The following is a 288,358-nucleotide window of genomic DNA, read 5'->3' on the forward strand; positions in this document are numbered from 1 at the left end:
AGCAGGAGGCCCCATTAGCTAAAGTGGTGCTTCAGGTTAAGAACAGTTTCAGGTTAAGAACGGACCTCCGGAACGAATTAAGCACTTAACCCGAGGTACCACTGTACAAGGGAAGCCCTACATAGAGCACATTGCAGTAATCCAGTTGGATAGCATGTTGTTTTGGTTCAGCACAACTCCCCAATCAGTACCATTCCAAGTCTGGAGCATTCTTTTGACCAGTTACCTCCACACATTCTCCAATGTCACCACCATTAACTGTGACTCCTCCATTGCAGGGAGTTGGACTAGATGACACTTTGGGTCCATCCAGTTCCACAATTCTATGATCAGCCCAGTTCTCCCACAAAAGAGACCCCTAGATGTTCCTTTAGTGACTTCTACTTACAGAGACAGATTTAGGGGCATGTGAGAGGAGCGGGGGACTGCAACTATGCAACTAGGCGTGAGAGATGGAGGAGTGATGGGTTTTGGTGTCACACAGGGTGTGGCGGAAATTTGAGACCCCAAGATCTGCCACTGCTCCTTGCTCAGGGCACCCCAGCATCTGCCTTCCCTGAGAATGAAAGCCATTGCCAAACATTGCTGCCAGGTGTCCTTTGCATTAAGGTGGAAGTTTTCATTTTATTTATGGGAAGGAGCAGAGAGGGTGAGTCATGCCATCAGTGATGGAAGGGAACAGGACACCTTTCACCCTTGTTACTGTTTCTTGTCTCCTCACTGTGTGATGTCCCAGGATGATGGCAGCAAGTCTTCCAATCTGTCAGGATGATAGACACAGGCTGACCCTTCTCCCTCTGCCCAGCAGAGACTCATGATCCTCTCATTAGCAGCATAGCTAGCTTTTGGCCCAAATTCAACCTTGGCTACTTGTTCCAGGAGGGAAGCCCAACAGACAGCAGGAAGCTACCCTCCCACTTCAAGCACAGACCAGTTAGGCAAGCAAGAATATTTGTGAGTATCAAATACTGACACAGAATACAGGTGTTAGGTGAGGTTTAGTGAGTACATGCATTGCATCCCACAACAAAAAGTCCTGAAAGGATTTAGAATAAGAATACAATATGAAAGTAAAAATAATGAACATATTAAAATCATTATAGAGTTGTAAGGGACCCCAGGGTATCATGTTTTTTTCCAGTGAATCTGGGACCCCCCCCCCCTTTTTTTGAAGCTGAGAGGCAAAGGGAGTAGTCAGTAGTGGGGATGGTGAGGCAAAAGACCCTGGGCTCAAGCACACATGCATATTGTATAAAGGTGCAAAGCCCTTCTTTCGCACCCTGTGAAACATAAATGCACAGAATTTTTAAAAAACTGGGCAATGGTGCCTGCCCGCAACTCCCAAGCCTCCTCCATCAGTCAAAACAAAGGGGGAAGGGGGCAGGAGATCTGTACTGCTGGACGTCCCCGGTTCCCCTTCGACAGTGGCAGTGGCAGCAGCAGTCAGAGCAGCTTGGAGCCAGCCAGAGCCAACTGCGTTACCAGGCTGGCTCTGGGCTGCTAAGGCTGCCGCTGCCACATTTCCCGGGGACAGATGTGCAAATCTGGGGACATTCCAGGGCCGGAATTTGTCCGGGGACAGATTTGCAAATCAGGGGACTGTCCCCGGGAACCGGGGACATCTGGTAACCCTAGTCCAACCCCTGCAATGCAAGAATCTCAGCTATAGCATCCATGACCAATAGCCATACAACCCCCTACCCTGTGGAGCATCAGAAAACAAGCTTGCTCCATCTTCCATGTGACAGCCCTTCAGATATTTGAAGATGGTTACAATCTCACATCTCTTGGGTGGCCATCTGTCAGGGATTCTGTAGCTGTGGTTCCTGCATTGCAGGGGGTTGGACTACTTAATGGTTAGGGTCCCTTCCAACTTTACAATTCAATGATTCTTTGATTCTATAACCATGCTGGTTCTTAAACCGCCGGCCAATAACTGCTTTCAGGCAAACATCCAGAACATCACAAAAAATATATATAGGGGAATGCTGAAGAGCCAAGGCTCATTGGAGGTCTCCATCCCAGACTGAAAAGCCAAGCCACTCTTCAGATTCAGTTCTCCTTTGTCTCCCTCTTTCCTGATGTGTCTTGCTTACCTCTCTCCCTGGATTGTGGCAGGGTCTGGATTGCTTTTTAATTTTGTGTACCAGTTAGACATTTTAGTCACTTCATTAAATAATATCTTTTTCCCCTGGAAAACAGCTTGCCTTTTCAGTAGCTGCTGTGGAAACTTCAAAAACTATATCTCTGTCTGTGTGCATAATTTGCTCCCATATGAGATCAGAGCCACAGCATGGATTATGGGATGGACAGCAGCCACAGATTGCTGCAGCTGAGAAGTCTTTCAAGCATCATCTCTCTTGGCAGCTGTAAGAAAAATGGAGGAGTGTTTGCAAAGTTCAAGTAAAACATAATAGACACCCTAAGCCTGGTTTAAAAACCACAGCTGTATCCAGATGCTTCATGCTGTTGATGACCCGTTCCCCCGAATCCCTGCCTATAGATTTTGAGTATGTTGTGGGGGAAGCTTCTATTCCTGCTTTCTCCTTGACCTATTCATAGACAGGGAGATTTTGATATGGGTGGCTTTCAAAGAAATTACCTATTCATAGACAGGGAGATTTTGATATGGGTGGCTTTCAAAGAATTACCCCCCTTTTGCTTCACATGCACATCTATTTGCTTTATGCACCCCATCTGGAGTCCTGTGTTCAGTTCTGTGCACCACAATTGAAGGATACTGACAAGCTGGAAGGTGTGCAGAGGACAGTGACCAAATAATCAAGGGTCTGGAAACCAAGGAATGGCTGAGGGAGTTGAGTATGTTTAGCCTGGAGAAGTGAAGGCTGAGGGGTGATATGATTGCAATCTTCAGGTAACTGAAGAACTGTCACATGGGAGATGGAGCAAGCTTGTTTTCTGCTGCTCCAGACGAAAGGGTCAAACCAGTGGATTCTAATTGCAAGAAAGAGGCTTCCAACTAGCCCTTAGGAAGACGTTTCTGATAGTATGAGCTGTTTAGCAGTAGAATGGACAACCTTGAAAGGTGGCTGACTCCCCTTTGTTAGAGGTTTTTAAACAGAGGTTGGGTGGATATCTGTCAGAGATTCTTTAGCTGTGATTCCTGCATCTCAGGGCGTTGGACCTGATGACTTTTGAGTCCCCTTCCAACTCTGCAATTATATGATTCTGTGATTCTGTATAAATCGATTCAGACTGTTCCTTGCACCCTTCTAAATGACAGAATCAGCTGTGAGAATGTTGCCAAGGAAGCTGCCACATGGATATATACCTGTCAGAAGAATGAGGTGCATTCCACATGCCCCTTGCCCTTCCTTCCTTCCTTCCTTCCTTCCTTCCTTCCTTCCTTCCTTCCTTCCTGGCAAGGGCTCCTTTGTCGGCCTTGGAAGGCAGCCAAAGCCAGGCCCCCTGGTTGGGTCACAGTCACTCTCCCCACCTTTCGACTCCCTCCTCAGCAGCAGGCACTAAAAAATAGAAAGAGAATTGGTTTAATTTAGAATAATGCGACACAACTCCCCATTGAGCGCCTCACCCGTGAAGGGTGATTACCTTTCTTTTTTGCATGTAAGGAAGGCCTGAAATACTGATGGGTCTTTGAGGCCTCTTGTAAGGTGGGAGGGGAGGGGAGGGGAGGGGGAAAAGGAATATAAGCATATGGGGTCCCCTTCATGGGTGAAATACTGTCTATTTGTTATTATCCAAGAGTGGAGGGGGAGGGGGAAGCAAATAGGTGCGTTTCGAAGGGAAGGGTGCGGAATGAATCAGAGGCAAATGGAAGTAATAGCCATCTTATTAGCACGGTGGTGCTTGCCTTGATGCAAAGTGGGACGTGCACGGAACAGCAGATGTCTCTAGATAAATCAAATCCGTAACCTGATTTAAACTGCAACATTGTGAGGAGACAGAGGGAAAAATTGTTTGCAAAGTATGAGCAGATTCACACAGCCTTGTTCGATAGAGAGGAATGCAGGGCAAGAGGCTTGATCCATCTGTCAGGGACCTTTTGGCTGTGATTCTTGCATAGCAGAAGCTTGGACTAGATGACCCTTTGAGTACCTTCTACAGTTCTATGATTCCATGATTCTGTGCTGCAGAATGAAGCACATGGTGAAACTGTTCTGCAATTCTCTCACTCCATGGCTTACAGCTCAGCCCACATTTGCTGCATCTCGCTCGACTATTTCTGGGTGTGTGTCTTTCATAGCGGCAAGGCTCACGTCTGTTCACAGCTGGCTCTGCTCCATAGTAAAGCAAAGATTCAGCTTGCTATAAGCTGAACTCTGCAGAAATCCAGTTTTGGAGTAAAGCTATCCTTATGTGCTCAGAAGCTCATATGTAGTCTCTCAAGCCAGTGAAGCTTCACGTGCCTGGAAAATGTCACAAAAGCAGAGCAATGGCAAATCTTGTGCCGTGTTACGGAACTATGGACACACCAGTGGCTTAAAATGCAGTGAGATTGTTTCTCTTCTGATGCATTGCAAGTCACAGTTGCACAAATCTGCACACACCAGAGATGGGGCAGGGATGTGTTCATCCAATGTGCATTGCCTGCTTGGTTCCTGCCCCTACTGCTCCCAACTCTGATTCGTGAAGCTGTCATCTGGACTCATGCAATGGCTGTTTCAAATGTGCATACCTCAGCTTAGGTTTTCAAATCAAATAGAAGTTGATTTCAAGGCAAGCAAGAGTTTTTTAAATGGTGCATGACATGGAGAAAGTGGATAGAGAAAAGTTTTCCCCACCTTTCCCATAATGCTAGAACTCACTGACATCCAACAAGGCTGATTGTTGTAAGATTTAAGATTTAAGGTAAAGGAAAGGACTCCTTTATGCAGCATATTGTTAAACCATGGAACTCCCACAAGAGGCAGTGATGGCCACCAACCTAGATGACTTAAAAGAGGATTGGACAAATTCATGGAGGAGAGGGCTATTGATGGCTACTAGCCGTGATGGCCTCCACAGTCAGGCGGAGCAATGCTTCTGAATATCATTTGCTAGAAACCACAGGAGGGGAGAGGGCTCTTGTGCTCAAATCCTGCTTGTGGGTTTCCCACAGACATCTGGTTGGCTCCTGTGGAAACTGTATGCTGAACTAGAGGGATCATTGGCTTCATCCAGCAGGCTCTTCTTATGTTCTTATGTGGGAAAGCACATTGAACAGCAGTATTCCTCGAGATACTACAGGGTGGATATGGATTATGGCTAATGTCATGTGTACATGGCTTCAAACACCAGCAGTGGGAGTGCACTGGAGTCCGAGAGAAGTGTGAAGTGTGCACAGCCTAAGTGATGACGACGACAATAACAGTGGTTTGTCCTGGCTGGCCCCTGCTGGGAGAAGCTCACTCCAGACCTTTGTCATCTCTCAAAATATCTTCACTGCTATATCTTCTTCAGAGGGTGGATGTAGCACAATTTGGCTTTCAGTTGTTTCGCTCATGGCAAACTTTTACAAAAACTGCCATTTTTCAGAAGGTCTTATTCCATCCTTGATGCATCCTAACCACCTGTGCCCAAGGAGTGCATTGTAGAAGAGTGTGAAAAAAAAAGCCTTAATAAATCCCACATTAAAATCAGATCTCAAATTCTGCAGTGAAGTTGTTCAAAAGGGAGCAGGATCGATACCAGTCTGTTCTCCTCCATTCTATGTGTCAGCTTTATTGTTTCTAACAAAAAGTGAAATCAATAGCAAACGCTACTTATAGTTCATTTTCAAACGCTCAATAGCCACAATGCAATTTTGACCAACAGTTATGAATGATCTGTTATCTTGCCCATCCAATCTTCTGCTTTATAGTCTGCAGGCAAATCTCTTTGCATGGTGTGTGTGTGTGTGTGTGTGTGTGTGTGTGTGGATTGGTTTCATACATTGACTTTACTTCCCGCAATTCTGCAATAATCGTTCACAAATAGGCTAGGCTTGCTGATCAATTTCATCATCTGAATGGAAGAGTTATTAATGCCTCTAAGCCTGGAGCCAAACTTTTCTGAACCATTAGCCATGCACCCCCATTGATTAAATAAACAAAGCATGGCCCCCTACCAACCAGCCAGTGATCTGAAGGTGAGCTGCTTTTCAAAGTTCCTGTTTTAATGTAATTATTATAGCAGCATGAGATGATTCTGCAATTTCAACACAATAACTTCCCCTTGTTGCTATATGTGTCTCAATAGCCTATAGAGTGGCATCTCCTCTCTCAAACCCTTGGGGTTTTTTCCCCTCTCCCCCCCCCCCCCCAGCATATTACTTTCCACCATCAATGGAATTTTTCCAGAAATGTTATGTTGGGGTTTTAACAAACAAAATATATGCATAAAATGTTGTGTCCTCAGCACGGCTGTCCAGCCTAGGAGTATTTCATGGCAACCGTCCTCTTTTACGAGATGTTGATCTCCCTTTGGATGACTTGGAATAAATTGAGCTGTATTTTCTCTGGTGGTTGACAAGGGCTAGGATCATAATCTTCCAGGTAAGGCAAGGCAGCTGTCCAGCAGAGTGAAGCAGCGAGGCAGTTCTGAAGTCAGCTTCCAGAAAGAGAGCTGCATTGTGGTGGTTGGCATCCTTGAGCGGCATTCGTCTGCTGTTATTGCAGCAAAAGCAAGAAAGTGCCTTGTGACTTAGAAGGGGCCCCACCCAACCAGCAGGTACCTGAAGATGGGCAATGTAGCAGCTTGATGGCTTTTACAGGAAGCCCTAACCCTAACCCTAACCCTAACTCTAACCCTAACCCATCTTTCTGGATGCACAAAAAGGCACAGATTCTGAAAGTTCTTTGGCCAGTGATTTATTCTGAGGAGTAGTGCTGTCTTGGTTTTAATCTGTACATGGTGCTTAGTAATTTTTAGGTGCCTTCATAAATGATAAATCATCATCATACTACTGCTACGGAAAGGAAGGCCTCAGGGTCTCACTGCCATCTCTGGTTTTGATATACAGTTTTAAGGTGAGCCTTTCCCCATCTTCAGCGCGGATATTTAGAGCAACAGAAAGAGTCCTCCTGGTAGTTTCTCCACCCTCAGAAGCTTGGGGAGGTACTGGTAGCCCAAGAGAGGGCAGTCTCTGTGGTGACCCCTAAGCTGTGAAACCCACTTCCTACAGTGGTGCATCAGGCAATTCCATGATAGAGTTTTTGGTGAATGGTGAAGAAATTCCCCTGTACCTTTGATATCATGGCCTTAGAATCTTCCCTACTTTTGTGATTGTAAATTTTTAATAGATGTTTTATATGTTTTATTTTAAATTATTGTAAGCCACCCTGGGATTTCAGGGTGAAGAGTGGGCAAGAAATTAAATTATTATTATTGCTTGTAATAGTAGTAAATGAGAAATGCTAAGGCTTAGCTCAGCACAGTGCTAAGAATGGAAACCTGGTCCAATTTCCGTCCACCTAACTGCATGTTTTTCAAAATTTATGTGGGCTAATTCAGAAATAACCATATCTAAGCCTACAAATTACAAACATAACCGTATCCAAGTTACAATTTACATACCTTTAAAAGCAAACATTAAGTATCACCTACAGCAATGGGTGGGAAAGAGGTGCAAAAATGGGGTAATTTCCATGCATCAAAATGTCCTCTTAGCATAGCTAATCACTCTGGGGAGTTTGCTGGCCAATTTGACATTTTCCCTCTTGGATGGAAGCGCCATTCCGTCTCTAGTCCCACAGTTGGAATTGCAGCATTTTGCTTGAAAACTGAGAGGAGCAGGAGAATGCAACCATTTTAACAGTGAGAGGTGAGCAAAGGGAAATCTTGAATCTTTATTCAGAGGCATATTGTTGCATGCAACCCCAATCTTGGAGAAGTGGGGTAATCCAGTGGTTCCAGGTGTTTTCCCAGGTTTGGTTTCTCTGGAATGAAGGTTAGTGGAGATTGTGGTGTCTTTAGAATACATGGTGTATTTACACATATATACAACCCGAGCATAAGATGGAGGGGCCCATACCATTAGCATCTCAACAGATTTTGCTTATCCATTAGTCACAGTCTTGGATCCAGCACAGAGCAAGCATGTCTCTGTGTCTCCAGCTTCTAGCCTCTTTCCAGCTAATTCTCACACACTCTCTCTATTGTTCTCCTATCTAGTAACCAGGTGAAGGGGGTAGAGGAAAGGCCCACTATCAGCCTCAGGGCATTGTCACTTAGTTGTGGCTCTAGCAACCTAGCTCATTCTTTTGCAATGCCAATGAGGGCACTCAGTTGGCCAGCTGAGGTCATTGTTTACAGACATGCTTCTTTGACCAGTTCAGCAACCTCATCTGCTAAATTCTAATCCTCACTGGGGGCAGGACCCCAAGTACTGGAGGGGTCTCAGGGCATCATCCAGACTGACCTTCAAACCCACAACAATATGCAGGGCAGAGAGAAAAATGTCTGATGTGGCAGAGGTATCAAATTTCAGAATTATCTCATCAGAATTTTATCTCATCAAAAAAGATTTAAAAATAGTTCAAACTCTTAGGTCCTATAAATAGGAATGGGGTTAGGAACTTTTGATCTGAATGAAAAAGACATGCATTTAGATATGTATGTTTCCAGCAATTCAGCAACTAAGAGTTACTCTAATGTCATTAGTTGTCCTAGTGCTTAAAAGGACCATCCTGCTCACTCAGGGCTGAGATATTATTCAGGTGTCCAACTCCAAAAAGGAGCCTCATTATAAGGGCATTGGGGTTGAACAAGGAAGCACAGTATGTGAGACTATGGGGAATAGGGAGCCTCTACTGTACTTTACTCCCAGGGCAACCAGCAACTGTCAATAATGCTGGGAGGAGGGGATATTTATGGGAGGAGGAAGTAAAGGACAGGAGGCATGTTCTATACTACATGGGGACAGCAGGGAAACAACAGCTCGGGAAGAAGAAGGAAAAAACCTGAAGTTGCTTAGAAGGTGCATTGATCTGATGAGCATCTTAAGTGCAACTATGAAGGAGAAGTAACATGCTTACTCCTGCAGTCTGGAACAGCTCGGGGTTGGGGGGGTCGACCTTCTCCTAGCTTGTGCCTGGCTTGGAGGAGAAAACACTTGATACTTCCTCTCAAAAAGGTTATTTACAAGGGCTCTTGTAGCCGGAATCAATGCACTGGATCTGGTGAAGTATGGCTTCAATTTTCCCTTGAAAAACTTGGATCGGAGAATGCTGATTCTGCAGGTCCTCCTTCCACTCAGTGTGCTCTTGAAAGAGGCCAAGGCTTGAACAGCCAGTGAGAGAGACACCAGGAATCCAGCTAGAAATACCTTGGACCTTAAACAGAGGTTGGATGGCCATCTTTACATGATTCCTACATTCCAAGGGGTTGGGTCCCTTCCAACTCTACAGTTCTATGACTGAGAGGACAGCCAGCTCAGTTCCCAATTCCACCCCTCCATTTATTCCTTGCTGAATTAGTCTAAGCTGCTTTCCCATGAACTGCCCTTGATAAATGGGAGCTGCAGCTGGTATAAAGTGAAGTGGCCTTCCTCCTGGAGATGGGCTAGTAGGCACAATTATGACCCATTACTCCATCACCTTTCAGGGGAAAACATCCTTTTTTTAACCCATGAAGCTTGAAATGTTCTGTACGTTATGTCCCTGAGAAATTGCCACCTCTCCTCTGCCCTGAGTCATCTCTCAGGTTTTTACTATGTTCTGGGTGTGTAGGAGTCCATGACAGATAAGGAACTACAGGAGCAGAGCCTCTAGCAGCCCTTCCATAGCTTGGTGCTGTGCTGCGGATTTATGAAATAGGATCTCCTTCCTGCCTGCCCATAGAGCAACCATACAGAGTCATGCTGCTGTGCTAGATACCATCTACAAAAAAAGTCCCGGGTTGATTCACAACACAAAAGATTTAAAATGTTGGTGAGTGCTATGAACACAGACTGGGTGAAGTTGTTGTTGCTCTCAGCCATGCAGAAAGGGACCCTGGGAATCCGTGGCCTGTTTGCGTCCCCAATTGCCTCCTTGAGACCAGGCTGTAGCAGCAGCAAACTCTGCTTGGAGACCTGCGCTCCCGCCCATGATGGAAGGTCAGGGCATGTATCAAAGCTATGTTATTAGAGCTAATGCTGCTCTCTCACACGCCAGTTAATTTGCCATCATGATGAGGCACTTAGAAGAAACAGCTATTAGAGCTCTCTCTTCCTGGAAAGGCTAATTGCCAGTGCAGCTCAGATGAGGCTGGGCCCAGCCAGAAAAAAAGGCCAGTGTTCACCTTCATGAGAGTGTCAGTAATTTGGGGTTAAAGGCCTGAGAGAGCTGTTGACCCCCTCGAAATGACTGTGTTTGTAGACAATTCCACTGGCAAGAATGCCTCGTTCTCCTTTCTTCCCCTTGAATAATAGGTATTTGCCCAAAGATGCTCATGTGTTCATATGTATGTGTGTGTTTTAAAGTATTCTGCTGCCTGTTGAATGATAATCTCCTTCTTAGATCATCCTTTTGCTCTGGAAAATATTGTAATGACTTGAGACCAGAAGATTATCATCAGCTTTAGGTGAAGAACAACCAGCTGCATGCACTAGAAAAAAGCATTTATTTTAAAAATATGTTGTTTACTCCTTGTTTTGGCAAATGGGAGTCTGTACAGGATGAAGATGGTTCTTCCCCTCAGATTCCTGCATGAGGCATCCTCCTTTAGGAAAACAACCCCCATTTCTCTTCTTTGCCATGGTTAATGGAGAGAAAAGAGAGAGAGAGATAAGGAGCTAATAAAGAGCTAAGTACGGAACCCAGAAAAAAGGGCCCAAGTAAGCCTGGACGAGTCCACATTGCCTCAGTTTCCCACCTTCAAACCAAACAGTGTGATCTCAAGGTGAGTGGGAGGGAAAACTCTAGGGGCTTATTTAATATACCAGCCTAGTCAGCACCAATCTTAATGCTTTCCCTCTGTAAAGTTGGGCTTACCCAATACAGGGATACTTTAACAAGTTTTGGGAAAGACTCTCATACAACAATCCCCCATGAAGCCATGACCCTAACTGGGCAATCTTGCTTTTTTTTTTTATAAGATATTTATTAGCATTTTCACAAGTTTTATAAAACACAAAAATCACACAAAAAAGACACAAAAAATAAAATCAAAAATACATTAAAAAAATCGAAAAAACAAACAAAAATCACATGTATAACTTCATTCCCTTATATTCGTGAAAATAACTTTCCCGACCTCCTCATACCTCTCCTTACTGCATTCCATTCTCTAATTAATTATCTTCAACAAATCCTTCCCTTAATTTTAATTAAGTTTTTTAGAGTTTCTTTCCATATTACATAATAATTGCAGCTAGCAACCCCTTAATTTCAGAATCAACATCGTCTTAACATTCAACAATTTTACAATATTTCTTAAGATAATCTTTAAATTTCTTCCAATCTTCTTCCGCAATCTCTTTCCCCTGGTCTCGGATTCTAACTGGGCAATCTTGGACCTATCACCATTCCACAACCTGTCCTACCTCATGGAGTTGTTGGGAGGGTGAAAAGCAGGTGGGGTGGATCCATGGAAGAGAACAATAAATGCAGCCCTGAGCCCCTTGGTGGAAGGAAGAATAAAAACGCAATATGCAAATGATTTGGCCATCCTTGCTAGAGAGAACTGGTTGTCTTTATGAGTACTCAGACACTTTCCCAGGCATCCATGCCTGAAGAAAGGATGCCTCAATCAAAGGGGCTATGGCACTCTTGTAGTGCCTCATCTGGTGGCATTCCGGCCTTGCTGGTGAGAACCAACCAGCAAGACAGAAACATCTGTTCTCAACCTTCCTTTGCTGTTTTAATGCAACAATTGGAGTCATGTGGCTCCAGCTGAAATAGCTTTGCTTCCATTTGCATCTGCAGGTTCAGTAATTCAATAATGCTTCTGTTGATTTGGGTTCTTTAAAAAATGCTGTAAAAATTAGAGAAAACTGTTTTTAGTTCTGTTGAGACCATGTTTTTGCCTGGATAGTTCAGTTGGTACAGCATCGCAAGGGCATGGGTTTGACACTCATGTTGGGCAAAAGATTCCTGTGTTGCAAGGGGTTGGACTAGATGACCCTCATGGTTCTTTCCAGCTCTATTAATTAATTGTTGCTGTTTTGAATTTTACTGTGTTTCTTCTTAGTGGGCTGTGCAAATAGCTATTCTGATAATTATTTTTAAGGTAGGGTAGAGGGCACTAGTGATGAAATTATAGAACCAAGAGTAGCCCTAAAAAGTTTGGGAACCTCTGTTCTAATGCGTACATAGCCTTTGTCTCCTTGCATGTGCATCCTCTGCTACTGAAGCATCAGCCAGAACTGAGCCACTGCTTTTTTTGTGCTGGATGCACAGCTGTTTATGATGAGCTAACTATTTTGTGTGCTGACCTGAGCAGCCAACAGGATCATGTTAGAACTGAAAACCAATTGGGAGGGTGGGGGAGAGAGAACACTTTCACACTCTTAGGTTTTAAGTCAGCATCTGAAAACGCACAGCTCAGCTGTCAAATTCTTGAAATTCAAGGTTCGGTTTCCAGAACTTAAAATGCAGAGGATAAAGTGCATTTTCCACTTTGGGAAGAGCCAAGGGAAAGGGAGGCAAGCTTTCCCCAGGGACCCTGCTGGAACTCAGCTATTCCTTCCTGCTCTAGGAAAAACTGCCATTCTGCCAGCCTCAATCGCCCGCCCGACACACCCTGGCCAAAAGAGGATGGGGAGCAATTTGCCCCTGCTTCCTTCAAAGCACAGCCACCTTTAGATTTGGTGGACAGAATGCCTGAAGAACTATGGATGGAGGCTCGTAACATTATACAGGAGGCAGCAACAAAAACCATCCCAGTGAAAAGGAAATGCAAGAAAGCAAAGTGGCTGTCCAACGAGGCCTTACAAATAGTGGGGGAGAGAAGGCGAGCAAAATGCGAGGGAGATAGTGAAAGATACAGGAAATTGAATGCAGATTTCCGAAAAATAGCAAGGAGAGACAAGAGGGCCTTCTTAAACGAGCAATACAAAGAAACAGAGGAAAACAACGGAATGGGAAAAACCAGAGATCTGTTCAAGAAAATTGGAGATATGAAAGGAACTTTTCGTACAAAGATTACCATAATAAAGGACAAAAGTGCTAAGGACCTAACAGAAGCAGAAGACATCAAGAAGAGGTGGCAAGAATACACAGAGGAATTATACCAGAAAGATATGGATGTCTCGTACACCCCAGGTAGTGTGGTTGCTGACCTTGAGCCAGGCATCCTGGAGAGTGAAGTCAAATGGGCCTTAGAAAGCACTGCTAAAATGCTTAAAATTCTACAAGGCAGGCTTAAGCAGTATCTGGACCAAGAACTCCCAGAACTGCAAGCTGGATTTCAAAGGGGCAGAGGAACCAGAGAGCAAATTGCAAACATGTGATGGATTATGAAGAAAGCTAGATAGTTCCAGAAAAACATCTACTTCTGCTTCATTAACTACACAAAAGCATTTAACTGTGTCAACCACAGCAAACTATGGCAAGTTCTTAAAGAAATGGGAGTGCCTGATCACCTCATCTGTCTCCTGAGAAATCTCTATGTGGGACAAGAAGCTACAGTTAGAACTGGATATGGAACAACTGATTGGTTCAAAATTGGGAAAGGAGCACAACAAGGCTGTATATTGTCTCCCTGCTTATTTAACTTATATGCAGAATTCATTATGCGAAAGGCTGGACTGGATGAATCCCAAGATGGAATTAAGATTGCTGAAAGAAATATCAACAACCTCAGATACGCAGATGACACAGCCTTGATGGCAGAAAGTGAGGAGAAATTAAAGAACCTTTTAATGAGGTTGAAAGAGGAGAGCACAAAATATGGTCTGAAGCTCAACATCAAGAAAACTAAGATCATGGCCCATCTGGTCCCATCTGGTCCCATCACCTCCTGGCAAACAGAAGGGGAAGAAATGGAGGCAGTGCAGTGAGAGATTTTACTTTCTTGGGTTCCATGATCACTGCAGATGGTGACAGCAGTCACAAAATTAAAAGACGCCTGCTTCTTGGGAGAAAAGCAATGACAAACCTAGACAGCAGCTTAAAAAGCAGAGACATCACCTTGCTGACAAAGGTCCGTATAGTTAAAACTATGGTTTTCCCAGTAGTGATGTATGGAAGTGAGAGCTGGACCATAAAGAAGGCTGATGACCGAAGAATTGTGCTTTTGAATTATGGTGCTGGAGGAGACCATGGACTGCAAGAGGATCAAACCTATCCATTCTGAAGGAAATCAGCCCTGAGTGCTCACTGGAAGGACAGATCCTGAAGCTGAGGCTCCAATACTTTGGCCACCTCATGAGAAGAGAAGACTCCCTGGAAAAGACCCTGATGTTGGGGAAGATGGAGGGCACAAGGAGAAGGGGACGACAGAGGACGAGATGGTTGGACAGTGTTCTTGAAGCTACAAACATGAGTTTGACCAAACTGCGGGAGGCAGTTGAGGACAGGACTGCCTGGCGTGCTCTGGTCCATGGGGTCATGAAGAGTCGGACACGACTAAACAACAACAACAACAAAACAGGTGCTCTATCCCCCCCATTTGATTTGAGAGTGAAAGACCATGGAAATGTGTGGCAAGGGGGGAATCCATGGAGAGCAAGTTGTGAGCAAGCTCAGTTGGTGATATTGCACATCATTACTGATGTCAGGACTTGCCTGTTAATACATCAGTCTTAGGGCTCATCCATACTTTCACTTGTACACTGCCTTGGTTTGTCCATCAGCCATGCAAGTTGGAGGTGCTGGGAGCTGTAGTCTGGAACCTCTGGAGGGCACCAAGTTGGCAAAGGCTGATCTACTCCAAATGGCTGCAGTTTCCCAAGGTATTTCTCCACTTTGCCACCCAAGATCTTTTAGTCTGTAGAAGATGGAATTTGGATTTGGTACTTCTAGTCCTAAGATATGTCCCCCACCCCAAGATTTGAGAATGTACATGCAGCCACCTTACACTGAGATCATTGGTCTGTCGAGCCCAGGTTTGTCTCTATCTGACTGTTACTGCCTCTCCAAGACAGTGGCTGTTGCACTACCAGTGATTCCTTTAAATGGAGACTAGATGGATTGAACCTGGGACCTGATGAAAGCCTACAAAAAGGGTACCCTATCCATTTAAAAATTATATACACAGAATTATGTGTGTCATGAGACACAGTGAAAATGTCTAGATCTACAGCCCAAAGTATTGTTCCCTATTCACTAGAACCCATATCAGTCAGGGTGGCATCAGTGATGAACAGGCCTCAACAAGATCAATGAAGCAGAGAATTCACACAAACTCCTTCCCCTATAAAGATTACAGTGTTGCGAGTTTTGTTAGCTCAACCCTGCAAATTTACATGTCGTTTCCCATCTGCTGTGTTGAACGGAATCCCATCCTGGGGCTTGTAGTCAAGAAAACAGATGGAAGTTTTCTTTCTTAAAACCTGTGGGGGACAAAGGAAGAGGAGGAGGAGGAGGAGGAGCAGGAGCAGCAGCCCTGGAACTGGATTTGGGGGGGTATTTCAAGCAGATTAACCCCCTTGTGTACCTAAGGTATTTGTGCCTCTAACAAAAAATCAAAATTGTGGAAATTCACTTTTCTTCCTTTTATGGGGGAGCATGTTTCACTACTTATGGATTACAGTGAAAAAGACAGAGGGAAGTTTCAAATACAGGACAGTGGTTGTATCTCCCAGCCAAGGTCAAAGGTTTGCATTAGGACTGTGCATGACATTTATAAGACTTACCTGGAAGGTAAGCCTTGGCAGGACTCAGAGGGGATCAGTTCCAAGCAGGAAGCAGAACATGGAACAGAGGGAAGTAGAGGCCAGATGTGACTTGGAAACACCACAGATAGCATGCAAAGAGTGAAGATGGCAAAACTCTTCCTGGAATGTAGAATAAGAGAATTGTAGAGTTGGAAGGGACTCCCAGAGTCATCTAGTCCCACCCCCTGCTTTGCAGGAATCAAAGCTGAAGAATCCCTGACAGATGGCCGTCCAAGCTCTGCTAAAAACAACCTCCAATGAAGGAGAATCCATTACCTTCCAAAGGAATCTGTTCCTGAACAACTGTTATTGTCAAGAATGTCTTCCTAATGTTTAGTTGGAATTTCCTCTGGAGCAGCAGAAAACAAGCTTGCTCCATCTTCATCTGAAGATGGCTATAATATCACCTCTCAGTCTTTTCTTTTCCAATCTAAACATGCCCAGTTCCCATAAATCTTGTTTTCTGGACCTTTTCTCATAATACTTCAATGCATCTTCAGATAGCCATTGGTGATGGGGTTGCAAGTGTGGATACTGCACATGAAAATTTAGCCCAGCAGGAAGTGCAGAAGGGCACAAGGGCTGTCTGATGGCAAAGATGCCAGCCCACAGACACAGCCGTTCCATTGATTTGCAGAGTCTTCTGGTCTCTGATTGAGAATGCTTGTTTTGCTAGTTAAGTTTAGAATTCTCACAACCTAAGCACTGCCAGCTCTGCCCCCTATATCACCACAGTTATGTTGGCAATCACATTAATATCTGCAGCCAATTAAGTTATTCCCACCAGTCAAGAAACTAAGATTTGGCCTTCTGCGTGAGTAAATATTCTGTCTTGCAATTTTCCTTTCCTGCATTTATCCCCCTGACACTTTTAAAATATTAGATAAACACCAGATTGTTCTGAGATAATTAACAAAGAACTGACTCTATTCTTCAGAAACAGTGCTACTGCTTAATACGTAGTGCATAGATTCACCACCCACATTTCTTCTCCCAGCCCACAAATATATCATGCTGAACAATCCATGGAAATAGAAGTTCTATGCACTTGTTGCTAACAAGGAGATGCAATCAAGTCCACATCTTTTGAAAATTCCAGTGGATGGTTGTGGATACAGTCAAACCTTAGCTGGCAAATGTAATCCATTCTGGAAGACCGTCCGACTTCTGAAACATTCAGCAACCGACGGCAAACTCAATAGAGAAAAAAAGAAGAAAACTCCCTGGAAGCTGTTCAGTTTCCAAAAATTGTTTGCAAACCTGAGCAGTTACTTCCGGGTTTTTGTTGTTCAGGAGCTGAAATGTTCCAAAATGGAGGTGTTTGGTAGCTGAGGTTTGACTGTATCTGGAAATGTGTTCCACTGGTGGCAATTTGAGCTGAACCTGGGATGGGAAAAGCTGAATGTTGGAAGAGTCAGGAGGACAGACAGAAGAAAGTACTTCTTCATGCAACTCAGGAGGCAGTGATGGCAACCAACCTAGATGACTTTCAAAGAGATCAAGATGAATTCATGGAGGAGAGGGCTATCAGATACTACTAGCCATGATGGCTCTGCTCTGCTTCCACAGTTGGAGGCAGCAATGCGTCTGAATACCAGTTGCTGGAGACAACAGTATGGGTGAGTGCTCTTGTGCTCGAATCCTGCTTGTGGGTTTCCCATAGGAAGCTGATTGGCCATTGTGAGAGCAGGATACTGGACCAGATCGGCCACTGTCCTGATCCAGCTGCAGGGCTCTTCATCTGTTCTTGTGCCCCAGCCAATCAGTGCCCCCGGCAGGGGATGACTCACGGAAGAGGATAGTGCAGATTTACCTGACTCATAACATTAATGTAGGTCTCCAAAAAGTTCAGTGTTCCAGGTGGATATGAGTACAAGGACATATCCAGACAGCACCCTGGAGAGAAGCATACGTACCTGGAACAAATGCTGGATGCCCCCAAGGGGACAACTCAGTGACAAAACTGGTTTGTCCAGAACAGAAGAACCGCTCTAAGGACCATATTCAACAGAGGACACACTGGAGAGTTGTGGAAAATATTCACATTTCTGCCTGAATAGTTTCCCCATGGCTTTTTCATTCTCCTTCATGATGTCTCAGAAGTTGGAAACATCTGCATAGCAGGAGGAAGAAGGCCTTTGAGTTTGACACCAAAGGCTAGGGCTTTCTTTAGCTCTAGGATTGGCAGGCAGGATAAAGGCAAACATGTCAGAAAGCCAGCAGACTACATACAAGGACAATGGCATGCTGCTCCCAGGTCTGCAGGCTCTAATTTTCTCGCCTGACAAAACAGGCGCAATTAATGCCCATCAGTTTCAGGCAGCCAACAATCCCAAGGGCTGGTTTTGAAATATCTTTGGAGGAAAGGATGAAAGGTGATTTCCTGCTTCTACAGAAAGAGAATGAAAATGAATATGAACGATTGCACAACACCGGCATGTGTAATAAAGGCATCGGTTACTTCTCAGTCAAAGAGTTCCAAAGGACTGACAGCAAGCCAGAATGAAAACGCTGGAGGGAGGTGGTTGGGTCAAATGAAGCCCCTTGGCAGGTGCTGTGCTGAAGAGAATCCCTTACCCACAATTCACTAGTGCCCTTGCTGCTCTTTTCAAGGTGTGAGACATGTGACAATCTGTTGTTCTCGCTGACACCCCTGATTAGCAGACGTGTGACAGATGCAAAGAGAATATGTCGGTCACTCAAAGCAAAGTCCCCCCACACTAAATTTTTTACAATCTATCTTTCTTCCACTTTTTATCTCTTGCAATCCAGTTCCTTAGCCCAGGGGCTGGCAAATTTCAGCTTTGTTTTATTAGAATATTGAGGACTACCAACCAGAGCCAGGGGTAGGAAGACAATTACTACTAGTGTTCAATATATCAATAATGTGACATAAAGAAAAGAATTTCAAATTTTAAAAAGGAAAAAGCAGGTGTAATTTGCTTACAAGAAACTCATATTAAAATGTGAGAACTTATTAAAAATTGATTTCTTGGATTATGGTACATAGCATGTGGTATGAAAAGGGCTAGAGGGATGTCAGTGTATTTGAATGAATGGCATGTGGAAATATTCTTTTTAAATTTATCAGGTCCACTGGGAGAAATGATATTGAAATCAGTGTGTGTTTCTAATACTGATAGATAGAATATTGATTAATATAATATTGATTATTTCTAGAAGTGATATTATATGATCCCAAGGGTGAGAAATCAATAAATAAGATTGATCTTACTAGTAGAAATGAACAATCTGGGAAATTAGCAGGTATTGTGGGAACCAACACGAAAGTCCTTATGCAAACTATTATAAAGATCTAAGGGACTATTTATTTTATTCCACCTCACATTCATTACATTTAAGAATAGCAATGATATACTATAAATGACCCCTAATATAATATAAAGAGTTATATAGTGTAAAAGCAGAGACAAATCTCTATGCAAATCATAACCTCATAGTATCAGGGAGACATAGAAATGGGGTGTGTGTGTGTTCAGTGGAGGTCAGATGATTTTATCCTTTAAAAATTCAGAAGTAGTGAACAAATGCCAAGAAGAATTGATGAATTTGTTTCTTTTAAATGAATCTGACAGGCTCTCTGCAACAACAGTTTGGGATGCAAGTAAAACATTCATTACAGATCAGTTGACAGCATTAGGAGCAGATTATAAGAATTTGGGAAAGGAATAGAACAAATTTAATAGAGGAAATTACCAAATTGGTAACGAAACAAAAGAAGCTGGGTTAAGTAGTAACTTAAACAAACTAAATATGTGTAAAAGCTTTGCTAAATACGTGTAAGTTTTATTTGAAGGGGGAAATGAAGATGGAAAACTGTTTGCTCCTCAACTAAATAAGGGACAGTAAAGTATTTGACACCCCCTGTAAAGACAGAGGGAGGATTTACAACATCTAATGATGAAATTGCAAGTGGGTTTTAAATATATATCAATAATAATAATAATAATAATAATAATAATAATAATAATAATAATTTTATTATTTATATCCCACCCATCTGGCATGGTTTCCCCAGCGACTCTGGGTGGCTTACAGCACATAAAAAATGGTAAAACATTAGACAATAAAAATTTCCTAATCCAGGGTTGCCTTCAGATGTCTTCTAAAAGTCAGGTATTTGTTTATTTCCTTGATATCTAATCAAAACTGTACTAAACAAAACTGAACCAAGGGATATAGCTCAGCTTCTCTTTCAGACATAAAAATCCCAAATTTTACTTTAACAGATAAACTTAATTTAGAGCCGCTGATTTCAGGGACTGAAATATAAGACACAATGGTTTTTGTTTTATTTTAAGTAAAGTTCCAAAATGTGTTTACAGAAATATATCTATCGTCTATCTCTATCTCTATCTATCTATCTATCTATCTATCTATCTATCTATATCTATCTATCATCTATCTATCTATCTTTCTATCTATCTATCCTTCTATTCATATATATACAAAAACAACAACAATAATAATAATAATAATAATAATAATAATAATAATAATAATGTATTTATATCCCACCCTCCCCAGCCGAAGCCGGGCTCAGAGCGGCTAACAACAGTAAAATAATACAGCATTCTAAAATCAATTCATTATAAAATCAGTTCAAATCAAATTGATGGCAACCATTGGGCTACAGTTCTTCATTGTTAGCAAAACATTTAGCTAAAACAATAAATTTAATTATGGAAAGGAAGAGAATTCCAGAATCATGAAAAGACGTGTATACAGTTGTCATTCCCTAAGAAGTTGAGGATTCTTCATTAGTTACAAGCATATCGATTACAATATTTTTACTGGAATCTTAGCCAAAGGTTTGAATACTATAATTGGTACATTTATAAACTTGGATCAATCTAGCTTTGGGGGGGTTGAAGGATGAACAATAATATTCATAAGATCATACATATCTTAGATCACACTTGTAATATTAAACAGGAAACTTGCTTCTTTTGGGTGCAGAGAAAGCCTTTGATAATATTGAATGGCTCTTTTATTTGAGAAAGTTTAATTTGAGGGTTTCTTTTAATTCATGAGTAGCAGCTTTTTATACAGATCCAAGTACTAAAATACATACAAATGGGATAGTTTCAAATATCTTTAATTTAGCTAAAGGCACCAGATGGGGTGCCCTTTATCACCACTTTGTGTCTGTGTTAGCTGTAGAATCCATGGCAATCAATTTAAGATATGATGATAATATACATGGAATGAAAATTTAAGACAAAGAGGAGAAAATCAAGCTATATGAAGATAATATAATATTAATTCTGGATTATCCCTTCATTTCTTTAATGGAAGTAGAAAAACTAATCTTAGCATATGGTAGAATGACAGAATGCAGCTTAAATAAACGGAATAAAACAGAATTTGTAGGCATAAATATAGCAGATGTATGGAAAAAACAATTACAAGAAACATATAGATATTGGGTAAAGAAGCCATTGGGTAAATAAATAACTATGAACCTTAGTTAAAGAGAATGTTGTTCCATTTTGCTCGAATTGCAAAATATCTATTTGTCTTTTTCAAATAGGATCTCTGCAGTAAAGATGGCAGTACTTCCATATTTTATTATTTTAACACTTGACTATTAAAAAAATATTAAAGTTGGTATTAAATAAATGGCAACAAGTGATTTTTAAATTTATTTAGAATAATAAAAAGCCAAGGTAGTGCACAGGAATAGCTTAGAATTAATGGTCAAATAAGAAACACTTCAGAGTGTGAGAACGTACGTAATTATTATGACAAATAAACATGTGCTGGCCAAAATTCACACATTATTTTTGAAATATGATACTGAGCAGGAGCAGGTAAAAAAAATGCATGAAAAAATGGCCTGTGTGTACACACACACACACACACACACACACACACTAGAAGTGACATACAACCATTATGACTAAACTTTGCTCTAACCACTTTGGCCACAACCTGCCTAGCTTAATGCAGCTCTCTCATGTTCCCTATTACATACTTTTTTCTTCAAAATAAGGAGGCACAAATATGCCCTGCTCTCGTAAGAGAATTGCTACCCCACCCAATCATTTTTAGCTCCTTTCTGCTCTTCATGATCCTCTTTTCAGATGCACAAGCAGAACTGCACACAGTATTCCAAGTAGACCTGTATGAGGGCATTGCAATATTTCAGTTTTATTTTCAGCCCTGACGAAGGAAAAGGTCCTATTCCTCCTACTTCTCCCAGCTCCCTTTGCCTCTGAGAAAGAAACAAAAACGTCCTTGTTTAGTGTCGTTGTCGTCCCCCCCCCCCACTTGGAGAAGAGGGATTTGGTTCTCCTGTGGAGCCCACCTGCCACCTGGCAGAGACTGAAACCCACCACATGAGTCCATGTGAGAGGCAGTCTGTGGCATAATTAATTTAAACAATGCTTTCTCTCCCTCTTGCTGTCCTAATTATTTTCCTCCTTTCACATTCTCCGTTGGCCACAATAAATCTAGCCTCAGGCAGGAAAGGCTGGCAAAGTTTAACCAGTTCCTTGGGGTTGTCATTTCAGGATTCCAAGCTTGGGGTCACCTTGTTGTCCTTCATTCCTCTTCTAGTAAGTTTTGCACCAAGATGGAGCAAAATGAGGCCCTGGATGGAAGCAGCAGCAGTTTTAGGAAATGCACAGCAAGACAAAAGCAGGGAAACAGCCCAAGTCCACTTGAAGGTCTTCTCATCAAGTTTGAGACAGCAGGCAGGCATACCATCCAACTTTTTCTACACAAAATCAAGGACACCCCCCCATGATGCTCCATTGCCTTTGCTCTTGCCGTTCACCCTCACTGCCTACTCTTGCCGCTCACCTTTTTTTTTTTTTTTTTGCAAAACCACCAAAAAATGCCATTTTTGAGCTATTTTTCTGGGAGATCGGCAAAAACGGCACTGCCAACATGGTGTGCCATACGTCCGGATTCCCATGGACGTTTTTGTTGATTTCCACCTGAGCATTGCTGTCGACTGCAGTATTCTGTATACGCGTGGGACATCCCAAGCATATGGCAACCTGCTACAAGGGTCCCCAACAGTAGTCCATGATGTCGCTGCAGCTCCTGGACCTACTGCCAGCCACACAGGGATGTTGGCATGGGGTGACACCTGCCAGTAAGGAGAAAATGGAATGGAATGCCCTCGTCTGTTCACCTTCTAGACCAGGGGTTGTCAACCTGGTCCCTACTGCCCACTAGTGGGCATTTCAGGATTCTAGGTGGGTGGTAGGGGGTTCTACGGCACAAGCTGAATCCTCCTTCCATCGAGCACTGGTGGCTGGTAAGGAAATTTGACCATCAAGAAAGATGCATTAGTGGGCGGTAGGTATAAAAAGGTTGACTACCCCTGCTCTAGACTGAGGCTCATTGCAGCAGGCGGGAGCCTGGAAAGCAGTGGGACATAATAGCCCACACCCCCCCAATGAGCTAAAGGTGGCTTACATGGTTCTCCCCACACCTCATTTTTAATCCCCACTGCAACTCTGTGAGGTAGATTAGACTGAGAGGCAGTGAGGGGAATGGGACTTTTTGCTGACCATCAGGCAATGGCTTCTTCCACCTGCCTTGTCCCACCCTCCAGCCGGAGCCGGATTTAGGTTTGATGAGGCCCTAAGCTACTGAAGGTAATGGAGCCCTTTATATGTCCAGCTGTCCTTTGTCAGCAACAAATTGTTGCTGTTTTTTTGTGTTGAGTATATGCTGTATGGTAATTTATGGACCTAATAGGTATCTAACCAGTGATATTTTAGGGAGCAGACTAGCAGGCGAGGCCCATTACTTACATCATAGAGCCTACACAACACAAAACACTGTTCCTGTATGTAGGTTTTATTTTATTTGTGTTTTATCTTATATTTTGGAAATGTACATCCAGGTTTTTTTTCCTTTAAATTTTTTTGGGGAGCCCAAGAGAGTGGGGCCTTAACTATAGCTTATACATAAATCCAGCACTGACTCCAGTTCTAGGAGCCCTCAGAATGGAGTTTCTGCCACTGGCATTATGTGTATGCATCTTTTGATGAACTGAATGGAAGACTATGAGTCATGGGGGTGACAAGAGTGTGTGTGAATTCAGCAGTGCTTAGTTTGGTTTTGGTTGTTGGTTTGCTAATATTGTTAATACAGTCATACCTCTAGTTGTGTTAGGTTCATGTTGGGGATTTTCGGGTTGCGAACCCGGCAAACCCAGAAGTGTATACTTCCAGGTTTTGCCGCATGTGCAGAAGTGCTCTGCGCGCTTCACACATGTGCAGGAGCACTCTATTGCGTCACATGCACAAGCAGAAGCGACACTCTACTTACAGACTTTCCGGGGTATGAATGGCACGCTGGAATGGATCACGTCCGTAAGCAGAGGTACCACTGTACTGTTTTGTGGATAATGAGTGCTGTAATGCTTTGTGAATGTTACAACTTTTCTTGTGCTGTTTAGCTTGTTTTTTAGTTGTTTTGTTAATAGTGTTTTATAGAAGGTGGTTGTTTCGCTGAAGATTTGTAATTGTTTTACTGATGATTTGTTAACTGTTTTATGTGATTCATAAAACAGTGGTGTTTTTCTTTGTTATTGTTACTTATTGTGACTCGTGTGAGTGAAAAGTGGCATAGAAACATAATACATGAAATGAAATGATTGGTCCCAAGTCACAGCCAGTGAGCTTTGTTCATGGCCGAATGGGTATTTGAACCCACGTGTCTTCCAGGTCCTAGTCCAACACTAATCACCACACCACACTGGCTCTTGTAAAAATAAAATAAACATAGTCTCCCTTATACCCTTATACACACCCATTCACAAAGTCACCCCAGCTCTATTCTGACTTGCAGATCTAGTTGAGTTGTCTGGGCAGGCTTTCTGATGGAGAAGGTGGAGCCATTTCAAGTTTTCAGTAGCTCAGCACATTCACTTGGGGTTTGCTTTTTTTCTATATCTCTTTCTCTCTCCAATTGTGTTTTGTTCATTTCAAACTGACACAGCACAGTATGACTGTCGTTCCTTCAAGGGCACATTCTGGGCAGGCAACAGTGGTCATATATTTTCCTGCTTGGCTTTTACCTCTCTTTTTCCAGCTGTACAGTAATGACTTTGTACAGTAGCTTTTGCTTCCCTGACAAATCTATAGAAATATATTCAGCAAGGGCAGGCAGCATCATGGCCGAGGATGACGCTTAATGCTCAGGAGTTGTACTTTTGACTTACAGATTGTGCTCTAGCCAAGGAGAGTGCTGACTGGCTGCAGTATGGCGGGAGGCTGGGCTTAGGACACAAAAGAACCTTTGCACATGATGGAGGGTGAAACCCCTGGAATATGTGTCAAGGGGTTGACGTTTTTTCTGTGTAAATGGGGTGGGGCAGGGAAGGAGTGAAGACAATGGAAAGGCAGGAATCCAGTGGCAACAAGGCAGACTAAAACCCCATTTGGATCCCAAAGAGATAACTCATCATATACACAGGAAGAAAAAGCTGAGTGTAGTTGGGCATGCACCCTGGAATTTAAGAAGGCTGGCTTCAAGTAGCTTAAGGAGCTACAAGGTGTTATCCCATGGTCAGAAATACTCAAAGAGAAGAGAGTTTGAGATGGGTGGGAGTTTCTTAAAGGTAAAGTACTGAAGGCACAAATTCAGACAAGTCCTACAAGAAAGAAAAATGGTAGGCACCTAAAGAAACCCGTGTGCCTGCCTAATTTGCTTGCAGATGAGCTGAATTGTAAGAAGACCATCCAAGTCAGTGGCCATCACTGCCTCACATGAGAGCAAAGGCCATAGTTTAACTTTGCACTGTGTGAAGAAGTGCTTTATTTTGACTGTTCTGAGTTTCCCAACATTTTGCTTCCTTGGATGTCCATGAGTTCTAGTTATGAGAGAGGGAGAAGAACTTCTCTCCTCCCTCTCCCTCTCTCTCTCTCTCCCTCCCCCCCTCTCTCTCTCTGCCATGCAGGATTTTACAGCCTTGTATCATGTCACCTCTTACTCTCATTTTCTCCAAACAAAAAAGTCCCAGATGCTGTAACCTTTCCTTGCAGGGACATGATTAGTACATGTGCCTTTGGTCAGAAGGCTTACAATCTATGTCAACTCAGCAAAAGAGAGATGGAGGGAAGAAGCAGTTAAAAGAATGGGGTCGTATGGGGTAGTCTTGTGGTCAACTGAACAAAGGCAAAGGAGAGCAAGAGATATTTCCTGGCCTTCAGACACCACCATTTCCCCTTTGTTTGACACCATTTGCAAGGAACACTGAAGCAACTTTCATTCTAAATAATCATTATATATGTGTAGGCTGTCTGCTTTAAGCTGAAGGCTGACATAGTTTTTTAATATTTTTACAAAATCTTGGAAGAATGCACTATAAAGAAGGTGTGTGTGTTTGTGTGTCTGGGGAGGGAAGCCCAATAGAGTAAATTCAATTTAACAAACCCATCAATCAAGCTTCTAACCATCAAACATAAAGAACTTGGGCACATTTCAGTAGAGGGCACTCCAGACCGAGGAATCTATCCTTGCCAAATCCCAGGCATATTTAGAAACTCTGGCACATGAATCTCTGTAATGTGTACACAGGGCCTCATAACTCACACTGATTGTGGCTGTATTATACCTGATGCATATAAATTTAAACAAAATGCAGGCACTTGTGGCTAATTCAACCACCAACCATTTTACTCACTCCCCCTTTACTTTTTTTTCCCTTATAGGCCCTTCCTTTGTCTTCATTACTGCTGAAAACTAAAAAGCCCCTGAGGCAAAATTGCTTATTTCACACCTCTTTCTGGGTGGATCATCTTTCAAACGTGTTTTGATTTGGACTTGAAAATACTCTGTCCCATCAGCAATCCCCCCCACTCCTTTCTCTCTAGAGATTAATAAAATGTTTCAACATTTGTCCTCTCTTGTAAGCAGTTTCCCTTTGTTCTCAAAAAGCCCAGCGTTAAAATTAATAGGATTGAGTCTCCCCATAAATCTGCTCTTTTTGCTCACGGGTGTGAGAAGAACATGAAATGGTTTTATGTCCCTAAGCAAACCAAAGCGTTAAGAGCAGCGTCCCAGTGTGAACTGTGTGGGGAACAGGAAACCTTGAGCACATGCAATGCACATGCAAAGCATGCGAAACCAAGTCCTGTTGTTCTGGACCTTCTGTCTACCTTGTAGGGTTGCCAGGTGACTAGGAAAAAATGACTATGTTTCTTTCTTTGAAACCAATGGCTAGCAGCCTAATTGTCTGAGGATTTTATGCTGTGCAGCTTCAGTGAATACACATAGGTTACCTGAGGAAATTATACTGGGGGCACCATGCCATATGACAATGTCCCAGCCAGGGTTGTGAGCCTGAAATGGGCATTTCCTGCTGCTGCCCCTGTTGTGTGGGGTGCCCTCTTTACCTCTGCTAGACATGAGCAGCAACCACCAGCTGCTTTAGACATCTTGTCAAGACCTGTATTTTTGCCCAGGCTTTTATCTCCTCTTGTTTTATTGTTTTAATATTTATTTTAGTCTGTATTTTGTTTTAAAGGATGCTGTTTATAGTATACACCATTTCAAGATTTTATAAAAAATATGAAGAGGTTTGGAAATGCTTGTACTAAAATAAAAACTTAAAAGATAAAAATGGTTTTCCTAAAACCTGAAATGATCTCCCTAAGAAGGTTCATAGCAGCACAGCTTGTCCTGGACTTGTTCCAGGGCATCAGCCTCCTGGCTGCTGCTGCTGCATTGTTGCTTAGGAGGAACTGCTCATATGCCTTTTGCTAACTCAAAGGCGAGCTCAACTTTTTTCATTTTTTGCAAACTACAGTTATATTTTTCACTTGCGTGTCCTTGACATTTCATGGGTGAACTTCCTCCAAAGCACACATGGGAGTGTGCCTCTGCACAGGGGACTGTGCTTACTGTTAGCCTATCCCTGCACCTTGTTGACTGGCTGGGCATAAATTGTTTAATTTTATTTTGTAATGCACTTCAAGTTCTTTGATCAGGCAAGGCAGGGTGGAGGGCAAGGGGACAGCCAGCCGTTTTAGGATGACTTCGAAATGCACAAGCGACCACAGAGGGTAAGCAGCTCTGACTGAGACCCCTCTTTCCAAACCATCCCACACCCCCTTTTAATGAGCTTTCAAGCATCCCCTAGAAGCCAGGCGATGGGAGGATGCAAGCAGAGAAGGGGAGGTGAGCATGCATATTTCTCTCTGGCATCTCTCCAAACCCTTTGTGGATCCGCGTTGCACGGTGAACAAATCAACCCTTCTGACTTCCCCCGGGAGCAGGTGGGTGGGTTCGCTTGCCCTTTAACATGCAGAATGATCACATCTGATTAACTTAATGATTCTTCCTGCCTGGAACAAATTTATTCGCTTTGCAGTTGCTGAGCAATTTCAGGATGCTTCCAGTCGCTCCCGACTCTTGATTGCGGCTGGAACTCTGCAACAGCAAATCGGAGGATGAAATGTGCTGGTGTCTTCGCCTTGGAAGGCGAGGCCCTGAGAGAATGCCAAGGCGAGCTCTGCAGGATCAGCAAGACCTCTTCGTGGAGGCAGAGAATCACTCACATATTCCCCAAACTCTCTGCTGCTCCAGCACAGGCTTGTTTACTACAGTGCCTGTAGGGGAGGAGGCCATTCTTGGAACTACCTCTGGCCAGCTGGTGGTACTTTTGCACTCCACTGTCACCTCCTTCAAGGCTGGGTGATGTCTGATGGGGAATTAACTCCTCCCTCCAGCCGAACATACCACCACCACATAAACGGAAAGGGCATAGCTCAGTGGTAGAGAATATGCCTTGAACGCAGAAGGTCCTACGGTTCAATCCCTGGCATCACCAGGTAGGGCTGGGAGAGAACTCTGCTGCAAACCCTGGAGAGCTGCTGCCAGCCAGTGTAGACAGTACTGAGCAAGGTGAGCAACGGTCTGACAATTGCCTTGTACTAAGGCAATCTCCTATGCTCCTATCCAACGGGAGTCATTTATTCATTGCACAGGGTTCTGTGCCGCAGGAGGGACGCTCAGGAGAAGCTTCTCCCACCCTCTTCCTTGTCCAAGGGCAACACAACAGCCCTGCAGGGCTGCCAGTGGGTCTTACTCTCCGGTAGTTGCCTTCCTCCAGCCACGCAAGCAACTTATCGAATGCCAGACATTTATTCACTGCGAAGGGTTGCGCCTCCTCCACCCCTCTTGAAATGAACACATTCCTGGTCTCAAAGCACACTTTGATTCCACGATCCTCCCCCCTTCTTGACCGAGAGAACGGAGTTTATCTCAGCGGAGGCTCGAGCAGTGCTCCTCACTTAGCCACCACCGGGAAGTGCAGGGACCAGAGCCTCCCGCGTCCCAGACCTCCTTTTCTCCACTCTCGATGTAGCGCACCGAAAAGCTTATCCCTTTTCGGGTCCCTCACCCCACGCCCTGACGCTCACAGATGGCTGGATATTTGCCAGCTTTCCTAAGGAAGAATCTTTTCGGGCGAGGGGGTGGGGGCTCTTCCTTTCAGCACTTCTTCCTGCAAAACTCCCCGCCGCCCCGCGTCCAAGTTATTGGAAACACGCGCATTTCACATGGGCGTTGTGTGCGTGAGTTGCGCGAACTCTTCGGGCTGCGCAGTCTCTCCCCCCCCCCCCCGCGAGCTGGAAGGCTGGCGCCACAGTCACGCCTCGGCCCTCCCCTCTCCCAACTGGCTCTCTCCTTTGAGGCCTGCAGGGCCAGAGCTGGAGGTTCCGCTGCAGTGAACCCCGCTGCCTCCCCCTTTCCTCCCCCTTCTCCTCCCGCCTAGCGGTCGGCAGCTACCCAAAGGGGAGCCCCGTCGGTGCGGCCGGCCGCGGCCTCAGCCAGGAGGAGAAAAGCACTCTGCACGTGTTCAGAGGCCCTCCCTTCTTCTCCTTTCGGGCCACCTGCCTCCCAGAGGTCCCTCTCCCGGAGACTGGGCAAATTTCTTGCTTGCGCCTGGAGAACCCCGCCGCCCAGTTGGGTGAAAAAAGACCACTCCGTTTAGAGCTTCGGGTTCTATTCACGTAGCCCAGTATTTTCAGCACCGGGACAGCTCCTTCAGCACCGGGAACTACCGCCTCCTTCCCTTCGCCTAGCCGGCATGCCCTCGAGCATGTACAGAGTGCCTTCCCCCTCCGCCTGAGCCTCGGGGGCAGGGCTTGCCGGGCAGAGGGCGTGCCTTGCTCCGAGGCTTGAGCCCCGGCACCTCTCGGCCGCGATCCTCCCGCAGCAGCGGCGGCAGGAGCAGCAGGCCCCCTCCACGCTCCCCCGCCCTCCCCGTGTGGACGCGGCTGCACAGCTCCGCGCCAGGCAGAGCGAGCGGCGGCGGCGGGAGGCAGCGCCAGTCGGGGGAACTTGCAAGGAGGAAGGAGGCAGGCAGGCAGGCAGGCAGGCGAGCGCGCACCGGGCGTAGGGGGAGCCCGAGCCTCGCCGGGCGTGGCGGGGCGGCGGCGGCTCCGGCGGCTCCGGGTCCTCCTCCTCCTACACGTCCCCGCCGCCGCGGAGGTCCGGCTCCAGCTGCCGCTCCTCTCCGCTAGGAGGATGCCCCGGGCTGAGGGGGAGGCGCCCTCCCCGCCGCCGCCTCGCCCGCTGCTGCCGCCGCCGCCTCTGGAGGTGTAGCGGGCGCCGGAGCCGGAGCCCGGCTGGCTGGCTGGCTCGCCCGCCCGCCCAGGATGCTGACCTGCTGCCGCCGCCCGCGCCCGCTCCTCCCGCTGCTGGACCGACGCCGCTGCTCCTCCGCCGCCTCCACTGCCTCCGCCGCCGCCGCCGGACTCTTCCTGGGGCTCGTCTGGCTCCACTCCTGCCACGGGATGCCCCATGTCATCCGCATCGGTGGGTGAGACGACAAACCGGGGCGGGAAGGGAGGTCAGGGCTCACTATCATGCTATTTCTTCTTTAGGGGGGGTGTCACTCCACTTTGGGGGGATTTTATTGGGTTTGGGGCTTTCTGGGGCGTTTGGCTGGCAATAGGGGCGGGGGGCGACCTTGATTGATTATTTAATAAAAGACCTTGAAAACGACCCTCCCAAGACTTTAAAGACGGAGTCGAGATATAGATATATATTTCTGCAAAGAACAGAGTTCTTTTGCTGGCGGGGGTTCTGTCTCTGAGCCAGAGGTGGCCTCGAGGAGGGTGGGGGGCCTGCCTCTTCACCCTCCCTCCTCCTTACTTTGGCTTGTCCCCTTCTGCAATAGACGTCTAGCAGGCGACGGGAAGTTTGCCCCTCCCGCACCCCCGCTCGTCCTTTCCCCCTTTCGTTGCCGGTATAGACGGAGCTTTTTGCAGGAAGCAAAGTTTGGCTTCTCCCGCGAGGCGCTTTCTGATCTGTGCCGAGAGAGGATGCTGGCTGGAGAAGATGCTACGAGGATGCAGCCTCGCCTCCGAGATGCTCTGGTCCAGCACATCCTGCGCTAAAGGGGGTGCTGAGGGCCAGGCGCTGGCGGCTACATTTCCCTCTGTACAGGAGCCAGGTGCAAATGCGGAGTTTGAAATTTTGATGCTGTTTCCCAGCAAGCAGTTGCTGCCTCTGAATGGGGAGGGTTCCCCCCTTCCCCCAATATTTTGACAACTCCTTTCCCCCAAATATAGTACCAGATTTTGTTGCTGCTGCCAAGGGTGATGTCTCTTGCCTTTGCTTTGCACCAGCCGGCGCAAGGCTTTCTCTTCTTGCTCCCGGGGCTCAGAGGAGTGGGAGAGAGGAACAGCTGTAAATTTTTAGCCATGTGGCAAAGTGAATTCCAAAAGTCAAAGTATCTTTTTTGTGCCTTATTTAAAAGAAAACATCCCCCTGCCTCCTTTCCAGCATAGTTCAGTTGTGGTTCCCTTTGTCTTTGGAAGTTCTTGCAGGAGATTTTGTTGCTTGGCATGGTGCGGTGAAGAGAGGGCAGGGGCAGCTCTGATACCAGGACAGCCCTTAGGATTCCTGAGGTCAACACTCTCCCCAGCTAATAGAACGTGGCCCCTAGGGAAGTACTCCTGCCCCACTGAACAGAAGGGGAGTTGCCTAAGAGCACGGTGGCATTTGTAAGGGTATCTCCCCACCCCCTGTCTCCCCTGGAAGCAGCTGCCTCTGGGCTCACACATGCTATAGAGTTCCTTTGTTCTTTGGCCCAGGAACAGCTGAATTGCCTCCATCAGGGAAGGGAGCCAGAATAGCCACCCCACCAGAGCTGGTGTCTTTGACAGAGAGGCAATCTGAGGTGGGATTCTGGAGAATGCCTCCCCTCCATTTCCCCCCCTTGTTTTCCAAGTGTCTGTCCAGCAGGCTGATTTCCAACTAATGTGAGGTCTGGCTTCTGGTCCAGTACAGGTGGTCTTTCCAGCCAAGCTATCTGCAGTGCCTGTGGGTTTGTGCACAGTCCACACCATCCCTTGAGGATGGGGGAGCCCCTGTTGTGCCTGAACATGGACCCTCTTTCAGTCCCACTCCCATAGACTGAGATGCTCAGTGTTTGCTGGATTGGGTAGGCATCAGAACCTGATGTTCCATTGCAACTGTGCCTGCTGTTTGGCTTCACCTGATGGGTCCATTTTGTCCTGGGATGGCTGAGTGTGAGCTTGGGGAGCTGGAAAACATCAAAGGATCCCCCGAGAGCCTTTGCATGTATGTCACCTGAGGAAGGCTGCCCTGTGGGCCTAAGGGGCCTCTTCATAATGCAGTGATTTTTCTCAATTAAATAAATAAATAAATAAATAAATAAATAAATAAATAAATAACTAAGATGGTTGGAAGGTCAACAGCCTTTTATGAGCTCTTGTACTCATGCTATGGATGCTTCAGGCAAATGGGTCCTATTTGATGCTTAATGTATGCTAACTGCAAAAATGAATGTGCATTTGGGCTGTGGGAGGGGGGAGGTTGTTCATCTACCCATGCACCATGCTTTCATTGACAATTTGAGAGTATACAGGTTTAACCTTGGTTGTAAACATGGCTGGAACAGAAATCCAAGGAATTTGGATGCTTGATATACTGTTGTGTTTGTGCCATTCAAGAGTGGGCACATGGCCCCCTTTGGATATTCGAAAGGGGAGGGAGCTGGCCCAGCTAGCTGAACTCCACCTCCTGTGGTGTGGAATTTTCTCTGAGGTGGAAAGGCACTGGTGGATTTGTAGAAAGAGCAGAGAAGAGCTTGTAGTTTGCAAATGCTGTGGATTCTACCTTCTTGTTTGGATGGATTATTTTTAGAGGACCACTCAGGTGTGTCTGAGCCATTGTTTATTTCCCAGAGCTCCCTGTATAACTGATTTTCAAGGATGGAGAATAATTTTCTAAACTCTGCTTTTCAAATCTGGCTTGGCTAGGCTTTCCCCTGGAAGCTGGTGGAAGAAAACTGTTTTAATTTTTAAAAGAAAAAAAAGGAAATATGTTGTTTAGATTTAATGCTTTTCTATGTAAAATCTCTTTTCTAAAAATGTCACATAAAAGAAGAGAACTGAACAGCCAGAGGGACAAGAGAATTTGTAGCAACTGCGGCAATTTCAGGTTTAGATCAAAGTCAACACAGCTTTCCCGTGCTGAACTGTCATTTTTCCTTTTTAGGAATGCTATAATTTCATCCTTCCCGCTTTCTTAATTTCATTTCTTTGTCCTTTTGTGTCAACTTAAATCAGGTTTTACAATAAACTGAGTTCTAAAAAATCAGGAAAGTTGTTGAATTTCAAATAGAACAGCCTGGTTAAATGACAACAAGGCATGATTCTGAAAAAAAGAGATGGCTTGGAGTGGGGAGATCTGTGGTTCTGTTTTTTTGCTGAAATCATGGTTTTTCTCACTGAAAGAGAAAATTCCAGTACTTTCCTACATCTTTTCTGAGTTATAAGCATTGGGTTTAATCAGCATTGCATGCAAACAGAGGAAGATGTTTTTTACTGGAACATCTTCATGTTTTCTCGTGCAAATGTCATGCAACTTTGAGCATAATCTTTCTTTGAGTGCGATTTATTATGCCTGGTGCAAATGTAATTGCAGACACAGGATTGAGGATTTCAAAGGCAACGTGGGGGTAAATCTGGAACAGCCCAATTGTCTTACATGAATATTGGCTGGTGTAAGTGAGGTGGCTGCTGGTAAGTTTGCAAATGCAATTGAACAAAGTATTGTCCTTTGGAGTGAATGACTCCCCATGAAGCAAATTCATTTGGCATTTATGGTTAAATCGCATTTCTTGCCTGCCTTTCATTCATCTGAAGTTTAAAAGCCTTGCTGAGTGATGCAGCAGCAAGTCTCTGCTCCCCCTTGTGCTGCCTTGCAGCCTGTGACATCGCAAAACCTCAAGAAACATGGCAAAAGCTTCACTAAAGGAGACGGCGAAAGCCTCTCCAATTGCAAGAAGCCTTTGGACGTCACATTTGATTGCTGTGGCAAATCACTCATCTGATTGAAGCATCAATTAATATTCCGCCTTGTTGAAAGAGGTCAAATATATGCAGAGGCTAAAAGGGGAGGCAACAGAGTCAAAATCTGGGTGAAATCTTAGACTCACAAGAGGAGTGTCTCGTTGCCATGGATCCTTGGGTTTCTGCAGGTGGCCGGTATCTCTCTAGAGTGTGATGATGCTCCTGGGTGAAGCATCCATCTCCCTTCTGCATTGTCCTACATGCACTGTGGACTTGAATGGGAAAATTGGTTTGGACCAAAACACAATAGCTGCCCGGCACCTTGCCAAAACGTAGCCACCAGCAGCCTTGGTGTTCTCCCACAGACAGCAAGCTTCTGCTATATTTTTCATTATTATTATATATTTTTTGCATAGAAGCACTGACAGCTCGCCTCACCCTAGCATTCTGCAGTTTGGCGGTTGGAAAGGGTGCATCTTGTGTTTTGTGTACACTGTCATCGTAAGCCCGGCAAGAAAGGGGCTTCTTTATTTTTCCCTTTTTTTTCTTTTCTTTTTTTTGCTCTTGGCTTGTGAGGCAGCTGGGACGAAGGCCACAATGCTGGTTTCGAAACAAACAGGCTGAAATAAGAGATGAGTTATGCTAATTTGTGACTGAGAAAGGAGGTTGTGCCATCAATTGTTTGGATAAAATACAAGTAACACAGAAGGGAGGCATGTGGGCGGTTGTAGTCTGCCGAAAATAAAATAGTTCATTGATTATTTTACAGAAATGTGTTGTGGACAAATTCAATTCATAATTACATTTCCTTGAGAGGGTAGCCTTTTTATTCCTGGGACTCATTATTCTGTTTGGCTTTTCTTTTTAGAAACATCGCTTCCAGTCATCCCCTCCAGGGAGATTTAACAGCATTTCCCTGATACCTAACCCCCCTTTCCAAATAATAATTTCACAATTGAAAACTGCAGTGTTCAATTGTGTCTGGTATTGTTCTGTGAGAAAAGAAAGAATCTGGAGGAAAGAGCCAGATATTATTTTATTTGGCTTGGATGTGATGAATAGCTTGGAGAAAATCTTGTTTCGTGGGGTGGCTGGAAGAAGTGATTTAGAAGGTGGATGGTGCACTCAAGCCTTTAAGGAGTGCAACAAGTGTGTGGGTGTGTAGGTGTTGATGTGACCACACTCTGCCTGGTATCAGGAGATGAGTGATCCTGGAGAGCAATGCTTCCCCCTTCGAGTGTGTGTGAAAATGCAGCATTCCACATTCCTTGGGGGTTGTGTTCAGAGCCTCTCCTGATTCTACACACCTCAGATCGACCCACCTGCTTGCTCACTTGTATTTGCCACGCTGATCTCAGGAGCTGCAGTCAGCACTCAGAGGCAATGCCAGATTTGTCCCACTGTAAACCTGGATCGATGCCTTGAAAGATGACGACTTGGCTCCCAATTTGTGGAAGCGTAATTGAAAATCGATGCTATCGAAGTGAAACCGGTACGGAGATGTTTGCAAGATCAGGGGTGATCTTGTCAGGATAATTCCTCAGAATTAGGGCTCTGGGCCAGGGAGGCTTGATCACTTGACATCGGTGTGCAAGCAAGATTGGGATCTCTGCCTGGATCCCCCCCTCCCCCCTCCTGCCAACCGCAGCAGTGATGGGATGTGTCATCACAGCCAGCTGGGGACGTAGCGCCTGTTTCTAAGTTTGTGTCTTGGCGAGTGTTAAACAATGAGAGAGGCACGCTGGCGGCAGCCACGGCCGTTGATACAATAAAGCTTAGCCGTACTGGAGAAGACACAAACTGAATGAAGATCAATATGTCACCCCTCCTCCCCCCGCCCTCGCACACTCTCCCCGCGCAAAGCAAATAGCTTCAGACAAGTGGCTTCTCACCACCTGGGAATGGTAGGACCAAGTTGGAAAACATTAGCTTGAGGAACTGTCCCTTCCAGCTCGGAAATTCCAAATGCCTTTAAAAATCCTTTTAAAACAAGAGATGGAAGCAAACAGAGTGAAAAACAAGTCCATTCAGATTCAGGCCAGTGTACAGGAAGAGATGCAGCACCAGGCCAGGTCTGAAAGTTCCCTGATGCCCCGGGGGGAGCAGGGAAATAGCTCTTTTTAAAAAAGACCGAATGGTATTTAAAATACTAGGAGGACATATGCACATCTAGCAGATATTTTTTTTGTCATGTCAAAGGAAAAAAATGCTGCAATGCTTTGCCATGTTTGCTTTCCAATAAAAAATAATAATAAAAAAAAATCTGTATGTAGATACTGATATTTAGGTCTTGCTGGTGCAGATTGCAAAGAGCCCTTCCAGAAGCAAAACAGCGAACAAACAAAGAGAGGCTGCTTTTGTGAATACAACAGCCAAGATTAAGGCAGGCCCAAGTGTATCCATGCATAATATGGATTTAGGTTTTTTCCTTGTCTCTCCCTTCCCCTTCACTTAATTCTGTGATGTGGATTTAAGCTTCCATAAGCTCAGTGTGTATGTAACCATCTACCTATTTTAAAATTCTCCCATTTTCTAACCAGCGTTAACGTTCTATTTATTATTGTTTCTTGTTTTTTACTACAGTTCTGTGAACCACCCCGATATCTTTTGATGAAGGGTGGTATATAAATTTAATAAATAAAATAAAAATAAAATACAGTTGCACCCTACTTTTCAGGCTATAGATTCCGGCTGTTGGTGGCAGCAGGCCGTGTGTGTGTGTGTGTTTGTGTGTAGAGCCTAGCTTAATCAGGCTCTGAAGTGGCCTTTGCTTTCACCTCCCACACCCCAATTCTCTCTCCTGTGCATAGATGTCATACTTGAAAAGCTCAAAGGATCATTTAGTGACATGCATGTAAATGCTGTGTCGCCGTTAAATTTCTGGGCTCTATGGCATGCAAATGCAAAATTGGGACGATGCTCTTGGCGCATAATGGAATTTTACCTGCCGGTGTGGAGTGAGGATGGAAGCCATCTGTCCCCTTTGCAGAAGCAGAAACTGCATCCTCCATCTCCCCTTCTCCTGTTGATGCTTTTTTTGAGGATTGATTTCATATCATGTTTTTGAAACACTGTATTTTCATAAGAAACGAGAATGGCTAATTCTCGGGGGGGGGGGAGATAGTTCCAAAATTGCCTCCCCCCCCCTTTTTTTCTTCTCAAACCTGATTCCAAAATGGGTTTTTAATTTCAGGTCACACAGTCATTTGGTGATTTCTGTGAGGTGAGAATGAGGCTGCTGGGGTGTAAACTGTAAGATGAATTTCGAGCGAGAGTGTCATTGTTGCTTCTTTGTGGCAGGCAAATCTAATTACTTAATCCCTGCTCTCTTGAGAACCATCTACGTGGATATTAAGGTTTGGCAGCAGTGCAGGAAACAGGGCTGTGGTTGACGTAGGGTTTGCAAAGCTTAGAGTCAGGAGCGCAGTGGGAGAGTCAGGCGGCTTTCTATGTCGGCCACCCTCTATTGTGTCGTGGGCTGTGATATCGTTAGGGTGGTCTTAAAATTTAATTGTTGCAAGCGCAACCCACCCCAAGTGATGAAAATGTGTTAGAGGACACACTTGCATGGACTGATAAAAATGAAAGACATGAATGCTTGGGCTGCTTTTTCCAAATGTGCTTCATGCCCAACTCAAACGCCATAAACTGGCTGTTGCATTTGTAAGGAGAGCAGAAAGACCCAGGACTGTTTCTTTGCACAGATGCAGACGTCATTTCTAATCTTCTGGCAAACTTATCCTGTTTTTCATACAACAGGAAAACCATATTGCTCTTTCACTTTGCACCTTGAATTCATTTGCATTTGTTGTGTGTGCGTTTTGCTCCCGAGGACATGGTTTTATATTAACTCTCCTTGATTTGACAAAATCCTTCTGTTGCCCACCTGGCAGGGTGACTCTTGCCCTTTTCACATGACAGCTCTTAAGCTCCCGTTGTGTTAATAATGTCAAATGAGAGGGGGTTGATCTGTTGCAGACACCACAGCAGGTGTTTGAATGGCAGCTGGTGCTTCAGGTGTGGATGGGCAGCAGAGGGCGCTGTGCTTTGAGGATGCTTAACATGTGTCCTGATTTCCACCCTCCTACCTTTACCTGCCAGATTCCCTTTGCAGTTGCTGAATGATGCTTCTTGTTGCTTTTAAGGGGTGTGGTGAACTTCCACCCTCTTTCACCATCTGGAGTCTACTGAGCCAGCAGGATTTCTGGTGCATCCTTGGAAAGACAGGCAGGGAAACCCAAAAGAGCAGAATGTCCACAGGATATGCTTAAATAGGAATTGCATAATGTCACACTTCTCCATGATATTTTTGCAGTCATCATCGTAATCATCATCATTATCTTGTTTGCAAAAGGTTTTAATGTGCTTTCATGTCACTGGCAACTGCCTTTGTTTTCACGTGTTTCCACCCCCAAACAAATGTTTCCCCTCTTTTCCTTACTGATAAAAAAGAATAATAATATCACTGGTGATAGAAACTAGGTACAGCTCACATGTTGCACATTTTGCAGATTATTTATTTACTTTTATTTTTTTCCTCTTTTAATTTTATAGGAGAGAGGAAAGCAGTAGCTCTTTAGGACCACAGGAATTCCTATCGCCTGGTGTCCAAAATATCTCATTCATCAATCACAGTTCTGACTTCACTCATAAAAACTCAACAGGAGCAGCCAGGCTGGCTTATCTCACCCAAATTGCTTAGGGGGTGCCTGCACATTTTGCTTCATAACTTTCCTTCTAGTATGGGGAAAAGCTCCCCCCCCCCGAAAGCTCAAGAGTCTAGGCCCACTTGCAGGCATGGGCCATTACAATTGTACCATTTGCACCATTATAAATCCGGCCATGCTTCTTCTGATCTTCCACAGTTATACATTATCCATGCTTGCAATCCTGGTTTGGAGGGATCACTATTTAATCCAGGCAGCTGGTGTCAAGAATGTCCAGGTCTGATGGTTCCTCAACATCACTGGGTTTAGAGATCTTCTGGAGGGTTCTGCTCCTCACACTCTTTCTCTGAGGAGACCTCAGGCTTCAGGTCTGGACAGGGATAAACTTTGAACAGTCTGGCTATTGAGAGGTTTGCAGCTAGAGATTTGGTCTGAATGGTTTCCAAAGAGTTATCTGAAACCCTGAGATCCAGAAGCCTGTTTTTCTAAAATAAAATGAATAATGAAAATCAGAATGTGGTTAACCAGTCACCCAGCTGAGGGTTTTGGGCTGCTTCTTCACTTCCCACATGAACTTGCCTCTCAGCTGTGGTCATCTGAGGCTTGTTGTGCATCATAGAATCATAGAGTTGGAAGGGACCACAAGGATCATCCAGTCCAACCCCCTGCAATGCAGGAATCTTTTGCTCAATGTGGAGCTTCAAACCCATGGCCCTGAGATTAGGAGTCTCATGCTCTACCATCGGAGCTATCCTTCAAGGGCAGTGGTTGGGGTAGGGCTATTTGGGTGGCAGTACCAGAATTGTTTCTGTGCGCTGCTCTGGTTCACCAGAAGCAGCTTAGTCATGCTGGCCACATGACCTGGAAGCTGTACGCCGACTTCCTCGGCCAGTAAAGCGAGATGAGTGCCGCAACCCCAGAGTCCGTCATGACTGGACCTAATGGTCAGGGTCCCTTTACCTTACCAGAATTAAACAACTCCCCCCACCACTGTGCCCTACCCCAGGGTGCTTAGACTGACACATTCTCTGTTGTCTTTTAGGCAGGGGATGGATACATTTATGTTCCAGTTTTTTCATGTATGTAAATTTTGTCTTGTTATGGGGCTGATTTTGTTTGGCTCTGGGTTTTGAATGCTCTTTTTAACTGGGTAGTTATCCCATTGTTGTAAGCCATCTCGCAGGTTCTTTTTTGAGCTGAAAGTTGCTACAAATATGTTTTATAAATAACACGTTTTGGAGCTTCCTGTAGGGTGGGACTTTATTGTCTGCAGGGCTCTCTTCATTCCCAGATCCTGCTGTCATCAACACAACTTTCACAGAGACCAAATCCCTCTTGGGAATAGCAGTGGGCAGCTGCTGCTCAGGGCCACTTGAGTTCCCTGTTGCTCTGGAATGAGGTGGAGGGGTGGGGATGCTGCTCTGTGCACCAGGTAAAGCCCCTGTGGCTGAACATTGGGGACCCAATATATGGGGTGGGGTGGGGGGAATTTCAAAGCAACAGATTTGAGAGAGGGCCAAAGCAGCCTGTTTCGAAAGTACCCAAAATGGAACACGATGCAAAAAGAAATGCCCGATGTAGACTGTGTGTTTTTCCGCTTAATAAATAGACGGCTGTCATCTTTTGTCTCTTGCAATAAAACAGTAAATAAAATATGGAATAAGCCACGAGCTTAGCTGAGTTAGGGAGGTCTGCTGGGACCTGGCATCAGATTCGCCTGCTACTATTCTGCAGTGAATTTAGAGTACTTGGGAAAGCAGTCGTGGGAGTTATTTTAAATCCCACCACCTGGCCATGCCGGAGGAGCTTCTTGGAGGAAGTGGGCTTATGTAATGTTTCCAGGCACTGCAGTAGGAGGCCCCCTTTTATTACTTCCACTTAAATATAGATATTTATATATTGTCCTTTTGTGCAACCGAACAGAGCTTATTCCCAAGTAAATTTGTTGAGCATAAGGGCAGCAGCTACCAGCTCCATTTTATCCCTCTAGTTGTGACGGTGCTATTATTTAAGTGATTTTTTAAAAATGCAAAACTGCATTTTATGCTCAGAGTATTTCCTCCCCACCATACCCCCGCCTCTGGGTTGGCAAATGGTTTCTTGGTTTTTGTTTTTGCTGTGCCATATCAGGAATATAGAAGCAGCTGTAAATCATTGAATGGCAGTGCGGGGGTGGGGGGAGCAGAAAAGGCTTTCTCTGTGCAAGAGGGCTGAATTGCTGGCCCCATGCTTATGTGGGTTACAGGTATCAACTGGATTGTGCATTTCTCTGAATTTTGCAATGCAATTTTGTTTCCAAAAATAGGGGGGAAATGCATGTTTTATATAGAAGTGTATAAAAAAGAATGGTTTTTTTTGGAAGGGGAAATGCATTGAAGAGCATAATGAAATACATCAGTGGAAGCATTTGTTCATTTTATTTCATAACATTTATATGCCGCTTGATTATAGAAAAAACCTCAAAGTATGAGGATAAAATATATATAAAACGAGCATTTTTAAAAATTTGCAAAAGTGGTACAGAACAGACCTAAGACCTCAGTCTGTGCAAAACTGCCAAGAAACAAAAATAGGCTGATCTGTCCTCCCCGAAGTCTGTCATTCTCCCTTGCACTCAGGAAACATGCCTCCTCCCAGTTTGAAAGATTTTGTCCTGCTTGCTTCTCCACTTGGATGAGGGGAGATTACAAAAGTGTGGCGTATCTGCAGGCCTAGAGGTGCACTGACTGTACTTTCCACCCTGCAAATGCCTTAATCTTCCATGCCTGCAGCTGTGACTCTGGCCCTAATTCTGCCCCCAGGATGAGCCCAGTGGACTGCTTCAGGGGGAAGATGGTACGTGAGCAACCACGGCAATGCCATTCCATGCTGCTGCTATTTTGTTTTGTGCTGAGGACTCTAGGAGCCACTCAGTCTCTGCTGCCACAAAGGAAAGGTTACAATCCACAGCAAACAGGCGGGACACTGGGAGTCGGGAAGGGCTTTGCAGAAGTAGTTGTCTTTTTTATGATGGATAAAGGAGGACCTGGCTGCCCCTTGGGAACAGCTGGGTAGGAAGAGGTGTAGAAGCAGATTTGGATGAGAGAAGCAAAATGGGGGCAGCAGAGAACATGTGAGCACAGGGTTGAGAAGGGGATGTAGGGGAGACTGGGAGGGATGGAGGCAGACAGGTTCTTCCAGCGTCTGTAGAATATTTCAGATGCATTGCATAAAAAAGTCATGACTTTCTGCATCTGAAGCTGATGAAAACACAACAGAGTGTTCTAAATATAGGGGGTGGTGTTGCCCCTCTCTGATTACTGCTTTGAGATGAAAGCTAGGAGATTTTAGCACTTCAGATAAATAAATGAAACCGTTGGCATACCAGGTCTTGGTGACCCATCGCGGGGGATATTTTCAGCCCTGATTTCTTAGGCTTCTCTTGGGAAGTTGAAAAGTGCAGCTGAGGAACTTGAGCTCACCAGGGAAGCTGGAAAAAGCCCTGTGGCTCAGAGACAAGAGACCGGGGCCCTGAGTCCCAGGCCAGAATCACCGCTGCTGTAGCTTTGTAGATGCTTTCTGCCATTACTGAAGCCAGCAAGGCCAGGCCTGCAGCTTCAGCATATAATATGAATTGCTGTTACTCTGAGTAAAATCAAAGACAGTCCCCCAGGAAGTCATGTCCCTTGGCAAGAGATTTCCTCTGTAGATGTTCCTGGTAGAATTGCCGCCCCTATCATTTATTCATTCATTCCTCTAGCATTTGCTAGCGAAAGTGGATAGGCCTCGCTCATAATGCTAGAACTCAGTGGGGTCATCCAAGGAAGCTGAAAGTTAGGAGGTTCAGGACAGGTAAAAGAACAGCTAAACTATGGAGTCGGCCCCCCACAAGCTATCATGATGGCCACCAACTTGGATGATTTCAAAAGAGGATGAGACAAATTAGTGAGAAGATAGGATTCTCAGAGGCTGCTAGCTACCATTGCTATGCTCAACCTTCACTGTTGGAAGTAGTAATACTGGTTGCTAGGAATCTCAGGTGATGCCAGGTATATTATTGTGCTCAGATCCTGAACATTGGTTGACCACTGTGAGAACAGGATGCAGATCTTGGTGGTGATACAGCTGCTGCAGGGCTCCCCCTCCCCGCCCTAGTATTCAGGGGTGTCAACTTGAATACAATATTGTGGGGGCCCAGGTAAGTCCTGCCCTGCATAAGTGATCATGTGATGCAGTGCAAACACACCATTTGAATGGGAATACCAATCAACTTTGTGGTGGCCCGGCCCCCTCAAATATTTTTTGGCCCCTGGGAGTTGGCTCCTATGCTAGCATCCTACCTGTGAGCTTTGACTTGGCTTGGATTTGTGCCCCAATGCTTTCCCCTGCGGCCTATTTTCTTACTCAATAACATGCAGGGCATCACTCCCTAAAGGCTTCTGTCCTGGCTCTCGCTGGGCAAAGGACTTGGGTGGAATCTCTCCAGTAGCACATTCACAACTTCATCCTCCTCATTAAAAAAAAAAAGTGCAAAGCCAGGAGATGGAGAGGCCAGGGGGATGAAAAGATCTGGGGCTCTGCTGGCTATAAACTGGGTAGCAATAGGGGTAGCATAAGAGTTGGCCGTAGCTATCTCTTATCTACTTTAATTAGATTTTAAAAAAATGTCCTAGGTGTGTCATGTGGAAGGTACCTGTTCCCAAGTTTCTGAGATGGGGGCACATTCCCACCACTTGCCACCCCCCCCGGCAATTAGCCACATATCAAGGAGCAGCAATCCTCTGGGAGAAATATGGGCTTTTATTCAAAGCCTTTTATTTGAGAATTTCTGACTGAGGTCACCCAGTGTGGCCCACATGTCTTTCTGGGGGTTAGGACTCAAGTGAACATGCAAAGCACTTTTCTCTCTCTCTCTTTCCCTTACCAATTGTAGTTTCTTCAAGGTTACTTGTTAAGATGTGTTAAGATTCAAAATAATGGCTCCCTCTTTACACATGTGGGAAGTGATGGGGCACCGTTCACCTTCCATGCTGGAGAGTTTCTTGCCTGCCCACTACAGATTTGTATTTCTCTGGCCCCTGCCTATTTAAAAAAATACCCTCTGCTTTCATGGGGCATGCAGTGATTTATTGAATAATCAATTTCTTTATCTACCTAATGCTTTCAAGTAATCGATCAGTGCCAAAGCAATAAATCCAGGCTGTGATTTCAGCTCTCTCTCGAGTGTCCTGAGGATATTTTGCTAAGAATGACTTGGAGTTTTCCATGTTTCCCACTTCTCTTTAGTTTTCCTCTTCCAAGGTCTTTTGTTCAAGGCACATAAAGACAAAGCCCACAGTGTACATGCCCCTTAGGCCTTGTTGTTTGCAGGGCTGAGGTTGGTATGCAGTCGTTTAAAGGTTGAATTAAAGGTTGAATTGATTGGTGGGAACAAGTTTTAATTGATGGGGTCTGAGACTAAAGGCGACTTTCCTGCTGCTGTTCCTTCTTTTGGGGAGGCTGTTTCGTTCTTCCTGCTGTGCCAGGAAATAAAAATGAAAGGTGACTCTGGTGTCCTCAAAAAGAGGGGCTGGCTTTGTACATTAAATGGCAAGATCTTACCCCATTTTTTAATGTTTAAAACGTTTGACAACCTTTGTTTTTAATTATTTCTCTTAGAGCAAAGAGAAAGCACCTGAATTCTTCCACCTCTCTCTTTCCTGTATGTTTATTACACTCGTATTCCATCTTTCCTTCAAGGAGCTCAAGGTGGCATACCTCTCCCTCTCCCCATTTAATCCTCACAGCAACCTTATGGGGTAGGTTAGGCTGAGTGACAGGGAGTGACCCAAGGTCACACAGTGAACTTCATGGCTGCCTCTGCTTCCCTGGCTGATCAGGATATTCTCAGGCACTGCTGTGTTCCAAAGTCCCCTTATTACAAAGAGCAGGTGTATTCTGGGTCCACTGTTAAATATGTCCTGCTCTTTGGGGCTTGATGATGATAAGGCTTATGTAAAACTTGGAGCTTGCCTTTTGAGGAGGCAAAAAGCTTAGGTGTGCCAGGCTCAGTGGCCACTGGGGGAAAAGCATGGGGTGCAAGCATGTTTCTGGAGGACATCCCAAACCTTGTGTGATGTTCAGCACAATTTTTAATGTGACTCTTTCCATTAAGGACATAACATAAGGCTGTAAGAAGAGCCTGCTGATCAGGCCTGGGGCCCCATCTAGCCCAGCATCTTGTTCTCACCATGGTCAGCCAGAGACCTCAGTGAGGACCTCCCAAGCAGTACCTGAGCACAAGAGCACTCTCTCCTCCTATGGTCTGCAGTAACTAGTATTCAGAAGCATTGCTGCATCTGACACTGGAGGTTGTATATTGCCATTATGGATAGGAGCCATTGATAACCTCATTCCTCATGAATTTGTCTAGTCTTCTTTTAAAGCCATTCACATTCATTGCCATCACTGCCTCCTGTGGAAGTGAGTTCCATAGTTTAACTATGTGGTGCATGAACTGTGTTTTAACAGTTTGTTCCTGCATGGACAGTGCAACTCTCTTAAATCCCCTATTGATTGCTAACGGGAGGAAAGAGATATTTTCTAGAAAAGTTTTGCAAGGCAGGATTAAAGAAACAAGTGTACACTTACTGAAAACAGAGATACTGGCCATAAATCAACTCATAGAAATAAACAAAATTCATAGTGTAATCCCTGTGCATGCTTACTTAAAAGTCAATCTCATTGAGCTCAGTAGGTTTTACTCCCAGAATGATCCATGCAGAGCTTGTCTGAGGCCTGGGGTGGGAGTCTTATACTTGGCAAGTGTAAGTCCAGCAGGCTCCTGGCAGGACCCCTGGTCAGCTTAGCCCTCCAAGGCCCGGGGCAAGCATATGCTGCTGTCTCCTCCCCCCAGGCTGCATGGGCCTGCTCCCAGAATTGCCACTTCAATTGTTCAATAGATGTTGAAGGATCCAAGAATATCTGAGCCTCACAGCAAGACTAGTGCTCACTTTAAATTGCACAATATGCGGGGCAATGACCCCTTGCAGTGACTTATCTGATCCCGAAACAGATGCTAGGTGTGGCTTGGCGAATTCATTGTGTTCCTGAGCCTTCTGACTTTTGCTGCAGACTTGCCCTATGAAGGAAGGATCTAAGTTAAACATTCCCAAATGGAAACGGTCTTGGACAGCTTTGTTCCCAACAGATCCCCATGTTAGATGGACCCTCGTCCACTGTTCACACAGCACTGGAGTGTGTTGCCTGTTTTGCTTGGCTGAAGGTTCAGCTAAAATAAAGTTAGTGTTTGCTCTGTTTTGTCATATTGAAATATTCATGTTGCTCTGGCTATTTGGATTTGGAGTGGCAGCATCTCCTTTCCTTGCTACGAGGCTGTTTTACATTTTGAGTACCTGGCTTCTGGGGCCAGATCCATTTCTCCCAATTAGAGGGAAAGCAAATTGCACACTAAAAGCTGTAACCCAGCCCAATTTGCATCTCATTACCCATAATACTGTCCATTATGAATTCACATTTAATTTTAGTACTCTTTTTTTGGAGGCGACTCACAACCTAATTAAATCTTCCTTTTACTCCAGGAATATGTTGTTGTTGTTGCTGCTGCTCTTTTCCTCATCCCAAATGTCCCCTCTCTCTCTTTCCACCTCTCTGCCAACAACAACAGCTAAGACATGGCTGGAGAGAAAACACAACACTTGTGGGAATGATGGCTTTGGCTGATGTGTTCTGCCACCATTTCATCATGCCTTTAAACAACATTCCTGCAATGTTCTGGTTTCCCAACCAAATCCAAATCCTGCTTTGGGAACTTGAGTCGCTTTTCTCATCTTCTGCAGGGAGGAGTCCCAGGTTCTCCTCTTACTCAATGGTAACTCAGGAGCAGAGCCACTGCTTTCCATGTAAAAGACCCCATGTTCCCATCTGAGACCCTGGAGAGTCAGCGCCAGTCAGTTTGGACAATACTGAGCTAGATGGGCCCCAATGACGTAACTCAGGAAGCAGCTATGTACCCCAGTCACACTGCCATTGTGTTCAGGTGCAGGGCAAACTGAAGAGGTTTTCCTCAGAACTTTCTTAAAATGTTCAGCTGTTGTTCTCCTTTCAGGGGACTAGGCCAGGGATGGAGACCCTGCAGCCCTCCAAATGTGGTTGGACTCCAACTGCCAGCAGCCCAAACCAGCATGGCCATTGGCCAGGGTGAAGGAAGTTGGAGTCAAGCCACACCTGAAGGAGCACAAGTTAGCCAGCTCTGGAGTGTTTTCACAATCCGCTCTGTTGTATCAGAGAATATGCAGTAAGAAAATGTCATTGTTGATGGTGCAAATTTGCAACATTCTTTCTCTGTCGCACCATTCTCAATGTTTGATATTTTGTCTCATTTGCTTCTGCAAGCCATGGGGAAAATCCTGCACTTGTGTTAAGTTCCTTCCCAGCCCACAGAGCAACCTTTTCAGCAACTCTTCATCTTGTCTTGGACACACTTGCCCACAAGCTTTCAAGCTTAAATCTGCAATCAAGGCCACTTCCTGTGCTTTGCCCTCCTTTGTGCATGTGTGGAATAGGGGCATCGGCATAACAACACCACTAATAAGACACTTACACTTGCCAGTTCAGGGAAACCATTTGGAATCAGTTGGCAATGATAAATCATTGATTAACATGTAGAATTCCCACCACCACCAATAGCTATTTCACATGCTCAAATGACAATTTCATGAATTGACAGGATTACAGACACTGAGAAACCAAGCAGGTAATGCTCATTGGGTGAGGGCACCCCCACCCCAACTTTGGCATGTACAGCAATGCTACTTGAAATGCGGGGGGGGGGGGGAGATGCTGCATTTTCAGTTGCTAGCGTGTACATAACCTGTGTTTTCCAGAGGAAGATCCTTGCTCTTGTCTCTTGTGGTATAGCACCCATCAATACAGTGGTACCTTGGTTTACGAATTTAATCCATTCCGGAAGTCTGTTCTTAAATCATAGCATTCTTAAACCAAGGCATGCTTTCCCATAGCAGCGGGGGACTCAATTTACAAATGGAACACACTCGACAGGAAGCGAAACATGTTCACAAACCAAAACACCTACTTCTGGGTTTGCAGCCTTCATAGACCAAGGTACCACTGTAATCCTAATTCCATACTACTAAACCCTCAAATTAACACCACTCCATCAATTCATGGTTGTGAATGGATAACTAGGACAACACCAGGTGCCTTGTAATTTTCTCCTTTTGCTGCGGCTGTTGTTGAGGATGGATTTTTTCTTACTCTTGGGCCATTCTTCAAAACTTGTGTGATGGGGCTGGGTGCCTAACAGGCCTCTGGTAATGAGGATATGAATCTCAGTCAACTTCTTCTTGAACCTGGAGCTGCAGATGCCTTTGAGAGAGCCTCGTTCTCCTTCAAGAAGTTGCTTTGTTTGAAATGGCTACAGAGATCTCTTGTCTGTTGCAAACACATTAATTCTCTCCTTAAAGTGTCTGACCTTAAAGGCCATCTTGCCTCTGGCTTGCAGTGCTGTGATCTTGCCTTTCCTCTGCAGCTGGCATCAGGTACTTAGCATTTCTTTCATATTATAAAGAACACAAAAGGTCGCTTCCATTTAAGAAGGGGCACTAATCATCGCAAAGCATTGGTACGTTGTTGCAAATGCAGCTGGAAAGCATTCCCGGTGCCTTCTGGATAGGCCGTTTCTGAGGACAGTTTGACTAGATTTAACATTTGCTTGTCAGTTTGATACACCACACACACAAACACACACACAGAAAGACAGGATGACACACACCTTTGCTGTGATATTAAGGTCACTTTTGTGTGGCTGACTGTCCCTTTCTGTGAGTTTGTGGGGAATGTATTTCCATATAGATTATGAGAGTTTGCACCAGGAATAAGCTGGAATTGCATATTGTTGTGATGATCTGCATATTTGGAAGAAGAAATGGAGAAACCAAGGAGCTGGTGTTTGTGCGTGTGTGATCCTCAAAGGAAATGGACCTGCCTGTTTGGGAAAGAAAGACAAGTCTGTGGAAGGGATTATTGATGACCATTTCCCAACAAAAGTGCGTGTTTGCATTTTTATTGGAAGAAAACTACTTGTAAACCACAGGGGAGCCAATGAAGTTTTTCTTTTAAAGCCATGTTGTATGTTTTATGGCTGTTATAAACCATCTGATTCAATTTATAATGGGGATAATTACTCTTGAAATCAGCCATTCTGGGTAATAATTGGCACATTCAAGAGAGAGCCACCTTGAGATGTCAGCTGACAGAATCCGGAAAGGAGAAAGCAGCTGAGCTGCCTTCAACCTCCAAGGTAGGAACCTACAGTAGTAGCTCTAGAGGTGTTATGGGACTCAAACTCCCATCAAGTTTTGCATCCAGCTGATTTATGGTTGCCTATATTGTTGAGCCCTAGGAGCCTAAGCAAATTGACTTAGAGAAGTCCCAAGGGCTGAGGAGGAGCTTGGGTTGGTGACACATGGCCCTTCCCTGCTGCAGTGTGGGGGTTTAGAGCAATAGAGTTGTAGAATTGGAAAGGAAACAAATGGTCATCTAGTCCAACCCCCTGAAAGACAGGAATCAAAACTCAAGCATCCCTGACAGATGGCCATCCAACTTCTGCTTAGACACTACCAATGAAGGAGAGTCCATCACATTCTGAGGTAGTCTACTCCACTGTTGAACAGCTCTTACCATCAGAAAGTTCTTCCTAATGTTTAGCTGGAATCTTCATCATTGTCATTTGAATCCATTGGTTCAGACCCGGTCCTCTGGAGCATCAGAAAACAAGCTTTCTCCATCTTCCATGTGACAAACCTTCAGATATCTGAATCACCTCTCAGCCTAAACAGGCCCAACTCCCTCAACTGTTCCTCATCAGGCTGGGTTTCCAGACCCTTGATCATCTTGGCCACCCTCATCTGTATATGTTCCACTTTGTCAATGTCGTTTAAAAACTGTGGTGCCCAGTACTCCAAATAAGGTCTGACCAAGGCAGAATGTTATTTTTTAGTTGTTTAGTTGTGTCCGACTCTTCGTGACCTCATGGTCCAGAGCACGCCAGGCACTTCTGTCTTCCACTGCCTCCTACAGTTTGGTCAAACTCATTTCAGAAGCTTCAAGAACACTGTCCAACCATCTCGTCCTCTGTCGTCCCCTTCTCCTTGTGCCTTCAATCTTCCCCAACATCAGGGTCTTTTCCAGGGAGTCTTCTCTTCTCATGAGGTGGCCAAAGTACTGGAGCCTCAGCTTCAGCATCTGTCCTTCCAGTGAGCACTCAGGGCTGATTTCCTTCAGAATGGATAGGTTTGATCTTCTTGCAGTCCATGGGACTCTCAAGCGTCTCCTCCAGCACCATAATTCAAAAGCATCAATTCAACTAAGGCAGAATAGAGAGGTACTATTATTTTGTTTGATCTGGACCATACACTTCTGTTGCTGTAGCCTAGAATTGCATTAGTGTTTTTTGCTGCTGCATCACACAGTTGACTCATGTTAATCTTGTGGCTTACTAAGACCCATAGTACTGCTGTGAAGCCAGGTGTCTCCCATGCTATTTCAGTGCATTTGGTTATTTTGAATGGGACTTTACTTTTAAGATGCCTCATCTGGTCCTTGGGATAAGTGCCTTGAGTTCTGACTGTGCAATTGCTCTCCTGCTGAAAATGCTACCTGAACCTGAGGCCATAAATCTGGACTTTGCTTTCCCTCGCTACTTCTGTGCTTTTCTTCTTCTTAAGTTGCTTCAAGTACCTTTGAATGTCAGAGAATGTGGCATATAAATATTTAAACAAACTTACAATCTTAGCTTAGAGGCAATGTGGGGTGAGTAAGTATCTCTCTCTCTCTTATTTCCGTTTGAAAGTGTTTGTGTAGTAACTGCATCTTAATAAAATAGCCTTTAGATACAATTCCTGGTTTGCCTGGAGAGACAAGAATTCATTCTTGTTCTCTGACATCTTCCATTTACTGCTGGTTTCCCACAGAGCCATTCTAGACTGTCAGAGTGCAATTGTAAGCATTTTTAAAAAGTATATATTTACATCCCACCTTTCCTCCAAGGGCTTCAGGGTGGCCTACAGATTTCACCCCCATTTTATCCTCACAACCCTGTGAGGTAGGTTTGGCTGAGAGGCAGTGATTGGCCCATGGTCACCCGGTGAGCTGAGTGGGGATTTGAACCCTGGTCTCCCAGGTCCTATTAGATCACTGTAACCACTATACCACCACTGACTCTCAGATGCAAAACACCCATTGAATTCAGGGGAGCCTACTCCTGCCTGAGTAATCATGACCAGGAAGACAGCCTGAGAGAAAGTGTCACAAGCCTGCTCTCGCCCACACCAGAAGGAGGGTGCATAAGGTCACATTGGTTTGTCTCTTGCCTGCACCATGTCCCCTAAAATTGGCCAGCAAGCCACCTGATTTGCTACACTAGATGGTTCTAGAGGGGCACTACAGGCCAAGGAGTGCTCAGGAAACTTTTCTGCACATGCTCTAATACAGTGGTACCTCGGGTTACATACGCTTCAGGTTACATACGCTTCAGGTTACAGACTTTGCTAACCCAGAAATAATGCTTCAGGTTAAGAACTTTGCTTCAGGATAAGAACAGAAATCCTCCTCCGGCGGCACGACAGCAGCAGGAGGCCCCATTAGCTAAAGTGGTGTTTCAGGTTAAGAGCAGTTTCAGTTTAAGAACGGACCTCCGGAACGAATTAAGTACTTAACCCGAGGTACCACTGTACTAGAACTTGGGGGTATCCAATGAAGCTGAATGTTGGAAGATTTAGGGCAGATAAGAGAAAGTCCTTCTTCCCGCAGGTGCACAGATAAACTATGAAACTCAATGCCACAGGAGGCAGTGATGGCCACCAACCTGGATGGCTTTAAATAAGATTGGACAAATTCATGGAGTAGAACAATGCTATCAATGACTACTAGCCATTATGATCTTCCACAGTTGGAGGCAGCAGTGCTTCTGAATACCAGTTGCTGGAAACCACAGGAGGGGAGGCAGCTCTTGTGCTTGTGTCCTGCTTGCAAGCTTTGCACAGGCATCTAGTTGGCCACTGTGAGAAGAGGATGCCGGACTAGATGGGCCACATAAGATGCAGCAGGCTCTTCTTATGTTCTGCCTCTTTCCATTTTTATTTTTTTGCCTTGATTGGCAAGTGAGAGAACCGGAGGACAGTGCCCTGGACCCCGCTGGATGTCACATTTCCCTGTTCTGCAAACTGAATTTTCTGTGAAATTGTTTGTTAGCATTACAGTTCCACAGCTGTTTCCCAGACACAACTGTGCATGTCACACATAGTAATAATAGAATGCCCTTTAAAAACTACCTGTAGAGGGAAAAGAGGGGTGGGGGAGGAGAGCCTGTAAATTATGGGTAGAATCATTTGAGAAGGTGCTGCTGAGAGGTGAGCACTCAGATTTGAGAAGCTTTTAGTCTCCTGTCTGACCAATTTGCAGACTGTTTTGCATTTTTCTTCAATTACTTCAATTTATCTGAGTGGGCTCCGTGTTGCAGCATTTAACAGCCCATTGCTGGCGTCTGTTCGGCTTCTGGTGGCAATGACTTTTGCAGGCATCTTTAAAACACACACACAAAACGGTGTCATTGTGTGTGTCTGTGGTGGGGGACAGTTTTGAGACGTTGAGGGATCAGGATATGGGATCATGGGCATAGCCAGGATTTAGGTTGGGGGGGGGGCAGAACCTCAGTTAGTGAAGTATTTTTATTGATTTACTTGATCTGAGAGGGGGCAGCTGCCCCATGCCCCCCCCCTTTGGCTACGCCCATGTGTGGAATGACCCTTGCTTATGTTTAACCCTATTCCTGGATGATGCTTAAGACTGAATTTGCACCTGCAGCTTCAGCTCTGGGATCTTTTCCTGTTTCAGTCACTGCACAAGTTAAATGCTTTCCCTTGTATAAATGTCAACATACACCTTCAATTAGTGTGGCAGAAGATCAGTCCTCACTTGTCTCCCTGGGTTTCTGGCCTTGTTCAACCAGGCCTTGGGCTGATTAACATCCTGTATCCTTTTAAATTTGTTTGTGGGAGGCTGTGGGGAGAAAGAGGGAGTATTGTTTTCTTGTATTTTGTGTTTTTATATTGTATTTTTATCCTATGAACTGCCCTGAGATCTACAGATGAAGGGCAACATAATAATTTAATAATAATCATCAACAACCCTAGGTATGGTTTCAAGGTGCTAGTCCCTGCTGCTGAAATCACAGGCAGGCTGCTCCTCCCCCAACCCTGCTGCTGCTTTGTTGCCAGCATGGTCTGCCTTAGCATCACGCCTGAACCTAGGCCAGTGGTTTGTTTTTCTCCAAAGACAAGGATTCAAATCCCAACTGAGTCATGAAGCCTTGCGTGTGACCTTGGGCCAGTCTCTCTGTCTCTCAGCTTAACTTACCTCACAGGCAGTGGCAGAGCTTCATGCTCCAGCACCGGGGGGTGGGGGGGTGGAGAGCAGGTGGGGACATGTTTGGGTGCCAGGGGTGTGGCTCGCATCCTGGGGGCGTGGCATGCTGCCTATGGGGGCATGGCACCCAGCGTGGGGGGGTCAGCCGCGATGGCACCCCACTGGGATTGCGCTGCCAGGGGCAGTGCGCTCCTCCCGCACCCCTCTTCCTCTGCCAGTGCTCACAGGGTTATCATTGAGGATAGAAATGGGAAGGAGGAGGAAATTGAATATCGCACCTTGGACAAAAGGTGGGTTACAAAGGTGAGATCCAATGTGGTGTGGCAGTTAGCATGTCGGACCAGGACCTGGAGACCAGGGTTCAAATCCCTATGCAGCCAAAAAGCTTACTAGGTGACCTTGGGGCAGTTATGGCCTCTTAGCCTAACCTACCTCACAGGGTTGTTGTGGGGATTAAATGAGGAGGGGGAGAATCATGTAAGCCACCTTGAGCTCCTTGGAGAAAAAGGTAGGATGAAATTATATACATACATAAATAAAAATAATTAAAAATGTAGTAATAAGTAATATGAAAGCAGCCTTGCACCTGAATCTGTGCTCATGGTTTGTTTCTCTTCAAGTAAACTATGGTTTATCTGGGGAGGAACAATGCATGGGCTGTGGTTCTAAGCCAGACCATGCCTTAGCTATTGGGGAAAGAGCACAGTATCCACTATTTCAGCAATACAGTGAAGCACCCTGCATGTTTGCCTTTAAACTACGATTTAGTTTATCTATGATTTAAAGCGAGGTGTGAACCAGACCAGTATCACTAGGCACTACCATTCATCACCCAGTAACACCCTCCAAAAACATGCACGAACTGATTAAACAGGCAGGCAAATGAGGTGTTTGCAGTGAGTGTTAATTTCTGTGTGAGAAACCGTGGATCCTGGAGTCTAGAAAGGCAAAGTGTTTTGGTACTTGCTATAGTCCCTTTCTTAATTAAATGACTCAAATAAGAACTTAATTAGAATGTAATAGATTGTTATTGCACATTTAAAAAGCAGGGGATTATTAAGCACATATTTAAAATAAACCTTTTAGCGGCGTGCCTAGTATACAGAATAACCACACAATCTTAATGCATAAGGGTGCGAGCAGATGAGGGCTCAATATTGTTCAGATACTGCAAACAGGTGGTTGGCAACAGATTTTACAACAATGCAAAAACAGTAACAATAAAACTTTGTGGTACGATCAGATTGCAACCACACAAAACAAACTGAGTGAAAACAGTACAGCACATACAAGCCCCAGCTGCAGTACTAAGGCATCAGGGATCCAGAACATGGTCCCTTGGGCGCCCCAATAAAAATGGGGGGACAGGTCCCCCAATATTTTCTGCACGTTAGTGCCTCCCTACCTCCATCTCTCCCTCCCTTGGGCAGCCACCCCCCACCCAAATGGGTGCAGCTCTCTTTTCACCTGCTTTTGGTACCATTTCTGTGTTTGAGCGAGGGCAGCTGGGAAGAGGCAGGTGGGCAGGCTGACCAGTAGGAGAGGTGAGCAGGTGGGGCTGGGGGGTGGAGGCAGGTGGCAGGCAAGCAGGCAGATGGGCAGAAATTTCTTGCACGTTGGTGGGGTGCGAGAGGCGAGTGAGCGGGGAGGCAGGGGAGGCCTGTGCCCAGTTACGCACGGCCAAGGAACTTGTGCTCCACAGAAGGGTAGGGAGGGTGGAGAAGTATTTGCGGGAGGGGGCAGCCCCCCAATATTTTGTTCAAGTTGGTGCCTATGGTCTCACCCTAGGTAGGCCCAGTGATGGGGGTGGGGTGGGGGATCAGGGTGTCTGGTACTGTTACAGCTTTTATTTACATAGCTAATAACAGGAAACCAAAGCTTGTTAAAATGGTCGTGGCCTCTTTGGTGTTGTGTCAAATGTTCCCAATATAGATCTTCACTCCCATCTTCATCCTGATGTAAATCCTTATTCACCCCTTGTAACAGTTGTAAATCTTCCCTCATCCCTTCTTCCTGGGCTGGGACACACACCATTTTGTGGTTCTCCTCAGGCAGAGACGAAACTAGGCTTTATTTCATCCGGGTCAAAGACCCAGTTTGGCACCCCCCATGTGCATTTGCATACACAAACACACATGCAGGCTGGGAGCCTCAATGGTGCCCCTCTGGAGGCTTCACCCAGGGCAAAATACCTGGCTAGCCTCCCCCCCCCCCCTAGCTATGGCTCTGGCCTCAGGTGCCAAAATGTCTTGGGTCAGCCCTTTCCAAACCCATTTGGCTCTGTCTCCGTGGCCCAACAGCCACTACTACTAAAAAAGTAGCCAGGCCTATAGTTCATAGGATCATGGAGTCATAAAATTATAGAGTTGGAAGGGTTCCCAAGGGTCATCTAGGTCAACCACCTACAATGCAGGAATCACAGCTAAAGAATCCCTGGCAGATGGCCACCCAACCTCTCTTGAAAAACCTCCAGTGAAAGTGAATCCACCGCCTTCTGAGGGAGCCCATTCCACTGTCAAACAGCTCTCACTGTCATAATTCAGCTGCTGCCTAATTATTCAAAATAGTAAATTTCAACATCTGAGCTTCACAGAGAACATGATTATGTATTCTGTGGCCCAGTTTGCTTTGCTGCATTTCCTTACTTGTTCAGAGTGAGACAAACCCCCCAGCTCAGGCTCAGATGTAACAGTAAGCCAAACCATGGCATAGCTCTGGGTAGTGCAGCCACAAGAAGTGGCAGAGCAAGCTGATTGGGTGCCTGGGGCAGCACACGTGCCCTGCACCTGGGTGCGGGGCCAGCCACCTGCAGGGGCAGTGTGAGCCGGGGCAGGACGCTCCACAGGGCCTTCAAGGAGTCTGCCTGCCTCCTCCTACTCAGCTGCCCTACAACTCAGTGGGAGGCAGCGGGTGGACCGTTTGGGGAGAGGTGCATGGCTCGGGGGTACACTACAGGCCCTGTGGTGAGTGCCACCTGGCATTTTGTCACCCACCCCCTCAGTGGTGACACCCAGAGCAGACCGCCCCCCTGCCCCCCTTCCTCCGCCCCTGGCCACAGGACCAGGGAAGGAGCAAAACAGCTGTACCCACATGCTGGCTAGTTCATGCTAAGCCATAGTTTGGCCTAGCATTACATACAAACCAGACCTATATCTGAAATAATACATTTTAGAAAATATTGTTTTCATTTATTACTTTAAGCATTTCTATCTCACCTTTCTCTTCAGGATACTAAAGGTGATGTACACTGTTATTACCCTCCTCACAACAACCCTGTGGGCTAGGTAAGGCTCAGAAGCAGTGACTTGCCCAAGGTTACCCAGTGAGCTCCATTTATGGCAGAGCAGGGATCTGAACTCTGGTCTCAGTCCCAGTCCGACACCAGTCTTAACTCCTGTACCACATTGACTTTCATATTGCATCCTTGAACAAAAGGAGACTCCTTAAAGCAAATAGACTGGAGGACTTTCACAATCCTGTTGGTCTTAGGCTATGAAGAAAACCAAGAGAATCTTGGTCCCTGATAGGAGCAGCCCCTAATGGACTCTGCCTTAGCAGCTGCCTGGCGGGAAGAGTTCCGCACTAACCCTCTTGTAAGGAACTTCAGTTTTCCTTTCAAGAATGCAGATCTTTGGAGGATGCAAAAGGTGCAGATGTTTTCCCCTAACTGTCAGCGAGAACAGGAGCAATTGCTAGATTGTTGTAGCTGCTCAGTATTCTATTAACATTGCCACGGGGCTGAATTTATTTTTAGTTTTGCCTTGGAAGCCAAGCGCACGTCCTTCTGTCCAAGTTTCAGAAAGTGTCACAAGAAGTTGTGTCCCTCCCCGCCTCGCTTTACATTTCAAACGCTTTATTGTCCAATGGGTGAAAATCATTTCTTCTCCAAATGTATGTACTCCTCTCCCCCTGTCTCTGCCCAAACCAAAGGAGGCGTCGGAATAAACTGCAGCTGTGTCAGGAGTAATTACAACCGTGGAGCCTTGTCAAGGGCTCTCTTGTCTGGCTCCGCTGCCATCTGCGGCACGCTGAATGCAGAGATCGTCGGAGTCTCGGCTGCTCAATGCAGACAATAATCCCGGAGCCTCAGATATTTATGGTAAATTATTTAACTTTATAGTTGAGTTTTAGGGCTTCATCACTCCACATGTGGCAGCAGATCCTGTGTGCTGGCACTTTGGAGTTTCACTTTTCCAGCTGCAGCAGAAGTACATCACAGTGAAAAGAAACCCTTCAAAAGCCCTTGGGAGATCGATCAGCCCTATCACCATCCAGCCCCTTTTCTCTGTCTGACTTTGCTCCCCTCCTCTCTCCCTCAGGACCCACTGAATGGCTTTCTTGGTCTGTTTTGGGGAAAAGTTTCTTAATTGATTAAGGATGGGTAGATTCTTGAGAGGCTGCTGTGCCCAAGAGGCTAGGACCACCCAGCATTGCGCCACAGAGATCTCTTCCTCCCCGTTGCTTCTCTGGAATGAGATGACTGTGGCTCTTTTGACATGCACAAGGCACCCATTGTTTCTTGGCGGCTTTGTGTAGCCCTTTGCAGAAGAGCCTGATAGATGACCTGCCTTGACTTGGTGCCTCACGAAGCCATTGGGAGTTGGGTCACACCCTGCTTGGCTCAGTGAGTGCTGAAAGGAACGGTTTGCAATTATGGTAAATTAATGAATGTGTTTAAAAGTCATATGTTCCACTTCATTAGTTTGTCATTTTATTTGTACGCCGCTTTTACACACACACACACACACACACACACACACACACACACACAGAGCGACTCACAACAAAGGAGACAGGAAGGCACTTCAAAATCAAACACTGCAAAACAGTTTGACAATACAGACGTCTCCCTACTTAGGCATGTTCAACTCATTATTTCCTGGTGCATACACACGGCACCAGGAAATAAATAAATTGATTTAAACTGCAAAGAAGCACGGGAAGGGCAAAAATGGCCCCCAAAGAGTGGGAAACCTGCAAAAATGGTGTGAAAGAGTGGGAAAATGGCTAGCAGTCCCAGGAGCCTTTGCACCAACCTCTGAGGAGAGTTAGAGGTTGAGAAAGGAGGTTTGGAGTGCGTGATTGTGGTGGAGTTTGGTGCATTTTGTGAAGTGTTTCGCTTTTTAGATGGTGTTCCATACTATATAAGATTTCACGTACTGTATACAAGATGCTTGGAACATAATCAAACAACAGTACAATAGCAACTATGACAACATAGAAAACAAAATTTCAGTACTATAAATATAACAAGATTACAACACCCAAAACCAAAAATAAGATAGAATAAGGTTACCAGATTTTTTTCAATTAATCCGGGGAGACTTTTCAACTTCAATGGCTTTTGCATGGGGACTGATTTGTAAATCTGGGGGCTGTCCCCAGGAAACGGGGACCTCTGGTAGGCTTAAGATAGAAGCTTGTCAGTTTCACCTTGGTCCTAGAAACACCTCTCATGTGATGTTGCTCACAGTCCCTCTCCTGTAGCAGGTTCTTATAAGGTTTCCAAGGGCAGGGAGTGTGGTAGATCTTATGTCATGCAGAGCTCCAAGTAGTTTCCTTGAAAGTATAACTTCAGTCTTCCTAATGTCTCCAGATGTGGTGCTGTGCCTAGCATGTGGCTGCTGCTGGGGACGTTCTTGCCATCAACATGTCCTTTAGCGTGTGCAGGTGTGGAATCCCAACCTTGGTTAGGGCTGTTGCCCTTAGTTCCTCATCTAGCAAAATGACTGGCGTATTCCTTGACGGATAGCTGAAGGAACCCAAAGTCAACCCGCATGCCTCTTGAACTCAAAACTGTCATTTCTGCTGCCTCATAAATTATAGGAATTAGTTGTAAAAAATGTTATGAAGTGTCTGGGTTTGACCCTGCGCAGGCAGGTGCTGGGTGCCTCCGAAGGATGATTAATGGAACAGTTAGAGTGCGGATCGCCGTATTAAGGGAAGCCTCCCCCAGACTTTCTTCCCAGGGATAATGCTGATAACATGAATGTTCTCTTGATGCTGTCATGGAATTGTGTTTTATAGAGATCTGTTTACAACTGTTATCGGGGGCCTGTGAATGTTTGACACTTACGTACATTAAATACCTTTTTATAAAGGCTTGTCTTGTTGGGGGCGGAGAGGAGAAATCCTTCTTTGTAGACAGACTACAATCAACTCTTTCATAGGGCTGTGTGGAAGGAATCATGCTCCATATTTATCCCCTCCTGGCAGCACTTATTATTCACAAACTGCATTTTTAACTGGAAGAGGGATTTGCAGTTTCGATTGTCTTGACCTCAGGGACAGCCCAACCACTAGGCAGAGGGGGGCTGATGCCTCAGCTGGCAGATGCCGTGCTGGTAGTGATGGTAGGAGTTATTCTGCTGCCCCCAGATATGGTAGAGGATGCTACCTCATTGCAGTGAGGTCTCTAAGTGGGCTGGTAGGGGCCCATCTTGTTTGCTGCCTCAGGCAACAAAATGTCTCGGGCCAGGCCTTGTTGACTCTTGCAGTACCTGTTAATCATTTGTTTTATTTATTTAGAAAACTTGTACATTGCTCTTCCAGTGCATTTGCAGCATTCATCTTACTAGATACAAGGAAACCAATCCTACAAAAGAAATAAATAGCAGCATAATAATGAAAACAGCCACAATCCTCAGCTGAAATGTGGTGTCCACTGTATAATTTGATTTAGTATTTGTAATCCACTTATCCAACAACAATGTTAAGCTCAAAGCAGTTCACAGTAATAATTGCACCTTTCAAAATTAACAAACATTCCAGTAACAATCATATCGAAAGCACAATGGTGCATAAATAAGACAAAACTGAGACTACTTCATTGCACAATAAATGCAATTCCATACAAATCGAAGGTCTCCACCAAGGAATTCAGAGCAGAAGTTCAACCTCTCCTCACCAGCTTTTGAGTCAAAATAACAACTGCAATGTAAGACAGACAGCTTGCTTCCAAAATGATTAAAGGAAAGCAAATGTCAGCAATGCTCTGTAAAGGAAACACCAGGGTGTGGAGCATGGGGAGAAGAGGGGAGCTGGAGTTTGCTCATGGACAGCTCCAGTTTGCAATCTTGGGCTAGAATCTCACCCAACCCTCTCCAATCACAGAGCTATGGGGCGGTGGAGGTAGGGTGTTAAAGTTATAAACCATTCTCCAAGGATCTTCCCTGTCCTCACTCTTTGGCTAGTTCTCTAGTAGGGTCTTCTGGGGTCTCCACCTGCGTGGTGTGATTCAGAGCACCCCCCCCATGACAACTGTTGGGTAAAGTAGATTTGTTCCCCCTCCCCTTGTTCTTGATGTTGGTCTTTATTCCTGGCGTAGATCTTCACTCCTTGCTTTATCCCAGTGTAGATCTTTATTGCTGCCTTGTTCCTGATGTAGACCTTCTCTTACCCCTTCTTCCCTGGTGGAGAGGGGCACTATGATGATGGTGGTGGTGGTGGTGGCAGTGGTGATGATGTTGTATATACCGTAAAACCCTTCAACCAAGATCTCAGGGTGGTTCACAAGATTCTGTGGTTTGCCTCAGAATGTCTTAGGCCAGCCCTGCACAACATGAAACACTGAAATATACTCTGAAGCAGTGTGTGTGTGGGGCTGGGGGGAGGCCCTAGTATTTCCCCCCAAAGTCTTTGCATCCCCACCTGCTGAGATGAAGGGAGCAATGTGTCATAACTGTAAGGGTGGGAGACTCATGCTGCAGTCATGCTGCATGTCTGCCTCTCTGGAAATGGGTGTGGAGTTGGAGTGCTGGGTGGGTGTTGTGTGGCGTTGGGATCCAGTTTCTCTGGACTATACAGTAAATAAAAGGGTGTCCTTATGTGTTTATGTTTTCTGCAGCCTATTGGAACGTACCTCTAAGCCTCAACCGTGGCCAGGATTAATCACAAGCTATAATTAGCGTTATTAAATGAAGTCATTATAACATTAGAAGTCTAATAAGTGAGTTCACGGACATTAACCTCGAAGTAATAGTAGTAAAAAATGGAATCCAGAAGAGACGCCTCTGTCACTTGTGTTATTCTGGGGAAGAATTGAAAATAAAGTGTGTGTGTGTGGGGGGGGAATTATGCAAGGGAGCAGGATCAAAGTGGATAGAAGGAAAAAATGTCGGACTTCAACACTGGCACTAGGACAGTGTCCTCCACCTGAGGGAAGCATGGAAGCTGAGGGGATGCAGAGCAGGCCACATGGCACCCCAACACTTTGCCACCAGTCATCAACAGTGCCTGTGACTTGGGCAGGCTGCCAGTCTACTGGATTGGTCAGTCTAGGGCAGTGATGGCCAGACTTGGCCCTCCAGCTGTTTTTGGACTACAACTCCCACCATCCCTAGCTAACAGGACCAGTGGTCAGGGATGATGGGAATTGTAGTCCCGAAACAACTGGAGGACCAAGTTTGGTCATCACTGGTCTAGGGCCTTTCCAAATGGAGATGTCTAAGTGCCAGCTTCCCCCAACCCCACTCCCGAAGGAAGTGGAAGATGTGTTTCAGTTGCCACAGCACCTGAGCAGCTGGTTTGCTCTTGACTTCCAAGTGAAAGAGGAAAGGTTGGTCAACTCCTCTCACATCCTACTGGTCTAGGGCCTTTCCAAATGGAGATGTCTAAGTGCCAGCTTCCCCCAACCCCACTCCCGAAGGAAGTGGAAGACGTGTTTCAGTTGCCACAGCGCCTGAGCAGCTGGTTTGCTCTTGACTTCCAAGTGAAAGAGGAAAGGTTGGTCAACTCCTCTCACATCCTGTTTGTCTACTACTACATACAGACATGTTCTGACCTATAAAGCCTTAAATGGCTTGGGACTCACCTGAAGGACTGCTTCTCTCCATGTGAACCTGCCTAGAACCTGTGATCATTAAGTGAGAACTTTCTTCATGTTCCTGAACCAGGAGTGGAGCTGCAGCCTGGTGGCACTGGGCAGTGCCAAGGAAGTGTCCTCTGCAGCTCCCTTGCATGCCAGAGCCCAGCAGAGGAGAGGAGAGTTGTGGCACTACCGCCACCACTTCTCCTGCTTTCTGCCACTTCCACCCCCTGGTCAGGCCTGACCTAGGAGTGGAGCTCCAGCCCAGTGGTGCTGGGCTGGCACTGAGGAAGCGGCCTCCATAGTTCCCTGGTGTGCCCAGAGACCAGTAAAAGAACAGTGTGGTGCTGCCGCTGTTCCTTCCTGATGCTTCTGCTCCTGACATGATGTCCTGGATCCAGAGGTAAGAATTTTGCAGGATATGTCATTTAGTCAGAATCTCCTTTCTTGCAATTTGAATCCACTGGTTCGGGTCCTCCTCTCTGGAGCAGCAGAAACAAGTCTGCTCCGTCTTCCACATGACAACCCTTCAGATATTTGAAGGTGGTCGCCATTTCTCTTCTCCAGGCTAAGCATCCCCAACTCCTCGAGAAGGGGGAGAACCATGCATGCCACCTTAAGCTCCTTGGGAGGAAGGGTAGGGTGTAAATGCAATATATAAATAGTGATAAATGGTGTCTTCCATTTAGCTGGGAGATCCCAAATGCTAAATTTTCAACAAGTATGAGAAAATATTGAAGCAGATTAATGTTTTTGTGCGTTCCATTTTGTGTGTGTGCCAAAATGTTCATGTTCAAAAGACCTTTCGTTGCAGCATGAACCAAATTGTACAGGAATCAAGACTCTTTCTTTGCGTTTTGTTTTTCTAAGTCTGGGACTCTCATCCCAGAGTAGACAAAGCTATGGAAAAGCACACACACCACATAGCTGGCCTTTAAGACTCCAGGAACTGTGTGCTCTCTCTCACAGCTTTACACACCTCAAGTCTGTTCTTGAGCTTTGGTTGCAAAAAGCAGCTGTCCAAGCTCAGCCACCTGATTTAAAGCTTCTGGAGAGGCCTTTCCCACATCCTCTAAGAATTCAGCTCAGCTGGGGATCATCCTCTATAAACCGAGGGATTCTTGGCTCCTTTGCTTCTGGGCTATGGAGGCTTCCCTGCGCTCTCCCTTCTGGGTGGCTCGGGGAGGAGGGCTTTGGCAACTGGTCTTGTGGGCTTTAGCAAGCTTCCTTCTATCACCAAGGACTTGGAAGGGGAAAAAAAAACCAGGGAATCCATCATCATGGGGTGGGGGCATCAAGTCATTTTCTAAAGTAACTAAAGCAAAACGAAACTAAGCAGATGGTTTCAGCTCGGGTCTGGAATTCATTTCTTTCTGCGTATAATTTTGCTTCTTCTTTTTCTTCTTCACAACATTAAATTGTAGTGCTAATAAGGAGGGGGGGGGAGAATATACATTGTTCCGTTTCTGCAGCTGAAATTCCAGTTGCAAATATTGTTGTGTTGTTTATTGATAGGGCTATAATATGGGTGAGGTATTGCCAGACGGCGGCATTTCGTGGCGTTTAGAGAGAATCGGCAGTAACGTATTGTAAAGCATTAGCATAATAATTGGTAAGCATTCACAGATGAATAGTTTACTGACTGATAGATTTTGTACAGAAACTGTGAAGGTTACATGGAGGGTGAAAACATTTCGCTGTGTCAATGAACATACTTAATTTTTCTGGAAGTGCTATTTAAATTGTACGGCGCTGTGGCATTAGCATAACAAAGACATAATGCTTTTGGTGGTGTGCTATAATAGGGAACACTGCCCCACAGTTGCTTAATCAGGTGACCCAGAAAGGATGATGGCCTCGGCGGTTGAAATATTGGGCTATTAATCTCCAGCTGGCGTTCACCGGGAGCCGGCGGTCTCTCCTTGCCACCAAGTTCTCCAGAATTTAGGTTTTCTGTCTTGCTTGTAGTTGCCTATAGAGCTTGTGTGGCCTTCTGCTTCAGAGAGAATAACTCTGGGCATAATTCTGCCATGTGCATCTGGTGGTGGGACAAGTCCTGTGCAATATGCAGCCCTAAAATTTCATTATTTTATTCTGGATACAGGGCAGTGGAAGGTACAGGATGCAATGCTTGGCTACTATGAACTGACATTTGGGAGTGTTATGTATGGTACAATCACATCTTACATGGGGATTTGGTTCCAAGGGGTCCATGTACAGTGGCGTAGCATGGGTTGCCAGTGCCCAGGGCCACACAAAGGGGGTGGTGAGAGGGAAGGAAACAAATGGAGTATGCATGCACATTCAACTGCCTAACAGCATCTGCATCACCCAGGAGATTGCACCTGCAGAAATAAGAAAAGAAGAGTCATTCTGTTGTCTGGAGAGGTCACTTCTTGGTTTGCATGGAGAAGCTGTTTTCTCAACAGAGCCCAGTGACAGAAACACACAGCTGTATTCAGGCAGCACCGGGTGGTGAAATTATGTGCCTCCTAACAATTTTGCATCTGGTGCTTCCATGCCTGTGGCCCCCCATGATATGCCACTGTCCATGTTTACACAAAAATTGTATCTATCCAAACCCTTGGAGCTGCCCCATGGCTATTGGGTGAGGAGGCGGAGCAAGAGAGGGAGAGAATCCCCAGCAACCACAGAATTCATGTGCCAAACAGGCCTTACCTAGCAAGCAAGGTGGAGAGCTTAAAAAGCTCTTCTTGTGTTGGGTAATGTAAGCAGACCTGGTGCAAAAATACCTTTTAAGCTCTCTGCCTTGCTTTGTGGACTAGGTGCACTCATTGCACCAGCTCTGGAAGGCTATGAATCTTTGTGCAAGCTCAGAATACCTTGCAAGATCTCAAGAACCTCCTAGGACCAGTGTGCTTAGTAGGTCTTGTTCCCTTCCAAGCAAGGCAGAGAGCATAAAAGCTCTTTCTGGGCCAGGTAACCAAAAGCAGACTGGGCACCAAAGGAGTTTTTTAAGTTCTCTGCCTTGCTTGGATTTAACTTGCACAATTTCAACCAACTCACCTCCAACCACGTATGGTTGAAATATTGCAAGTTAAATGCATGTAAGATACCATTGTACTGCATTCACACTGATAGTAGTGGAGGCTGGGGTGGAAAAGGCAAATGCTCTTGTACATCTGAATAGGAATTTTCAGAGGTGTGACCTGCAGGTTCTTTTTCAGGCAAATCTCAGTGGGCTAAGAAGATGAGAACAAAATGACTCTAAATCAAAGGTTTTGTATTTGATGAGATGTTTCTCCTGTGGGATGGAGGAAGCAGGTAGAAGAATTGCTCTTGTTGGCTAACTCAGGATCCCTCTTGGAAAGGGTTTGGGGGTGTATATGCTTCTTCAGTCTCTCAAGGAAAAATTCCCCCCAGCTACTGGAAAATTGCAATACCACACCTATGCATTTACAATTAATGCAGATGTCTCTTTAATTATGTAATCATCATCATCCTCTTCTTTATCTGCTGGCTGCTGCCAGGAAAATCTTTGCAACACACTGGAAGACCAGTAGTCTTCAGACTTCAGAATGTGCAGTGGCTCCACAAAGCACAGATTTGCTAGTCATGCTGCAGGAAGCTGACTTCTAAGGAGTTAGAGAATTGGGCCACCTGTCTGGCAATGGCTCTTCAAGCACTACATGGTCTAATGGTGTCCAGTGCAGCCCATCCCCAAATCCATCATTGAGCCATACTGTTACTTGGACCACCCAAAATGTCACAGAATGGGTTTCAGATGGTTGGAGATTTAAGCAAAAAGAGGAAGGAGACAGAGCTGGTTTGAAGTTAATAGTCATCAACTCTGCATTATGTCTTCGACGCATTCAGCAGCAACCTAGATTACTCAGACTTTGCTTAACATTCAACCTCATGCTCTCGAAAGCTTGCCAGCTACTTTTTGCCAGTTGCCAGGAATCACAATTAGGTAGTGGGCTTCCCACAGGCACCCGAAAGTGGAATACCGGACTGGATGGGCCCCCTTTGGCTGGATCTTGTGGGCTTTTCTGATGTTATTACAGTGGTACCTCGGGTTACAGACACTTCAGGTTACAGACGCTTCAGGTTACAGACTCCGCTAACCCAGAAATATTACTTCGGATTAAGAACTTTGCTTCAGGATGAGAACAGAAATCGTGCGGTGGCGACAGTGGGAGGCCCCATTAGCTAAAGTGGTACCTCAGGTTAAGAACTGTTTCTGGTTAAGAATGGACCTCCAGAACAAATTAAGTTCTTAACCTGAGGTACCACTGTATAGTATTTGGGTTGATCTTGGTCAAGGTAATGTCCAATTGTGGAGTTTGGATTTCTCTCACTCTCTCTCCTTTCTCTTTCTCTCAGACCAAAACAGCTTCCTTCTGCTTTCAGCATAGCCTGTGCTTATTTCAAATGGATATGACTTTGGGAATAATGAGATTTATTCTCGCACGTGTGTGATGTATTTTATTCCAGACATGTTGTAAGAATAAAAATATGGGCACATTTATAGCACAGTGAATGGATTGTGTGGAGAGGCCCCTTGGCACTTCCCAGTTCTTTCCTGCTGTGTACTTTCACCTTTATGAATCTGAAAACATCACACCATAAGCCACAGCAAATAACAGAGAAGCTCCCAGAAGGTTTTCCTCCTGCTGCTCTTCCTTGGGCAGGGGTCCCTGTGCCCTGGTTGGGGCTCAGAGAGCATGGTGGGGGGAAAGGGAGGGAGGCAATCATCCTGCCTGCCCTCTGCATCAGAGGCTTTTCCAAGCATTTGTGTTAAGTGATGTGTAAACTACCTCCGTTCTTTCTGAAGTGGTTGACTCTTTTCTCCTGCTCTTCATTTCTACTAGGAAAGTGTTTCCATTGACAAACCCTTCACAGATTTGTAAACATCTTCAAATCCCTTTGCCTGACAATCAGAAGTGCAATTCGTAGGGATGGATTTGTTTCTGTTTTTCTGAAGAAAAAAGGAGAAGTAGGTGGCATGCATTAAGGTCAAGATGGTGGAACGGTGTCTGGTTCACTTTCTGGCCCGACCTTCTCCCCCTTCCTTCATGGGGAGTTGACCCCAGACATCTGCTTTGATGCCAGGAGAGATCGCTTCACTGTGCTTCTTGCCAGAACTGCTGTATAATGGACCGATCTCTCCAATGTGCCATTTCCCCACATGTGGGGAGATTGAGATACAGACACATTATCAAATGAGTGATTCCCCACCCTGTGGACTCTCTGGTGGTTTTCCTTGAGCATCAGTTTTATGATACACGGCTAGGTTTGGTTATACAGACCTGCGAAGATTGTGAATGATCTGGCTATTCTGAGCTCCTTCTGCTGCTACTAAATAATCCTCCCACATTTTGAATGTTTTTTTTATTTTCGTTTTATGACTCTCTGCGGGACTCTAGACACTTCACCCAAGACATAAGGCTTTCTTATGTTAGCTTCAAAGAACGCCTTTTGTGAAATGTGCTGTGTTTTCCCTGCACATGTGTGAAGTTATGTCTAAAAATGCCTGTGGCAAAAGATTGCATTAGACCACAGATCTCTCTATTTTAAAGATGCGCTTTGGCCAGAGGGTGCAGGGGCATTTCAAATGGCTGCATACAAAGGACACCCCTTCCCCATACCAAATATTAAAAAATAATCTCTTGAGCAAGGGAAGGGGGAGGCAGATGTCAGAAGGGGGGCTGCATCTGCTTTGAGTGGGCTTCCTCCATTTCTTCCAGGGATGCTGAGACTTGCCCTGGGCCATTTCCAAGCAGGAAAAAGGATTCCTAAGCAGGAGTACTTTTGCACCGAAGCCATCTCCACTGCTGGCCTCTACTTTCTTGGCAGGTGAGGAGTTCTGGGGCAGGAGAAGGGGGAGCTAGTGGCAAAGGCAGTGTGGGGCCAGTGTAGTGGTGTAGTGGTTAAGAGCAGTGGACTCGTAATCTGGTGAACCGGGTTCGCATCTCCGCTCCACCACATGCAGCTGCTGGGTGACCTTGGGCTAGTCACACTTCTTTGAAGTCTCTCAGCCCCACTCACCTCACAGAGTGTTTGTTGTGGGGAAGGGAGGGAAAGGAGAATGTTAGCTGCTTTGAGACTCCTTAGGGTACTGATAAAGCAGGATATCAAATCCAAACTCCTCCCCTTCTTCTTCTTCTTCTTCTTCTTCTTCTTCTTCTTCTTCTTCTTCTTCTTCTTGTAAAGCAAGTCACTCTTCACTCTGCTTGGAGCAGGCAGGCACCCAGGGCTCCCTTCACCCTGGTCCTACAAGGTGACCAGGAGCAATACCATTGCAGGGGTTTCTAGCTACCCCACCCCCACCATCAGTAGCCTTATAAGAACTTGCAGCAGGAAAGGGTCAGTGAACTCCTAAGTACCAAGACCCCCCAATATTTTTTTTTGAGAGGACCCCCTCAGTTGATGGGCATTGCCATTCAAATGGTGTGTGTGCGTCATGTCTTGAGATTGATTATGCCCCCCCCCCCATATTCAAGTTGGCACCCCTGACAGTAAGCAACATCACAGGAGAGTCGTTTTTAGGGCCAAGGTGAAATTCTGGTTATTTTTGCTGTTGGACTTTGTTGATGTAATCTTATTTTATTTATAGTACTGAGACGATGGTTTCTTTGTTTATTGATATATGTGCTATTGTTCCGGTGATGGCTGATTTTGAGATTTTTCTTTGTTGGAAACTGCTTTGAGCATGATTCTTTTTGTGGAAAGGCTGGATACAAATAAAATTATGAACATTGTCTTTCCAGTACATGCTGGACTAGTGTGGTATAGTAGTTTGTGTGTCAGAAGATGAGGAGTGGTGAGGCCCAGCTTCAAACCTCATGCAGCCATGAAGCTTGGACACGCAGAGAGGCAGAAACAGAGTTGTCATCTTACCACAAAGGTTGCTGTGAGGATAAAGTGGGGGGTGGGGGGAGATGGAAAAATCTTGAGCTCCTTGGAGGGAAGGGCGAGATATCAATGAATAAATCATACATCAGAGGCTATTAAGGAAAATCCTTTTGTCCATTGTCAACTGGCAGGATGTATCGGGCTTTCTGCTTCCTTGAGTTGGAGTCTGAACCAGTGATGAGTTGCTAATAAGCTGGGTGAGGTCCAAAAGACTTAAATTCAGTCCAGGGAGCCTGGGATTATTCATGGTGGCTGGGCCGCTTCATCCAAAGCTTGTAGAGGATTGTGCCCCCCTCCCCTACTCCAGGACTGTGTGTGCAGGTTGTGAGTTACTGCTGGGCCTGGCTCTGCATTGTGATGCTCAGGTGGCCTCTGTGGCCAGGGATGCCATTCTGCAATTTCATTTGGTATGGCAGCTGCTCTCTTTCCTGGGAAATAAGAATCCAGCTACCGTGATACCTGTCTCCTGTGGTCTCAAGATTAGACCGATGTAATGTGCTTCATCTAGGGCTGGTCTTGCAGGATATTTGCCACATAACACTTCACAGGACTCTGCTGGTTGCCAGTTTTGATTCCTTCTTTTCTCACATTTATATCCCACCTTTCGTCTATCAAGGAATATATGGAGTGTGCATGTTGTTCCCAGGAGGTATCCCATACTGGGAATGACCTGACTTAAACCTGCTTAGCTTCAGCAAGTTACAAATATAAGAAGTGCCTGCTGGATCTAGTCCAGCATCCTGTTCTCACACTGGCCAACCAATGGGAAGCCCTCAGGCAGGACTCAAGCACAAGAGCACTCTCTGCTGCTGGGCTTTCCAGCAACTGGTATTCAGGATCAGTGGCATAGGGTGGGTTGCCAGGGCCCAGGGCAAGGCGGAGAGTGTGGGAGGGAGGGAAACAGATGGAGTACACATGCCCATTCAACTGCTTTATGGAGTCTGAGTCACCCAGGAGATTGCAGCTGCAGAGATAAGAAAAGAAGAGTTGTTTCATTGACTGGAGAGGTCACTTTCTGGTCCGCATGGAGAAGCCGTTTTCAACAGAGCCCAGTGATGGAAGCATGCAGCTGTGTCAGGTATTGAAATTTAGTGCCCCTAAGAATTTTGTTACCAGGGCAACTGCCCCAGTGCTCCCCATGCTACGCCACTGTTAAGAAGCATTGCTGCCTCAAACTGTGGAGTCAGAGCATAGCCATCATGGCTAATAGCCATCAATAGTCCACTCCTCCATGAATTAGTCGGCAGCCTGATGTGCCTTTGGACCGTCCCCTGAGACCCCAGTGAGATTCTAGACTCAGTTCTGAGTGCTGGTTTTGCCATTGTCCTTTAAAGCTCTCAACAATCTGAAGGATCTGAAGGAGCATCATTGTTCAGATCTCCCCTGCCATGTCCCCTGCCATCACTTTGAGGTTTCCATTAGTTTATCTTCGCTGTTGTAAACACTAGAAAATGCTCCTTTACAAAAATGAAAAGAAAGCCAAGGTTCTTCTGAAGATGGACTTTTGCGTCCCATTCCCTGCAAACCTCTGTGCTTATTTGATGCATGGGATACAAACTATATTGGTCATTGCCTAGCAACCTAGATGCACTTCTTCCCCCTCTGCAAAATCACTAAGGGATGAAGCCACAGACGGAGGAGGAAGAGGAGAGAGAGGTGATGGGAGGGGCAAGTAGGGGAGTGAAATTGCCCTCTGTTAGCAAGAAGGTGAGCTTTGATGATGGGGTAGGTGGAGAGGTGGCAGGTGAGATTTAAGGGCACAGAGCCTCAGTCAGCCATCAAAATCAATGGATGGAGTCGTCCTATGCAAAGTGCCCTACTGGCTGAAGACATCCATTGTCACTGGGCAACTGAGTCAGAATGCTTCTTTGTGTTGTTGTCCTCAGAACTGCTGGGCACCTCTTCTGTCTGCACTCAAGCAAGCTCAGTCTGCATTCAGGGCCTGGAGTTACACTGTTCTGTGTATATTTATATTCACTCCATAAATAGCTCACCATCAGAATTCTGAACACATGGGGTTATCTGTGCCACAGAACGAGGAAGAAATAATCTGTTTAGCTCAGGTTATATTAGGTCCACTGTCTGTGCAAAACAAATCGCCACTGATGCCTGAAATGCATCACCCCTTGTTATATTTCCTGTTAAATGTGGTGATTTATTCCCATTTCAAGAAATTAAGAAATTAGAACAATGAGATGTAGCAGCAGGAAATGGGGTGGGGAAGAAGCATCAGACAGCAGCACTTGCATCTAGTAGGGGTTTTAGGGGGCCCAATCCACCAGTAAGATCTCCTGTATAAACGGAATCCAGCCAATTGAATGAGAACTACACATGAAATGCTTCTCCTGGATGAATAAAAAATCATAGTAGATTCTGAAAACCAAATGAGAGGCCTCTTTGATATTATTTATTATTATTATTATTATTATTATTATTATTATTATTATTATGAAGAACAGTGTCAATGAAAGGGCAATGTGTGCTTCGTTTAAGTTATTTTTTTATCCTTGTTTGTCAGATGCCCTGAGAACCTTACTAAAGGGCAGGATGGTGTAAGCTAGCAAACATGTCTGTCACTATGACAGCAAGTGGCATGGGTGCTTTAGCTGAGATTCCTGCATTGGAGGGGTTGGACTAGAAGTTTCTCATCAAACTCTATGATTCTATGACTGTATGCTTCCAGCCCACTTTTCCTGTTCTGCTCCATTTGGCCAACTGCAAACACTTGACGGACCCGTGCTCTTGTTGGAGATGGGCAGCTGGTTCACTCCTTTGGGCTGGTGGGGTAGAGTTGGAGGTCCTTGGTTCATTGGGCCTGAGGGAAAGGGCCTGTGAGGGCCCTGGCTCTTGCTCTACAGTCCCTGGTGCTGAGCGGGGGGGGGGGGGGGAGTCTGGTTCAGTGGCCCCTCCTGCCTGCAAGCCTCAGGGCCAGAAACCTGGTCCAGTTGTTTGGCTGCCAGCAGCGTCGTCTCCATGTCAGTGTGTTGGTCAATGCCAACCTCAAAGTGCTCTTGAAGCAACTCTCTCTTCCTGCCATTCATTCATTTCCCCATTTCCCGCTGCAGCTAAGCTGCACGCACAAGTGATTTGAGCATATCAACACCCTGCTTAGTTAGCGGAAAGCGTAGTGGTGAAATTTTGAGCTCCTTTACCTTTACCTGAAATTTGTTAAGATGCAGAGCGACACTCACCTTTTTAACGTCAGTCAAATGGAGCCCCCAGCTCAGAAGTTGTAACAGACAATTGAATTAAAAGGATGTCAGTGCAATTGTGCATTTGCTCACATGATTAAACAAAAGGGGGAAATGCTCAAATGTTTTTGTGTAAATTCTCCCCCCCAGGGGGCTATTTCTTTTTATGAGTATAGTTATGAAAATGACATGGAATGGCTCTATGTCTTGCCGATTTTCTAGGCCACTCTTGGATGCACTCTTTTCATCTTGCCTGGATCAAGATGTATTATTATTATTATTATTATTATTATTATTATTAATACCCCACCCATCTGGCTGGCTTACAGCACATATAAAAAATTGGAAAACATCATTAAAAAAATCTAAACAGGGCTGCCTTCAGATGTCTTCTAAAAGTCAGATAGTTGTTTTTTTAAATTTGACAAGGCGGGTGCCACTACCGAGAAGGCCCTCCCTGTAACCTCACTTCTCTCAGTGAGGGAACCACCAGAAGGCCCTCGGAGCTGGACCTCAGTGTCATGGTTGAACGATGGGGGTGGAGACACTCCTTCAGGTATACTTGGCTGAGGCCATTTAGGGCTTTAAAGGTCAGCACAAACACCCTGAATTGTGCTTGGAAACGTACTGGGAGCCAATGTAGCAGGACTGGTGTTATTTGGTCTGGGCGGCCACTCCCAGTCACCAGCCTAGCTGCCACATTCTGGATTAGTTGTAGTTTCCGAGTCACCTTCAAAAGTAGCCCTATGTAGAGTCCATTGCCGTGGTTATCAACTAGGATATTGGTCTGGCCCTTTTGGATGCTAATTCTGCTGCTGTCTGTGAAATATACTCAGAGTCGCAAAGTGATTTCATGCTCTTTATTCAGCTCATAGTGGTGAGGAGGAATGAATGAATGTCCCCTCAAAGTATCTGCTTTATATACATTATTTACACAATGAGCTGCACATGATTGGCTAATTCCGGAATTCTACTGTAAGCCAATCAGGTTGTAGATTCACTTCTATCTGGAGCATGATTGGGTGGTTCCTGCTAACCAATCATACTGCTGCATTGTTCTAGGACCAATCAGACTGCTGCATTCTGAATCCTATTGTTCTAGGACCAATCAGACTGCTGCCTTTTGGAGCCTATTGTTCTAGGACCAATCAGACTGCTGCAGTTTGGATCCTATTCAACTCAGTACATAACACCCCTCCCCTCTAAGTTCCAGTCCTGCCCGGGAGGTCGCATTCATAGTCCTCAAGGTACGCTGGCGGCCTACGTGTGCGTTGCGGCCTGGGGTGTTCCCTGGTCCGGGGTTCAGGTTCTGGCTTGTGTTCCAAGGATGCTGGCTGTGATGGGGCTGTTTGGTCTGGCGCAACCGGCTCGCTCAGTCGTGGTTCTGGTTCTGGTGTCCTTTCGGCCTCACGGGTCCTCTCTGTATTTACTGATTCTGCCTCTCCTGCTTGCCCCTGCTGCTCTACTGCCCCACTGTTCCCTTGGGACTCCTCTGACCTGTCCTCCTCCTCCCGGTTTTCTCCCGGGAATCGTCGCCGTATCTGGTCGCAGTGGCGGCGCCAGCATTGCCCCCCATCTGTTAGCACCTCGTACGACACGGGGCCAGTGACCCTGGTGACTGTGGCGGGTACCCATGCAGGGCCTGCCCCAAAATTCTTTGCGTACACTGGGTCCTGGGCCTTGAAGGTCCGGGGGTTCCTGCCTTCCCCCACCACTACCTCATCCTGAGCTCTATCGGGGTGAAGGCGGTGCAATCTGATTGCAAGGCGCCGACCCATTAGTAGTTCAGCGGGGCTCCAGCCAGTCGTTGAGCTGGGGGTGCTGTGCTGTGCTAGAAGGAATGTGGCAAGGCGGTACTCCCAATCCCCTTGCGTCATGCGACGAAGGGTGTCCTTGGTGGTCCGCACCATGTGTTCTGCTTGGCCATTGGTGGCCGGGTGGAATGGCACCGAACGGATGTGGCGGATGGCGTTCTGCACTGTGAAGGTTTGAAATTCTCCTGACGTAAATGCAGTCCCGTTGTCTGAGACGAGAGTATCAGGGAGCCCGTGGGTTGCAAACAGCCTGCGTAGTACCCGGATGGCTGCGGAGTAGAAGTGGACGGTACCAGTGCGACTTCCAGCCATTTGGTGTAGGAGTCCACCACTATGAAGAATGTTTTCCCCTGAAAGGGGCCAGCAAAGTCCACATGCAGGCGTGACCATGGTGCTCAGGCGGACTCCCATGACTGGACTGGGGCCCTTGGGGGATCTGGGCGGGATTCTTGGCAGGCCTGGCAGTGTTTGACCCAGGCCTCTATCTCTCCGTCGATCCCCGGCCACCACACGTAACTCCTGGCAAGGGCCTTCATTCTTACTACCCCTGGGTGTGTCTCGTGTAGGGCTGTGAGGACCCTTTTGCGGAGGGGCTGGGGAACAACGACCCTGCTTCCCCATAACAGGCACCCCTTGTGGGCTGACAGTTCATGTTTGCGGGTTGTGTAGCCGGCGAATTCTGGCCCGGGGCTGCTGCTGGGCCATCCCCTCCACACCCAGTCCAGGACCTGGGAGATGACCCTATCTTTCTTGGAATGGTGTGCAACTTCTTGTGCCTGAATGGGGCGGTCAGGAAGCAGCTCCAGGCTCATAACCTCTTGTGCAGGTGCTGGGTCGGGGCCTGTTTCTGGTAGTGGTAGCCTGCTGAGGGCGTCTGCATGGCCCATCGCCTTTCCAGGGCGGTGAATCAGTGCATACTGGTAGCTGGCAAGGAAAATTGACCACCTGAGGACATGAGGAGACAGCACTTGGGGGGGGGGGTCTGCTTTTCGGGGGCAAACAAGCCAAGCAACGGCTTGTGGTCAGTCACCACGGTGAAGGGCCGCCCGTACAAGAAATCATGGAATTTTTTTACTCCCTTCACGATTGCCAGACCCTCCTTGTCGATTTGCGAGTAGTTCCGCTTGGTTTCGTTGAGTGGGAAAAGTATGCTACCGGTACCTCTCTTCCATCCGGGAGTTGGTTTCCCAGGACAGCGCTGATGCCATAGGGCGAGGCGTCACATGCTAGCACCACCGGCAGCCTCTCGTCAAAGTGTGCCAGGACCGAGTTTGAGACAAGCAAGTCCTTGACTGCCTGGAATGCGGCCTCCTGGAGCTGGCCCCACACCCAAGGGGCCCGCTTGTCCAGGAGTCTGTGTAGGGGCTCCGCTACCGCCGCCTTGTGGGGAAGGAAGGAATGATAAAAGTTCAATAGTCCCAAGAAGGCCTGAAGTTCAGTCTTGTTCTTGGGCACTGGGGCATCACAAATGGCCCGTACCTTGTCCCCAGTCGGGTGGACCCCTTCTGCGTCCACCATAAATCCCAGAAAGTCCACTTGAGGCACTCCTAGTAGACATTTTTCCCGCTTCACCTTGAGACCCACCATCTGGAAATGGTGCAGAACGGTGCGGAGGCGGTCCTCAAACTCCTCTGGTGTGGGCCCGGCAATCAACACATCATCGAAGAAGGGGGTGACACCAGGAATCCCTTTAAGGAGAGAGTCCATTAGATTCTGGAATATGCCTGGTGCCACGTTGACACTGAATTGCAGCCGCTTTACCCTGAACGCTCCTCTGTGCGTCACAATCGTCTGTGCCTCTGCTGTGGCCTCATCTACTGGCAGCTGTTGATATGCTTGGGCCAAGTCCAGCATGCCAAAAATTTTCGACCCAGCCAGGGTGGCAAGGACATAGCTGACCACTGGCACTGGGTATGCATGGGCCGTGAGGGCCTTGTTTATGGTACATTTGTAGTCTGTGCAGATGCGGACCGAACCATTAGGCTTGACGGGTGTGACGATTGGGGTTTCCCAGGGGGCATTAGGCACCGGCTCCAGCACTCCTTGCTCCACGAGTCGGTCCAATTCCTCGTCTATACGGGGTTTCAGGGCGAACGGGACCCGGCGGGCCTTGAGCCTGACCGGTCGTACTGCGGGGTCAAGCTGTACAGCAATGGGGGGCCCGTATACTGTCCCAATTTCCCATCGAAAACCCCCGGAAACTCCTTGCATATGGCATCCACGTCCACTTGTAAGCTCATGTGGTTCACCCCGGTGACGGCTAGCCCCAGTGGTCCAAACCATGCCAATCCCAGTAAGCTAATGTAGGGGCCCTTGACCACAAGCAAGTCCAGTTGCCGCGTCCGCCCTCGGTATTGCACCCTGAAGGTCCCCACCCCCATCGTGGGGACCTTACGTTTCTGGAAGTCCCGGAGGGTGAATGGGGCCGGCCTGAGTTTGGGACCCCCAGTAGGACACAGTTTCCTTAAGGTCCTTGCCGAGATTATGGATAGAGTTGAACCCGTGTCAAGCTCCATGCGGCATGGGGCCCCCTCTATCTGTACCTCTACATAAATTTTCTCTACGTTGGGGTGGGGCAACTGGTATACCTGGAAGTCCGTGAGCTCCGTCGAGTTGCCTTGGTGCGTTGGGCCCTGGGACCTGGAGCTCTTGGATTGGTCATCTGATGCCTGGCGTCGGGTGGGCCGAGCCTGACACACCCGGGCGATGTGTCCCAATTTTCTGCACTGCCTGCACTCTGTGTTGCGGAAACGGCAGGTCCTCCTCTTGTGACTTTCTCCACAGCTTGTGCAGTTCCCTCCTTCTCGTCGAGGCAGCTGTGGTATGTGGGCTGCTTGAGTGCTCTGCTGTACTCGGTGCACCTCCTCCCTGTTGGATCCTGAGTCGTCGGTGAGGTCTTCGTGGTGGACCCTCGGTTGGGACGGCTGGCTCGGCCGTGCCTCTTGCGTCGACCTCTCGGCAGCTTCCGTTGCCAGGGCCTCCTCCAGAGCAACCTGGAACGTTAGGTTCTTCTTAGCGTAGAGGCGTCGTTGCAGCTTCTCATCCTTCAGGCCACCGACGAGGCGGTCACGAAGCATGTTCTCCAGCTCTGAGAAGTTGCAGAACCGGGCAGCTTGGCGGAGAGAGGTCAAAAACCCAGTTATGGTTTCCCCAGGGGCTTGCCGCTTTGCGTAGAAGGCATTTCGACGAGCCACCACTGAGGGCTGTGGCGAAAAGTGCCCCTTCAGCTGTTCCATTATTGTTTTGTATGGAACAGTAGCGACGTCTTCAGGTGCAAGGAGAGCCCGGGCGATTTCAAACGTCTCCTCTCCGCAGACGCTGAAGAATATTGCCCTCTTCTTGGCGTCTTCTTCATCGGTGACCCCTTTGGCTTCTAGGAGGAAGGTGAAACGGGAGGCGTACGCTTCCCAGTCTCCAGATGCTGGGTTGAACGGCGAGAAGCTGCTGTTGGTTGCCATTCTGAGTTCCTTGTGTCCTGGAGCTGAAGCCTGGATACACGGTGCGAGGCAGTGGTGCAGCAGGTGGCGGTGCTGCGGTGCTGTGTGTGGCAGTCAGCTCAGCGGGATCCCATCCTCGTCGCCAGTGAAATATACTCAGAGTCGCAAAGTGATTTCATGCTCTTTATTCAGCTCATAGTGGTGAGGAGGAATGAATGACTGTCCCCTCAGAGTATCTGCTTTATTTACATTATTTACACATTGGGCTGCACATGATTGGCTAATTCCGGAATTCTACTGTAAGCCAATCAGGTTGTGGATTCACTTCTATCTGGAGCATGATTGGGTGGTTCCTGCTAACCAATCATACTGCTGCATTGTTCTAGGACCAATCAGACTGCTGCATTCTGAATCCTATTGTTCTAGGACCAATCAGACTGCTGCCTTTTGGAGCCTATTGGTCTAGGACCAATCAGACTGCTGCAGTTTGGATCCTATTCAACTCAGTACATAACAGTCTGGGAGATAGGTTTTCCCTGAATGCATTTCTGTCTACAAGAGGAGAAAATATATGTGAATATAGGGAAGGAATTGTGCATGCATCTACAATTTCCGATATTCATCATAAAAATTATCACGGGGAAACGGGCAGCTTCGTGAAGCAGATCATAGGGTTTTGTCAATCTGTAGGGGACTGGGAGACATGTCTGCACCTAAAGAGACAGCCTTTCTGGAAACATTTTGAGTGACATGTGTCTTTGAAAAAGACCTTTAAAAATGGCTTCCATTAGGAGCTGAGCCCAGGATGGATCCCAGGGAAGGGTCTGTAGGCAAGTAATCAAGGAAGGATTGGGAGGTGCAGTTGAGGAAGGGGAAACAGGCATATTTTATTTATTTTGTAAAATTTATACACCTCTTGATTGTAAAGGAAACTTCAAAGTGGTTTACAGAGATAAAAGAGCAAAATTATCAATAAGAAAAATCAACAACACTAATTTAAATAACTAAAAACAGATTAAAACTTGCACCAGCTTTCTAAAAGACTGCATAGGTTCGTCTAGACAAAATATGTTTGTTAGCAGGCACCAAAAAGAATACAACAACAACAACAATCTTTATTACGGTCCAGAGACCAACAGAACATTACAAATCAATACAGAGTTCATACAGCCTACCTCCAGGTTAATCAAGCACTTTGTTTGGAATATAGGGCTCATTTGTTCTTGCAACCACCGATAAAAACTTTGCCTAGTTTTTTCTAGTTTTACAAAAAGAATACAGTGAAGGTTCTTGCCTGATGTCAATAGGCGGGGAGTTCCGAAGTACAGATGCTGACACACTAAAATATCACATTCTTATGTGGCAGCTGTAATAGTCCCAGTTCTGCCAATCGAAGCAGTCTAGTGGGTGTATATGGAGTAAGGCAATCTTGCAGATAAACCAGTGTCAAGATGTTAAGGGTTTTATATACTAATAGTAACACCTTGAATTTCACCTAGTATCTTGCTCTGCATGTGTGTGTGAGAGAGAGATTTCAGCTCTAGCTGTTATCTGTGAAACTGGAATCAAATGTTGATTGTTACTCCAGAGAGACCTTATTTGGATTTGGAAAGCTAAACTTTCCTCTCTCTTCGCAAACGTGCCTCTTTCCGAATGGACACGCTGTTGCGATTTTAGCATTCAGGCAAGGAAGTGGATGATATAAGGGCAAGGTAATGCAAAGCAAAAGTGGTTTTTGAAGACGTCTCCTCCTAATTCAGTAATTGCCAGTGTTTGCTGACACCACAGAGAAGCCGTCGGGGGAGAGGTGGGGAGGCGGCGAGTGAATTGCTAATAAGTTTGGGGTAGATGTCATTAACTCACAAACGTTTTAGCGCTTCCACGCTGATACTTCTGTCTGATTGTGGATGCTTTCATGTGAACACAAGGCTGGCTGAGGGAACACCAAACAGTCATACTGTTCAGAAAAGAATGATTAAATGTTAATGGAAAAGCGAGGGAGAGTGAATTAGGCTGGGGTTACTTAGTCGAGGAATTTTAATGAGACTCTGATTTCATTAAAGAAAAGTAAACAGGAAAGTGAGCGTGCTGTCATAGGGCTCACCCACAGTTACCTCTTGCCCCTCATTTTCTAGGCACAGGCCCATACTTTACCAGTTCATTCCCAAGCCCTGCTGCCTTCCTCAGGAACACCTGATCTTTGCTGCTGAATCAGAGCTAATGGCAATTGGGGTTGACACAGATTGCAGATTGCTCCAATTCAGCAGTAAAGAGCAGGTTTTTGTGGGGAAAGCACCAGGGCAGAAAAAAAGCTATCAGACACAGACCTGGAAAGCTTGGACCTGTACCTAGAAATGTGGCAGCAAGAATGCTACTAGCCCAAAAATGGAAAGAAGAAACATTACCAACAAAGTAAGAATGGCAGACGAAATTGATGGACTATGCAGAAATGGTGAAACTGATGGGAAAGATCAGAAACCAAGAAGATCAAGTATTTGCTAGAGACTGGAGTAAATTTGTAGTTTATTTAAAAAACCACTGTAAGCATTGGCAGTGTTGTAATGACATTTGTAATGTGAAATTGGCTATGATAAATTAGGGATATGTAATAGTTGGAAAAATTATAATATGCAAAAAAATAATTTTTAATTTAAGAACCCATGGGAGGGAGGGGAGGAAGTCAGAAAGTTCAGGGAAATTTGTAATTGGATATATGTGGAAGATAATATGTACAAAAATGTGGAAAACTAAGAAAAAATTATTATATATATGTTTTAAAAAGAAATGCAGAGGAAAGGTAAGCGTGGATGAGCCCATAATTTCAAGACTTCAGATTCTGGCTTAAAACTCACAAAGTGGAACAACTACTTTCTGTTGAAAGTACCTAGTGATACACCTAAAGTTCATTCAAATAAATGCTTTTTTGTGGGTGTCTTCTGCAACCTTCATTGGCACAATACTTTTACATTTATGTATGTGGTGTACATGTGTCTTCCCCTCCTCATTTAATCCCCACAACAACCCTGTGAGGTAGGCTACACTGAGAGGCAGTGACTGGCCCAGGGTCACCCAGTAAGCTTCCTGCCTGAGGGGGGATTTGAAACGTGGGCTCCCAAATGTCATTCACTTGCAAACGTTTCAGCGCTTCCCAGTGGTGGAGCTTCGTGCTCCGGCACCGGGGGGGGGGGGCAGGGCGGAGAGCAGGCGGGGGCGGGGCTGACGCGTGTCCTGGGGGCGTAGCGCACCACCTGGGAAGGCATGGCACCCAGTGCGGGCGGGGGGGGCAGCCACGATGGCACCCTGCCGGGATCGCGCTGCCGGGGGTGGTGTGCTCCCCCTGCCCTCCTCTTCCTCCACCAGTGGCCCTTCCATGCTGATACTTCTGCCTGATTCTGGATGCTTTCAGGCCAACACAAGGCTGGCTGAGGGAAGACAGTCATGTTTTTAAAGTCATCTGAGTCGGGGCCATCACTGCCTCCTGTTGGAGAGAGTTCCATAGTTTAACTATGCGCTGTGTGAAGAAGTTCTTCCTTTTATATGTCCTGAATCTCCCAATATCCAGCTTCATTGGATAGCCAGGAATTCTAGTGTCATGAGAGAGGGGGGAAAACTTTTCTCTACTTCCTCCATGCCATGCATAATCTTAGAAACTTCTAATGTCACCTCTTACCTTTTCTCTGAACCACTAAGTCTCTAACACTGCAACTCTGGATCATTTTGGTTGCTCTCTTCTCCGAGGTCTGAGGACACAAAGGGCTCTCCCAGTTCTGCTCTCAACGGCATAGATGCACCTGCCCAAGAAGCAAGTGTTCTGCCTCTGAGATGTGGCTCCCAGCAAGGCATCCATTCCATGCACTTGGACATGCTTGTTTTCGGTTGCAGATTGACTCAGAAGCGCTTGGGATGCCCCTTGCTCTCTGACATGGTGACACACGCTCAGAGCAAAGCAGAGAATGAGGCCTGCAGGGAGAAGAGGCAGCCAGCAAGGCACCAGAGCAAGCCTTTTTCCTTGCCCTGTTCTGTGTGAGACCCTGCAAGTATCAATCAGGCCAGGGGAGTTGATTATGTGTTTGGAAAAGCCGTCCACTTCCCGCCCTATTATTTCTCACCTTCTGCAATAAAAGGAAAATGCCAGATGCTCGGTGTCAGAGCCACCCGAGGTCCCAGCTCACAAGAGACCAAAATCCAGTCCAACTTATATACAAAAGGTTTTATTGAAGAACATTGTTGTCGTTACATCCAAGCTCCGTGGCTCAGCATCTGTTACCCTTAGATGTTAGAAGTCCCCTCTGAGTCAGTCCCGCCCCTGCACCAGCTTAAGAGGCTTGTACTCCTCCACCTTTTCCTCTCCTTCCTTTTCCGCAGGGTCTTCCTGCCCCCCTGTGCTCCCTCCCTCCGGGACTCCCCCGAGGCTGAGTCTTCTGACGCCTGCTCCCCCCTCCTTCGTGCTTTGGGACCAGGCTCCTCCTCAGGGCTCTCCTCATTTCCGCGCGCCTCCACATTTGAACTTGGCGCGCGTACGTTGCCTCTGACCTTCCTTTCGACCGTTACGCTACTCTCGGTACTACACTCCTCCCCTTCCAGCAGGACGTTCTGCTCCGAACTCCTTCCCCTCTCTGCTTCCTGTTCTGCTCTTTCTGACACACTGGCAACTCCACCCCCTTCACTCCGTTCCGACGGAGAGGCCGGTCCCGATCTCCAACCCCCACTGGGGATTCCCTCTTCGTTCCCCTGCTTCTGACTGCTTCCCTCTCTACTGCCCCTTGGCCTGACCAGGGGGGCTCCCTTTTGGGAATCCTCGGATTCACTTGACGGACTCACCGACAACCTCGGGTCGTCGTCGTCCTCTTCCTCGTCGCCCTGGGACCCCTCCCCCTCGCTCTCTGTCCCTGAAACCCTGACATCCATCCCCCCCTCGAAGCCCCCCCTTCCCCCCTCCCGCCCATCGGGTGCAGGTTGTAGGAGCTGCAGCTCTTCGGAGGTGGATGCAGGATACAGGTTGTGTACCTCCATATCCTCTGCTTGCAGTTCGGTGTATGAGTGTTCGAATTCGGGTTCTTGACCCAAAGTGTTCTCTTCTCCCTCTTCCATTGGTACCTCGTCTGGTGCTGCCGGCCAAGGTCCCGTCAGCCATTTCCTGCGCCAGTCCTCCTCTGGTTGCTCGTCCCACCAATAAGAGGGTTCTGTGTCCACCCCTGAGCACGATCCCCTGGGCGGGCTAGATTCTGGCGTTCTCTCCTCGGCTGAAGAAAAACCCCGGAAAGTACTGTCTGAGAGTGTGGGCGTAAAGAGCCAGTCATCAAAGTACTCGGCTGGCATGGGTCTATGCGGGAAAAGGGCATGGAACTCGTCTTTTAGAAGAGGTTCGTCTAAAGCGTAGCCCGGCACCCAACCGTTGGCACTGGCTGGAGTGCCCTCTGTGGCTAGAAAGTATTCTACCCCCTCTTTCCCCCATCTCGAGTCCAGGATTTCTGTGACCTCGTTGAGTGGTTCGGCCCTAGGCGCCCTCTCCCTCTCCTGTGACTTAGTGTGTAGTTGCGGGACTGTTTCAGACTCCTGAAACCTGTGCGGTGCCTTGTAGGGGGTGAGCACCGACCTGTGAAATACCGGATGCACTCTGGAACCTTCGGGGAGGGCTAGTCGAAAGGCTACAGGGTTGATCTTAGCCTCCACCTGGTACGGCCCTAACTGCCTGTGCCCTAGCTTCTTCTTGGCCAACGACTTGGCTGGCATCGCTTGGGCCGCTAACCACACCCAGTCCCCCACCTGGATCTCCTCCCCCGCTCTCCTGTTTTTGTCTGCCTGCACCTTATATGCTTGCTTGGCCAGCTCCAAATGTCTCCGCAACTCTTCGTGCACCTCCTGCAGCTCCGCTGCAAACTGGTCGGCTTCTTGCGGCACCCCCTCTCTCGGTGCCCCGAACCCCGGGAAGGTTCTGGGATGACGACCGTTGTTCGCGAAGAACGGCGTCACCCCCGTGGACGCGTGCTTCGTGTTGTTTTAGGCAAACTCTGCCATCGGCAGGTAGTCCACCCAAGCTGCGGGTCGCTGATTGGCGTAACATCTCAGGTACTGCTGCATGATCGCGTTGACCCTCTCAGCTTGGCCGTTGGTCTGTGGGTGTCTCGCCGACGTAAGGTTGATCTTGACGTTCAGGATACCTAAAAGCTTCTGCCAAAAATTGGAAACAAACTGGCGCCCCCTGTCGGACAGGATGGACTGCGGCAGCCCATGCACCTTGAACACGTGATCAATGAAGAGTTTGGCAGTCTGTTCCGCCGTCGCCACCTTTGCGCACGGAATGAAGTGCGCCATCTTGGTGAACAGGTCCACAACCACCAGTACCGCCGTCTTCCCTCTGGAGCTGGGTAGGTCAGTAACGAAGTCCAGGGCTACCCTCTCCCACGGTTGCTGTGGCGTTTCCAGCGGTTCCAACAGCCCCGCTGGCTTCTGGTGTACTGGCTTGGACCTTTGACAAGTGTCACACCTGGCGACGTAATCCGCTACCTCTCCACGCATCCGAGGCCACCAAAAGTCCCTTGCCACCAGTTCTATTGTCTTCTCCTTGCCGAAGTGGCCCGCACTGGGGGCGTCGTGCAACTGCTGCAGAACCTTTGCGCGAAGCTCGTCGCTTGGCACGTAGAGGGCACCTTTGCGAGTTAGCAGCCCGTCGCGTAGTTGGAAATCTTCGCCACTCTGCACACCTCTGCGCAACTCCTCCATTTTGGACTGTGCGAACTGATCCACTTGCAACGCGCGTCGCACCGCGTCCAGATCTACTGTGATGGCAGCGCATGACCACGCCTGCGGTGCGAAAATGTGCCTGGCTGCTACTGGTGTCGCTTCATCGAGATATTGCGGTTTCCTGGATAGCGCATCGGCTATAACGTTGGAATCTCCGGGGATGTACTCTATCCGAAAGTCGAAATCCGCGAAGAATTCCGCCCAGCGCATGTGTCTCTGGCTTTGGAGCTTCGCCGTGCGCCAATACTCTAGGTTCTTGTGATCCGTGCGGACCTGTACTGTGTGCTTGGCTCCTATGAGGAAGTGTCGCCACGCTTTGAACGCTGCGTGAATGGCCAACAGCTCTCTGTCCCATATGGTGTAGTTTTGCTCCGCCTTGCTGAGCTTTCGGGAGTAAAAGGCACCGGGTCTCCAGTTCCCATGTGGATCTTCTTGCAGGAGCACGGCTCCAACCGCCCTGTCTGATGCGTCGGTCTCTACTCGCATGGGCCTGCCTGGATTCACGTGCAGCAGCTGCTCCTCGGAGGCGAAAAGGCTTTTAAGCTTCCGAAAAGAGCGCTCCGCCTGTTCCGTCCACACGAACCTCTTCTTCTTGGAACTCAGAGTGTCCGTGATCGCTGCCGTCTCCTTTGCAAAACCTCTGATGAATTTGCGGTAAAAGTTGGCGAAGCCGACTAATCTCTGGACTTCCTTCCGATTGCGTGGGCTCTTCCAGTCCAACACCGCGCGGACCTTGACGCTGTCCATGGCCAGCCCCTTGTCGGACAGCTTGTAGCCCAGGAAATCCACCTCCGTCACATCAAACTGGCACTTCTCTAACTTGGCGTAGAGCCTGTTCTCCCGTAGTCTTTGCAGGACTTCCTTTACGTCCCTCTCGTGGGCCTCTTCCGTCTCCGAAAAGATCAGGATGTCGTCGAGGAAACACACACATTTCTTGTAGAGGAGTCCCGCTAGCACGTGATGCATAAAGGCTTGGAAGACATGAGATCCATTTTGGAGACCAAACGGCATAACTCTGTATTCATACGTGCCCAGAGGCGTGAACATGGCCGTTTTCCACTCATCGCCCTCCCGGATGCGTATGAGGTTATACGCTCCACGCAGATCCAATTTGGTGAAGATCTTCCCCTTCCTCACGGTTGCTAGGAGATCATCAATCTTAGGCATGGGGAAGGCCTTGGGTTTGGTCATACTGTTTATGGTTCTATAGTCCACAATGACTCTCTTTTGGGGCGTGTCCTTCTTCTTCACAAAGAACACAGGACTGCCCCCCACTGCTTTCGATTCCCGGATGAATCCACGCTTCAAATTGTGCTCTATGAACTCCCTGAGCTCTTGCATTTCGTCCTCAGACATGGAATACAGCTTTGCAGTCGGCAACTGTGCCCCCGGCACCAGATTGATGGCACAATCATAAGGTCTGTGGGGTGGCAACTGGTCAGCTTCCTTCTCGCAGAAAACCTCCAGGAACCCTTCGTACTTGCTAGGTACTGCCTGCACCATGCCAAGTCGCAGCTGCTGCTCAGCCCCCTCCTCCTGGCAGGACTGGATGCAATTTTGAGCACAGTACGATGAACAAAAGGTGATCTGGCGTTGGTACCACGCTACAGCAGGACTGTGTCTCTCCAGCCAACTCATGCCCAATACTATAGGCGTGTCAGACAGGTGGGTGACATTGAAGCTAATGACTTCTCGGTGATCTCCAATCCGCATCACCATGGGAGGTGTCTGTTGCACAACTTGCCCTCCTAGCAATTTCCTGCCATCCACCGTGACTACGTTCAGAGGCGTTGTGGCGGGCAGAAGCGCTATGCGATGCTGCTTGACGAATTGCATCCCCACAAAATTGGCGTTGCTCCCCGAATCGATCGTGAGGGGCACTTCTAGGGTGGTCCCATTTGGCAACTGAAGTGTTGCAGTGAGCTGCACCGCTGGTTTGGGTGGTAAAGGGTCTGTGGGTTGCAAAGACGCTGGGGACTGTTCTACAGATTCGCCTGGCTGAGCCCCAGCAATTCTGCTTCCAGCCAGGCATTGTCGTTTCCCTGAGGTTCCTCTTCCTGGATCACTTCTGCAGCTACCGTCGCTAAAGCTGCAGTGTGTTTCTGGAGCCTCTGGGGGCACTCTTTCGCCATGTGCAGTGCACTGTCGCAGATGTAACACTTCCTGGTCCCTCTAGGAGGCTTCGCCTTTACTGCACCGGAAGCTGGGGCTCTGGCTGTTGCTTGAGCCTTAGCACCACCAAGTTCCATCGGCTCCTCCCCCTGCCTCCCCAGCGGCGAGGGATGTGACTGACTGAACTCCCTGGGGATGAAAGAAGACGTCCTCGCTGGTGGACGCACCTGACGTTCTTCCTCATTGTGCCAAGGACGTCCCTCGTGACGTATCCCAATCGCCAGAGCCCTCTGCACCACCTCCTCCAGGGTCTGAGGTCTGTCTCCCCTGGCAAGTTCGTCCTTTATGGGACCGCTGAGACCCTCCCAGAACAAATCCCTCACAGGTGTGCAGTCTTTCTCCCAGCGTAACGCAGTCAGTAAAGCAAAAAATCTGGAATGGTACTGACGCACAGTGGCTTTGCCTTGCCGCAGTCCAAATATCTCCCTGCGTGCAAGATCCAAATCTACGGTTGACTGGAAGCAGGCATCCATCGCTTTAATGAATTCATCAGAATCGCGGCGGGCAGGGCCATCTTCACGCCACAAATTGCGCAACCAGTCTCTGGCCGGCCCATGCAAGTGAGAAACAATAAACCCCACTTTCTCCTCCTCATCTTTAAAGTCATGACGAAGCAAGTGCAATGCATACAAAACATCTGCTCTGAAACTGGGGTAGTGCTTCAGGTTCCCATCGAAGTGGGTGACTAGGCTGCCCCCCCGCCTTCCAAGTCCAATGCCCTCTGATCTGGACCCTGGGAACCCTTCCCTGTTTGCACGCTCCCACCTTGTTTGCAGGTCCTGGCAGCGCTTCTCCATTTCGTCATGCTTCTTCTGAGACGCAAGGACTGCAGCGGTGAGTTCGGAAACTGTAGTTCGCAGTGCTGTCAGCTGATCCTCCGCACTCATGGCTGTCACCGTTTGTGAGCTTTGCAAAAAATTTTTTTGCGTTCTTTGGGAGGGGACTTACTGTCAGAGCCACCCGAGGTCCCAGCTCACAAGAGACCAAAATCCAGTCCAACTTATATACAAAAGGTTTTATTGAAGAACATTGTTGTCGTTACATCCAAGCTCCGTGGCTCAGCATCTGTTACCCTTAGATGTTAGAAGTCCCCTCTGAGTCAGTCCCGCCCCTGCACCAGCTTAAGAGGCTTGTACTCCTCCACCTTTTCCTCTCCTTCCTTTTCCGCAGGGTCTTCCTGCCCCCCTGTGCTCCCTCCCTCCGGGACTCCCCCGAGGCTGAGTCTTCTGACGCCTGCTCCCCCCTCCTTCGTGCTTTGGGACCAGGCTCCTCCTCAGGGCTCTCCTCATTTCCGCGCGCCTCCACATTTGAACTTGGCGCGCGTACGTTGCCTCTGACCTTCCTTTCGACCGTTACGCTACTCTCGGTACTACACTCCTCCCCTTCCGACAGGACGTTCTGCTCCGAACTCCTTCCCCTCTCTGCTTCCTGTTCTGCTCTTTCTGACACACTGGCAACTCCACCCCCTTCACTCCGTTCCGACGGAGAGGCCGGTCCCAATCTCCAACCCCCACTGGGGATTCCCTCTTCGTTCCCCTGCTTCTGACTGCTTCCCTCTCTACTGCCCCTTGGCCTGACCAGGGGGGCTCCCTTTTGGGAATCCTCGGATTCACTTGACGGACTCACCGACAACCTCGGGTCGTCGTCGTCCTCTTCCTCGTCACCCTGGGACCCCTCCCCCTCGCTCTCTGTCCCTGAAACCCTGACACTCGGGAACAAAGCTTGTGCCTCCTCCACTGTCTTTCCTTGATCTGTTCTCCAGCAGAGTAACTGGGATGATGAGAGACTGCTCTGGCCCTCCTCCTCGAGCAAAGGCTGGCTGGAGCATTTGCTGTCCATTTCTAGGCCCTGCTGGGCTGCCTTTGCCATGGGAGGGCTGGTGGGTATTCCTCTGGCTCCTAGTGCTAAACAACTCGCTAAATATTTCTCTGTTGTTGGTTGTGGTGCCGGACTCTGTAGAAGGACACAGGACAAAAACAGTGCAGGGTCCCTGCCTGGAGGGGATTCCAGTCTACATTTCAGAGACAAGCCTAGTACAGTGGTACCTCGGGCTATAGATGCTTCAGGTTACAGATGCTTCAGGTTACAGACTCTGCTAACCCAGAAATAGTACCTTGGGTTAAGAACTTTCCTTCAGTATGAGAACATAAATTGTGCTCCGGCGCCGCCGCAGCAGAGGGAGACCCCATTAGCTAAAGTGGTACCTCAGGTTAAGAACAGTTTCAGCTTAAGAACGGACCTCCAGAATGAATTAAATTCTTAACCCGAGGTACCACTGTATTGGGAAGGGGAGACAGTGGTGCTGTTGTCATAGAATCATAGAACTGTAAAGTTGAAAGGAACCCAAAGGGTCATCTAGTCCAACCCCCTGCAATGCAGGAATTCTGACGTAGGCACATCTGGACTGTTGCTGATGTTTTGGCTGAGCAGTAGACTTTGCCGCAAAATCATCATCACCCTGCCTTTTCCCCAGACCAGGGCTCAAGGCAGCTTACACAAATTAAAACAACACAGATAAAATACAAAATGTTAAAAATGTATAAAAGACAATAGTTGAAAGGAATGAAAAGAAAATCAAAACCAACTTTATTAACGTACAGATAGTGAAAACAGCACAGTGCTATTAAAGCCCTTTCTAGGTCTGTCAAAATAAAACAGTCTTCACCTGCTGGCAGAAGCACAGCAACGAGGGAGCCAGTCTGGCTTCTCTAGGAAGGGCGTTACAAAGTTCTAGGACAGGGGTAGGCAACCTAAGGCCCATGGGCAACAAGCAGCCCATGGGGGTTGTTTAATCAAGCTGCCCCCGAGCTGCCCCCAAACTGAGCCGCCTGCCTGGCGAGTCCCCACGCACTGCACTACAGCAGCACAGCATGGCGAGGGGACTCGCTTCTGCGGTGCTGGAAATCACATCTGTGCAGACGCCGGAAATCACATCTGCACAGGCGCAGATGCCGGAAATCGTGGGTGCGTGCGCTCACGCTCACACGGAATCTGGCCCATGGAGGGATCTCCGCTGCAGTGAACCAGGCCAGGCGAGGTAAACCTTGCCGACCCCTGGTCTAGGAGAAGCCACCACTAAGAAGGCCCTCTCCCATGTCTCCAGCAAGCATGGCTGTGAGAGAGGAGGGTCTCCCCCAAAGTTCTCAGAGCCCAGGCAGGTTCGTATGGGAGAATATTGTCCTGCAAATAGCCTAAGCCTAAACTGTAAATCTAGGTTGCCAAGAGGAAATGTGACCCTTGGACTGGAAAAGCTCCCCCACCCCACTCCCACATCCTTGTGCTGGATTATCTCAAAGGTAATGCCTGCATGCTCAGTCCTGAAGCACGGTGGGGAGCAGGCAAGCAGCAGCAGAATAAATGAAGGAAAAACATAATTGTACCTCAGTGGTGATGCTAGAAGATGGGAGGTCACAGCAGCAAGGGGTGTGTGTGTGTGTGTGTGTGTGTGTGTGTGTGTGATATAATATCAGTGGGTTTTTCAGGTGCATTTGGCTGGTCGACTGGTCAGTTCCTGTCGGAAGCTCAGTTCCACTGGGTTGCCCTCAGTATACCAGTCATTGCAGTTGCACTCTCACTCCACCAGGGGCAGCTAGCCCTTTTTGTGCACAAAGCATAATGCAGAGTTCCTGTCATGGCCTGGGATTCCGATTCAGAGGAGGAACCAGAGGAATCCCAGCCTGCACAGGAGTCCCCGCCTCCAGGGCCGGCTGAACTGGGGCAAGGCCTAGATGCTGAAGAGCCTGCACCTGTGGCAGAGCACCAGGAGCTGGCCCCAGGTGAAACCCTTCTGGCCCCAGAGGGGCTTGAGGACTCAGTGGCTACAGGTGAGCCTCCTCCAGGGCCCAGTAACCCTTCGGCCTCTCCTGATCTGCAGAGGCTTAGGGCAGAGAGGCGAAGGGAACTGGTTGCTCCCAGGAGGAGTGCTCGCCTTAAGGTCAGAGGAGGCGGGGCTCCTGGGGGCCGGGACCGCCCCTGGCCTTAGAAGAAGATAAAGGTCAGTCAGCCCGGTCCCAGGTTGCGGGAGCAACGTCGTTGTTGGCTTCGGACCTTCCTGTGTTCCTGACCCCTGCTCGGCCTCCTGTTCCTGACCATCCGGTGCTCCTGTTCCCTGCTCGGCCTCCTGTTCCAGCGTTCCTGTTCCCCGCCCGGCTCTCCGCCTCGGACCTCGCCCCTCTTCGTGTGGACTCTGCTTACGCCCACGGTACCTTACCCCCGGGACCAGCACAGTTCCCTTGCCCTGCCGCACTCCAGCATTGGGGTGCTTGAAAATGCTGCGTTTTAGCCTAAAAGAGCAATTAGGCTTTTCCTCAGATTTTAGCACTGTGCTTAGTGCTAAGAATGCAGGTAAACCATCCCTCCTAACTGAGAAATGAAGTGGCCTGGGCTCTTCGGAGATTAGTCTCCAAAGTGTGGGCAGAGCACCCTATTTCCGGAGGGAGGTGAAACCACAGGGGCTAGCAGGCCGCTTCCTGCAGCTTGGAGGTCCGGATGCAGCCCACAGGCCATGCACTGAATACCACTGATCCTCACAATCTCTCCAGCAACACAACAACAGTGGGGGGAATGTGCATGAAGGTATTCCCCATGCTGCTATCTTTACAATTTGCCTACGTCTTGGGTTTATGCAAACTTGATTAACCAACTAAGATAATGAGTGAACTGAGAATGATTTAATTGAGTGACAACTTTAACGATTCTACAAGAGAATTATGCTGTGTTCTATATTCTGTTCTTTGTAGGATAATTGGGAGAGCAGTCCAAGGGCGGGGGGAGATGGAAGGACGTATTCTGCAACCTACCCTTGCCTGCTCCTTATGGACCAGGGCAGGGAGATCTTTGCAGGAGCGCTGCTAGGGCTCAGCTACTAGGTTAGGAGGCCCTCAGTTGATCTCAGAGAGGTAGCCGTGGTGACTGCAAGCTGCAGTGTGCCAATGGGTGCATCAGAAAGGACACAAGAACACGAGAAGAGTCTGCTGGGGGATTATAAATTATTGACTATTAAAAGTAATAGTTAGGGCAATAAATGTAAGATTAAAAGAGGAGGTTTGAAAATCATCAGACGTGGTTGATGGACGTCTTGGGCTAAAATAGCCAATTGATGTTTAAGATGAGATGAGATGTTCTGTTTGGAAAATATATGCAAAAACCAATAAAAGTGTGTGTGTGTGTGTGTGTGTGTGTGTGTGTGTGTGTGTATAAAAGAAGAGTCTGATGGATCAGGCCAATAACCCATCTAGTCCAACATCCCATTGTCACAATAGCCAACCAGATCTCCCCTTCTGTGGTTTCCTGCACAGAAGCATTGCTGTCCCCTACTGTTGAGGCAGAGCATAGCCATCATGGCTAATAGCTATCAAGAGCTGACTCTTCTATGAATTTGTCTAATCCTATTTTGAAGCCAACCAGGTTGGTTTCCCTCCAGAAATTCTGGGAACTGTTGTTTGTTAAAGATGCTGGGAAATATAGTTCTGTGAGGGGAAAACTATACTTCCTAGATTATTATTTTTTTTGGGGGGGACACATGTGTCTTACATATAATGGATCTACCTTCAGATCTTCTGGCCTCCTGTTGACTAGTAAAAACTGCTGGAGACTGAATTTCCGTGCACTGAAATAGAAAAGTAGCTTTATAATTGGGGGCAAGAACCCCACCTGCCACCCTCTGCCCCCTCCAATGCTTTTTGGAGGTTCCTCTTGAATAGTTCGTAGCTGCAGCAAAATTTCTAAGGTTATCAAGATTCCCCATTGGCTGCGGCTGCTGAATAAACATAAGAGGTGGGCTCTTGGCTTTTTTCCAGTCACACAAACGTATAAATATTTTGCCAGATCCATTTTTCTTCATGTCTGCGGGAAGACCACCCTAATACATCATGTAAATGGCAAAATGACATTGCACCTGCCAGAGCAATTGGCCCTTTGTATTAATGGGAGAGGTGGAGAGAGAGAGAGAGAGTTAGGCAAGGAGCTAGATTTCAACCCGCTTTCCACCAGAAGGCTTCATCAGAGGAAGTGCTCAGTCCCACGAACTATTTGCAGCGTTAAAGAAGAGCAGTGGCAGACCTTGGGTTCTTAAATTCCAGCAGCGCCCCAAGCGATGCCTAATTTTGATGCCCCTCTGCCCTGCCTCTCGCCTTCCATTCTACATCACAGCAGTGGCGCCCCCAAGGCTTTGCACCCAGTGCGATGGAACTGGTTGTTCTCCCTGGTAGCAGGATGTTGAGAAAGACCTTCTTCATCAGGCTTTTCAAAAGCAACCAAAGGAAACAGATGGATTAAGAGACTGAAGGAAAGGCAGGTTCATCTGCTGCCCGGTGGCAGAGCTCAGTGCTACAAGCAGGCGCCATTAACAATAATTTAACTTACTGCAGTGCAATCTATGTGGAGCTCCCGTTGCGCTTGGTCTGAAAGCTGCAATTAGTGCAGAATGCTGCAGCACAATTGCTGACAGGAGTGAGGCCTTGTCAGCATGTAACACCTGTGCTCAGAGATCTGCACTGATTGCTGATTTGCTACCAGGCCTAGTTGAAGTATAGAATGCCCTTAACCATTTGGGACCAGTTTACCTGTGTGACCTCCTTACCCCATGTGTGTCCACTCAGTGGCGTTGATCTGCGAAACTAGCTCTGCTACAGGGCAGCAGATAATACCCCATTCTACATTTGTAAGAACTCAATCTTTTAGTGTGGCAATGCCTACAGTTTGGAACTCCCTGCCTATTGATTCCAGGTAGGCACGCAGGTGGCGCTGTGGGTTAAACCACAGAGCCTAGGACTTGCCGATCAGAAGGGCGGCGGTTTGAATCTCTGTGACGGGATGAGCTCCTGCTGCTCGGTTCCTGCTCCTGCCAAACTAGCAGTTCGAAAACACGTCAAAGTGCAAGTAGATAAATCTGAGCCAGATGTTTAGAAAGTTGAACCCCACCCAGCAGTTTCATGTAGATGTTAAACAGCATAGGGTAGTGGTTCCCAGTTTTCCAACTACCATACTTTCCCCATGTATTAGATGAGGGTTTTTTCTAAGAAAATTAAGCTAAAAAATTGGGGAGGGGGTGCATATTGGTGACGTAGGATTGTTTGCTTCCGCTAGCTGTGTGCTTGATATTGGTGGGTGCAATAAGGGCTGGTGTTGATTTGCTATCGCTGTGGCTATTGGGCGGGCGATTCTGCTGGTAAGGGAACAGCAGATAGGCGGTTTTTGTGGCATATGGGTACAGCAACGCAAATCAGACGGGCGAGCGATTTACAGCAACCCCCCCTAAAAAAAGCTCAACAACTCTCCCCCCATTTTCTTAAGCTGGAGGGGGCACCTTATACATGGTGTGTGTGTGTGTGTGTGTGTGTGTGTGTGTGTTATACACAGAAAAGTACGGTACTTTGGACCCCTTGTTTTTCAAAAGCCAAGCCATGGACCCCCTACTTTTGAAGTTTTTGATATATCTACGATAGATTTTGTTCTGTGAATGGTGCAATGGTCGCCCCCCCAACGTGGCGAGTTATGTGGACCCCCTGGGATAAAGTGAACCCCATAGGGGATAAATTGAGCCCTGAGGAATACCACACTTGTGATTTAACATACACCCTATAGCTTTCAATGGGGCTTAGTCAAGGCGAATTTTAGCTGATCGGAGCCAGACTGTTGTTCTATGCAATTGGGGAAAAAATTTAATCAGTTTTGAAATATTTTCTCTTGACCAGCCTACTGGACATACATATATTTGGGGATTTCCTTTTTATCCCATGGAAATAAACTGCTTTGTCCAGTTACTGCCGACCTTTGTTCTAGACACTTTGGGGGCCTCTTAGTTGCCTCTAAACAGAAAGCAATTTAATAGGCTTGCTGTGTTGTGTGCCTTAATGGCTGTCTGGAGCTGCATGGCACTGTTGTTAACTGGGCAGGATGAAGCTGTTTGTTGCGAGTTATTTCTGAAATGTGTTATGAGACCTGCTGCAGGGAGCCATCCGTACAGGCCTAGCTGAGGACACCCTGTGTCTCTCGTTCTCTCTCTTTAGCACTCAGTCCTGGTGTGGTCCTCAGTCCTATCAACACTGCAGACAGTCAGGCCAATGACCAGTAGTTGCAATTAACAGGCTCTTTCTTTCCCCCTGCCCAATCCCTTTTCTGTAAACACTCTTGAAAGGACTTTTAGTCTCATCTGTCAAGGCTGCATGTGTGTGTGTGTATACACAAAAGGCCCTTTGTGCCCACAGAGAAGCAGATTAGGGTTGTGTACCAGCAGACCCTCCAAGTGTCCCCATTTTCCAGGGACGTCCCTGGTTTAGAGAAGCTGTCCTGGTTCCTGTTTTGATTCTGGAATGTCCCACGTTTCCTTAAGATGTCCCTATTTTCCTTGGAGAAATGTTGGAGAATATGGAGTTATCCGACCCCTGAGCCATTTGCAGGCAATCCTGTACAGTATAGGGAAGTTTTTTTTAAAAAAAAATGTTTAATGGTTTACTATGTTTTTGTATATTTTGGAGGCTACCTAGAGTGACTGGGGCAACCCAGTAAGATGTGTGGGGTATAAATAGTAAAATTATCATTATGGAATGAGACATCCCTATTTTCATCAGAGAAATGTTGGAGGGTATGTACCAGGCCAGAGGAACAGAGGGTGAGCCAGACTGGGGGATGTACTCCTAAGCAGCAAGGACAAACTGGAAATTGAGGAATATGACTAAGTTAAATCCTTTCATTTTGGTGGGAATACTCAGAGTAAAACTTAGTAGGATACAATCCTATGACATCCATGCATGCATGCATGTGTCTATTTTCATGTGTGTTTTGGTGCACCTTTGTCCACACGCAAGCTCTTTCAAGTTCATGCCTCCAAAATCTCCCTAATGGGCAATGCATTAATAATGTGTATTATTGTGCCCTCCTCTCAGTTAGTAAAGGTAAGGTAAAGGTACCCCTGCCCGTACGGGCCAGTCTTGACAGACTCTGGGGTTGTGCGCCCATCTCACTTAAGAGGCCAGGGGCCAGCGCTGTCCGGAGACACTTCCGGGTCACGTGGCCAGTGTGACATCGCTGCTCTGGCGAGCCAGAGCCGCACACGGAAACGCCGTTTACCTTCCCGCTGGTAAGCGGTCCCTATTTATCTACTTGCACCCGGAGGTGCTTTCGAACTGCTAGGTTGGCAGGCGCTGGGACCGAGCAGCGGGAGCGCACCCCGCCGCAGGGATTCGAACTGCCGACCTTTCGATCGGCAAGTCCTAGGCGCTGAGGCTTTAACCCACAGCGCCACCTGCGTCCCCTCCTCTCAGTTAGTACTTCCCACCAAATGTTCTGAGCAGGCTTGAAAATTTTCAATGTAAAATACAATAAGAATCAGACTAGTCTACAGAACAAGAATAATAAAAAACAAAAAATAAGAAAAACAAGAGAAAAAAGAAAAGAGAGAAAGACAAAGAGAAAGAGAGAGAAAATACTGTGGTACCTCGGGTTAAGAGCTTAATTCGTACTGGAGGTCTGTTCTTAACCTGAGGTAACAGTTTAGCTAATGGGCCTCCCACTGCCGCTGCGCCACCGCCACATGATTTCTGTTCTCATCCTGAAGCAAAGTTCTTAACCTGAGGTACTATTTCTGGGTTAGCGGAGTCTGTAACCTGAAGCATATGTAACCTGAGGCGTATGTAACCCGAGGTACCACTGTAATAATAAGACCCTTTATCATATTTATATCATATATGTTGCCTTGACATATGTCCTTTGGGCTGCCCTTTATGCTTGGCAGGAACACCAGGGTGAATGCCAATCCAGCAGTACCCCGAGCCGTCAGTGGGGGGGAGGGGGGTTGACCTTGCTATGCCTCTGCTTGGAAAGTGGTGGACTCTCCTTGTTTGGGGGTTTTTAAGCAGAGGTTGGATGGGCATCTGCCAGGGATTCTTGAGCTGTTATCCCTTCATTGTAGGGAGTTGGAGTCCTTTCCAACTCTACAATTCTGTGATTCTATGAGGCATACATTTCATTTGAATAGAAATGGGGGAAACCCACACAGATCAAGTATATTTTAAGAGGAACAGAGTCCCATGAGATGAAGTTCCTGCAAATAATAGGCAGGCTCCTACTAGGCAAGAGTAGTTGAAATGCTTCTTCACACAGGAAATCTGTTTGCTGGTGACAAGGTTTGGTTGGGTGGACAATGGCATGTTTCCCCTTACCCTTCATCTTGGGCCATGTTGTGTCTCTGCTCTCCAGATACATCTCAGCAGGACGTCTCTGCAGGGCTTTTGGACAGCGCTGCCAAGTGGCAGCATCCAGCAGGGAAACGGGGAAGAACTGGATGTTTATGCAAAGGCTGTGCTTCCCAGAATGGAAATTTGAGCAATGTAGGTTCTGCCAGTATGAAGCAGTCTTCAAAGCTGGTGGGGAACCCCTTTCAGCCTAACAGCCACATTACTCCATTAAAAAGCCACCGAAGGCTGTATTCACATAGTGGGTGGACTGGGATTCAAAATGGGGCAGAATCAGTTTCTTTCTTTTGATTGTGCAAAAGGGGGGGGGGGAGAGAATTTGCTAATCCCAGCAGAATAATTCAAACAATGGTAATGCACATCTGAACTGCAAACCCTGCCTTGCAGCTTATTCAAACCCTGAATATTCAAAATGCAGTGGCTTCCCAAAAATTATATGCATGCATTTGCAAAATGCAGGGACAATTTTTGCATATTTCCAAGGAACCCAAATCTACTTCTCTTCTGGTACATTCCTCCTCTTCTTTGATCTTCTGTTAGCAATCACTGTGGAGAGGGAGGATTTGCAATATGGAAGCCTTTCACCCTGAACAGCTGGTGATGGGCAGGAGGAGACCCTTGGACTGAAAGAAATCCAGGGGCGGCCATATCCAGTCCAGAGTAGACGATACTGAACTGGATAGGTTAGTAGGTTATGTTCCTAATGCCATGTTTGGATTATATGTCTGAGGCCAGAAACCATATTTTGCATTGATCTTTGTAAGCCACTCTACAACTCCCTCTATCATAACACTAGAACTTGTGACCATCCAATGAAACTGAATGTTGGAAGATTCAGGGTAGATAAAGGAAATAATCCCTTCATGCAGCACATAGTTAAATTATGGAACTCCCTCCCACTGGAGGCAGTGATGACCACTAATCTAGATGGCTTTAAAAGAGGATTAGACAAATACATGGAGGAGAGGACTATCAGCCAGAATGACTATGTTCTGCCTCCACAATTGGAGGCAACAATGCTTCTGAGTACCAGTTGCTGGAAACCACAGGAAGGGAGAGGGCTCTTGTGTTTGAATCCTACTTGCAAATTTCCCACAGGCATCTGGTTTCCCACTGTGAGAAGAGGGTGCTGGACTAGATGGGCCATTGGCCTGATCCAGCAAGCTCTTCTCATGTTCTTATGCCTCTTTAATGTCCAGGGAATCCCTGATATTTTGAAACTGGGCTTTATTTGATCTCACTTGGGAGAACCACATGAGATTACTTCTGTATCTGTTTAAAAATGAATACCATGCATTTCCGTTTAAACGCTCACACAAAGTAGTTCACATAATCAAAAATTAAAACAGCCAGACAAAGCATCCTTAGAAGATCTCTGCAGTTAAAAGGGGAAGGGGAATCTGATGTGTGTATGTGTGTTTAAAAATACGAAATTCCTTGAAGTATAAAAGCAATCAACAGTTTGAGAGGCTGAACACTGATTAAAATAAAAGCATCCTGTTAATGCAATCATTCTATTGCATGCTGAATTTATTTACTGCATTTATAAAAATGTATGTCTGGAGGGAGGTGGTGTGGAGGAAGGAAGGGTGCCCCTAAGAGGGACGAGAGGCACTGGGTGCTGTTGTTGGGGGAAAATGCTCAGAACTTAAGAGCCAACGTGTTTGCATAGATGGGACAGCCAGCCAGATCACTGCCTGCTGCAGGTCTAGCATTGTGAATGTTTCCCTTTCTGATAGATACTGCCAGAGAGATAGCTTTGCTTGGGTCAGTGGTCTGAAATTGCCTTCCCTTGCTGGGGAGAAATGACAGCCAATTTCTCTCCCCACTCCTTCCCAGGCCAGCTTCTCTGCAATGCCTCTTTGGGAATTATTCCATCCATTTTAAACTATAGCCATTTCCGCAACCTGGAGGCATCAGAGTGATTTAAGGATCTGTGGCCAAGATGCTGCTTGTTGAGCACTTTAATCTCCCTAAGTACCTTTCCACCTCCGGAGCACCTGCTGGCTCAGCATTCAAGCAGCCAGCCCACTTTGGTGCTGACTCTGGCACCTGACTTGGGGTGCGCTTTGGTCTGGCATACTTATTGGTCCCTTTGGGAAGAATGCAGATGAGGTCAACCCACCGCCGAGGCCCTTTAGTGTCCCAGCTGTTTGATGATGCCCAAGAAGGAGAGGTCATTCTGGGCTGATCTGGATTTCTAATGCACTGTGGTGGATGTCAAAGCAGCTGCACTGATGAGGCTAGAAGGAGCCAGTGACTATAATGTGTTGATTTATTTATTATAGGCTTCTGCTCTTCCTTTTCATTGCAACAGGAACACTCAAGGCAGCCCAAAACATTGCTTCAATAATACAAACTGGCTAGGTAAGACAGTAAGAGTGGTTCAACAATGCAATGGGCTAACTTGGACAGTGCTGGACTTTGCTTCGTTGGAGATTTTTAAACAGAATTGAAGGAATGGGTTTCCCAAACCCCAAAACTGACTGTGCAGGCAGTTTTTAAACTGCACCAAAATCCCCAATCCCCTGGGGGGGGGGATTTTGGTGCAGTTTAAAAGCTGCCTGCACAGTCAGTTTTGGGGTTTGGGAAACCCATTCCTTCAGAATATGGTGGCCCATCTGTCAGGGGTTCTTTAGCTGTGGTTCCTGCATTGCAGGGTGTTGAGCTGGATGAACCTTGGGGTCTCTTCCAATTTCTATTATTTTATACATTAAAATTATGAGAGAGCAGTGGAGCAGGGGCACCCAAAAATATAAGAGGGAGACATGGCCAAGCTAAAGTATTCACCTGTTGGGGAAGATTCTGTGTGGTGGGCCAGGGGGGTTCCACAAGGTGGATGCTGCCACACAGAAAGTCATCCCCTCCCTTGTTCCCACTGACCCCACTCCAGCCAGTGATGGAGACAGAGAAGGGCCTCTGTCCAGGGGAGTACAGATGATGCTGAACCTATTTAGGAATTTAAATTTGACAAACTTCAATTGCACCCGGAGACAAGGTGGCAAATAGTATAGATGATAATTGTGATCCAGAAAATCAGTTCTTAGGTTAACACAGGACACCAGAGAGAGAGAGAGAAGGGCACCTAGGTGTATCTTCGCAAAGCAAAGCAAAGCAAACCTATGCTAGTTACTTTTGCAGGGCAAGGGATCACTTAGGAGTCATTAACTTGCACCTCACATATTTTAGAACCACCACGAGTACAGGGCAGCCATGGAAGGCAACAGGAGTGATGACAATGGCTAGCCCACTCGTCTCTGTACAGGTGAACTCTGGATACAGATCCATGAAGGGGATGGATGGATGGATGCAAAGCCCCATGAGCCAACACTTCAGAAAATTACCCTAAACCAGGACCAGGCAACCAGGCAAGTTGTTTACTCCCCTGGTGTGACCACATGTCTTGCGTGATCTCTCCAGCTTTTGTGATTGTCTTGCAATCCATGCCTATGGCGAGTGTGGAGCCAGCAATTGGGAGCTCGCTGTGGCTGCAAATGGCTCTTGTTCTCTGCTTATAAGCTGCGGTTCAGATACAGTTTACAAGCTGCTTGAGATAACCGCTCTGCTGTTCCCCTTGTGTGCCCCCTCCCTCGCAGATAAATTATTGGTGGCATCTTTATGTTTCAGTAAATCCTGGCTCCCTTGACTGTGTAATTGTCAAGTGCTAAATAATTTCATTTAGGGCAGATGAAGAAAGATGTGTACAGCTTCTGAAAGCATTTTTTCCCAATCCGTTCAGCGGGAAGAAGCCTGTCCTCGGAGGTGGCTTGTGCTGCAGGGACATTTAATAATGAGGGTTGCTTTCCTTGATGTGCTTTTCCACGATGTAAATCTAATATGTGACTCCCTGGACGTTCGGTTCAATCAGGTTTACATTGATGTGGACCTTGGGGCTAATTGCTAATTTATTACAGGGTGGAAAAGCCAGCAAACTCCTCTTTGGTACAGACTGTTGTTGACAAGAGTGTCACCTTCCCAGTGTGGAAACAGTTTATTTTTTCTACTCTTGACCTCCATTACTGTCTTCTTCTCTTCTTCCACATCCATGTCCTGACCCAAGATGAATCAACCTGTGGCTGCAAAGCCTTCTAGCTCTTCTAGGCACCATGGGATGTATCCCCTAGCCCTACCTAGCCCAATCCCCAGGGTAAAAAACAGGCTAGGGACTGGCTATCGGGGGGGGGAGGGGGCTGCCTCTAACCATGTGAGCCTGCCTGAATCTTATGGCAGCCAACATCCACAAAATCCACCCCTAACCTGTGAGACTTGCACTGTGGACTGGCATATAGATTTACCAAATAGTTTAACTAGTTGGGAACTAGTTGTAGAGGGTAACCTCATTACCCAATGGATAACTAGCTGTTTCTCCTACATAGCTGCAGTTATCATGTCCTTCAGCTGCTGTCTCACTACCATCTTTGTGACATGATAATTTCAGCAGAAATGTTGTAATCAATGACCAGGAGTCTGGACAATCTCAGACATTTGAATATTCTGGCAAATAATGAGATAAATCTTTGAACTCCTGTAGAATGTGGAGGGAAAATCTGTGGTCCTCCTGATGTTATCAGATTCCTTATCAGCCTTACTCAGCTTGGCCAGTGGTCAAGAATTATGGGAGCTGTGTTCTTCTAGATTAGTGGTTCCCAAATTTTGCGGACCACTGGCCCATTGTTTCCATAAACTCATCCCCAGTGCCCCCTATCCTATAAAATGCATTGTTCAGAATAGCGTTGTGCACAACCCGCTAAGGAAGGTAAAAATTCAAAATAACAATTAATTGTGCATTTATTCAAATTCCAATGAAAACTACTTCATTTAATTAATTCAACAAAATCAATGAACTTGATCCAGTGGTACCAGCTTTTCAAAGTCTGATAGCTACTTATATCTCCAGCTCCTCCCCTGCCTCCCCTTGCTTTTAACTCCCTCCTCCCACTGCCCCTTAGAAGGTGGTACCACCCGTTTTTGGATCCACTTCTGTAGATGCTATCAGACTCTTGGTTCCCCATCCGATCTGTAGAGCAAACCCTGGTCTCTGTGGTTGCTGTTAGTGCTAGCAAAGGCTTTCATGAACCTGGTTTGATAGTTATAGAGTATGACAAGGAGCATTAAAGACAACTGTGTCAATGTTTGAAGTGGGAAAGAAGGCTGAGGACTTCAGGCTAATCCAGATCTGAGATACTCCCATTGGAAACATGAGTGGCCTCCTAATCATAGTCACACAGCCCTCTTTTCTGAGCTCACGCCTCTGTTGTCCCTGCTGCCTGCTTCCTCCCTTGAGGGATCTCATTCCAAATGTAGGCTGCCTGTCCTTCCAGCTCTATGAGCTGTCGGATCATTTGGCATCATCATGATTTGTGGGGCGGATGTCTTTATTTTTGCATTAGGGTTTAGAAGGGCAACTCTGTCTTGCAGATGAGATGTAACTTTCCCCCCCTTTACCAACCTATGAAAAAATGCCGTTAATAGCTCACACCTCCTAACAGGTCCCAAGAAATGCCATTGAAGTTCCATAACACTTTATATGTCAGCCTCTCTCATTTCCTGCAGTGATGATGATGTTAAGTGTTAACCCAAGGAACTAGGAATTGCCATCTCTGTTCTGAATGAGTGCTTGGAGCTTGCGGTTGAGTGGATGATGGTGAATGAATTCAAGCTGATACCAAGCAGTGTGAAAGTCTTACTGGTAGGGAATGCCCAGGTCCTGGTGTGGATTCATGGAGTGATGAGAGATGGAATGGAGGAACCAGTTACAGTACTGCACTTGGAATGACCTACAAAAACTCATACCTAAATAACTGCAGATCAGAATCCTCTTTTTATGCACATGTTCTAAATACTTCTATCATGTCCTTTAAGTGTGTTGTGCATACCAAAACAAAAGAAAAAGAAACATCAAATGGAATAATTTATATGTAAAGCCATATAATATATCTGTGCCAGACCCATGAAACACACTTTGCCCAGGACAGTTGCCTCAAAACATGATCACAGGCAGTGACCTGGGATGGAAATAAAGAGCTTGCTTATTTATAACCAATAAAAACTGGAAAAAAGGTTATTCAGTGGAGTATTTTCTGTTTCATAAGTCCATTAGGAACAATGAGTGGGTGCCACTTTCAATTCCAATATTACGCAGGGTTGTTAGTTTCCAAGCTTTTAGCTTTATTTACTAAATACAAGTAAACTAAGGATGCCAAGTTAAATCTAGGGGCAGCAGTCGATTTTCCAAAGTGAACAGATTTTCCCCCTAGTGCAAATTACCACAGTTTGCTTGAGATCCCCCCCCCCAATTCAAGTAGTTTTTTGAGGACCCACATCACAGGCTACAGATTTCTACCACAGGATTGCTTGACCATAGCTGTCTGGTCACTGGGAAGCTCAAGATTGGATTACTGCAACACAGGGCTTGTCCACATTTCCACTTGCCTTGTGCATAGAAAGCATGGGTCTGAGTGGTTTTCTGCTTGCCCCATGCTTTCTAGGGATGGATTTGAGCAGTTTTGCCTTTGCCTTGCCACTCTCCCCTGGAAAACCTACTCTTTAGTGCTAAATCAGAGCAAACAGCCATCTGGAGAAAACCCAGTTGACATTTGCCCTGATTCAGTGGTAAACAGTGGGTTTTCCCAAGGGGAAGCTGTGGGGCAGGTGGAAGTGTGGATGAGCCCACTTTCTAATGTGGGGCTTTCCTTGTGGCTGAACTGAAAACTGCAGTTAGTACAGAATGCTGCAACATGGCTGCCGGGAGGAGTGAGACCCTGTCAGCATGTTTCACCTGTGCTCAAAGATCTGCATTGGCTGCTAGTTTGTTACCAGGTCACAGTTGCCATATTAGCTGTTTCAGTTCAGTTTCCTTAACAGATCACCTTGTGCCTCTTTGGCTGCTTTGATCTGTGGAACTTTCACTTTTACAAGTGCAAAATAATGTCCTGCTTTTGCAGAGCCCATCCGTTAGTGTGGGAGCAACCTACGCTTTGGGACTCTCTTCCTTCTCACTTTAGGCAGGCACCCTCACTACATCAGCTTTGGCTGATATGAAAGCTGCAGTCATCCCTGGACTAAAAATATCTTGGCCACAATAGTCCAGCCATTGATAACTTCAGTAATGGATTGCTGCAATGTAGCGCTTCCCTTGCCATTGATCCAGAAACTACTGTTATTGCAGAATGCTGCAGCATGATTGCTGGCATGTATCCTTCCTCTATTGTTTTAGATGCCTGCTGAAAACTTCTTTATTTCAGCAAGCCTACTCAGACATATAACTTAGTGACTTACATCTGCTTTGTAAAATTCACTGATTTTATCTGTGTTTAATTGATAATTATTTTATGTAATGTGTACATGTATATAGTAGTTTTTTTGGATTTTAGCTGTGTTTTATCTGCAGTTTTATTATGTACATCACAAGAGAGCTTTGTGATCTCTAAATAAATAAATAGCATCACTTCCCTAGTAGTGGACTTGGAAAAATGCAACTGGGGAAAAAATGGAGGGATTCTCCCCCCCCCCATTTTTCCCGCTACAACTCCCACCAGCTGGAGAACACTGGGTGCCTGCCTTCATCTTTTCCCATCTTTGAACTTCCAAGGGACACTTGGTCAGTGAGTGATGTGGCAAAGTACTGAGATAGGTCATCATTCTGATGTCTGACCCAGCATGTAATGGATAATTGCCAAGGGAACAACTCAAATGTTTCTAATAGACATGTGTTGCCTGCAGAGAAGTGAGCGAAGTGGCTCAATGCCACAGGAACTCATGCAATTGAAGAAATTTAGTAAGAAAATATAGCTGCCTCTAGGAAGCGTGCTCAGCATATTTTATTAAAAGTCTCACATTTGGCAGTGGTCCAGTATCTGCTGGGTACCACATCAGACTGAGGCCACTGTTTAATCCGTAGGTGCTAAGGATCCCATCTAATTTCTGCTCACAACAGCTATGTAAAAAGATGCTTTAAGATTTTGAGTGGAGAGGGTGCCAATGAGCACAGAGCAGTAAATGATCCAAATGCAAATGACTAGGAAGCCATTTTTCTCCTGCTGCACTTTGCTTGTAAAGGACAAGAGATGTCACCTGCAATTTGAAGAGTTCTGCTCTGCTTCCACTTGGGAGCTTCTGCTAGATGATGGATGCTTGTCGTCTGTGTGCAGCAGCCTCGGGATCTCTATTGGAAGGAGGCATCTACAGATCTCAAGGACAGTCTTTTGTAAAGTCTCTGTTCTCCTTGTTAGGCTTTCTCCTGGAAACCCCACCAATGAATGATAAGAATTAGGGTTTAAAAACCCAAGGATGGGGTAGCAGGTGGCTCTAGTGAGGATGACAGATCTGGTGGCACCTCTTCTTGGATGGGAAAGGCCAGTGTCATCCCCACCTTGTGCCAATAATGGAAGTTCCAACGCCATAAAGCCGGGGGGGGGGGCAAAGATGCTGTCTATTGCATTCATGCTAACTATGCCAAATTTTGTTTTGGAATAAGTGCAGGAGAAGAATAGTGTCACCAGCAATTGAGTTTTTCATTCTTGGGCATCATGAGGATGGAATCTGGTCCTCTTGCGAACACAGAATCCTCCTTCAACATTCCCTGAGGGGCAGCAAACCTTTTTTGGGGTGAGCAGACTCCTGCTGGCCCTCTGCCTAATTTTTAACTGTTGACTGTCTAAAAATATTTGCTCTGTGTTTGTTAGGAGTATTCCTGATTGCCAGCTTCTCTCTGGCTTGCACTTGACCAGCGCATCTTATCTCCACAGATGCTTCAGGTTACAGACTCCGCTAACCCAGAAACAGTACCTTGGGTTAAGAACTTTGCTTCAGGATGAGAACAGAAATCATGCTCCGGCGGCACGGCGGCAGCGGGAGGCCCCATTAGCTAAAGTGGTGTTTCAGGTTAAGAACAGTTTCAAGTTAAGAATGGACCTCTGGAGCGAATTAAGTACTTAACCCGAGGTACCACTGTATAACTATATTGGCTTCTTAAAGGAGGCTTCTGGTTTTTATTCTCTTACAGATCTTGATGCACTGTGTTCAAGATTTGCCTTTTTCTTTAGGAACATATGGGGCGCTAGCTGCCCATCTAGTCCAGCATCATGTTCTCACAGTGGTCAACCAGGTGCCTCAACAGCAAACCCACAAGCAGGGTTTGAGCTCAATAACATATTCCCCTCTTATAGTTTCCAGCCTTCCGGCCTTCAGAAACATTACTGCATCAAGCTGTGGAGGCAGAGAATAGGCATCATGGCAAGTAGCCTTTGACAGCCCTCTCCTCCACGAATCTGTCTAATCCTTTTTTAAAAAAATCTAAGGCTTTAGGGGTTTATATTTCCCTCTTTTCATTTTATGTTCAGTTTGCGTCTGTTCATTTTATACTCTTCTGCAACAAGCCAAGGGTGGCTTCCTCCTCCCCCTGTTCTTGCCCACCTTCCCACAACTAAGCTGAATCTTTCAGGTATCTCTGAAGCTCCCACACCTTCAGGTCACTCTTCTCAATGGCCACACTAGGTTTGTCCTGATGACACCTTGGTTAGAGAGCTGTGTGCACAACACCATTCGCTTGCTTGCTTTTGTAACACACCAAACCCACCCACGGTTAGGACTGAGGCATGTTGACCCATTTCTCCATCTCTTTGGATGGCTGACTCGAGCATTTGCAGCTAATGGGAGCTGGCCAAATGAGGCTCTCCTGAGCACCACAACAGGCTTCTAAGCTTGCCCAACTGAAGAAAGTGTAGAAATTGATTTTGTTTTGGACCAAACACCTCTTGTGACCTGGAAATTAACTAGACTCCCAAAGGCTGTGCCCTGGAATGCTTTCTCATTCGTCTGTGAGAGGAGCCCATCTGTGTCCATGACAGAAGTAGGACAGGAATGGTGCTATGTGGGGGGGGGGGGGAGGGATACACCGGGGGGGGGGGGGGGAGATGAGGACTTCTTGTCTGTGTGCGTCTTCTGTTATCAGTAGGCAGATTCAGTAATGATGCAGTTCTCAACTCGCTCGCCTTAAGTTTTATTCTTGTTGCTGTTACTGATGCCACACCATCAATATGCAGTGTGTTTTACAGAGTACAAGAGGACGGTTCCCTGCCCCAAAGGGGTTTACAATCTTAAACTTGAACACAAGGGAGACAACTGTTAGGGAATGGAGACTGGGGTAAGCAGTGGAAGTCTGTTACACAAGCTTAGGCCTAATTAGAGTGAGGCACACAGTAGACTGTGAAAAGAAAAATACTTTAGGGATTAGAATATATCAGTTTGCATCCATGCACCGTGCCAGTGGGGAAGATCTCAGTATCCGCACATGTTCCACAAGTACCGAAACCAACCACTTCATTATAATTACTGCTTGCTTTTATGTTTGCATGATAATGGGAGGCAGATTTGCGAGGGGGTTGCAGAGAACAACAGGAAAGGGTGTTGTTTCTTTGTTTTTCTGAAGCAGAGTAAACCACAACACTTTGCTGGCAACATGATAAGCATGGACGAATCTCTGGTCTGTGCCACCTTGATTTTGGGCTGCTTCCATACTAATTGTGAATTTTTAAATAAACCTTTTAAAATATATATTTTCTCTCCAAATTGTGAGATTTGACTTCTAGAGACTCAAAGGAATCATGAGGGCCCATGTGGTGCAGGTGTTGGCATGTTGGACTAGGCCTGGGGAAACCCATGTTCAAATTTCCACTATGCCATGAAGCTCGCTGGGTGACCAGGGGCCAGGCCCCACCTGTCAACCTAGCCTACCTCACAGGGTTGTTGCAAGCCTTTTGGAGGGAAGATGATAATGGTGATAATAAATAAGAACAATGAGAGGAGACAGGAATCTTTTTGCATGTGTGTACACAGTAATACAAATTTATAAAAGGCACACCAACATTTCCCCAGATACAGGTTTGTGTGTTTTACTGGAGGCAGATTTCACAACAGAAGACCCTTAAAGTAGGGAGAGTTGGCCAATATGGTGCATTATTTTCAACAACAACAACAATAATAATTTTATTACCTGCCCCTCACCAGCAGGTACCAGAGAGGGTTTTATTTTCTTGTTTTGAAATATTTACAATAAAATTAAATATGTTTTCTATATGCATTCTATACTTGACCTCCTTTATGTCTCATTTTGAAATTGTTAAGATAATATTTTAGTTTCCTGTCCATTACTTTGCTTTGAATATATGGTTTATATTTGATTTTCTTCTGTAATGTTTTATTTTGGATTGTTTTGTTTGATGTTTTAATGTAGGTTGTAAACTACTTTGATATTTTTTTCTAAAAAATATAAAGTGATATAGAAATGAAATGAAAACTAGTAACAACAACTCATAATAGTAACAACCCAGAATAGAAAAGAGTTAAAACCTATAAGGCTACATGAACCGTTTCCATCCCAGTTGGATTTATTAAGAATGGTAACATTTTTTCCTTCTCCCTTTCTGTCCCTTTTTCTTTAAGTGTCATGACTTTTGAGGACCGGCTGAGTGCTGATCTCATAACTATCCAAAGGGTGTGTGTGTGTGTGTGAGAGAGAGAGAGAGAGAGAGAGAGAGACTAATGCAAAGGTGTGAATAACACACACACACACCACCTCCACCACCACTGCCTTCATTTTAGTGGAGCAAGAGGCAACTCAGGATTGCAATGTTAGTTAGTGTCCGGTCCTGCTTTTTCTTCTCAATGTCATTTTACCCCCAAAGCATGTTGGATTTTCAACACCATCAAAGTCTCAAGAGTCAGGCACTTGACTTTCAAAATCCCCAGCCTGCCCCCACATTGGATGTTTGTTTTTCCAAAAGCCCTCTTTGCTATTGAGCTGAAGGGAACCGTGTCCTTCAGCCGTACATTCCCTGCCTATTTATACACAATGTGTCTCCATGTGGACAACAAAGGTCACCACCCAAGTACTGGAGAGTTATTTGCTACATTAAGTGGATCTTAATGCATCTTTTGACACAGGCAGGAGGTGACCCAAGCTGAACCATCATTAACTCCAAAAAGAGTCTCTGCTTATTAGCATCTGAGCATATTTCAGTCTTTTTTAAGTGGGAAGAAAAAGGGGGAAAAATCATAACCCCTATTGGCTATTTCTTTCCTACCCCATGCATATTTATAAGATTTGGAGAGATCTCTCCTAAAATATAACATTTCACTGTCTGCAATAAATAATACATGTAAAACAGGCTTGAAATCAGTGTATGCTCTTTCACTGTAAAGGAGCTCTATTAAGTATTCAAAGAGCAGGGGGGAAATGGGGGGGAGGATGGAACAGAGCTCAGCGGAAATCAGGATGAAGTGGGGTACGTTGCTTTCAGAAACCTCCTTTCAGAGCAACAGAATCCATCTCTCTCAAACCTCTGCACCGCCACCTTCAACATTTCCACCTTGTGACTTTCTGGCTTCCCCTTCCATTTGCATCTCTTGGGAAGGCCCATGTCATTGGATGTTTTGAGGACGCACCAATCAGGAAGCAGAAGGAGAAGAATCTTTGTCTCTCAAACAAGAGCAGAAGAGAAAAGGACTGACCCACCTAGAAATAACTAAATCTAGCACCATCTAGTGATGCAGCTTCCACACATCTCTCCCCCCCTTTGGTTTAAAAAGACAAAAAGTAAGCCATCACTGTTGATTTAAGTCTTCAGCCATTCCTCTCTAAACTCCTTAAAGCAGTACAAATTAGACTGATGTACATTAGAACATAAGAATTCTGTTGCATCAGGCCAATGGCCCATCTAGTCCAGCATCCTGTTCTTACAGTGGCAAACCAGATGCCTTTGAGAAACTTGCAAGCAGGATTTGAGCAGAAGAGTCCTCTACCCTCCTGTGGTTTCCAGCGAGTGATATTTAGAAGCATGGCTGCTTCCAGCTGTGGAGGCAGGGCATGGCCATCATGGCTAGTACCCATCAATAGCCCTCTCCTCCATGAATTTGTCTAAATGCATCCTCCTCACTATTCTTTTCACCTTTCCACTCATGGTCCTCCTATAAGGAGCATTTAGTATCTGTGGAGGCTCCCTGAGTGTGTTAGAACCTGCTGCCCCCCATCTGATTTCTATCACCCTAAATTTGTAGCTTCTGAAGTGGTCTTGCATCTCAGTGGCTTCTGAATAACTTGACCAGAGTGTGTAATGAGCTGAGTAGTAATATTGCTGTCAATCTTAGAAGGCAGAATCTCAAGTACATGCAACTTGTACTTTTGTCAATTGAACCTACTCAGGAGTCGAAAGAGGGTGTGACCAGTTTTTTGTTTATGATTCAGTGTTTGATTTCAAAGAGATGTTTGTTTAGTTGTCCCTTGATGGAGGCTGCCATGTCTTTGTTCCCTCAAGCTTGATATTAACTCTGTCTCCTGGTTCCAAATGTGACAGTTCTCACAGAAAATTGCACTGGTTGTAGAAATGTCCACAATTTCTCTTAGCGTGGTCATCTGAAGCAGCATTTTTTTTCTGGGTCAGGCCGGTTTGGCATGTGATGCTTCTCTAGAGTTGAAATGGGCATTCTGGTTTATCTTCCCTTTAGCAATTCTGCAAGGCTATAGCCAGCAGCTATCCGTGGTGCTGAAAAGTAGCTTAAGAGAACAATAAATGGGTAATTTTGTCTCAAGATTTCCTTTACAGCCTGTCCTGCCCTTTCTGCATCATTGTTTTCTTGAGGATAGTGAGGACTAGTGTTCTATCCTGTCTTGCTAAAGGAGCCCACAGGGCATGGCGGTAGGGCAGTGCAGGAACGCAGAACCATGAAGCTCTCTGAGCGAGCAAATTAGGAACAGTTTAAGGATCCCAACTGGTGTGATGGTGGGTGGAGAAACAGCAACATCTCTTACAACTAGGATGCCTTTGCTTTTTGGAAAATATCCTACAAACACAGATTAAAAACCCAGCACTGGAAATGCAGCAAGTGCCTCAGACCTCCTTTCCTAAGCTCTATCCAATTATAGAATCATAGAATTGTAGAGTTGGAAAGGACTCCAAGGGTTATCCAGATCAACCCCCTGTGGTGCAGTAAAGGTAAAGGTACCCCTGCCCGTACGGGCCAGTCGTGTCCGATTCTAGGGTTGTGCACCCATCTCACTTAAGAGGCTGGGGGCCAGCGCTGTCTGGAGACACTTCCGAGTCACGTGGCCAGTGTGACGAAGCTGCTCTGGCGAGCCACCACCAGCGCAGCACACGGAAACGCCGTTTATCTTCCCACTATAAAGCGGTACCTATTTATCTACTTGCACTTAAGGGTGCTTTCGAACTGCTAGGTGGGCAGGAGCTGGGACCAAACGACGGGAGCTCACTACTGTGGTGCAGTAGTTGCAACCAAAGAATCCTCAGCAGATGGCCATTCAACCTCTGCTTAAATACCTCCAAGGAAGGAGAGTCTACCCACTCTCTGAGGTTGTCCATTACAGAGTCGAACAGCTTTTACCATCATAAGGTGCTTCCTAATGTTTAGTCGCAATCCATTTGAATCCATCGGTTGGGATCCTCCACTTCTACATGGCAGCTTCCTCCATCTTCTACATGGCAGCGCTTGAGATATTTGAAGATGACTATCATATTACCTCTCAGTTGTCTCTTCTCCAGCCTAAACATTGCCAACTCCCTCAACTATTCCTTATCAGGCTTGGTTTCCAGACCCTGTATCATCTTGGTTGCCTCAGTCACATTTCCACTGAGATACATCTCACTCCTAGTGACTAAACTCTACAGTGACACTCTCTCCACAACCCAGGTAGAAGAAGTGGAATCTCCCTTACATTGGCAGAACTTCAGAGCCCTTGAAGAGTTTTATGACTCTGGATGTCTTTCTTTTGTGGAAATGAGTAGTTGTCTCTCTACATTTCTGCTACCTGAGGGGGAACATCCAAAGTTTGTCTGAAGATGTGTCAAGGGGCTCTCTTGCCCTTGATGTGTTTTCCCTCAGTGCTTTCCCCTCTCTCTGCTTTGGCAGCCTCCCCTCTTAGAAGCAAGATAATCACAGTGCATCAACCTGCTTCCTGCAGTTTGATTCAGAGTCTGAGGGTTATCTCCCCCCACAACCTACTCCTGCTTTGCTCTGCTTATCAAAAATAGTTGTAAAGATATTTTTGCCTGTGTGCATCTCCAGCATCAACCGCATGTTGCCGAGAGATCAAAGGGAGGAGCAGGCTTTTATTTGGACTCTGCTGGTCTGAAGGAGTAATTTGTGTACCTAGCATCTCACCCACTCAGCCATTAGCTAGGGCAGGGTTGGGGAAGTGTTTGAGACCTCTTGGTTTGGAGAAATGACAAGTAAGAGGCAACATGAAAGAAGCTTATAAAAGTATGCATGACATATAGAAAGGGGATAGAGAAACGTAACATTAGAAGTTGTGGACAGCCAGTGAAGCTGAGTGTTGGAAGATTCAGGCCAAAGAAAGTGGGCAGAGATGACCACCAACTTGGATGCAGTTAAAGGAAGATTGGACAAATTCATGGAGTAGAGGGCTATGGGTGGCTGCTAGTCATGATGGCTGTCCTCTGCCTCCATGTTCAGAGGTAGTACTGCTTCTGGACACCAGTTGCTGGAAATCACAGGAGGAGATCGTGCTCTTGTGAATGGATTCTGCTCTCTGATTTCCCACAGGCACCTGGTTGGCTACCATGAGAACAGGATGCTGAACTAGATGAGTCATTAGCTAATTGACTCATTGTATCTTATTTTGTTCTTTTCTTTGGCAGAGTGGGGCTGGCAAATTGTAAATGGCATGCAATAGCTCAAGTGTTGGTTTTAGGGCATTCCAGACAAAGGGTCTCTGTCCACAGCCCTGCATCAACTCTAAAGCCTTCAAACTACTTTGCAAGCACCTTTGTGCAATTATTAACCAAAACTTGTACGTACGTTCCCTGTTTTTTTTTTTTTTTAAATGTGAATCAAGACCCCAAAATAAATTTGAAAATAAATAATTGCCGTTGCATAAATTATTATGGGAATGTACAGAACAATGGCAGTGAAAAGGAATTTTTAGTATATAGTTGGTTAAAAAAATGTGACCACAACAAAAGGTTCCCAAGACCTAAACCTCCCTTGCAATCACTCTTAGCTGAGCTCCAAACAAATATCAGTATCAAAGAAGAAGTTATCTGTTTAGGTAGAAATATTTATTTAAAAATAGAAGAATGATCGATTATGCAACATTAGGGAAAAAATAATATCTTTTGAATTTAGTATGGTTTGAGTATTTTCTACCAAGAGACTGTTCTGAAACATCTAAATAAAAATAGAAGGTTAAGAAAATTAGCAGCATTTGAAGGAGCCAGTTTAAGTAAGGAAACACAGATTATCTAGAATTTACCATCTGTTATTAAAATATGATTGCAAATCAAGATGACATGATGAAATTTGTGCAAAAGACACTGGTAATAATGTTAGAAATCTAGGAAAGTGATCATTAAATTCTTGTGAAGTCAGACTATGGTACAAAGTTATGTCAAGGCAGTAGATGATGCTTGTTGTCAATGCTATAAATAAAAAATATTCAGAAATGTGCTGGCAGTGCAGAAGAGAGGTGGACAACTCTTTTCATACATGGTGGTCATGCCCCTCAGGACAGAAATTCTGGGGAAAGATTGAAAAATTAATATATGAAATGTTACAATATGCTAAAGCACTGGATTCATTAATTTTGCTGCAAAATTACCCCTTGCTCAAAAAATAAGGACCCTACAGAATTACCTTCCTATAAGATCGTAGCAGAAAAAATATGATGTGCTTCAAAATGAAACGCTCCCTCCCCCTATGACCCCTGGCTTTGGTAATTAGCTTTAACGTCAAAACTAGTGTACTATATAAGGTCAAGAGAAACAAGCTGTGAACAGAATAAATCTGTGGAAATTTGTAATATGTTGGCAGAGAAATCCTTAACTCCCTAATGTTCTGCATAGTTTTTATATGTTCTGAAGATCCAATAATTAAGTGATGTTTCTAATAATCAGAATTATATTAGATGTTAGCAGAGGCACTTAAAAATGAAGAATTCAAAGAGAAAATCCTGGTAAGAGTTTACTTAACAAATTAGTATTTAACTGGAGCAGAAAGAAACAGAAGTTTTGCCTTTTTGTTGCACCTTGTTCAGGGCAGGAAGACATTCAGCTAAACAGCTGGAAGAAAACTCCCTCAAAGCTAGAAAGCCTATCAGAGGAAGGGCTACCTAAGTAAAGATTATGCCAGCTTTCCTGGTTGCTATGCAACATCACTCCCCTCCCACACTATTGGGTGGTTGACTAACACTAAAAACAGTCTTAAACCTTAAGGTGCAAACAAAATGATATTTGCATTTTGGTTGTAATAAAACACAATGTAATAGGAGCTAGGAAGAGTGGTAAAGTTATGAAAATGAATAACTATCAAATACGAATATACAGCTAACTCACAACTTATGTGCATTTAACTTGTGCACATTCAGCTTGGCAATTAAATAATAATAATTAAAAAGGAGGTGAAAAGGGGGCAGACATCTGGGAGAAAAGACTGGCAATTCTACCCACTATTGAACCCCATATATATTTTTAACTGCTCATGATGTGTTTCATGCACTATCCCTGGAACCTAACCCCATTGTAAGTTGAGAGTGAACTGCAATTTACAATTCTCATGTGACAGAATATTGTACTTTTTATACCTTCATCCCTTTTTTTGCATTTCAATTTGATGTATGTGATGTATTGCAATTTTTTGTTGGATTTTTTTTTTAATGTGACATTTTCAGTGGCTGATGTGTGTCCCCACAGCAGCATTTTAACCATGAGGTAATTTAAAAATGCAGCTGGTGTGAAAGACTGGATTACCTTGTATCCAGGCAAACAACTGGAGTTTATTCCCACCTTCTGAATGCAGAATGCTTAAATGATTTTTAGCGTTGTTTTTAGGAGAAAATGGCATTTTTCATGAAACATAATCAAAATATCACTCCTGTTGTGAGATAATCTTTTTTAATTGTTAAATTAATTGAGCAGTTAAAAGCACAGCAGTAGATCCATCAAAGTGTGCATTCAGTTTTTCCCCTGTCATCCCTACATTGCAAAATTAACTGCTGCATTAGGATGAGAGTTGGAGAAAGAGTGGTGACAGAACTGTTTTTTTTTTGGGGGGGTGAGGGGAGTAAGTGTTGCTGATTAAAGCATCAGTCCCCCTAACCCCATATACCTGGGAGTAAACCCCACCATGTTCAGAAGGACTTACCTCTAAGTGGGCATGGTTAGGATAGGATTGTTATGCTGTGATCCTCCTTGCAGTTACTGGGAATCACAAGGCATGGCAGGGATTGGGCTGCACCTGATAGAAAAACTAGAATCATCTTAGCTGCTGAAGGAAGCCTGGCAGTTAGGGATGAGGAAGGAAGGAAGGAAGGAAGGAAGGAAGGAAGGAAGGAAGGAAGGAAGGTGAGGCTCTCCCTTCCATCACTCAACAGTTATGTCTGTAGATGATGCCTTCTAATGCCTCCTTTGCAGCTGAATCTTCTTCTTCATCATCATCATCACTTGTAGCCAAGTAAAATTGTCTTCCATAAACACGGTTTTAAACATCTGTAAGTGACTGTGGAGGCCAATTCTGGATCTACACATCCTTCCGCAGTAGGGACATAAGGTTTCTGGGCGGGAGTTGATCATGGGGAGGGTTTGCCAAGCGTGCCTTCCTCTTAGCACGTTTATTCATCCTGAGTTCAAGCATCTTCAAAGCACATGACACCTTTGGTAAAGGCTGTTCTCCAGTTGGAGCGCTCGCAAGCCAATGTTTCCCAGTTGCCAGTGTTTATACTACATTTTTTTAGATCAACTCTGGTGAAACCACATTTAGAATATTATGTAGTGTCTGGTTGCCTCTCCTCAAAAGGGATATTGTAGAGTTGGAAAAATGCTCAGAAAAGGGCGAGCAAAATGATCAAGGGGGTGGAAGGGCAACTCCCTGTGGAGAAAGGTTGCACTGTTTATGCCTTTATCGTTTAGAGAAAAGGAGAGTAAGAGGTGACGTGATAGAAGCCTATAAAATCATGCATGGCCTAGAGAAAGTGGATGAGAAGAAGGTTTTCTCCCTCTCTCTTAACATTAGAATTCGCTGACATCCAGTGAAGCTGAATATCGGAAGATTGGCCACCAACCTACATGGCTTTAACGTAGGATTAGGCAAATTCATGGAGGAGAAGGCTGTTGATAGTTTCTCAGTATGGTGAAACTGTGCTCTGCTTCCACATTTAGAGGCAGCAATGTTTCTGAATAACAGTAGCTGGAAACCACAGGGGTGAGGGGGGAGTGCTCTTGTGTTCAACTTCTGCTTGTGGGCTTCTCATTGGGACATCTGGTTGGCTAACATGAGAACAGGTTGCTGGATTTGATGAGCCAATGGCCTGATCCAGTAGTCTCTTCTAATGTTATTACGAATATTAGTTTAGGGTTGTTGTTTTTTTTAAGGGTTAGGCAAATGTACTTAGCAATATGAATGTTTAGGGAAGGGGCCAACATTTCCCTCCTGAGATGGTTACCAAGAAAATCACTCCACCCACCCACACCAAAGTTTTCTGGTTAGAAATGTACTGATTTATAGCTCCTTATTGAAATGTAACTTTTACTGTTCTCCACGTTTCCACTTGTCCCACCACTTTCCCCAGGGAAACCCTGCTGTTTACCGCAGAACAAATGCCATTGGTTTTTCTGCAGATTAATGTTTGTTCTGACTCAGCAGAAAACAGCGGGGAAAGCAGCAGGGCAAATGACGACATGGTTGGACCCATGCCTAGAAAGCATGGGGACAAGCACAAATACAAGGAAGGAGATTCCTACTCAACACCAGGAAGAACTTACTGATGGTAAGAGCTGTTTGACAGTGGAATGGACTTCCTCAGAAGGTGATGGATTCTGCTTCCTTGGAGGTGTTCCCTTTTTAAATCCAAATAATTTTTATTGATTTTCATGTAAATACAAGAACAACATATAACTACAGAAACTTGTAAAGTGGTACACAAGGGCGGAGGAAGGGGGCAGTCCACCCCAGGTGTCATCACTGAGGGGGGTGACAAAATGTCGGGTGGCACTCACTGCAGGGCCTGCAGCGTGCCCAAGCCACGTATCTCTCCTGGGAGAGACGTGGTGGCTTGGGCGCACGCAGGTTCCACGCTGCCCAAATGGTCCACCTGCTGCCTTCCCCCCCAGCTATAGGACGGCTGAGTGGGAGGAGGCAGGTAGACTCTGAAGGCCCCACGGTGCGCCCCGCCCTGCCCCACCCCGCCCCTTGGCACACCGCCCCAGGTGCCCCAGCAGCTTCCTCTGCCACTGGTGGTACATTCTTACGTTTCATATGCAGTACACAGTACACAAGCAATACAGTGGATGCTCGGGTTGCGAACATGATCCGTGCGGGATGCACATTCGCAACCCGCAGAGTTGTGTCTGCACATGTGTGGGTTGCAATTTGTGCTTCTGCGCATGCGCGAAACCCAGAAGAAATCTGTTCCTGTACTTCCGGGTTTCAGCGGGTCCATAACCCAAAAAAGCGCAACTTGAAGCGTCTGTAACCTGAGGTATGACTGTAGGTTTATTTATGCATTGTCAATTCAAGTATCCTCTTCACAGAGATTCTTGTGTTGTGGGTGGAGTAAAATTATTAAGCAGAGCTTGGATGGCCATCTGTCATGGATGCTTTCGTTGAGATTTCTTCATTGCAGGGCATTGGACTAGATGACCCATGGGGTCTCTTCCAACTCTACGTATGATTTTATGAAAGGAGATTCCTGCTAAACATTAGGGCGCACCATATCATCCAGACTGACACCCCTCCCAACTCATAGCATGACTTTCTCTTTCCTTGGCCCCTTGCCCAGAGTTCATGGACACCCACCCCGTGCTCACTTGCTCACTCGCTCCCCGCTCATCCTTCTCGGTCATGCCTGCCTGGGTCCAGGCATGCCTCTGCTTTGCACAGCTGGAGTCCTTCCACTGAAGATGCTGCTCTGCTCCTCTCGCTCGCTCACTGCAGACTAGGTCCTGATAAATAATTCACCAGCCTCCCCGGCTCGGCAGCATCACCCGTCTGCAACCACAGGTTGCTGCTCCCTTCTGAAGCCTTTTAAATGCCTTTATCCCTTTTCAGAAACCATCACAAGAAAGGACAGCAACAAAGGGAGGTGGACGAACAAGCTTGAACGCACATTAGCCTTCTTGGGAAGGAATTCAAATCTCAGAGACACAGACGCTTGCTCTGGAAAATCATCTTCCCAATGCAAATAAGGGTCATTTAATGGGGAGTTGTGGGGCATAGTTATTACTGCTCAGAGGGGATCTGCTTCCAAAGTCCCTCAAAGCTACCCCAGGAACAACCTGGGGCAGGTAAAAAGGTAAAGGACCCCTGGATGGTTAAGTCAAGTCAAAGTTGACTATGGAGTTGTGGTGCTCATCTTGCTTTCAGGCTGAGGGAGCTGGCACTTGCCCACAGACAGCTTTCATGCGGTAAGTATGACTAAACCGCTTCTGGCACAATGGAACACAGTAACGAAAACCAAACCAGAGCGTATGGAAATGCCGTTTTCCTTCCTGCTGCAGCAGTACCCATTTATCTACTTGCGCTGGTGTGCTTTCGAACTGCTAGGTTAGCAGGAGCTGGGACAGAGCAACGGGAGCTCACTCCATTGCGGGGATTTGAACCGCCAACCTTTCGAATGGCAAGCCCAAGAGGCTCAGTGGTTTAGACCAAAGCACCACCCACGTCCCCTAACCCCAAATAAGATGTTGGGGGCAGGGGACAGATGGGAGATGGGGACCTTTGTGGAATCAGCACAGCATCCCACTCCTCACCACCTATCCCTTTCCAAGACCCTGCCAGATTGCAAGGACCAAACAGGCCTTTAATCTTTTCCTGCTGTTTTTATTTCACTCTTTCCTGCAGTAGTCAATTAAAAATGAGATTGCCTTATGCCTTATGCCATATATGCCCACTTGGCCACTTGGACTGCTGAAATGGGCCCTGTTACAGGTGCCACATAATACCCAATCCACACTGTTAAGAATTTGATATTTTAGTGTGGCGGCTCCTATACTTTGGAACTCCTTGCCTATTGCTGAATACATTTGTGGTGGAAGGAATGAGAAAACAGACACCAGAGGATTGTTGGATAAAAAAGCATTTCCTTTGTCTTGGAAAAATGAAGCAGACTCTTCTTATGTCCTTAACTTAGGCTGGTTGGCTACAAGGTAAAGGACCCCCTGATTGGACAGAATGCTGTGCATAAGCTGCTGCTTGTTCCTGGGTTTTTCTTTGGCAGGTGGCAGTTCTGAAAAGGTGGACTTCTAGAGACAGCAAACTCAGGTGGTGCGACCAACACTGGAGGCAAGGCAATGATCCCTGCCCTTGCTCCCCATATGTGACACCCTTTTACATAAGCAATGCAGGGAAGGAGTAAACAGGAAGGGCTGTTCTCATATTCTTATGTTCAGGTTGGTTCTCCATCGGGGTGGTGTGTATGTACGTTCTCAGCCCTCCATCTGCAAGATGGCAATAATGTTGCCTCTTCAAATCGCGCAACGGCAAGTGGTACAATAAAGAGATGAAGAGCTTTGGAAACTTAACGTGCTACCTTGGGCTGCGAGCCGTGTTGTTTTCCCGTCCAGGCCGTAGGTGCTGTTTGAACAGCCACACGCCATTTCTCTGCTCTGCCTTCTTCCACTTGAGTGCTCCCGAGCGCCATTCTCTAAGATGACGGATGGCATCTCCTTGGGGCGACGCATATTTGGGGCAGCCCCCCCCACCCCTCCCATGCGCTCCTCAAGTGTGAGGAATATCTGCAGGCTCAGTGGATGGGGAGGGGGAGGCTGCACACAGCATCTAAAAATAAATGTGTTTTGAGTCAAGGAAGTCCCTCTTTGAATAGGATCTCTCTCACACACACATGCACACACACGCATGCACACACACACAGAGATATTTTAGTGGAAGTGGGGGGCATAGGTGATAGCCCCAGAAGATGTTTTTTTGCAGGGCCCAGAGGAACAGCCTTGTAATCTCTTACAGTTTATAACCATGGAGGGATTTCTCTCCCACTCCTGCTGAATGTGTGAAAGTGGCTCCAATTTGGGCCTCAGCTGCTGGCGTGCTCTCTTTTTATCTAAGAAAAGCAATTACAGCCACTTCTTTGCCGAAGCAGTGGGAGGGCATATGTGTGTTGCCTTAACTGCTGTGTCCTGCCTCTGATTCAGCAAGCATAGCAAGCTCTTTGCTAATGGGAGCATCCAGCCAGCTGTCTCCTCCGAAGGAAACTTGGCGCTTGGGACTCTCCCTCCCCTCTCCCCCTGAGGTTTGGGCAAGATGGGAGCCTGCCATGATGAGAGAACCCCAAAGGGAACATGGCAACTGAATCATAGAACTGCAGAGCTGGAAGGGAACCTAAGGGTCCTTTGTTTAGAAACCTGCAATGAAGGAGAGTTCATAACCGTCTGCATGAATCCTTTCCACCATCAAACAGCTCTTCCTGTCACAAAGTTCTTCCTAATGGTTCCTTGGGGTTGCCTTCCTTGTAATTTGCATCCATTGGTCCAGGTCCTCCCCTCTGGAGCAGCAGAAACCAAGCTTTTCAGATCTTTGAAGATGGCTGTCCTGTCACCTTTCAGTCTTCTCTAGGCTAAACATGCACAACTCGCTCAACTGTTCCTGTTCCTTGTAAGGCTTGGCTTCCAAACTCTTAATCATGTTTGTCATCCACCTTTGCATACCTGCCAGCTTGTTGATACACTTCTTCAGCTGTGGCGCCCAGACAGATATAAGGCTGCGTACACATTTGTCTCTGCAAATAGACCTGCTGCAGCTCCCAGAGCTATGTGCGCCTTGTAGAAATCTGTGCTATGCATTTGGGTGGAGGGCAGGAAGAAGCTAAGTGGCCACTGCAAGAGATGTGAGCAGCAGCAGCAGCAGGAGGACGAGGAGGAGGAAAGAGGAGTGGTAGTTCCTGGGCGGGCAGGGAACCAGCAGCAACTCATCATGAAAGGATGGGAGTGGCCTTTGTCCTTTTCATCCTCCAGATGGAGAGTAGAACAATTGCAGCCTTTCCCAACAGGGAGCTTTCATGTCTCTCCAGCACGGGGGAGGGATAGGCCAAGTACTAATTGGACCACCCATGCTGTGCTTAAGTGGGGGAAGGTGGAGCCATCAACCATCGAAGGCATGCCTTGATGCCATTGTCCTAATAAAGGGCACTGGAAGCCAAAGCAGGTTGGCAAAGGAGCAAAGGCATTTTTCTGTGGGAAACAGTTGCTTTGGAAGATAAATGGAATTGTTAAGGACATAATGCCCAGGAATTCCCTGGACATTAAAGAGGCCTAAGAACATGAGAAGAGCTTGCTGGATCAGCTTGCCAATGGTCCATCTGGTCCAGCACCCTCTTCTCACAGTGGGAAACCAGATACCTGTGGGAAACCTGCAAGTAGGATTTGAGCACAAGAGCCCTCTCTCCTCCTGCGGTTTCCAGCAACTGGTATTAAGAAGCATTGTTGCCTCCAATTGTGGAGGCAGAACATAGTCATTTCCCCCATATTCACCTTTTCTCTAAACTAAAATGTCCCAAACGCTGCAACCTTTCCTTGTAGAGGAATAATTCCATCCGTGTGATCCTTCTGGTTGTCCTTTCCAGAACATTTTCTAACACTGCAATATCCTTTGGCTTCAGAAACAAAATCCTCTCTCACACATACACACCAAAATTCACTTCAAGTTGCCCAGCAATGTTGTACTGCTGCAATGACTTCCCTTAATTAAAAACAAGTAGTAACTCATACAAATGGATTTCAGAGCCATAATAATTAAAATATATGATCTGATTGTTTGGGGGGGGGGGGAATCAATGTTGCTGTTGCTGGTTCTGTAGTGTATGGTTATGTCACTGAGGCAGCTACACCCAGCTCTGTGGGCTGACTGCAGAATCGGAGTCGAGCTGGAAGGGGGGAAACATGGGGGGGGGGGAACCCATCTTCTTCCCCAGTTTGATAGAGAAAAAGAGAATGGATTCTAACCTATAAATCTTCAATGCAAACTAGAAGCTCAATTACAGGGGAAGAAATGGTGGAGAGAGAGCCAAAGTTTACCAGGTTGAGGAGCAGGCAAACAGACATGGACAACTTTAGCCACCCTACCTGTCCATCAACTGTGCACAGTGAGTTTACAAAATCATTTTTAAACAGAGAAATGTCATCACAAAGTGAGAAAATGATGTAAATTTTCAGCTGAGGGACAGTCCCTTCCTTTTCCATGTGCCTGGACTCTGATTGGACACTGCTACAGCCCACCTTCACCTGCTGGGAGACTGAGACCTCCAAGCTAGCACTCTCCCAGGTTGCCCTCAATTGCCATGCCCCCTCTCTGCCTAAGCACCCTGCCCTGTTCTGCCTCAACCCCCCAAGGCACCTTACATACAGGTATCTTGAAAGCCACCCCTTTCCTTATTTTCCCATGTCCTCCAAGTCCATTTGCCTTCTCCACTATCTGGCTCATTCTGGAGCCTCAGAGCCTTCCTCTTGGATCCCCCACCCAGCCCTTAAGAGAGCCCACATTCATGCTAGGTTGGAAGGAATCCTAAAGGAAAGGCAGCCAACAGGAAGCCTGCCAGGCTGGTGTAGTGGATGGAGTGTCAGCTTGGAACCTGGGAGACCAGGGTTCAAATCCCAACTTGGCATGAAGCTCACTGGGTGACCTTGGGCCAATCACTGTTTCTCAGCCTCACCTTCCACACAGAGTTGTTGTGGGGGTTGAATGAGGAAAGGGAGAACCATACATGCCAGCTTGATCCCATGGAGGGAAAGGTGGCATAGAAAGGCAATACTAATATAAATAAGGAGTTATTGAATCCAGTCAAGGTTTCCAGGGTCCTTGTTTGCAAAGGTTGGTTTTCCAGGTTGTTGTGGTCTGCCCCTTCCAAATTCAACACCTGTGGAAGTTTGTGGCACACCTGGCACTTGGGGTGGGGCGATGGCAGCAATAACCCCTTGTTAGCCATTCAAGGATCAGCCTGTATTTCTGTTCAGCTCTCCTGCATTTCACCCCTTAATAATTCTTCATTCTGCCGAGTGACTTAAGTTTGCCGTTAATTGGATTTGTGTCCATTAATAAGCTTCCCCCTGCTCTGCCTCTCCTGTAATTGGTGTTAAATCACAAGAGTTCCAATTATGAGACTTCGTAATTGACTCTCTTAATTTCTGGACTCATAGCTGGTTTGCATGAGTTGTGGGGAGAGGGAGTGTGCATGGCTCCACCAGGAGAGCACAACACCCACTTTCTGCTTGAATCAGTAATCCACCCCAGTTGCTTGATGCTGGCCGTTTCAGGGGAAAGACTTACACCGTCTGACTCTGTATCATCTATTTGGGGCTTTAGAACAATGGTAGTTCTTCTAAAAGTCACAGAAGTGTAACTTTTATTTGGACCAAATGAAAATAGAATAATACAATAATATAATATAATGCAGGAATTGCAGCTAAAGGTTCCCAGACAACCTCTGCTTGAAAACCTTAAATGAAGGACAGTTAACTAAATTATGTAATCCATTTCACTTCCAATCAGCCCTTACCCTCAGAAGGTTCTTCCAAATGTTTAGTTGGAATCTCATTTCTAATAATTTGAACTCATTGGTTTGGGTCCAGCATCCACAGCAAGAGAAAATAAGTTTGCTCTGTCTTCCATGGGACAGCCCTTAAGATATGTGACTCTTATGTCACCACTCAGCCTCCTATTTACCAGACTGAACATACCCAACTCCCCCAACCATTCCTCATAAGGCTTGGTTTTCAGACTCTTGATCATCTTGGTCACCCTCCTCTGTATACGTCCCAGCTTGTCAATATCCTTTTAAAATTGTGGTGTCCAGAACTGGACACAGGACTCCAGGAGGGGTTTGACCAAGGCAGAATAGGGTGGCACTATTACTTACCTTAATCTAGGTACTAGATTCCTGTTTATGCATCTAGAATTGCACTAGCTTTTTCCATTAGTGTCACATGTGGCTAGGCTCTGAGAGATTGACCTGTGGATCAGAAATGCTCCAGTTGAAATCTTATGTCTGCCATTCTCATCTGATGGTCTAATATTTTCTCCCTTCTGTGCCTTCAGCTCTTCCAAGCAATCTGGATGGGGAGCAGTGGTGAATTATCTACTTATTGAATCACAGAATTGTAGTTTGAAGGGATCCTGGGGGTCCAGGAATGCAGGAATCTCAACAAGCATCCATTACAGATGGCCATCCAACCTCTTCTTCAAAACCTCAAAGGAAGGAGAGCTTCCCACCTCCCAAGGGAGTCTGTTCCACTGTCAAACAGCTCTTACTGTCAGAAAGTTCTTTAAAACATTCTAAAGATAAAATCAGCAATAAAGTACAAATAGATTAAAACATTCTACATGTCTGGGTAGGCCTGCCCAGACAAATATATTTTCAGCAGGTGCCAAAATGAGTACAGTGAAGGAACCTGCCTCATGTCTGTAGGCAGGGAGTTCCAGAATGTAGGACCTGCCATGCTAACAGATTGATTTCCTACAAATGCAGAATGGGAATTAGGTGGTGCCTGTAAAAGTGCCAGTTCCACAGATCAAAGCTGTTGACTGGGCATATATATGGGGTAAGGTGACCATGCAGGCAAACCTGTTGCTAATTGTTAAGGGCTTTATATACTTAGGGCTTTTTTTTTTCTAGAAAAAAAGAGGAGGTGGAACTTGCTGAGCTTTTTCAATGGGAGCACCTACCTTCTCTTCTTCACTGCTGACAAAACCTCCACCTCTGTCGCAACGATCGACACACAAACCCATTGCACAAACACGATCACCGCGCCATACAGCCCCAAGCAAAAGAGGTGCTGGAACTCAGTACCGGTGGGTTCTGACTGAAAAACACACCCTGTATATACTAATAGTAACACCTTCAACTTGGCCTGGTAGCAAATTGGCAACCAGTGCTGATTTTGGAGCATAGCTGCTATGTGCAAGCAAGGCTGCAGAATTCTACACTAACTGCAGATTCCAGATCAGTTGCAAGAGAAGTCATACATAGGGCACATTACAGCAATCTAGTCTTTTAGCAACCAATGCATGAACTATTGTGGCCAAGCTTTCCCGATCCAGGAGTGATCTTAGTTGTTATAACAATTGCAGATGCAAATGTTTCTCACTCTCCTTTGCACCACACTAGCAGCACCACTGAATTGGATCCCCTGGTGCATTTCCTCTCCCTCTCCAGTAAACAGCAGAGACTTACCTGCTGGGAGACTGGGTAAGTGCTCCCACCCTACCAACACCTCCCATGACTGCTCTAAATATATTTTATCTTACAGAAAGGTTGTTTTTTTTATGAAGTGTATTTTAACTTTTCCATGTGTTGAAAGTAGACTAAGAGGTGATATGATATCCACCTTCAACCGTCTGAAGGGCTGTCACAAGGAAGATGGAGCAAGCTTGTTTATGGCTGCTCCAGAGGGGAGGACCCAAGCCAATGGATTTAAATGAAAAGTAAGGAGATTCTGACTAAACCTTAGGATTAACTTTCTCACAGTAAGAACTGTTTGACAACGGAATGGATTCCCTTGGAAGATGGTGGACCCTCCTTCATTGGAGGATTTTAAGCAGAGCTTGAATGATCACCCATCAGTGATTCCTGCTTCTCAAGAGGTTGGACTAGATGATACTTTGGATCCCTTCCAACTCTACAATTATGTTCTTCTATGATAAAAAGGGACCCATGACCGTTAGGTCCAGTCATGGACGACTCTGGGGTTGTGGTGCTCATCTCACTTTACTGGCCAAGGGAGCCGGCGTACAGTTTCCAGGTCATGTGGCCAGCATGGCTAAGCCACTTCTGGTGAAATAGAGCATCACATGGAAACGCTGTTTACCTTCCCGCTGGAGCGGTACCTATTTACCTACTTGCACTTTGACGTGCTTTCAAACTGCTAGGTTGGCAGGAGCAGGGGCCGAGCAACAGGAGCTCACCCCGTCATGGGGATTTGAACCGCCAACCTTCTGATCAGCAAGCCCTAGACTCTGTGGTTTAACCCACAGTGCCACCCACATCTTCTACAATACTTGCATTAAAAAAAAATTACATAGAAAGAAACCAAGGAAATGCAGGAACCGTGAACTGAAAAGGCCTGGGGGTTATGTTGGTGCTGTTCCAACCCTGATGGAAAGCAGCTCTGACTAATCCTAGAGTCCCTGATCTCCATCCCTCCTGCATCAGCATGACTTGCAACATTTCATTTGAGCTCTGGGCTCCTGCTCCTTTGGGGCACCTTGCCAGAACCCAGGCTCTGCCTGCTCACACATTTCCTACCTGGATGCAGAAGATAAGGCCTCTAAATCTCAGCCCTCTCCCTCAACAATTATATCTTCAGCACAGGAGCCGGACAGAGCAATTTAATCACCCATTTGGCACTGCACCTTCAAGTCTGCTCAGCATGCGCATCCTTTGAAACTTGTTGAAATCTATTATGGACCTTTGATCTTCCCCTTCATAAAGGGCTGGCTGTGGAGAATGAATGGGATTAAACAGAAACAGCTTCCCCTGCCAACATTCTTTCTCCCCTCCCTCCTTTTCTTTCTTAGTGATTTGAAGGACATGTTGCAGGTGCCATTCAATTTATGCTCGGGAGCTGGTCATCCTGGCATGGAAGCTGCTTTTTCATTTGATTGTCTTGCAAGGCTTACCATGACCTGGGAATAAGGTCATTATGTAATAAAGAGTAATTGTGTTACTAGCAATGGGGGAATGAGGAAAAAACACATGGACCAACCAACTAGTTTGGCATAAGAAAGGGGAATAGGTTCATAAAATGTGTCCTGTTGCCTGCTCAAACATGGCTAGGGTTTCTTCTGTTCTCATGTCTTTCAGGAGACTTGAGATAAATCTGTCAGGTATGATGGCTGCTACAAGGGAATCATAGAACTGTAGAGTTGAAAGATACACCAAGGGTCATCTAGTACAACCCCATGCAATGCAGGAATCACAGCTAAAGAATCCTTGGTAGATGACCATCCAACCTCTGATTAGAAACCTCCAATGAAGGAGAGTTCACCACCTTCCAAGGTAGTCCATTCTATTGTTGAACAGCTCTTACCACCAGAAAGTTCTTCCTAACTTTTAGTTGGAATCTCCTTATAATTTGAATCCATTGGCTTGGGTCCACCCCCTGGAGCAACAGCAAACAAACTTGCTCCATCTTCCATGGGACAGCCCTTCAGTCCTTCTTGATCTTCTCTTCTCCAGGCTAACATACCCAACTCCCTGAACTGTTCCTAATAAGGGTTAGTTTCCCAACCCTTGATCATATTGGTCACCTTCCTATGCACATATTTCAACTTGTCAATATCCTTCTTAAACTGTGGTGCCCAGAACTGGACACAGCTAACCCCTCTTTCACTTGAAGACTGCTGCTCTAACATTTGCAGGGGTGGGGTGGGGATAAGACAGGACAAGGTGCATTCTGTACTAAAATGCATGTGAATGTTGTAAAGAAACAAAATGTGGCTGTGTTGTGTGCTCCTGTTCAGGGAGCCTGGCAGCCAACCAACCATATTCTCTTCCAGGATTTTGCTTTCTTTACCTCCTCCCAATTTCTGCACCACTTCCACGGCAGGCAGTCAATGCTCTGCATATATTGAGCATACACAGTCTTCATTGGACTGTTTTTCATGCCTCCCATGGCCAAATAGGTTTTTTGGGTAGTTTTTTTTTGGGGGGGGGGGTAGTTTTGCAAACCATAAATTTTCCATCAGGCCTGCTCACATTTCCCTCTTGTGTATGGTTTATGTGGTTTTGGATACATCAAAATTCACATGCAAAAAATGAGTTTGCTATTCATATATAGAGGAGGGGTAGGGAGGATCTCACCTATGGAGCTAGTTAGGGGTCTCCCCAGTTGGCCACCATGTCCACCTGCTAGTCACTGGCATCATATATGACATCAGGTGTGGATTGGTAATCAATTGATTGTTGACACTTCAGAGGCCCCATGTGCAGTGTTTCTGAAGGCAATCAGCTGGTTGGCAGCCCTTCAGAAGTGCTGTATGCTGGCTTCTGAAGTGTCACCAATTAGCTGGTTGTCAGGACTTCAAAGCACCGTGCAGGGCTCTTCACAAGGTTATTGACAACTGGAAGGTGCGCAGACGAGAGCTCAGGAATCGGGAAACCAAGCCTTATGAGGAAGGGTTGGGGTTTGTTTTTCATTTGTTTATTTGATTTCTGTAACACCCTTCATCCAAGGATCACAGGGCAGGTTGTACTTGGTTGACACCTGCCTGTCTTGGGAGACAATGAAAGAGTGCACAAAAATACATAACATAAAAACAAAACAATAACTCCCCCCACAACAGTTTAAAAGGCCACAGATTGTTTAATTAACCAAAGGCCTGGGAGAAGACAAATGCTGTCACCTAATGCCTAAATATATAAATTGAAGGTGCCAGGTGAGCCTCCCTGAGGAGAGCATTCCACAAATGGGGAGCCACCACCTTTTTGTGTGGCCATTCTCTGAGCCTCTTGCGGAGGGGACACATGAAGAAGAATGTCAGATGTTGATTTCAGGGTCTGGGTCCGTTCATATGGGGAGAGGTGGTCCTGAGGTATTGCAGTCCTGAGCCATTTAAGGCTTTATAGGTCAAAAACAGAATTGGACCCAGAAAATAATTGGCAGCCACTGTAGTCAGGCCAGGACTGGTGTTATATGCTCAAACCGTCTTGCCCTGGTGACCAACCTGGCTGCCAAATTCTGCGCCAGCTGAAGTTTCTGAACCGTCTTCAGAGGTAGCCCCACATATAATGTGTTCCACTAATCTAGCCCAGAGGTTAACCAGAGGATGGACAACAGAAGTTAGGTTAGTTCTGTCCAGATAGAGGCACAGCTGGGTCACCAGTCAAAGCTGATGGACGGTACTCTGTGTCACTGAGGCTAGCTGAACCTCAAGTGACAGCAGTGAATCCAGCAGTACCCCCAAGCTTCATCCTGCTCACTCAGAAAGAGTACAACCCCATTAAAAACAGGCAGCCTCCCCTCTATCCAGCCTAGGGAATCACCCAGTAACAGTACCTCATCAGGACTTCTTATCAGGATTCAGCTTCAGTTTATTGGCTGTCATCTATGCTTCTATGATCCAGTCCATTACACTGCCACATTTGCAGGTGTAAAGGAGAAGTAGAGCTGTGTGTCATCAGCATACACGGGGGATATTTAGCCTGGAGAAGAGAAGACTGAGAGGTGATAGGATAGTCATCTTCATATATCTGAAGGCCTTCACATGGTAGATGGAGCAAGCTTGTTTTCTGCAGCTCCATAGGGTAGGACATGAACTAATGGAGTCAAATTACAAGAAAAGAGGTTCTGACTAAATGTTTGGAAGCACTATCTGATGGTAAGAGCTGTTCAGCAGTGGAATGGACCATTTTGGCAGGCGGGGGACTCTCTTCACTTAAAGGTTTAAACAGAGGTTGCTCAGTGTTTCTTTAGCTATGATCCCTGCAACACAGGAGGGCCCTTTCCAGTTCTATGAGTGATTCTTCATAGAATCATTTATAGAATGATTCCTTTGCAAAGAGCCCTGTGTGGTCCTTCAAAGTCCTATACAGTATATTATATAGGATCAGAATTTGTAACAACTTATGTAAAGAGGGTATTTTATTTTTATACTTCTCCCCACTGCTTGCTAAAAGCTGATGATGGGCTCCTGCATTGATCAGAAAATGGCTCCTCAGCCATTTGCTCTCTGTGCGCACGTAATTCTGTATCAAAGATGCAGGTGCTCCAGTAATCCAGAATTGCTTGGCGTAACGTGGGATCAGAAGGTGGTGGGGTAACACAGGGAGAGGGAGAATGTGAAGATGCCTCGAGGCTTTTTGCACAGCCATAAGGGCCAGGAATTGGAATATGGAGATTCTCAGAATATGAAATTCCTTTCCAGATGGTGGCAGATTCTGCACTTGCATAATTCACATATTGGGCCACGAACTAACTCAGCCGCTTCCATTAAATCTTGGTAAGGACACACACAACACACTTTTTTTCTTTTTTCATACATTTTTTATTGAAGTTTTACAATTATAAGAAAAGGGGAAATTTACAGAAAGAAAATAAAAAGAGAAGAGAGAGAGAAGATACCAAAAGAAAACCATTATGCATCCTCAGTGCAGACATGGAACACAAGGGCAGCAGAATATTTTTGAGGCTTAACCAGTGCTTTTTTTCTTAAAAAAGAAGTTTAAGGGTACTCTCATTTTGACTCATGAAAATCACCATTTTATAGTTCAAATCGGGGAAAATAAATACAGTAAATGGACAAAAGTTCAAACAAAATGTTTAGGGGTATGCGTACTCCTGCGTCCCCCCAGGAAAAAAAGCACTGGGCTTAACAAATACTTTTATATATTTAGAAAAATAAAATATTGTAGTGATTACCAATATGTTAACCATGAGGTGGATGAAACAAAAATGTTAAACTTAATTTTTTCGTTTTCTTATCATGTGCACACCATATGAATAGAGGTATGATAAGTACAACATATGACAAAATAAAATAAAATAAAATGGAGAGGCTTATAGGTGGGTTGTAACTTATTTATTGTACCATATTTTCAAGTAACTCATACTTCAGTATAAGCTGGAGGGACCATGCATATTCCCCCTTATTCATAAGTGATATGAAATCACAACATACTGCAAAAATTCTGTCTTTTTTACTCGACCCCCTAGAGAATTTCAGTTTATGGGAATTTATTCTAACCAGACTAAAACATTTTTTTTCACTGACTAGCTGCCTGTTTGACCATTTTGGCCCATCTTTATTTTACTAGCTTGCTCCCTCCCCTTCTCTTTGTCTGTTTGGACTCCAGTTTTAGGAGGACGTAAGGCTCCTGTGTAAACACGGCCACATGGCAGAATAATAAAACTACAGCTGAGAGTTTATTTATGGCCTGGTTGCCTTGAATAAACCCTGCTGCCTTTTACAGATGCCCAATAACAGTTAGCTTTCAGACCGTTCCAGTTTTCCCACCATGTGTTGAGGTTTAAAGGGTGCTTGTAGGATGAAAGTCGACTGTAAATGCCAAAGCTCTGGGCTCCTAATTTATTCCTGGGGCCAGCAATAGGGTGAAGCTAGTGGGTGATGAGGAGCTGAAAGATACAGGCAGGATCTGGTGTCTGAATGTTGCAGCAGCAAGAATTCTAAAAACGGTGGCCCTGGCAGGTGGATGGAGAGCCATGTGGACTCTGCCTTAAGCGCTTTGGGGGCAGTTCTGCTTATTTTATTTATTTATATCTATTTCATTAAAAGGATACATTATCAGCACTGTGCTCTAGCCAACTGAATTATCCAGCTGATGTTCAGTGGCTCAGTATAGATAGAATCATAGAGGATTGCTTGATATTTTTTTTAATTTTTAAAAAACCTCATTCACAAATCATTTTCTGGTTTCTGCATTTCAGGCTCACGCCAGGAGATGTTGGAAGGAATGATGGTGCTCATATCTCCTTCTGTTACAAAACCAGCAAACTGTTGGCTAATGATATATATTCATTACATAAATAAATAATAATGCTGACCTGTTCAGCAAGAGAGAGATCTCCAGCCTACACCATGTCCTTGAGCTATTCTACTGGAGCAGATCCATTATGCTTTGTGTAATCTTTTAGTGTGACAACACCTACACTTTGGAACTCCCTCCCTATTGAATCAGGCAGGCACCTTAACTATACTCTTATTGGCACCTGCTAAAAATATTTTTGTTTAGGCAAGCCTACCCAGATGTTTAGAAAGTTGGTGTGAGCTTTAATCTGTTCTTGGTCTATTGTTATTTTCAGTTTTCTAAAGCTTTATTGTTGCTAATTTTTCTTATTGGGAATATTTTTGTTTTACATTTTTTTTGTAAACCACTTTGAGGTGGGGTATTTTTTTACACTCACACGATCTATAATTTTTATGAAATTAAATAAAGAAAATTAAGCTGGAAGGTTTGCAGAGCAGGACAGCCAAGATGATAAAGGGTCTGGAAACCAAGCCTTATGAGGAACGGTTGAGGGAGTTGGGTATGTTTAGCCTGGAGAAGAACAGATTGAGAGCAGTCTTCAAATATCTAAAGGGTTGTCACATGGAAGATGAAGCAACCTTGTTTTCTGCTGCTCCAGATGGTAGAAGCTGAACCAATGAATCCAATTGGCAAGAAAGGAGATTTCAACTAAATATTAGGAAGAACTTTCTGACAGTAGGAGCTGTTCGACGGTGGAAGAGACTCCCTCAGAAGCTGGTGAATAATCCTTCATTTGAAGTTTTTAAACAGAGGTTGGGTAATAATCAGTTTCTTTGGTTGTGATTCCTATATTACAAGGAGTTGGGCTAAGTGACCCATAGGATCCCTTCCAACCCAACAATTCTATGATTCTTTCAGACTGTGAAGATATACAGTGGTACCTCAGGTTACATACACTTCAGATTACATACGCTACAGGATACAGACTCCGCTAACCCAGAAATAATACCTCGGGTTAAGAACTTTGCTTCAGGATGAGAACAGAAATCGTGCTTTGGCGGCATGGCAGCAGCAGGAGGCCCCATTACCTAAAGTGGTGCTTCAGGTTAAGAACAGTTTCAGGTTACGAACGGACCTCCGGAACAAATTAAGTACTTAACCCGAGGTACCACTGTACATGCTTTTCTACAGAATTCTAGGAATTACTATACAAGGGACAGGTGCCTTGCAAGAGACAGGACATGTAGACATGCTAATGGAGGAGAAAAACCCTGACCACAAACATCCTCTGTCTTGCTGTTGCACTCATTCATGAGAAAGGCTTCAGGAATAAACCCTGACGAAAAATCCATAACCACTGCCTAGTGGGACAACTTTGGGAGAAGAAAAGCTAAGGAAAAAATGCTACACAAATCCAGAATGGAGTCCCTAAGATGGTTGTATGGCATCCAAGGAGTATTCCCTCATGACTGCCTGCAGCAGCTTATTCCATTGCTGTATGAACCTGTTAGTTAGCATGCATAGTGAATCATTTAATCACAAGGCTGGTTTAGGGATTTAGCTCAGTGGTAGGGTCCATGGCCTTTTTCTTAGCAGGGCAGGCCTTTTTTGGGGTGGCAGAACCTCAGTTAGCTATGTATTTTTATTGATTGGGGGGGCAGCTGCCCCTCCCTGTCTCCCCTTGGCTACACACATGGTAGAGTCCCTGCTTTGAATACAGAAGACCCTAACATCCCTGACATCTCTAGAGAACACTGGGGAAGATCCTCTAGAGAGCAATGGCCAATCAGTGTTGACAATACTGAACTAGTTGGACAAATGGTCTGTCTCGGTGTAAGGCTGTGCTGTTAACTCGTCAAAGATATACAGGAAAAGCCAAGCTTTATGGAGCTCAAGAGTTAAAAATGGCCATGTGAACTGACCTTTTACTCTGAGCCGGCCCAGCCTCCATGGAAATGTCACTCCCTTCTGAAATGTCCCTTTCCAAAGTTAAAAGCTGATTTGGCATTTTGGCTGGCTCTTATCTTGATCTGGAATTATTCTTGTAAGGCTGTATGGGTTTTGTTTTGTTTTCTCCAATTAATAAAGCATGCCAGAAAAGCTGGGGATGGGTTATTTTAGCTTAATCTTGTTTCATGCTAATCAGCAATGTAAACATCCTCAAGAAATCTGTTGCTAACTTAATTTGTTTCTGCCGTAGCAGTGCTGAAGGCCTTTGATCTCAGATTAGCGCTTTGATCTGCTTCCTTGATCAGGAACCTTGCGTGGTGCACCACCAGGGGTTGCTCTTTGGCACATTTTTTTGAGAGTCAAAGTGGGTCATTGAAAGAAATGTCAAAACAGCAGCTTCTAGTCGAGCACACAAGCAAACACCATGCTACAAAGGCAGCTGGGACTTCCAGATGTAAGGAGTGGAGGTGTGTGAGTGTGAATAATGTTTTAGATAAGAGGGCCCCTCAAGACATCTACAGCTAAGCCTGCAGTCATCTTTACTTTCCTCTCAAATGTCCACATTCGTCAGTGAATGAAGAATATTGAATTGCGGGAGATTAGTTTGTGGCTTGTGCAAGAACTAGCAGTGGTTGGTTGTTTTATTAGGCCTGGGAATACCCAAGTTGTGGGGTGACCTGATGCTATCTCTCAGGCCTATATCTAACTAGCTAGCTATCATCTATCTACAGTGGTACCTCGAGTTACAGATGCTTCAGGTTACAGAATCCGCTAACCCAGAAATAGTACCTCGGGTTAAGAACTCTCGGGTTAAGTACCTCTCAGGATGAGAACAGAAATTACGGCACGGCAGCAGCGGGAGGCCCCATTAACTAAAGTAGTACCTCAGGTTAAGAACAGTTTCAGGTTAAGAACGGACCTCCAGAACAAATTAAGTTCCTAACCTAAGGTACCACTGTGTTGCATTTATACCCATCTTGTTCTCCAAGGAGCTCAAGGTGGCACACATGGTCTTCCCTCTCATTTAATTCCCCACAACAATCCCGTGAGGTAGGTTAGGCTGAGAGGCAGGGACTGACCCAAGGCTGAGTGGGGATTTGAACCCTTGTCTGCCAAGCCCTATTCAGGCACTACATCACACTAATCACTACATCACACTGGTTCACAGGGTTGCTCTGGGGATAATATGCTTATGCATAGGGGGGGGGGAATGATACCTGTTGCTCTGAGTCTCTGGTGGGAAGGGTAGGATAAACATGAAATAAACAAATGAATTATGCCTCACCTTGCAAATAAGTCCTCATATGTAACTGGCTCACCTAGTCCAAGAAAGAATGGGGACCGTGCTCTGCTGAATGCCCTTGCCTGGTTCCCCAGAGGTTCTTGACACACACACACACACCAGGGGGGAGATGAGTGGCAATTGACAAGGCTGTCAAAGCCTCAGTGGAGTTTTCAAAAGAACCTCTTTTCATCTATTAGGTCTCCTTGCTGCCACTGGCTGCCTCTTGCCATGCACCATGTTGTCTTCTGCATTGCAGGAGGTTGGACCAGGTTTTCAGGCATTGCAGGAGGTTGGAGGAGGTTTGAGTCCCTTCCAATTCTATGATTCCTCTTGGACCCAGAGCATCTTGTCCCTGCCACTCCATCTTTGAAAACCTAGCGTCTCCTTCCTGCTCATTTGGTTTGCCCTTTTCTTTCTCAGCCTCCGCTATTCTACCTGCCATGCTGGTGCCTGCCCACCCCACAGGTTCCATTTTTCCACATCCATAGGAAATGGAAGCATTTTGTGACAGAGTGAGTTTTGCCATGATTGACAAGCAGTTGCAGTATAATGGCAGAGGGACGGCTTGCCTAGGCCAAGCCAAACACATGTCAGTCTTGCTAAAAATAGAAGATCTGCCGTGCCAGCTTGCCCATGTGGGGGCTGCTGAGATGAAAGAGCAGGTGTGGGCAGGGACTGTGGGCTGCCAGCATCACACCTCCATTTCCCTCCTCTCCCCTCCTTCGCACTGGTTGCTTACATGGCAGTATGGCAGGGACCCAGGGCTTTTCGTGCCATGGCATTTGTTACAGCTCAAACATCTGGGATTTACAGCACCACCTGGTTATAATCCCCAGCGCAGCATTTATCTGGAGCTACCAGCCTCATTTGGGAGCCTCTGACAGCCAGCAAAGCTGCAAGAGTTTATTTTTGGCTGGGTGGTTTTTCCTGATCCACCTCACCTCTAAAGGAAAGCATTTGAGCCAGTGGAGCTACAGTAAACACACAAAAGTGAACAGACACACACAGCTTCCTGAAGCAAGGGAGCGTGAGCATTTTACATGGAGGAGTTTATCTTGCATCTTTCCAGGTTCTGTTTTCATATAAATGTAGAGTTGGAAGGGACAACAGTGGTCATCTAGTCCAACCTCCTGCAACACAGGAATCACATCTCAAGAATCCCTGAAAGATGGCCGTCCATCTCTGCCTAAAACTTCCAGAGAAGGAAAGTTCACCACCTTCCAAGGTTGTCCACTCCACTGTTGAATGAAGCATTAAACTTCATCCCAGGAGGTTGTTTGGGACCAGAGTTGAGGCAAGAAGAGCTGCACCTTCCAGATTTGTACTGCAGAAAGAAGACGAGTCTGACTTACGTTTCCTCCTCGGCTACCAAATGTTGGTGGAGAATTCAGAACTTTTGAGTATCACTTTTGGTGCCCTTCACTCTGCCCCTCTATCCCAGCTAATATATCCCTAACATGTAAATTCCATTACCTTTCCAGGCAGTTTCTATCTGCTGTTCGTTATAAAAATCACCCGCCATAATCCATTAATTTCTCATTTAGTCTGCATAAAGTGCTGATATGTACATTTTACCTAGGGTGTGTGTGTTTTTTTAATCAGTTAATTTAACCAGAAACATTAATAATGTAGTTCCTTTGCCACTTGACTGCTCATCTGTTAAATGGCTTATGCACAGGAGAATACTGTCACCCTAAGTGACAGGAAATATCTAATATAATGCAAACAGAATGTTTAATGCCAAAACGAACAAAAAAAGAGAGTGTCTCTTGGGAGCATGTATTACAGGTTGTTGGTGGGGGGGAAACCTTACTGTTCTCCCCCGGTTTCTTGTTCTCTAACCAAGCGAATCCTCCTCTAGACGAAGGGGACGACACACATTTTGATTTCTGCTCAGCTTTCTATGTCCTCATAGAATCCCTCAACTCCTGTGTTGCTCTGCCTCCTGCAGCCAATCACAGCAGAGGCTGGGTCTCCAGAAGATGCACAAGAGGCACAGTGAGTTCATCACTCACTGAACACAAGCTGCCTCTGCAGTGGAAGGGTTTGTATGCTTAATTTAATGGTGGCAGTTGGAAATCCAAATACATTGCAGATTCGCTGGGTTGGGTGGAGAGCTGTCCCTACCTGTGCTTCCAGCGTGCAGTGGTGACTCCCTGCCTCCTACATGTCAGTGGAAGCAGCTGCTAAGGGAAGCGGTGATGGCCATCAACCTAGATGGCTTTAAAAGAGGATTACACACATTCATGGAGGCTTTCAGTGGCAACTAGCCATGATGGTTCTGCTCTGCCCCTATAGTTGGAGGCAGCCTCTCACTACCAGTTGCTGGAAACCACAAGAGGGGAGAGGGCTCTTGTGCTCAAATCCTACAGGCATCTGGTTGGCCACTGTGAGAACAGGATGCTGGACTGGGGTGTGTGTGTCATTCTCCTGATACAGCAATCAGGCTCTTCTTATATTCTTATGACTCCGGATGTCTCCTGTTCTGCTGTGAGTGATGGACTTAACCCTGTGTATTAAGGAGGGGAGCCACGTGTTTCCATCTACCCCTTACTTTTATCTGTCCAGAATCAACAATCAGCTTCTTTGGATGCCCACACGTTCTAGAATTAGGAGAGAGAAAAAGCTTTTCTTTGCCCACTTTTTCCATGCCACCTCTTTCTGGTCTTTTCTCTAAACTGAAAAGCCCCAAGTGATACAACTTTTCCTCGTACAGCAGTTGCTCCAGTCCCTTGATAATGTTGGTTTTTCTTTTCTGAATTTTTTCCAACTCTAGAATATCCTTTTTGAGGTGAGCTGACCCAAACAATGCACAGTATTCCAAATGGGCTCACACTGTAGATTTTTATAATGGCATTATGGTATTGGCAATTTCCCCAATTGCTTTCCTAATAATCCCTAGCATGGAGTTTGCCTTTTTCATGGCTGCTTGACACTGGGTCAAAATCTACATCAAGCTATGTACTAGGACCCCAAGGTCTTGCTCCTGCTCAGTCACCACCCCACATGCATAAGATTCTCACACACACACCCCGACATGCATCAAGTTATACTTGTATACACTGAATTGCCATTTGCCATTTAAGAGTACAGAAGCTTGGGGTGTAGAATTTACACAGAATCTGGCAAAAAGACTCTTGATTCCGCTATAGACTCCCTGCATTTCAAACCCATCCTGGCCAGGTTCTTTTCAGGACCCTGGACAGCACTTCCAGCACAAACTAACCTCTGCCCCCTCTCCCTCTGCCGCCTTAGAGACTTTCCTGCTGTTTCCTCCCTTGCCCAACGCTTTTGATGTGCTACTGTGTCCCATCATATTAAGCCAGGTCAAACTGAAGTGGCAAGGTTGGGAAGCTTTCACTGTATATTTAAAGGGACAGCAGTGTGACTCCTTTCTTACTAGAGTAAGAGACTTAGTCTGCCATGTTTAAGGCAGCTGAGCACAACTGGCATGTGGGGTCGAGCAGATTGCTCTCCCCTTGTCACACTTAATGAACTTGCCTGGCAAACCAATCTCTTTTTAGCCCCTGAAGCTCACAGGCTCTCTGGCCCCTCTTACAGCTGGAAGAGGGCACTACACTCAGCTCCAGCACCGATGTGCTCAGTTTGCCCCCATGACTTACAACGGCTCTGCTATATTCAGCAGCAGGTATGGCTGTTCCTGGCTACCATTATAAATTGTCCTCCTTGCTTCCGCTTGCCTTGACCTGTGGACAGATCTAGTGAGGATTGAAGGAGGTTGGACTATATGACCCTTGGGCTCCCTTCTAACTCTCCAATTCTATGATTCTGTGAGTGAAGGGGTAAGATCACCTGTATGCCTTTATTGTTACGCATGGGCCTTGCCCAGCTCCCTTCTGGCCATTCTCTTATAAGGAACCTTGCAAAGTACTTTGCAATCTTGTACTTCAGAAACCTTGGAAGAGGTGTGTATCAAATGGTAGCTTTCTGTTATGGAAGTATCAGCCCATCTGACATTATGGTGGCAACACTCTTGTTTTTCACATTTCATAGTAATTGTGAAGGAAATTTATCATTCTTGTCTGGTCCTTGAATAAAAAAGGAATATGCTTTGGGACAAAAGGGGAGAAACTTCATTGAAAGCTTTCTGTGATCTTTGTCTATGTTTTTATAAGGCACACTTAAGAGGAGACAAATAATGCAATACTGTAAATGAATAACAGGGAAAAGATGGGAATGCAGGCATTTCCAGGAGACTCACATTTGATTTAGCTTTGACCTCTTACTTGCTGCTGTTTGCTGTGCCTATTTTATTTTTTCCTGTAGAAATCCCTCTCCCCTTTGGCTCCTTTGAACTGCTCTGAAAACTGGGGAGCATAGATCAATTTGAGGGCTCTTTGTGGGGTAGTGGTTAAACATTTCAGTTCTGGTCATTTTTTCCTGCTCTTTCATCATTAACAGTCTAAAGTGGCACATTTCCAAGGCAGGAGGTCTGATGCCCCGAGCAGTTTAATGCCTAGGGTTCCTTTTGTGCCTTGTATAAATCACTCTCTCTCCCCCAATTTCTTTTGCTTCCTGTGACATTTAGGGGAGGGGAGGCAGGATCCTGCACCCACTTTTTCATGTGTTCCTTTTAGTACTATTTTGATGGGAGGCAGATAAGTTGACTGTTTCAGAGGCTGCCTAGATGTGTTAGCAGGGAAGCAAGTGGGGTTGTCAAAAGGGACTGTTTGCCAAAGTGAAACAACTTGGTGATTTATATTGGAAGGAAGTAGGTGCTGCAGTTAAAAGCCTCTGAATGCCTCCTCTTTAGCAGAAGCTAGTTTAGGTTTGGGTTTGTCAACTTTTTTTTTATTCTAAGCAAGAGCCTCAGAGGATCTTCTTTCTTGCAAATTTGCTGCTGCAAATGCAACAATAATGAGCAATTTGCATAAGTGGCATTTGGGCTGACAATTTGTCTGTGAAACTGGCAAGAAGAGAAGTAGAGGGAGTCAGTGCTGAAAAGGGCTGGGCACTGTTTAGGTTCAGGAGAAGATTTCAGACCCAACATGCCTCTCATGCTCCCAGGGTGTCAGGGACTGGCTAGACGAGGAGGAGTGGTGTGGCTGCCAGTTGCCCAGAAAGCACCAGGGGTGACACTGGGAAGGAGGGAGATTTTGAGCCTGACTCAGACTGGTGGGACAGGGAAGAGCAATCCACAGAGGGAGCCATCAGGGAAGTCTTGGAGCTAGAGAGTGGGAGCAAAGGGGAGAGGCACAATATGGGCCTGATAGGGAGAGAGCAGAGGCGACATCTTCTGCGTTGCAAGACAGTCTTCTTGCGGGCACTTCTACCTCTCCCTTACCTTTCTCAGTGCGAGAAAGGGGAGCTAAAAAATGGAAAGAGCAGATAAGAAAAGTTGAACCATGCTGGAAGAATGTACAGAGAGAAACACTTAAATAAGGGAAGGAAGGAAACGGTTTCTAAATTCTACAACTTTCATACCCTGAGAGCGTCGGTGTTGGGTGTCTCTGGTTGTGAAGCAATAAAGTTCTTTGCCTTCAAGTCGCGTGCCTGTTCCCGATTTACAGTCCAATTGGCAAGGCTATTCTGGAAGCCTGACACAGGGACTTGCAAATGTCTGCAGGCATTTGCCACATTTCCAAAGAGAATTGAGTCTTGTTCTAGTCTCTGCCATTGCTCAGTAAAGTGCCTTTTCCTGGGAAAACTTCCTTCAGGCAAGGCATGAGGTCCTGGCTGCTTCAGACTTTGTCTAGCTCCTACACGTTTCACAGCTAACATTGCATGTGATGGTCGTTCCCACCAAAATATGCAGCTACACAACAGCAGATATTTACATGCTCTGCCACAACTGATCAGCAAAACTTTTCCTCTGCCTGGAATTGTTTTTTAAAATAATGTTTAGTTTCAGAGATAAAAGGTTTGGCTAGGCCAGGAGTGTATGGAAGCTTTGGCCTTCCAGATGTTGTTGAACTACAACTCCCATCAGTTCCCACAAACATGATCAATGGCCAGGGGTGATGGGAGTTAAAGTTAATCAACATCTGAAGGGTCAAAGGTTCCCCACACCTGGACTAGGCTGAAGCTCTTCTCCTTGACATACTAGGTTTCTGGGCACAGGGAATTGTATATGGTGGCAGAAAATTCAAACATTCCACCTAGGCATCCCTTGCAGTGGCATGGTGTTCACAGAGGACTGTACCACATGCTTTTATCTTACATCTCTTCACTATGTCATCTGCCTCTGGAATATAGCTTCCCCTGCTTACAGAATTGCATCTCTGTGACCTCCAGGGTGTTTGCCACAACCTACACCAGCCTTCCCCAACTTGGTTGCTGGCTGAGGTTGATGAGATTTGGAGTCTGAAACATCAAGAGGGTACTAGGATGAGGAAGGGTCTCTCCGCTGTTTGGACTTCTGCATTATCCCAACTAAACTTTAGGGTGTGCAGTTATACTTATGAGTGCTAGCTAGCTACTGTTTGCCATAAATCCTCATCCACTGGCCTGCAGGCCTCATTCAGGCCAAGAATGGCTAAATTCGGTGGTGGTGGTGGTTTTGTGATCTTGATGGAACTCTCCACCCATGGTTTGCCCCCCCCCCCAAAGTGGGTGAGTTTGGGTTGTAGTGAAATATGTCTTGGGACATTTAAGTATGTAACACAGATCAGTGTCAAATCCAAGCCTGATCTGCTCACTGTGAGATAGCAGGTGTGGATCCCACTTCCAGCGCCACACGGACACACTTTCAGGTCCTGTTTATGGCTAAGGTTATTGATAGCAAGTGAATGTTTGTAGATGTGGAGCCAGAAGATTTATTCAGGTTAATTAATGCAAAGCAGGGATCTCATGTTTGTGTGTTGGGGAGGATAATTATGATCCCTTCCTAACACTGGGAAACAGCTTGAGATGTGAAGCTATAGATAGGGGTGGAGCAATAGGTGTAGGGACCATCTACCCACAACCTTTCCCCCCTTACAACTTTCCAAAGTGCTTGCCACAGTTTTGGGGGTCAATCCCTTCCAGAGGGGAGCTGGTTCTAATCAGTGCCTTCTCTCATTTGCTGATTGAGGCACTCCAGGGAGCAATTAGCCCGCTTTTGAAATCCAACAGAGGATGTGAATAAGTGCTTAACCTGCCTGCCAATTGATATTTAAAATACAAGGAGGCAGGCATAATAAAATGGAGCGTACAGTTAATATTTGATGAGTGGGCTCCTCTACCCCGCCCCTCCATAGCGCTTTACATATTTTGACAAATAACCAGTCTCTTTCATGATATGACAATTCCTTGGAGGAGGAAGACAAAAGATTGGGGAGGATTCAACCCTCTGGCTGGGATGGAGAGGTAGAGCTGCTCTTGACTTAATTATTCATCAAATAAGCTTATTAATTTTATGTTTGCTAATGAGCAGGCATTCTGTCCCGGGTTTTCCCACCCCAGATAACAGCCTTGTGACTTACCCTCTGGGTGCCTCGCCAGGAGGTACATCGTGTGAATTTGTCAAACTCCCCACCCCACCCCTCATGATGCCTCTCACTAAAATGAACTTACTTGGTGAGGAAATAAATGCTCCCTGGACCTTGTTCAGCGCAGCAGCAAATGCAGATTCTTTGGAATCTCTCCAGGGCCATGCCTGCCTCTCACCACTTGACGTCTTCATTGAGGATGGTATTTGATCTGCTGGCTACTTGCTGTTCCAGCTGCCTCTGATTCAGCTGCAATTATGGGTCCTGCTTTGGAGGCTGTAAATTGACTTCTTCCCTCTCTCCTGTCTGGTGGAAAGTAGACTGTCACACCAGTGGGCATATTATTATGCCACGTGCATTTAGAAGGCAGAAGGCAAAAGTTAGCCCCTTGTAGTGGTAGGAACCCACTCCCCCCGACAGTCTGAGAACATTTATTGGCTACCAATCTCAGGGTCACTTGACCCAGAAAATGACATGAGATTATACCGATGATCATAGAATTGTAGAGTTGGAAGGGACTGCAAGGCTCATCTAGCCCACCCCGTGTAAATGACCCTTGACAGATGTCCATCCATCCATGATGCTAAATGGTTATGGTTCTGGAAGCTGAGAACCAGGTCAACATAAACTTCTCCAAGCTCTTTGGAGGAAGAACAGGTTGGACATGTCACAAAGCAAAACAAAGATCAACAACATCACTGTTCCAAATGATCAGTTTACTTGATTATATATTAATATTCAGTATCCCAGCCATTTGTTAGGATCTACACAACATTCTCCAGTGAACGTTTTGGACATAGATTGTGCTCATTCATCCAGCTCAGAAGCCTCCTTGTTTTCTTTAGTCTTCGCCTCATTAACTTGACTTATTTCTCCTTTCCATCTCAAGCCAGATGTGTTATATCCCTGCTGCCTCCTGTGCCTTCTTTGACAAAGATGAAAGCTGTAGCCTTCAGAACCTCAGGCCACAATAAATCAAGCGATTGGCCCTTCCCCAAGTCAGTTATGATGTTTGCATTGTGGCACTGATTATTCTGTTTAAAAGCAGGGCAACCTCGTCTTTGTGGTCTTTCTCCTAGGTCTATTCATGTGGCCCTGAGCAAGGCCTTGTTGATCTTCCTTGCCATTCCACATCTGCAAAATGGGAGCAAGGGAAATAAACTAAAGTCACAAAACATTTTCCAGCTGAATAATAATACCTGGTTTTCCTACGCCACTTCCAATAACTTTATATCTCCAGTTCTTAGAGCAGCCCTGTGAGTTAGGACACACATTGCAGAAGAAGGGATGATACTGGGGGGGGGGGGGGAGAAGAATGGCAGGTGTGAGGGCCACGTTGAGATTCCATAGCAGGGATGGGGATTTGAATTCTGGTTCCTGCTCAGCCATTAATGCCATGCCAGCTCTGTGCCAAGTAACCAATGAACAGCAGGAAGAGCTGGTTCCCATTCATCTGATCCTGTGCAGGGTGACTCATGCCTGGGACAGCTGAGTTTTGCGAAAACCAGTTCCTTCTCTGCTTTTGGCATCTGCTGAGCCAAGGTTTGTATGAAAGGAGCTGGCCAGGGTAGCATTTCTGCTGTTGAGCTGCTTTTTGTAGCTTGGTCTTTGGCAGAGTGTGCTAAATTTAGCCACCTTGTTTACAATCAATCTGTACAAGGGGCGATTTTCAAAAGAAATGTTTCTTCCATGCAGCCAGTTGATGGTGTGTTCGTATGCGATTATATTGCTATACTTGGGCAGTGTTGCCATGAGTTTTTATCCAGTGGCTAGAAAGAAGATCATCATTATCATCAACAACAACAACCACAATATCAAATGCTATGAGAAACAGAAATGCCAGAGGTTTAATGCAATCTTCAGGACAGAAAAGAAAGGGCTGATTGCTATGTTTGATCCTTCTCTTGATGTCTTCTGCATAATCATGGCTGAGAAAGCTTAATTTGGGAATTGTGTATGTTGAGGGCAGAATTTGGATCAACTACCCATTTAACAAGTTTTTCTCGTTTTGGAGCATGCCAGCAGGATCACATCCCATGAGTAGGCAATGTGGACTTTAACCTAGGAAATGCTGCCTTTTGAAAAGAATGTCCGGGATCTAAGGACTTTGTGAGTGGACATTTCCAGGTGTACATTTTGCTGTGTGGCAAATGTGCTCTATTGTGAAGCCATAGTTTTAAACCCTCACACCTTCAGGGAACTTCCCCACATTGACCTGTCTTGGAGGACCAAGACTCTACCACCTACTTCTCTCGATCTTTTTTCCTGGCTGTTGAAATCTGCCAGGGTGGGGTTGGTTGTGTTGCACCTTAGAAGTGTTTAATGCTTCTTTGAAAAGTAGTTCCTACTGTCCTAAATGAGTCAGTTATCAGTCTCATGTTAGAAATCCAAATTTAGATCCTCTGGTGTGAGAAAACTTCCCATTCTCCAATACTCAATTTTGGGACAATGTGTTAGAGCAAGTGATGACCAGAAGATCTCCATGCAGTACAATGGTACCTCGGGTTAAGTACTTAATTCATTCCAGAGGTCCGTACTTAACCTGAAACTGTTCTTAACCTGAAGCACCACTTTAGCTAATGGGGCCTCTTGCTGCTGCCACACCGCCAGAGCACAATTTCTGTTCTCATCCTGAAGCAAAGTTCTTAACCTGAAGCACTATTTCTGGGTTAGCGGAGTCTGTAACCTGAAGCGTATGTAACCTGAAGTGTATGTAACCCAAGGTACCACTGTACTGGATAATACATTATTAGGATCTGTTCCAACCTGGTATCAAGCCCAAATTATACCCTGGAGGATCAGTTGCACCAGGGAATGGGTGTGAAGAGGAGAGTGCAACCATTTAGTTTCCCTGGACCCCTCAGGGACGTTTGATGCCATTGACCATGACATCCTTCTGGACCCAGATATCCTGGCTGAACTTAGTAGGCATGGTGTTACAGGGACCACTCATTGACTGTTTAACATCTATGAAATTGCTTGGAGAAATCTCAGGGGAATTTAGGCTGAAGTGTCATCAATGTGTGGAAGATAGAAGTATAGTGTCTAGATCAAAGGAAGTAATAGTACTGCTCTAACCTGTGTTGGTCAGACCCCACCTGGAGTCCTGTGTCCTGCTCTGGGGACTACAGTTTCAGAAGGATACAGGCACACTTGAACACGTGCAGAGGAGGGGGACCAAGATGACCAAGGGCCTGGAAACCAAGCCTTATGAGGAACAGCTGAGGGAGCTGGGTATGTTTAGCCTGGAGAAGAGAAGACTGGATGGTGATATGATGGTCAACTTCAAATATCTGAAGGGCTGTCACATGGAAGATGGAACAAGTTTGCTTGTTTTCTGCTGCTCCAGAGGGGATGACCTGAACCAATGGATTCAAATTCCAAGAAGGGAGATTCTGGTTAAATATTAAGAAGAACTTGCTGGGGGTAAGAGCTGTTTGACAATGGAATAGGCACCCTCAGAAGGTGGTGGACTCTCCTTCAATGGAGGTTTTAAAGCAGAGGTTGGATGGCAATTTTTCATATATTCTTTAATTGTGATTCCTGTATTGCAGGGGGTTGGACTAGATGACCCTTGGAATCCTTTCCAAATCTACAATTCTATGTTTCCATGATACCCTCCTCTGCTTCTCTTCCCTGTCTATTCACTCAAGTTCCGTTGCTGAACTTATGAATTGGTGCCTTGAGGCAATGCTAGGACTCATTGGGTCCTTCCCATACCCAGTGGTTTTTAATGTGTCTCTACTGTGGATCTGGTCCTGTCATCTTAACCCGGCTCTTCTCACCTTGGGGCACTGCCACATATTCCCTCACAGAAACATGGGGCAATATGACCCACAATGAAAACCCTGAGGCAAAAGTGCCTGTAGAGGGAAGGAAGAGCTCAGTAAAGGCTGTCTTTTCTGCTCTGCTCTTCTCTGCTCTGACCGCTGATTCTGAGTCAGGGAAGCTGTAAGGCAGGAATGACAGCTTTTGTGGGGGCTCTGGCTTAGGTCAGTTTGACCCACACTGCCACTGAGAGGGACAAAAGTGCCCTTTGGAGGGACATCCAGTATGAATGTTCCAGTTGATGAAGGCCATTGTGTTTCCTCTGTGGGGATGCTGAAAGAGACGGCAGATCTGCTCGGTCATATTAGATTTCTCTTTCAAAGCAACTTTCCCCATTGTTTCCATGGCCAATTTGTCACTGAAGCTTTGAAGGATGTGCATGGTTCACATGGCGTGCAAACGCCCAGCCTCTGTTTGTTGTGTGGGGCAGCTCTGTAGGAAGGTTGGTGTGACTGAACACTTGGTGAATGAAGCTGGGGAAGAGGGAGGGAGAGAGAAAGCAGCGAGGGGGTTAGAAGATGGCAGTGCAGGCGTTCCCTGTGGCTCTGCATGACACTCAAAGCATCTTCCCAGCAATATTTCTCCCTTTTATATATATATAAAATTAAGGGCACTTTGGTGGCCTTTGGCAGTAAATCAAGGTGAATGCTGTGATGTTTGCCTTTGCTGTGAACTTACAAGAACAGAGTTCCTTCCGATGCCTCCTCCCTCTCTCCCTCCCTCTCCTTGTATGTGTGAAGAATCTTTTCACACAACATGAACCAAAGGGAATCTTGACTTTAAAATATTAACACAATGCACGTTGGGTTGTCTGCCAGCTTTCGCTACTTTGCAAGCTGCCGCTGCTGCTGATCGTAATGTGGTTGTTACTGTCAGGAATGTAGTTTGTTCTTGGGACCTTTCCCAACATCCGTTTTGTTTTTTACGGCTTTTGTGGGTGGGGAGGTTTTGACAGCAGCAAGAGGAGGAGCCTCCACTCCTTTTGTAGACCCCCACAGTTTATCTGGGTAGATGCCATCACCCATAGAGCTAACTCTCTCCAATTTTCCATGAGCTCCTTGTGAAGTTTTTGGGTCTTTTCAACAGGGAGCTAGCTACTCAGAGCCTTATTCGGGCAGATCTTGGCTGTTCTGGAACATTCACTTTTCCAAGATGAGACATGTGGAAAGCCTTCAGGGATCTCTGTTTCCAGGTACTCTGATGGAATCACCTTCCTCGCTGGGAGGAAACTCTTAGCAGCTCCCTGGCTGGAAAAATTCAGCAGGGAGCTCAGAAGACCAAGCAGCAAAAAGAACATAGGCCTGAGGGAGCCACTCTCCTTCAGTTTGTCACCTTTCCAGTCCCTGTGGCAAGGCCCTTGGCTGAGGCACTGATGGGCCAGAAGGGGGTTATACACTGGAATGGGACCAGGACCAGTGGGTCACCACCCCTGCAGTAGGACATAGATGTGGCCTTTGTCAAGCAAGTCTTCCTGTAACAAAGGAAGACTGGGTTCATCTGATCTCTGGTTGCCTTCAAAGAACATTGGGAAACTTGAGTTGTTCAACATGGAGCTGTCAGACATATATCTAGAGCTGAGGGTGGTGACACTGGAGTGTGTTACTTCTCTTCTATTTCAGTCTGCTTCCAAGTGCAGTTCAAAGTGTTGGCCATTGTATCAATGGATGTGGAACTAAGTAGGAAGGTTAGAACAGCAGTCAAGGAGAGAAAAACTTAGTGACACAGAAGGAAGGCACAGGTTAAGAGGAAAGCTACCAGGAAGTGATTCAGCACACAAAGTAGAGAGAGCGAGAGCAGGAGGATCAGAGAGAGTTAGGAGTTAAAGAAAGCTTGCTTTTAAATAAAGTTCTTTGTTTTATAATACTCTGCCCTGATCCTTATTGATAACATCACACTTGAAACTGTCATCACATTTTACATACCTGCCAACATTTTGGAAGGGCAAAGTGGGACAACCCTCCTACCATCACACCTGCCCAATCTTTGTTGGTTTACAGCAATAAAAACATACAGTAAAACAATTAAAAACTGACATCACTTGACCACTGTGGAAAGATGCATTCTTAATGCCTGCACCCTTAAATGCCTGCATAGGCCTGGCTGAATAGAAAAGCTTTCAGCAGGCATTTAAAAGTTGGTACAGAAGGCACCCACTGAATCCATTGGCAGAGAGTTCCACAGGATTGGGCAATAACAGTAAAGGCTCAGTTTCTTGTTACTGTCAAATGAGCCTTGCCAGCTCAGGGAATGACCAACAATGTTCCTACATATGATCTCAGTGATGTGTTACCCACGGAACACAATCCTACAAAATAAAACCTGATTGGAATGGATGGGAATTGCAGAACAGCACTATGTTGTATATGCCACAGAGGTCAGGCCTGTAGTCTCTCACTTTCTGGCCCATCATGATGTCAGCTCCAGAAACTGCAAATAGCCACACAAATGTGTGTATGTTTGTGTGTGTGTGTGTGTGTGTGTGTGTGTGTGTGTGTGTGTGTGTGATATCAAGGGCTTGTCTCCTGCTCCTGCTAGGTTTCTTAGGTGCTGGTGCTCTCTTTTGAAAATGTACCTTCCTTAGAAACAACAAGAATCTGGAAGGATATTTCCCGAAACCTTGGAGTGGCTACATCCCTTGTTTAATTTATAACTCAGGCACAGTTCTTCCATTTTATTAAAACAGAGAAGCTGCGACAATTATTTTCATAATTAACTGACTCTCCAAATTAACGCCAATTACACTGTGTAATCATGATTAAGATTATGCATTAATCAACTGCTCCAAGTTAGTGATTAGGCTCTTTAATGACTGCAAAGAACTTGCATGGAGGTGTGGGTGGGTGTGCGCAGCTGTCACCCAGAAGGAGTCGGGTGCTGCAGTGGCAGCAACCCCGGAATTTGCACGCAGGTGCCACTGAGTTGCTCCATTCCTGTGAGTGGAGGATGAGCGCATGGACCACAGCAGGCAATGCGCATCTGGATTCCAGCACAAAGGAATTGTAGCAACAGAGATGAACGAAATGGGACATGAAAGGTCTCCTAATATAGCATAGAGGCAAGGATGGGTTTTCCAATTCATCATTCTAGAGTTCTTGCAGCCTGCCCTTGTATAGCATGCCGTACAGAACAGTAGCTGACCCTTGCCAAGTCATGGAACAGAGGTGACTCCCTTATTGATAAATCTCACCAGTGGATCAGGCATTCAGACTGTCTATTGAGCTATGGCGAGTCTTATACCAAGTCAGACCATTGGCCCACCTAGCTCAATATTGTGTATAATGACTGGTGGCAGGTCTCCAGGATTTCAGAAAGGAGTCTCTTTCAGACCCTCCAAGGGTCCCTATCTTCCAGGGACAGTCCCGGATTTACAGAAGCCATCCCAGTTTCTGATTTGATCCTGGAATTTCCCACTTTTCCTTAGGATGTCCCTATTTTCTTCAAGGAAATGTTGGAAGGTTTGGTAGGACGTTCCTACTTTCATTGGAGAAATGTTGAAGGGTATGGAGTTGTCTGACCCCTGAGCCATCTGAAGGCAGCTCTGTATAGGGAAGTGTTCTAGTGTTTAATATTTTATTATGTTTTTATATGTGTTGGAAGCTGCCCAGAGTGGCTGGGGCAACTTGGTCAAATGGGCAGGGTATACATCATCATCATCATCATCCTTATTGAATAAAAAGGTAAAGGGACCCCTGACCATTAGGTCCAGTCGTGACCGACTCTGGGATTGCGCGCTCATCTCGCTCTATAGGCCGAGGGAGCCGGCGTTTGTCCGCAGACAACTTCCAGGTCATGACTTAGCCACTTCTGGTGAACCAGAGCAGCACACGGAAATGCTGTTTACCTTCCCGCCAAAGTGGTACCTATTTATCTACTTGCATTTTGATGTGCTTTCAAACTGCTAGGTTGGCGGGAATCATTATTGAATAGGATGTCCCTATTTCCATCAGAGAAAGATTGGAGGGTATGCTCTCCCAAGCCTACTTGGAGCTGCTGCGGGTGGAATCTGGGACTTGCTACTTGCAAGGCAGAACCTCTGCCACTGAGCTCAGGAGATGCTCAGAGTTGAGAAAAGCCCTGCTGGATCAGATCAGAGGCCCATCTAGGCCAGCATCCTGTTCTCACAGTGGCCAACCAGATGCCTCTGGGAAGCCTGCAAGCAGGATTCAAACACAAGAGCAGCCTTCCTGTGGCTTCCAGCAACTGGTATTCAGAAGGGCCCACTGCCTCTGACAGTGGAGCCAGCACATAGCCATCATGGCAAGTAGCCAGTGACTAGCCCTCTCTATGGATTTGTCTAAATCCCTTTCAAAGCCACCCTCAGAATGGGCTGCTTGAATGCAATGGTGTCGCTTTCCAGGTTTTCTGCAGCCCCCCTGGATGCAGCAGGGGAGATTTGCTTTGTCGCCTTGTGTTTGCAGCAAAGCCCTTTCTGCCTAATCTGGGGCTCACAGCTGCCGTCTTGTCCAGCCCCCCAATCCCAGTTGTGTTGCCTTCCTTGGAAGAAAAGCTTATTATGTCCAAATGGATGCCTGGAGTGCTAATTTATTTCGGATCAAGTGCAAATGTAATCCCAATCCCAAAGCTGCTGTATTGTATCGTATAAGAAGGCAGGGCAGGAAACAGAAAATCTTCTCTTGAAAGGGAGCAGCCTGAGAGGGACACAATATCCTCCGTTTATTAACCAAAGCGACATAAAGCCGGCTGTCACTTCAATGTGATACGAAAGGCAGCGCAAATCTCTGCGTGGCATTTGGTGGGGAAAGGGTGGCGCTTATAGCTAGGCTGCTTCAGCTGGTCCCAGGTGCTCCATGAAGGATGGAGAGGGAGTGGGGCAGCCCAGATATCCACCCCACAACCCCATTTAACTGCGGGGGAGCAGCTCCCTGCTCTGTCTGCCAGTTGGAGCTGCCACCTTCCCCGTCTCAGCTCATGCTGGGCAGAAGGAGCAGATGCTCCCCTGTCTCTCCACATTAAGTGTTTCTGTTGCTGGAGGATGCTTGGCAAGGGCTCGGGACTCTTCCTAATGTAGCGCTCAAACGAGAAGGTCCTCTTTGACTGTATTATTTTGAATAATTGATCCCTTCAAGTTGGAGTCAGAGTGCTGCTGTGATGGAAAAGGGTTGTCATCTCATAAATACTTCATGGGGAAGATGATGGGAGTCATCTCGGAGGGTACTGGGGGTGGGGAAAAGCTAGCAGAGCTCATTGCTAGCAGAGCTGAGTGCCACCTTAGATTGGCCCCAGAAGGATCCTCCCCTCAGATGTGGAATTCAGAGCATTGCAGTATCTATTTATTTGTTTTAAATCTATGCCACCATTCTTGCCCAAGGACAACCAACAGCAGCTGGCAGCCATCCACATATTAAAAGAATATAGCAAACTATCTCAAAATTGCAGCAAAACATGCAAGCAAGAACTCCTAAGGAACTTGAAGGCTTTCTGGATGTTGAGGGACACCAGAACCACTTCCCTCCTTGTTTGAAATCAAATGGGCCAGTGTGATGCAGTAGTTAGAGTGCTGGACCACACAGAAAGCTGAGTGAACTTAGGCAACTGCAACTCTCAGCTGTCTCACAGGATTGTAGTACTCTTTTATCATCCATTCTTGAGAACATCAAGAAGGACTGAGCTGGTAGAGGCTATTGACACCATCCTGTGCCATTTTGCTTGATCTGCTCTCATTGAAGTGTGCAATTAATTGAGGAGGAGGAGGAGGAGGAGGAGGAGGAGGAGGAGGAGAATGCTCCCTTTCAGTGTTCTAGCTTGTAAGAGTGTTTTTATCAGACTCTTTGCAGTTTGTTTGACTGTTTCACGACAGGCTCGAGTGATGGGAGGTGGTGATGGGGAGTTGTCAGGGTATGGGCAAGACTTCCCCTTTGGCTGATAAGAGCCAGCCAGTCACATGTTTGAAGCAGGTTGACATGGGACTCACAGGGTGGGGGCAGGGCGCCTCTCCTGACACTTAGAATTGCTGGTCAGGTTCTGGCAGGCCCCTCCCTTGAAATATTGCTTTGGGGAGGGATTAGTTTAGAGAAAGAGTGAGTAAGAGGCAACATAATAGAAGTTTATAAAATTATGCATCACATGGAGAGAGTGGGCGGATAAAAGTTTTACTCTGGCTCTCAAAATGCTAGAACTTGCAGACATCCGATGAAGCTGAATGTTGGAAGATTCAGGATGGATAAAAGAATGTCCTTTCCTAATGGGGAGTTGAACTATGGCACTTGCTCCCACAGGAGGTAGCGATGGTCCTCAAGCTAGATGGCTTTAAAAGAGGATCAGACCGATTCATGGAGGAGAAGGCTTTGGTGGCCACTGGCTATGGTGGAGGCTACGCTCTGCTTCCATGTTTGGATGCAGCAATGTCTCTCAATTCCAGTTGCTGGAAATTGCAAAAGGGGGGGAGAGGGCTCTTGTGCTCGCATCCTGCTTGCTGGCTTCCCTTTGGGGCATCTGGTTGGCCACTGTGAGAATGGGATGCTTGACTAGATGGGCCATTGGCCAGATCTAGCAGGCTGTTCTTAGGTTCTCATGGGACAGCTGCTGAAAACCTATTTATTTTAGCAACCCTACCCAAAGATATAGTTTAGTTACCTATATTTGTCTTAAAGGTTTTGCTGATTTTACCTGTGCTTTTATTGATAGTTTTATTATGGACACATCTTTGTGAGTCTTCTGATTAACTGTTCTCTGACTTTTTAAAGTACAGTACTGAGATAAATAAACAAATCCTCTGTCTGCATTCTTAAAAGTACATTTCCCAGCTTTTATAGCTGCAGCGATCAGCTTGAAAAATGCATAACTAGCGCCAGGTGACATTTGGGAAGCTCTTGGGGGGTGGGGGGGACCTTCAATGATGACAAATGCATAATGGTGCTTCTGTATTCTCTGTGGATTTTCTTGTGTGTGTCCCTCCCACCTGACCATAGGCAAAAGCAAAATAAACAGATGCAAAATTGCTCTGAAATTGCAGATTTCAGAGACTCTCCTTAGTGTGGGCATCTTGAGGGCAAGAATGGAGATTTAATTGCTGGGTGCAGATTCCTTTGGACTCCCACTGGGAGAACTCTCATCCCAATCCCCACTCAGCCATCAAGCACCCAGGATGAACTTGGGCCAGCCCTGCTTCCTCAGCCTCCTTTTCCTCGCAGGGCTGTTGTGAAGATAAGAAAGGAGATAACGCTCCCGTGGATTATCTTGGCAGAAGGCAGGCTAGCATTCAAATCAATAAAATATAATTAAGTGCCTGGAGAACTGCAAAGGATCCAGCCGTGTTAAGAAACAGCAACAGACAAGCTCTCCTGACACTGGAAAGGGAAGCTGGCTTTCCGCTAATGAATCGGGAGATCCATCTGTTACTGGCTGCATCTGCGTATTTCATTCATCCATTAATTATTTTGAGTTGCTTGTTAATCAGAGAGTGCCTGGTTGAGGTCCCTCAACACTGTTTCACAGGAGAGCAAGGAGGGGGAAAGGAGGAAAGGAAGGAAGGCATGCATGAGATTCCCCCTCTCCACGTCTCTGAAACAAGGAGATACAATTACATGATTTCCGCCTGGGTTCTGGTGCTTCAGTTGGAGAGGTTGTCAGTGGGGAATAGAGGACAAGCCTTGAAAATGCAGAGCCAAGAAAGAAAGAAAAAGCTTTGCAATGCTGTGACATGAACTGCTCTGCCTTTGGGGAGAGATAATGGCATTAACAACTTCTGAACAGCAAAAAGCAGGCCTTCTATGGTGTGTGCATTCCAGTAACCCAGACTGTTCCTCTAAGTTGGCTCAGAATGAAGTTTCTGCTTGTCTGAACTCAGAGGCAAATCTGAGGAGAGCAGGCAGAAAAGAGGGGGGCAAAGAGAACCTGATGTCTAAAACTAGGGAAGAACTTGAGGACTCTGGGAGGAAAGAAAAATCGATTTATATTGGCTAACTTGCTCATCAACAGCCCAAGCCATTTGGTGAACTATTGGGTGCTACAGAATCTTCATGAACATTCTATTTCAGAAGAAATATGTTTGTTTTGAAAAGTTGGATAGTTGTAAAATCTTAAATTTCTAGATGGATCAGTTGTGCATGGAACTGAGTAGAAGGGGCACTACCCTAAAGTTAACCCTGAGTGATGTCCACAATCTGCTGCAAGGTATTAGTGCAGTCAGGAACAATGGATACAGTTTACTGAATCTGAAACACTGCAGCTATTGTCCGAGTTGGACTAGTAACTTGCAGCTGGTTGTGAACACCACTTAGGATAAAGTCCAAAATTCCCATCCCCTCTAGTCATTTCCATGAGCAGCTTTTTGTCTGATCCAGTGGAACTGGGAGCTTGTACTCTGATCTTTTACTCTTAAACAGGTGTGAGAGATGAGGAACGTTGGTGTTTAAACCTTATGATGAACCAAACACATAAGGGATTTGTATGCTAAACGGGGAGAGTAGAGACTTGCCTTTAATGTGTGGAGGGGGAGGAGTGCTAATGAAGTAGAATCCTACATAGATAATGCTGCACACTTCAAACATCCCATTCTAACTTCACTACAACTTTGTTTACTAAATCTATGGACAATCAATTGAAAAATTTCATCTCAGGAATTCTTGACATGGATGCTGGCCAGAACCTCAATTGCCCCCAAATAGAAAACCTTGCAGGACTTGGTGGCAGGGATGCAAAACTGAATTTCACACAATTAAAATAGCCAGTGAATTATCCCATACTTCGCTGCTGGCAGCCTATATGCAGCTTAAATACCACATCAAATAGTGCCTTGTTTTCATCCGGTCAATGCCCAAAGAGAGCTACATTTTAGGGTGAGCCTTGGCTTGATTGACCAATCAGAATTCCCAATCTGTACCCAGTCATGTGTCTCAACTATCTCCCTTCCACCCGACACTGACATCCACAATTCACAAACATTTACTACATTCAGATTGAGGGAAGAAGTTACTATGCTCTTGCAAAGATGTGCCATCTGACTCTAGGAAGGCAAGGCAAGACAGAAAGTTGTACCTTCACAGAGTCATTTCACACTCCCTGTGAAAATATGGCTACACTAAGGGCACATTGATGTTTTCCATGGTCAACATGGAACAAGCAAAGCAAAGATGCACAACGCCAGATATGTAATAGGCATTTATCTGGGGCGCATAATGCACATGGCTGGTTGTACCTCCCTGGCACACAGGTGTGTTTAATGCCTCAAACCCTAGTGTGCCTCTGGGGACCCCAAACAGGTGAAGCAGTGCTGAGAGGTGCAACTGGAGTCTTGATATTGAGCAGCCTTGACCTGGACAGTAATTCTGTTCTTTCCTTGCAGGAGGAATCTTTGAATATACAGACGGCCCAAATGCCCAGATAATGAATGCGGAGGAGCAAGCCTTCCGATTCTCAGCAAACATTATCAATAGGAATAGAACACTGCTACCCAACACAACCTTAACCTATGATATCCAGAGGATAAGCTTCCATGATAGCTTTGAAGCCACGAAGAAAGGTGAGTATGGAACATGTCCCTCTTTCTCCATAGTTTTTGGGTCCTGTCCAGTGAAGGACTTCACGGACAAGAACATTTACAGGTTGATGTGCTTGGTTGTTGTGGCTGAACTCGGGAGTTGTTGGGCTCTTTGATATGTCCTAAGAGCTCATGACCTAGCCCCATTTCTGCTGCCCTTCCTCAGTGGGCCTGGTGTGTTATGAAACCCATGAAGAACATACAGAGTTTAGCTTTCTGTGGGAGATACATGGATGCCACCCTTGGGGCAATCATTTCTTGAAGTCATGTTAGCAGAGAGTGAGGTCGGCAGTGACTGGCTCAATATCACACCCAGTGATCTTCAGGGGCTGAGTGGGGATTTGAACCCTGTTCTCCCATGTCCTAGTCTAACATTCTAACAACTACACCACAGGCAGAAGAATAGATGATGGGAACATGGTGTTGAAGAATGGAGAAAACCAAAGAGGAAGTTGAATGCAGGTCTAGAGATGGGAGGCGAGATTGACTAGATGACCCCTTGTGTCCCTGCCAACTCTACAATGCTATGATTTGGCCTGTTGAAAGGAGGGAAGTGGGCAGGCCCGAAAAAACTAGAAAACGGAGCCTTTTTTGGGTAGAGGGGCTGGGCTCTGCCCTTGTAAGATCACCAGGCACAGTTGAAGGGTTGTACAGAAAGAGAGAAACTCTGCCAATGATCGCTGCCAATGATCCAGCAAAAGTGGTCACCAAAGTGCCACATTTCTTTGCATTAGTTCTGCATTATTGCTGAATCAGATCTCCACAGGAATTGAGCCTGGTGCCAAGAAGTCCTGGTGCCACAGAAAGCCTTACTTGCTATCCTCCGTCCAGGCGACTAAACATCCAATAACCCAAACCTAATTAAAGCTTTTTTAAAAAAATAAAAACAAAATCTTATGTGATTCCATCTAGAGCTGAAGCTAATGGAATGTGACAAGTAAATAAGGATTAGGTTTTTTAAAACAAAAAAACAAACAAAAACCATGCACACATAGCTTCGATTGAATATGGCTTCGATTGGTAGAACGGTACTGTTTTTCTTTTTTTTTGGGTAACATCTTTATTGAAAGTTCAAAAAGTACAGTACATAACCATAGGTGCACCAGACGTGGTGAGACACAAATGAAAAAAGAGGGAGAGAGAGAAACAGAACCCGTGCAGAAGAGAAAACAAAGGGGGGAGGGGAAAACCCCCAAAACTATATATTTTACAAGGTTGTTATTGTACTTCACCAGATCTTAACCCATTACAGTATTTGTAAGAATGGATTCCAAATAGCATTGAATTTTTCCATGGCACTGTTACTGCTGCCACATAATACCTGCTCCACATTTGTAAGAACATGAACTTTTAGCGTGGCAGCAGCTACACTTTGGAAATCCCTATCTATTGATATCAAGCAGGCTCCTTCACTGTTTGTACTCTTTTCGGTACCTGACAAAAACAGTTTTGTTTCAGCAAACCTACCCAGATGGTTAGAAAGTTGATACATGTTTTAATTTGTTCTAAATCTGCTGTTAACTTTTCAAAAGTCTTAAATTATTGTTAATTTTTTTTGACAATAATTTTATTGCTTGATCTTTTTTTGTAAACTCTTTGAATAGTTTAAAAAAAAAATAATTGAGCGGTATATAAATATCATGAAATAATAGACAAACAAATGCCTTTCATGGAAAGTAAGAAAAAGAAAGCAATTCTTTAAAAAAATATAATATTTATTATTTTTCCAACAGTTTAAACACTACAAAAAAAAATTAAACAAGACAATACAATACAAAAACAAAAACACTACATAACACTAACACATTAAACTAACAAAACAGAAACAGTTTAAGACACATCAAACAATTTCAATATCTTATCTTTCATTCACTTGTTTCAACAACCTCCTCACACCTCCCTTTTTGTATTCCACTTCTGTTAATTGTTTCAGCAATTCCTTTCCATCTTCCTCTGTTTTCTGTCCTATAATTATCTTATCATATTCTAACCTTATAAAAGAAAGCAATTCTTGAGCCCACAGGTCTGCCTGTATCTCCCACACATTAATTGGCTTATTTGCCAGGCGACATTACTCACATTTCAAATGGGGAAATTTAATTTCCAGCTTAGAAATCCCTGTAACATTTCCATGGTTACACTTTTGTCGTTGTTTCGTTAGCTTGTTCCTAATTTTTGTTTCACAATGTCATAAGGCTAAGAACAAGTGACCTTGAGGGATGATGGGGATTTGTAATCTTGTGTTGACACATCCATGTTAAAAAAAAAAAGTTTATACTAGAGTTTACTTTATTGTGGGTCACCACATTTTCAAATGTGTCTTTCTTGTCAACTTTGTTTCTGTTTTCCAGGCTTGAGAAACTGAGGCTGGAGAATAGGGGCTTTGCCAAGTCTCTCCAGTTAGACCAGGGCTGAGTCAACATTTCAACCTGGCTTGTATTCTTCCCCCAGTTACAAACTGGACCTCCCTGAACAAAAGCACTCACCCTAAATTCTCTCATGAGAAAAAGAGCTTCTTCTAGCTGCTCCTTTGTGTTTCAGTGCCTTAAAATTAATTTTGCACATGGCAGCCTGAAAATTTATGGACCTAGCTGAAAATATGTGTTGCTCTTCCAGAAGAGCTTGTTGTAAATACCATAGTTTACTATGCCAGTGAGAACTGTGAATGGAGTGGGGAGACCCTTAGGATGCATCCGCTGTGTTCTTACAAGAGCATCATTCTGCTCCTCCTTTATTCAGGGGCTCCCAGCTGCATGTCCTAGGAGATCCAGTGGGGCAACTGATTATCTAGTAACAACTGTGGTTTTCTAATGAGGAAGCGGGGATCTGTTGTTGCCGTTGTTGTTGTTGTTACTACTACTACTTTTATTTATTTATTGCCTGCTCTTCACCCTAAGGTCCCAGGGTGGGTCACAACATTAAAACACACTATTAAAAACAAATTGAAACAACTTACAACCATAAAAATAAGGTGGGTCCTACTAGATGTACCTGGTGTGTCATAAGCCAGGGTAAAAAGGTGCATTCCCCAAAAGCTGTACAATGAGGGTGGCAGACACCTCTGTGCGGAGGGAATTCCACAGCTTAGGGGCCACCACAGAGAAGGCCCTCTCCTGGGCCACCCCACCCTGAGCCTCTGAAGGTGGAGAAACTACCAAGAGGGCCCCCTCTGTTGATCTCAGCACCTAAGAGGATCTGAAGGGAAGGAGGTGGTCTTTTGGATATTTGGGGCCTGAGTCATTTGGGGCAACTTGAATTGGGCCTGGAAACAAACCGGAAACCAATTTTAAAACAGAGGTTATAGGAGATCTAAATGGAACACCAGTCACAAATCTGACTGCTACATTTTTAACCAACTGAAGTTTTTGCGTCATCTTCATGCACAGCCCCATGTAGATCTAGGCTCTGAGGGTGGGATCCAAAAGAGAGTTTGTGACCATGGCTCTCTGTTTGGATCTCTGCTGAAGGTAATACAAGCCCTTCTGGGACAAGAGAACAACATTGCTCAACAAGAGGCAGGTGTCTTCTGTACTTTTTGCCACTGAAGTTTCCTTAGACTCTCCCTTCTTCATGTTATCTTGGGACTGACATGTGAGCATCATGTGCAGCTTTTCTGAAGATTCATGCACAGTATGTCAAATCACTGGAAAGATGAGGGGGGATTTGTATGCTCAAGGTTTGAACTGGTTGTGTGCATCAGAGAGTCTGTGTGGGGAAGTGGTTAGAGTGTCAGACTAGGACCTGGGAGACCAGCCTTCAAACCTTGGCTCAGTCATGAAACTCACTGGGTGTGGCCTTGGGCCAGTCACGCACTCTCAGCTCAGCCTGCCTCACAGGGTTGTGGTGAGGATTAAATGAAGAGGAGCAGAACCATGTGCAGCACCTTGAGCTCCTAGGAGAAAAAAGTAAGATATAAATGCAACAAAGGCAATGCAAATGCAAAATGCATTATCCCAATGGAGAGGTTCAGGTCTTCAGTTCTGCCTTTCTTAATAGCCACTGTCAGGTGTTTGCCTGAAAGTCCAAAGGGGACTTCAAAGCATGCTTGACTGAAAATGCATAGAAGCCTTCATGCAATCAGTAACTCTCATAAACCTCCCACATACAGGTCATGGGGCTTGTATAAACCCTCCTGCTCCTCTACACACTTTTAACCCTTGTGTTTTCAGGCAAAAGCCTGAAACGGCTCATGTAGGGTGGAAATCCCACACACTACATGGGCTGCTAAATCCATCACCAGTTGAATGACTCAGTTTTGTTTTGTCTTGTCAGTAAAATTCTCTGTCTAACAAGAGATGAAATATATTCTGTTGGCTTCCTTCCCCCACCAGCCATAAGAAAGCATCTTTTCCCTGGCGAAAGGATGATTAAACAAAATACTCTCCTAATCTGCTAAATGAAGGGCTTCGCCTGGCCTTGAGGATGAGCCCTCCATAAAAACAGGCTAAGTGGGAGGGTTGTGTATGCTGTTTCCCCAAAAATTATCCTAGAGCACACATTGCGGTGTGACTAATTAAATATGACTGGTCAGGGCTGCTTCAAACATTACAATACAATACATTGCAAGTGAGATGTGTGCCTTTCTGTGGCTCACCCCATTAGCATGTGGGAGGAAAGCATGGCCTTTGACATAAGCATCATGGTCTGTGGTGGTATGAATAATAAGATCCTCAGGTGGGCTGAGTTGCTGGCTCAGTGAATTAGGGAGGCAATCTTCTGACACTGCCTTTCATGCTGAAAGCCCAGATTCTTAATCTTGCAAGCTGCCTAATCGTGCAAATTGGCCTTTGACTCGGGCCAGCATCTTTCTTGATCTCCTCTGGTTGTTTCTTCCTTTCTGCCTTGGTATGAGTGATGGACTCGATCCCTTTCCTTTCCAGCCTGTGACCAGCTGGCGCTTGGTGTTGTAGCAATATTCGGGCCTTCCCAGGGTTCCTGCACCAACGCCGTCCAGTCCATTTGCAACGCGCTGGAGGTCCCCCACATCCAGCTGCGGTGGAAGCATCACCCTTTGGATAACAAAGACACTTTCTATGTCAACCTTTATCCGGACTATGCCTCTCTCAGCCATGCTATCTTGGACCTTGTACAGTACCTGAAATGGAGGTCAGCCACTGTGGTGTATGATGACAGTACAGGTAAGCAGGGTTAGTGGGAGCCCATTGGATTGATGGGGACAAAGGGCCCTTGTTATGTTGCAGAAGCCTCTGGACCACACAGTGGCCTTCAAGAAACATGGGAGTCATCATACGTTGGGAGGCATTGACATGAAAATGGAAAATTGACCCAGTTATTCATCTTCAGACATTTTCTAAGTCACTTTATAGTGGCCAGAATGTTATTTTATTTCTCTCAGCTTGCTCACCACAGCTAACCAATCAGATAGCAAATCATATAAAAACAAAGAACCACCTAATTGAACCCAGTCACGACAACCAAAGCATAAAAATAAAATTCCAAAGCAGGCATCAAAAATTTGAAGCCAAGTCAGCAAAAAAAGAAAAATCTTCCACCAAAAACTTCCTTCATAAAGCCAAGTCTTCACAATCTGCTGTTTGCTGCAGAATATAGACTAGCCTTCCCCAACCTGATGCCCTCCAGATCTGTGGAACTACAGCCCCTATTGGCTCCAACCAGCACGGCCATGCTACAGTCCAAAGCATCTTGAGAGGCTGATACAGAATCTCACCAAAGGATGTGCAGTCTAGCCTGTGAAGTCTTGACAATCACAAATGAGTTGTTTGGCTCTTGATAGGACTATCCATTTTTCTTCTTCTTCTTCTTCTTCTTCTTCTTCTTCTTCTTCTTCTTCTTCTTCTTCTTCTTCTTCTTTTGCATGCACTGTCATTCTCTGGTAAAAAAAAAGGTCCCACACCCCACACTCTTCCTGCAGCCTGTCTCTCTTGGGAAAATGCCTTATCATACGCCATCTTTCCAAATGTGTATAATCGAAGCCAGGCTGCTAGTCTTGTAAGCCCCCCTTTTGTCTGGGCTGCCTGACGGTCACTTTCCAAGGTCCCAGGCCACATAGTTTTCCATTCTCAGGAGTTGAAATCTTTTAGATGGCTGTGCTTGGATTGAACTAGATACCGCAACTGGGCTGGAACCAGTGGTTACTGCAGCTTGTTTTATTGTCTGTCTAAGTATACTTTCTTGGCTCTTATCTTTTGGCCCAGAAATATACTAAAATAAATTCATAAATTATGTGTGCAAAGCATCTAGTGTTACCCTCAGTGAATACCTGCTCAATGAACACAATACAAATATCTCTGGGAAGAGTATAATCAGGGCACCCTTACAACTCAGAATGGCTGCCACTTAAGTTACCATATATGCTGCTCATTCACACTCACAAGGACATCCTCCCTTCTTTGTGTTAGAGACACAAGCACACAGCTCTGAATATGTATGTGTTTCAATTCAGTCTCCCCATCCAGAGTGACGTGTTGCGTCAGTTGGAAAGTATTTTGTTGGTTTGTCTTGTTGTTTTTTAAGGCAGAGAGTTTCTGGCTCCTGCAATATCATAATTGCAAGCAGCAGGCCAATGCTTTTCCATAATGGAATTAATTACCCCTAAGAAGTCAATTTGTCAAAAGTTTCAATTCCACTTGACCTTGAGAAGGTGGCTGACTGTGGCTCTGTGCACAGGGAGGTTTTCCACCATGAGATGTGTGGTGCTGATGCCGAATCCAGAGGATGCTGCTATGAGCTTGAGATGTTTCAAGGTTACCTAAAGGGATTTTAAACTCCGAAGAGATAATTCAAATGGTTGAGTTGTTGAAGCCACTAGGAAGAGTATACTCTGTATGCCAGCAATGTGAAAACACCAAAAAGCAGGCCTTCATGTCAGGGGAGACCCCACAGGTGGGGTGGCATACAAGTTTGCTTACCACCTGGATCCCTTGGATACTTCTGTGTAAACACCTCACATTCCAGGGGGAAGTGGCCTCAGGATATGACCATTTGGGGGGGGGGATGCTCTGAGCACTTGTGTATTTGTGGCACCCCCTTTTCAGCTGATTTCCACATGCCCTTTAAAACTCTACTTTGAGGAGTGGAGGTTGAACCCCATCCAATTTTCCCTACAAGTGGACTAGCAGAGGGAGCTACTGATTCAGCCACCACCACCACAAAGTGGTCTTACCTCTGTGGTCTTGGCAAGGGGGTGGAGTGGGCAGGAGAAGATTTGGGGCCTTCTATTGACTGATCTGTAAAATACTGTTAAGGTGTGGGGGGGACAAGGAAAAGGATCCCCTCACAAGTGGGTTTCTTGTTAAAAGTAGCACCATAATGGGGAGAACTTCCTCTCCTTTGGAGCTTCTACAGCTCCTTCACCATCACCTAAGATGGTGCAGCCATTAGCTTTGCTTTCTGGAGACGGTTCGCTGCCTGGGCTGTCTTCAACTGTGTCTGGTGTTTTGTGGTTGTCCATGCTCTCTCCAAGGCCTCATCCGGCTGCAAGAGCTGATCATGGCCCCATCGAGATACAACATCCGCTTGAAAATCCGCCAGCTGCCCCTCGACACAGATGACACGCGCCCCTTGCTCAAGGAAATGAAGCGGGGCCGGGAGTTCCGGATCATCTTTGATTGCACCCACACCATGGCTGTCCACATCCTCAAGCAGGTGGGTCCATCATGTGGGGGGGGGGTGCTTCTGGGCAGGTGCTCCCAGGCTGTGGTCTAAGAGCTCCATTCAGGCAGACCATCTGCAATTAAAAACCATGAAGCATCTTGCACTGTGCATTGCAATTGCGACACTATTCAGTGGTCTGCAAAGACCCTCAGAAAATTCCAAGTGTTTTTTGTTGAGTGGGGGCAGAGTTTGGGATCTGCTGCCTTAGAGAATGCCAGTATTATGCTTTGTCCAGAGCCTGGGTGGGTGGGGCTAGGACAAGCCAGTTCACTACATGGGTCAATACAAAGGAGGAGGGCGGTATAAAAGAACAGGGGTGAACATGAGTGAGAAACAGTAAAGAAAAAACAAAACACAACAACCCTAAGAAGAGCCATGCTGGATCAGACCATCTGGACCAGTATCCTGTTCTTGAAGTGGCCAACCAGATTACTTTCTTTCTTTCAAGCCCTAGTACCCCACTTTTCTACCAGAATGGCTCCCAAAGTGGCTTACATACAATTAAGGGATGCAGGTGGCGCTGTGGTCTAAACCACTGAGCCTCTTGGACTTGCTGATCAGAAGGTCAACAGTTCAAATCCCCACAACAGGGTGAGCTCCCGTTGCTCTGTCCCAGCTCCTGCCAACATAGCAGTTTGAAAGCATGCCAGTGTAAGTAGATAAATAGGTACCTCTGTGGCGGGAAGGTAAACGGCATTTCCATGGGCACTGGTTTCCATTATGGTGTTCCATTGCACTAGAAGCAGTTTAGTCATGCGTGGCCACATGACTCGGAAAGCTGTCTGCAGACAAACACCTTTAACTTTACATACAATGAAAATGAGATGGTCTCTCTTTTTTGCACCAGAGCTTTCCCTGAGAAAACTCGCTCTTTAAAGCTCAATCAGAGAAATGGTAACCTGCAGAAAACCCAAATTGCTGTTTGCTCCAATTCAGCTTTAAAGGGCGCTTGGACACACAGCTTTAAAATGTGGACCTGTGTCTGGAAAGAGAGAGGCAAAAGGTAAGTGTGGATAAGGCCTTAATCATGGGAGGCAGGGAGCTGGGTTCAAAACAACCAGCCAAATCTTTGGATGCAAGGCTCAGCTAAGATATACTTTAATTCAAACATCTAAATTCTGTCTGGAGGGCAGGCAAAGACCCAGGGGAGGGAAATTGTTTGCTTGCTGTTACTCTATTAAAACTATTAATGTACAGGGCAGAATTTTTCAGGGTCTTGCCCTGAAAAGAGAGCATAATGCTTGAGGTTGGCTGTCTCCCGAATGGCCTGGCTGGGCCTTTGGTGACTTCCCTTCTTCTGCAACTCTGTGCTGCTGCTCCAAAATTACTGTGAGTTTTGGGCCCGGGAGGGATCATTCTGCAAATGGGTGAGCAGAACTGACATCTCCTGCCTCCTCTGATATTCATGTGCCGTCTGTGCTGGGCACTCTTCCTTTATTAGGCAGTTCTATTATCGTTCATTGTGCCCGTCTGCTCCATTCATGACGGGAGGAATCTGAAGGGTGGGGAGAGAGTGCAGGGGGAGGCGCAGCACAGCCTGGGAAATTCCTGTGTGGTCCTTCCAGGACACAGGCAGTTGGGGAATGTGCAGAGCTTGCCTGTGGCTCCACACAAATTGGAAGATACTGCAAAGTGGCACTTTAATGTGTTTGCATTGATATGTCCTGCAGCGCCTGTTAGTTTACGTCTTTTCAAGGCAGTGGCTCCTTCTGCCTCTTCTTTGAAGAACAGGCTGGTAGTGCATGGATTATTATGATTTTTCACTCATAGGATAGCTAGGGTGCTCTTGAGCATGTGCAGACGGCTTGGGGAAATCCCCCAAATGTAGCATTCATTTGGAACTATGAGCTATTTTACAGGAGGGAGGGAGCTACTTTGACATTTTATTAATTTATTGCATTTATATCCCACCTTTTTTCTCCAGGAAGCTCGAGACCAGGGTTCAAATTCCCACTTTGCCCTGAAGCTCCTTTGGTGACCTTGGGCCAGTCACTGACTCTCAGCCTCACCTACCTCACAGGGTTGTTGTGTGGAGTAGGTGAGCAGGGGGAGAACCATATAGGATACCTTGAGTTTCTTGGAGAAAAAGGTGGGATATAAATGCAATAAATAATAATAGTAATAGTAATAATAGCCACCAATTCAGCCAAGGTGACATTTGGAATCCCCACCACCAGAGTTTTGGTCTTTCTGTTCCTATCCTAGCTCACCTTATTGATATACTGAGCAGTAACATCAGAGGCATCAAACCCCATCTCTTACTCCTGAGTCCCAATTTAGTGATGTGCGTAGATGTTACAGGACTGCACCTTCATAAAGGCTCTCTGGAGCTGGCCGTGAGTGGCCTCTTTAAAGAGAGATGCATGCTGAACAAGTCTAACCGTGCATGACCAGCTCACCCCATGCCCAGATTAGCCTCAGTGTAGTCAGCTGACACTTCAGCGCATGTTAGAGTCATATGGCTGGTCCCTTCCCTCTGCATCACTGATTCAGAAATCAGACCTCTTGGGTCTTGCCCCCACCAGCAGTGACATCCTGGTCAGATAAAGGATGGAAAGAAAAACAGAGGTATAGCAGACTCTCTGCTGTGCTCTGTGGTTTCCCTCCCTCTCTCCCTCCCAGTGTCCCCAGTTTCCTACTTCTCTGCAAACTGCTCCATTGTCCCTCCAAGCAAAATTCTGCCCTAGTAATTTCAGCAGAAGCAGCACAAAACCAGGAGGCCCTCTGGCTAGGAGTGGCAGGACGGGAGGGGGAGGGTGCTGTCAGTCAGGCTGGAAATCATAGCATCCTTGAACACCTGCTTTCAGTGACAGCAGTTCAGAGGTATGGCAAAAGGAGAGAGGACTGTGTGCGGTTGTGGAGGGACCCTTCATCAGGCTAACACCCTGGCTCCTGCCTTTCCACTTAGCAGAAGCAATCTGGGAACTTGGCTTACAATAAACCTGCATCAGGAGAGGGGGGGGGTCTGGCTGAATCAATGCCTGGAGTGCCGGCATCAATGCTGCTGCTGCCTCTTGGGCCTCTGTGCACCATTTTCAGCCTCTCAGCTGGAACTCTCAGCCCAGCAAGGCTAAGCAAGAGTGTTTCTCCTCTTCTAACAATCTTCCTGCCTCCCTTTATCCCCCTCCACCAATTATTGCCATCTCCAGACTTTCCCCCTTCAGTTCGTCTCCTCCTCTGCCCATATCAACTGTCAGGTTCCAGCCAACAGCCTTGTCCTTTAGCACTCATAGAATCATAAAATTGTAGAACTGAAAAGGATATCCAGGGTCATCTAGTCCAACTCTTTGCAGTGCAGGAATCTCAACTAAAGCATCCCTGACAGATGGCCATCCAACCCCTGCTTAAAAACATCCTTCGACCACCTTCTGAGGGAGCCCACTCCACTCTAAAACAGCTCTTACCACCAGAAAGGTCTTTCTCATGCTTAGTTGGAGACTTCCTTCATGTAACTTGAATCCATTGGCTCAGCTCTTTCCCTCTGAAGCAGCAGAAAGCAAGCTTCCTCCATCTTTCATGTGACAGTCCTTTAGATATTTGAAGGTGGCTATCCTATCACCCGTTAGTCTCCTCTTCTCCAAGCTAAACATACCCAACTCCCTCAATCATTCATCACAAGGCTTGGTTTCCAGACCCTTGACCATCTTGGCCACCATCTGCACATGTACCAGCCTGTCAATATTCTTCTAAAATGTTGGTGCCCAGAATTGAACATAGTATTCCAGGTGTGGTCTGACCAAGATAGAATAGAGCGGTACTATTAGTTCCCTTGACTGAGACACTATACCTCTGTTGATGCAGCCAGGAATGGCATTAGCTTCTTTTGCTGCTGCATCACACTGTTGACTCATCATAACTGATTCCTGTTAAGCTAGATCCTTTTCACACATACTACTGGCAATCTAGATGCCCCACATCTTAAATTTGTGCAGCTGGTTCTTCCTGCATAAATGTAGAGCCCTGAGTTTGTCCCTTTTGACATTCATTTTACTGGTTTGGGCAAAAGTCCTCCAATCTGTTAAGGTCATCTTGAATTCCGATTCTGTCTTCTGTGGCATTAGCTATCCATCCCAGTTTGGTGCCATCTGCAAATCTCATGAGCATCCCCTCAATTCCTTCATCCAAGTCATTTAGAAAGATGTTAAACAACAATGGGCCCAGGATAGACAGAACCCTGTGGCACCCCACTTGTCACTTTCCCCCCAGGATGGCGAGGAACCATTAATGTGTACTCTTTGGGTTTGGTCAGTCAACCAGCTGCAAATCCACCTAACAGTTACCTCACCTAGCCCACTTTCACCAGCTTCTCATAAAATAAGTTTATAAAATTATGCATGGCATGGAGAAAGTGGATAGAGAAAAGTTTTCCTCCCTCTCTCATAATACTAGAACTCATGGACCTCTAATGACACTGAATGTTGGGAGATTCAGGACAGATAAAAGAAAGGACTTCTTCACACAGCACTGAGTTAAACTATGGAACTCACTCCCACAGGAGGTCGTGATGGCTGCTAACTTGGGTTGCTTTAAAAGAGGATTTGGTAAATTCATAGAGGAAAAGGCTATCAGTGACTACTAGCCATGATAGACGCTATGCACTGCCTTCATGGTCGAAGGCAGCAATGCATCTGAATACCAGTTGCTGGAAATGACAGGAAGGGTGAGTGCCTTTGTGCTCAGGTCTGATTTGCAGGTTTATCAGAGGTATTTGGCTGGCCACTGTGAGAAGAGCATACTGGACAAAATGGGCCTTTGGCCTAATCCAGTAGGCTATTATCATGTTACATTCTTATGGGAACTCCTCCCAAGCCTCTTGGCAACCCTCAGCCACCCTCTTCTGTCCTGGCCCCCTTCTTGCACATGCCTCCCCCTGCCCCTAGTTCTGACCAGATCTAGGGTGTGCTGATCCAGGAAAATTCTGTTGCAGCTTCTTTCAGAATAAAACTGCATGATTTCACAAGCAGTCACTGAAGTTTCTTTAAAACGAGTCTGTCAGCAGCACCATTGTCAGATGGTGGGTTGTCTATCCTCTGCTGCACAAATCATCAGTAGTGCCGTAGATGTGCTGCATGTGGGGGCTTTTCTGCAGCAACCCTTCCTTGCTAGCCACTGCAGTGATGGCTCTTGATTCCAATCCACCCATTAAGCTCCATCCCTCTCCTCCTTGGAAACGCTGAATCTTCTTGTGGGCGCCAGCAACAATGTTCCTTCCCAGGCTATATCAGCAGCATTTTCTGCAACCTGCCAGGCACTTTCAATTTGTACTAATTGATTTGATGTCATTGACAAATACAGGAGAACAGCTTTTGTTCCCATCCTCGGTCACCCTCTCCAACTCCCAACCACACGCTTACCTCTGCAATTTAATTTGACCATTGAAATATTTCTAATTAGAGTTTCCAAGCACTGAATGCAATCCTCCTTCTGACGACTGAGGGGTCCACTCCTGGTTGTTTATTACTTAATCAGCTGTGTGTGTGAGGGTGCATGTTAAAGGCCCACACAAAACAGAGGGAATCAAAGCTAATTCAGATCTAACAAGTTGAAAGCTCCTTTCCTTTCATCACACTTTCTATGAAGCTGGGGGTTTATTGGGGGTGCATATATGTATATATAGACTTTGTACCTTTGCAGTCATCTTAGATCAGAAAAAATGTGTTGGAAAGGGAGAGAGTATAAAACAAAATCCATGAGCTGGTCTCCATAGCACATCTTTAAGTAGCTGTGCTAATTCAGGTGTGTCTATCAGGCAGCACCACTTGGGGCTTATTTATTTCAAACTGACCTTGTGCCAGAACTGTAGCCCTTGAGCAAGACCACAGCTGGCAGGACATACCAGAGGATCCCGTAAGATAGATAGTTAGTCTGTAAAGGTACATTATAGCATCAACAACCAATGTTAAACAAATAGTGAAGAGTTCAATTTTCATTCTTCATGTCTGCCTCAAAGATAATAGCTTGTCCAGGAAGCATTTAACAGAATAGTTCTGTTATAAATCAGGTGAGGACATCACTCCCAACAGACGTGTGGGACTGGGGGCTGGGTTTGGGACCCTCCTTTATTGACCTATGTGACAAACGGTAACCACGTTTCCAGAAAGCACTTAATAATTTTCCTGTGAGCTGACTCTGATCTGCTCATTGCTTCCCGCCCAAGCTATTTTCCAGATCTTTGCAAATTGAATTGCAACATTCATCTAGGGCAGACTTTGCCAATTTGGTGCCCCCCCTCCAAGATGTGTTGAACTACAACTCCCATACGCCCTGGCATCGTATGGCAGTGCTGGCTGGAGTTGATGTCCAAGACATCTGGAGGGTGCCAGGTTGGCAAAGGTGATTTAGGGTTTTCCATTGTTTAGCTCTCTCCATTCTGGCAGCTGCTATTGAAACATTATATATAAAACTGTTCCTGGGAATCTTTAAATAAACCTAGCAAAGCGTCTATTTTAATTGAACACTGAATTCTGAACAGTGAATCCACAGAGTGCACTGCTGGGGCAAATGACTCATCAAGGCACTTACTCATGCCCAGAGGTGAAACACTTTCTGCTAGAAGCATTTTAAAAGGAAGTTGAAATTCTCAGGAAAGTGGAATCTAGCACCCAGGAGGACCACACTTGTTCCGAATTCTAGGATATAGGCAGGCCTGACAGAGGAGCTGACAACTAAGTTCAGTCTGAACTCTTGGACATCCAATGAAGCTGAAGGCTGGAAGATTCAGGTCATTTTCGCACAGTGCATAAAGTATAGAATTCGCTCCCACAGGAGGCCGTGATGGCCACCAGTTTGGGTGGCTTTAAAAGAGAATTAGACAAATTCATAGAGGAGAGGGCTATCAACAGCTACTAGCCACAATGGCTGTGCTTTGCCTCCACAGCTGGAGGCAGCAATGCTTCCGAATACCAGTTGTTGGGAAAGTGCTCTTGTGCTTGAATCCTGCTTGTGGGATTCCCTTTGGGACACCTGGTTGGCCACTGTGAGAATAGGATGCTGGGCTAGATGGGCCATTGGCCTGATCCATCAGGCTCTTCTTATGTTCTTGTGAGTGAGTCAGTAGCCAAACCTGGGAGGTTGGATTACCAACAAGTGGGGGGTCAAGGTTTTTAGGGTTCTGTTGCTGTGAGTCCCAGCATTCAATGCCCTGTGACAAAGGGGAACTCCTTGGTTGCCTTGGGCCTTGAGATGCTGCATTCCCAGACACCAAAGTGTTAAAGCTTCCAGAGGCAGACTTTGGGCTGTGCGAGCAGTGTGCGCATGCACTGGGCAATGAGCCAGGGGACACCACCTCAAAGTTCAGTAAGTGAGGCACTGGGCTTTGGGATGGAGGAATGAGACTCTGATGGGGTCCTAGAGTCCTCCTGCCTTCTTCCCAAAGCCTAGTCAATGCTTTCACAGCCTCCTTCACAAAGCCCAGTGCCTCCTTACCCTCCTTTGGTAAGGCAGCACCTCCTTCACAAAGCCTGGCACCTCCTTACCTGCCTTTGGGAATGTAGCATGAGTGTGTGTGTGTGTCAAATTTTGGCCTCGCACGGGGTTCCAAAGTACCCAAGTCAGCCACTGAAGCTGCTAAACCTATTTCCCGCAAGGCTCTGTGGGCTCATTCTTTCTGTTACAAATTCACATGCTGTATTTTTAATTCACCTTTCATTTGTTTTCTTCTCAGGCCATGGCAATGGGAATGATGACGGAGTACTACCACTTTATTTTCACCACACTGGTAAAGTATCTCGACCATACACCAGCCTTACTGCCCTTTATCGGTATCCACAAAGGAGGAGGGGGGGTTACCTGCTCTCTGGCTCAGACTGCACCAGCTAAGTTAGAGTTAGCAAGAACCATTTTTTAAAAAGAGAGAAAAGAACAGTTGTGTCCAAATCAAATGAATTACTAGCACCGCTCTTTTCTTTTCTTTTTTTTTTGATGAATATTTATTAGCATTTTCAAAAACCACACAAAAACAAAAATAGACAAAAAATAACAAAAATACAAAAATCCAAAACTTAAAAACAATTAAAAACACATAAAATTTCAATTACTTATTTTCTTTTAACTTGTTTCTCAGACCTCCTCACACCTCCCCTTCTTGTATTCCAATTTAAATTATCAGCTCAGCAAGTCCTTAACTTATTTCTCCACTTTAACTTAATAATTTATTCTAACATGTTGTTATTTTACTTTTCTTCTTTCTTCCATTTCCTCAATTTATTTTGCAAACCTTATTTTCATTTAATTTAGACCATTTTAAAAACCAGTTTTGACTTATCCAAACTTCAACATCAATACTTATACCTCATTATTCATTCTTAAATATTTTTCCTAAAGTCGACCAAAATTTCCCTTCCACGACTTTCCCAATTTCCGTACAAATAGCAGAACCAAATAAAAACAGAACAAATTATAATTATATACCCTTTGGATTCCCAGGCTCCACCCACCCTTTTCCCGGTTTCAGTCCCCAACAAATGTCCATCAGTCTCAATATACTGTTTAGCCTGGAGATCTCACATCCGAGGCTCTTAATTCTCTCTCAATTCCTCTCTGCCGGTCTTTTTGATTGTCCTTAATGTGTTTTTTTTTTTGTGTGTTTTTTAAAGAATATTTATTAAGGTTTTCAAAAAAAAATTGTAAAAAATATAAAAAAAGAAAAAAGAAAAAAGCAATAAGACATACATACAAAACACATACAATAACAAGTATAATTTCAATCCCTTATATTCATAAAACTTACTTTCCCGACCTCCTCATACCTCCCCTTTCTGTATTCCAATCTCTAATTAAGTCAATTCAGCAAATCCTTCCCCTAATTTCTATTTAATTTTTAATCTTTCTTTTCTTAATTACGTAATCATTACAGCTAAAAACCCCTTAATTTCTAAATCAACATCGTTCTAACATTCAACAATCTTACAATGTTTCTTAAGATAGTCCTTAAATTTCTTCCAATCTTCTTCCGCCGTCTTTTTCCCCTGGTCTCGGATTCTGCCAGTCATTTCTGCCAGTCCCATATAGTCTATAACCTTCATCTGCCATTCTTCCACGGTGGGTAAATCTTCTGTCTTCCAATACTTTGCAATGAGTATTCTTGCTGCTGTTGTAGCATACATAAAAAAATGTTCTGTCCTTCTTTGACACCAATTGGCCAACCATACCCAGGAGAAAGGCCTCTGGTTTCTTCAAAAAGGTATGTTTAAGTACCTTTTTCATTTCGTTATAAATCATTTCCTTAATGTTAAACCCCAAATCTCGGAGAGGCTCCGGCCCAACAGGATCCATGTTTCTTCCAGCCAGACCTCCATATTTAAAAATAAAGCCCATGGGGTACTCCAAATATTGTTTCATACTCCTTTCAAGTCCAAATGTCCCCAGAGCTCCAACTTCCACCTTAATCAAATTTATAATCCTTCGGTCTTCAGATCTCCACATAAGGAGATCTCTCAGTTCTCCACTCTCCAATTTAGGCCTGACTTTCCACATCAGATTTTTTTCCCCTTTATTTTTTTTTTTTAATAATATTTATTAAGATTTTCAGAAATACAGAAAGAAAAGATTAAAGTACATTCAAAGCCTTATTTTCATACACCCACTTTCCGGGACTCCCTCTTTCCCCCACCCCTACCATATTCCCCTATCGTATTGTTGGCTCCACAAGCTCTCAGTTCTAATTAAAACTTAGTTTGTTTAAACCATTAGTCGAATTTAAGTTTAAATTTGTACAATCCCCATCAATACCCTTACTAACAAAACAAAAGTTCTTTCCCCAGGGCCCACCCCCTTTCCATTCCACAATTTCCCTTTTTTTTAATGATAAAGACACCCCACACAATAGAAATATAAGAAAATAAAAAATAGAAAGTATAGTAAGTAAAAGAAAACCAATTCAGAAAATAGTTGACGAGCCTTTGGATTCTATTTCTCCCCCCCCCCCCCCCCGTCCCCGGTTTAGTTTCCCCCTGACCACCAATCCATGTTGTCTGCCTGGAATTTTTAAAGTCCATAAATCACATTTTTCCCCCAACTCCTTGCTGGCTTTTTCTTTTTATAATTATTTTTAGAGTTATTTTTAAACCATTTAGCATCAAATCTTTAATAACGCTCCCCCTATTGTTCTTTCCAAGTTGTAGTCCAGTTTCCTCTTGTTCCGCTGCTAAAACGTTCTAGTTCAGAAATTTAGTAAGTCTGCAGGGGTTATTGTTATTCAGGAACAAAAACTTGCGTTCAGTCGCTTCCTTTCTTCAATAGAAAATTCTATTGTCTCCTTTAGCTGGACACCCTGTAGACACAATATTGTTTCCGTTTTGCAGCTTTCCCAGAAGATAACCAGTCCTGTAAAATTCCGATGGTATTTTTCCACTTACGACCTTCTTTGTAATGTCCCGAAGCTCCTCTAGGGGATTATTGTAACTTTGTTTTCTCTAGTCCAAAAGTCCGAATGTTATCCATGTTTTCGCCATTTTGTATCCAAGTTTTAACGGGTTGTAACTAATTGTGACAAAATTTAACCAGCAAAGTCCTCGTATTAAGGTCCTCTTTGAATTTCCGACTTTGACAGCTACTTTGACAGCTGTCAAAATCTCCTTCGCTTTTCGCCAGGCTCTCTCCTCAATCACCCCGGTTCCCGGGGGGGGGGGTTACGTTTTCCTTCTCCCTCAATTCTTCCTCCAGCACAGTTCTTGTAATTTCCCATCGTGGAATTCTTAGTTTTAATCAGCAATAGAATTCTTTTTGGACCTTGGTTTCCCAGTCCTTGTTTTGGAAGGTTTACAGTAGGGAGGGGGACTGACTTCCTTTTTGGATCCCCCCCCGCTCGTATCAAATCCGAAAAAAATTTCTTTTTTTCTCCTTTTAAACCCGGTTTCCAAATTACTCACGGGTTGTTGTTGAAAGTCCGAATTCTCAATGGAAGAAGTCAGCGCTCTCCGCCGGATGGCATGCGGCTTCGCTCGGCAGGGATAGCGGCGGACTCAAAGCACCACGCTTCTCCCCGGCACCCGATCCATAGCCTTTAAAAAGGCTCCTTCACGAGTCGGGAGGGCGCTAGCGGTGCCAGCCGAGTCTCCATGTCCACGGCCTCCGTGGCCGTGGTTTTTAAGGGTCCCCGCATCGCCGGTGCGGTAGGACCCAGCCCCTGCCGAGCAGGCTCCCTCCGGGGCTCGGAGGGAGTCCGCCATTCGGCGATGGCGCCAACCCGGAAGTCCTTTTTCCCCTTTATTGCCATCATGTCAGGCCTCAAAGTACAACTCTCCTTTAACATCTGCAAAATTACAGCTCCTCCTTCCTTTTCTTCAGGGGCAACATATGTCTCCTTCTCCATATTCTCAAAACTCTCAAGTTTCTCTATTTGTCCAATTGAATAGGCTTCCTGTTTCAAATCCTTATCAGATTCAACAATGTTATTTACTGTTAAGTCCAGAGTTGTAACATTTGTAGCCAAAACATCGATTTGGCCTTGTAACTTTCCCAAGAGAACAAATACTCTGTCCAATTCAGCCTGGATTTTCCCTCCTCCAGCCATTCCTGTAATGTCACAAAACCCCTCTAGGGGGGATTTTAGTTCCTTAGTATTCCTTTCAGCTCAAGTCCAAAAATCAAGTTATTTTGTATCAGCCCTTCCTTATTTTCAACAAATTATAACAAATATAACCAGCAGAAGCAACAAAAGCAGGGTTCTCTTTTTCCATCTTGACAGCTAACTTGACAGCTGTCAAACTCTTCAGTATTTCATCAACAGGCTCTCTCACGGGTCGCTCCCGGGTCCAGGGGGGGGGTGAAACTTCAGCTCCCAAAATCAATCTTTTATCCTCCAGTAAGAATTCTTGTAATGTCAAACAGTGAAGTTAAAGTCTTTTACAAAAAAGCAAGAAAAAATTCTCTCGACCTTAGCTTGCAGGTCCTTTGCTTTAAGTTATTTACAAAGGGGGGGTGGACTTCCTTTTTAACCCTTCCTCGCTCGTTCCTAATTCAGCAAATTTTTCCTTTAAAGTTCCAATTTCCATATTTACTCACGGGTTGTTGCTTTAGAGTCCAATTGTTCAAAGGAAAAAGTCAGCACTCTCCGACAATGGCTTGCGGCTTCACTCCGCAGAAGAAGCAGTACTCTCAGCACCGCGCCGCACCTCGTCCCCGTTCCGAAGCCTTTAAAAAAGGCTCCTTCGCAGATTGGGGGGGGCGCAAATGGTGCCCGCCGAGTCACCACGCTCACAGGCTTCCGCGCCTGTGATTTTTAAGGGTCCCCGCATCGCCGCAGCGGCAAGACCCGATCCTGCAGAGCCGATTCCCTCCGGAGCTCGGAGGGAATCCGCCATTAATCGATGGCGCTAACCCGGAAGTCCTGAATTACTAGCACCGCTCTTTTCTGCCTTGGTCAGACCCCACCTGGAGTCCTGTGTCCAGTTCTGAGCACCACAATTTAAGAAGGATATTGACAAGCTGGAAGGTGTGTAGAGGAGGGCAACCAAGATGACCAAAGTCAGGAAACCAAGCCTTAAGAGGAATGCAGGAGGGTGACTAGCTCTTACCACCAGAAAATTATTCCTAATGTTGGGTTGGAATCTTCTTTATCATAACATGCGTCCATTGGTTCAGGTACTACCCCCTGGAGCAGCAGAAAACAAGCTTGCTTAATCCTTCATGTGGCAGACCTTCAGATATCACCTCTCACTTGTCTCTTCTCCAGGCTAAACATACGCAACTCCCTTCCATAGGAGTGGGCAAATAACACAGAAGGCTCAGTTTTGAAGTGTGCAGAGCAAGCCCACTGTAGAGCAGGTGGGAAATCCTGGCCTCTGCCTGCCATCTTGCGCTCTCCCCTCTTCATTTCTTTAATAACCTCCTGCCCTGATGTCATGGAACTCAAGGCCACACACCTGGAATTCCTTCCTGGATTGCCTCCCATCCAGGTTCTGGACAGACCCCAGACCTGCTTAGTATTAGCAAGAATGATGCTCCACACACCCTCAGACCACGTCACAGAACCAGATAGCAACCCACTCCCCAAACACATGCTGGAAACATCCACATTTAATTTTTTTAACATTCCATCCTTCTACCAAAATGAAAAGACATTTTAATTACTGCTGCCACCGTTATCTGTTTGCAACAGCTTCTCGCAACTCTCTGATAACCTCCTATTAATCAGGCCCAGCTGAGTCTTGTGAACTTTTTTTTTGCACACAAGTACAAGCCTGGAGGTGAAGATGAAGAAGGAGTGTGTGGGAGGGGGAGAGAGCAATAAAGAATTATAATAAATTAATAGATAAGCAATTACAATTAGTGCCACTTCCCTGAAATAACAGCTGTATCGTGGGACAGATATTTTAAGCAGCTGCTGCTCCAGGCTCTGTTCTCTTTGGAGCTGCCATTTCTGCCATAAGAGGCCCCTGGGAGGGGGGATGGAATTAGTCTGTTGTGTTTCTCTAAAAGGTCCCCAGTGGACCCTGCAAGCAATACAGGTCGGCATTAGACAAAGGTAAGGGAGCAACTGTTCCTACCAAACAGAAACGTTGAAATTGTAGAGCAGCCTTCACTAAGCTGGGGCCCTCCAGCTGTTTCGGACTATAAGCCATCAGCCTCAGCCAGTACAGCCATAGGATACTGAGGCTAATGGGAGCTGTAGTCCAAAATGTCTAGAGGGCACCAGTTTGGGGGATGCTGGTGTGTAGCCTTGCAGAGGATCATCCTGAGTCTGACTGTTTGAAGTGGTATTGTACTGCTTTAAATGTACAGTGCAGATGGGACCTGCCTCAAGCAACTGCTCATTGTTGTGACTATTTATGTCCCATAGCCACAGACACACACAAAAATGTAATACTTTGGGGATGTGCAAGAGGTACTCTTGACAGCAGAGTATCATGAAATGGTAATTAATTTATTAATAGCTGTTAGGATGGAAGAAGCATCAGGTGAAATCGTGAGAACAGAAGGAAATAATAAATTAGGAAATAAAAGAACTAGAATATGTTGTTTGTGAACTTTTGAAATGTGCAGTTTTTAATCAAAATATTTATGTGACCCTGTTAAGATTTTTGATTCATGCTTTGTGGAATGAGAAAATGGATTGTGATCCAACAGAAGGCAATACGAAAATGTAAGCAACAGCCAATGACTAGCCACAAAATGCAAACAGCTTTGGATATAGACCTGCCTGGAAGCCCCAATGTTTCAGCCTCTGTATTTTCCTTCTGATAGTACACATCTGTATTTGTGCCTTAAAGAAATGTTGCAGCTGGTATCAGCATTGGCTGTGATTAGAGATGGCTCAGCATTTTCAATCATTCTCCATTTCCATTCAGAAAAAGCTCACCAGCTTTCCTGGAGCTCTTTCCTAACTGATCATGTGTGATGATGGTGCTGGGTCCACGTGTACCGTCAAGTTGCTTCCAGGGAATTGTGGTTTGGGGCCACATGTATGGTTGATCATGCAGTGAATGTGGATGGTTCAGCACCCTGCCCCAGACACGCACACCCAGTTTGCTTATTCATGCAGCAGAGCCTTGTTTTATAAATCACATGCCATTTAACTAGCTCATGTAGTTCCACAGCAATCAATACAAGCTAGCTTTAAGTGCCTGGTCCATTGACTGCTGGCTGAGCATATGCAGAATCTCATTTAACATTCCAAGCCAGATGAGAACTTTTGAGGGGAATGGCACTCAAGTTGCAATACAGCTGATTGAGACAAGTTCCAGACAAATTCGTATTTGAAAGCTGATGTGGGCTAGTGGTTAGAATGTCAGACTAGGCCCAGGAGACCAGGGTTTGGATCCCCACATTGCCACAAAGCTGTGCTAGGCACTGCCTCTCCGTCTAAACCAGGCTTCCTTAATTTCGGCCCTCCAGATGTTTTGAGACTACAGTTCCCAGCATCCCTGACCACTGGTCCTGCTAGCTAAGGATCATGGGAGTTGTAGGCCAAAAACATCTGGAGGGCCGCAGTTGAGGAAGCCTGCTCTAAACGTGGTAGTTGTGGAAATTAAATGAGGATGGTTGAAATGAGGAGTGAAACCAGTCAGGGCGAAGTCAAAGTCAAAAAGAATAGTGGAGCTGATTTTAATCCAAGAGTTTCCAAGTTGTTTCTTTGACCAAGTGGCAAAAGTTCTGGTCTGAGCCTGAGTTAGCCACCAACAAGTGAAGACTATAGCCCCCACCCGTGGTTCCTGATCACTGCATTTGGGAAATGTCTGGTGGAATGATTAAATGAGGAGGGAAAGAACCATGTGTGCCACCTTGAGCTCCTTAGAGGAAAAGGTGTTACATTAATCAAACAAGCAAGCCAGCCAGCCAGCCAGCAAGCCAAACCAGGTTAATTCTAACCTTGGCACCATCAGTAGCTATGGCTTTTGTTGAAGGTGGGAAATTGTGCGTGTGTGATTCCTTGCTAATTCCCTGGGCTCTGCCTTAGATTGGCTCACAGGCCAACCCTTCACTAGCATGAGATACAGGTTTAAAAGAACTTCTCTTTACAGATGTTTCTAATGTTGTTGTGTCCTCCCAGCCAAATGTTAACTGGGATGCTGCTGAGTGCCATTTCCTTTCCCTTCCATTGGGGTCAGCTGTTCCTGCTCCTTCCTGCGAAGCAGAGCAACCGCCTCACTCACCTCTCTTTCAAGCCCCATTTAGATGAGTTTGTGGTAGGTTTAAACTGCAGACCTCCTGAAGTGCAGACCTTGCTTTGACGGCAGGAATTAATATTCCAGCTCTGCTCTGCAAAGCCCTGGGAAGTATTAAGGAAGTGCACTGGAGTGGGACTTGCAAATGCCCCCTGTGCACACTGACTGCCAAGAGGCAGGCCTGGGCTCCCTGCCAGCACTTTGCCTGAATGGTTCCCATTCCACCTCTCCTCCACTTATTGCTCTCTCACTTGCAGACAGTGGAGGTGGATCATAAAGTCAAGAAACATCTTAGCTCCTCTTTGATGGTGGTCTTCAAATACTGAGCACTCTAGCTGTTGGCACTGACAGCCAACAGGCTACCAATTAAACAGGGCCAGCCCACCCATGAGGCAAGGTGTGGTGACCACCTCAGGCAGCAGAATCCACAGGGGCAGCAGATCCCAGTTTTGATCTTTCTTCCCTCCTTGTTCCTGATGTATATCTTCTCTCACCCCTTCTTCCCTAGTGGGGAGAGAGTGCCAATTTTGGGCACTCTGGTGTCAAAATGTATTTGGGCTGGCCCTGCAATTAAAGAAAGAAAAGTCTTTTGAGGACTTGAAGGAAATTCTTCCTAATGTGTAATGTGTATTGGTCTCAAACTGGAAGATGGCCAAGAGCACATCTTCCGACTACAAGAGGCTCCTGTTAGGCAGAAATGGAGGATTCTGGGTCAGGGGACCAGGCCTGTTTGTAGAGGTTTGAGATGGTCAAGAGAAACAATACCACATTTCTCTCTCTCCATCCAGTTTAATGAATGTAAGATGAGAAACTCTGGGTTGTATATGTGGGAAGTGGGTGAAAATTTGGTGATCCACTCAATGCTCGCACTTCTCCTGCCAGATCCTTGCCAATGCAGTGATGCTAACTGGGTTCCCCCAAACAAGGTTCAGATTTGCTCATCAGCTGTCCAGTGGGACATAGAGTAAGGATTAACCAGTAAAACCCACAGCCTGAGAACTGGAACTGGAACAAATCACTCAGTCTGTTATTGTACAATGGTTAATGATATTCTAAAATGATAATATCTGGTGGAGATGTGGTGTTCTGCGTGATGTTCTACATGCAATGAATGGTAAATTTGCAGTGGGCAAATTACTCCTGTGTCCCACTGCGCATGCAGATCCTACCTACTCTTAGAGGGGTGGGCAGTCTAAAAGACCAGAGATGGCACAAATCTGAAACAGTCAGTCATTTTCCCATGGGCTTTGTGTTTCTCTCATGAATAGAATAGACTGCCATTTTAGACTGAAGCATCATCATTGCCAAGGTTTATTTTGGCTGCTTGTGGCTTTGAGAAAATTTAATTGTATGCTTACTCTACCTCTCCCCGCACTTGAAAAATTACAAGATAGTGAAAATATTAGCAATACTAGTATTCCAGAATGATGGGTTTTGATGCTTGGAAGTGGCAACTATAACAAGATTTAATGCCATACTTTCCAAATTATTTCTTTCCCCCCCTTTCAAACATTTTCAATATTCTCTTATTGGAATTAATGCATAATTAATCAGCACCATAATTAACTGATGCAAGACTGGGAAATGCCTCCCAGCTGGAAACACCATTGAATCCTTTCCTAAAGCAACATTGGAGGACCAACTTCAGTGGGAATTTGCTCAGGCAGAGCAGCTGTTGAATTTCAAGGGGAGCCAAGTTTCAATAAGAGTGGTGAAGTGTCTCAGAGGACTTGGCCCCCCTTTGAAGACTGCCCCTCCCTCCCAAAAAAGAACTAAATGAAGTCAAGGGGAAAGTAGATAAAGCGCTGAAATGAAGTCTCCCTCTTTCTTTTTAAAGGATCTTTATGCATTGGATCTAGAGCAATATCGCTACTCTGGAGTGAACCTGACTGGCTTCCGCATCTTGAACGTGGAGAATCCCCATGTCTCTGCCATCATTGATAAATGGTCTATGGAGAGGTTGCAGGCAGCCCCCAAGCCTGAGCCAGGGTTGATCACAGGGGTGATGATGGTACGATGGCCCATTTAAACTACTCCTGCCTTTTAGTGTGTGGTGCAAACCTGTGTTGATGAGGGCAAGAGGCAAGGGAGTTTGCATGTCAAACTGTCGCAAACTCTATTTTTGTCTGGTTCTGTTTTGGACAACGTGTTGGGAAGACAAAGCAGTTGCTTCTCTATGGGGGGCAGTTAACGCAATCAGCTGTGAATCATCAGCAGAACTACACCTTACACATGAATGCATGTCACAAAATCTTGACAGCAGCTTCTATGGAATAGGTGTTTTGGGAGGAGGCAATTTAGAATAAAGAAACTGCAATGGGATTCAGTGTTTCATCCTTCCCCTGCTCACTGCCTTCCCTTTGCTGCTGCTACTCCTGCCTCTGTAGGATTCCAGATGCATGATCTTGACAGAAGGCCATTCAATGATGTCCATGTAAACTGGGCCAGAGACTACCAAGATGGAAGTAGCAGCATGCTGCAGATGGCTCAGTTGACCTAAGGAGGCTGGAACCAAAGACTATTTTGGCCAAAATGGATTTCCTATAGTGGAGGTGGCATGATCATCATCATCACTTGGGAGGTGAAAGGCTCCCTTGCTCCTAGAGCTGTTATCAAAGCAAATCCTGTTCCCCTTCATTTTAGACAGATGCTGCCCTGTTGTACGATGCCGTCCACATTGTCTCCGTGTGCTACCAACGGGCTCCACAGATGACTGTCAACTCCCTCCAGTGCCATCGGCATAAAGCCTGGCGGTTTGGTGGACGCTTCATGAATTTCATCAAAGAGGTAAGAAGTACAATGCATCCGGATGGAACCTGCTTCTGCATATTGAGTGAAGGGATGCGTGCTCAATGCTGCAGAATTGCTGTCTATGGTCCTGAAACTCTTGCATTTGCATCCTGGGCAGTTGTCATTGTTGCTGTCCATGGTCCTGATCTCACTCTAGCAGAAAGCCAGCTCGGGTGATTCTGAGCCTGCATCTTTGCTTGGGCCATTGCCTCTTTCTGGAGGCAAAGATTGCTTTGAATTAGGCAGGTGGTGGAGATGAGCCTAAGCCCAGTAACAAGTCGTAATTAGCTCCAGGTGCACATACTTAGCTTGCAGAACAGCCTAAATTCAATCTCAGCCATCCCCAGATAGAGTGGGTTGGGGGTACGGACACACACCCTGACATTCTGGAATGCCACTGCCAGTTTGAATAGACAGTGTAATTAGTCTAGACAATACTGTGCTCAATGGGTCTGACTCTGAATGCATTTGTGCCAGTGTTGCTTCTAATCCCATCTGGGACCTTTATTTTGAGAGACAGCTGCCCATATTCTTCAGGAGAACCCAGGACCAAGCATACATATGTAAAATACCAGTCCTCTAGGCTGGATCACAACCAAAGGAACATGATTTATCTTAGGGACAGAGGTAAAACAAGAGTAGAACAAGCTTCAGTCTCTTCTACGCCTAGCCATGGCTGGTGCTGAGCCCCCAACTTCTCTATCTCTCTACCTACCTATATAAATGTACAGATTAGGGCTGTTTGCTTCCCTTTCCAGCCGCTAGGCACACCATGTTTTTGCCTTTCAAAACTTTGACAATGCCATAGATCAGTGTTTCCCAACCGGTGTTCCGCGGCACACTAGTGTGCCGCGAGACGCTGCCTGGTGTGCCGTGGGAGGGAGGCGGGCGAGTCAGGCGGCGAGAGGCCGGGCGGCGGCGAGCACACGCGGGGCGGCGAGCTCCCTCCCCCCCACATCCCATCGCCGCTCGCTTCGGCAGGCTGCCCCGTGCTCCGCGCTTGTGTCGGCTGCCCCGTGCTCCCCCCCGAGAGCGCAAGGCTTGCGGGCGGCAGCTGGCAGCGCGGAGCACGGGGCGCCCTTCGGAGGCCGCCCCGTGCTCCGCGCTGGTGTCGGCCAGCCTTGCGCACCCGGGGGATCTCCCCCCTGGAGCGCAAGGCTTGCGGGCGGCAGCTGGCAGCACGGAGCACGGGGCGCCCTTCGGAGGACGCCCCGTGCTCCTCGCTGGTGTTGGCCAGCCTTGCACACCCGGGGGATCTCCCCCCGGGAGCGCAAAGCTTGCGGGCGGCAGCTGGCAGCGCGGAGCACGGGGCGCCCTTCGGAGGACACCCCGTGCTCCGCGCTGGTGTCGGCCAGCCTTGCGCACCCGGGGGATCTCCCCCCAGGAGCGCAAGGCTTGCGGGCGGCAGTCGGCAGCACGGAGCACGGGGCGCCCTTCGGAGGCCGCCCCGTGCTCCTCGCTGGTGTTGGCCAGCCTTGCACACCCGGGGGATCTCCCCCCAGGAGCGCAAGGCTTGCGGGCGGCAGCTGGCAGCACGGAGCACGGGGCGCCCTTCGGAGGACGCCCCGTGCTCCGCGCTTGTGTCGGGAAGCCTTGCGCACCCGGGGGATCTCCCCCCGGGAGCGCAAAGCTTGCGGGCGGCAGCTGGCAGCGCGGAGCACGGGGCGCCCTTCGGAGGACACCCCGTGCTCCGCGCTGGTGTTGGCCAGCCTTGCGCACCTGGGGGGCGCGTGGGGCGCCCTGAAACAGAGGGTTCCCCATGCTGTGGACTGTAGCCTGCCGCCCGATGCGCGGGGCGCCCTGAAGCAGAGCGCCCCTCGCGCCAGGCAGACATGGGCCAGCCCCACAAGCTCGGGGGACAGCGGGGAGGCGCAGCACCGCCATCCCACTGTTCCCCGACCTGGTTTTTTTTGGGGGGGAAATAAAGGAAAAATACGGTACTTACTATTTCATAATAAAGTAATTATAAAATACTTTCTTTGTGTTTATTTGATGCCTATTAACGAGAGTTACTTTATATATAGTCAATATAGGCACAGAGTTAATTTTTTAAACATTTTCTAATGGTGGTGTGCCTCGAGATTTTTTTCATGAAACAAGTGTGCCTTTGCCCAAAAAAGGTTGGGAAACACTGCCATAGATGACTTCACTGAAGATCTCTCTGGCAAATCCTTTTAATAGAAATGTAGGAAGCTGCCTTATCCTGAGTCAGAGCCTTGATCTAACTAGCTCCGTATTGTCTACACTGACTGGCAGCTGCTTTCCAGAGCATAAGACAATAGCCTCTCCTAGTCCTATTTGGAGACACCTGGGACCTTCTGCATGTAAGGCAGATGCTCTGCTACTGAGTTCTGTCACAAAGAATGGTGGCCTATTGTCACATGAACTTACAAAACTTATCTGTACTGAAACAGACTCTTGGTTTATCTTACCCATAATGCTCTACTCCGACTGGCAGCAGCAGGTCTCCAGAGTCTCCTGGAGACTCCTTTCCCACTCCTTCCACCTGAGATGTTTTCCAAGGGAGTTGCCGGGGATTGAACTCGGGACCTTTGGCACACAGCACAGGGGTACTTCCGCCAAACTATCAGCCTCCCCTCCACCCCCGGTATTTTTCTCTGTCAAATAGGAACACCATCTGCTGCCTTTCCTTCCCACCTTTCTCTCTTGTTGAGGAGTGTTTACTTGGTGCATCTGTCAACCACTTAGTGAACAGCTCAAAAACTCTCGTGGGAAAATTGGCAGCAGGCACGCCTCTGTTTTGGCAGAGCCACAGACTTGAGTGAGCTGAATGTCAGGGGAATGAAGTAGGGACTTCATTTTTCTCTGTGTTTTGGGTAATTACCATCTCCCTCGCCTGCAGCCTAAACAGCTTTCCTGACTGCATTTGGCATGCAGGGAGCGTCACTTGGATCCAAGAGGCAGAGAAGCCAACTGAGTCTCCCCATTGCAAGAGGCCAAAGCAGGGATGTTTGAACTTCCCAGTACACACTTCGGGGAGATGTTCTCTTGGAAAATAAACCATGCAAAGAATGTTTATTTATGTTTTAATGGTAGACTGCCACTCCCTTAAAAATGTGTACTCCTGGAAGAAATAATCAAAAGGCATCACAGCCATAGGACCTCTGAAAGACTCCAATCACCAATTTTGAGTGGTTTTGTGCAGAGTTCTCAGAGTTGGCAACCTGGCTACCTGGCTATGGATTCTGGCATGATTCAAGCAGACAGCCCCCCCCCCCCCATCACTGGTTGTCAACAGAGACGGGAACAATGGGAAGCCTTGTTGACTTACTTGGAGCCTGTCAAACTGTGGAAGCAAATTATACTGTTGCAATGGAGATCCTGTGCTGTTAGATGGCCTCTCCATTACCCTCCAACATCACCATCTCAACTTGACTTTTGATTGGCAAGGGGGCCTGAAAGTGTCCAATCCACTGAACATCTTGCCTGGGTCATGCCTCCAGTTTCCAGGTCAGAGAGTTGATTTACAGGTTGTGTGTATATGCACAGGTGCACTTTTGCAAGTTTGTCTTGTACAAACATTCCCCTAGGTGGCATAAATGGCATGGGGCTGAGTGGGAATGTTCCTAGATGTGCTATGAAAAGCTGGTGGCCTCATCTCAAGAGGGGGCAACTAGAGTGACTGATACTAGCCTGAAGCTTTAGGTAAGAGTGGGTGAGACTGGGCAGGTCATCAACCTCCTAAATCACCAAGGAAGCTGAGGAGCTTCCATCTCACTGAGGAAGAGGCTGGTGCCTCATTCAAGTGATGCTCAGCAAAGACCTTCTGGAGAGCAGCCAAGCAGCACTGAATGAGGGGAGGCCAGCTGACCTCTGGTCCCAGCTCTCAGTTCCACTTCACCTGTCACCCTCTCTCTCAAGGTGCATCTCTCTGAGTGATCTCCTGCGACTAGAAATGAGAGATTCACAGCTCAAGTATGAGCAATTACCATGAGAACAACAGAGACACAGAGAAGCTCTGGAGTGCTATTCAGGTTGCCAAGGAAGAGGTTGAGGGTTGACCTTGCTATTATGCATGTGGAAATTAGAGGCACTCCATGGCAGTGTTTCTTTTGAGCCTTGCAGACAAAGACAGAAGAAGAACAGAAGCCCAGGAGTTAATCTGTGTAAACATGTTGGCCTCGAATTAAAGTCTCCTTCCTTTCTAATAGTGCAACCGACTACAGCAGACTGCTGCTCTGCTTGCCCTTTTCTCTCACTTCACTCAAGTTTTATGGAATATCCACACCAGTGGTTCCCAAACTTTTTCAGGCCACAGCCCCCTTGCTTCCATAAACTCATCCCCAGAGCCCCCTACCCTATAAAAAGCATTATTCAGAATAGCAGTTTGCATAGCTCTCTAAGGAATATAGTAACACAGTAAAATTCAAAACAGTAACAAGTAATTGCACATTTATTCAAAGCCTAATTAAAACTATTTAGCTTAATTAATTCAACAAAACTGGTGAACTTGATCCAGTGATGCCAGCTTTTCAAAGTCTGGTAGTAATTTAGCAAGAGTTTTATATACCACATTTAGTTAACTACTTCACTGTTCAGTAAACTTTTAATGCTCTTGATGGGATTAAACTCTCTCCGAAGGAGCAGGTACTTAGCTGGGGGGTATTTCTGCATCATTTGCTGTCACTTGAGGCTCAGGTGGCCTCAGTGACATGGAGTGCCTTCCATCAGCTTTGGCTGGTGGCCCAGCTGCACCCCTAACGGGAGAGGAATAACCTAACTTTTGTTTTCTATGCTCTGGTAACCTCTAGTTTAGTTTACTGCAACATGTTATATGTAGGACTGCCTCTGAATATGGTTTGGATACTTCAGCTAGTGCAGAATTCAGCAGCCAGATTGCTCACCAGGGCAAGACAATTTGAGCATATTACAGTGATTCTGGTACAATTGCATGGCTTCTGGGCCCAATTCAAAATGCTGGTTTTGACCCATAAAACTCAGGACCACAATATCTCAAGGACCGCCTCTCTCCATATGAACCAATATAGACCCTGAGATCATCGTATGAGGCCCTTCTTTGTGTGCCTCCTCCATGAGAGGTTGGGGGGGGGCACCATTAGAATGGCCTTTTCTGTGGTGGCTCCCCATTTGTGAAATGCTCTTCCAAGGGAGGCTTGCCTGGCCCGTTCATTATACACTTTTAAGTGCCAGGCAAAAACATTAAATAGGCCTTTGGCTGATTAACATCCTATGACCTTTAAAATATATTTGTGGGAGGGGGGTTATTGGTTTGGTTTGGTGTATTTTGTGTTCTCATTTTGTATTTTTATGTTCTGAACCACCCTGTGATCTTCGGATGAAGGGTGATGTACAAATTTAATAATTTTTTTCAAAAGGCAAAACAATGCAAGTAATGAGTAATTGAAGTGCCTTCCCTCACCTCACCCCACACCACATCCACTATTGAAATAGAAACTGATATTGGGGCAATTCACAGGCTAGTCATTGCTAATCCATTAGCAACAGGAAGCCATAAAATGAGCAAAGGGCCTGAGCACTCTTCTGTTCTCCTTCTCCCTGAAAGTACAATTCCTTATGGATCAGTTTGGTTGGTCCTTTGGCTCCTTGAACTAGGCAAACACAGCAAGGGCTATCAGTGGCTACTAACCATGATGGTTATGCTCTGCCTTTACAGCTGGAGGCAACAATGCTTCTAAATGCCAGTTGCTGAAAACCACAGCTGGTGGTGGTGGCTCTTGTGCTTGGGTCTGGCTTGCAGGTTTTCCCCAGGCAACTGTTCAGCCACTGTGAGAACAGGAGGCTGGACTAGATGGGCCATTGGCCTCATCCAACAGGCTGTTTTTATGTTCTTAGCAAGTGAGGAGGTGACAATGCTGACAGTGTGCTTCTGTCTTCAGTTCCTTAGATTCACCTTCCTCTTTCCTCTGAGCTCTATTTTATGCCCAGGGCTGTTGCTTCCCTGTGTTTTCAACCAGTTGCACATTTGCAAAATCTGCTGCCAGAAGCAGAGACCATAAAGAGGCAACATTTGTCCTTTGGGAGGCCCCAACCAGAAGGCATTTCTCTGCTAAAGAAGCTGACAATTCCCACTGCAGAGGTAACAACTTGCGCTGCTTTTGCCAGTGTGCGCCAGACCTTCCAAAGCTTCTGTCACAAGCAGGAAAGTGCCTAGACTTTTTATAGCCATTCTGTGCCTGCCTCCAAATCTACTCCTGCTTTGCAAACTGTTCTTCAGAATTTATTCTGATCCATTAAACCTCCATTGAGCTTTTTGTCTGCTGGATCAAAACAAGCCCTTTGAAGAATAGCTCGATCATATGCTCAGATTCTCAAGCCTTTATTGGCATATGGATTGATCATTTGCAGGGTTTGCAACTTAATCAGGAGGTCTTGGGAGACCTTAGCCTGGAAGTCTCTTAGGGTCTAAGGTTTAGCAAAGTTTATAGTTCCCTTACTAGCAAGCAACAGTAAGCTGGGGGAACCTAGGGTTGTGTTTGCAATATGTAGAATTGTAACTCCATTCTGCTCAGTTATAAACACCAAATAGTATTATTTAGTCTTGGTTATGGTAATAATTCGTATCATAAAACTGTAGTTAATATCTTGACCCTGCCCCACTGAATTGAAATTTCAGCCTTCATGACATAGGAAAACGGCTGAGTAAACAGCTATTTTCGTGGAGGAGGGTCAAGGTATTAACTGATATGCATGAAATTTCACATATAGCTTTATAATCCCTAGTGTCGTAAGATCCTTTTGGAGCAGGGATTTTTTTTTTTTAAAAAAAGATTTTTATGAACCACCCGAATGTGACAGCCCACCAGATATTTGAAGATGGCTACCATATCATCTCTCAGTCTCCACTTCACCAGGCTAAAATGTTATATATGATAGCCAGCTGCAAATATTATAGGATCATCATCTTCAAATACTTAGGGACAGGCTGGGGGGGATGCAAATATTGACATATGTCTCCTTTTTCTTAACAGTACCTTTATTTTCATTGTGTATGAAATCATAACATGGGATGTGGTGCAGCATGCTCACTGGGGTAATTTCGAGCTTGGTTTCCCCAGGACGTGTGGTGGGAACGACTATGGCATGAAAGATTGTGCCTCCTACACTGCGATATGACAGGAAAACACTAAACCCTGTTAACGGCTTGGCATTTCATGGACGGGAGCAGGGAAATACCAGGCCTAAAGTTCACAGCATGTAAAACGGCTTTCATTAAGTGCAGGCAAGGACTGGCCATGCAAAAGCTCAAATGTCACCAGCTGGCACAGAATTTGATAGGGTGGACCTCCTCCCTCCCCAGCCCCACTGGCCTCCTGCTCCGCTGGCACTCTGTGTGAGAGATAGAGAGATAGGGGAGAGGCTCCCTTATGACATCGAGTTTAATTGTTCCGGTGGCCCTGGAAACTGAGAGTAACAGTGATTTCAGGTTTGCTGAGGTGCTTAAAGTGGAGAATGATCCATGGAATCATAGAATTGTAGAGTTGGATACGACCTCAAACGCCGTCTAGTCCAACCTCCCTGCAATGCAGGAATCACAGTTAAACCATTGCTGATTGATAGGTGCTGAAACATGGAAGTAGTTTTGTTGAAGGGTGCTGGTCCCCAAGTGTGCACAGAATGCCTCTGAGTGACACGAGAGGGAGGAAGCTGAAAATGCTGCATTTGGACCTGCCGTGGTCCGAAAGCCCTGTTCGCATGTGTGGTAGTGGGAGAGAAATGGTTGCTGAATGACCCTTTGCAATGACCCTGTCAGCATAAAACACCTGTTCTCAGATATTTTCACTGGTTGCTGCTTTGCTACCAGGCTGAGGTGTTACTGTTAGTATTGTTGTTGCTGCTGCTGTTGTTGTTGTTTAGTTGTTTAGTTGTGTCCGACTGTAATGGTTCTAGGGGTTGCTCGTGCGTAAGTTGCCGCCACTCCTGGCTAGGTTGCCTGGTTGAACCCTTTCTGTCTGGACAGCCTTTCACCCGTGGCTGTCTCAATCGCTGGCAGAATCCGTCAGTGGGCGTTTCTTGAACTTCTTTCAGCAAAGAAGTTCTTTGACGCCAAGTCTCCTCCTACTCTCCCTGCGCAGAAGTCTTCTGCGCAGGTAGGCTGTGGGCAGCGGAGTACCCGTGCTCTCGCCGCTGGTCTCCGGCGATGAGTCCTGGAGCCTCCTCTCCGATTCCCCCATCTGCCCCCCTTCTCCACTGGTGTTACGCTGATTTCCTTCCCCAGCAGATGGGCTGCCTCTCTCCCTACTGGGACCCTCTCCGGCATCCCTCCGGAGCCTTCCCTCCGCCTCTGGCTCTGATGGCAGTTCCCTGACACCGACTCTTCGTGACCCCATGGACCAGAGCACCCCAAGCACTCCTGTCTTCCACTGCCTCCCGCAGCTTGGTCAAACTCATGTTAGTAGCTTCAAGAACACTGTCCAACCATCTCGTCCTCTGTCGTCCCCTTCTCCTTGTGCCCTCCATCTTTCCCAACATCAGGGTCTTTTCCAAGGAGTCTTCTCTTCTCATGAGGTGGCCAAAGTATTGGAGCCTCAGCTTCAGGATCTGTCCTTCTAGTGAGCACTCAGGGCTGATTTCCTTCAGAATGGATAGGTTTGATCTTCTTGCAGTCCATGGGACTCTCAAGAGTCTCCCCCAGCACCATAATTCAAAAGCATCAATTCTTTGGCAATCTGCCTTCTTTATAGTCCAGCTCTCACTTCTGTACATCACTACTGGGAAAACCATAGCTTTAACCATACGGACCTTTGTCAGCAAGGTGATGTCTCTGCTTTTTAAGATGCTGTCTAGGTTTGTCATCGCCTTTCTCCCAAGAAGCAGGCGTCTTTTAATTTCGTGGCTGCTGTAACCATCTGTTAGTATATAAAGCCCTTAATGATTTGGAACCAGTTTATTGATGAGATCTCCTTATACCACACCAGGGGTTGGCAACCTAAGGCCTGTGGACCACAAGCGACCCATGAGAGTTGTTTAACTGGCCCATGGACCCCCGCTGCCCGCTCAGAGACCCCAAACGCCCGGTCGGCTCTCGCCACACTAAACCAATGCGGAGCAGAGCGGGGTCTGCCTTCTGCGACAGTGGCCGGCTTCCCATTGGCTGCAGGAAGCTCCTGCAGCCAATGGGAAGCTGTGCACACCTCCTCCATATCGGAAGGAACACCGGAAATAGTGTTTGCACATGTGTGTGTGCGCACACTCATGCACTCTGGCCCACCGCAGTGTCTGCGGGACCGTGAACCAGCTCCAGCCACTTTGCTGACCCCTGTCCCACACATACCCATGTGACCACTTCAATTGGCAGAATTTCAGTACCACAGGTGCCACATAATATCTATTCTGCATTTGAAAGAACTTGATCGTTTAGTGTGCCAGCACCTACACTTTGGGACTCCCTGCTTATTGAGTTCAAGCAGGCTCCTTCACTGTAGTCTTTTTGGTGTCTGCCATAAACATTATTGGTTAGACAAAGTGCTTAGCAAGTTGAGGCTATCTGTTTTTGTATTTTAACTTTTGTATGGTTTAAAGTATGGTTTGGATTTTTTTCCTTTATTTTACTGTTGTTGTTTTTGTGTAAACCTCTTTGTGGTTTCTTCCAGGCAAGTGGTGTGTGTGTGTGTGTGTGTGTGTGTGTGTGTGTGTGTGTGTGTGTATGTGTGTGTGTGTGTCTTTCTCCTCAGGACTGTGACTGGCCAAAATCTCAACAGACCAATGAGTTATTTCCCCTCCATGGTGAGCAACCTGGAAAGGGTGAGCGTAAATCAGGGCTGAGAGTACAGTTGGATTTATGGGGTTCCCCAGCCTCTGCAGTCCCATGAGCAATCGGGGGTGATTATTAATTAATCAAGCTCTTCAGGGGCAGAGTCATGGTGGAAGGAGTAATTAAAATAAAGCACTGTGCTTCTCTGGAGCAGATTGTGATTTATGAGCTTGACAGATGGCTCCTTTGTCTCTCCCTACCCCCACCCCCACTATTCATCAACATTCCCCAACCTCCAATGTTCCCCCCTTCTTTCCCCAGGCCCAGTGGGAAGGTCTCACTGGACGCATCGTCTTCAACAAAACCAGCGGCTTGAGGACGGATTTCGATTTGGACATCATCAGCCTCAAGGAAGACGGGCTTGAAAAGGTCAGTTGGGTTGCCTCATGGCTTCCTTTCCTCTTTTCAAAGATCAGAGCAGATCTTCTGGGCTCCCCCAAACTATCCATTGACCCTGAGAACTATATAGGAGCTGAAGGGTTGGCATTGCACTGGTGAATCCTGCTCATCCCTTGCTCATTCCCAAATCTCATTGGCCAGTTCACCATCTTTCAGCCTAACTGCCTTTGCATGGTTGCTGTGAGATCAGCAAATCAGCATCTGATCATTGCAAGTGGACTTCTTTTGTACATGGAGGTTTTATTTTAGCTCTCCTGGCCAATAGCTGTCCTCCAGGAATGTGTCTAATTCTGTGGATTCTACAAGTAAACTTTGCTTTCTGGGAAACGGGAGGTATTCTTGTGAAGATGTGTTATTTTATTTATTGCATTTATATCCCACCTTTTCCTCCAAGGAGCTTGATGTGTCATACATGGTCTGTCCCCCTCCTCATTTAAGCCCCATAACAACCCAATAAGGTAGGTTAGGCTGAGAGGCAATGACTGGCCCAAGGTCACCCAGTCAGCTTCATGGCTAAGTGGGGATTTGAACCCTGCTCTCCTGGGTCCTAGTTCACCACTCTAACCACTGTGCCACACTGCCTCTTGCCATGTTCACATCCATTTAATTGGGTCATCCAGGGGAGAAAAAAATATATCCCATTCTAAAAATATCTCCAGACTTTTTTACCTTCTGCAAGACTTTCTCAGGGTGTTGGTGTTCGTATTTCTTCCAGCACTGGTGCTTATTCAAGATAATTTTTGGACACTGTTACTTAAGGCCAGCATGAGGCATTAAAATTCCCCAACAGCTTCTTGTATGCTCTGCAAGGATGCTGGGACTCAGTTAATTTCCGTCATTTCCAGCGAGTTCTTATCACATTTTCACGCTCTCTTTCTCTCTCCCTCTTTCTCTCGAGTGTGTGTGCTTAAGCTCTCTCTTAGCTCAAGAAAGGCTTTAGAGTGTCTGTGTCAAATCTCTGTGGAGTCAGGACATTAAATTCCAGTCAATAGGTAATCTGAATTAATTGTGTGCCCAAACCGGGAGCAAATCCTGATATGTACTTTTGCATTATGTTTAATAGTTTACATTTGCCTGAGGTTTAGCGGTGAGCTTCTGATCTTCCTTGCCTCCTGCAAGTTAACGGATTATGGAGGCATTAAACATGTGTAATTACAAATCCTGTATCCAGCTAACATGGTGGCAGTGCTGGCAGTGGTGGGATAGTGGGACAGTGTTGTTGAGGGATTTTTATTTTTATTTAAGGAGGCTTGGGTCTCCATGTAGGGTATTTTTCTTTCTTTTGCCAAGTCATCGTCACAAACTGCAGTGAGGGTTCTTGTTTGCCATTTGTGTGTCATCATAAAGGTAAAGGTAAAGGGACCCCTGACCATTAGGTCCAGTCATGACCGACTCCGGGGTTGCGGTGCTCATCTCGCTTTATTGGCCAAGGGAGCCGGTTTACAGCTTCCGGGTCATGTGGCCAGCATGACTAAGCCGCATCTGGCGAACCAGAGCAACACATGGAAACACCGTTTACCTTCCCACCAGAGCAGTACCTATTTATCTCCTTGCACTTTGATGTGCTTTCGAACTGCTAGGTTGGCAGGAGCAGGGACCGAGCAACAGGAGCTCACCCCGTCATGGGGAATCGAACCGCCGACCTTCTGATCGGCAAGCCCTAGCCTCTGTGGTTTAACCCACAGTGCCACCCACGTCATTCTACCCATTAATAATCTTGCCACACATGGATCATTGCAGGATGAAGGAGAGGACCAAGGGAGGGAACTGTCTTTTGTATATAAACAATCAACTATTTTGAAAGGGGGCCAGTTGGTGTTTTAATAGAATCATAGAATTATGGAGCTGGAAGGGACTCAAAGGGTTGTTTGGTCCAACCCCCTGCAATGCAATGAAGTTTTACTTCATATCAGTAAAACGTTGTGTGGTTACTTTGTGTGGTTGTGCAGATTGGGGCGGGGGGGGGGGGCTTTTAAAATGTAATACAGAGCTTCTTGCCTTGCAGACTGTGTCATTTAAGACTCAGGGGTTCTCAGATAATCCACAGGTGAAACCGTGAAATGTGCCAGCTTCCTCCTGTGTTAGTTTTTACAAAGTCTTTTGAATCCTCTCCTAAGATAGCTTGAAACATCACTTAGTCATTATACGCACATGCAGACACATAAACATCTTGTTTATGTTGTTGTTGTCACCATCTGTCTGTCTCAAGAGACAATGAACTATGCTTGGGGGGCAAAGTTAAACCCCCTGTATTAGCAGCACTGACCTCCCCAGGGCACGAGCTTGGGTAGTGTGTATGGAGGTTCTGGACTGCCCAGATGATGAGACCTCTCCCCTTTCAGCCAAAAGCAATACATTTGGCACATACTTTAACTATGGAACTTGCTCACACTTGGATGGTGTTAAAAGAGGACTGGATAAATTCACCATGATAATAATAATAATAATAATAATAATAATAATAATAATAATAATAATTTTTTATTTATACCCCGCCCTCCCCAGCCAAGGCCGGGCTCAGAGCGGCTTACAAGCAATAATAAAAACAAGATGAATGATTACAACTTAAAAATAAAAATAAAATACAACATTAAAATAATGGAACATTAAAATATTAAAATGTAGCCTCATTGCAGGAGGAGAAGGAAAAGAAAGAAGAAAAAAGAGAGAGAGAGGGAGGAAATCAAATTGGCTCCAAGCCAAAGGCCAGGCGGAACAACTCTGTCTTACAGGCCCTGCGGAAAGAAATCAGATCCTGCAGGGCCCTGGTCTCATGAGGCAGAGTGTTCCACCAGGCCGGAGCCAGAGTTGAAAAGGCCCTGGCTCTGGTTGAAGCCAATCTAACTTCTTTAGGGCCTGGGACCACTAGGGTGTTGTTATTTATGGACCTTGAGGCTCTCCGTGGGGCATACCAGGAGAGGCAGTCCCGTAGGTACGAGGGTCCTAGGCCGTGAAGGGCTTTAAAGGTCAAAAGCAGCACCTTAAATCTGACCCTGTACTCCACTGGGAGCCAGTGCAGCTTGAAAAGCACTGGATGAATATGCTCCCATGGCAGAGACCCCGTGAGGAGCCTCGCTGCAGCATTCTGTACCCGCTGGAGTTTCTGGGACAGCTTCAAGGGCAGCCCCACATAGAGCGAATTACAGTAGTCAAGCCTGGAGATGACCGTCGCATGGATCACTGTGGCCAGGTCGGGACGGGAAAGGTAAGGGACCAACTGCTTGATGCGGCGAAGGTGGAAAAATGTCGCCTTGGCTGTTGCTGTAACTTGCGCCTCCATGGAAAGGGAGGCATCAAGGATTACACCCAAACTCTTAACGGAAGGCAATGGCACTAATTGGGCCCCCGCAAGACAAGGGAGTTGGTCCCTCATCCCCATGCCATCCCGACCTAGCCATAGGACCTCTGTCTTCGAAGGATTTAGTTTCAATCGGCTCCCACGAAACCATCCAGCCACAGCTTCCAAGCATCTGGTCAGTGTGTTCGGGGCCGAGTCAGTGTGGCCATCCATCAGTGTCATCAGCATACTGGTGACAGCCCAGCCCAAAGCTCCGGATAATCTGGGCAAGGGGGCGCATAAAGATGTTAAAGAGCATCGGGGAGAGAATTGCGCCATGCGGCACTCCACACACCAAGGAGTGGCGTGACGACATTTCCCTCCCTAGTGCCACCCTCTGTCCCCGACCAGAGATAAAAGAACACAACCAGTTACGGGCTATGCCCTGTATCCCCACGTCTGCAAGGCGGTGGTCCAGAAGGTCATGATCGACCATGTCAAGGGCTGCTGACAAATCTAAAAGGATCAGCAGTCCTGATTCGCCTCGATCCAGTTGTCTTCGGAGATCATCCATGGCATGATGGCCATGCTCTGACTCCATTGTCAGAGACAGCAATGATACTGAATGCCAGTTGCTGGAAACCAGAAGAGGAAAGAGTGCTCTTGTGCTCAGATCCTGCTTGCGAGTTTCCTGTTGGGGCATCTGGTTGGCCATTGTGAGAACAGCAGCCTAGACTAGATGGGTCACTCTGGCCTGATTCAGCAAGCTGCTCTTATGTTCTTAAATCATGTTAAGGTTGTGTTACATCAAAGTAACAGTTTGTACAAGCACTGCCCAGTCCTCTCTTTCATTTTTTTGCCTGTTTTCACTTGAGCAGGGATGGGGATCATTTGCAATCCCCTCCAGATGCTGTTGGACTTACAACTCCCATCAACCCCAAAAGCCAACGTGACCCAGTGGTCGTGGATGATAGGAGTTGTAGTCCAGCCACATCTGGAGGGCATCAGGTTTCCTCACCCCTGAGCTAGAGACTGATTTCACAATATCTGACCTCCACTCCCTTGACCGTTCTCTCTCTCTTCAGTGGCCTGAGTGGTCTGGCCTGATGGTTTGGTTGAATTTTTGCTCATTTCTTGTCTGCCTCCATCACAGGTTGGTGTGTGGAGTCCATCTGATGGACTGAATATCACTGAAATCTCCCGAAGGCAAGGCCCCAATGTGACAGATTCCCTCACCAACAGATCCTTGATTGTCACCACAGTCCTGGTAAGTGGTTGCAGGGTTCTATCTAACCCCTCCTAGATTTGGCTGTTTCCACTTCTAGATCGTAACCCCACCACCACCTTCTAAGGAGCTTGAGCTGTGTTTTCATACATTACATTGTGTATGGACAGATTATCCTGATAGCAAAAGGGCTGAACTATTTGGGCATGGCAGGGAACTGTCCAAAACAATGTTCTCCTTGGCAGCATCCAGACTGGGGTTCAGTGAAGCCACTGGAGCTCAATGTGGTGTATCTGGTTCTACTCCTCCTTAAATAATCCCCACAACAACCCTGTGAGGTAAGTTAAACTGAGAAGCACTGAGTGGTCTGAGGTCACCCAGTGGACTTCAAGGTCGAGTGGGAGATTTGACACTCTAACACATACATGATCACACTTCCTCTCACCAGTGGATTCCATTCTATCTTCTGCTCAGCCCTATGCTGGGGAGCAACTTCCCACAGCCCGCAAACCACCCGCTCTGAAACTGCAACCAAGCCCTTGTCATCTCTCAGGAGCTCTTATTGACATTTCTCAGCATCCCTTGGGGCTCCCCCACACACACACACTTAGGCACCCAAGTGACAAACTACCCCAAAGTAATTCACTTAGCCAGCGACGCTTGGATACTCAGCCGGTCTCCTTGGCCACTAACTGTCACAGCACATTTAGCACACGGGCCTGCTATTGGATTTGAAGGCAGGCATCAGTTCAGGGTGAATTTCCATCCAGTCTCTAATGAATTATGATGAGGCCCACTGGTTTAGATTCAGATGTGTTAGACAGAGTGCCGAGCTTTGTTACTTCAGGAGGAAGATAGGGGGAGGGCGGGGGCAGGCGAATCCCTTGGAGAGGATGCTGCAGCGAGATTGAAGAGTTTCTCTCTTTGAAACCACACACACAGGCTCCTCTCTCCCAATTCCAAATCGGCCCCCCATTTTGATAGTTTCTCTAAGCCTTTGCTACAGCATCAGCAGCTGGTCCTTGTGGGTCTAGATCAGCTGCCATACTATCATGGAACTGTAGAGTTGGAAGGGACTCAAAGGATCATCTAGTCCAGGGATCCCCAGCTGATCCTGGTAGATCGTGGGATCCTTATCGTGTACAAAAAGTTACGGGGGGAAAGCTTAAAAACTCTGTGCAATCCACCCACCCCACACACGCTCCTCCTTCTTCCAATGACAATGGATAGATCACTGCCAGTTTTTTTATACTGGGAGTAGATTGCAGTCTCTTGGGAGCTGGACATGCCTGATAGTCCAACCACTCACAATGCAGGAATCACAGCATCATTTTGGCCTGCAGGGGGAGGCCTTGGTCACCTTGAAAAGGTTAGCCAGTACCTCATACTAAACCTAGGCCCCATCACTATTATAGATTTAAAGCAGAATCATACCATTTGAAATAGTCATCCAGAAACTATAGTTTGTTAAGGGTGCTGAGAGTCCTTAGAAGACCCCTATTTCCCTCACAGAGTTACAAATACCTCTTCCCAGGGACCTCAGGGAGCTGTAGCTCTGTGAGGAGAATTGGGGTATCCTAACTGCTCTCAGCATCTACAGGTGCATGGCCATCTGTCAGTGATCCTTTTGCTGTGATTCCCACATTGCAGAGGGTTGGACTTCAACTCTAGAATTCTATGAATCCACGATACACTTCCCAGGTTTAAAGTGGTGTGATACTGCTTTCAGTGTATAGTGCAGATGGGGCCCTAGACTGCCTTATAAAGTCATAGAATTGTAGAGTTCAGATTTGCTAGCTGTCATTCCTGGGTTGCAGGGGGTTGGATTAGAGGTCCCGTGGGGTCCCTTCCAAGAGTTTTATGGTTCTGTGCTGATGACGCAGGTGGAGACGAGCGCTTCTGCTTTGCCTGAGTTCTGCAACAGTTCCCTTTTCAAGCAGGGAATCACCCACAGCTCCCTCCCGCTCTGCCACTTGATGGCCTGTTTGTTGTTGCTGATGCTGCCGCCACCAAGACGTGGTGCTGGGATTCCTCCCTGCCTCCCCCTTTCACACCCTCCTGCTCATCCTGCAGCGCCTTGTCGGTGGCAGCTGGCCGATGATGTTTCTCCAACAGACCGTTCCGCTCTCTCCTCCTCGAGCCACGGGAGAGCTGTGAAGATCCTGAAATTGAGGGCACCTTCGCTGAGAAATCGATTAGCGAGCCCTGAAAGCCTGCGAATTGAATGTCTGACCGTTTCCAGTAATAAATTGTGAAACAGCCCGTGAATAAGTGCCTTGCAGAGTTCAAGAATTACCCCCTAGGAAATGTCTGAGACCTCCAGGAGCGGCGCAGAGGCGAGCAGAGCTCCTACATGATGCTGCTTCTTCAACTGTTAAATATGGAGGAACACGCCCCCCTCCACTCTGTTTTGTGCCTCCCAAGATTAATGGGGCTTTATGGCTGCTCCTGCCGGCCTCTAGATTTGAGAACGAATGCAAGAGGCACGAGGACCAGCTTCCTGGATAGGCATCCTGCCTGCTGCCTTGCTTTCAGCTGTTCCTTGTCCACCAGCTGTACCAGTTTTGGGTGCTGCAAGTTGTTTGTCCTATTTTAAGGACTGGGTAACCCAGTGGTTTCCAAAGTGTGTGGTATCGCCTCCTTGCGGGGCATCGGGATTACCAAGGGTGGGCATTAAGAGGCAAGATGGTGACGCCATTGGGGGGAGGAGGGGCGGATACCAGAGGTGCAAATGACTATGAGACTTTGAAATGCTAGAATCCCTGGAGCAAGTTCATCGGTTTTGTTGAATCAATTAAATAAATAATTTTAATTGGATTTTGATTAAGTGGGCAATTAATTGTCACTGTTTCAAATTTTATTGTGTTCTTGCAGTCCTTAGGGGCTTGTGCAAACTGCTATTCTGAAGAGTGCTTTTTAAAGAGTAGGGTAGGGGAAACTGGGGAAGAGTTTATAGAACCAAAGGGGTCTGGCCCCCCAAAAATCAGTACTACTGAAGTAGCTCCTTCACCCTGCCTAGCAGGTTCCAAACATGGAGAAAGCCTCTTTTTATGGGTCTTTCATGGAAGGCAATCTTTATGTGGGGCAGTCAGGCTGAGTTCCAAAGAGCAGTAAGGTCCAGTGGTAAGGCAGGTGGCCATGAAGCCACTCTGGCCTTCTACCACATCCTTAGGAAAACAATGCATGATGGCCTCAGTTCCTGATCTGTAAAATGAGAACATTCCAAACAGCTGAGCATGAGGGGCCACAATCCAAAGCAGAGATGAGCAACCATTAAAATCAATAGTGTTCAATGACTTCTTTCAGGGTGTTTACTTCTGCCTTGAATTGTGGCCACTGAAGTTTTTGAAGCACATTGAAAATAAAACAAGTTCTAAGGATGGAATATGATATTGAATTATTTGCTACATTTATGTCCTCCTGTTTTCTCCAAGGAGATTCCAGGTCCTCGTCAGGCCATCTAACCACTACAGCACACTGGCTCTCATTAGTGTTATAATGCTATAATGGTAGCAGGCATGATAACGACCAAACTGGCTGCAGTGCCAGAAAGCAAAGAGAGACACCCAGATCTATCCTGTGGCTACTTAAAGGGGCTTCTGTGGCTGGTGGGTTTAGCTTGCATGTGGTTGTTTAGCTACTCGCTGTCTCTTTCCTTCCTTCCTGTGTAGGAGGAACCCTTTGTCATGTTCATCAAGTCGGACACCGTGCTCTCCGGGAATGAGCGCTTTGAAGGCTACTGCGTTGATCTCCTAAGGGAAGTCTCCCGAATCCTTGGCTTCAGCTATGAGATCCGTGTGGTGGAGGATGGGAAGTACGGAGCCCAGGATGAGAAGGGGCAGTGGAACGGCATGATCAGGGAGCTGATTGATCATGTAAGTACCTTGCTGTTATCTATAGATGTTCCTCGGGATCCCTTCCAATTCTACAGTTCTATGATTCTATGTGCTGCATCACCCCCCCTCCCACCTTCATTTGTCTGCCTGCTTGCTTAAAATACTTCTATCCTGGCTTTCCAGAAGGGACCCACAAGGCTCAACCTGGCTAGCAGCAAAAAATAACATCAATAAATGCAACCAGAAAACATGTAAGGATATTGTTTTGAAAAGCAGATAAAAACAGGACAGTTAAAACTTAACCACTTCACAGGTCAGATGCTCATTAAAAAAGAAAAGAAAAGTTTTCATATGGCAGGAGAAGGCCCTTAAGGAGAGAGCATGCCTTACCCCCTCTGGATAAGGAGTTCAAAAACCTATGTGCAGCCACAGAGAAGGCCTTCACCTGCACCTCAGCCAAACACAACTCTTGATAGGGAGGAGAGCCTCTCCAGAAGATCTTAATAACTGGACAGTTGTGGAGGAGAGAAGACAGACTTCAGAAATCCCAAGCCATTTATTTAGGGTCATGATGAACTTTGAACTGGGCTCAAAAAATTAACCAGAAGCCCACGAATCAGCTGTCATAAAGAAGTAACATACTCCCAGTACCCAGCTCTGTTCAGCAGACTGGCCACAACGTTCTGGAGCAGCTGGAATTTCTGAAGACTTCTCAAAGGCAGCCCCACAGAGAACACATTGCAGTAGTCTATTTGAGATGTGGCTAAGGTATGTGTCATCATACCCATCTCTGGTGACTCATGGAATGGGCACAGCTGGTGCACCAACCTAAGTTGGGTAAATGCAGTCCTGACCACAGTCAATAGTTCAGCATCTGTGCCCAAGGCTGGGTCCAAGAACATCCCCTAAGCTGTGCACTTGAGTTTCCAAGGGAGGGATTCTGCCCCATTTCTGTCTTGTCTGGATTAAGCCTCAGCTTGTTTGTCCCCAACCCATCCATGATCAAATTAAAAACTGAAGGAAAAATTGAAGGAAAATTGAAGGAAGGAGAAAGAGACAAGGATACTATCCACTTGAAACTGGCTTGTGTCGGACTTGTGTTCGACCGAGCTCCTCCGAGCTCCTCCAACGTGATTAACAACCTGAGCCTTGATGAGGTTCCAAGCACGTTGCCCCATTACGCAGAGTATCCAGCACAGGGAAGGACGAGATAGTATGAGCTACATGGCAAAAAGAGTTTTATTCCTAACTACGCAGACAGAAAAGAAAATGCATCCTCTCTCTGTGAGAGCAGAGAGCAACTGAAAAACAAAGGAACAGGAAACCAGTAACATCACATCCGTCTCCTGTCTTCCATGAGACTTCCAATAGCCTGGAAGCTCTGGAATGCAAAACAGAGTCTTGTGACTCCAAGAGCACTGCACAGTGGCAACACACAGAAACTAACAGCTTGGACTGAAACTGGAGTTTTGGTGGAGAGAGAGAATCTGAATTTTCATACATTTGTTTATTAGTAGTTACTTAGATCTACAATCTTCTTAAGACTATGCTGTGCATCATCTGTCTGTCCACCCATCATCCATTTCCACATGTTCCTCTTGAGTGTGACCAAGAAACAGAACCAAATATTGTGCTTCTTTGGAGAGATTGCTCTGAGAGTATATGCTCTGAGGTGGTAGTTGTAGTCCCTAGAAAAGGTGTATGGTGAAACATACCTTTTAGCTCCCAAACAAGTAGAAGGACTTGCTAAGGAAGAGGTAGAGAATCAGAGGCAGACTCAAAAGCAGAGTGTTTCTGAGAGGCATGGGCTGGAGTCACATCCAGCCCTAAGCAATCTGTCTCTCAAGGAGTTAAGCTGTGGCCTGCGGTCCAGAATCCCAGAGGCAATATCTCCGCTTGATGATCCATGCTTGCACTTTTATAGCCTGACCCTGCTGCAAAGCAGAGGACAAGCTGTTAAAAAAAAAAAAAAGCAGGACCAGGTGTGTGAGGAACAATTTCATTTATTTGGAAATGCAGTTTTATTTTCAAAAGCAGAACGTAAACAGATTCTTCCTTCCAGCTGAGTAAATGCAGAAATCTTTTGCAGGCGACAGAGGCAGTTCTCCTCCGCCTAGCAGTAATACACCCTTCTCTGAAACGCTAAGCTGGATAGCCTCCGTGGATAGCATTATTGGGCAAGCTTCTCCTCACTCAGGTTTGGTTGGACTGGAATCTTTAATAAAATAAAAAAAGCAGGAAAATAGCTTGGCCCATTTCTGAGCCATTCCTGGTTCTCTGGCACTCAAGTGGCAAGCAGAGAGAAGCCTTTTGTTTCTGTTATCCTGGGTCTGAGGGCTTGTCCACGCTTCTGCTTGCCCCATGCCTAGAAACATAGAAGCCAACTGCAGGGGCCCTTGGGTGCTTGGGCACCCACAATAATATAATTGTGGGGGCTGAGCACCCACAAAGTCAATGAAGAAGGCTGGCATGTGGCAGTAGCACTGCCTCCAAAAGAGAAGCGGTTCAGCTCTGCCCTCCTCGGCCAACGAGTGAGGCACCCTTTTCTGGGGGGTGGGGCTCAGACATGGAGGTAGTCTCTCTGCCTCCAAGCCCTTCCCCATGGAGAAGGGTGCCTCGCTGGCTGCAGATAGGAGGAGGAGGAAGAGGAGTCATTGCTGCTGGCTGCCGCAATGTGGACTTGCAACATCACTCGCCCACACCTGCACCTAGTGTGAGTGAGATCACATGCACTACGTCCACGCAATGTCGCATGTCCATGTTGCGGTGGTGGGCACCCACAATCCTGAGAGAAAGGTGGCACTCCTGCCTTGAAAGCATGGGTCCAATCAATTTTCCGCTTGACCTGAGCTTTCTAGGCTTAGGTCTGAGCAGTTTCCTTCTTGCCCCCACTCCTTTCCTAGTGAAAACCACTCTTCAATGCTAAATCGGAGCAAACGTCCATCTGGGGAAAACCTGAATTGCTGTTTGCTCCAACTGAGCACTAAAGAGCAGTTTTCCCCAGGGGAAACCAGTGGGACAAGAGGAGGTGTGAATAAGAATAATATTACAGCATGCCAGGGTGCAAGCAGAGGGTTGGACTAGTTCTGCCCTGCCCCATGTTATCCTCACAATAACCCTGTGAAGTAGGTTAGGCTGAGAGTGATCTGGTTAGGCCCAGGATCTGAACCCTGATCTCTCAAGTCCTAGTCTGACACTTTAACCACTACACCACACTGGCACTTGTGGACGAGCACACGCCAACGTGCTTTCGCACAAGCAACAGGTACAAAGTCACTTTGCAAAAGAAGAAACGCTTTGAAACAGCAATTTTAAAAAAGCAACCACGCTCGTAAGAGCACTTTCAAACAGTAATTACCACCTGCCTATTGAGAGCATCTTTTTATCGGAGTCCCTCAAAGCACTCCACAAACATTAATTACCCCCCTGCAATGCTAAGTGGGTTCCGTTTTAATTGAAACTGTAAATGACTTTGCTCAGAGCTGTGCACCGTATCGGGGCAGAAGGGAGGCAGGAGCCACAGATCCTAAAACCTGGCTGCCATGGCTGCGGCTGGCCTGGCTACTGTCATTTTACAGGAACCATGGTTCTGACAGCTTGCACCATTTTACGCAGATAATCAGTTGGTGTAGTACAATAACACGAGAGCAAAGGGACCTTGCTTCCCTATGGGAAAGATGTCTTTTTAATAATCCTTTTATTAATAGGAGATCCACCTTTCACCATTTATTTTAACCATTTGGTGATTAATCTGGGCTGCTGTGTGCAGGAAGTCACATGAGGCTCCAGAACGGCATCAATTTCTTGATGCTCTAATAATACCATGAAGAAAATAATGCAATCTGAGGGACTTCTAATTTCCCAGCCCACTGAAGTGTCTTCCATGCAAATTTCAATTCAGAGGCCTCCTCAGACTGAACCTGTAAAACAGAACAAAATAATTAATGGCATAATTACCCTCTGAATGCAGTTTGGAGGCATCAAAGTGGGGGAAGGCTCTCTCTTTTACATCCACCAACCCCACGGAATGTCTCCCTTAGCAATTGATTTGTTGGGTTTAAGAGTGGGAGAAAGATGTCCATACACAGCACTGCATCAGCCCAGCCAGGAAGCAGCATTTATTTCTTCCAAGTCAGACCACTCTAAAAAGCCAGCGCAATGTAGTGATTACAGTGGTGGATTGAGACCTGGGAGACCAAGGTTCAAGTCCCCATTCAGCCATGAACTTCACTGGGTAACCTTGGGCCAGTCACTGCCTCTCAGTGTAGCCTTCCTTGCAGAGTTGTTGGGGGATTAAAGGAAGAGGGGGAGAACCACATACACCGCCCTGAGCTCCTTGGAGGAAAAGCTGTTATATAAATGTAACAATAAAGCAAAGCCTTCCTCCAATAGTTGGGGCTTGGTGTGAGGACTGCTGTTGTGTGTGCACTGCCATCTACAGTATGAATGTCAGTGTGTTTAGGTGCATGTCTGAGCAAACTATAGATGCATCCTATAGATATCCTTTTGCAGTGTGTGTTGAGGGGGGTACACTGTAACTTCAGGCCAAATGCCTGAGTTCTGTGGAACCTTGCAGAAAGCTGTGATGCTTGTTCTCTGTCAAGAGACCTGACTTGGTCAGCACATCGTTTGACGCACAACTTTCCCCCCTGTGCAGAAAGTCAATGAGTCACGTAACTCATGACTCGCCCAAGGCACACTGTTTCCCACCACAGGTGGCCTGTGATGTGAAGATGAGGACAACCAGTGGTGCTGCCCTTTATTTGTCAGCACTTGCATTTTGGGATTGCAGGGACTCTACTTTGCCCCCCGCTGTGTGATCCTGGCAGGTCTGGCCACAGGCAGTGCAGCCTTAAGGGAAAAAACAGCTTTTTAGAAAGTCCTTTGTTTTGAGGCTGGCCTGAAGCAACAAAAGCAAGAACATCTCGTGCCTTGGAAGGTTTATGTGTTCAGTTCCCCCCACCCTGCAAAATGGCCATTTCCTCCTGCAGCTGGGAAAATCCCCAGCTGGCTCAGAGGACCATCCCACACCATGGCCATTCATTTCACACACAATTTTCAAAAATGTAGATGCTAACCTTTGACGACAGCGAGATCCTGCAAATGCAGGAAGAAGGAGGAGGAGATCAGGGACACAGCTCCACTCCTCCTCTGTTGCATCCCCAAACAACTTGCGGTTGAAGGGGACCCTCTCCACAGATCTTCATGCCTGAGCATTGACACCTCGGGACACTGCTGGAAATCTCTGGAGGAACCGGATGCCGAACTTAACGAGCCATTGGCTGAATCCAGCAGGCTCTTCTTACATTCTTAAATTATGTGGTTATGTGGGAATTGGCTTTCTTCATATTCATTATAGGTTTGGATATATAGGATTCTTTGGTGTTGTGCAAAACTCACTTTTGCTTGTGGTTAATGAACGGTATATCCATAGATGATCCTATCAAATAGCAGAAGGTTAAAGTTGTGGTCTTTGGTCTTAAAGATCCACCTAGAACAGCATTTTGATTCCAGCTAGATACCGCCTGGGATTTTCACAAGAAAGGCATAAAGGTAACCAGTGCCCTCTCTTCTTTGCCCCCCCCCCCCCAGTATCGAGTACAGTCATACCTTGGATCCTGAATGCCTTGGTACTTGGACATTTTGGCTCCCGAACGCCACAAACCCAGAAGTGAGTGTTCCAGTTTGTGAACATTCTTTGGAAGATGAACATCCGACAGGGCTTCCGCAGCTTCCACTTGGCTGAAGGAGCTTCCTGCAGCCAATCAAAAGCCGTGCTTTGGTTTCTGAACGTTTTGGAAGTCAAACGGATTTCTGGAACGGATTCCGTTCGACTTCCAAGGTACGACTGTACTCAGAAATTTGCTATCCTGGGCATGGTTCTTCATGTATCTATCAGGGATGGTAGCTTGGTTAATCTTCTATCCATGAATTCATCTTTTGCTGAAGCCACCTCAGCTCCTGCCCAGAACTGTGAACTGCATCAGTAAAACTTATTCAAAAGAAACTTTTCATGACACATAATTCCTTCTGCCTTCTGTTCCTTATAGCTCCAAGGTAGCCTTGTTCTGACACTCCTACCACAGAAGAGGCTTGTATCAAAAGCGGCTACATCTTTTTGTCCTTATTGGACATTTTGCACCAATATAAGCTGTTCTCTGTGATTTCTACTTGGCATGAAGAACACAGAAAAAAACACAGAAATGCCTCCCCACTGATAACTGCAGCTCAGTCCTAATCTCTGTCCCTGGGAGATGATTTGACAGTTGATTTAATGCTTTCACCATAAACAGAGCATTTATTGACAGTAAATTCCAGCAATTTATGTCCTTACAGCTACCTGGTTTGGGAATGTTTTTGCACCTGATGCTGAGAGATTGTTTAGTGCAGATGTGGGCAAAATCACTGCCCTCAGATGGAAAGGGGCAAGCTTTCAAGATGTGCCCTGATTCTATGCCCTGTATGTTCTGAGCTGCAGGAATTTGGCATGGAGAAAACAAGGGCCCAGAGGATGGGAAGGAACTCCTGAATCACACAGTTTATCTTTGCCTCTTTATGTTTGCCTGAGTCCACTAAATATTTTGATTCAGCTGACACGAAAGGAAGGTAAATTTGAAGGCAAAACATATGTAGAGATCTTCACAAACTCTCTCAGGGAAGACGCATTGTCAGACATTGCTGTGTTACACTTGGAATGAATTTCATAGAATCATAGAGTTGGAAGAGACCACAAGGTCCAACCCCCTGCCAAGTCCATCGAGTCCAACCCCCTGCCAAGCAGGAAACACCATCAGAGCACTCCTGACATATGGTTGTCAAGCCTCTGCTTAAAGACCTCCAAAGAAGGAGACTCCACCATTTCTCAGAGCGAAAAGAGTTCTAGTAGGATTGGTGAAAATTCTCAGGCTGGCTTTGTGCCTCCAACCTAGATGTCTTTAAATGTGATGTGATCTAGGCTTTTTTTATCTTGTTATGTTTGTGCATCTCTTGATAGCCTTTTGAAAAAAAATGACTTTGGAGATGTGGCTTTAGCAGTCTTGACTTGCATGCCAATTTTTGCACTGCCGTCTATCCCTTTTATTCAATTCTGAATTTGGGGAATGGGATCCTTTAACAGACACTTGCAGCTGCAAACCACGAGGGCAGGAGAGAATGAAGTTCAAACAAGCCATTGCTTTGGTGAAGGCTGGTAACTAGACAGACATGGGCATGATCAAATTTTGTTGTCAATGGTGATGTACATGGGGCAGAATAAAAAGCTGGAATGGAAAGCAGTTATCCAGCTGACCATTTTGAGACATGCTGTGATCAGATTGTCCACGTTACTTCTTGGGTGACCTTCCAGTTCCCTGTGTGGTGGGAAGACTGTCCTGCTCTCCTACCAGGAAGGAACATAATGTTGGAATCAGCCATTATGAATCTTTTGCCAGTCATCTGCTGAAATCTGCTGGAACTAACAACCAAGTATCTTCTTCTCCACGGTCTCTTGTGTTCTCCAGTAAAATCAATAAAATATACATTATTTACCTTGTCTCCCAGTGGTGCAGACAATTAGTTTATCTAATATATAAAGTATACATTTGATGTTCCCTCCTTTTCCACCTTGGTATACTTTTGCTGTTCCTGTAGCAGCCCAGGAATGAGTGAACTGGTCAGTTCCTACTTCTCTCAGTTTATCATTGTTTTCCTATCTCAAGTTCTTTTCACCCCATTTGCAAATTTTTAAAAAGTATGCATGAAACAACTGCTTCTTTGTGCACATTTCTCCTGATATATGCATTTTTGCAGCAATTTCCCCAAATGCAATGCATTCTTAAGAACACAAGAAGAGCCAGCTGGATCAGGCCAATAACCCATATAGTTCATCATCCTGTTATCACAGTGGCCAACTAGATGCTGGATCCCAGCACAACAGCCCTCTCCTCTCCTGTGGTTTCCAGCAACTGGTACTCAGAAACATTACTGCCTCCAACAGTGGAAACAGAATATGACCATCTTGGCTAGTAGTCATCAATGAACACTAATGGCCACTGAAAGGGTGGAGTGGCCACAGTCCCTGGCATGAATGGAGAACCAGTAGTTTGGGTCTGCTATGGAAAGAACAGGAATGGTCCTGCTGTGTCTGTCTTCCTTATCAAAAGCATTTGTGCCAATCAGACCAAAGTATAATTTTCTCTTAACTTTCCTTTGAGACACTTTATAGACCCCACAAAAAAACAAAAGGGATAAGAACAGGGATGTGATTTCAACCCTTGAGTTCCTAGGGCACCTCTGCTACCTTCCTGGTGTTCTGGACTATAACTCCTATCAGCCCCAGCTAGCTTGCCATTGTGGTCCAGAACACCCAGAGGGCACTGGCTTGGGGAAGGGTGTGCTAGAACATTTGGGAACTCTGATTCAGAAGCTGCCAAGTGAATCCAATCCCAATAGCACTGCTTCCATTCAGGGCTAAATTTTAAGCAACCCAGAATGCATGCAGAGTTTGCAAAGGAACCCCAGGGCAGCGCTCTGAAGCTGCCAATGTCTCCTTTGCAGCTGCAGGTTTACCTGACTCATATTGGACATCACATGGCATCAGATGGGTGTGGCTGGGGGGGGGGGGAATGGCATTGCAGGCCCAACTGTGAGGCCTGATTTGACCTGTGGGCCAGAAATTCCCAAGACATCGATCTTCATAGCAGCCCTTGGGGAAACAAGATTGTGACTCAAGAGACCCAAGAGCCTTGCCCACCGCCCTTTTCCTCCTCCATTTCTAACAACTGCTCCCTCTCTCTCTCCTGCTCCATAGAAAGCTGACCTAGCTGTCGCTCCGCTCACCATCACCCATGTCCGGGAGAAAGCGATTGACTTCTCCAAGCCCTTCATGACTCTGGGGATCAGCATTCTCTACCGGAAGGCCAATGGAACCAACCCCAGTGTCTTCTCTTTCCTGAACCCTCTGTCTCCTGACATTTGGATGTACATCCTCCTTGCTTACCTGGGAGTGAGCTGCGTGCTGTTTGTGATAGCCAGGTAAGGAGCTCACCAGCTACAAGGGGCGCCAAAAGAAACTCTGTCCCTAGGATTCGGCTCCTATGCTAGGGAGCGAGATCCAAAGTCTATGAGCAGCCACTGAGAAGGCCCTCTCCTGTGTCTCCACCAAGCACTCCTGTGAGGGTGGCAGAACTGAGAGAAAGGTCCCCCTTAAAGATCTCAGAGCCCAGGCAAGTTGGTATGGGAGAAGACGGCCTTTCAGGTAGCCTGCATACACATATGCCAGTCATCTTTTCTCAAAGAACAAGCCAACCCCTTAAGAGAACTTTGGGGAAATCCCTTCCTCTCTCCTGTATGCTAAGTCCCTTCATTTTTGAGGGATAGGGTGTCTGTGTGTAGGGGTACCACATTGACTCCCACCATGGCACTTAGTGCTGTGGTCTAAACCACTGAGCCTCTTGGACTTGCCGATCAGAAGGTCGACGGTTTAAATCCCCCTGATGGAGTGAGCTCCCATTGCTCGGTCCTAGCTCCTGCCAACCTAGCAGTTCGAAAGCACGCCAAAAAGTGCAAGTAGATAAATAGATACCACTCCGGTGGGAAGGTAAATGACGTTTCCATGCACTGCTCTGGTTTCGCCAGAAGCGGCTTAGTCATGTTGGCCACATGACCTGGAAAAACTGTCTACGGACACACACCAGATCCCTTGGCCAGTAAAGCAAGATGAGCACTGCAACCCCAGAGTCATCTGCGACTGGACTTAACTGTCAGGGGTCCTTTACCCTTTTTTATGGCACTTGAGGAAAGAGCAGCCCTACAAAGGGTCTCCCCTCCTCTGTCCGTGGCAGCCAGTCTTGGCTCCAGTCCCCATAGCTTCCTGCCCCCATTCCCAGCGCACACGCAATGAGCAATGGCAATAGCCCAGCACGTCCTGAAAAATAAGTGGAGGATGGCACTGACCCGGTTGCTAATGGCAGGCATTTGGGAAACTCTGCTCTGCAAGCCCTGTGCAGGAGAGAGCCACCTTTAGCCGGGAAAAGCACATCCCACAGTTAAAGGCAATTGTCTGTCTCTTGCTGGTAGCAGGTAGGGAGGTTGCTGGCCTCCTTCCCCATGTTGGGTTAATAGGATCTAATTGGGAGAAGTGGGGGGGACATGGTGGGTGCTGGGGGCCCTGGCCATCCCCTCTGGGTAAGCTCTGTTCCTGCCTTCAGGAAAATAGCCTGTCCAGGCTGGGATCTGAGAGGAGAGAGGGAGGCAGAATGGAACCACAGTGGTGGCAGCATCATTATCTCCATTAGCCCCGGTGTTCCGGCTTTTATGATGCTTTGCTGGCTCCCTGGGGCCATTACAGCATTTGGAGGCGATTACCTGAGCTTAGTGCCTAATACTCTAATTTCATGTAATGCACTTGTCAAAATCAGCTCCGCAGGGAGGAAGGCTGACTCTTTGTTTGCTCTGGCACATCTGGATTGGCAAAGAGGTCTGCTTTTAAAAAGGGGTTGGGGGGAATGCAGGAGGGTTAGCCACCAATTTTGAGGAGAGTCTTCTCCAAAGAACCTGATATTTGTGGAGTGGCTAGTCCTCAAGGGAGTGTCCCGGTGCAAGAGAGCAGCTCAAAAGGGGGAAAGAGCAAATGAAGAGAATAAGTTTTCTGGGGGATAGACTATAATCTGGGAGAAATAGATTCAAAACCTGATTTAGCTACACACTCCCTGTCTGGCCTTGGGGCAACAGTTAAAATTCTTATACAGAATGACTTAATTCCACTCCATTTTTGCATTGTGCCAGGCCACAATGGGAGAGAATTACTTTCTGCTTTTCATTCTTCCGCTTAGTTTTGCCTCTCTGCCTTTCCATCCACATTTGCTCTTTGATGATTTCATCTGCACAGATTTCCAGGCAAAATAAACCCCAAGTCACATGAGTGTGTGTGAGTGTATTTCAGAGCAAAGTGCAATTTCTCCCCTTGGCTTGGTTTCAATTAAAGTTCCTGTGACTGTAACTTTCCCCTCTAAATCTTCCTGGCTTTTATCTATCTCTTTGAGCAGCACCTGGTCTTCTGAATAATTAAGGCTGTGCACAGATGGTTCTGGGCAGAAGAGGGTGCAGAGAGAGGGTCCCAGGACATAGGAAGGAGGAAATTGGATCTTTCGCCCCCAGCAATAATAGGGAACATTTTCACTCTTGACCCTTGCCCAGCTCCAGAATTCTAGCCTGCAGGGGGGAAATGTTGCCAAAATTGGCACACCTTAATTCAAAGGCATGAGCCTCTCTTGAAATAAACCGGCCTCCCCCTGCTTCCCCACCATATAAAGGCCTCCATCAGTTCCACCATAGGTCACTGCTGCTTAAAACCAGCTCTGTGGCTGCTTGGAGACCCAAAATGGCAGTGTTTTGATCCATCAGAGCTTTTAATAAGGCTTTGAAGCTTATTGATGGAGCTGCAGCCTGAATCCACCAAATGTCGCTGAGGTTAGAGATGTAGAATGATACCTTCTAGGTGGCCACTTTTGCCTGGTGTTGCTTTGTAGTGTAGTCAAGGCAGCAACATGAATGACAATGTTTAATTGTGGCTGGCTGTGCATTGACGCCTGGGGTTTCAGGACAGCCCCGCTGCTGCTGCCACACACACCAGCAGGCGTGAAGTTCTGCATTTGGAGGGGCTTGAGGGGGTGTTGGATTGGGTCATGACTTTGTTTTTGCAAATACAGAGGCTCCTTATTGTCTGGGAATGCCAAAGCCCCCCCCCCCCCCCTGTCATTCAAGAATGTGGTATCTGCTTACACACCAGGAAATGAATGAGGCAAAATAATAAAATGTGCCAAAGCTCCTCCTCCTCCTCCTTCTTCCTCCTTCTTCTTCTTCCTCCTCCTCCTCTTTGCAGATCTCTCCATTTCCATTTCAGCTGAGTGTTTGGAGGAGATGAGGCTGTTGTAAAGCCAGGGGGAATCACAGAGGGAGAAATTGCAATGCTAATTAATTTGTTTGGTTCCGAAGCAATTATGCCAATTATGCAGAATTTAATTTAATTATCTTGCAAAATGGAGGACCTTTGGAAAATGTGAGTAAGGCGCTCCAAAGGTCCTGCATTCTTCCTCAAATCCACCTTTAACTGGTCTGGCTTTGATTGGATCTTTGCAGCAAGAGGAAGGAGCAGAGATGAGAATGTTACATGACAATGCCAGCCAAGGCTTCCTGGAAAAGGCCTACCACTGTCATCTTGGCCTGATCATTGAGATGCTCGAAGGGGGAGTCAATTCAGTCATACCTTGGATCCTGAACGCCTTGCAAGTTGGACATTTTGGCGAACTATTTTTGGAAGCTGAACGTCTGACAGGGCTTCCGATTGGCTGCAGGAGCTTTGGTTTCTGAACATTTTGGAAGCCAAACGGAATGGCTTCTGTTCAACTTTCAAAGTATGAGTGCATGTAGCTCTGTAAGCCAAATTTGGGTGATAGGGGAAGCAGGTCACCTGCTCTGCCCTTCTGTTGGAAACTACCAGTAAAACAAAAGTGGCAATCTTGGGGCAGCTGGTATAGGACCTGATCCACGGCTAAGAGAGGTTATTGTCATCACCCCCTTTTTATCCCTGACTCCACCCCACTCACAGGCTTCCCCACTGCCTTCTCAGTGTCAAATCTTAGATTGTCAGCTGGTCAGGGGAGACAGAGACCTGTCCTCAGAAAAGCACCAGTCCACCAATGACACAACCATCATCATCATCATCATCATCATTAAACAGGGATGATATGGCTACTCAAAAAGAAAGGGATTTCTAAAATGTAAAGGCATATGCAATCCTCTCCAGACAAGGATTTGCCTTCCTTTGCTCCTGCAACTCTATCAAGTGCCATGCATAGCAATGGTATCCTAAGAAACGTCAGTCCTGCATAGCCAGTGGCGTAGCGTGGGTTGTCAGCACCCGGGGCAAGGCAAGTAATTTGCACCCCCTAACCCGTGGATTTGCGCCCCCTAACCCCAACCCCCAGATGTTGCGCCCGGTGCGGCCAGCCCCCCCTGCACCCCCCACGCTACGCCACTGTGCATAGCAGACTTCAACTGAACAAGAAAGGGCAAGGAAGGTGAAAACACATGCTGCTGAAAGAGGCACTTCTCTCCCACCCCCCTTCTCTCACACAAAGGTCCCTGACCCCCTGTACTCCTCTGTAACAGACAAAAATGTATGAGCCCCAGATAGCCCTTGACCAGCTGGATTAGTGCCAGACTTGTGCCAGCTGCCTCTGAAGCTGGTTTGTTCTTTGCACCAGCCTCTTCTGCCCTGTCCTCCCTCGATGCCCGCCTTCTCTCTCCCTGCAGGTTTAGCCCTTACGAATGGTATGATGCCCACCCCTGCAACCCAGGCTCGGACATCGTGGAGAACAACTTCACCCTCCTCAACAGCTTCTGGTTCGGCATGGGAGCGCTGATGCAGCAAGGTAGGCCCCCCTCCCCTGAGCAAACACCCCCCTCCCCCAAGCCACTCTTGTTTGGTGTGTACCTGCATGTGTGTGTGTTTGTGTGTTGACAGGTGCAAGATAAACGTAGTTGCGCTTGTCAAAAGAGAGAAAAAATTGCCTCTGGAGCAAGAGAAATAATGTTGTGCCTCCTCTCCCTTTTTGTCGCAAGGCAGCCGGGGAGTTTCTGTCATCAGACGATGACAAGCAAAGACATTGGTTTTGAAATGGTGGAGTCTGTTTCTTAACAATTACAGGAGTGCTTGTCAAGACCGGCTTCTGTCTCTCCTCCGCTGAGGAGGCTCTCGGGTGCTGCCATGACAGAGCCAACTCGCTCTTCCTCCTTCTCCCCTGAGTGCTTGACAACACAGCCTCGTGGAAGCCAGGGGCCGAAATCCATCACCTCACTGGTGGCTCTGCCCATTAATTGAGCTGTACCAGCCCAGGGCAGGTTTACTGCCCTTGGGATCTGCCTCTGCTGCCTGGGCCGCTCACTTCATAGCTCAGTGGTAGAGCATCTGTTTTACAAACAGAAGCTCCCAAGCATCAGGTATGACTGGGAAAGAACCCTTCTTGGAGATCTGCTGCCAGTCAGAGTAGGCAAAACTAACCTATATGGACCAGTGGTCTGGCTGAGTATAAGACACCTTCCTATGACTGTGAGGTTGCTCAGGTTCAATCCCCGATGGCATCTCCAAGTAGGCCTGGGAGAGTCCCCACCTGAAACCCTGGTGAGTGAGCTGCTGCCAGTCAGTGTAGGCAATGCTGAGCTGTATGGGCAAATGGGTCCGACTCAGTCTAAGGCAGTTCCCAGAAGCAAATCAGCACTATGGGCTAGTCAGGAAACTCCGAGAAAGGACAGGGAATGGTTCTTGCTATATGTCTCCAGAGGCAAAAATCCAGGTGTCTTGCACAACTTGCTTTGTAAAACAAGCTGCATCTCTACACTGGTTTTTGTTTCGGTTCACCAAATGGGGTTCTGGGGTTGCATGCAGCCCTTGGATTCAGAACCGTTTCTTCAGTGCTAGGATTGTAGCCTCATGGGTCTGCCTTGCTCTCTCATACTTGCAAGTCCACTGAGTACAAAAGCCTCAGGAAAAAGGAGAAGCACTAGGCACTCATTTTAAAAGCTTTATAGCATGACCTTTTATTTTATTGGTATCTGAACCACGCTAAACCTAGGAGGCAGCTCTTCTCTATCTTCTGGCTACCCTACAATGATTCCCTGTTCTTGCAGGCCTCCCTCCTCCCAAGGAGGTGGATGTCCACATGGGGAGAGAGGGAGGAGCTGCTTGCTAGCGGGCCAGATCTTTGGCCTACCTTAGACCTTGGGACAAAGGCTAAGCAATAATAATAATAATAATAATAATAATAATAATAATAATGGTGGTGGTCTCCAGTCACTTCTCTTTCACTCCCTCCTGAAAACCTTAAAATCTCTCCCATTTTTGCCAGTTGCCAATGATGGTGAAATCAGGAGATTTTAACAACTTGAGGGTAACATATCAGAATTTGGCCAGAGGATAGAGATTAGCAATTAGATTATCAAGTGACTAGATGCCACTAGCATCAAATGCTACATGGTCAAGCCCAGCAAGGGTGTGGCATGGGGCAGAATGTGGCTCTAACTAGCCCAGCATCTACAGGATGCCTCTGTGGGCTCAACAATCCAGCCTTGTTTAATATATATTGAAAAATAAAAACCTTAAAGAAGAAGAAGAGTTTGGATTTGATATCCCGCCTTTCACTCCCTTTAAGGAGTCTCAAAGCGGCTAACATTCTCCTTTCCCTTCCTCCCCCACAACAAACACTCTGTGAGGTGAGTGGGGCTGAGAGACTTCAAAGAAGTGTGACTGGCCCAAGGTCACCCAGCAGCTGCATGTGGAGGAGCGGAGACGCGAACCAGGTTCCCCAGATTATGAGACTACCGCTCTTAACCACTACACCACAAAATAAAAACAAGCTGAAGTCACCTCCTGAAGCTCAGAACCCGAGTCTCCAATGTCCTGGCCCTCCAATGCTCTGTGTTCTTCATCTATGAAGATGGTTTGGAAACTGGTGCAGAATTCTGTGGCCAGGTTGCTTCCTGTGGGCAAGACGGTCTGAGCGCATAACACCAATCCTGATCTGGCTGCAATAGTTTCTGGGGCCCAATTCAAAGTGCTGGTTTTGACCTTATATGGCTCAGGACGCCCTCGTCCCATATGAACAGGCTCATACCCTGCAATCATCACCTGAGGTCCTTCTCCATGTGTCCCTCCCACAGGAGGTCTGTAGGGTGGCAACATGAGAACAGACCTTTTCAGTGGTGGCTCCCTATTCATGGAATGCTCTCCCCAGGGAGATTCACCTGATGCCATCATGATACATCTTCAGGTGTCATGCAGAAACATTCCTTTTAAACCAAGACTTTGGCTTTAGCTATCTATGGCCTTTTGGAGTGGGTGGGATGTTTTAATGCCCTCCCCCGGTTTTAACACATGTATGGGGAAGGTTGTAGGTTGTTTTGTGAGCCACTTTGAGTTGCCATGGCAAAAAAACTGACTAATAAATTTTAGTATTAGTATAAGTCTGGGGTCTCTGGACTGTCTGCATAGCCTGGGTGGTACTGCCCCCCCCAAAAAAATTAATCCTGCCCTGATTTAGCTGACTTTTTGATCCCCCAATTCCAGACCAGAGATGTCCTTAGAGGGCAGTAGCAGCAGCAGCTCCCCCCCCCCACAAAAAGCTTCTTCTTTTAATAGGCACCAGGAGGGGCCAGTACCAAAATAAAGGAGCCCTTAATGTCCTTCATCCCTCCTCACTCAAAGTCATTACAGGGCCATTATACCCTTTAAAAAAAAACATACTTTCCTACCTCCAACTGCTATTTAGACCCTTGATCGCTTCTCTCCCCCCCACCCCCAAATTGGATACTTTAAAAAAAAATGCCTGTGCATTTGAAGCCTCTCCCTAGAGTGAGCCCTTCTGAAAAACCACTCTGTATAAAAGAAGCGCCTCTTTTTATTATTATTTTAAACGGTAGAACAAAACACCCATAAAAGTTCACAAGCAGCTTTCTATTTAAATCACATGAAAGCTGTTCTGTTAATTACTTTGGTTTGAAAATTCCTCATCAACTGCTGGCTGTGCCCAAGGTCAGGAGCAGGAGCTGGTGGAGGGGGGGGGGGAGGCGACGGCGGCAGCGTCTGGAAGCATTACAAGGTAAACGGCTATTTCTTTGAGCACAGCAGTCTGGCTCATTTCCATTCTTAAAATGGATTAATTTGTGCAACAGTTACAATTCAGTAACAAATAGGCGATAGGATAGCCATCTTCAAATACCTGAAGGGCTGCCCCATGGAAGATGGAGCAATCTTGCTTTCTGCTGCCCCAGAGGGTAGGGCCTGAACCAGTGGATTCAAATGACAAGAAAGGAGATTCTGACTAAATCTTAGGAATAACTTTCTGGCATTAAGAGCTGTTTGACAGTGGAACAGACTCCCTCGGAAGGTGGCCAAATCCCCTTCATTGGAGGTCTTTAAACAGAGGTTGGATTCTTTAGCGTGCTTCCTGCATTGCAGGGGGTTGCTTGGGGCCACTTTAAATTCTACAGTTCTATGTGTCAATGAATAAGGTTTGAGGGGTGTGTGTGTGTGTGTGTGTGTAAAAAGTGGTGTGTTTCCTGCACTTCCTTCCAGTCTGTTCCACTCTCACCCTATTCTCCTTCCTCCCAGGCTCTGAGCTGATGCCCAAAGCCCTTTCCACCCGTATCATTGGGGGCATCTGGTGGTTCTTCACCCTCATCATCATCTCCTCCTACACGGCCAACCTGGCTGCCTTCCTGACCGTGGAAAGGATGGAGTCACCCATCGACTCGGCGGACGACCTGGCCAAGCAAACCAAAATTGAATATGGGGCGGTGAAGGATGGCGCCACCATGACTTTCTTCAAGGTGAGATTTGAATGTATTCGATCCTCACTTCCAGGCAGACGTGGAAATGCACAGCCAGGCTGTGGGATTGGAGCATCAATCATGACAAAGGCAGCGAGGAGCATCTGAAGAGGAATGCAGGCCCCTTCTCTCCCCTGCTTCTCCCTGGGAATGTCAGGGCTGGCCTTTCCTCACTTCTCCTCTACCCAAAAATGCACTGGGAGATGGGTTGGTTCAGAGCAATGTGCTTGTGGTGGAGGGGGTTATGTGACTGCTGGTAGCACCACCCATCTTCCTTGAACAATACCCACCAACCCTATTTTGGCTTTCCAAGGTCACTGCCAATGTGGGTTGACTCAGGGCTTTTCTTCTAGAAAAATAGATGCTGGTATTGCGTACCCTTGAGTGCTCCCAGCCAGGAAAAAAGCACTGGGTTGACTAGCAAGTTTCATGCCCAGAGAGCAACTGTCAAGCCAGGCCAAGAAGCAGAAACTTGGGAATAAGGGAACTTGCAGTGTGTGTGTGTGTGTGTGTGTGTGTGTGTGTGCATGCACGTGTGTGTGCATGTGCATGAGTGTGTGTGTGTGTGTGTGTGTGTGTGTGTGTGTGTGCATGAGAGAGAGAGAGAACTCATCATGCAGCACTAGACACACACAATGGCTACATGCTGTATAGCTGCTAATAATTAGCAAAAAAGGAGCAAACGAGGAAGGGAGCTTTCGCATCTGGAAGATCAGGATCCAAGGGGGAATTGAGGCCAGAGGCCTGGAGTTCACACATTGATTTCAATTAATGCAATGAGTCTTGCACTGCTGGTTACTGGTTATGGCAGATTGGTCTTGCCAGGTGTGTGTGTGTGTGTGATTTTGACCTGTGCTGAAAGTACGGAAAGCAGCAGGAAATCATTCCTACCTATCAATGCAGGAAATGCTTATCAACTTAGATTCAGCACAGGGGCAGGTCTTGCCAGCACACTGCACCAAGAGAATAGCAGGCTGGCGAGTGGGAAAGTGAGTGTTGCAGAAGACCCCTGGCACAGCCCAGGGCCGTTTTCAAGCTCCTAGGCTATAATATTGGATAATGACCTCTCTAGGGGTACATTGAGAGGCAGCTTAACTGTGGGGTGTAAATAAATGATGGGATGCATTTTTCTTTGGCTGTGACCGACAGGTGAGGACAAGGATTGGCACAGTTATTCTTTCTATTAATGTGTTTGTAAAGTTGTTCTGTTTAGGAGGCATCCTTCCTGGATATATTCAGAGTTGTCAATGGCAACAAAAAGTGTGTCCATGTCTTGTAAAGCAACAGGGAACACGGCTGAAACGAAGCATGACAGCAGCAGGACTGGGTGTCTAAACCCAGACCTGCTGCAACGAGTGGGGAGGCACGACCCAGAGGCAGAGGGGAAGGCAATATACTAGGCCCAGAGGCCAATGCAGAGGTGGGAACTGACCTATGAAGCTTAATTGTAGATGATGCTTGAGGAAGTTTGCTCAAAGTTATATCCATTCTAGGTACCCTTGTGATGAGGTTTCATGCTGCCAGTGAGAAACTAGGTTTGAACAGAACAAGGGACATTCTGGAAAGGGTCTCACTGTCCAAGCTCTCCTCTGGGTGGTGGGCAGGAGGGAAGGAGCAGACTATACTTCTACCCCCCTCCAAAAAGAAAAGTTTGGATATTGTTAGGCCCACAAGGTATCCTGTTCTCTCAAGAAAACAGAGTTCCTAAGTTTCATAGTTAGTGACCATCACTGCCTCCTGTGGCAGTGAGTTCCATAGTTTAACTATGTGTGGCATGAAGAAGTCATTTCCTTTATCTGTCCTGAATCTTCCAACATGCAGCTTCATGGGATGGCTACAAGTTCTAGTGTTATGAGCGAGGGAGAAATACTCTCTTCTACCCACTTTCTCCATGCATAAATTTATAAACGCCTATCATGTCGTATCTTCCTCACCTTTTCTCTAAACTAAGAAGTCCCAAACTCTGCAGCCTTTCTTCATAGGTCCACTTGATCATGTTGCTTGCCCTTTTCCAACTCTACAGTATCCTTTTTGAGGTAATGCAAAAGTCGTTGCGCCATAGATTTGTATTAACAGCGTTATAATACTGGCATTTTTTTATTTTCAGTTCTTTTCTTTATGATCCCTAACATGGAATCTGCCTTTTTCGTAGCTAGGGATGTTCCCCATGCAAGGCCTGGTTTTCTAATGATGAACTGGTGTGGAAAAACCACCACAGCAGTAGCAACACAGCAGCGCTGGAAATTCACCCAAATCCAGTAAGGGATCCAGGGATAAAAGCTGAATAGATGTCAGCTGCTGCTGCCTGGATGTGCTAATGCACAATCGTGCACATGCCTTGGTGGTCCTCGCACAGCCGAATGAGCATCTCTCCGCATCTCCTCTTGCCATGGGAAATGTCTCCTGAGCTAGGATGTGGGAGGGCAGGGGTTTCTCATGCCCTGCAGGTGTTTAGTTTCAACCAATTGGCCTGCTCTGCCATGCTGATAGCAAAAGGGTATAAATAGGCCACACAGGAGGTTTTGTGAGGCCACAGCAAAGCCAGCAGCTTGAAGACGTGTGCTCAGATTCTGCACCAACATCTGTTGGTTCTCTGCATGAGGCTTGGTGCTGTCATTTCTCAGACCCAGGATTGCCTTTGTGATCATGTGGTCTGTTCTCAATCACTCTTTCCTGGCGTCTCACATGACAGTGCTGTCGTTGGCCAGAACTGTTTTACCTGACCCTCGCCCATCATGAGACTATGAGAACATCAGGAGAGCCTGCTGGATAAGGCTAATGGCCCATCTAGTCCAGCCTCCTTGCAGGGTCTGAACAGTTGGGGAAAACCTGTTGGCAGGACCCGAGCACAAAAGAGCAACACTCTTCCTTCTTGTGGTTTCCAGCAACTGGTATTCAGAAGCAATGCTGCCTCCAAATGTGAAAGCAGAGCATAGCCTTCGTGGTTGGCAGCCATCAATATCCCTTTTCTCCATGAATTTATCCAATCCTCTTGTAAATCAGTCCAAGCTGGTGTAATGATCTCAGGCAGGAATGATCTCACTGCCTCCTGCGGGAGGGAGTTCCAAAGTTCAGATATGTGCTGTGTCAAGGAGTACTTCCTGAATCTTCCATCAAGCATCTTCATTGGATGTCCACAAGTGTGATGAGGGAGGGAGAAAACATTTTCTCTAGCTATTTTTCCATGCTATGCATAATTTTATAAACTTCCATCTCTCCACTGCCACCTCTTCTATCAAGACAATATCCAGCTCACTTCTGAAGAGGCAGGACCCACAACAGAGTGAAGCACAACTGGCTTAAACCAGATTTCATAGAATCATAGAGTTGGAAGGGACCCCAAGGGTCATCTAGTCCAAGCCCCTGTAATGCAGGAATCGCAACTAAAGCATCCATGATAGATGGCCATGCAACCTCTGCTTAAAATCCTCCAAAGAAAGAGAGACCCCAGCCTCCCAAGGGAGACCGTTCCACTGTCCAACAGCTCTTACTTCATAGTTTGCTGTGAAAGTCTTTGCTTTCCCAGATTCCTGATCTGCCTGCAAGCCCCCTTTCCAAAGGCACAAACAGGAAACTCATTGCTCCCACCCAGCAGGAGGGCTCTTCTGGTTTCAGTCATTCATTAGGATGAGAGTTTGGGCTCAACCCTTGTAAACCTTTCATCAGGTTCTGGTCCTGTTCTAGCAAAAAGGCTCTGAAGTGAAAGGACACTCCGGTGGCCATGAGTGGAGTGTGAGGGAAGAAGAGGAGTCTACCTATCTGGTCTGGTTGGGGTCTCTACAGTTTCTTTGCCATCAGTGGGACAGTTTTCTTGCTGTCGTCCCTCTCAGCAACTCAGCACATCAAGGCATGAAAAGAGACTTGCATTTATTTCCACAATTTGAAAAGAAATTAATTGAGACAGCCAGCAGACTAAGATATCACACTTTCTTTTCTTTCTTTCTTTTTTTAACACAATGCTGCTTAAGACGGAAATTAATTAAGAGATTTAAAGGGGGCTTTGAAAGTGTCTTTCAGTTGTAAATGCGTGTGTGAAGAGGGGAAGCCTGAGCGGGGGGGGGGGGGGGGAGTGCCTTGCAGGCGGATTATCCCTGTTGCAAAGTTAATTTCCTTCTTTGCCAATTTAACCTAAAGTGTGGCTTTTAGAGGAGAGGGGATAGGTGCAAAGGCAAATGACGGCCAGTGAGGGTGGGAAGGGAAGTTGTGAGCTTGCAGTAAGAGTCAGGCAAAGGCAGACATGTCCAAAGTCCATTTTAGGGGCCGGTCGATCTAATCCACCCCTGGTAGCAGTATATGTCCTGAGGTAAAATCCTAAAAAAGCCCAACAACTTTGGGGTAAAATTGTAAAAAAAAGAAAAAATGCTCAACAACTGTGGTCAGCCCTCACACACGTTCACTTCATCAAATCTGGCCCTCTTTGAAAAAAAGTTTGGGCACCCCTGGGCAAAGGGGCGTAATGTTGGGGTGGGTGCTGCCAGAGCAATGGCCCCAGGCACATATTTCTGGGGAGCGCTGGCAAGGGTAGCATGAGAAGGATGCAACAGGCATGCACCCTTCAAATCAGTCCGATCAGACTAATTGGAAGGATGTGTGCTTGCCCTGCTGCATCCTCCTCACGTCACCCTCTGCACCCCAGCCCAGGCGCCATGAGGACACATTCTGCCACAGTCATCACCTTCTATGGAACCAACCCTCACAGGAGATGGTGATGTCCACCACCAAACTGGATGGCTTAAAAAGAGGGTGAGACAAATTCATGGAGGAGGAGAGGGCTATTGATGGCCATAGTTTGAGGCAGCACTGTTTCTGAATACCAGCTGCTGGAAACCACAGGAAGGGAGAGGGCTCTTGTGCTCAGGTCCCGCTTGTGGGTTTCCCACTGAAGCAACTGGTTGGCCACTGTGAGAACAGGATGCTGCCCTAGATGGCCATTGGTCTGATCCATCAGACTCATCTTATGTTCCTGTGATGAATGCTGTCCCTGGAAAGGCAGGCATTGTTTTCAAAGCAGACCATTGCAAATGTTGCATTCTTATCCTATCCTTTCTTCAAAAAGAGGCCTCTCAGTTTTAGGCTCATGACAACACAGTTGCTAAGACAGGTGAGCTTCAAGGAGAAACTGGGATTTGAACTCCTTGTCAGATGCCAGCACCCTTGGCTCATTGCGCCCCCCACACTGGTGCCTCCTGTGAAATTCTGTTTGCTGTGGGGTGGAATCTGGACAGGTTACATCCACCCACTATCCATTTAGAGCCCATGGCTCCCCCCAAAGAACCTGGGAACTGTTGTTTCCCCTCACAGAGCTACAACCCCAGCACAGTTAACAATCTATAGTTCCCAGGTTTCTTTGGGGGGAAGCCATGTGTTTTTAATGTATGGCATGGATAAAGAAGAAGAGGAAGAGTTTGTATTTGATATCCCACTTTATCGCTACCTGAAGGAGTCTCAAAGCGGCTAACATTCTCCTTTCCCTTCCTCCCCCACAACAAACACTCTGTGGGGTGAGTGGGGCTGAGAGACTTCAGAGAAGTGTGACTGGCCCAAGGTCACCCAGCAGCTGCATGTGGAGGAGCAGAGACGCGAACCCAGTTCACCAGATTACGAGTCCAGCACTCTTAACCACTACACCACACTGGCTCTGGATGAGACCTAGCTCTTGGGAAAGCGACCAATGGTCAAGCCAAATTTATGTTTCGTAATTAGCTGTATGAAATTTGAGCTGGTCCCAGGATTTGGGACTCCTTTTAGCATGGGCATATACGTAACTCTCTTGTTCCAAAAACAACATAATATATGAATTAAAGTGGGAATTAAATTTGGTGTACAAATTGGAGAAATGTAAAGGAGTGTCCTGGGAAGAGTCCTAAACAGAGATGTTTGGAGAGCTGCGTTTGCTCCCCACCGCAGACCAGTTATTGAAAGAAAACAGTTAAGCTTCACTTAACTGCTGATGCCAGTTGGAACTGAAAAACATATGTTGAAGAGTTAGTGCTTGTTCACACTGGTGTTTGCAGCTGACCAAACCTTAAAAATACAGCTTCCTTCACAAGTAAGGGTGAGAAAACCCTGAAGCATGATGATGTTATAGGGGTGAGAGAGAAGGAGGGAGCAGGATGTGCTCTGTTTGGCAGCCACCTTGCATCCTCTTGTTCCAGCCTCTTGACAGATGGAAACACAAAGCTTTTGCCTTCTACTGCAAGTGAGGGGCAGCTTATTAGTTTGTGGATCAGGGTGTTCACACATGCATATACATAATTGCCCAGCAATTATGACTGTACTGTGAACCAGTTACTGAAAGGCTTTTTCTTTTTGATCTAAACTGAGGTTAATAGGAAAATTCTGTTCGTGCAGCTTCACACAGGTAAGGCATCAGCGAGTGAGAAGAATGCATGTGTGAACAGTGCTTTGACATGTGTCTGGACAAAGCAGATGTTCCTCTTAAAAATGAAAAGCATTTGAAATGTGTGTGGGATGATTCTGCTTGGAAGGTTTTTTTACATTCAAGGAGTATATAAATATTATGGTTCAGGAATTGCTTTGCCTAAGAGGTGGGCTGCCTTCTTCAAGTCCTGATGGGTGGTGGACTCTTCTGAGCACAGGCAGAAACCTGGTAGCAGTCCCAGTGGGCAAAGGGGATAGGGAGGAGATGGGTGGCAGGAGAAAGAAGGAGAGGAATAAAGACCCCTTCAAACACTCAAAGCAAAAGCCTCAGGTTGTTAGCTGTGATTCATGCACTGCCAGGGGTTGGACTTTCAACCCTACAATTCTTTAAGTTTCCTTCAGACAGTGGCTTCCTGCTGCTCACATGGGTCCTAACCATGGAGCTTACTTGCATTGCCTTGGTGTCCTGTCTCTTTAAATGCTGCGGTCATTCCATGAACAGCAGCATCTTTCATTCAGGACTAGCTCAGGCAAAGAGGAGGGATTGACCTCAAAGTCTCTCGCACGACTGGTGCCCCCATCTGACCTCTGCATTTCTTGTTCCAATAATAATAATAATAATAATAATAATAATAATAATAATAATAATAAATTTATTTATACCCTGCCTATCTGGCTGGGTTTCCCTAGCCACCCTGGGCATCTTACAGTGCATATAAAAACACAGTAAAACGTTAAACATTAAAATTAGCCCCCCAAAGGCTGGTGTATGCAGAACTCAGATTCTTTTGGCCTCCTCAGTCCAGCGATGATTCTGGCAGGGTGTGTGTGTGAGTGTGTGTGTGAGAGAGATTTGCAACAGGGTTTCCTGGCAACCTGCACAGAGGGTGTGCTTGCCATGAAAGAAGAATGGATGCCAAAATTAGCAGATGGGCTGCCCATCAAACAGCTGCTATTGCAAAGCGCTTCTATTAATTTGAACAAAACAACCCATTTAAACCGAAATTCACTTGCTAGAGACTAGAGTATGTTTATAACATCCAATCATGATGTAACAAAGGGTGTAGCATCTCAATAAATCTTCCGTTGTTGTTGGGTGTGTGGGTTTTTTTTTTTTTTAATCTCTGCATGGCGCTTAAATCAATAGATGACAGATACCTGATTAACTTCAAAAGCTGATGTTGTTAATTGCCTGCTGTATTGACTGTTAGCTTTTAATGGCAAGCAATTACAGTGGACATTTGACAACTAATATGGTTATTAAAAAAAGAATATACTCTCTCCGAGGTGATGCAGCAATAGAAAGTGGGAGTTAATTTGCATGTAATCAAAGCCTAGCCCTAATTGAAGATGCTTTCCATTGGAGCATGACTGACATTTACAGCAATAAAAAAGAACATGGCATGCATAGCCCCTCCCCCACCATAGCTTTTAGGCCTTTAAACGGGCGGGGGGTGTCAGTGGAGGTATAGCTATATAGTTTTATAGCTGCTCCCCAAGATTTTTTAGTGGAAATCAAGCTTGCTGGAGACCGTAGACTAGAGACAAGCTATAGTTTTTTGAAAGAGTTGAAGGTGATAAAATGAAAACAGTTTCCTATATGTTTTGTTGTAACAGGGTGCACAGACCACATGATTCAGGTTGGACCTAGTTTTGGCAGTATGGAAAATAGCCTCAGTCCAGCCCTTCATCAGCTGGTCAGTTTGGTGTGGGGTTTTTTTGGGGGGAGGGGCCTATCCAAGTCTGTTCCTTCCACCCCCATCCCATTTCAAAAGGTAGTTGGAGGGATAATATGCTCAGTTACTTTTAGGTGTAATTATTTTTGAAAAGCAGAACATCTATGACTTTTTATTATGGGACAGAATTGGATGAAATTTGCAGGCTAGTTCACTCCTGAAGGCATGAATTGTACAAAATTTCAGAATGATTGTTTATGTGGTTTTTAAAAACAAGATAGGTGCCCCTAGGCATGCCAATTTGCAGGCAAATAGGTTTAGGGGTTTGGGGGCTGTTTCTTAAAATTATAGGCTGAATCAACAATGTATAGTGTTCAGATCTAGGAAAGCAATAGTATCACTATTCTGCTTGGGTCTGACCCCAGCTGGTTTGTTGGCTATATCCAGTGACAATCAGAGGGAGGGCTGGGAGAGCTAGCTACTTTGGAATATTTCTATCCAAATAATATTTCTATTTTCTTGATCTTTGGGGCCTTACTAGCTGCTCAGTATCGATGATACTGGCTGTTCCCAAAGCTCAAGCTCAAAAGGGGACCTCAGATTTAGACACTTGTTCAACTTATCAAATGCCAAAAAAATTAACAACTTGTTTTTTAGGACATCAGACCAATATGTGATCTGCTTGGAAAGTTTGTTTGTTTTTAATTCCAATTATGTCTCATTCTTTTTGGTGCCATATTTTGTTTTCATGTGTTTCCTTTTTAAATTATTATTATGGCTCAGAATCCGGAAGTGGCTAGGCCTCTCCTGACCTCTTCGAGGTGGAGCCTGGCTGTAGCTCTCTTCAGGGACAAGCTCTTAGGTAGTTGCATGTTGAGACCCCCAAACCACCCCTTCATTGAAGAATAACACACACAAGGACACAGATATTAGGTTAATGTTATTGGGCAAATTTTGGCCACAACTTTATTGATTACAGAATGTGAGCGGTATTGGCTTAAGCATTGAGTGGACCCGACTATATCTGACTCCTGCCCATTGTGCAAGGAGTCCAGTAAGGGTAAACCACCAGAAGGGGGAGCCCCATCAATGCATACCAACTCAAGCTCCCCCTGGTGTTCCCGTCGGGGTCGTGTCATGGCCCTAGCCCCGCCCCGGGCTTTGGACAAGAGCCACACCCCCGGATTTCTTTAACGCTTAACCCTTAAGCTTGGAGGGGCAGGTGATGGCCACAGCTCTCCTCCCCTCTCATAAGGTTGAACAATGCCTAACTGCAAACCTAACAAAGTTGTGATGATTGCTACGAGGTAGGCGAAAACCAAGTGGCCTGTGCCAATTTGCCAAGTAGAAAAATTCCTACCAGGCCCCTCAACGGCAACTAACTACGGTCCATAGCAAGGCCAATGAAGAAAACCTGCAAAATAGGGAGGGTGGGAGATTGAGGAAGCGAGCCAAGAGGAAGCCCTCCGGCTCACCCCTCCACTTAAATGGTCCCAGCCACGCCCCCTCCAGTCAGTGGATTGGCTGGCCACTCGCTGACGTGGCCGGGATCCCCCAGCGCAACACGGGGCTTTGTGCCCCACCCCCTGAGGAGAGTGGGTGGCCATGTGGTCCACGGCAACTCCTCCCCACGGTAAAGTGGAGTGGACCTGTCCAAGGTCCGGAAGGCCCTCTGCTTGGTTAGGTTTCCTGGTTTTCCTACAAGCCTCATAACTCTCACAGAACTGGACACAGGGCAGCCCACCTGACCTCCTTATAGTATCTGCCCTCATGACCTTCCAGGTATGACCAAATATACAAAGTCACCAATAAATCAAATCAATAAACATGACACTCTCAAGGTTTTTCAAAAACATATATTCCAATGGCACAAATTCCCTACCAGGCAACCCACACTAAAAGAGAAAAAGGCCGAATGAACACAAGTGTGCTCTCCCCACCCCCGATTTGCTTACACCCTGTGACAGGGGCAGTTTCTCTGTAGGAGTCAATAGTTCTTATTTACTTTACAGGACAGTCCAATGGCCCCTGCATCATTGTAAATCCCAAATCAGTGACACTCCCAGTGGTGCAAGGACCTTTGTTCCCAATGGCACATTTTGTGTCCCATTGTACACTAAACAGAAAAGCCTTCTAAACCCCAATGCCAGAACAGTATGGAGCAGGCAGAAAATGTAATTCCTCAAGGCCATTTGAGGGATTCACCCAAAAGAGATCTTTAGTGGACGTCTGGCTATTGCACTGGGTTAGGGGAACAGGTAGTCATGCTAGATCCAAAGTTGGTGGCTCCTCCTTATAAAAGCATGTGTGGTGGGGAGCTAGTGTGGTGTAGTGGTTTGGGTGTTGGACTAGGACCTGGGAGACCAGGGTTCAAATCCTCACTTGCCCATGAAGCTCATTGGGTGACCGTGAGCTCAGCCACTGCCTCTCATCCCAACCTACCTCACAGGGTTGTTGTGGGGGTTAATTAATGTGGGGAAGAACTCTGTAAGCCACCTTGAGCTCCGTGGAGAAAAAGTTGGGATATAAGTGAAATAAAGAGATAAATGTGTTACGGTTCAGGGTTATGCCCAAATGTGGCCGGATTCTGTTCTGTTTAGTGTGTAATCTATTGTAGAAAGTGCTGGAATTCAAATGCTCTTCGCCTAATGGTTGGTATATGACTCCTTAGCTACCGTTTATGACTCTCACTTTTAAAACAGCAAATGAAATGAGCTGCACCTCCCTCCCATACAAAAGCAATAACAACAAACAGTCCAGAGTGCATTTAAAGACAAGATAATGGCTCCTACAGGAGGGGCCCCCGTAGCTCACCGAATGGCTTCAGTGATGGCCTCCCTCCTCCAAGGCGGAAAACTCCCACAACTGGGTTGAGAGAACTTGATGGTAATAAGAAGTAGTATATCATACCCTGAAGCACTTCTGAGCCATATCGTCTTCATTGCATGATTTAGGTGAAAGTCAATAACAGTGCTGCCGCTCCTCCCCCCATCCTGCCAACTTGGCTGCTGCCAGCTGAGATTGTATTTCTGTAGTTATCTTCAGTGTGTGAAATACTTTGCAGCTCTTCCCTAATTTAACTTCACAATAGCTTTCCGGCATAGGAAAGACTAAGTAACATTACAGTAGGGACTACCCAATTGTAATTTGGATTGTTTTAGAGCAAGGGTAGTCAACCTTTTTATACCTACCGCCCACTAATGCATCTTTCTTGATGGTAAAATTTCCTTACCGCCCACCAGTGCTCGATGGAAGGAGGATTCAGCTTGTGACGTAGAACACCCTACTGCCCACCTAGAATCCTGAAACGCCCACTAGTGGGTGGTAGGGACCAGATTAACAACCCATGTTTTAGAGGAACAAAAGAATACTCCCTGCTGGAAGGCAACAAAGTCCTTCATTCTGCTTCTAGCTCAGGCCTCCCAACATGGAGGTGATGTCAGCTGCTTGTTTGTCTCCCATTTCTGATATTCGGAGGCACACTGTTTTCGTATCTGAAAGTTCTGGTTAGGTAACAGATGTTGATAGACCCATACCTCTCCATATATTCATTTATTTATTTTTAAGCCACCGAAAGCAGTGGCTACCATTGCAGCTTGGGGCAATGAATTCTACTCATTCATTCATTCTATACCTCCTTTGGCCTGTCCCAAACCTATGGGGTGGGGCAGGAGGGCAACTGCCCCCCAAATCAATAAAAATACTTAACTAACTGAGGTTCTGTCCCCCTCCCTTATCAAAAGTCTCCCCCTCTAACAAAAATCTTGGCTATGCCCATGCCTGAACCTTGTGCCCAATAACTGCATTGGGCAACCCAGAATTCCAGCATCAAGAGGGAGGGAGAAGAATATCATCCATTTGTTCCCTTTCCACTGGTAATCTAGGGGTGTTACATTCAGAAAAAAAGATGAGCCAAGAATGTGTGTACATCCTATACACAACACAAGCCAGTTCTCTAGATATTTTGGACTACAACTCTCATCAGTCCTTTAGCTCCTTTGTATAGCCAGGCTGTCAGGTTGGCAAAGGCTGTTCTGTGTACTGACACAAAGTACTATCAAGCAACTTAGAAACCAGAATTGAGACACCATCCATCATGAGAAGCAATAGGAGAACAGTTGGTTGCTCCCAGAATGATTGTGAGTGAGATTGAGATTGAGATTGAGAGACAGACAGACAGACAGACAGACAGACAGACAGACAGACAGACAATCTGGGCAACTGCAAAGTACAGTTGAGTAAGCCTTTCCTATGCGACCATAGTCCATCACCAGCATTTTGCAGACCAGCTGCTTTCTTGCAGTGCTGAAATTGAGTTCCAGGGTTGGCATGCCTTATTCCATAAGCAACTCCTGGGACATGAAACACCTTTGACAGATCAGTGGAAGGAGGAAGTGCTGTGATGCTTTCAGGTTGGACAGAGAGGAGAAGAGTGTCTGTGTGGGAGAGATGCTTTTTTGCAGCCTTGGGCTTCCTGCCATTATTAAATACATTGTTTTCTGTTTTCCATGGGTCTGCCATTTTAGAAATCCAGGATCTCCACTTTTGAAAAGATGTGGGCCTTCATGAGCAGCAAGCCCTCAGCTCTCGTTAAGAACAACGAAGAAGGGATCCAGCGTGCCCTCACCTCCGACTATGCCTTGCTGATGGAATCCACCACCATTGAGTACATCACCCAAAGAAACTGCAACCTGACTCAGATTGGGGGTCTTATAGACTCCAAGGGCTATGGGATCGGCACTCCTATGGGTGAGGAAAAGCAGTGCCTGGCCAGGGGAATGCAAGAACTGGTTTTGTGAAGGGCATGTTCGTAGTAGCTGTTCCAAATGCTGGGTTGGGGGCTCACTGGCTCCTGCAGTGTTTCCATGTTGGGTTGCGGGAGAGGGATCCAGCTTGTTGGAGTGCAGAGCCTTTGGCTTTCTTTGCTTTGCATATAATGGCATGTCCACCTTCTCTGTGCCTCCTACTTTCAGGTTCACCCTACAGGGACAAGATCACCATTGCGATCCTCCAGCTCCAAGAAGAGGCCAAGCTGCATGCCTTGAAGGACAAGTGGTGGAGAAGCAATGGCTGCCCTGAGGAGGAGAACAAAGAAGCCAGTGCCCTCGGGATCCAGAACATCGGGGGGCTCTTCATCGTCCTGGCGGCTGGCCTGGTCCTCTCCGTCTTCGTGGCCACCCTGGAGTTCATCTACAAGCTGCGCAAAACGGCAGAACGGGAGCAGGTATGGGCTGTGGCAGGACCACACAGGGACCACCAATCTGACCCCCACAAAAAACCCACAATCTGAACAAGGAAGGGATATACCTGAACCCCTATGACCCCCTTGAAGGAGCTTTCTGTCCAAAAGCAGCCCCTCCCCTTTTCGGGAATGTGCTTGTGCACATTCAGTGTGACGTTTGAAATGGGGTTGTATTATTATTATTAATTATTGTTACAATTATTATGTTTTAATAATTTTTACCTGCCCTTCGCAATAATGTTCTAGGATAGATTACAACATAAAAAACAATATGTGGTGGCCCTTAAGCTGTGAAGCTCCCTCCCCACAGAGGTGGTTTTGGCACATAGACATTGAATAGCTTTCAGAGAATGTTGAAGACGTATGTCCTTACTCTGGCTTTTGACACTTGAGGTGCATATTTTCAGGACCCCGCCCTCTTATTTTTATAGCTCTAATTTGTTTTTGTATTGTGTTTTAACACAGCAACTCGACCTGGGACTTTAGTAATAATAATACCTTAATACTGAGAATAATACTCTAAATAAATGAATGAATAAAATGACCTTCCATGTTGCTAATGCAGCAGTTTGACTTCGCCCCCAGAGCTGCCAACAATGAACATACAAAAGTGTTTTATAAATCCTTTCCTCGTGAGAATGCACCAGTAACAGTACAACAACCATGAGATCTCTTGGCTCCAATTCTGCCCCAGGCAGCATGCTCATATGCACACACAGCACACCGGCCTGTAATGGTCCCTTGGTCCTTGACAAGTCTGTTTCCTGCATGCTTCCCATTTCAGCAAGCAAGAGCCGCTGCAGGCTCATTGTCCTTGCGACATTCCCAGGTCGCGTGCTGATTTCTGCCTCAAGGTTATTTCACCCCAAGTCTAATGCAAGCCTCCTTCCTGTGCCTCCTCCTTTCTTCCAGCGTTCCTTCTGCAGTGCCATGGCCGACGAGATCAGGCTCTCTCTTACCTGCCACCGCCGGGTGAAACACAAGCCCCAGCCCCCCGTCATGGTGAAGACAGACGCCGTCATCAACATGCACACGTTCAATGACAGGCGGCTTCCCGGCAAGGACAACATGGCCTGCAACACGGGACTGACCCCCGTGTTCCCATGATGGGGTGTGGAGGGTCAAACACCAGTGAGGGGCTTGCTGGAGATGTGTGGGGAGAAAGGCGCATCAGGACTGCAGAAGCAGAGAAAGGAGGGAGAACAAACCCCCAGTTTTTGAGAACAAGGCCTTCAATGTAATTTCAGCCATCATCCAACTTGGATACAAGAACCCGAAGCATGGATCGTGACACCTTCAGTTGGGAGTCGTTGTTTGATTATTATTATTTTTCCAGATCAAGGTTTAAGCAGCACCATGGACTCCTCGGCACCCAAGCCCTGCGCTTCCCCAAGACACACCCAGGAGGAGTCTTCATGTTTACATATCAAATGGATGGAAGACATAAATAAAGCCAGGGCATGGACTGATCTGGGGCAGAGGAGAGCCGCCGCAAAGCCTGCGAATCTGACGCTTCCATTTCAGTATGGCAATAAACAAAGCAACCACATTGGGGGTGGGGGGGTGGAATCTGGATTGGCTTGTTCAGCATGTGCCAGAGACAGTGTGGGAGAGAGTTGTGGGGTGGAGAGCAGGGGAGGAGACTCCTGGTCAAAGTCATGAGCCTTTCCTTTGAAGGAACCCAATGGTGGCCTCAGCACTGTGCTGGTCTTTCATGCACCAGGAAGCCCCCAGCGGGTCACCAGCACACCTGTCTTGCATGGGTGTGTTGTGGGCTCCTACCGGGGAGAGGAGACAGCAGGGGAAGCCTCTTTGATTCAGGGGGAGGGGGAGGGAGGTTGGGTTTCCATTTGTCTGACAGGAACTGTTAAGGGGAGAGAGGGTATGTCCACAGTGACACAAGCAAGCATTGCCTCTACTTGGAGGTGTGGATTCCTGGCACTTGGAGGAGGAGGAGGAGAAGGAATTGTATCCTTCAGACAGTGGTTCCTGCAACAATTTGGTGCCATCTGCTCCAAGCCAGTTATGTGAGACCAAGCAAAGCCACCATCCTTGGGGCGAAAGAGGTTGCCTTCAGGAAGGCTAATATAATCCGCAAATGGGTAATGATGACCATGATGACTTCACTGATAGAGGAGGGGCATGAGAAAAGTGGATTATAATTCAGCATTTAATGGTGGTTGGGGAAGATTTGGCAACACTCTAGGCATTTTGTTGGTGGTCAATCTGGATTCTGGGTGAGTTGAAGTCTGTACATTTCTGGGTGCATTACTCAAAAATAAGTCCCACTGCATTCAGTGGGGCTTATTCCCAATTTTGTGTGCATAGGCTCATTGCGCAAATCGCTACCATTAGAAGTCATTAAAGTGTACTTCAGGCAGAAGAGCCTCTCCCCTGGGTACCATGAATTGTCTTTTTCCTTCCAGACAGATTTTTTCTCTCTCCAAATGACCAAAGATTGCCCTTTGCTTGCCATTCAAAAGAACACAGTGAATGGGCGACTCTGTGGTACTGCCAAATACTGACTGTCTTTTCCCTGAAAACCTAGCAGGAGACTGACAGGTTGTGCAACTGCATGCAAAGCTGCCTCTTTCCACATTCAGTCAGCTTTAAGACTGATGCAATGGTTTGTTTTGACTTGACTTAAGGCACATTTGCAAGACAAGTTTCCAAACAGTCTCCTAATTTCAAAATTTCAGTAGTCAATTACCTGCCAAGTCTAATTCATCTCAGTCCACAGCTGGGGAAAGTTATTATCATTCATTGATCAGTTTATATATTGCTTGCATACCACAATGGCTTCTAAGTGGCTTACAAGCATAAAATCAATTATAAAACCCATACATAATTGAAATGCACAATAAAAGAATTTCATCAAAACATTTAGAACTCCCATATACTAAAACAAGCCAATAGAAAAACAGAACAATTAAACAGTTGGATCAAGAAGTGCAAGTTCAGGAGAATGCTGGCCTAGGCAGCCAATTTTCCAAAGCTGGCAGAATGCCAGTAGTGATGGAAGGCCTCTCATATCGCAGCAGGAAAGGCATCCCACAACACTGTTGCCACCAGTTCTAGGCCAGAGAGAGACTCAGAATCAGGCCCTGGTCTAATTGAATGACTCTAAATCCTGGTAATAGTTGATAAGATGGGAGTGGATTCCCTAGTCCACCTTCTAAATCTCCTTTCATGAAGTCTTGCCTCTTCCTGCCAGCATTCATATAAGGCCAAGTTCATGCAAATTGCAATTTCTTAAAGACCCATGGTAGGTTGGACCAGAGTTCCTGCCACCTTCAAAAACAGCTGAGACTTTCCAAAGGAGAGAAGGGAGAGGTTCTGCTGGTCAAGGGGTCCTCAAAGTGATACAGATCCTGGCACAGCTCCAAAGTCATTCAGAGCTGCCTGACTTCACAGGTGTAGGAAACCCAGTAGGGAGAAGAGCACCAAAACATTAAGAGGCAAGAGGCATCTCACTGACAAAAACAATGGGTGTCCCTGGCATATAACACATAGGAGGCCAGAGTCTTGGGCTTGGCCATTCACACCCATCATTGATGCTACTTTGCCTCCCGCCCAGTGGCCCCCTTGCTTTCCTCCAGTTGTTCTGGGCTCTGACCGCAAGCAAAGGTTTTTCTCTACCCCCCATTCCCCCCATTTGTTACCCTTGTTGCCCAACCTGCTACTTTCTGGCATCAAGCTGCCCTACCAAATAGGACAGAAATTGACCTTCTTAGCAAAATTTGAAGAAACAGTTATCACAAAGCATTCAAGAACAGCCCTCAAGCTAGTTAATGAGAGGGGAATTTAGCTGGAAGGAGAGGGCTAGTGATTGCTCCTAGCCATGATAGCTGTTCTCTGCCTCCACAATTGGAGGTAGGGTTGCTTCTGAATACCTGTTGCTGGAAACAGCAGGAGGGGAGGGTCTCTTGTGCTTGATTCCTGCTTGCTGGTTTTCCACAGGCATCTGGTCAGCCACTGTGAGAACATGATGCTGGACCAGATGGGCCATTTGCCCGATCCAGAAAGCTCTTATGTTCTTAAGGGTATCCGCCCAAAATATGGCTTACTGGGGTGGGCTCCCAGAGAGGAGCTGGGTCTTTTTGGATTTCCACAACCCACTAAGCTAAGGCAAAGTTTGGCTTTGCCTGTTTTCTGAACCCAGCTCTCTCCGCACTAACTACAAGCCATAGCCAAGATTTGGGCACATTCGTTTGGCTTACTGTGTTGGGCGAACAAGGCCACTGTAACCCACTGAAACATCTGCCAGTGACCTCTAATCAATTTCACACAACTCCTCCCTGCCACCTAGGAAAAGGAGGCTGGGGTCACTGTTCCATCCCTACTGGGAAGCAGGAGGCCATTTTGCCAAGAAGACAAAAGAGTTCAATCATTCTCAAATCCATTAGCTTAGACAGGCTTCAAAACTTTTTAAATTCATAGTGGCACTTGAAGTTGCTGCTGGTTTTGTTGATTCATCTCCAGTTGAATAAATCATCAATTTATTTCAGCAGATTAGATCAGCAACCATTCAGCTATCTTGGAATTCTTTGCAACATCAGTTTGTCATCACAGGTGAATTTGTCCAAAACCTACTAAAGCCAGTCTCTGAATTTCATGTAAAACAGTGGGGAGGGCATTGCGCTTTTAATGTTGCTGTAAGTCTTTATTCTTGTTCTTTTTCATATGTTTGTCTTCTACGCCAGGCCTGTTTAGGCAAATGTTTTCAGTGTGTGCATAAAAATGATTGAGAGCGTTCCTGCTACCCAGACTGAATCGGAGGTTCACCTGTATCATGAGTGTATGTGTGGAACAGCTCACCAGTTTTTGCCCTGGCTGCTGATGACCAGCCACTGATGGAGACAAGATACTGAACTCAATAGCGGGAGTGTCTTGGCTAGCCAACCAACCATGATTTTATGATGACTTGGAGAGAATGTCGGGAGTGATTTGGGGTGGGGGTGGGGGTGGGGATATAGTTTGCTTTTGCTCAAGTTGTAAAAGGTAACGCAGGGAAGGGAAATGGTCAAGGCTGTCACTACTCTGCCAAAGGCCTTGCAAAGGAGAAAATGCAGCCCTTGAACCTTTGGCCAGGGCAGTGCCCTGGAAGCTCCAGCAAAGATGTCCTCTTCACTCCCCTGATGGCCAGCAAATACTGACTGATACGCAGCCTGGTTGTGGTGTGCCCAGCACCTCTATCCATGTGGCTCTGCAACAGGACAGCCTAGGTGACTTCTGGAGGTACCTTCTGATCTTGAACTGTCACCAAGATGTGGAGCTGCAATGCCAGCCCAACCACGCACACGTTCTCACAACCACACAAACTCACATTGCTTGATCACGAATACTTGTTTGGCTCTAGGAAGGTGACCCAGCCAGCAGCTGTACCAGAATAAGGACTGTGGACCATCATTGTCAAAACTGCCCTTTTGCTGTCTATTCCAAACTTCCCTCTTGACAACAACAACAACAACAACAACTGAAAGGACTGGTCTCTGTGACATTCAGGGGAAATACTCCTTTGTGGACATGCAGAAATTTCTATGAATATAGTTTTTTGTAAACATTTTGTAATAATTTTGGTTTCATAGTAACTGTGTTACTTGCAGATCATTCTAGGCAGATGTAAATAAAATTTCCAAAAAAACAAAACAAAAAATTGAGTTTAACGTTTTAAAAGAAAAAGAAAAATCTGATTATTTTCCTTTTTAAGACACTGTGATATATCAAAGTGCACAGTTTGCTGTATGAGGTAACATTGTTTTAAATTTTAAATAATAATAAAAAAGAATTTATACAAAAGAAACACCCAAAAATTCTTTCCTCCCACATTTGTGTTCCTGAAAAGCGAACATGCAATTAATGCAAGTCATATCTGTTGTTGTTGTTACTACTACTATTATTATTATTATTATTAATTGAATCGATGTCCTGTCCTTCCTCCTGAAGGAGCCCAGGGTAAATAAAAGATACATAATTTGTTTAAAGCATCCTAATACAGTAAAAACATGCTAACAACAATTACAGTTAAACAGATTTAAAGGCAGTTAGATTTAGAGTTTTTCCATCCAGTAATTTCAGGGTTGTCGAGAACAATATTCTTCAGCCATCAAATGCCTAAGTAAGCAGGAATGTTTTCAAATTTCTCTTGAAAGTTAATGATGAAGATAGACATGCCTCCCAGGGAGGTCATTCCACATTCGGGGGGGGGGGGGTCACCACTAAAATGGCCCTACCATGGGTCAGCACCAACTAAGCAGCCCCCAGTGGTGACACCACCAACAAGGCCTCACTTGCCAATCATAGGATTCAATATAGTTGATACTGGGGAAGGCGCTCTTTTAGGTACTTGGTTCCCAATCCATTTAAGATGTCATATGCGCATACTAATACCTTGAATTTGGCCTGATAGATCACTGGCAACCAGTGCAGTGCCTTCAGGACCAGTAGTACATGGTTCCATTGGGCTGCTGTAGCACCCTGCTTGTGGTTAACGCTTAGCTGGAATGAAATATTCAACGCAGCAATAGAGAAATTAAAATAGTAATTTATTTGTCAGACAAATAAATGAGAGGCACAGTGGTATATGGTTACCAAGCTCTGGCCTGGCCTCCTGCCATTCTGGCCAGCACTTATATTTCCTTAATCCAGCCCCCTTGCTCTTCCTGTGGCTGCCTCTGTCCAATCAGCCTGGTTGAAATTCCTATTGGCTGTTTGCTAGAACCAATCACAAAAGATACACCCATTTCCTTCTGTCCTTTTATGGGAAATAAAAGCTATATATTCTTCTATCTATAAATGACAAATAAGTAGTAATATATCTTACATGTGTCTCAACAAGGAATCTTAATTACCAGCTCACCTCTTGCCCTCCTTGCCCTATTGCCTTCCAAAATAGATGGTTAATCTTAACTTTTTATCTTCAAGGATCTTGAGTTCACATCAACATTGAAAGATCTCCTTCATTTGGAGGTTTCTAAACAAAAGGCCTGACAACCATATATCAGGAGTGCTCGATGGCGTCTCCTGTCTGGCAGGAGGCTGGGCTCATTTGCCCCTCTGGTCTCCTATTGCAATATGACTCTATGAAATAAGAATTTAACATTTCTTTCTTTCTAGATCCTTTGCATAATTACATTTAAGCTAATATATTTCATACATAAATAACCTTTTAAAAGGAAAAGAAATCTTAAAAGGATCTCAGTTTAAGAGAGAAACAGCTTTAGAAAAGACTTCCCAAAAATGCTCTCTTTCTGCCAGCCAGACCAGTTGCTTTTCAATTTGCTCTTGACCTTTCAACCTTAGGAAAATATGGCTCAAGTTTTAATGGGAGGCACATGGTGTTATTTTACTATTTACCCACTCCTAATTATGTTTTCTCAGCCTTTTTTATCTTCTGTAATATGTAGGGTCAGTGTCCTCGCTCTCAGCCTGTAATTCCCTTTTTACGACTTTGAGAATTGTTTTCTGCTATAAATAAGGGGGCCCCCTTGTCTAGGAGGAAAAACATCTTGCCAAGGTTTTTTAGTCTTCTGCCTGGCATGAAACATTTGAAAATCTTTAAGCTCTTTTTAATATACAGGCCCTGATCGAAATATATAAGCTCTGATAAAAATGCAGGCTTATGATTAGATGCCTCACTGCCCAGCTGCCAAACTAGCAGCTGCATTCTGCACAAGCTGCAGCCTCCAGACTGTATTCAAGGGCAGCCCCACATAAAGCACATTACAGTAATCAAGTGGGAGGTCACTGGAGTGTAGACAACTGAGGCCAGGCCAGTTCAGGAATCCCATAGCTGTCAAACGTTTTAACAGAAAACAGGTAATTCTAGAAGTGTTTCAGTATCCAAGTTTGAACAACCCATTGTTTATTAATTTCAAGTCTTTAACATCCTTTAAAGCCCTATACAGCCTAGGACCCTCATACCTACAGGACTGCCTTTCCTGGTATGTCCCACCGAGGACCTTACGGTTTTCAAATAAAAACATCTTGGAGATCCCAGAGGTTAAGCTGGCCTCAACCAGAGCCAGGGCTTTTTTCGGTCGTGGCCCCAATCTGGTGGAATGCTCTGCCGCAAGAGACTAGGCCCTGCGGGACATGACATCTTTTCACAGGGCCTGCAAGACAGAGATGTTCCACCAGCCTTTGGCCAAGGCACAGTCTGACACCCTCTCTCCTTCTGTAATCCTCATACAACTCTAGCCCAATGGTTGCCATTAATTTGATTCTGAATTGATTTTAGAATGTATTTTAATTAATTGACTGTGTGATTTTATGTGCTATTTTTACTTGTTGTTAGCCGCTCTGAGCCCGGCTTTGGCAGGGGAGGGTGGGATATAAATAAAAAATTATTATTATTATATCCAGCCATGAAGGGCTAGCTCCATCAATAGAGCATGAGACTCCTAAACTCAGGATTATTGGTTCCAGCCTACACGTTGGGCCTGAATTCCAGGGGGTTGGACTAGATGATCCTCGTGGTCCCTTCTATTATTCTTGTGTGTCTGTTGAAATGGGAACTTCCAAGGCTCCACTCCCATAACCCAATTAACCTGCTTGAAAATCTGGGAAAGCCAGCATTTTGAAACCTTGCCGATGAGCAGCATTAATGTCCAGCTGAGATTCTTCAAGACAGAATAAATCAAATGCCTGCATATCAGATCCAAATTCAGGGTCAATAAACTTGTCAGCCTATCTTGCCACTTTCCATGACAGAATATGCAGCGAGGATTCAGATTGATTGAGGGGCCTGCAGACTATCAGTATTTTGCAGGAGGGAGGTAACGGCATGCTACAGCTTTAGATTTCTGCAAATGAAATGGATGAAAACTCTCTGTCGCTCTACACAGATCCTTTCTGAGGTTTGGAAATTAACAGGGAAATGCATTGAAAAGTTTGAAAATGAAGGACTATTGGGAAGATGTTTAAATACCCTGGAAGCAAATCAGGGTGAATGCTCATTGTCATATAATCACTCCTTAAGCAAATCAGAATGAATACTCAATAAATACGAGGCATAGTCTAAATGGTGGCTGGTCCATTAAGGCAAATGGGGCACTGCCCAACCAACCTCTGTCAAGTCTCAGCCAGCCCTCATGTGCCTGCCTTCTGGTTTAGAAGCAGTCCAGGGGGCAGCCCCACCTGTCAGTTTCCTCCTTGTCCACCTCACAGTTACCTTAGTAGAATCAAGCAAGGAAGAAGATGGGGACAAAACTAGAATTTGCTAACTCTGACTGTCATTGGTTGTGACTCCACCTACCGCTTGGGCTCCCTGCCTTCCAGCCCACCAGCCACAATCAGCCCCAGCCACGACAGGTTGAACTGCCACATAAGGTTCATGCAAGCAATTCAGAGGGAATGCTGGGTAAACAGGTCTCCTGTTTTTTGCTGTTCCAGATGGTGGGACCCAAACCAATGGATTAAAATGACAAGAGAGGAGATTCCACCTCAGCATTTTGAAAAAAACTTTCTGATTGTAAGAGCTGATCAACAGCAAAATGGAGTACTTTGAAAGGTGGTGGGCTCTCCTTCGTCAGAGTTTTTTAAGGAGAGTTTGGAGGGCCATCTGTTAGGGATTCTTTAGCCAGTGTGGTGTAGTGGTTAAGAGCGGTAGTCTCCTAATCTGGGAAACCGGGTTCGCGTCCCGCTCCTCCACATGCAGCTGCTGGGTGACCTTGGGCCAGTCACACTTCTGTGAAGTCTCTCAGCCCCACTCACCTCACAGAGTGTTTGTTGTGGGGGAGGAAGGGAAAGGAGAATGTTAGCCGCTTTGAGACTCCTGAAGGGGAGTGAAAGGCGGGATATCAAATCCGAACTCTTCTTCTTCTTCTTCTTATTGGGGGGAATTGGAATAGATTATTTTATGACTCTGTGTTCAGCTGCAAGTCATCCAGGGATTAGCTAGTGGCATACATGCGTGTGTGGATCAGCCCTTTGTGTTCAGGCAAGGAGAATAGAATTTTATTTTTAAAAAATATTGTAATTTGTCTGTAATTCCTCAGCGTTGTGAGATAAAAAGCTTGAGCACTTTTCTGGTTGAAGCTGGAGTTGGAGAGGCCTCTCCTCCCTGCTGCTCTTCCCTCACCATCTTCTTATCGAAGACTTTGCCTTTTATTAAGCAGAGGTGTTTTTGATATCAAATGCACCTCATTCCAGCCTCCCTGCTAGCTCAAAGCCCTGGAAAAACCTGTTTATATCCCTCCATCTATTTGATGTGTATAAATGCAATTAAAATCTCTCATCAGTGTGATGAAAGCCAAGCGAACTCCAAAATGCCATTTTTTAATTAGTGCCAGAGCTTAATGCAATTTGAGGTGGTGAAGAGATCTTAATTCTAACCTTCTGAAGGGAATGGAAGGGGCCAGAAATATCATCACATGGAAATAAAGACGCTACCTGGGGTGGCAGAAAAGTCACCACAAAGTAATATTCCTCCTTCAGTTTTTGCATGGAAATGTGGCCCCAGGCCTAGCAAAACCATGAGTTGTTATGCTCACCACATAGAGTTCTAGAGTTACAAAGTGATTGTCCACTGAAAGGATGGATGGGGAAGGCTAGAGCATCTGTCTTGCATGCAGAAGGTCCCAGGTAGAATATTTGAGATCTCCAGGTAAGGATGGGAGAGATCCCTGTCTGAAACTCTGGAGAACTGCTGCCAGCTCGTGTAGGCAAGACTGAAATGGTCTGATTCACTGTAAGGCAGGTATTAATGTTCCTATGAAAAATGATCACATGGGAGCCAATTAAAAACACTGGCTTCTCCTGCAACTGTTGAGAAGGGCAGAGACTGAATCACCTCAGGGTAGACTCCTCTCTCCTTTCAAGTTTATCAGTTCTGATTGCATAATATAGTAGCTCTTGTGTATGTTTTCCTCCTTCTTTCATGCACTCAGAGTTCCTGGAGCGAGTGTGGCCACTACAACCACATCCTCTCTTGGGCTCCTGCTACTTTACAAAAATGGAGCTAACCCACATGACATTTGTATTTACAATGCTGTAGGTTTGCCGGGGGGGGGGGGGTTCAGTCCGGATGATGCTCTGAGTCCCTTCCAGTTCCTGGGGTCCTGTATATTTAGGGGTAGAAGGTAGGAGAGCAAGCTTGTCAGACCAGTCCCTTTGTCTGCTCAATGGATTTAGCTGACCAGTTAAGACCCTCAATTAGCATAACCAAAGAAGTTGCTCTAACTGCTAGATAGGAGAACAAAAGCCAACGTGTGTGTGTGTGTGTGTGTGTGTGTGTGTGTGTGTGTGTTAGCTGAGCTGTAAGCAGGCTGGAAGGTGAAGACACAGAGATATGATTGCCCTGTGCTGGATTCAAAGCTGTGACTAATGGAAAAACAAGACCTGTGGGGGACGTTGATGCTGTGAGCCCCTCTACCTTATGCTCAGGTTGTATAAATGCGTAAAATAGTAGCATATGTCCTAAAGACACTACAGTCTCTGCTGACCTTCCTTCCAAGGAAACCAAGTCCTGAGTATGCACTTGAAACCACTGGAAACTCTCACTGCCCAGAGAGTGGGGTGGTATGGAACAATACTGCTCCGATGCCACCCAAGTCGTTAAGGGAAGGCAGTAGAAAAAGAGAAACTTGATTGCCAAAATCCAATTCTGTGAATGCTGAATGACTTCAGCCACCTTGAAATCCTCTGGCAGAATCTGACATTGTGCATGTTTAGGAGGCAAAACAGCCTGCGCTTGTTCTACAGAGATATTCAATGCGGTGCCCTTCTCTGGTCCTTGATGGTGTCACCCTCAAATCTCCCTCATTCCTCTTCTAATGATGAGCCTGAAATCCCCACCCAAAGGAGAGGCTTTCAAGTTCTGAGCCCTGATCAATATGCAGCCAAGCTGTCAAAGGCAGCAGGAGCCCACTGATATCTTGATGCTGCTCCCCCCAACATGCTTACCCCCATGCGCGGTAATTAGGCCTCTGCATGAAGCGCCTGTTTCTGAAATGGTGGTGACTGCTTTGCTAGCAGCGGATCAACTCAGGTCAGGGAGAATTCGTTTGTCATGGAATCGCAACATGGAGGGTCATCAACAGAGCTTGTTAGTGTCGGGGTGGGGAAGCCCCCTGCAAAAGTGGTCCCATCATTCTCATCCATCAAAGAATCCCCCTTTGCCTCCCAGCCTGAGTCAGGGTGCCAGGCATGAATAATGTATCAATAAGTTAAAAAATCACATATATTTTTCAAAAAAAGAGAGAGAGGCAAAATTAGATTGGTTTTTTCCCCCTCCAGGAATTCATCACAAGAACAAACAGAGGGGGATTAAGATTCTCCTCCCAACCTGAGTCTCTCCATGATTATTAATATAGATATGAAACAATTGAAAGGGCATTCCCTCACACTTCACTGGGGTGATTAAATGGTGCTTTATGTGTTAATTTATTGTGTTTATAAAAATGCTTATCCCCTGCAGCTTCCATTTCTGGTGGGATTCTTATGGCAGCAAACAATCCGGATATGAAACACTAGAACATTACAAGAGCCAGGACAGCAGGCAGTCATTAGCAGGGGGTGGGGGGAAAGAACCCAAATCAACATCCCAGAAAACAGAAGCAGGCAAGAACTGAAAGGGAGAACTGAAATCAGCTGGAGCATTTTCTCAGAAGGCCTGCAATAACCTCAGTCCAAGGAGGTAATCAGCTGCATCTTCCAGAGCAGACAGTACCACTGGCGAGGACCACTTATCACAAGGCCTTGAGGCCACCCCATCCCACCAGCCTCCACACATCCTCTGAGCAGTGGGACATGGGCAGCTGCTCCTCTCCCAACAACCGCAGCACGCTGCAAACAGGTCCATGGGCAGGACAGAGTCCTTCTGGGATCCAGCTCATGAACCACCAAGGTCATTAAAGGTAGGAGCCAATCCCTTTAATTGGATCCAGCAACAGATTGTGAGCCCATGCACATTGTGGTGATGTGGTTGAAAGACCAAGCTCTTGTTACCAACCTTAATTGTTGTGCTTTGTGACAACAGAAGTTTCTGGACACTTTTCAGGGGCAGCCCCACATACAGTGCAACATTGCGGTAGTTTAATCTGGAAGCAACATCAGCCTGTACAACTGTGGCATGATCATAGGCTGCAGCCTTTCAGTTCACTGGCTTGGGGCCCTGAGGTACCCTTTGCCTGTGTGTTTGGTATAGTTGTGCTATAGTTGCCAAAACACACGTCGTTTTGATGATAAGGCAAGCAGAGAAGGAATTTGAGGAGAAAATGGCTAAAGGCAGAAAGTCAACCAACAAACATTTATCTTAATACATCAGGAGCAGGAAACCAGCGAGGGAGATGGTAGGAGTTTTAGAAGATATCAGTGTAAAAAAAGAGCATTGAGAGACATTGCAGACAGCAGCATGATGAACCATTAGCCTCTGGACTTCATTGCCAGGAGTCCAGTGCCTGGCTTGATAACACAGTGAGCATAGTTAATTAAAAAGGATGCTTTATTGTCAAAACAAACAGATAGCTCCAGACAGCTTTAACACAGCTTCCGCCATCATCAGTCAAGATGACCCTTCTGAAGACTGCTTCCGGCGGGACCAGAAGCAACTGAACTTTTGCTTCATACGCCTTTTGTTTTGCTTCCTATCTTGCAGCCCTCCCATTTGTTGAGACCTCGTCAGCTCCCACCCCTTCCCCATTCTCTGAGAGGCTGTCTTAACTCTTTCCTGCCTTTTTGTGCTTCCGGTGAGCTTTGACTGCATTCTAGCTTGCTCTCAGACATTCCCTTATCAGCTGGCATTCCAAGGGGCAGGGGAATTGGCACTAGCCGATGCTCATCCTGCATGGCATTTAACCCTCTCTGTTCCTGGCTGCTTTCTTCAGTTGGCAGTAACCCTTCCCTGGGAGCTGGCTGTAAACCTGCCCTGGGAGCTGGATGATTCATGGCATTCATGGTCTTACAGGGGCCCTTTCTTCAGATGGTGATGTGCATGGCTTCACTTCCTTCGAAATGGAGTGTGCCAGCCCATTCTGGGGTCCTCCTGCTCACTCTGCTGAGCCCTGATCATCTTCTGCCCCTTGATCATTGCAGACCAGCTTCACTGTGGATGATGTTGAAGAGAGGCCCAACTCTGGACTACTGTTTCCAGAGAGTGGATTTGAGAAGCACAACAGGTTCCTTCTCTACTTGTGGGGGACAGGGGAGGAGGTGGAGGGATCCTGCTTTTCCTAAATATTTCAGGTTGTTGTTGAATTTATGCATTGCCCTATTGTCAGCTTCATCTCAGACCCAATAGACATCTGGTGCCTTTAAGTGCTCATCTGTTTAAGGAGAAAAATGTTCCTGGCTAACTATAGTTTAATTCTCCTAATTATGAAAAGGGGTCATTTGTGCTATTTAACCATTGTGGGAAATAAAGTGAAAGAGAGGTTAGTCAATACGGACGTTAGATTTTCATGTTCTTTTTTGCCAGGAAACCTTGCAGCAGATGGGGCATCTCTGAGTAGTTTCGGGCAGTCAACACAGATGCTTCTGTTCTACAGCTAAGAAGCAAAACAAAACAAAACAAAAATTCTGAAAGGTCCTCAGACAGTATAAAATGAAGAAAAATCTCAGCTGGTAGGAATTCTTAACAAATGGAACCTCACCCTCCAAACTTAAGGCCATAGCTCCTAGTGAAGGAACTTGGTGGAGGTCCAGAGAAATATTTGTTTGTGATACTAACCCCATGTAGGACCATATTCTCCCATCTGAACCTGCCTAGGCTCTGAGATCTTTGGGGTAGGGCCTTCCCTCAGTTCCTCACAGAGACACTTGGTAGGGCCTTTTCAATGGCTGGTGCCAGACTTTCAGACTCCCTCCCAAGAGAAGCTAGGCTGGCTCCTTTCTCATTGTCCTGCTAGTGGCAGGTGAAGACTGTTTTATTCCAACAGGCCTTTGGAAACTTTTTAATTTATTTAAGGAAAGCACTTTTAAATAGCGTGTGCTGTTTTTATTATCTGTATTTTAATGGATTTGTTTTTTATATTGTTTTTATTCTACTAGAGTTAATTGCTTTTTAATGATTCTCTTCTACATGTTTTTAGCTTTTTGTATCTTTTCTGTGTTGTTTTAATTTGTGTAAGCCACCTTGAACCCTTGTCTAGGAAAAAGGAGAGATATAAATATAATATAATATTAATACTAATGATGATGATAATTATTCACCATCTCTGGAACTACTTCCAAGACAGTCTGAGGGAAGAACCTCATAGTTCAACTTAGAATATCCAATTTTTAAAAAGAATAAAATTAACAATCAATTTAGTAGTCCTTCCTCAGGCAAAACATCTGAGAGATTCTGAGGAAAGCTAAAAGATTTCCAGTTAGGCTGGAAAAGGGTTTTGTGGGATTGTTGCATAACCAGCCCAGAATATCCTTTGCAGCATCTCACCATTACGGGGTGCCTGGCTCTGGGAACTCATGAATCCTCTGGCCAAGACAAGGAAGGTGACAGGGTTCTATGGCCTTTGTACAGAGACTTTGCATCTCAGCCTTTCTTTTTGTTCAACGAAGTTGGAAGACTTGTTTACTCTTACTCGACTACAAGTGATAGAAGAAGGAGGAGGAGGAGGAGGAGGAGGAGGAGAAGGAGGAGGAGGAGAAGAAGAAGAAGAAGAAGAAGAAGAAGAAGAAGAAGAAGAAGAAGAAGAAGAAAAAGAAGAAGAAGAAGAAGAAGAGAAAACCTGAGCAAAGGGCAAATTCCACGTGAGAGAAGAGGAGGGAGAGAAAGAGCTCTCCAGGGCAGCCAAGAAGCAACAGAGCAAAAAGAGTGTGTGTGGCGGGGGGGGGGATATCCCCCATAAAAACTTGTAGCTGAGCAAAGCTGGCACATGGCTTGCTGAAGAGTCGTACGCAAGAGCCCCTCCTAATAAATGACACTTAATAACAGCCTTTTAATTGCAGGCTGCTGCACAGTGCTTGATGTCAGAGAGTCACGCTTGAGCTGGCACGGCAATGATCGCACATTTCCCAAACGGAGGCCTCTCCCGTTCCGACTTAGAAATTCTACCGCTCAGAATCCTTGTCGTTTTGGCAGCCTTTTAAATGACTCGTTATATGGGCAGATTCGTTACACAGGCAGGCTTGGACGACGGAGTTCAAGCTCCCCGGCGGCTGGAGCTCCTCTGGGTTCAAAGCAGTGTCTCCAAAATTAGAGAGAGGCTGGTTGGAAGGAAAGATAATCGGGGGGCTCTGAAGAAAGGGTTCCGTTGGCTGCTGCATCTTGATTTTGGCTGTTAGAGATTTTGTAGATCAACATGTAATAAGGTAAAGCACTAATAATAACAACAATAATAACAATAATAATAATAATACTGCCTTTTCCCCAGACTCAGGACAACTTGCACAGCTTAAAAACAACATAGATAAAGTACAAAAAGCTCACAGATAAAGTACAAAAAGCTAAAAACATGAAAGATAATCATTAACAAGTAATTCAACTTTCATAAAACTAAAACACTATAAAAAACAAATGTATTAAAATACAGATAATAAAAACACTATTAAAATAGTGTTCCCAAGGGCCTGTCAGATAAAATAGTCTTCACCAGCCAGTGGAAGGACAGCAAGGAGGGAATCAGTCTAGCTTGCTCTAGGAAGGGTGTTTCACAGCTTGAGAGCAGCCACCAAGAAGGCTCTTTCCTGCGCCCCCACCAAGCGTGCCTGTGAGGGTGGCAGCACTGAAAGGAGGGCCTCCCCTGAAGATCTCAGAGCCCAAGCAAGTTCGTATGGAGAATATGGTCCTTCAGATACTATGGATGACTTCAGGATGGATTTTGAAACTGACTGTGGCACAGTTCATCCATCATGCCAAACCATTATTTAAAGCAAGCCATGGTTTCGTGTGAAGCAGCAGAGTGTGGGTACATGTGGCTGAAAGGCTGCTGTAGGGGAAACAGTTCACAAGCCCTAGTTGGGACAGCACAGCAGGTTAGAGTCAGGCCTGTTTCATCTGTAGCAGCCTGGATAAAAAGCGCAGCACTGTGGGGATTCTGGAATACGATTCCCCAGCATCTTGCTCAGTCACAGTAAACTACAGCTTGTTTCATACTGTGGTTCAGTGCAAACCAGGCTCTGTGTCAGATGAGTATTAAATGAGTATTAAATGATGAATAGCTATTGTGAAGTTTTTAAAGATTTTTTTAAAAAACAAAGGTAATGAAATCAAGACTATTTGTCCCAAATTCTAGATATTCTGCTTACAGAGTCTCCTGTTTGAGAGCTATATTTGGTCCAAAAGATAAGAATGGCTGATATAAAGCAGTTGAACAATTTCTGCTTGAAACTGAGTTTTTACCTGTTTTGTGGATCCACAACACAACTCTGGTTTTTCTATTTTTTGCTAGTTTAGATAGATTCCATTAAAACTTTTGAAAACTTTAGGTCCAAGTATGATTTTCAGACAAGATCCACACATCTTATTGAGAAACGTGAGTCAGGAAAATCCTCATCCCAAATCACTGCAACTCCATCAAGAGGTGCCTTAAGCAAGCAAGTCCCTTTCTCTCATGCAGCCTCATACCCATTCTCTTCAATTTGGGGCAATAATCCTCACCAACCTTACATAGCTTGCTCTCAAAACTCAGGAATTATTATTATTATTGCCATAGGCATCAGCAAACTAAGGAGAGCATAACACTTCCATGTATAGCCTTGCATAAGCCCAGCTCTGGAGTGGGGGTTTTCTATTGACACTCAGAAAGAGGGATGTGAGGAAAAATTGATGCAGTTCACATTTCAAGCCAAATCTTTCAAATTCATGCTTGCCAAAACAATGCGAGAACTGAAAGGCAGCAATCCTTCGAAATACACCTATCTGAATTTTGCAATGTAGTTCTGCAATCACAGATCATTTACAAAAATGCGTATGTTAGGGGGAAGTCTGCATCAAAGCCAACCGATTGGTGAAAGCAGCAATCCAAAATGCATTGTATTCAGCGAAACTGCTTGCACAAATGTGTACATTTGTCAAAACTGCATGTGTGTTGTGCACGCACGCGCGCACACTCACTCACATTCACTAGGAGAAATTTGCAATCAAATGCTGAAAAATGTTCAATGGGGGGGGTAAGAAAAATGAATCTACAAATTGTTGAAGAAATGTGGAGAACTGAATTTAAGAAACTGGGATAACTGAAATGGGCAGGTTCTTTCTCCATCCCTACTCAGGAGGGGAGGGCTGCCATGCTGGGGAGGGGGCTTCTCCTTTGTAGAATGGTGTTTGTTTTGAGAAAGGATGGGGGAAAGGAGGCTGGAGGAGTAATTTCTCTCTCTTTTAAAAATGAGGAAGGGTCTCAAAATCATCTTTAATGTCCCAGATTCAATCCTTTCAGCTTTTCCTTAATTTTGGTGACCCCTAGTTAATCTTGCAGCGGATTTCTTGTGATGCTAGGGTTTAGGTTCATGAGCATTGCTTGGCTAGATTGAAGATTTCCCATTGAACTGGGTTTTGTGATAAGTTGGAGAAGTGGGGGTGCCTGTCTCATAAGCACAATGCTAATGTAACTCCAAAGAAATAAATGTTCAGTCTTTATTTTATGCTTTCGCCTTGCAAGATTTTACTAGGCAATGAATTCACAAGGGCTGCACTTTCGCAGAGAGGCAAACGGGTCAATACTATAATAGGTAAAATATAGGCCCACTTAAAATGCTTTTAAACGTAGTTCCTCACAGAGTTGCAAACGTGTTGCTGTTCTCTCTGTGTGTATTTTATTAGCTGTACAAAACTCCCATTAAAGTCAATGGAAATGCAGGTCGGCTATTAAAATCAATGGGATCATTAAACTGAACAAAGGCAGTTACTTAAACCTGGCCTGCCTCTGGAAATTTGGGTAAAAGAAAGGAAATTGAGCATTGCTAGCTTATCAGCTGGCTGCGAATTTTACACCAAAGGCAGTTCTTGATTCAGGCATGTATTGACCCCCCCCCCCACCATCCCAGCTCCAGGGACAAACTTTGGTTCCCCCCTCCCCAAATGACAAGTCCCTGAAGAAACTGCAAAACAATGTAAAGCACAAGAATTCTGTCCATGCAGATGATGAGTCCTGATGATAGGAGGACTTTGGGAAAGCAAGCCACAGAGCTTTGAATCACATGTATTGTACCAGAGTTCCTCTTGTGCAATGCCATGGGCTGGTCAAGTCCAGGTGCTGCAGATGGAGGATTGGCTGAGAATCTGGGGGAGGGTTCCAGTGGAATTTGGGGGGATCCTGCCAGGAGTAGGAGAATCTGCTAGCAAGGAACCTGGAAAAGGGCTTCCTCAACCTGCTCTCTCATCTCCTCCCTTCCAAGGTGGGAACCGTGCGTGTCATCTCCATTCCCACCCCTGCCTCTCTCTCCAAGCTTGCTAGAACATCTCTCTGACATGCCCACTCTGGTGACATCAGATACTGGGAGTAGCTCTGCCTTCCCAGAAGGGCATGTTTTCCTGGTCCCAGCAACTTCTCAGGAGGTGGCGACACCTCCCCCATCACCTACGTCCAGGAGGAGCCAAAAGAGAAGGGAACAGAGGGATCCACCCACAAGGGATAACAAGAGGTTGCAGAAACACTTACCTCCTTTAAGAAAAGCCCACTCTTTTCCTATATAATGAATGGGCAAGGGGTGTGCCAGCATTGGATCAACTTCTAAAGCTTTTGTCAATTGGAGCACTCATCTTTGTGTAGCTGTGTATAGGACTAACTGTGCGTATTTCCCAATTCGCCTTAAGACAGTAATATGCCTATGTTCCGCAGTAGTCTAAGCATTAAAGCCTTTGGAAAGGCTTCATGTTCTTAACTTTTTCTTCAGCAACTGGGAGCCAGAACAAACAAACACAGATGAGAGACAAGCCAGCCCCAGGGAGGACCATGGCCAAACTGCCCACCCATGGCCCATTGCAGTTGGAAAGGCTGGGACCTGGAAGCACATCACTGTACAAAGTGGCAACAGTATGTGCCGGATGAGATTTTAAAATATGATAGTAAAAGCAAGCCACACACTATCCTTGACCCACACCACATACACAACTGGCCTTACAAAGGTACATAGAGCTACACTTTTCCCTGCTAATAAACATGACTGAAGCCACATGTTATTAATTAGCAATGATTAGCAGCTGTTGTGAGTCTCCATATTAATCCTGCAGAAATTAAACTCATATACTTTCTGGGATTCCATTATGTCACTTTAATTACATTGGACACTCTAGCAATAGACACTGAACTCAGCACGAATAAATCACAACTTTCTGCACCAAAGATCCCAAGCAGAATTCAGTGCACAAGGGAAGGGGCAACATGGGGCAGAGCTTTGCTGATGGAACCAGTGGCAAGCAAGTAGGGAATGGCACTTCCCAAAGCTCATTCAGAAGTTTTGTTCGATTTTAAATCTGGGAGGTATAACTTGGAGAGAAAAGTTTCTAGTTCTGCTCTAACTAGTTTAGAGAAGAACAAGGCAGACATGCTTGCTCCTTTGTTCTCTCAGAGGCTAGTTAAAGCTGACCTCTCATCTTGAGGTCTGAGAGAGAAGTGTGTGAAGGAGGAGGAAGTTGTAACCAGGACGCAACCTGAGTGGTATCAGTCTAAACAACAAAGAGAGAAATTAGCTTAGAGCAGGCATGTCCAAAGTCTGTTTTGAGGGCCTAATCCGGCCCACTGGTTGGTTTAACCCAGCCCCTGTGGCAGTTTATTTCCTGGGGTAAAATCCTAACAACTTAAACAACTTCAATCCTTAAAAAAGCTCAGCAACTTCAACCCTAAAAAAGGGTTAACAACTTTGGTCGGCCCTTTGGTTGGCCCTCAAGGCCCTTCACTTCACCAAATCTAGCCCTCTTTGAAAAAAGTTTGGACACCACTGGTTTAGAGGGAAAAGGTACAGGTGAGGTCCCTAACCTGTCTTGGGCAAATTGAGTTGCATCCAAACTACCAACAGATACAATAATCTCCCCATATTGGAGAAGCAGTGGTGGCTGGAGCCTGCTGGGACTGAAGGGGTGGAAGGCAGTGGAGGTTGGTGGACTAAGATCCTAGATCTCCTAGATCTTGAGTGGAGCTGAAACCAATGAGAAGCAGACACTCCTTATTGCGTTGTTAGTAAGGCAGCTGGCAGGTGGCGACTGGCTGAGAGCAAACTGAGCTTCTCCCTCATGGAGATGAGGGCTATCAATGGCTATTTGCCATGCTGGCTGTGCTTTGCCTCCACAGCTGGAGGCAGAAATGCTTCTGAATACCAGTTACTGGAAGCCACAAGAGGGGTCTATACTTTAGTGCTTGAATTCCGCTTGCAGGTTTCCCACTGGGGCAACTGGCTGGCCACTGTGGGAACAGGATGCTGGACTTCATGCTTCATTGGCTTGATCCAGGAGCCTCTTCTGATGTTCAGGTGTTCTTAGGTGGTAGCTGTGGACGAGCAACTTCACTGCCACTCTTACTCCTACTGCCAAACACACACATCTGCCCCATTTTCCTTTTTATCTGTAAACCATGGGTAGGCAAACTAAGGCCCGGGGCCGAATCTGGCCCAATTGCCTTCTAAATCTGGCCCGCAGATGGTCTGGGAATCAGCATGTTTTTACATGAGTAGAATGTGTGTGTTTATTTTAAAAGCATCTCTGGGTTATTTGTGGGGCATAAGAATTCGTTCATTCCCCCCCCCCAAAAAATATACTCTGCTCCCCCCCACAAGGTCTGAGGTACAGTGGACCAGCCCCCTGCTGGAAAAGATTTTTGACCCCTGCTGTAAACCATACTTGTGTTAGGATATTTCCGTTCCACCTTAAAAGGGAGCAGGCTTTGTGAGTCACAGAGTCTGCGTATTTCCTGTTCACAGGATGTTTCTGTTGTGTCTATGCTTTTGTTTTCTCTCTGTGCCTGAGACATTGAAGCAGGCAGTCATGTTTTCTTTGTTTTGACCAACGCTGAATAAAATTGTAAATAATGCTCTCCTGTGTGCATCTTTCGCTGTGCATTATCTGCTGATAGAGCGTGCACCAGCTCTGGAATGTGGCAAGCTATTTCTGGAGCTCGTGCCGCTAATTGAATGATACTGCGTGTCTACAGGAGGCCGATGGATCACAACAGAGACGACGTGGGGTCATGATGGACTCTGTCTCCCTGGCAGTATCCCAACAACTTGAGTATGATAGTCCTTCAAGTTAAGGACTCCTTCAAATAAAAGACTGTCTCCTCTGTGAAGTACAGCACCCCTCCAAAAAACCCAGATGCTCCATTTATGAAAGAGTCAGAACCAGCAGAGAGCACAGGAGCTACTGGCTAGCTACTTCTGCACATCAATAATTATTTGTGCACTTGCAGTGATCACTTTTTATAACTTATCAGCCAGATTAATCAGGGAACTAAAGATTCCCATCAGAAATAATTGATGAAAGGGAATTTTCATTTGTATTGAAAGGCCCCATTTTCTTGCATGAGGGGTGCTGCAAATTCTTATTAGGCTAAAACTGGGGGGAATGCAATTTGAAAAACACTAATGTGACCGTAAAGCATTGATCTCCAGCAAATGGAATCTGCAACAGAAGAAAACGATACTGGAGGGTTAGCTTGCTGTGTGTGGAGTGGCAGGGGGTGGAGGCAGATGTTTGGCAAGCGTGATGGGAAATATTTTTTTCTTGGATGTAAATGATGCCTCAGTTTCTCAATACATTATTATCAGTGCACATTAGAAAGAAGAAGAAGAAGAAGAAGAAGAGTTTGGATTTGATATCCCGCCTTTCACTCCCTTTAAGGAGTCTCAAAGCGGCTAACATTCTCCTTTCCCTTCCTCCCCCACAACAAACAGTCTGTGAGGTGAGTGGGGCTGAGAGACTACAAATAAGTGTGACTGGCCCAAGGTCACCCAGCAGCTGCATGTGGAGGAGCGGAGATGCGAACCCGGTTCCCCAGATTACGAGAATACTGCTCTTAACCACTACACCACACTGGCTCTCAAAAATAGAGTTCATGTTCCCTGCCCCCCCCCCCAATGCTTGCTGGTGATGACTGGATTTTATTTAAAAGAGCAACATCCCTTCTTCAATTTCATCCATAACAGATATCCATCCAACCTCTGCTTAAAAAACCTCTGATGAAGAGGAGTTCACTACCTTCTGAGGGAGTCCATTCCACTGTCAAACAGCTCCTAGTGTTAGAAACAGTATTCCTAATGTTTAGTTGGAATTTTATTGTCATTTGATTCCATTACACAAAGGGAGAATCTGACTAAACATTGGGAATAAGTTGCTTGTTTTCCCTTCCTGAGGTTGCTCCATAAGATGACCTCCGTTTGGATACAAGCAGGAAAATCTGCCTGCAAATGCAGCATCTCACAGACATGCCCAAACAGCCTGGGAGTTGCATGCAAAGGCTCTTGTGGAAAGAGTGCCACCTAGTGCCACCTGTGCCATGTGGGCTCTTGACATAGGAATCTCCCTGCCACAAGACCTGCGCTGTGCATTACAGAAACTCATTAGCATTCCATTTATCCAGCTGCATTTTTAATCATGGTTTGTTTACTTTCTTACCTGTTTACACTCATGTTTTGATACCGCACAGCTCTCTGGGGCACCTGTGGGGGGCACCCCCCGTGAAAAGCAAAGTGTCAGGCTGTTTGTTTTGCTTAGTCAAGAAACAATTTTGCAGCGCTTAGCAAGGGAAAGACCTTGAGGAGCATAATTTGATTAGTGGCGGCCAACTTGTATTTGCAAGAGGGAGGTCTTCCTTAACTAATCCTCTGGAAGCCTTCCAAGCCTTCACGCTGCAGCTCTCATTTGCTTGGCTCTTTGCAATCCCAAAGGGACAGATTGTTTTGCTGGAGATAAAAGATCAGGGACAGAGATATTGGGAGCAATCCACCAGGTGCTGTACACACACACACACACACACACACACACACACACACTTGGCAACACACAGGCATAATTTAATGGTGGATGCTCTTCCTGATCTTGTATACATTGTTGTTAAAAACAGATGTTCAAAACCTCCATGAAGACTACTATATTTGCTATTTTATTTCTCATTTCTAATGGACTTTAGACAACCAGTGTGGTACATGAGCTAGAAGAAGATGGAAGGAAGGCACTCTTCAGAGAATCCAAATTCAAGCCAGTACTCACCCAGAAAGATTACCAGGGTGGCATCTAATCTACATCTCCAGCTTAAACTACCTCACAAGGTGGTTGTGAGGAGAGAACAGGCTACTGTCATGTATGCAGAAAGGCTAGGGCATCAAACTGGAAAAAAAATCAAATACATTAAAGTAATATGGTTCACAGCACATCAATATTTACCAAATAAAACGTTCCTATGTCAAACAACGCTGTACTATATAACACAGACACCAGTAAAAGACTGGCAAGAAGGGAAGGACTTAGGATCATAGAATTGTTGAGTTGGAAGGGACCAACAAGGGTCATCTAGTCCCACCCCAGCAATGAAGGAATCACAGCTAAAGAATCCCTGACAGGTGGCCACCCAAGCTGTTAAAACTTCCAGTGAAGGAGAGTCCATTAGTTCCTCATTGAACAGTTATTACTGTCTTCTTAACCCTACAGCTGTTTTCTTCTCAAAATCCACAGACACCCCCAGTGGAATATGGTGTTTGGAGGAAAAACCAGCAGGAGGAAAGGGCTCAGAAGCTGTCTCCAATTTTTCATCAGTCTTCTGTACACTGCACCATCGCTGGATACATATTCTTTAGAAAAGAAAGAAAAATGCTACATGACTAAGTGACACAGGTAATTTGTCACAATAGTAAATCTGAAAGAACAGAACCTTCTTTGCAGAAACTTCTGCAGAGATCTCATTGAGCAGGGTATATTGTGTGAGAAGGAACAGCCATTTGCTGGTCTTCATGAGCCAGAAGGAGACCTCTGAGCATAACCCAGAGTGAAGAAGGGGTGAACCTGCAGGGCTAATAGATGGTATCTTGTTCAAAGCAAGGATCTTGTCCCTTCAGGAGGTGAGACCTGCTGTGAGCAACAGCTGAGAACAATCTTCTGAACAGATACTTCTGAACAGTCTTCAAAGGTCAACCAACTGCAAAACACAAATCAAGCTTTTGGCCATTGGTTCACTAAAAATGGCATGGGATACCTACTCCTTCAAATGATCTCCCTAAAAATGGGGGAGTGGGCTGTGTGTGTTTGCGTTGCTTTTGTCCTATTTGCATTTGCAGAAGATGGAAGCCTCCTATGACTTCCTGTTCACTGGACTTGTAATCAATGGACATTTGTTTTACTAGAAGTTGTCTCCTTTTTGTTTTTTTCTCCTTTGGGAAAGATTCCCCATCTTTGTGTCCCTTTTAGGGGACTCTGCTCATTAGCCATGCTGGTATTTTCTTGGATTTGTTGGTACCTTTCCTAATCTATGGTATGCAAACCCTTGTTTGTTTAATTGAAGCCCATCCCAAGCACTGACAGCAAGATAACAATATGCTATTACTCTGTCCTATCCGAGTCACTAAATACCAGCCACCCCCACCCCCCGGAAGCAGAAGAAAATCTTATGGCATTTCTGAAAAATGCTCAGAATTGGGTCTGGGTGAGTCTTGTGGGGAGCAAGGGTGCCTCTTTGCACTCCCTGGTATTCCTTAATTGGCACATAGATGGAGTATGTTGCATCCATAAAGAGAGGACGCTTTTTCCTCTGGGGAGGGCACTGAGGGAGGGCCTCATCCACATGGCTTCTATGGCAGCTGAGGTAGCCATGATGAAGAATCTAAATGAGAATCTGAGACTCGTTTCCTCCCCCTCCCTGTCTCTATGGGGACCAAGAATTGGTTCTTTTCTGAACTCAGCATCCTTTCTTTTTCTTCTCCATTTGGTCTTCTGTTGTTATTCCAAACATCAGGCAATTGAATTCCAAGTACCAGGTGCAAAAGACGTACTCGGCACACTAAGATGCTGTTGTGATGAAAGCTAAGTAGCAAGGCGGTCCGTCCATTCAGAGCTGCAGCTCCCTGCTGTTTGGGTGGCATTCACTTCACTCCGAATTCCTTTTCACTTCAGTGGCTGCCTCCCCCTTTGTTTACTGCCAGGGGATGAGATATCTCCCACGCAACACCAGAAGGCATCTAAAATTATCCCCTGCATTTAGCGTTCAGCAAAGAGGGGCCTTTATTTTGCCTTCCTCCTTACAACAAAAATACCTTTTATTTTGAATTTCCTGCTGATACAGAGGAAGTGCGTAGGGTCGGGTGCACGTTCTTCCAAACTGGAGATGCAATTGAAATCCCTGTCTTTCAATATTCCCTGCCACCACCCTTACCAGAGGATAGTTCTCACACTGGGTGGGGGGGAGTTGTGGGGCCCCAGGACAAAACTCTCCAGCTGTGAAGCCACTGGCAGCATTATACCCAAGGTCTGGTTTTCACCCTGCTACTCACATGCTCTCTCCAGCATCTTCCATTCAAAACTCCTGTTGAGATTTAGGACTTCATTTATGGCAGGAGTTGCCAACCTTTTCAGACCAGTTGGCACATTACAAATTTTGATGTGTGCTCTTGCCACCACTCAGAAAGGACTGCCATGGCGAGTGTGGAATAGCACAAAATTAGAGGGTCAATCGCTCGCGAGAGCTTTATGCTTACCATAGGAAGCCAGCGATGTCCTGCTGGTTCTGGTTATTGAGATCACACAGTATTGATCATGTGGGTGCACACAGAGACACACATTGATGCTATTGCTGTCTAATAAAAATAGGGGAAATTCCTCAGTGCAGGAAAAATGTGCATGGGGTCTACACCTCTCTCACTCTCATTTCACAGAAATCATTTAGAAAGTAGCAGCACATTTTGAAAGAAAATACAAATATCAGTAGAGCCTGCTGGATCAGGCCAATGGCCCATCTAGTCCAGCATCCTCTTCTCACAGTGGCCAACCAGATGCCCGTGGTAAACATGCAATCGGGACTTGAGCACAAGAGCCCTCCCTCCTCCTGTGGCTTTCAGCAACTGGTATTCAGAAGCACTGCTGCCTCCAGCTGTGGAGGCAGAGCACAGCGATCATGGCTAGTAGCCATCAATAGCCCTCTCCTCCACTGAGACTTACATTTTTAAAAAGCAGCTCAGAATCTAAGGCTCCTGCCCAGGGGCACCAATGAAAGCCTTCATGTGTGGCATGGTGCCACTTCATGGTGGTAAGAGATACAGCTGGCACCCTCCCTCCTCCCTTGAAGACACAATGATTTTTTGAGCATGAGCCACAACCAGCAGCCACATTCCAGAGGATGAGTGGAAGGGTGCAGATGCCTCACTGGAAGCCAGAGCCATGAGATCTACATTAGTGTGTAGCCACCAGAAGCAACACTTGACTATGTAATCTGGGGTAGTGGTTATGTGACATTCAAGGCCAATTTGAAGGGTGTCCTTTTTGAAGACAAGCAACTCTTTGGGAACCCCCTAGATACTAGAGGAAGGATACAGACAGGAAGTCGACCAGGGCTTTGCTTGTTAGCTCAGAGGTGGGACATAAATTGGGGGTCTGCCTGTTAACCAGGAGGTGGAAAGTCAACTAGAGGCCTGCCTGCATACTCCACAAGGGTCCAGGAAAAGGGGATCTCTCTCTCTCTCGTTAGAGCATGAGGGCCATTTTGGGCACTGTAATCTCACACAATATCCCACTGAGATTTCCCCCCAATAAAGTGTTTTCTTGGGGGTCACGATCTATCGCAGTGCCCCAAAATGTACATTTTTAAGGCACTGTGCTCCTGTGTGAGAACATGCCCCCCGCAAAAGTGTGTCTTTTGGGATCCATGATTTCATGTGGGTCACGTGAATCCCACAGGAGCGTGTCTGGGGAGACGTGTGCCCCAGTTTAAGGGAGTTGGCGGATATGCTTCCTGCTAGCCCAGAATCAGGAAGTCAACTGGGGTCAAAGAGGAAGACTCCAGGTTCTTAGGAAGACTCAAGGTGCCTGTCTCCCAACACCACAGCAAGCTGCTCTCCTCCGCTTGAGGAAAGGATGTTTGACAGCATGTGGCTGCTTCCCCCTTGTTGCTGGCAATTAATGAGGCTTCCTTCACTCTTTAGCCAAATGATTCCTTCGCTTTTCTCGGGGGATCCATTAGACTTTTAGAATATCAATCCATTGCAGACCTTTCTGAGAATTTTTAAATTAATCACCCTGATTACTGCTTTATTTACTCACCCAGGCCTACTTAGAACGTCCTTTGTTGCTGTAAAAAGCTTGTTATTCTCTTTAATTGAGCTGGCTTTTGTTAGCAACGTACATTCTTGCTAATCACTTTCCTTGACGAGAGTGGAATTCCTAATTGCTAGTGCTTGGGTTGGAAAATTCATCATGTGATAAGGGAACAAGGCAAGAGAGCAAAGCACGGGCTTTGTGGTGGAAAGGCTGAAATGGGTATGTGGGAGGCTGCTGAATTGTGCCCATCATCCTTGACCTAATCCAGCGCTTTGGAAAATGATGAATATTTGCACAATCATGATAGTGTTTTCCCCCCAAAAAATTCAAGAACTGGAAATGGAGAATCATGGAACTGTAGCATTGGCAGGGACTCAAAGGGCCATCTCATCCAACTTCCTGCAATGCAGAAATCACAGCTCAAGAATCCCTGACAGATGGCCTTCCAAATTCTATTTAAAAACCACTAAGGAAGGAGGGACGCAGGTGGCGCTGTGGGTTAAAGCCTCAGCGCCTAGGACTTGCCGATCGAAAGGTCGGCGGTTCAAATCCCTGCGGCGGGGTGCGCTCCCGCTGCTCGGTCCCAGCGCCTGCCAACCTAGCAGTTCGAAAGCACCTCCGGGTGCAAGTAGATAAATAGGGACCGCTTACCAGTGGGAAGGTAAACGGCGTTTCCGTGTGCGGCTCTGGCTTGCCAGAGCAGCGATGTCACGCTGGCCACGTGACCCGGAAGTGTCTCCGGACAGCGCTGGCCCCTGGCCTCTTAAGTGAGATGGGCGCACAACCCCAGAGTCTGTCAAGACTGGCCCGTACGGGCAGGGGTACCTTTACCTTTACCTTTAAGGAAGGAGAGTCCACTACCTTCCAATGTAGTCAATTCCATTGACAAACAGCTCTTACTGTCAGAAAGTTCTTCCTATTGTTTAGTCCAAATCTCTTTTCTTCTAATTTGAATACTGGGTTGCAGAACCAGAAACCAAAGTGTACAATCCCTTGCAATGCAGGAATCACAACCAGTCACAGAACAGGCTTGGCTGGTTAAACCTGGCCATGAGAAAATGCAAGTTGCCCCATCCCTGGACATCTAACCCATCATTTGATGAGTGAGAAGAAAGCAATCATCCTTGTCCTGAGCTCAGAAGGAGGACTGTGTGTCCTGTTTGTGTACAGGCAGTGTGTGTGTGAGAGAGAGAGAGAGAGGGGGGGGGAGGGAGAGAGAGGGAGTCGGGTGGCCCCTGGAGGGTTGACCAATGATACCCTAACCCTCAGGCCCCCAAAAGTTAGCCACCCAATGTCAATGTAGCCTCCATGCTGGGCAGGTTGTAGTTGGGTTTCTCTTTTGCCTCTCTCTTTTTATTTATTTTCAAAGCACAGAAATAAAACAACAATATGATAATGTCAGGATGCAGTACAATACTTCTTGGTGTGCCTGGGTTATTCTGGATGTCATTTGGGATGGGGTGTGTGGTGTGAGAGAGGCAAGGATTTTTGTCAGGGCAACTAACTTGATGATCTTGGCTCCTGAAAAGGGCCATTTTGGTGAAGAGAGCAGCTTTTGTGGAGGACGGCTCTTTCCCAGCCAGGACTGAAGCCATCTCTGGCAAGCACCACGATGGGCTGCAGCAATCAAGCAGCCTTGCTGTGCCCCAGCAGCTAGGCAGCTCTTGGTTGGCAAAGATGTTTTGCCCACCTGACAAATTGGTAGGGAGCAGCGTTTCAAAACTTTCCCAAACAATTGATGCCTAATTGGCTGGGAGTTGGAGTTTTTTGTTCCCTGGGTGACTCCCATCTAAACTCCTGCCATGACAACAAATGGAACATTTAATTGTTTTGGGATTTTTATGCCTTGGACATCATCTTAAAAAGCAGAGACATCACCTTGCCGACAAAGGCCCGTATAGTTAAAGCTATGGTTTTCCCAGTAGTGATGTATGGAAGTGAGAGCTGGAACATAAAGAAGGCTGATTGCCGAAGAATTGATGCTTTTGAATTACAGTGCTGGAGGAGACTCTTGAAAGTCCCATGGACTGCAAGAAGATCAAACCTCTCCATTCTGAAAGAAATCAGTCCTGAGTGCTCACTGGAAGGACAGATCCTGAAGCTGAGGCTCCAGTACTTTGGCCACCTCATGAGAAGAGAAGACTCCCTGGAAAAGACCCTGATGTTGGGAAAGATTAACGGCACAAGGAGAAGGGGACGACAGAGGATGAGATGGTTGGACAGTGTTCTCGAAGCTACAGGCATGAGTTTGACCAAACTGCGGGCAGCAGTGGAAGACAGGAGTGCCTGGTGTGCTCTGGTCCAAGGGGTCACAACGAGTCGGACACGACTAAATGACTAAACAACAATAAATGCCTTGGACGGTACTCCTCCGTATATCAGTCATGTGTGCTAGGATAGGAATTAGAAAGGATACTCAAATTCTGATGATGGGAGTGTGGAGTCAGAATGTCATCTTGACTAAACCAGTAACTCTAATTGGTTACTGCTGTAGTCATCATCATTATTACTACTATTTTTTGCATTTATAGCTAACATTTTTCTCCATGGAGCTCAAGGCAATATGCATGGTTCTCCCACTGCTCATCTCATCCCCACAACACCCCTGTAGGTTAGGCTGAGAACTGGCCATGGTCATTTGGTGACTCTCATGGCTAAGTAGGGATTTTAACCCTGGTCATCCAGGTCCTAGTCTCCCACTTTAATCACTATACCACACTGCCTTTGAAAAATTCAAAGTTGTGTATTTGATCCATCTTCCTCTTAATTTTATCCTCGCAACCACCCTGTGAGGTAGGCTAGACTAAGAGGCAGTAACTGACCCAAGATCACCCAGTGAGCTTCATGGCCGAGTGAGGATTTAAACCCTGGTCTTTCAGGTCCTAGTCCAACACTCTAACCACTACACGAAACTGACTCTCTGTGTGGACCATGGAATAGTGTGGACTAGTGCTCAGCAAGTGTTTTCTTTCTTCTCTTGCTTTTATATTGCATGGTCCTCTCTCATTATATATATGTATCACTCACTACAATATCCCTGAATACAGATGTCTAAACCAGACTTCCTCAACCCCGGCCCTCCAGATGTTTTTGGCCTACAACTCCCATGATCCCTAGCTAGCAGGACCAGTGGTCAGGGATTCTGGGAATTGTAGTCTCAAAAGATCTGGAGGGCCGAGATTGAGGAAGCCTGGTCTAAACAAATGCAAACAGAATCATGAGAAGTCCAGATGGTGGGAAGATTGCCTCCCCTGCCAGGAGCAGGATCATAGCTTAGATCCTAGGATTGCTCCTGGATCCAACATTGTCAGTTGAGGCCTAAGTGGCCCCTGTAACTAGGAGTGTCTGTTTCCACCTATGGCTTGTTCAAATATCTAAGAGACCGCCTCCTTCCCTCCAACCCTCCAACGAAAGGCAGCCCACCATCTTCCCAGGTAGTCCATTCCACTGTCAAACAGCTCTTACCATCAGAAAGTTCTTCCTAATCTTAATCAGAATCTCTTTTCTTGCAATTTGAACCCATTGATTTGGGACCTCCCCTCGGGAGCAGCTGAAAACGAGCTTGCCCCCTCTTCCGTGTGACAGCCCTTTAGCTTGTCTTAATTGCTTTTAATACTGAATTTTAAACTGTTGTAACCCACTCTGGGACCTGGTGGTGAAGCACATGTAAGAAATCTACTACCACCACTACTATTTCCTGAACATAGAGATGTAGCCTCTCATGAAAAGGGCCAAGACACTGAACCCATCTTCTGTCATATTGTCATATTTATTTTCTCTGTGCAAGGAAGTGGAGGGTTGGTGGTGGGGAGCATTCAATTCTTCAGCCCAAACTAAGGCTTGAAGTGATGCCAATCAGGAAAAAATTAACCACCACATGATTCTTCTGGCTGCATATCTTCTTTGTCAGTGAAAAGTGGGGTCTACATTCAGCTCAGGTCTTGCACACCAGTCAATCTTAACCACAGGGCTGCAGGGGAAATAGTTTCTTTCCTCATCAGAACTATAGTTTTGCACATCGCACAAAACTTGTGTGCAAACATGATCTGCTCACGCTGCCGCCTCCAAAATCCAGGAGAGTTAACTGACATATTGGTAAATTGGGACACCTGTAACATGTTCTCATCTAATCTCTGACAAGACAGGCCAGAGATGTCTGCAGCTAGAACACAAGGCAGGTACTGACCGGCGCTGTTAACTAAACTCCGTAAAGCTTTCCTAATTCACTTCTCCGAAAGCATCACAACAGAGCTATTCACAACAACCATTAAATAAGGCAATATCTCAGTATTGATTTTGTGCCTTTCCCCACCAGGGAAGCGGGCTTTTGATAATTCAAACTCTATAGATTTTCCTATAAACAAAAAATTAATATCTGAGAAAGGAGAGGTGAGCAGAGAACTAGTTACAGACGCGACAATATTGTAGGACCTGCATAAGATGGATTTTCAAAAAACAACACTTGCACATTAGGGGTCTATCATAGCACAAACAAGGCGTCTGAAAATAAGGCATTTAAGAGGATGGAAACGGCACAACATTTGATATTTTTGTTCATTGATTTTTTTGGAAACAAAATGCAGGAAAAGAAAGGTTATCTGCTAAGTAGCATTGTCAGAGTTAAAGATTTGCTATAGATGATAGTTTGCAGGAGGACTGGGCGGGTGTGGTGATACCAGTGTAAATGCTTCTTACTGAATAGCACGATAAGATAAAAAACATCAAGGAGCTTTCTGTTCTGTCTTTTAAGCATAATCCAAGATGCAAAGTTTGTCTAAAGATTTAACAAAGAGCCTAGATGAGCAATCGCTCTCCTCCCCATCCTGTCAAACTTGGAATGGCTCAAAGGGGCAGAAGCACTAGTGTTTAGATAGATACCCACTCACACCTCTAGTTTTGGCTCCAAAATTCCAGCAAATGCTTTGGTTAGTGATGTGCAAACTCTCCTTGACTTGCCTTCACTTGATTCCAGGAAACATTTTATCCTAATGCTCAGAGAAAACCTGGAGTCTTTTGGAGCTATAAAAAGAGGCTGTCACACACACACACCCCTCCTTACCTTTGAGAAAGGGGGGTTATGAATGGCAGTTAGGGGAATAGGGGGAACACAAAGGACAGAGCGAGTATGATGGTCCTCTCCTTATCTGGGGTCCAATTTCCTCTGCTATGGAAGAAACATCCTTCTAGTTGGCATGTTGGGATAGCAGAGTCCAATTAACTATTGAAACCCTCTAGTATGCAGAGTGGACAGCGTTTAGCTAGTGAATCTTGGTGAATCTTAGACTGGAGAAGATAAGATGGAGAGGTGATATGAGAGCCATCATGAAATATCTGGAGGACCGTCACATGGAAGATGGAGCAGGCTTCTTTTCTGCTGCTCCATAGGGTAGGACCTAAACTAAGGGGCTCAAATGACAAGAAGGGAAATTCTGATCTAACAGTAGGAGAAACTTCCTGATGGTAAGAGTTGTTCAACAGTCTAAAAACAGACCACCTCAGAAAGTAGTGGACTCACTAGAGGTTTTTCAACAAAGGTTATATGGCCATCCATCAGGGTCTCTTTAGCTGAGATTCCTGCATTGCAGGGGGTTGGATTAGATGACCCTTGCCTTGGAGATTTCTTTCAATTCTACATTTCTATGATTTTATTATTTCAATTGAACTTGTTGAAACAGATTTTTAGAAGCACAAACATATCTAAAATTTTGTTTACCATCACACATAATGGTGCCATGTACCCATTTCTTAAATCCTACTCCCATCCCCGGAACACGTGGGGTATAAAAGAGGATCAGGAACTTTGCCATTACCTTCTGTGAATCTTTGCCATTTCATATTAGGCCAATTCCATTACAAGGGAGTTGGAGATAATTGACAGATAGATGCCCTGGCCAAGTTCTAGCAAAAGATAACAAGGCTCCCCCCCCCCCCCCGCCGCATTAGCCGAGCACTCTGATAGGCTTGCAATGGATTTTATACCAGCTTGATGTATGGCCTTGAATCCAAGAGAGCATAATTTAATGATAACAGTTTATCAGCCTGTTGATGCAAGATAGCAGGTAATCACTGCCACATGTGATACTGCATTCCCCCAAGTGCCATTTGTTAACTAAATGCAATGAATGCTCTAGTCTAACATGCTAAAACAGGATCTCCTGATGTTTCAGCACCCCTGAAGCAGAGTATTCTTCGAATATCAAAAGTTGCCTTATACAGAGATAGAACAGTAGTCCATCTAGCTGCTCTCCAGGGTTTCAGGAAAGGGATTTCCCCAGCCCTACATGTAGATGCCAGGGAATGAGCTTGAGGAAGACCCAGTCTTACCATCAGGCAGTGTGAAGCAGCTGCATCAGGTGGCAGATTCTAGGGAGGCAGGCAGCAGTGGCAAGGGGCGGAGAACAGAGCAGGGGGGAAACAGAACATATTCTGCACATCCTATACTACCCTCAGTGGAATGGAAGATGCAGAGTGGCCACAAGTGAAGCAAGACTCAACTACCAGTCCAATTCATTTCAGTAGATGGAATTGGGGTGGGGGGGTGGGGATGCCCTATTCACCTTTGTGTCAAGTAGCACAATTTCTTGTTTGAGCTAGCTCCATGCCTTCTGCCCTGCCAGTCACAGTAGGCATGAGCCACCACTCCTCAAAAACTGGTGACTCCTCAACGTGAAGTAGAGAAATATGTTCTGAATGTGCGCACCAGTTTTTATTGCTTTATATATATTCAAATCACAAATTATAGTGTGCTCTGTGAAACTGAAAGCTTGGCTTAGTTCAGCCAATTAGCATTGGAAATGAAGCCTGGCAGAGGTGTAGAACTACGTCCTTGTTTGCCTTGCAAATATCACAGGTATATGAAAGCAGCTCGACAAAATTGGAAGCAAAGCTGAAAATCCCTCCAAACAGCCGTGAGCATGGCAAGGAGCGCTGTCCGACACAGACCCCAACATGCTGCTGAAGGCTTTCCTAGCTTACTTGCCATACAATGAACTGTCCACTCTGCTTGACTTCCCAAGGCTGTAGCTCAGTAGTACAGCATCTGCCCTGCAAACTGAAGGTTCTAGGTTCAATCCCCATGGCATCTCCATGGCATCTCTAAATCCCTGGAGGCTCACTACTGGTCTGTGCTGACAGTACTGAGCCAGGTGGACCAAAGATCTGACTGTGTAAGGCAGCTCCCTATGTTCAAAAAGCACAGGAGCATCTAATCTCACATCACATTCTACTTGGTAGAGAACAGTGGTAGCTCAAACCCATTTAGCATTCTGGAGAGGAAAGGAAGGGGATCTGTCCATTCATCTCCATGTGTGCCCACTTACATGTGTATGCTCAATAGTCACAATTTTGTTTCTTAAAACACTTATTCAGTGGGTCAGCAAAACTACCTGGGGAACATATAATTAAGAAAACACTAGTAGGAAGATGCCTTCTACCAAATCAGACCATCTCTCCTACCCCTACCTGGAGATGCCAGGAATTGCACCTGGGGCCTTCTGCATGCAAAGCAGATGCCCTTCCCAATATGAAATATGGGGTTGGGAGAGAAGATTGTTTCCTTAAAAATGCATCCTGCCTAACTGGCACTTCCCAGGCTAGAAATACAGGGAATGGAAGGGAACTAGTCTTTGGATTTCACCAAAGTTTACAATACAGCTCTCAGCTAAAAAACATATATCCTACCAAAATATATTTAGAAATGCATATGTTGAGATAAAAATTATATTTATATGTATATTTCAGGATCTTCTGTAGATGATGATGATGATTAGTGCTTTTTTTCTAAAGAAAGAGGTGTCAGAACTCACCTTTGTTCTCTTATAATGGCAATGGTGCCCACCTGAGAGGTGCCGGAACTGAGTTCTGGATGAAAAAAAGCCCTATCTTTTTTGGAACTGAGGCAGAAGCAGGACAGAGCTGACTTATGAATGAGCAAAAAGTTGCAATGGCATGCAAAAACTGAAAGGAACCAAAGAAATGAACTGGTCTCTCCATTCGTGCTCTGTGCAACTATCAAAGGTGCAGGTGGGAGAAATCCTGCCCTCTTTTCCACCCTATGCAGCACATAGAGGTGGAAAAATGGCCTGCTGTGCTGCAATTAGCCTTGTTGGTAGGAGGACGCTAATGGCACAAATAACCACTAAGTGCATTACAGGGGAGGGGCCATTTTCATCAGAATCAAGGCTGGGGCAAAGTTGAACTTCTTCACCAAACCTTGTGCAGCCCTGATCAAAGTCAGGGATTGGAGTAAGGACCAGGAGACTGCTCCATTAGGACAAAGAGTTCCCTGCCATACCAGTGCAGTCTGCCCTTAGCTAGCCTCCATGTTCCTATCTCCTTCTTTTCAACAAGACTAAGAGACAAGCCACTTCCTTCTCTTCTCCAGGCTCAGAGTTGCCTCCATAGAACTCAGCAAGAAGGAGAATGATGGGGGTAGAATTGGATTTTTCTGGCCCTGCCTGACACCGGCTTTGGATCCACCTGCTGTTGCGCTCACTGACTTCTGCCCCACCAGTCCTAAGGGGCACCAGCTACCACTGGGAGTGAGGATACCCCTGGGATTAAATTTTCAAAATCCCCTGGTGTTCCATTCCCCCTTTGGTCATGGGTATCCCCTTCTGCCTGGCAAACAGATTTCCCACTTCAGCACAATCCTGGTTGAAGTGGCTGCCTCTCAAGGATGGCCCTTTGGAGAAGGGATTTTATTTGTAAATATGGAACTAATCTAGGTAGCTATTCTAACAGCAGTTAGTTCATGTCTGGGATGTGATTGGAAAGCTGGGCCTTTGTGAAAGGATTAGCAGAAGGGGATCTGACTGAGCTGGGGCTTAATTTTAATTTGGAGATGCAGAATATGTTTTAGTGTGTCTGATATTCCCCATGGTCTGCTAGTCCTGCCAACCTCTTGGTGGAGTCAATTATCTACGTGTGCCAAGAAATGCTGTGTGGGTCTGATGGGGTCACTCCAGGATAGTGCCTTTGAATCCAGATCACCCCGCCTAACTTTCTCAGTCATGGAGGGGCTGGAAGCACACTCACCACTGTAGAAAACAGGGAACATGGGGGCAGAAGGGACTAGCAATACCATCCAGCCCTCCTTCCCAGGACAAAAGTAAGATAATAGGCTGATTTGACCCAATCAAAGAGGTCCTTGTCTTCCACCCTTGAAAACAAAACAGTAAACATTTAAGCAGTAAAGGTAAAAGTAAAGGGACCCCTGACCATTAGGTCCAGTTGCAGACGACTCTGGGGTTGTGGCGCTCATCTCGCTTTATTGGCCAAAGGAGCCAGCGTTTGTCCACAGACAGCTTCTGGGTCATGTGGCCAGCATGACTAAGCCACTTCTGGCAAACCAGAGCAGCGCATGGAAATGCCATTTACCTTCCCGCTGGAGTGGTACCTATTTACCTACTTGCACTTTGACGTGCTTTTGAACTGCTAGGTTGGCAGGAGCTGGGACCAAGCAACGGGAGCTCACCCCGTTGCGGGGATTCGAACCGCTGACCTTCTGATCGGCAAGCCCTAGGCTCTGTGGTTTAGATCACAGTGCCAGTTGTGCAAATGCTTAGAACCTAAAGTTTCTTACCTTGGTTCAGAAGGGCTCTCTGCTGTCACAGTTACCTTCCTGCTGGGAAAAAAGGTTGTGTGGTCTCTACCTGTTCTGGTTCTCTCCCCTTCCTCCTCCTTTGCACAGAAATAATGGACATTTAAGACACTGCAGTTTTGTTAATACTCAGCAGTTACCTTACCATCAGAAGTGATCCCAGTTTCTGGTGTAGGGTCATGCCAAAGAAACTGTACTTTACTCTGAAATAGGCCCCACAGAATTCCATGAGGACTGCAAGTACAAGACCGCAGTCTGAATACAGTGGTACCTCGGGTTACAAACACCTCGGGTTACAAACACTTCGGGTTACAGACTCCGCTAACCTGGAAGTAGTACCTTGGGTTAAGAACTTTACCTCAGGATGAGAACAGAAATCGCGCGGCAGCGGCGGCTCCATTAGCTAAAGTGGTACCTCAAATTAAGAACGGTTTCAGGTTAAGAACGGACCTCCGGAATGAATTAAGTTCATAACCAGATGTACCACTGTACTTGCAAAAGCTTGAGGCTTTTGCAAGTGTTCAACTGGAATTCTTGCAAAAGTGTTGCAGCAAAGCACCTATCTCTGCTGCCTCCCCTTTCCAGTGAATCCAAAAAACTTCTGCTTCCTTTAGAAGATGGCTACACTGGATGCAGGCACTACCAAGCTTTGAGATATCTAAACCCCCTGGCCGCACAGCAGCCTGAGAAATAAATTAACAGTCCCAATTTCCCTTAGAAATGATGCATGACCTGATCTGTACAACAGGGAGTAGACCTCACATCGACAAAAACTATTTCTAAAACGTTCCATATAATCAAAGCATTTCTTCTCCAAGAGCTGGAGCAGAAGGCAGAGTACCCTACCCCCCTGACAAGTGTCATTAAAATACCACTGGCTGCCATCTGTTTTGCTAATTGGAAATTCATTACCTATTACTTTTTATTAGCGTAAATAACATGACGTCTCCATTTCATAATGCTTAGATGGTAAATAAATTGGTGACAGTTGCCTACCAAATAAAGTGAATTGCATCGACCCCAAGACAATGAGGTTGGCTAGAAATAAGTTCAGCTGCTTTCTTAAATAATCAAAGATGGTCATTTTTAAAAAATTGCTATTTTTAGTATTTTAAAAAATGGATATGGTACTATAGAAATTGGATATTATATCCACAATTAGACATTATGTCTATCTATAAACACACATATATAAACACACACAATATGAATTATATGTAGAGATAGCAATGATGAACAAAAAGAAGTCTTTTTTTAAATGCAGCAATTGAAACCTGTCATTGTTTATTGTTGTCCATAATGACTGAGCAGGACCCAGCCTATTTTAGGGTTGCGATACATCCGGAATTCCCTAGACATACTGCAGCTGCAAGAAGTGTCTGGGCGGAAATCAGTTAGATGTCCAGGAAAATCTGGACTTATGGCAGTCCATGTTGGCAGTGTCATTTTTGCTGATTTGCCTCAGAAATAGCTCAGAAACGTCCAATTTCTAAAAACAGCCAAAACAAAAAAAGGCACATCAACTTAAAACTTTTCTGTCTGGATTTTCACTTTTTGAAATATGGCAACCCTAATTTAATTGCATTCTAATATAATTTTGCCATTTTGTGCATGACTCCTCCTACCCCCATGTCAGCTTTCTGCTACATCCTTTCCAGACATCCTTTAAGCTTTGTGTAATTATTTTATTCCTAACAAATTTAGAAGCACATAACAGGTTATTAATAAACTTATGCAGATGATTCTGATTACTGGGCTGCTGTAAGAGCAAACTTGTATTTTAATTGCTGGTTCTAAATGTGTTCTGGTGTACTTTAACTATTGTTTTTAACTAATTTTAAATGTTGTCAGCCGCCTTGAATCCCAACTTGAAAGAAAGGCAGGATTTAGATACACTGAAAGAGGAGGAGGAAGAGGAGAAGACAAAAAAGACTCAAACTTTTACAAGGAGAATAGTTAAGAGATTCACTGATAGTCTGCAATGGTCTTCAGTAATCTGAAATGCAGTTTGCACAAACATTTTTTATGTCTTGACATTACCACTAATTAGGAAGCAAATCACATGGTGGACCATCATGTTAGCCAAGACAGTTTTACAGTGCAGAAGCGGGGTATATGCTTTATGTCAAATGTTTCAGATTTACCCAAATTAACTCTGAACATGCATTGAACTAAATGCATGCCCACATAAGTGATGTTCAGATATCTTCCCCATTTCCATTTCCTGGACTAACAGATTTTCATATTATGATCTTTCCTTATCCCTCTCTAATGTCTAGTTATAATATATAACAAATGTCACATTTGAGAACATTGTAAATATTGAAAAAGCATGTCTCCTACTGTAGCACCCTGCTTGTGGTTAACGCTTAGCTGGAATGAAATATTCAACGCAGCAATAGAGAAATTAAAATAATAATTTATTTGTCAGACAAATAAATGAGAGGCTCAGTGGTATATGGTTACCAAGCTCTGGCCTGGCCTCTTGCCATCCTGGCCAGCACTTATATTCCCTTAATCCAGCCCCCTTTGCTCCTCCTGTGGCTGCCTCTGTCCAATCAGCCTGGTTGAAATTCCTATTGGCTGTTTGGTAGAACCAATCACAAAAGATACACCCACAAAAGATACACCCACTTCCTTGCCCTTATAAGGGAGACAAAGAGCTATATATAAATGACAAATAAGTAATAATATATCTTACATGGAATCTTAATTACCAGCTCACCTCTTGCCCCTCCTTGCCCTATTGCCTTCTAAAACAAATGTTTAATCTTACATTTTTATGTTCAACAGATGTCAAGGATCTTAAGTTTCACATCAATATTGAAAGATTTCCTTCATTTGAAAGTTTCTAAACAAATGCCTGACAACCATATATATATCAAGAGTGCTTGGATGGCGTCTTCTGTCTAGCAGGGGGGCTAGGCTGGTGGCTGACTTAATTTCAGGATAAATACAACTCTTACAACCATATGAAATAAGAATCTAGCATTCCTTAAATCCTTTGCATAATTACATTTAAGCCAATATATTTAAGCTAATATATTTCATTCACTTATCATAGGTAGCCTTTTAAAAGAATAAAGCCTTTGTAAAGTAAAAAGGAACTCAGTAAAAAACAGCTTTTAAAAAGAAGCCTCTTCAGTTTACACCTCCCCCCTTTCCCCCTCCTTTCCCAGCCAGCTAGATGCTTCTCCCATTAGCTCTTCCCAACAGCTTTAGAAAATTTCCCAAAAATGCTCTTTTTTCTTCTAGCCAAGCCAGTTGCCTTTTTCACTGCTCTTGGCCTTTTTAACCTTGGAAAGAAGATCTGGCTCATTTTACTGAGAGGCACATTGGTATTATTTTACTATTTACCCTTGCCTTTAATTGTGTTTTCTCAGCCTTGGGGCAGCATATGTAATTCTCCCTTTTTTATGACTTTGAGAATTGTTTTTCTACTATAAATCAATGGGGCCCCCTTGTCTTAGGAGAAAAACCTCTTGCCAAGGTTCTTTCTGCCTGGCATGAAACATTTGAAAATCCTTTTTTAAGCTCATTTTTAAATACAAGCCTTGATAAAATATAGAAGCTCTGATAAAAATGCAGGCTTATGATTAGATGCCTCATTCCCCCCTTTCAAGCTCAAGGACCTTCATCCCAAGTGTCCTTGATAGCTTGACCTTCATCATATTCCTGAGGTAAAGCTCTGTATAGGGCCATGATATGAGGTAGAGTTTCATTTGAAACCATCTTGCTAATTGTACTTCTAAAACATGAAATGATACATGGCATCATACACAAAACCATTACCACTACTGTCAAGAAAAACAAGCAAGACAATAGTATCCCTTTGAGTCCTGTGACATTAGGTAACCAATTGGTGAGCCATCCCATATCCCATCCTTCCCATGTTTGTACTGGGACATGTGCTATATTCTCCATCTTTGTGGCCAACACACGGATTGCCTCACCATTATCTGAAATGTTAAAGCAACAGGCATTCCCTGTCAAGTTCAAGACTCCACATAGGCCTCCCTGCCTGGCAAGTACATAATCCATTCCCATTTTCAGCTGCAAAATGGCGGCTCTACTTTCATCCAACTGTTGTGCAATAAGTCTCAAACTCTGGGCCGTTGCATTGGTTACAAGTTCCACTACTGCTTGCAATCGAATTATTCTGTTTAGATTATAAATAGGATCCCGTGCCCCTTGTATGAGCTCACCAGGATTCCAGGAGGCAGGATCATAATAGGCTATAATGCGCTCTGGTGGCCAATCATCAGTACCGCTCCAACTTTGGGTACTTCCTCCTGCTATATGAGAAATATCAGCATTCCTTCGTGTTCGCCTGGCCGAACTAGTGGGCATAATCCACATTGGTGGTAATACCCAACCCAAGAAACAAGTCCCACTCCATTTGGAAGGGAGCTTTTTGTATGCCCATTCTCCACATATCCACCACAACCATCGGGTCTGAGGTTTTTGGTACGTGGAGTACAGAAGGCGAAATACCAAAAGAGGTAGAGAGTTCACAGTGCAGTATGTTAGATTGCCTTTTTCTGTCACAGTTATGTTCCACACCACTTTCCATGCGTGAATAAAAGGAGGTGCACAGGGCAAGGTATTCCGAGTTCGATAGGTAGTACCGTGTGCCCAGGTATGACTATTCTTAATATAATCCCAAGTATAGTGACAATGAGAAGAGCCTATCATGGGAGAATCAGCTGCATCTGATGATTTATGTACACAGAATTCCCCTTGTACAGGTATAACTCGTAATGGTTTAGTTGAGTTCCATCCGGGGAAATTCTGTATTTCTGTTTGGTGTGGCATTTCGCTTACCATACCAATGGCATCTAATGGTATCGGTAATAAGTGCATACCTCCCTCTGAATCATCTGGCCCAAGAGAGCAAACAAGGCAATTGGTCCTATTTGCAACATTGGCTACCATCTCAGCTAAGCCTACCCACATATTGTGGTCATGGCTGAATCCATATTTAGCCAATTTGGTCAGATTCAAGGACCCTTCCCCTTCCCAAGGGATCAGGATTAATAATAAAATCATGTTGATGTCTAGTATATGCATTCCTTCCACAAAAGATTACCTTATTGTGATAGCAAATAATTATTAGCCCCAATATAATTCCCCCAGTGACAGAAATGGGGTACCACCAAGACCAAAACATATATCCCGAGGATCCCCAATGAGTAATATCTCTGATAATTGTTCCACAAGGGGGCAGTCAATCAATTGTATTAGAGAATCTTTCCGTTCACAGTCGCTGGTTCAGACGCTCCTCAAGCTTCAGGCGTGCGCAGGTCAGCCAGCTTCCAGGTTGTGGCTGCAGCAGGCCGGTCGTCAAATGTTGCCCGTGACCTAGCCCGTTCCCGGTAGGGCTAGATACAGGGGTTTTTGGAGAGAGTTAGTTTTAAAGGATTAGAGGGGTCACCTTTGCACGTCCAACTGCCTTCGGACTTCTTCAAACGAGAGTGATGAATCCAGGGGGTCACCTCAGCTACCTTCACCGCTGTTGGAGTAGAGAGCAAGACGGTGTAAGGTCCACGCCACTTTGGTGCAAGTGGATCACGTTTCCACTCTTTCACCCATACGCTATCGCCAGCCTGGAACTGATGAATCGGCTCGGCAATGCTGCACGGCGTGCGTTCGAGGGCCCACCTGTTAAGAGAAACAAAAACACGGGAGAGAGATTGCACTTGTCCCTGTGTCACATGATCTCCTATTTGTTTAAGGTCAGCTGGAATATCCTGAACAAAGGAGGGCGGTCTCCCATACAGGAGCTCAAAAGGTGACAACTTAAGTCTTTTTGTGGGTGCACACCGAACACGAAACAGTGTTATGGGTAACACATCTACCCATCCCAATCCCGTTTCCTGGGTTAATTTTGCCAATTGGGTTTTCAGAGTCCGATTCATTCTTTCAGTTTTCCCTGAACTCTGAGGCCTATATGCTGCATGCAGTCTCCATTTTACTTGTAGGACTCGACATACATCTTGTACTACTTGATCAATGAACGCTGGCCCATTATCACTTCCAATGCATCTAGGTAATCCAAACCTTGGGATCAATTCAGTGAGGAGTCTCTTAGTTACCTCTCGTGCCTTTTCAGTTCGGGTGGGAAAAGCTTCAACCCATCCGGTAAGAGTATCTACAAACACAAGGAGATACTTGAATCCCTTAGAAGGGACCAGCTCTGTGAAGTCCACAATTAGGCTTTCCATGGGGACATATCCCACATGTTGGATTCCAGGAGGTTGTACTGGTCCCTGCCTGGGATTGTTTTTAGCACAAAGAACACATTTCTGTGAAATGCAAGTTGCTAATTGTGATAGATTAATAATATACAACTTCCGACTGAGACTCTCTCTGGTTGCAGTACCGCCAAGGTGAGTAGATTCATGATAATTTCTTACAATTGTGCCTGCTAGATGATGAGGTACATAAATCCTATTGTCCGGCAGGATCATCCAACCGTCCTTCATAACCGCTCCTTCCTGTTCAGCCCACTTCCTCTCTTCTGGGGTATAGTGAGGTTTAACTTCTTCTGGAACTACCTCTGGTATGAGGGCTGCTATAAATCCTCCCACAGGCTTTTGGGCTGCCTCTCGGGCTGCTTTGTCAGCAGCATGATTTCCTCTGGTTATTGGATCCCTTCCTCGTCCATGACCTTTGCAGTGCATTACAGCAATCTGTTCTGGAGCCCATACTGCTTCTAACAGGATTTCTACTTCAGGTCCATATTTCAAGGCCTTCCCGTGGGCTCCTATTAGACCTCTTTCTTTCCATAGAGCTCCATGTGCATGCAGGGTTAAGAAGGCATATTTAGAATCAGTATAGATGTTTGCCTTACATCCAGCTGCCAATTGCAGAGCTCTAGTTAAGCCTATAAGTTCAGCCTTTTGTGCTGATGTGCCAGCAGGCAAAGCTTCAGCTTCCACAACTTCCTCATTGGTGACCACAGCATATCCTGCTCGTCTGGCACCTTCATGAAGGTAACTGCTACCATCCGTATAATATACAACATCTGGATTTTTCAATGGTTCATCTTTCAGATCAGGTCTACTGGAATAAACTTCATCCATTACTTGGAGACAATCATGTGATTCCTCATCATCTACCTCTGGTAGGGGCAGCAAAGTCGCTGGATTGAGCATATTCACTACTCGTAGATGAATCCTGGGATTTTCACACAATAGGCCTTGGTATCTAGCCATCCTTGGGTTCGTTAGCCAATAACTACCCTTATATTCCATGAGTGTCAGAACAGCATGAGGTACATTCACATACATCGTCTGGCCGAAGGTAAATTTATCAGCTTCTTTGACAAGGCTTGCAGTGGCCGCTACTGCCCTTAGGCATGGAGGCCATCCTTTTGCTACTGAGTCCAATTGTTTAGACAAATAAGCTACTGGGCGGTTCCAACTTCCTAATCTCTGGGTCAGGACTGCAGCTGCAATCCCATTCTGTTCATGTACATACAGCTGAAAGGGTTTTTCCGAATTAGGCAATCCAAGGGCTGGGGCCTCCATAAGTCGTTGTTTAATAACTAAAAAGGCTTGTTTCTGCTCAGGTCCCCATACGAATGGGTCCTTTTCTGCACCTCGAGTGCTTTCATGTAAGGGCTTGGCCAGACTGCTGAAATCAGGTATCCATAGTCTACAAAACCCTGCTGTTCCCAGGAATCCTCTAAGTTGTTTTCTTGTGGTAGGTTCCTTGATAAGGCAAATAGCTTCTTTCCTCTCTGGTCTCAATGCTCGTTGTTGGTGTGAGATGTCAAAGCCCAAATATTTGACCTTTTCTAAACATAACTGTGCCTTTTTCTGGGAAACTCGGTAGCCAGCTTCCCAGAGCAAGTGGAGCAGTTCCTCTGTCCCTTCTTTACAGGTATTAAAATCCTTTGCCGCTAGTATAAGATCATCTACATATTGCAGAACCACCTTTTCTCCCGGTATTGAGGGGTAACTTGTTAGATCCCTCGCCAAGGCAGTGCCAAATAAAGTTGGGGAATTTTTAAATCCCTGGGGCAATCTTGTCCAGGTTAGCTGGCCTTTTGTTCCTGTCAAAGGGTCTTCCCACTGGAAGGCAAATATAGGTTGGCTCTGTGGTGCCAGCCGGCAACAGAAGAATGCATCTTTCAAGTCCAATACAGTAAAAAATGTTGCTTCTGGTGGGATCAAACTCAACAAGGTATATGGGTTTGGTACATTTGGGTGCAAGGTCTCGATAGCCTGGTTTACGAGCCTCAAGTCCTGCACTGGCCTGTATTCATCTGTCCCAGGTTTTCGAACAGGCAAAAGGGGTGTGTTCCATTCTGATTGGCAAGGCTTAAGCAGACCATATTTTAATAGGCGGTCCAAATGTTTCTGGATGCCCTCTGCTGCTCGCCGGGGTAAGGGATATTGCTTTACAGATACGGGGGTAGCCATAGGTTTTAGGGTTACTACAATTGGAGCTATATTCTTAGCCATTCCTGGTGGGCTATTTTCGGCCCATACTCCTGGTGGCACCTGTAGAGTTCGGAGGAGCTTGTTTAATTCTGTATCCAATGTGGGTTGGACTTGCAGGGCTGACATTAGGCGCCATGATTGTTCCTTAGGTACTGAGAGGGTAATTATTCCTGCTGCTTTTGATGGCAGTTTCATTTCTGGACCTCGAGGAGTGAAGGTGATTTGGGCCTGCAATTTGGACAGCATATCTCTGCCTAAGAGAGGTATTGGACACTCAGGTATATACAAAAACTGATGGGTTAAACGATGTCCCCCAATCTGGCATTCCAAAGGTTGGAGGAAAGACCTCTTAGCTGACTGTCCAGTGGCACTTTTAATGACTACACTTTTGGATGCCTTTTTCTGCAATAGTTCTGGGAGTACTGAGTATTCAGCCCCAGTATCAATCATAAAGTCTATTAAATGGCTCCCTAATTGAATCGTGACCGTGGGCTCCTGGAAGCCTAACTTTATGGAGTCCGGTCGTTCCTAGTCTTGAGTAAAATCCTCTTCTGCCAGTCCAATGAAATTGTCTCTATTCTGTCCTTGTCCTGGTCTCTGATATCTTCCATTTCGGATCATTCCCCGTCCCCGTCCCTGGTTTCTTGGGCCGGAGCCTGGGCCTGGGCCTGGGCCTGGGCCTGGGCGTACTTCTTCCAACCTCAGGGGTTCAGGACACTCCCGCTTCCAATGACCCTCCTTCTTGCAATTTGCACATTGATTCCTTCCCAGTGGTGGATTCCTTCCTCGCCCTCTCCCTCCATTTAAGGGGCGGTGGTCTTGCTTCACTGCTGTGGCTAGCATTACCATCTTTTCCTTCTGCCACTTCTTCTTCTCTTGCTTCTCAGCCTCATCCCTATTCCGATAAACTCGGCGTGCAATGGCCATAATTTGGCTCATCAGCATCCCTTCCCATCCTTCTGATTTCTGAATTTTCTTACGAATATCAGAAGCGCACTGGGCCACAAATGTAGCAGTAATCATTCTGCTGTTTTCAGGGGCTTCAGGGTCAAAAGGAGTCCATATACGATAGGCTTCTTGCAGCCTCTCTAAAAAGTCTCCTGGACTCTCATTTGGTTTCTGTTCTACTTCTGAGACTTTAGACATATTAGTGGGCTTCTGGCATGCCCTGCGGATACCTTGCACAAGCGTCTGGCGGTAGGTGGTAAGTCTGGCCAGATGAATTCCATTGTTTGGATCCCAATTAGGATCTTCCAAGGGAAAGTTATCTTGGAGATGACGGTCAATATTAAAAATATTTCCCACTCTGGCCTGCTCACGCAAATATATCTGTGCCTTTTCAATTATGTCTCTCCTTTCCTCAGTGGTGAAAAGAGTATTTAGGAGCTGGCGACAATCTGTCCAAGTAGGGCTATGAGTATTTACTATTGAAGTCACCAAGTCCATCATAGCCTGAGGTTTTTCTGCAAAAGATGGGGTGTGTGTTTTCCAATTCATCAAATCTGTAGTTGTGAATGGAATATATTGCAGGGTCGAAGTTCGAGGTGGCCGTGGTCCGGGTTGCCCGTTAACCAGCGCAGGCTCCTCAAGTGCATCAAATACTCTTCTAAGAGGGGCTACTACGTGATCTTTCTCTTCGCTTTGCTCTAGGGGCCTCAAATCATAGGGGATGGTATTTGTCCCAAGGCGTTCTTTTAGCAGCTTTATACGCCTGGCTGTATTGCTTGCTGACCGATTAAGGTCTCCCTGTAACTTCTGTAATAATTCTCTAGGACTTGGATGTACAGGGGTTTGGGGTGGGCAATCAGTTGTTCCACTAAAGGAGACTGTAGATGCAGGTCTATTAGGAGTCACAGGTGGAATAACCACTTCTGCTTGGGCTTTATTATAGGACTCCAATGCCTCCTGAAGATATTTATCATAATCTATCAAGGAATCAAGCTCTGTGACTCCACTCCCATTATTCATTCCACTTTCTTGCCTTGGGGTTACAACTGGCGGAGTGTTTGAATTAAGCTCCCTTCGATGTGGAGCATAGGGTGGAGGTGGAAGCACCTCTTCCTCTGGTCCCTCAAAAATGGGTTTGAGTTTATTTGGCAAGATTCCTTTCCTAGCTTCAGCTTTTACAGCCAATAATTTGCATCGTTTGACTTTGCATTCCCTTATCCATGGAGGATTTTTATTTAATGTGCTCAGCCAGGAATCTATATATGGAAATTGTTCTGGGCACCCTCCAGTTTCTTTGGCGATATTAGACCAAAGTTTGCTTACTAAATTTATATCAAAAGTTCCCTGAGATGGCCATTCAGTATTTTGTTTCGGCCATTCTAGTTCACAAAACGTTCTCAAGCGCTCTGGCGTCATTTTGACTCCATATGCCCCTGAGAAGGCTTTCTTAAAATTATTTAACATACACTCAAGAGGTGTATTTTCCCCCTTTGAACCCCCAACTCCCATTGTATGGCCCTGTGAAGTATCCACTCAGTCACTCACACACACGCTTTGTGGGTTTCCTTGCCTAGTGAAGTCGCCTTACTAAGAACCGAAGTACTGCCCACTCCACACTCAGGTCAGCTACAGATTGCTCTGTACTTTCTCACACATACAATGCGCTAGATACTTCACCACACTCTACCTCCCAATTTTCCCTTTTCCTCCACCAGACCAACATCTGATGTACCCAACCACCTAGCGTACTCAGTTTCCCCTTACTGAGACGCAGAAGTTTGATCAAGACTTCTCTTCCTCCCAATTAATTGGAGGGCCAAAAATCCCTTTGTGCACTTACCCTTGGTTGGTTCCCTGTTTCCCCCGGTCCGTCGCCGCCAGTGAGCAGGGTATCAGACAGACGAGTCTTCTGCGTTCCCCCTGGAAAAATTTACCAGTGCGCGCTGGGTAAGCAGTGGTCCTCTCTCTTGTACCCTGCCCAGTAGGGCGAAGGGGCTGCGTTCCAGCAGACCACTTATCCGAGTCACAGAGGCACCATAAAATGTAGCACCCTGCTTGTGGTTAACGCTTAGCTGGAATGAAATATTCAACGCAGCAATAGAGAAATTAAAATAATAATTTATTTGTCAGACAAATAAATGAGAGGCTCAGTGGTATATGGTTACCAAGCTCTGGCCTGGCCTCTTGCCATCCTGGCCAGCACTTATATTCCCTTAATCCAGCCCCCTTTGCTCCTCCTGTGGCTGCCTCTGTCCAATCAGCCTGGTTGAAATTCCTATTGGCTGTTTGGTAGAACCAATCACAAAAGATACACCCACTTCCTTGCCCTTATAAGGGAGACAAAGAGCTATATATAAATGACAAATAAGTAATAATATATCTTACATGGAATCTTAATTACCAGCTCACCTCTTGCCCCTCCTTGCCCTATTGCCTTCTAAAACAAATGTTTAATCTTACATTTTTATGTTCAACAGATGTCAAGGATCTTAAGTTTCACATCAATATTGAAAGATTTCCTTCATTTGAAAGTTTCTAAACAAATGCCTGACAACCATATATATATCAAGAGTGCTTGGATGGCGTCTTCTGTCTAGCAGGGGGGCTAGGCTGGTGGCTGACTTAATTTCAGGATAAATACAACTCTTACAACCATATGAAATAAGAATCTAGCATTCCTTAAATCCTTTGCATAATTACATTTAAGCCAATATATTTAAGCTAATATATTTCATTCACTTATCATAGGTAGCCTTTTAAAAGAATAAAGCCTTTGTAAAGTAAAAAGGAAGGAACTCAGTAAAAACAGCTTTTAAAAAGAAGCCTCTTCAGTTTACACCTCCCCCCTTTCCCCCTCCTTTCCCAGCCAGCTAGATGCTTCTCCCATTAGCTCTTCCCAACAGCTTTAGAAAATTTCCCAAAAATGCTCTTTTTTCTTCTAGCCAAGCCAGTTGCCTTTTTCACTGCTCTTGGCCTTTTTAACCTTGGAAAGAAGATCTGGCTCATTTTACTGAGAGGCACATTGGTATTATTTTACTATTTACCCTTGCCTTTAATTGTGTTTTCTCAGCCTTGGGGCAGCATATGTAATTCTCCCTTTTTTATGACTTTGAGAATTGTTTTTCTACTATAAATCAATGGGGCCCCCTTGTCTTAGGAGAAAAACCTCTTGCCAAGGTTCTTTCTGCCTGGCATGAAACATTTGAAAATCCTTTTTTAAGCTCATTTTTAAATACAAGCCTTGATAAAATATAGAAGCTCTGATAAAAATGCAGGCTTATGATTAGATGCCTCACTACCAGACATTTTCAAGAAATGTTTATTTCCAGACAATTTCTGAAAAGAAAGCAGATTCTCATTCTTAAGCAGGAGGCTGGTCTCACAATTCCAAGTTCCTGAATAGTTCTGAGTCGGGGTTTTCTGAATAGATGTTAAGGGTGAGATATTTCTGCTTGCTTTGACATATATACATTTTTATCTGTCTTCCCAGGACTCCAAATGACTACCACAAAAGGATTGTGTATCATCTTTACAACAGCTGAACCTGCTCTTTCCCAGAGAGTGGTATCTGGTTTCTCTGAGAGACTGAGACCACTATGCAGCAGAGAGAACACAGCACTAAGTATGGTTACATGCCTCATACGCTGGATCATGCTGGGTCAGACTGGAGGGTCCTAACACAGAAAAATATCTTCAAGTCAAGTATAGTTCCCAGATATTCCAAAAAGTTATTTTATCTTGAGTGATGGAAAGGCAGTCTTAATACTCTGCCACCACTTGAGATCCTGGATCAATTAGGTAAGGATTTCAAATGTGCTTGGCTAGTTACGGTAATTATCAAGGCAGCTGAAGTGTCACAAAAAAATTCCAGAGTTGGAGCATCAAGAACATAGGCATGTGCAGGGAGTGTGTCCAGGGACCCCCTAATGCTTCACAAAAATGTGACTCAAGGGAAGCAAACAGAAAGAGATGCAGGCAGAATAAAAAGGCTGGAATTGACCCGCAGTGTCTGCCTGTCTCTAGAAGCAGTATTTATTTATTTATTTATTGATTCATTCATTCATTCCCCGCCCAACTGGATGGGTTTCCCCAGCAACTCTGGGCGGCTTCCAACAAAATATTAAAATACAATAATTCATCAAATGTTAAAAGCTTCCCTAAACAGGGCTGTCTTCAGATGTCTTCTAAAAGCCAGATAGTTGTTTATTTCTTTGACATCTGATGGGAGGGTGTTCCACAGGGTGGGTGCCACTACCGAGAAGGCCCTCTGCCTGGTTCCCTGTAACTTCACTTCTCACAGTGAGGGAACTGCCAGAAGGCCCGCTGCGCTGGACCTCAGTGTCCGGGCAGAACGATGGGGGTGGAGACGCTCCTTCAGGTATACTGGGCCGATGCCGTTTAGGGCTTTAAAGGTCAGTACCAACACTTTGAATTGTGCTCAGAAATGTACTGGGAGCCAATGTAGGTCTTTCAGAACCGGTGTTATATGGTCTCAGTGGTCGCTCTCAATCAGCAGTCTTGCTGCCACGTTCTGGATTAGTTGCAGTTTCCAGGTCACCTTCAAAGGTAGCCCCACATAGAGCTCACTGCAGTAGTCCAAGCCATCAGAGCATGCACCACTCTGGCATGACAGTCCACAGGCAGGTGGGGTCTCAGCCTACGTACCAGATGGAGCTGGTAGACAGCTGCCCTGGACACAGAATTGACCTGCGCCTCCATGGACAGCAATGGGATGATTGGCTCCAGCAACAACAGTAAGGGTGGCATGTAAGGGAGAAGGAGGGGCTTGCTTCTCTGCAGGCAGAAACTGCATATCCATTCCAGCCTTTTTATTCTGCCTGCATCTGTCTCTGTCTCGTGGCTCTGTCTCCAGCCATGCTCCACTGGCCACCTTTTTGTGGAGAGAGGTCTGTGGGGGTGAGGGCCTGGTTTTGTGGTGTACAAACAAGGAGGAGGATGACCCGTCCCACCCTCAGCCCTCTAGTTCTCCCCTGTCTCTGGTCAGCTTGGCACAGGGCTTTTTCTCTGCAGGAAGAATCCCCTAATATCAAATGCTGGGGGATAAACATTCTGTATTCATCATGGGGAAAATACTGCCTTCCTTTCAGCGAGATGGTAGTAGCCAGTGAGCTATATATGAAAAGCAGGACTACATTCAACATCCATAACATTTCCCCCCCAAAACCCTAAAAATGTGATTGATGCACTCACATTACCCACCTCTGCTGCATGGAGAAGGGTCATCTCGCTCTGAGAAACTGATGTCTTATTCCGTTCTGATGGAGCAAAATGCTTAAAGTTGGGACTGTAGAATGGCATGTTATAGGCAGAAATACCTGACTCTGGGATTAGAAGTGCCTCAGGAATTGATTATGGGTAGCGATGCCACTGAAAGTTGAATTTGCTCAGCTTCAAGGTCAAATCTGATAGATTTGGAAATGCCTGGTCCTCTGTCATGCAAACTGAAATATTTGCACAACTCAAGCCGAGATTGATTAGAAGCTAGTTTCTGTGAGTGCACAATCAGCATGACTGTGCATAAACTGTCACAATATTTGCACATTCTCAGATGATGATTGCTGTAACCAATAGCTGCTCTTTGCTGCTATATCCACCACATTTCTGTCCATCCATCATTGCCACCAGCAGCAGCTCCAGCTGTACCTCCTCCCTTCAGTTTCGTCACAGGGGCAGAAAAAACCTTGCTAAATCTGAGAACGGAGTGTATTGACATAGGACATTAAGCCATGTGCCATGATGTCAAACCACACATGACACATTCGGAAGGCACACTTTATAATGAGCAGGTGCAAACACTGAATGTGCTTCCAGGATCTTGGGAAATAATGTTATGAGTTTGTAGGGTGCAATACACCCTAAATTCCTGGGTCCAATAAAAGTTAGAATTAATCAAGGTTTGGAGAGTTGTCAAACACTGAACCCTTGGATTAAAAAAGGTAAAGGTAAAGGTACCCCTGCCCATACGGGCCAGTCGTGACCGACTCTAGGGTTGCGCGCTCATCTCGCTCAAGAGGCTGGGAGCCGGTGCTGTCCGAAGACACTTCCGGGTCACGTGGCCAGTGTGACGAAGCTGCAACTGGCGAGTCTGCACCAGTGCTGCACACGGAAACGCCGTTTACCTTCCCGCTATAAAGCGGTACCTATTTATCTACTTGCACTTAGGGGTGCTTTCAAACTGCTAGGTGGGCAGGAGCTGGGACTGAGCAACGGGAGCTCACCCCGCCGCGGGGATTCGAACCGCCGACCATACGATCAGCAAGTCCTAGGCACTGAGGTTTTACCCACAGCGCCACCCACGTCCCATGAACCCTTGGATTAAATTTATGTTAATAAGCCAGGCCAGTGTGGGTCCTTAGGGAGACAAAGCCTGGTGATGAGCCATCCGAAGATGAGCCGTCAGGACATTCTGTGCCAGAAAGCAAGAGGATGAAGTTCCTCCTAGTGTGTGTTAGTTGGACAGAGGGAAGGGTTTAGCATTTCAGTTTGGATGATGTAGGCTGGAGGAAAATCCTTTTTCATCTGTTAGCAGCAACAAGGAAGAAGTGGGCCCAGGGGCACCATGTGGACTGGCCGTGACAGGCTCCCCAACAAAGAGATAGGGAGCATGGCTGATTTCTCTGTTCTGAGACCCAAGCCTGCTGTGTCTATCACAGAATCATAGAATCATAGAGTTGGAAGGGACCCTGAGGATACCTATTCCGACCCCCTGTGCAGCTGTCCCTATGGGGATCAAACCTGCAACCTTGCCGTTATCATCACCATGGTCTTTCCAGGCTCCTTGGGAGAAGCAAGAGACCCTCTTGGAATGCTTTGAACTCCCATATATCATGAAGACACCACAGTCTGTGTCGTGCCTCATCTCCCAAAGGAAGCCCAGACCCTGGGTAAGTGCAACTGGAACCACTGGAATCTCGCTCTGCTGTGAAGTTTGGGGGGTGGCATGTAAGAATGGCAAAGTTTTGTCGGAGATTATACCACAGGATTCAGTCAATAGTGAGAAAAATTATTTCTACTGAGACAAGTTCACCCATCCCTAATTTTAGAGAAATTGGGGTGATGCACTTGGGCTGCTGGGCTGAATCACAATCGGATGCAAGGCTTCAAGGTATCAATATTCACCACATCATTTTTATTTAAGGCACTTTCTCCTGGCTGGCAATCATTTTTCACAACTAAAAGTGGCATTTCATACGGGCTTGAGCTTTTGATCAGCACATTTAAATTATCTGATGGAGAAGATATCTATATGGATCACTTTGACATCCCACTATGCATTCCATATGGGAAGGCAATCACGTTATTGCTGTGCCTGACACCTGTGTCTCCAGTCCCCAAATGTATGTTCTGCAGATCTAACTAACTAAACAGCCTGTCAACAGCATTACCCTGCATTTATCTTCATTTGTCAGAAGAGACAAAGCAACTCTCATTTGATTGCTCCTTTCTCTCCCCACCCACCAATTCATGAAGATTGATGCCCTCACAGTTATCACCTATCATATATTTCTTAAAGCCATGGAGAATTCTGTTTGCTTAGCTGGCTGGTGGAAGCAGAGAACGGGAGTTGGCGTGTGTCCATGCAGACAAGCCATTGTCACTGTGTCATACGTCAGTTGCTCTTGGTTCTTCTTCCACACCCCATTATTTGCCATTAGCCAAAGCACGTTATCAGAATTTCTCCTGTCTGCTGCGTTTTCTCTCACAGTCATAGTTTTTTCCTCATGCAGCTAGGATAGAACTCAGAAAACAGGGAAATGAAATGAAAGATGGCAGCAGGGCCACCAACAGGGGTGTACAGGGATCCCAGGCTCCTTGCTTTCATTTTTTTTAAAAAAAAAGACTCAGGATTTATTTATTTTTTAAAGAATCTTAGGCTTTACTTTAATAAAATTAAATCCATGACATTTCTACAGAAAATGATAAAAGAAAATGTGGAGACAATTTGAAAGCTTTGGTGTTCGGCAGGCAGCACCGTTGCTAAGAACACTTAATCACTGGTGTTGGATGCGGGTGGCACTGTGGTCTAAACCACTGAGCCTCTTGGGCTTGCCGATCAGAAGGTTGGCGGTTCGAATCCCCGTGACGGAGTGAGCTCCCATTGCTCTGTCCTAGCTCCTGTCAACCTAGCAGTTTGAAAGCACACCAATGCAAGTAGATAAACAGGTATCGCTCCGGTGGGAAGGTAAATGGCGTTTCTATGTGCTCATGTTTCCATCATGGTGTTCTGTTGCACCAGAGGTGGTTTAGTCATGCTAGGCACATGATCTGGAAAGCTGTCTGTGGACAAACGCCGGCTCTCTTGGCCTGAAAGTGAGATGTGTGCCGCAACCCCATAGTCGCCTTTGACTGGTCCTTTACTTTTTTACCTTTAATCACTGGTGGGAAGCCATCAGAGGAAGGCATGTTGACTGGGACTCAGGACGGGGTCCTCCCAGAGCAGCAGGAAAAGCAGGAAAAATGGATGGAGGAGTATGCTGCAGTAGGTATCTTAAAGCACTTTCCTTGGGTCCACATTATTTCCTTCACTCCCCAAGTGTGCTGCTTTTAGAAAATAAAACACAAGTGTGCTGCCTTTGGAAAATAAAATAATAGTAACTCTCTTGAAATAAATGAGGTTCTCTTCCTACTGAGAAACAAAATGATATTTCAGTTCCCCACACAGCTGCTGTTGGTCTGCTCATCATCACTGGACTGTTATTTCTTAACATAAAGTATATCAATATAAACTATCCTTAAACCAAAAATAGAAAATGAATAAGCAAGTACAACCACAAAATAATGGAGCACTTTACAGCTACAGCAAGTTTAAATTCCTATAGACTGTTGTTTAACACAACATATATTTGTTTGTTTGTCAAGGTTGACAAAATCTTGGGTGCGTGTGCATGCTTGTTGCTGAGAGTTGCATATTTGTTACTTGTACTTTTGTATCTTGATTTTCCTCCCAAAAGCTCAAGGCTCTGTACTTTGTCTTCCCCTTCCCGTTTGATCTTCACAACAGCCCTGTGAGGTAGGCTAGGCTAAGTTAATATATATATGTACATAAGCAGCAGTTATTGTCAATAGATTGAAGTGGGGAAGGATGCTGAGGAACCAATCCACATACAGTGTTCTAGATCCAGAAATTGTTGTTTATATTTACGGTTTTATATTGGTTTATTGTTGAATGTTCCACACTGCTTAGAGATTTTAGAGAAGAGCCTGCTGGGTCAGACCAATAACAAGTACAGCATCCTGCTTTCACAGGATCAACCAGATGAGCATAACAGCAAAAGAACAGTCTGCTGGACCAGGCCAATGGCACACCCTCCAAGCATCCTGATTTTCCAGGAACAGTCCTGGAATCACAGAAACCATCCTAGTTTCTTATTTGATCCTGGAATGTCCCTATTCTCCCTGCCAGTGCTGCCTGCAATGAGCTCAGGGTGGAGGAGGAGCTGGCGCTTGTCTTGAGGGATGGCTTCAGTGATGGCTGCGCGGCAACATGTTGTTGCCTCTCCATGGCCACCACTGCTGGCCTCCTCTTGGGCAGCTTGTGGCAGATGCTGGAGAGTGGGAGCGGAGGAGGAGAGGGTGCCGCTGCCGAGGCCCAGCCCTCTGGCTCTGAGGGGTAGGCAGAGGGCAGGGCCACCCCAGAGGCAGAGCTAGGTGCTCCAGCACCCGGAGTGGCGTGTGCCCAGGGAGCGGGGCAAGCATCCCAGGGGGGGTGCCACATGTGGCAACAGACTCAGGGGGTACTGCAAGCGGCGACCGGCCCAGGAGGCAGTGTGGCAATGTCAACCCCCCCCCCCTCAGGATGGCACCCAGGGAGAATCGCCCCCACTGCACCCCCTTGCTCCGCCTCTGGGCCACCCTGGGCGGGAAGAAAGGGGGAGTGAGCAGACTTTTCTGTGTCCAAGTCTAATTTTGTCCCTTTCTAAAATTTATTTATTGCAGTGCGTTTTTCTTCTTGTAAATCTACCAAAGAAAAAATAAAATAAAATATTGGGGTTAAAAGGTTTTCTCGGGACTGTGGAGGGTGTGTGTGCTGTGTCGTGTTGGTGTAGTGGGGTTGGCACTCAAGAAGAAGAAGGAGGAGGAGGAGGAGGAGGAGGAGGAGGAGGAGGAGGAGGAGGAGGAGGAGAGTTTGGACTTGATATCCCGCTTTATCCCTAACATTCTCCTTTCCCTTCCTCCCCCACAACAAACACTCCGTGTGGTGAGTGGGGCTGGCCCAAGGTCACCCAGCAGCTGCATGTGGAGGAGCGGGGAATCGAACCTGGTTCACCAGAATACGAGTCCACTGCCTTTAACCACTACACCATACTCACTCTTCTTCTGATAGGAAATGCTCTGCAGGGAGGGCATGACCAAAAAATGGGGGGGGGTCGAGGAGGGACAGTTGTAGGGGAGTGAGAAATGTCCCTATTTTCATCTGACAAATATTGGAGGTTATGCAATGGCCCCTCAAGTCCAGCGTATTCACTGTAGCCAACCACAAGCAGGACCCAAGCACAAGAGCCCTCTCCCCTCCTGTGGTTTCTAGTAATTGGCATTCAGAAGCATTGATAACTGTGGAGGCAAAGCATTGCTATTGTGTTCAGCAGCCATTGACAGCCTTCTTCTTCATGATTCTGTCCAATCTTCTTTTAAAGCCATTTATGCTGGTGGCCACTGCCTCCCGTGGAAGCAAGTTCCATCATTTGACTACGCGCTCTTAAAAAAAAGAAGACAACTGCGCACGGACAGTTTGTCCACAAAAGTGAAAACATTTCTCTCCAAGACTATCAAAGAAGTTTAAAAACTAGGCTGGGGAGAGGGACACGGGAGAGCTCTTTTGTGATAAGCAGGCCTAGCTCCTAATCAGAGAGAATTATTTTTAGTTGTGATTTTATCAGAGTGCTTTAGCAAAGAGACATGGGAGTCATTCATCATCTTGTGCTTGCCTGTTGTGTCCACTTTGCTAGCTGTGCTTGCTTGGAAAATGCTGGGCCATCCCATCGGGTTCTTCTGCCCTCCCATGAGGCAAGGTGAGGTGACAACCTCAGGTGCCATGTTCCACTGGGACAGCAGATCCCCTTGTAGATTATTCCCCCTTTTCCTGATGTAGATCTTCATTCACCCCTTCTTCACTGGTCCAGCCGCTCTGGTCAAATCCTCTCTGCACTGAATAGGCACCCAAACACTCAGCATTCCTCTCTAACCCTTCTGGCACTGGGCAGGTTTCATATCTTTCAGG

General features: G+C 46.0%; 1 protein-coding gene across 1 annotated transcript; it reads left to right on the forward strand.

The window, feature by feature from the left end:
- Positions 1 to 30,362: 30,362 nt before the first annotated feature.
- GRIK3 (glutamate ionotropic receptor kainate type subunit 3) lies at positions 30,363 to 231,208 on the forward strand. Its single transcript, XM_083751411.1, has 16 exons — positions 30,363 to 30,550; positions 154,637 to 154,813; positions 159,712 to 159,969; positions 162,276 to 162,457; positions 170,130 to 170,183; positions 179,909 to 180,082; positions 180,715 to 180,858; positions 190,877 to 190,984; positions 195,445 to 195,558; positions 199,188 to 199,391; positions 208,141 to 208,364; positions 212,646 to 212,764; positions 216,499 to 216,716; positions 229,300 to 229,522; positions 229,747 to 229,997; positions 230,928 to 231,208. Exons 1-16 carry the CDS (start codon positions 30,391 to 30,393, stop codon positions 231,120 to 231,122), a joined length of 2,805 nt encoding a protein of 934 aa, XP_083607537.1. The 5' UTR covers positions 30,363 to 30,390; the 3' UTR covers positions 231,123 to 231,208.
- Positions 231,209 to 288,358: the final 57,150 nt, after the last annotated feature.

The sequence above is a fragment of the Podarcis gaigeae genome (genome assembly GCF_964106915.1).
Source record: "Podarcis gaigeae genome assembly, chromosome: 8".
Lineage (NCBI taxonomy): Eukaryota > Metazoa > Chordata > Lepidosauria > Squamata > Lacertidae > Podarcis > Podarcis gaigeae.

What these genes read in the sequence shown, in the direction of transcription:
- GRIK3 (XM_083751411.1), top strand. Translation starts at nt 30,391, where the DNA reads ATGCTGACCTGCTGCCGCCGCCCGCGCCCGCTCCTCCCGCTGCTGGAC. An exon ending in TGATTGTCACCACAGTCCTG is followed by an intron (nt 195,559 to 199,187) that starts GTAAGTGGTTGC and finishes CTTCCTGTGTAG; the next exon opens with GAGGAACCCTTTGTCATGTT. An exon ending in CCACCATGACTTTCTTCAAG is followed by an intron (nt 216,717 to 229,299) that starts GTGAGATTTGAA and finishes CTGCCATTTTAG; the next exon opens with AAATCCAGGATCTCCACTTT.